The sequence below is a fragment of the Camellia sinensis genome, chromosome 5, assembly GCF_055761805.1.
Source record: "Camellia sinensis isolate YWXY chromosome 5, ASM5576180v1, whole genome shotgun sequence".
NCBI classification, from domain to species: domain Eukaryota; kingdom Viridiplantae; phylum Streptophyta; class Magnoliopsida; order Ericales; family Theaceae; genus Camellia; species Camellia sinensis.
The window spans coordinates 196,114,492-196,402,849 of record NC_138965.1 but is presented as its reverse complement, the minus strand read 5'-3'; the positions used below and the strand labels follow the sequence as shown (position 1 = coordinate 196,402,849).

The window sequence follows — 288,358 nt, the reverse complement described above, 5'->3', positions numbered from 1 at the left end:
CAACCACGAGAAAGCCCGGGGAACACCTCAAACACTTCGGGAGGGACCAATGTAAGTTGTGAAAACTTACAGAACTAGCATGAGACTCCCGATTTGAAAAGTAAGTCAAAAAATGCACTTTTCCAACACTTAAGCTTGAAAATAGGCCATCAGGTGTCAAAATCATTAAACAACCACAAGAAGGCCCAGGGAACATCTTGAACACCTCGGAAGCAACCATTGTAACTTGTGTAAACTTACGGAACTAGCACGAGACTCCCGATTTAAATACTAAGTCAAAAAATGCATTTTTTCAGCACTTAAGCTTGTAAATAGGCCATCGGGGGCCAAAATCATGTAATAGGCACGAGAAGGCTCAGGGAACACCTCAAACACCTCAGGAGGGACCAATGTAAGTTTTGGAAACTTACAGAGCTAGTACAGGACTCCAAATTTGAAAACTAAGTCGAAAAATGTATGTTAAATTGTATATTTAATTGATAAAATAATAATTGTCTAATTTGCATTTTTTTTTTTTTTTTTTTGTGTTTTGTTTTGTTGTAGATTTGGGATTAGATATAGACATGTTTGGTAATCTGGAGAGCAGAAGCTAGCTCATTTTGTGTTTTTGTTCATATAACCTTACATGTATTTTGGTTGGGTTTTAAATTTTATATTTTTGTGGGTATTGCAGGACATGTTTAGTAACCCGCACTTGATATTATATTTTTGTAGATATTAGTAAACATGTTTTTTGTGGATATTAGGAGATGTGTTTGGTAATCCGCATGCGGTTGATATTGTATTTTTGTGGATATTAGTAGACATGTTTTTTGTGGATATTAGAAGACATGTTTGGTAATCTGCATACAATTGATATTGTATTTTTGTTAATATTGTGTTGAAATTCGACTGTGGTGTTTATGAAAATGAACAGATTTTTGTATTGATTTGTAATACATATTTTATTGAACAGGTTATTGAAATGAGCAGGGAATTTTTGGTGAAAAGAAAAATTGAAAATTGAAAATATTACCTTCATTTTAAAAAAATTTAAATATTATTAGCGATGAAAAAAAAATGTCGCTATTAGTTTTCAAACAACATGACGAATAATTTTGTCACTAATAATATAGTACCAAACAAATAATTTCGTCATATTTACCTAATATTTCGTTGCTAAATTGAAATATTTGGCGACAAAATGTTTTGTCGTTGAAAAATTTTCTTTTGTGCTCATTTTAGTGACAAATTCTTTTGTCACCTGAATCTATATCATTGGTGAGGATAAATTTTGTCACTAAAACCTATTTGGTGATGAAATATTTTGTCACCAAAACAGTTAAAATAAAATATTATCTAATTCTAGTGACGAAATTGATGTTATAGAGGACGAAAAGTGCAACATTTGGAGATGAAAAATTTCGTCGCCAAAAATAAAAAATAGGCGACGAAACTATTTTTCGTCACCAGGTACTGTCAGTGACAACGTATAGGCGACAAACATGGTGACAAAATTTTTTCGTCATAGATCACTTTGGTGACAAAAATTTGATGTTTGGAGACAAAATCAGTCTGTCACCAAATGCCTTTTTGTTGTAGTGAACTTCTTCTCGCTTGATCGCCCAGCTTGAATACCCATCCTTCGTCTTCTCAGAACCAGATTCCACCATCCTCCCAGTATGTCTAATGTAAAAACTTAAGTCACACTGAATCACCTCAATCTACAAAGTGTTAGCTAAAGTACTATCTAGAAGACTAAGAAAAGTGTTACCTAAACTCATAGGAGTAGTTCAAACTGCTTTCCTTGGTGGAAGATGCATTCTAGATGGGGTTTTAATTGCAAATAAGGTGGTGGATTGGTGGAAGAAGGTAAAGAGAAAAGGAATCATCCTTAAACTGGATTTTGGAAAGGCATAAGACTCCGTTAATTGGCAATTTATGATGTCAATGATGGAAAACTTTGGGTTTGGTGCTAAATGGGTGGGGTGGATTAAGTCCTGCATTTCTACACCAAGGATATCAGTGCTTGTAAACCGGTCACCTACAACAGAATTTTCTCCTTAAAAGGGGCTCAAGCAAGGTGATCCACTATCCCCCTTGTTGTTTAATATAGTGGCTGACGGTTTAAATATTTTGTTGGAGAGAACAAAAGAAAAAGGGCTGATTAGAGGAGCTTCAGTTGGTCATAAGAAGTTGAAAGTGTCTCATTTACAATTTGCAGATGACACTATTATTTTTTGTGAAGCCAATTGAGAAGAAATCATTATGATTAAAAGAATTTTGAGGTGTTTTGAAGTTATGTCAAGTTTAAAGATTAATTTTCATAAAAGTATTGTTTGTGGAAGAAGGGTTAGTCAAGGAGTTTGCTAAAATGCTAAATTGCCACAGTTAGAAATTACCTCGTACGTATCTTGGTTTACCTTTAGAGGCAAATCCAAGAAGAAGAAATACATGGTAACCAGTGGTGGAGAAGGTGAAGAAGAAATTAGCATCTTGGGAGAGAAGGGTTTTGTCCTTTGCTAGTAGATTGATCCTAATTAAATCTATTTTTGCCAAGTCTACCAGTATATTTTCTGTCCATATTTAAAATGCCTGCTGGTGTTGTTAAAGTAATTGAGAGGATTCAATCTAATTTCTTGTGGGGAGGGTCTGAAATTAAAAAGAAAATTCATCTAGTTCAATGGAAGGAGGTGTGTAAAAGTAAAGCACAAGGGGGGTTGGGAGTGAGAAGTCTCAGTGCTATTAATGTTTGCTTAATGTTAAAATGGTGGTGGAGATATGGTAGATATGGTGGGCCTGGAGGAAGGTGGATCCTAGCGCCAGTGGAAGATGATAGGGCATCTAAGGTGTGGAAGAAGATTGTATCATTAGCATCATCAATTACTAGTGTGGCTGAGTTCTTCTTTCAAAATTTTAAGATTAAGATAGGGAATGGGGAGAGGATTCAGTGGTTCAATAACATCAGTCTTAGGAATAAATTTCCTAGATTGTTTAGTCTGTCAACTGAGAAGGAAGGCTCATTGAAAAATTTCTATCAAACTAGAGGGCAGGACAATGAGTGGCACCTGGTATTTAGAAGATCACTTTTAGCTGAAGAGGAGGAGGAGGAGGTTAAAAGGCTAAATGCATTACTGTCAGAAGCACCTAATCTGAATCAAATGACTGAGGATACCTGTACATGGATAGCTACTAATTCTGGTGTGTTCTCTGTGGCTTCAGTATGGAAAAGGCTGGAGACAGTTCATGGGCCCATGCTCAGCATCTCAAAGTTTATGTGGAAAAATTATACTATTCCAAAGGCTAAGTTTTTCAGTTGGTTAGTTTGGAAAGGGAGAATAAAGATTGCAGATTTTATGCACAGAATTGGAGTTCTAACAGTCAATGTCAGCTCTCTATGTGTGTTTTGCGAGGCAGAGGTGGAATCAATTAATCATATGTTGCTTCTATGTCCAGTGGTCTGGAAATTATGGTCTGAAATGGTAAATTGATGGGAGACTAAATGGGTAACTCCAGGTTCAGTGGATGTGTTGTTGCAATGGTGGGCTAGTATGAAATTTAGAAAGCAGGAGTTGGATATTTGGAAGGTTGTCCCTTTGGCCATGCTATGGTTTGTATGGAAATTAAGGAATGATTGTTTGTTTAACAATGGTAGTGTTGATTTTACTGTGATGGTGGAGCTATTGAAAGTTAGAGTTGCTCTATTGGTGAAATCAAATTGTAAAGGATTAAATTATCCAGTGCATGATATTGTGGCAAACTTGAAGCAGGTGAGAGGTTGTTTGGCATAGGAGGTCTGGTGGAGTCTACAGATGATATGAGGAGGAAATTCTGTATACTGCTCTAGTGTTGTCAAATTGTTTTCATGTTATTGGATTCTGTTTTTTCTTAGCTGTTGTAATGGATTGCTGTGGATCTACATGGGCAATGATCATTTGAGTTGTTTGTTGTTGATGTAATTCTCTGCTGCTAGTCTGATTAGGCTAATATGGCTTGCAATTGATCGGTATGGAAAGTGATCTTTTAGAGTTGGTTGCTACAGATTAATGTTATTGTTGTTGCCTTGTTTTTTTTGGGCGCTTGTTTCTATTTTGATGCTTAGCCCTATATATTATAGTTGATGCTGCTGCCAAGTTTGTTGGTGTATGGCTTATTATAGTTGATGCTGTTGCCAAGTTTGTTGGTGTATGGCTTATTAGTTGATGTTGCTGCCAAGTTTGTTGTAGGTGGTTTGGCAGCCCTTGTTGTATGGATGGGGGGTACATTTTCTATCTCTTGTTTAGTTGCTTTGTTTTGGATTGGTCACTCGCCAATCAGTGGGTTTAGTGCTAACAGATGATTGTACTTTCTCTTTGGTGCCAACCTAGTTGGGATTATGGAATGATGGCTATGATGTTGTTGCACTTTCCCTCTTTTATTGATGTTTATTGTTACTTGTACTTGCTCATTTCATCAATAAAAGTTTCCATTTTTCTTTGCTTATCAAAAAAAAAAAAAAAAAAAAACTCTTCTTCTTTTTTTGGGGAAAATTTTTAAATTTTTTTTTTTTTCAAGTTCACATGTTCATACAATCCTATTATAATATACAAGATATAAATTTCATCATTTTCATCACAAGAAATTCTCAAATTGATATAGAACTTTCGACTATAATCCAAAACATTTTCTATTCCTTTTCATTTGGGAAAATCAGTATTTAAAGGCAATTAAGGGAATGTTTGGGATTTACTTATTTAGTGCACTTTTGATCTTTTAAAAAAAGATATGTAGAAAAATAGAGAGATGATATGATTTAAATAAGTGCACTTATTTTGATCATTCCAAAACAACCCCGACTTCCAAAGACATTCCACTTGTTGCAAATGCCATTTTCTAATACTTTTGTTAGTCGTGGCTCAATGATATCCACATTGCTCATAAGTCGATATTATTCTTAGATAAGGTCGAGAGCCCTATACTTTTTGTTTTTGTTTTAGCATTAAGCTCCCACCTAATTATACCTCAACACAGTAGTGACAGTAAAGGTGGTTAGCCATGAATATGCCAGCAAATAACTATAAATTCTAGGGCTTTAATCATTGTTTAGAGTAAGCTTACAGTAGATGCAAAATAGTCACAAAAAATTATAAATTTGTAGACTATAGTCCAGGTCTTATTTTGCCTTAGAAATGGAGCTGTCTACTGTAGTGTTGTCTGATGGTTTTTGGATGCTGCTATTTTTGTGTGGTGCTAGTGTTGTGTGTTATGCTCTGCTGCTACTGTTTTGGTGTTTGGTCTGGGGGCTTTTTGCAACAGGTCTTGTTTTGTTAAGGTGCTAGTTAATGGGTCAAGCATTATGAGATTCTTGGACTTGGTGGACTGATAGAGATGGAATTTGGTCTGCAATTTTTTGCTGGTGGATTCATGCTGTGTGTTGTTACTGCATGCTACTTGTTTGGCAAACTGGCTGCAAGTTCTCTAAGCTTAGCAGTGGGCTATTGTGTGAGCTGATTTGTGTCCCTTGCTGTGAGCTATTGTGTCTGTTGGGTTGATAGGGATCTGTTGGGTGATTCTGGGCTGATAAGAAAGTTGCTGCTGCTGATAGCTTGATCTTTGTCCTTGTCTCTCTCTTTTTTCTTTTTTGTTTGTTTGTTTGTTTGTTTGTTTATCTTCTTGTTGGGTTTGATTCCTCACCAAACTCTTGGGGATGAGCTTGCAGATGATTGGGCTCTCTTCTCGGTGCCAACCTAGTTGGGATTGGGTTAGTTTGCTATGATGCATGCTACTTTTCCCCTTTTTTATTTGATGTAATCTCATTTCTTGTATGGTTTTTTCATCAATAAAGGTTCCATTTTTGCTGATAAAAAAAAAAAAAAAAAAACCTCACCTTAGAAAAATCTTTTACAGGGATCAAACTAAGAGGCACTTATTATGGGAGGTATCCATAATTATCTTATATTTCATTTGGTTTACCCAGTACATTGATTCATCTTTTTTATTAATACTTTTGGATTGAAAAAATGAAAGCAATAAGAGCTCCCTAAAAATGTAGTTCAATGTGCAATATCAATCTATGTAACGCCCTCAAAATAACAACAATAAACCCATCAGATAAGACATACATTTACATATAAACTAACTACATTCTTTTATTCATTAAAGTTCCATTACTTAAGTATTACATGTTAACATCAAAACAAAATGCCCTACGGGCTTACAGCTTTCCAAGTTAACACTTGGTTACAACAAAGAGTACTAACTCGTTTACACATTAAGCCCTTGGCTTGAAGTTGCATGTAATACATCAAAAGTTAAGCGACAAAAGTATGTCCGCCACTAGCCTCCCAGCTATGTCCTTGGAGGTGGCATGCTTCCTGCACCTGAAAATGATATTCCCATATAGGGTGAGCCACAGCCCAGTAGAAATACACTAAACCAACCATGGACAATGACTAAAATATTAGCAATTGATAGATGGTCAACACTGATACAATCACATAAATCACATATTTATGTCATACAACTTATGAGTCTAAGTTACCTTTCATTTTCCCTTTTTCAACAGATAAGCATGCTAGCTCTATCATCATTTCCACAGATATGTATAAAAACTATATCTCACATTCAGATAAGCATAAAAGCTATATTCACATTCTCAACAGATATGTATAACAACAATATCCCACATTCACAGATAAGCATATAAGCTGTATCCACACTTCATAACAGATATGTATAACAACAATATCCCACATTCACAGATAAGCATATAAGCTGTATCCACACTTCACAAAGATAAGCATATGAGCTCTATCTTCACTTCTCTAGACAAGCATATGAGCTATGTCTACGGAGTTCATCCCCTATCTCCTCCCAATACCTATCCGGTTTAGAGGTACATCCCCTATCTTCCCCTAAACCGCGGAGTACATCCCCTATCTCCTCCTCTACACATAACGTATATAAACACATTGGTTCTATATACAATCACACAATACATACAATTAATGTATTCTATCAACAGTCAAATTCCATGACACATTTCATTGATTAGTTTTAGTTTACCTAATCATCATGCATTGTCTACAACAATCACGACTATCCTCCACCGATAGCCCAAAGCAGTTATTTCTAAACAGAAAATAAATACACAAATGGATATTCAATCAACATTTCATTTCCTCATTTCTCCCAATTAATTATCCCAATTAATTAAACAATGTAATTAGGCCATTTTTCCATAATTACCATTTCAACCCTTAGGTCCCATTTTCATCAATGATTCAACAATCATTCAATTTCTCCATGCCAAACATGCATCTAGGTTTATTATGAATAAAACCCCAACTTTTGTAAAATTACACAAAAGCCCCAAACTTTCACAAAATTACCAAACCAAGCCCAACATCTCAAAATACCAAAATTTAAAGACAAAACCCATAGAGAGGAGTAGGATATCCCTACCTCAAATTCGGAGTCCCAAAAGAGAAGACGACAAAACCCAACGTGCTCCAAAACCCGAGATTTTCAGATTAAAATGAAGCCCTCGACGATCAACAACTTTTTTGTAAAGGCCAAAGGTGAGTAAATCACTCCTACTAGATCAAAACCTAGAGAGAAGGTAGAGTCTAGAGTGAGAGGCTCAACAATGGTGATTTTGGAAAAGTAAGAGAGAGAAGAGAAAGTGAAAAAGTGATTTGAAGAGTCACAAATTCGGGACTTTAACCCAGGTCTCCGCTCGAGCGTAAAACACCCCGCTCGAGCGTCCAGTCACAGACTTTCGCTCGAGCGGCCAACAGCCCGCTCGAGCGCAGAATGCACTCGCCCAGCACTTTTGCAGAACCAGGCCTCCGCTCGAGCTCCCAACCCTACGCTCGAGCGGCACTCAGACAACCCCGCTCGAGCGACCAATACCACGCTCGAGCGTACAACGCTACACAGGAAACTACTGAATGGGTGTAATCTCCGCTCGAGCGCCAACACCTCCGCTCGAGCGTACGGGCCAAAAATCTTGTCAACTAGTTTTGGTTTCTAAACTCAACCAACCTGAAACAAATCCGCCCAACACATCCTATAACTCAAATACGAAGTAAAAGGATGTAAACAAAATAATAAACAACTACCAACATCCACGGACACAAGTCCGGATCACTATACAACAAGGGTAAACCTGGGATCGCTATAACCTCCCCCCCTTAAAGAATTTCGTCCCCGAAATTAAACACAAGTTTTCAAAAACAAGTTTTCCTCCATTTTAAACAATGTTACATTTTAACATTCAACAATTCGACCCATTACCGGTCATCCCATCCCTTTAACAAGAGACATATCACAATATGTAAACAACATATGTACTTTCAACATGCATTAACATTATGCACTATCTTTCCAATTTCAACAATATATTCAACACATATAGTGTCACATTCAACTTCCATATGAGGCAAGTTCCAAACATACTTCCAATAATCAAAACATTTTCAATGTTTCACAACTTAAGACATATATAAAAGCTCTTAAGTTCAACAAAATGTAAAATTTAAATACAAGATTACATATCAACAAACAAGTCCGGATATTTCTCACGGACTCCCAACTCACGTTCCCAAGTGGCTTCCTCCACTCCGTGATGTTTCCACAAGACTTTTACCAAAGGAATGGTCTTGCCACGCAGGATCTGATCCCGCCTATCCAAGATCCGAACCGGTCTCTCCTCATACGAGGCATCCTCATCTACCTCTAAATCAGTCCAATCCAACACATGTGATGGATCTGGCTCATACTTCCGAAGTATACTCACATGAAACACGTCATGCACTCCGGACAACTGCGGTGGTAAGGCTAACCGATAAGCAACCTCACCAATCCTCTCAAGGATCTCAAAAGGTCCAATAAACCGAGGGGATAACTTCCCACTCTTCCCAAACCTCATCAGGCCTCGTCTAGGTGATATCTTCAGAAAGACATGATCACCTACCTCAAACGCCAAAGGCCTCCTCCTACGGTCGGCATAATTCTTCTGTCGACTCTGGGCTGTAACAAGCCTCCTACGGATAAGCTCAACTTTTTCCGTCGTCTCCCTAACCAACTCCGGACCCAACAAAGCTGCATCACCCACCTCGGCCCAACAAACTGGAGACCTACACGGTCGGCCATACAAGGCCTCAAACGGTGCCATACCGATGCTAGACTGAAAACTGTTGTTGTAGGCAAACTCTACCAATGGCAAGTGCCTCTCCCACGTCCCACTGAAGTCCAGGACACAACCCCGAAGCATATCCTCGAGGATCTGAATAGTACGCTCGGACTGCCCGTCAGTCTGAGGGTGATAAGCCGTACTAAAGGTCAACTTAGTGCCCAAGGCACTCTGCAAACTCTGCCACAACCTAGCAGTAAAACGAGGATCTCTATCTGAGACGATCGTCACTGGGACCCCGTGCAATCTCACTATGTCCCGAATATACAACTCGGCAAGATGATCTACCGAATCTCTCACGCGCATAGGAATAAAGTGCGCCGACTTAGTCAACCGGTCTACAACCACCCAAATAGTATCACTACCCCGTTGAGTCTTCGGAAGACCTACAACGAAGTCCATAGTGACATGCTCCCACTTCCACTCAGCAATAGGCAAGGGTTGCAACAAACCCGCTGGCCTCTGATGCTCGGCCTTCACTTGCTGGCAAGTAAGGCATTTCGATACGAAAACAGCCACATCTCTCTTCATACCCCGCCACCAAAACCGGCGACCCAAATCCTGATACATCTTAGTACCTCCCGGATGCACCGCAAGGCGCGAATGGTGAAACTCTCGGAGTACTTCCTCTCGGCAAGGCTCCGGTACAAACAAACAGTCTCGGTATCTCACACTCAGGTCGGGATACACCGTCAAACCCTTCTCAACTTTCCCACTGGAGATCTTCTCTCGGAGGGATTCTACCTCAAGGTCACCTCTCTGTGCCTCTAACACTCTAATCACAAGTGTAGGTTGTGCAACAACAGAAAACAAGGTCGCAGCCTCAACAGATTCGCCCAGAAGCAAATCAAACTCGCCAAGTGCTCCCAACATCTCCCATTCCCGGATGGCTATACTAGCAACATCACTAATGGATTTCCTACTAAGGGCATCGGCCACAACATTGGCCTTTCCCGGATGATAATGTAACTCAAAATCATAATCCTCGATGAACTCCATCCATCTCCTCTGCCTTAGATTCAAGTCTCTCTGTGTAAACAGATACTTCAAACTCCTATGATCCGAGAATACCTCGAACTTCTCACCATACAGGTAGTGCCTCCAGATTTTCAAGGCAAAAATCACTGCTGCTAACTCTAGGTCGTGTGTGGGGTAATTCTTCTCGTGTATTTTCAACTGACGTGAGCCATAAGCTACCACTTTCCCCTCTTGCATCAACACACAACCCAAACCCTCTCGTGAGGCATCACAATAAACAGCATAACCCAACCCTCTCTCCGGAATAATCAACACCGGAGCGGTGGTCAATCTAACTTTCAGTTCTTGGAATGACTTTTCACAAGTCTCACTCCACACAAACTTGACTCCCTTCCGAGTCAGTCTAGTCAACGGTGACGCTAACCTAGAGAAATCTTTCACAAACCGACGGTAATACCCAGCTAATCCCAGAAAACTACGGATCTCAAACACACTCTTAGGCTGTGCCCAATCTTGCACTGCCTCAACCTTGGATGTATCAACAGACACCCCTTCCCCGGATACCACGTGGCCTAAGAATTTGACTTCCCTCAGCCAGAACTCACACTTCCCAAACTTGGCATACAGCCTATGGGCTCTAAGTAACTCAAGCACCACTCTCAAGTGTGCCTCGTGCTCCTCCTCAGAAGGCGAATAGATAAGAATGTCGTCCACGAAGACGACCACAAATCGGTCTAAGAACTCCCGGAAAATCCGGTTCATCAAGTCCATAAAGACTGCCGGTGCATTGGTAAGCCCAAATGGCATCACCAGAAACTCATAATGGCCATACCGCATACGGAATGCCGTTTTCGAAATATCCTCTTCCCTGACCCTCAACTAGTGGTAACCCGATCTCAAGTCTATCTTAGAGAAACAACGGGAACCCTTCAATTGGTCAAACAAATCATCTATACGGGGCATAGGATACTTATTCTTAACCGTAGCCCGATTCAATTTCCGATAGTCAATACACAATCTCAAGGCACCATCTTTCTTTTTAACAAAGAGGGCCGGTGCTCCCCACGGTGAAACACTAGGGCGAACAAAACCCTTATCTAGCAATTCCTGGAGCTGAACTTTCAACTCAACCAACTCTGCTGGAGCAAAACGGTAAGGTGCCATAGAAATCGGCGCCGTACCAGGCACTAAATCAATAGAGAACTCTATCTCTCGGTGAGGTGGCAAACTAACAAGGTCTTCGGGAAAAACATCTGAATACTCACAAACCACCCTCGGAAATACATGCTGGGTCTCACCACTCTCACCACTCTCAAAGCTAGCAAGTAGACTACTAAGTTCACTTCGCCCTCGCAAATCATACCCCGGTGGCAAAACACTACCAACCCGGTCTCCCAAGAAATGGAACCACTCCCCGCTCAAGGTACATAACGTAACCCTCTGGCGGTAGCAATCAATAACAGCCCGGTATGACGATAACCAGTCCATACCCAAAATAACATCAAAACCCTTCATGGGCATGACAACAAACGGAAAAGGAAGCCTATAGTCGGCAACCTCTATATCACATCCTCTAACACCCTGTTTCAGGATCAACTCACCACCCAAAGGCGATACCACACAAATAGGAGATGCTAACTGTGCTAACTCCAATTCCAAAACAGATGCAAATGCAGCAGATACAAAAGAATGAGATGCACCCGTGTCTATCAACACATTAGCAACTGAGTTGAAAAACAGAAAAGTACCTCTCACTACTGATGGAGCCGGCACTAAATCCTGCGCGGTAACAGCATACACGCGCCCCGTAGGCCCCTGGTCTACCTGCTCACCTCTCGGAGCAAAAGACTGCTGCACAGACTGGGATGACGAAACTCCCGGATTGGCCCTCGAGGCCTGCACAGACTGAGCTGGCTGAAAACCCTGCGTCTGCCTAGAACCAGACGCTCCCGAAGTGGCACTCAACTGTGGGCAAAACCTCTTCATGTGCCCAGGTTGTCCACACTGATAACAAGTCAAGAGCTGCCCCCTGCCCAAACTCTGACTCTGTGGTCTAGCTGAAGAAGAAGCAGCTTTCTGACCCCCACCCTTCTGCGGGCAAACAGAAACCTTGTGACCCAGCTGGCCACACTTGAAACAAGTGAATTCCCCCTGACTGCCTCTCCCCGAGCCTACACTCGGCACTGGAAAGGTCGATCTAGAGACTGCACCCTGAGACTGCTGAGGGTTATAACCCTTCTGTCTCCTGCCATCACTCTGACTATCTTGGCTCCTCTTGGAGCCCCTCTGTTCTTCCTCCTCCTCCTGCGTCATAATCTCCATATGAGCAGCAGCATCAACTAGGTGTCTATACTCTCGAATGTAAGACCCACCAACTCTCAACTTGAGGCCCCGCCTCAACTTCCGCTCAAACTCATAGCAACGGCGTTCCTCAGACGCCACCAGTTCCGGTGCAAACCTGGACAGACTGGTAAAAGTAGCCTCAAACTCGGCCACTGACAAGCCCTGCTGTTTAAGCCGGCTAAACTGATCCCTCAGCTTCTCCCTAGCTGCTGCAGACAAAAACCTCTCCTGAAAAGCATTTATAAACGCCTCCCAAGTACTGCCCACATGAGCCTTCTCGTACTTCCACCATTGACCCGCATCTCCCTTCAGCTGGAAGGATGCCAAGGTCACTTTCAGTGCTCCGTCCTCAATGCCAAGCATCTCGAACGTCTTACTCATCTGTTCTAACCACTCATCAGCCTTCAGTGGCTCCTTCGGATCCCCGATAAACTCATCCGGATTAGACCGGAAGAACTCCCTCTTCAAGAAAGAAGGCCCTGTCTCAGCTGCCTGATTCCCAGCTCTAAGAATACCTAAAGCTCCTGCTATCTCTCTGGCCAAGGCACCCATAGCCTGCTGACCTACTGGCTCAGCCACATTGGCCTGCCCAACTCCCTCCTGCACTGCCGGAATCTCACCCGGTAACGGTGCTTCCTGCCTCGCAGGTCTACCACGCGTAGCACCTCTTCCTCGTCCTGACATCCTAATAAAGGCAACACAGAACGTTAGCACATTCATAAATGTGCCGAAACTAAACACTCACGTCCTAATGCATGGACAACTGTAATTCACTCCACATAAGCACATAAACACATAAGCACTTACGAATTTCATTTCCGGATAATGATAGTCCCGAGACGTTACTAGAGTTCCGGTTAGAAACAGCATTGATCAAGTGCTTTTCCAACAAGACTCCCAGAAACTCAAGGATCCAATCAACATCCCAGAAATTAAATCCCATACCCACGTAGTCACATAAGCATGTTATCAATTAAGCACATAGCATATGATACTACATCTAAGTCTCTACCAAGCGAGACAACCCATTGTGATACTAATCACTTCCCACGTACCCAAAGTATTCGAACCCGGTACGCTCTGATACCAAGTTGTAACGCCCTCAAAATAACAACAATAAACCCATCAGATAAGACATACATTTACATATAAACTAACTACATTCTTTTATTCATTAAAGTTCCATTACTTAAGTATTACATGTTAACATCAAAACAAAATGCCCTACGGGCTTACAGCTTTCCAAGTTAACACTTGGTTACAACAAAGAGTACTAACTCGTTTACACATTAAGCCCTTGGCTTGAAGTTGCATGTAATACATCAAAAGTTAAGCGACAAAAGTATGTCCGCCACTAGCCTCCCAGCTATGTCCTTGGAGGTGGCATGCTTCCTGCACCTGAAAATGATATTCCCATATAGGGTGAGCCACAGCCCAGTAGAAATACACTAAACCAACCATGGACAATGACTAAAATATTAGCAATTGATAGATGGTCAACACTGATACAATCACATAAATCACATATTTATGTCATACAACTTATGAGTCTAAGTTACCTTTCATTTTCCCTTTTTCAACAGATAAGCATGCTAGCTCTATCATCATTTCCACAGATATGTATAAAAACTATATCTCACATTCAGATAAGCATAAAAGCTATATTCACATTCTCAACAGATATGTATAACAACAATATCCCACATTCATAGATAAGCATATAAGCTGTATCCACACTTCATAACAGATATGTATAACAACAATATCCCACATTCACAGATAAGCATATAAGCTGTATCCACACTTCACAAAGATAAGCATATGAGCTCTATCTTCACTTCTCTAGACAAGCATATGAGCTGTGTCTACGGAGTTCATCCCCTATCTCCTCCCAATACCTATCTGGTTTAGAGGTACATCCCCTATCTTCCCCTAAACCGCGGAGTACATCCCCTATCTCCTCCTCTACACATAACGTATATAAACACATTGGTTCTATATACAATCACACAATACATACAATTAATGTATTCTATCAACAGTCAAATTCCATGACACATTTCATTGATTAGTTTTAGTTTACCTAATCATCATGCATTGTCTACAACAATCACGACTATCCTCCACCGATAGCCCAAAGCAGTTATTTCTAAACAGAAAATAAATACACAAATGGATATTCAATCAACATTTCATTTCCTCATTTCTCCCAATTAATTATCCCAATTAATTAAACAATGTAATCAGGCCATTTTTCCATAATTACCATTTCAACCCTTAGGTCCCATTTTCATCAATGATTCAAAAATCATTCAATTTCTCCATGCCAAACATGCATCTAGGTTTATTATGAATAAAACCCTAACTTTTGTAAAATTACACAAAAGCCCCACACTTTCACAAAATTACCAAACCAAGCCCAACATCTCAAAATACCAAAATTTAAAGACAAAACCCATAGAGAGGAGTAGGATATCCCTACCTCAAATTCGGAGTCCCAAAGGAGAAGATGACAAAACCCAACGTGCTCCAAAACCCGAGATTTTCAGATTAAAATGAAGCCCTCGACGATCAACAACTTTTTTGTAAAGGCCAAAGGTGAGTAAATCACTCCTACTAGATCAAAACCTAGAGAGAAGGTAGAGTCTAGAGTGAGAGGCTCAACAATGGTGATTTTGGAAAAGTAAGAGAGAGAAGAGAAAGTGAAAAAGTGATTTGAAGAGTCACAAATTCGGGACTTTAACCCAGGTCTCCGCTCGAGCGTAAAACACCCCGCTCGAGCGTCCAGTCACAGACTTCCGCTCGAGCGGCCAACAGCCCGCTCGAGCGCAGAATGCACTCGCCTAGCACTTTTGCAGAACCAGGCCTCCGCTCGAGCTCCCAACCCTACGCTCGAGCGGCACTCAGACAACCCCGCTCGAGCGACCAATACCACGCTCGAGCGTACAACGCTGCACAGGAAACTACTGAATGGGTGTAATCTCCGCTCGAGCGCCAACACCTCCGCTCGAGCGTATAGGCCAAAAATCTGGGCAACTAGTTTTGGTTTCAAAACTCAACCAACCTGAAACAAATCCCTCCAACACATCCTATAACTCAAATACGAAGTAAAAGGATGTAAACAAAATAATAAACAACTACCAACATCCACGGACACAAGTCCGGATCACTATACAACAAGGGTAAACCCGGGATCGCTATAATCTATACTATTATAATACGGAAAGGAGGCGTATCCCCTCCCAATTGTATGGGAGGGTGTTTTTTGGGCATATGAGTTTCATTACAAATTTTACTTTGATAATTCAAACCGTTTATTTTGTCGTATACTTTATGTATTTTATTTACACAAAAATTTAAGTCGATCTAATAATCATAACGTATTCAATTTATTGCGTTTGTCACCAACAAATAGACGTAATTGTGTTTTAGAAAATGAGCTATACATTTATTGGTAACAAACGCAATAAATTGAATAAGTTAGACTTATCGAATCGATCTAATTTTTTTGTGTAGATGAAATATACGAAATGTTCGATAAAATAAATAATTCAAATTATTGAAACGAGACCCATATTGTGCTTCATGGGCTCAAACAACGCATTTTCGTCCAAATTTTCAACCGGAGGGGATCTGTCTCCATACAGAGACAATAAGAATAATATAACTACTAGTAGGGATTGAATCCTCTCAAATTGTAATAATTGTCTTTCAATCCTTATTTGCATAAATATATTTTTAAATATTAAATATAATCACACTATCTAAAAATAAATAAATATGAATGTAGACGTCCCCGAACGCCCCGGGAGGAACGAGTCCCGTTCTATTCATTTGGGGTTCACTACAGTTCGGACTCTCAAATTATCACGGTTCTAAATCTGAACCAAAGAGTCCAAATCCGGCAAATCGTTTTGAGAAAACAGATTTTTGAAAGAAGTGCCAAACATGGACTGCTTTGCCAGATACAAAGTCGCCACCTAAATGTTTTATTTTGGGGAAATTTAGGAAACCCTGACTCGTTTGCCTAAGGCCACGTGTCCGTCATCACCAAAGTTGCCTCGGCTCGGGAACTTGGGTACGATTGGGGAAGGTCACTTCGTGAGCACCCCCGCTCGCCCGATCAAAGATCAGCCTCTACTAACCATGATATCTATTTTTGAAAACATTATGTGTTCTTATTCCGGTTATTAGCCTAGATTACTATGTGATGCGCACAGCATATAAGTATAGACTGGATCGCCTGAATTGGAACAAAACATTTCATGTTTGTTTGTTTGAAAATGATTTGATGGTGCTACCCGCAAGTAGGCTAAGACGTGGATTTTCCACCCTCGGGTGGGCTTAGAAAACATGATTTTGCCACTATCTAGTGGGCTTAAAACACACATTTGATGAATTGTTCCAATTCAAATAACCCAACCTTCACCCACAGGCATTCAGGCAGTTATATCATATAAGCATATAGCCTCATGGTAAGCATGCTATTCATGGCAGTCACTCACACGCATGCAAGGATGCTAAAGCATAAAACTTACCGAGTACTCCAAGCCAAAACAGAAGCTAATTAGAAATCCATGCATGATCCTAATTATACGGAAATGCCTAATGCAACACATGCAAAAATGCACCTATAGTAGGCTCAGCTATTCTAATCATGGCATATGAAATGCTACAGCTAACATGTATTCATCTTGGAATTGAAAATACAATGCAGTGAGTATGAAGCGCCGAGCCCGGTGCATGCAAAACAGATGAATGAATGCAAACATTCTATCATACTGTATGCTAATTGAAACATGCCCTAATCTAACCATCATAAGCGGGTAAATAAAAGGGAAAAAGACGTGGGGTTGGAAGACATACATCACAAATAATATACAATCCCAAATAATTACAGTCCAGATATATACAAAACCCTAATTAATTAACAAATTAAATTAGGAAAGCAATAAATTGGCATGCAAGCCAGGGACTGCCTCAAATCTGCTCTGGATGATGAATGATGCATGCTTGGGTTGCCTTGTGCGGAGAATCCCTCGCGATGCCCCGGTTTGCCTTTGTTTGCAATTGTTCTTGGAATGCGTGCCAAGCTCCAGAACGCTGCCGATTTCTGATTTACTGCAACAGAGAGCAACAAAGGGGCATGACAAAGTATTTTCACATATGTATGCATGACCACTCTTCGGGGAGTGTAGTCCTCGATCCTCGTGCCACCAATCACGCATATCGATGCATGATGGCCGAGGAGTCGAATTGCATGACTCAATATGAAATGAATGCACATATAAACACAACAAAACCTAAACTCCATCATGGATAATCTGGAGTGTCGGTGACTGGGAATTGAGACACGTTCCGTCACTCGAAGTACGAAACGTCCCTCGTTTCCCGTGCTCGGGCTAACTCCTATCCCAAGCACAATGCAATATGCATGACATGCATGAATGCAACTAATATACAACCTAGCATACACAATGCTATGAGATGGCATACACAATGCACGATGTAACGAGGCATACGCAATGCTCTAACATACAACCTAGCATACGCAATACTATAAAATGAAATGGCATACTCAATGCACAATGGACTTACACCAACATGAGTGGACCTCAGCCACACTCATATTAGTAGCCATGAGATGAAAAATGAGACACTCGAAATGCGTGCACACATGCACGCAAACTGAGGACCGACCCTAAGGCACCAAATGCCACTCTAACAAGACATGGCAAGGCATGGAATATGGCATACTAGCTTGCAAATTTTAGTAGCAAAATATGATGCAAAACAGCCCCAGAACATGGAAACATGGCATCCGATACATGGAATGAGACCCGAAACATGAAATTAGGTACATGGAATGACCTATGGCTATGCAAATCATGCATTATTTGAACACGAAGTGTGAAGACAGAATCAAGACAATCCCAAAACAAGCATATTTACAGTTTTAATCAAGGCCAAAAAGTGAACAAAAATAGCGCTAAGTTAACATGCAAAAATGGCCCCAAAAGAGAGATAATGAAGCAAGTAGCAGCTTCTGGCCCTAAATTGCTAAGATCCCTTCAACAGAGTTGAAGAGGGGCTCAAAACATGGTACTTTACAGTTTACAACAAGCCATGAAAACAAACACAAGTATGGCTAAACTATTGTGCAAGAAATGGACCAAAAGGGAGACAAAGAAGCAAGTGATGGTTTCTGGCCTCAAACAGAGGAGGGCCTTTCAAAAAAGTTGAAGAGGGGCCCAAAACATGGTGTTTTACAGTTAGTGACCAAACCCAAAACAGTGCACATGCAAGCTTAAAATACTATGCAAAATAAGGCTTAAAAAGAGGTTTAAACACAAAGAGCAAAAAGGGAGCTTCAAAAAGCAAAAGTCCCTTGATAAAACTTGAAGAGGGAGTCAAAATAATACTATTTACACTTCGGACTAGAGCCCAAAAATACAAGCACAAGGGGCTAACAAACATGCAAAAATAAGGCCAAAAGAGGGATAAAGAGGCAAGTGACAAAAGGAAGCCTCAAACAGTGAAGAGCCCTTTAACAATGTTGAAGAAGGGCTCAAAATAAGCCACTTTACAGTTTATAACCAAGCTCAAAACAGTTTACAAATAGGCCTAAAATACTATACAAGAAAGAGGCATACAAGAGAGGTAAAGAAGCAAGTGTAAAAAGGAAGCCTCAAACAGGGAGAGTCCCTGAAACAAACATGAAAAGGAGCTCAAAATAATGTTATTTTCAGTTAGGGTCGGAGCCCAAATATGCAAGCAAGAGGAGCTAATATATTGAGCAAAAATAGGGCCAAAGAGAGATAGAAGACTTACCCTTGAAGACCAATGCTTTAACAACTCCTGGACCAAGTTTGGGAGCCCTTGACCTCTGGAAATGGCCTTGAAGCTGCTGGAATGGAGTGTGAATTGGTTGGCTTGGAGATGGAGTAGAATGGATGTAGGATTTGAGAGGTTTTGAGGGTTGGAGTGTAGAGAGAGAGAGATACAATGTAGGAGGTTTAAACCAAACTTTCTAACCCCTCAAATGGGAGCTGGAGGGCCTGGATATATAAGTTGCAGGTGGCCAGCCGGCCCTCCCCCTAGCCGGTCGGCCAAGGGTCAAAAGGCTCAAGAAGTTTTAGTGGACGGCCACCCCAAATTGGTGGCCTCCCATGTGTGCACAGCACAACCATGTGGTCAAAAACTGGAGAAAGTAAACCAGGAGAGAGAAAAGCCCAGTTTTTGGAGGGGTTCAAAAGGGTCAAACCGAATTACTGGCCGGCCATGTGATATTGGTGGCCTCCCAGGTGTGTACAACACAAATATGTGGTTTAGGGCTGGAAAAAGTGGCCTTAGGGTGGTCAACATTGGCTTTCAAGTGAGAAAAACGGGCGACGGAGGGCGATGGAGGAATAAAAATGGTTGTCAGAACAATTGTTGGCCTCCCACCCTTCTACGACCTTCCTAACAATGAAACAGAGGCCCCTGCCAAAAATGAACTCAAACCGATGCAAAATGGAGGTTCGGGGGTCGAAACGCGCAGCCCGAGGCCCCGAAAACTGACTGTTAGGCACCGGAAGTGGTGTTCGACCACGAAGTTGGTTTTTTGGACCGCAGTGTCCTTCAAAAGGGAGTAAATAAGATGCATGCCAAAAACTGGAGCAAACGGAGGTGGTTAAGCAGTCCCGAACCGAGGCACACGGCCAACGGCTCCAAAAAAAAAGCTGGAAACCGGACTCCAAACGGGCAAAGTGGTCTACGACCACGAAACGTAGCCTACGGCCACTGAGAGATGATCTACGAGACCTCTGTCTCCCTTCTGGAAGAGAAATAGAGAAAACCGAGCCTGGTTTGCGAACCGAGGCAAAGCATGAAAGAGTCCGGAAGTCCGGAGGCAAGGCTCGCAGCCGAGACTCTGAAACCTCTGAACGAGCACGATATGCAACATCACCAAGCGCTCAATCGGTGACGTCTGAGTCTTAAGGTCGGTCAAAAATGGGGTGTCTACAGTTGCCCCTCTTTGACAGAACTCGAAAGTCATAAGTGACGGGAGTGAATGTCAAAGCCCAGAGACGACCCATTTTTGACAAGGCCGAAGACTTAGACAAACAGGTGAGATAAACAGAGATGTGCCCACAGGCATGCCCGCAGGTAGGGGGCAAAATGCAAAACGATATACACAAGGCCAGATGCGACTTGATGATCATTCAAATGCGGCAAGCTGTAATGAAGCAAGTATTCGCAAATAGATGCAACAGTTTTAAGCAAGAATGCAAAGCAACAACTACATTTCATGCAGTTAGGAATGTAGAGAATTATTTAATTCTCGTCGCGTCTCACACGGAGAAGATACGATACCTGCGCGATTCATCTGGTCGCACCAGCTTCAAATGAACCATACATACAATATCGTGCCTGCAAAAGAAAGAAACTCAACAAGCACAACATATCTAACAACATATGTTCAATGTGATATCGAATGCAGACAATCGCGGTGTCGATGGAAAAGTTCATCGCAATGCGGGAAGAAACGCGCGTGACAACGCGAGTTTAAGCACGGAGGCTCGGTGATATCAAAGAGACGTGCATAACAATGCAAGTATGTGCATGAGAATGCAAGTTATGTGCATGATAATGCAGAACAAGCGTAAACCAGGATGTATGTTTGTCACAAAACAACGAGCAAGGAAATGCACATTTCGGCGAGGGCGACTCGATCACGGCCTCCGGTTCACCTCCCGGAGAGGTTACAACATGTTCAAAAGGATATATCTCACCTTCGATGAGTAATGATGAGACACGCATCGGAAGTTGAAGCTGAGGTTCCGGCGGAGCGATTTCGCGACAGAAAATGCACTTCTCTTGTACTTTTTCAGGTCCCGGGGACTCCAATCCTCCCCAAAATTTGCAGGGACCTTGGGGGGCATGTGGGGAACACCACCGGCCATCTTTATTGGGAGAGGGAGGCCACCGGCCAGTTTTTGAAAAGGGAATGGCCGGCCTGCCAAAAAAAGTGGCCGGTCGGCCACTTTGCCAAATTCGGGGCAATTTTGTACTTTCACCCTCTTTTCTTTAAATCCACTCATCCAAACACTTTGTGCTCACAAGTGCAGCTCCGAAATCATCTCCTCTAGCTTCCCAAACCATTTTCTCCCTCAGATCTGTGCTCTATACACGTTTTCCAATGTCCCACGCAAGTTGTTTTCGCAAAATCTTTCAGTTTTAAGCACTTTGAACCGATTAAATTTTGATTTCGGGGCTTCTTTTCTCATTTTCGCCACTTGAGGTGAGTTTGTCTCAATATTTGAAAGATTTTCTAGGGAGTTGACTTTTGTTGACTTTTCATTTTCCGAGAGTTGACTTTTGTTGACTTTTTCCAATTTTGGCTTATTTTTGCTCATTTTCGCCCCTTTTTGCAGATTTCCTGAAATGGCTGGTCATTTCCTCCACGGTAAAGGTCCTCCGGACGCCGGAGGTGATCCCGATATCATGGCTCTGCCTCCGAGGGTTCGACCTTTCATACCCGAGAGGTATGACCCACCGGCACATATTCTTCCACGGGCTATTTTCTATCACTTCACCGATTTCGACGAGCGAGCACCCGGGGATCTCCTTCTGCGAGAGCCAGAGTATCACCTCTTCCATGAGGCACGAGAGGTATTTACTTCATTCTTACCTTTTCTGTAACATATTATGAATTTTTCATGCATTCAGTTTGCACTCTGAACACACGGTTCAATCATTTGAATTCCTGAACACTCAGCCCATAAATTGATTGTGAACACACGGCACACACCGGTTGAGGGTTGAACACGCAGCCCACACACTGATTTTCTGAACACATAGTCCGAATTGAAAGTGAACACGCAGCACACACTGATTGAGAGTTGAACACGCAGCCCAAAACACTGATTTTCTGAGCACACAACCCAAATTGAAGGTGAACACGCAGCACACACTGATTGAGAGTTGAACACGCAGCCCAAACACTGATTTTCTGAACACACAGCCCAAATTGAAGGTGAACACGCAGCACACACTGAGTGAGAGTTGAACACGCAGCCCAAACACTGATTTTCTGAACACATAGCCCAAATTGAAGGTGAACACGCAGCACACACTGAGTGAGAGTTGAACACGCAGCCCAAACACTGATTTTCTGAACACATAGCCCAAATTGAAGGTGAACACGCAGCACACACTGATTTTCTGAACACGCAGCCCAAATTGAAGGTGAACACGCAACACACACTGATTGAGAGTTGAACACGCAGCCCAAACACTGGTTTTCTGAACACATAGCCCAAATTGAAGGTGAACACGCAGCACACACTGATTGAGAGTTGAACACGTAGCCCAAACACTGATTTTCTGAACACACAGCCCAAATTGAAGGTGAACACGCAGCACACACTGATTGAGAGTTAAACACGCAGCCCAAACACTGATTTTCTGAACACATAGTCCGAATTGAAGGTGAACACGCAGCACACACTGATTGAGAGTTGAACGCACAGCCCAAACATTGATTTTTTGAACACAGAGTCCGAATTGAAGGTGAACACGCAGCACACACTGATTGAGAGTTGAACACGCAGCCCAAAACACTAATTTTCTGAACACACAGCCCAAATTGAAGGTGAACACGCAGCACACACTGATTGAGAGTTGAACACGCAGCCCAAACACTGATTTTCTGAACACACAGACCAAATTGAAGGTGAACACACAGCACACACTGATTGAGAGTTAAACACGCTGCCCAAACACTGATTTTCTGAACACACAGCCCAAATTGAAGGTGAACACGCAGCACACACCGATTCTGAACACGCGGCTCACTTACTTTACTTTGCACGCAGCCTATTCATTTTATTTGCACGCAGCTTATTCATTTTATGCTGAAACATGTATTCATTCTGAATGCAGGTGACTTCTCGCACTGTGCGGGGATATGGCTCTACCGCGGTGAGAGATTGGTACGCCGAGCTCCCGGAGGCTGTTCGGGATTTGGTTGACTTGGCGGGGTTTGGGCCCTTCTGTACTGGGCTATCTCGTTGTCCTGCCAGGAGGACGTTGATGGCCGTCTTGGTGGAGAGATGGTGGGACACCACCAACTCCTTCCATTTTTCTGCCACGGGGGACTTGACTATGACCTCGTTTGACTTTGCCGTACTGACTGGCCTTGACATGGGAGGTTGGCCCATCCCTTACGACGAGGACATGGGCCAGTGGGAGGCTGCTTGGATATATTTGCTGGGGGTTCACTCGCCTGTTGATAGACCTTCGGGGAGAGTCCGATACACCTGGTTCTCTTCCCATTTCCGGCGGGTGGAGATGGAGCCCGAGACTCCTGAGGAGGCAGCACAGTATCCCGCGGCTTTCTGATGTTCCACTTCGGGACCACTTTGTTTGCCGACAGGGGGAACACTGTTGGGCTTTATCTGTTGAGTGCTTTGGTGGACCTGTCACAGGTCAGACGGTATGACTGGGGTGGCGCCGGCTTGGCTACCCTTTATTGCTACATGAGTGCGACCTCCCGCGGACGGGGGGACTTACTTGGTGGCTATTGGAGAGCCTTGGAGTTACTTTCTGCCATCTTGATTTACATTTCTGCTCCTCATTACCTGCACATTGCACACACGGCGCACTTTATACTCTGTATCATGCACTTTGCCCTCAACACTTCGTATTCTGCTTTGTTTTCCATAGTTGTGGGTCTATGTGTATTTCCCAACATTGGCCCCAGAGTTGGTGGTAGAGGGACCTCTCGTGACCCCGTACTCACTTGTATTTGAAGGCCAGCATCGGCCAAGACCTCGGGAGTCTCTCCTTTATCTGCGGCAGTACTTCGACACGGTGCGGTCGACGGAGGTATTTCAGAACTCTCAGTTCTTTCTGTTTTCATCTTTGATTTGTCCTGTACATTTTCGATTTCTGCTTGGTTTATGCGTCTGTTATCCGTAGATTACATGGCAGCCATGGGCGCCTTTAGGTGAAGGTCTCCGATTCCAATTTGCCGGAGGGTGGGGTGTCTCCCGGTACAGGACCCTGTTCGGAGGGCCAGTTGGTAGGGCCTGGTTTTTGGGGGACCGCTTCTTGCGTCAGGTCTGGGGGTACACTTCTCAGTACCCTCCCTCAGTACCCCCAGTCGATATGCGGATTGCTGATAGGCTCTCTTCCCGGGATGTTGTTAGTGCTATGCTGGGTACTGATGCTTTGCTACATCTTGAGGAGGGGGATTATGCTACTTACCGTCACATATACCTGATGCCTCCATTGACGGGAGTTCGTACTCCGACGATGAGGCCTGCTGGCATGCCATCTTCGAGCCAGGCCCGGGCTCGGGCTGCAGACGCCCCTTCCACCAGCAGGGCTGGTACATCTAGAGGTGGGGGTGGATTGGTTCCCCCAATTCCTTCGACTTATCCTCATCCTAGATGGCCGGACATGCCGACCGAGTTGATAGGGTGGCAATATGGGACTACCTCTCCGATTCCGATCTCGATAGAGCCTCCGATGCCCGGCCATCGATATGTCAGAGACCCCGACTCACCACTGGTATGTTTTACGGCTTTGATTCATTACTCAGATACTTGGACGTTCATTCCTTTACTGATACCCTTGCCTTTACATCTGCAGCCCCCTGTTGAGTACATGGATCAGGTGCTCGAGATGGTAGCCTCACTTGAGGGGATGGTCCTGCAGAAGGAGGCGCAGTTGTTCATCATGGGCTTCCAGGTACCCTTTAGTTTTCTGGCATTTATCATACTTCTGATGATATGCTGATTTCTACTGCATTGATAGGCTACTTGTGTAGAGCACATCTGACACACACCTCACTTATACACTGTGTTTACATGTACCCACTTCATGTAGTTTTCTTGTATCTACATCTGATGTACATATTTGGACTGATGTATTTAAATTGAACTCTTTATTCTCAGATGCCCCGGGTATATGCTCAGCCGCAGGTCGGGCCACCTGGGCCTTCTCGGGGAGGTGGACCATCCGGGCCTTTTCGAGGAGCTGGGCCATCTGGGCCTTTTCAAGGAGCTGGGCCATCCAGGCCTTTTCGAGGAGTTGGAGGGGGGGTCGTCTCGTAGACGCAGAGCACACATTGTAGAGGAGGAGCCCGGTGAGGATGAGGAGGAGGAGGAGGAGGAGGAGGAGGCTGTAGATCGTCAGTCGGAGACATCTGCTGACAGAGGAGACGGCTCCAGTCTTGGTTCCGGGAGTGGAGGCGAGGCAAAGGGGGATCCCGAGGATGACGACTCCGATTCAGATGATGATGATGGCGATGGTGGCGGAGAGTCTATTTCGCAGAAGAGGGCGAAGAGGGCCTCTTATTCTTGCTCTTGAGAGCACAGATGTAGATGTTTCCTGTTTTATTTATCTTTTTGCTAGTACTTGTAGCACATTGTACATTATCGGGCAGTTTTATTCTTTGTAAAACTTGTGCCTTAGTCTGTAAAATGTTATAACAAGCGAGGCATGATGGAATGAAACAGCTTTTGAAAAAAAGTGTTGTATTTTAAACTCTTAGCATCATATCGCATCATTTTGCACCATAATGAGATTGAATGGAAATGTGCATTGTGCATTTTGCCCAGTCAGGTAGTGAACCGACGCAACAACTTAACTCTCTAAGATATAACAAAACCTTAGCAAGTTTACAACTCGATAAGAAAAACACAATAGTGTTGACAACTCAATAAACAAGACTCAAACAAAAATTGCTTAAACAAAGAGTAACAACTCAAAAACACGAAACACGACGGCTCGACAAACAACTCGATAAGCAAAACGACAACTCGATAAACAAAACTTAACAAAACAAAGTGTACTTCGGACGATTTGGGCAACGGAATGCATCCGAAACAGAGGGAAATAGAGGCCTTCGACACACCCGTTGCATGGAAATGCTTGAAACTTTCTCTTGGAGGGTAAAACAGGGCTAAAGACACACATTGGAGCATGGCCGGCTACTTTTGGGAGCCGGCCGGCCAGATTTATTGCAAAGGGGAGGCCACCGGCCAGGTTTTGAAAAAAGAAATGGCCGGCCTGCCAGAAAAGGTGGCCGGCCGGCCACTCAGCTCAGCAACCGTCAAATTTCTGACACTTGTCCCCCGAATAGTGTCTTTTCCTCTTTAAAAGCCTTAGCTCCGTGGTTCATTCAATTCATCTTAGTTTTGCACAAAAATGGATGCGTTTCTCGTTGAAAATCTCACAGCTTGGATCGCTTCTCTAGATGGTTTGGAAAAGTTGAACTTCCGGGGTTTCGGCTTGAATGCACTGTTCACGCTGAGTCGCACTCTGCTACACCTTCCTTTCCTCCATGCCGCGGCGAGGTTTTGGAACCCGATGACGCATGTCTTTAGCTTTGGCGGGCAAGAGGTATGTCCAACTTTTGAAGATTTTCAAGTTTTGATGGAATCTGAATGTCATGAAGAGATCTTGCCCCAGTTCCACTTTGGCCATGTCTAAGCTTTAGGGAAGATGTGTGGACTCACCGCGCATGACGCTCGGTCTCTGATCTGTAATGGGGAACTGGATATCCTCGGTTTGATTCATCGCTTTTCTGACGCTGGTGACCGCAGAAACCATTATTGGCAAGGTTTCCGGCAACACACCATTTGCTTGTGCCTACTGTCTCACTTTCTGCTTTCCCCGGGCTTTGGCGGATTTAGCATTCGTCTGATTGAAGTTGCTCAAGGCTTGAAAGAAGGAAAGAGCTGCATCGCCATGACCTTGGCCGAGACACTGATGGGCTTGGATGCTATCTATTGCCGGGAGACGACTAGATTTGCTGGGAGTCCACTACTGCTGCAGGTAATGTTTCCCACCCAATCTTACATATGTATTTGCTCACATCACTCGGCCCTCAGGCTCGGTTTTTCTCACAAAAACCCTTTTCTCACTTTTCTCTCACCGTACATCTCTCTATTCTTTATTCTCTCATTTTTCATCCCTCCCCAGGTATGGTTGATGGACAAATTGCAGGTTGTGGACTCTTGCCCAGCCTACTCAGCTCGAGGCTATTTCTTTCGACAGCGCCTAGTCGATGCCCCTGATGAAAGGTGGTGGTTTGACTGGATGTGCAATTTGTCTGCAGGTCGCATTGCTTGGCGTTGTCCTTGGCTCAATCTCCCGGCAATGAGCTATAGCATGTCCCGGCTGATCAGGATCTAGTTGATTGGTCTGACCCATTGTGTGTTCTACTTTCTGTTCCGGTTCCTGCGCCAGTTCGGTCATGATCAGATTTGCCCGCCAGAGGGGATTGAGTACCCGGCTGCTTTCCCGGTCCGAGGTGCACAGCTTGCCCGAGATGCCACAGCATGGAGGACTAGAGAGCTCCTGGCCCCTGCTCCCACTTTCAGTTGCACTTTGTCTGACGAGTGTTGGGACTGGCTTAATGAGGAGGCACAGGTCGGGCCCAGCTTGGTATCAGAGGCTTCGACCAGCTCTAGGAGGGGGCGCAGGGATACTTGACTTCACTATGCCCCAGATTTATTGCTTTATTAGTACTTTCAAGTTTTCTTTATGAATGTAATAAAAAGCAACTTCGATTGTGTGCAAGAGTAGGAGAACTCTGTTTTGAAATTAATGAAATTGAAGGTTGTTGTACTAGAGATTTTCCGCTTTGGTCCAAAAATGTCTTAGTTGTAAAGAGATTAATTTGAACAAAGTCAACTTTTATTAAAACTTTTCAAAACCATTTTCGATATGGATCAGAACTGGACACGCCTAAGATCTGTCACTGAGATGCACAACCCCGGATCCTAGCAACTGGAAAGTTGCCCCTAGTCTGAATAGTACCGCGACACCGTGTAGCAATGGAAAGTTGCCCCTAGTCTGAATAGCACTGCACCGGAGATTGCGATAAATGCTAATGGATAAAGATGACTGAGATGGTCAAAATGGACAAAGTTGATCGGGGAAAAGTTTATGGCTGAACTTCAAGATGAAGTTGCCTACGTATCCCAAAGATGGGAATCAAGCCTTACGTAGTTCAGGCTTAGGTTCACTCGTGTATTTTCACTCTCCTTTTACGCTCTAACTTTTGCCAAGGTCGCCCTTTGCGGGTTTTCAACCTTGCGAGCTCAGTTTTTATATTTTCCAATTTTTTGTGCTCTAACTTTTGCCTAGGTCGCCCTTTCGGGTTTTCGGCCTAGCGAGCCTCTCAGGGGTAATATTTCTTCAACTTGTCCATGTTGATCGGTTGGGAAAATTCCAGGCCATCTAGGTCCATCAGAACCACAGCTCCACCTGATCAAATAGCTTTGATGATATAGGGACCAGTCCAATTAGGTCTGAACTTGCCCCTTGGGTCGTGGATGGGAGCTCGGTTGTCCTTGAGCACCAAATCTCCTTCCTTTAGATTCCTGGACTTAACTTTCTTGTTGAAAGCCCGGGCAATTCTGCGTTGATAACCTTGAACATGGTACAGTGCTTTCAGTCTCCTCTCATCAAAAAGCATGAGTTCCTCAAACCTGCTTTGCTGCCAATCTGCTTCGGCTATTTGACACTCAGCCAATACTCGCAATGACGGAACCTCAATCTCGATAGGTAGAACGACCTTCATCCCATAAACCAATGAATACGGAGTCGCTCCGGTAGAAGTTCGGATTGACGTCCGGTAGCCCCACAGGGCAAAGGGCAGCTTATCTGGCTAATCTCGGTAGGTTTCCACCATCTTCTGCAGGATATGTTTGATATTCTTGTTGGCGGCCTCGACCGCTCCGTTGGTTTGCGGCCGGTATGTGGATGACTTATGAAAAGCCACGTTGTATTTTTCCAACAAGCTAATCATTTCCTTCTTGAAGTGGGAACCATTATCTGAAATGACCTCGTTCGGGACCCCATAGCGACAGATGATGTTATTTCTGATAAACTTCGCAACGTGCGACGCTTTCAACACCGCATAAGACTAGGCCTCAACCCACTTTGTGAAATAATCTATCGCGACCAGGATGAACTCATGCCCATTCGACCCCTTCGGAGTGACAGCCCCGATCACGTCAATTCCCCAAACTGAAAACGACTATGGTGAAGTCATGTTGTACAGTTTCAACGGCGGGATATTCATGCGATTTGCATGGATCTGACATTTGTGGCATCGCCGAACAAAACTAACACAATCCTCCTCTATGGTGGACCAATAGTAACCCTGTTTGAGGATCTTCCGTGCTAACATTACTCCGTTCATGTGTGCACTGCATTCCCCTCCATGGATGGCTTCCATTAGATGTTTCGACTCTTTGGCATCAACACACAGCTTATGCATTCCCAGATGACCTCTCTTATACAGCTTGCCCCCACAGATGATGAACTGAACGGCCATTCTTCTGATTGCCCTTTTGTCTTTGGCGTTCACCCCTGGCGGGTATGTTTCCTTCTCCAAGAAATTCCAAATGTCGTAATACCAGGGGTTTTCGTCCTGAACCTCATCTATAGCAGCAATCGACTCGTAGGCAGGTGCAAATTTCTGGTCAAACTGGACGCATCCGGACTCCGAACGGGATGTCTATCATGGAAGATAGAGTTGCTAAAGAATCTGCGAACCTGTTGTTCTCTCTTAGTAGATGAGTAAAGCTTAGCCTCTCAAACCGAGGAATTAGCAAGTCCAAGGTTTGGTGATATATCATCATCTTCTCCTCTTTGACTTTCCAGTCTCCTTTTGCTTGGGACACAACAAGGTTCGAGTCCCCGATGACGTCCAACCGTCTTGCCCCTAGTTCCAGGGCTGCTTCTAGACCAGCAATGCATGCTTCATATTCTGCTTCGTTGTTCGAGACTTTGAACCGGAGTTTGAAGGCTAGAGGGATACGGGAATTGTCGGGTGCTATCAGCAACACTCCTATCCCATACCCGTATTGATTTGACGCTCCGTCAAAGTACATTGTCCAAGTTTCGTCGTCAATATACAAGATGGCCTTATCTGGGAATGAGTACTCGACTGCTTCGCCCCCTTCCACTGGATGGTCAGCTAAGAACTCTGACACTACTCTCCCCTTGACTGACTTGCATGTTACATATTTCAAATCGAATTCGGAGAGCAACAGCAACCAACGAGCTAGCCTACCCGTAAGTGCCGGTTTCTCGAAAAGGTATTTGATGGGATCCAGTCGTGAAACCAACATTACAGAGTGAGCTAACAAGTAGTGCCGCAGCTTCCTGGTAGCCCATACCAAAGCTAAGCAAGCCTTCTTCAGCGGAGTGTAGTGGGTCTCGTAATCCAACATCTTCTTGCTCAGATAGTAGATGGCCCTCTCCACCTTATCCTCTGATTCTTGTGCAAGCATGCAGCCCATTGTAGTCTCAGTCACTAAAAAGTACAATATCAACGGTTTCCCCGGCTCTGGTGGCGACAACACAGGCGTGTTCTATAAATATTTCTTGATCTGTTCAAAAGCAGCTTGGCATCGGCCGTCCCATTGGAATTTCTTGCCTTTCTTCAGGAGACCAAAAAGTGGTTCACAAGTCAAGGTTAATTTCGAGATAAACCGTCTTATGAATTGCACTTTACCCAGAAAGCCTCGCACCTCCTTTTCAGTCCTTGGTAGGGGCATTTCTAGGATGGCCTTGATTTTGGGCAGGTCGACTTCGATACCTCTTTGTGTAATCAGAAACCCCAGCATTTTTCCCGTTGTAACACCGAATGTACATTTTTGAGGATTCAGCCACAACCGGAATTCCCTGATCCTTTGGAAGAACTTCTGTAAGGCGGTGTAGTGGCCCTCTCTTTCTTTGGACTTGACAATCATGTCGTCCACGTACACCTCAACCTCTTTGTGGATCATGTCGTGCAATATTGTGGTCGCGGCCCGTTGATAAGTAGCTCCGGCATTCTTCAACCCAAACGGCATTACTCTGTAGCAGTATGTCCCCTACGGGGTAGTGAATGCAGTCTTTTCCCGATCTTCAGGTGCCATTACTATCTGATTGTACCTTGAGAAGCCATCCATGAATGAGAGCAAAGCATGCCCTGGTGTGAAATCCACCAACTCATCAATATGCGGCAAGGGAAAGTCATCCTTCGGACTAGCTTTGTTTAAATCCCTGAAATCCACGCACACCCGGATCCTGCCATCCTTCTTCGGCACTGGAACGATGTTGGCTAACCATGTCGGTTATTCGGACACTAGCAGGAAGCCTACATCGATTTGCTTGGTGACCTCTTCTTTAATCTTGAGAGCCCAGTCCGGGCGGATCCTTCTAAGTTTCTGTTTGACAGGTCGGGCCTCGGGGTCAAGGGGGATCTGGTGCTGTACAATCTCAGGATCGATCCCAGGCATGTCTTCGTAGGACCACGCGAAAACATCTTTGAAATCTTTTAATAAAGCGACTAAGAGCTTGCGTTCCTCCGAAGACAACGTGGACCCGATCTGGACCAGCCACGGGTCCTCCTCAGTACCAATATTCACGGTAATGATTTCATCCGTTAAGGGTTTGACAAATCTCTCCTGCTCCTGCTCAATTAAACGTTGCAAAATCGGAGGAATTTTTTCCTCGTCGTTTTCATCAAAATTTTGAAAGTCTGAGTTTATGCAATAAATTAAGGGCACAGAAAAGTACTCAGAAACCACAGTTACTTGATTCTCATTAAGCACATCTAAATCGTCCGAATTCTCGGTTACAACAGACTCAAACGAGAAAGAAAAAGACGACCTGGACATAACTGTGGCATCCGGGTTATCATCTCCAGGATTACCAGACTCAGACTCAGTCGAGCTGGAACTTGATTCCGACTCACAAGATTCGGTGGAATTAGATTCTGGCTCACTACCTAACCCGGCACTGCTAGACAAAAACCCCTCCTCGTACTGCCAAGTGAGAGAGGGTGCGATAGATACATCCAAAATAGTCGCTGGTAGGCCCACAGCCGTTTCATCCCCAATCATGGAAACCGAGAAGTTATCCCCCAAGCACTTTTGGTCGATCGAACGATCTGAAAGTAGACATGCCAGTACTACCCCCATCTCAAGTTCGGTGCCTTCGGAATCCACTACCTTACACTACCAAATCTCAGCTGATGAGTCTATCTGCTATTCTACAATATCATCCCCGGGTAGTTGCAGGTCGAAGAAGATCTCGAAACCTGGCACGCACTTCTTCTCCGCGTTTAGCCACGGCTCTGGGAAGCCGCAAAACGGAAAGTCCTCCCCCTCCCGGACGAAGCGTCCGTTTAGGGTACCCTGAATGGGCCTATGCATCAACTCAAAAGGCTTCCCCGCCTTCTTTGCTCTGGCTCTCCCAGCCATCTCTTTACCCTTCCTCACCCAGTCCTCTTTGGTGGGCAGATATCCCAAGCCAAAGGTATGCGGATTGTGCGGCACTTCGGCCAATGCTGCGACGCCCTTCTGGCCGCTCCTTCCTAATCCTATCCCGGGGATGTGTTGTAACTTGTTCATGAGGTAGACGGATTGAGCACTGACGTACACCCCTTCATTCACAGCCATAATATTCTGCACCACTCGAGCCTCAGCCAAAGTGAACCCGGATAAGAACACATCCTCAGTGCCATGCTCGATTTCCAAGACTGGTGTGGACACTCCTGGCGGCGGATGGATTAATGAATTCCTGAAAACAATGGCCACCCCCTTCCCGTGAGGGTACTTCAGCATTTGATGCAAAGTGGAAGAGACTGCCTTCACTTGGTGCAACCACGGCCGCCCCAAGAGTAGATTGAAGGTTGTGGGAACGTCCAAGACATGGAATTCAATGTTGTGTTGTCCTGAACCAACTTGGGTCTGAATTTTGACAGTCCCCATCACTTCCCTGCTAGTATTATCATATGCTTTGATCACCTGAGCAGTCGGCACGAAGTCCGCGGGCTTCAACTCGATTGCATACACTGTTCTGGCTGGGCAAACATTGATGGCGGACCCGGTATCAACAAGGACCACCGGTATCCACTTGCCTCTACATTCCACGGAAACGTAGAGGGGTTTGTTGTGATTTGTGCCCTCAGGTGGTAATTCTTTGTCTGAAAAGGTTAATGCCGGGGAACCTCCTCCCGAAAAAACCAGCCCAACCAGCTGTTCTGGTGTAGTATCTATAGAGAGTTTGGCCTTGTTCATGGCAGATAAGACAGCCTGTCTGTGTACTCGAGACACCAAAAGCAGTCCCCAGATGGAGATGTCTACTTGTATCTTCTTCAGCTGTTTCAGTACAGCTTCCTCTTCGATCTGCTTCTCTTTCTGTCTCTCGGCTTCTTTGTCCTTCCCAGATGCCTCGGGTTGGTCTAGGTGCGGGGGCTTGAAGTACCGCCCGCTTCTTGTCATGTGATCAACCTCATCGAGGTACCAGGTGTTGTCTGGTTGATTGTTTCCCCAATCTTCGTCTGTGTGGGCAAGACATAAGTCATCGTCTTCCCACCACATTCCGTTGGCATTCAAAAGGCATCTGTCTGGCTCGGGCATGTCTGTACTCAGAACACTTTCAGCCTGCATGCTCACAGCATCCTCTGTTCTTGTGCCCACAGCATTTCCGATCCCGTCATGGATTTTGGCTTTCCTAGTTCTCTCAGAACCCTGTTGTTCTACCTGCGTCAGTACAGTTTGTTGTTCAACTTTCCCTGCATTCACAATGCTTCTGTCCTGAGCGAAATTCTTTGTACCGACGCTCTCCGGCAATGCACTCTGACTTTCGGCCCTTCCGGCCATCACTGGTACTCTCGCCCCTACTTGGCCTTGTTCTGGTTGAAATTCTACAATGTCTGGTTGATTATCTAACCATCCGGCAACTTCTGCCGACTCCTCATATTCAAACCAGTTGACTGCCGCATCCCCTGATTCTTGGTCACTGAAGAACTGGAGGTTGGCAAGGCCCTCTTCTACAGCCGTCAGATTGTTCGTTCCTTGTTCAAATCTGTCCCCCTGAATCACACATAGTTCTGCTTTTTCTGGCAGCCCTACACTTAGCTCAGATTGGCCCACTAACAGGATGTACTCACTTGGGTCGTAGGTTTCCCCAGCAAAGTTTCCAGACTGCTCAAACCCTGTCTCAACCATTCCATCCTCCTCTGCAACCTCTGTTGTGCTGTCTTCCACAGTCGCCACCACTGGCTTAGGTTGGGTTGTAGAGATGTCCAATATGCACAAGAAGTCAGTGCAGTCAGGAAGGAGCACCTCTGGCTTAGGTAGATGGGTAAGAGTAATATAGATGCTAGGATCGTAAGACACGACCCCAGTCTGGATAAGATTGACTCTTTTGGGAGGTGGAGCTTGGTTGTGTAGGGAGTGGATTGGTTGTGACGTTAGGTTTCTCTGGAGGTAGAATCACATTTTTGTCAACGAGGTCTTGAATCTCGTGACGCAGCCTGAAACATTGGTCAGTATCATGACCATGCTGCTAGTGATATGCACAGTACTTGGCTGGGTTGTGAGAGGGTGGAAGTGGATTTGGTAATGGCCTCGGCTCCAGGGGTTTTAGATGCCCCTTTCTGATTAAGACCCCCAGAGCCTTAGACAAAGGCATGTACAGTGGGGTGAAGGTTCTTTGGCCTCTGGGCTGGTATTTAGTGGTTTGGGTATTACTTCCGGATGCACCGGAGAAAGGTGTGGCTGCCATGGACCTTGGAAGGGGAGGGGGAATGGTGGCGACCATGCTGACCTCCAATGCTCTTGCGGTTGCAGCGCCACTCGGGCCTGCGTTATTGTTAAATGTTCTCCGGGGTTGCTCCCTGTCCTGGTCAATCAGACCTTGCTTCATCGCATCCTCGATTTGTACCCCCATCTCATGTAGATCCGAAAAGGTAGGGAAAGGGAGTACAATAATCTTCTGCATCAATTTTGGTTGGAGGTTGCGCACAATCATCCTGATTTGGTCCTTATCAGTGGGCCTCAAAGTCATCATTGATGCCTTTGCCCTCCACCGAGTTACGAAATCTGAGAAAGTCTCTTTGGGTTCCTGCCTCGTTGTTTCGAGATCACGAGTTGTAATCTCGATCTGGGTATTGTACGAGTACTGTGCGACAAAGGCCTCGGCCATTTCATCCCAACTTCTTTTTACCTCATCTTCCAACTTCGTGTACCAGATAGCGGCCACACCCGACAGGGTTCGGCCGAACAGCGAAAGCTTTTGTGGTCGGGTTAGGCCCATTGGCCGCAATATATCTGAGAATAACCGGAGGTGGACCATGGGATCTCCGGATCCATCGAAACGATCAATCTGCGGCATCTTGAATCTATCTGGCAACGTTACAGCCACATCGGTATATCCGTCCTCGATATCCAGAATAGCCTTTACTCCTTGTGATTTCTTGAAAAGCTTCTCGAGCTTGCTCAGTTTCAGAGCTGTATGGTCTATTTTGAACTCGAAGGGAGAGTCCGGGTGGTTGGGTGTATGGGTCTTGGACAGTTGAGGCGGAAGCGGGGGCGGAGCTGGCCCCGTTGGAAGGTCTGTGTCCTCTTGGATGTTCTGGACATTGAGTAAGGTGTTCTCGGTGTTTGGCAGGGCATTCTGGACAGTAGGTGCCTGCTCGGGTAACGGGACCCCTGGTGGAGGAGGAACTTGATGTGAGGCAGATGCTGCATTTTGCTGTTGCAGTCTAGTGATTTGCTCGGCCTGCTGAGCCATGACTGTGGCCTGCTGTTTAGAGAACTCTGCTTGGCGGGCAGCGTCCTCCTGCATTTGTTTCATGCTCTCTTGGAGCTGGCGCATCATTTCTTCCATCCTGACAGTATTCTGCTGATCTTGCTGACTGACTGGTATGTGTATCTCTATGGTAGAAACTGACACCTCAACCCGGCTATTCACTGCTAGGGTAGACCACTGCTATGGTAGCCTTTGTTCAGACGCACTACGCCTTCTTGGCCTTCTCCTGACAACAGGGGGTAGAGAATGGAACACTGGCTGTCCGTCAATCAGATCCTCAGATCGATTGAGCCGATGACCTCTTGTCCAAAGTGCTTGGGGAATATCTACTGGGTCGGAAGCAATTGTGCTAAAACCCCTGTCCTAGCAGAAAGATAAATAAAGCAATAAGGAAATAAACAATCAGATAAGCGAACAGCATGATAGCTAAAAATAAATACACAACACACGGCTAGGCATAACAACACACGGTCGATAAGCTGAATACACACTGTCCTCAAATACTGATCATTATCCCTGAATCGCTGTCCTCGAAAACTGAATCTCTGATACCCGCAGATAACTGATTCTCAAACACTGACTGATGCCCGCAGGCCTGGTGCCCAAACTCATAAACTGATACATGCATTTCACCTGTAGAGACGCACTCTTACAGCACATAACAGATAAGTGAGAGCCAAAACACCCCTATGTTGGGGTAGGGTTTCCTTGTCCTATTTTGTCAGGAGCTAGGGTTTCACTACGCACGCAGCGGTTTCAAACAACCTAAATCGGGTAAGCAACCTGTCCTAACTTGGAATGGTCACTATGGATTTCGAATATGCACTAGGTCGAATGGTCAAAAGGGTGCCCCGGTAAAATAGGGGTTTGTGTTCCCATACTGACAGAGCCCACAACCGGTCAGCCTTATGGTCATGTCTTGACAAGACAAGCCTCCAGCAAACCGTTCAGGAATAGCAGATGGCAAACACGGTGTCCTAGGCGCACCAATGCAAATGCAATGCAAAGAAACACACAAGTGTAATCAAAACAGAACATTACGAGTTCGAGTCAAGTTCTCTAAATCCCCAGCAGAGTCGCCAAAAACTGTAGACGTCCCCGAACGCCCTGGGAGGAACGAGTCCCGTTCTGTTCATTTGGGGTCCACTACAGTTCGGACTCTCAAATTGTCACAATTCCAAATCCGAACCAAAGAGTCCAAATTCGGCAAATCGTTTTGAGAAAACAGATTTTTGAAAGAAGTGCCAAACATGGACTGCTTTGCCAGATACAGAGTTGCCACCTAAATGTTTTATTTTGGGGAAATTTAAGAAACCCTAACTCGTTTGCCTAAGGCCACGTGTCCGTCATCACCAAAGTTGCCTCGGCTTGGGAACTTGGGTACGATTGGGGAAGGTCACTTCGTGAGCACCCCCGCTCGCCCGATCAAAGATCGGCCTCTACTAACCATGATATCTATTTTTGAAAACATTATGTGTTCTTATTCCGGTTATTAACCTAGATTACTATGTGATGCGCACAACATACAAGTATAGACTGGATCGCCTAAATTGGAACAAAACATTTCATGTTTGTTTGTTTGAAAATGATTTGATGGTGCTACCCGCAAAAAGGCTAAGACGTGGATTTGCCACCCTCGGGTGGGCTTAGAAAACATGATTTTGCCACTATCTAGTGGGCTTAAAACACACATTTGATGAATTGTTCCAATTCAAATAACCCAACCTTCACCCACAAGCATTCAGTTAGTTATATCACATAAGCATATAGCATCATGGTAAGCATGCTATTCATGGCAGTCACTTACACGCATGCAAGGATGCTAAAGCATAAAACTTACTGAGTACTCCAAGCCAAAACAGAAGCTAATTAGAAATCCATGCATGATCCTAATTATACAGAAATGCCTAATGCAACACATGCAAAAATGCACCTATAGCAGGCTCGGCTATTCTAATCATGGCATATGAAATACTACAGCTAACATGTATTCAACTTGGAATTGAAAATACAATGCAGTGAGTATGATGTGCCGAGCCCGGTGCATGCAAAACAGATGAATGAATGCAAACATGCTATCATACTGTATGCTAATTGAAACATGCCCTAATCTAACCATCATAAGCGGGTAAATAAAAGGGAGAAAGACGTGGGGTTGGAAGACATGCATCACACACACGCACACTTATTACAACATTGCCCTCGCGCAGAGGGTCCGAATAAATAATATACAATCCCAAATAATTACAGTCCAGATATATACAAAACCCAAATTAATTAACAAATTAAATTAGGAAAGCAATAAATTGGCATGCAAGCCAGGGACTGCCTCAAATCTGTTCTGGATGATGAATGATGCATGCTTGGGTCGCCTTGTGTGGAGAATCCCTCGTGATGCCCCGGTTTGTCTCTGTTTGCAATTGTTCTTGGAATGCGTACCAAGCTCTGGAAGGCTGCCGATTTCTGATTTACTGCAACAGAGAGCAACAAAGGGGCATGGCAAAGTATTTTCACATATGTATGCATGACTACTCTTCCGGGAGTGTAGTCCTCGATCCTCGTGCCACCAATCATGCATATCGATGCATGATGGCCGAGGAGTCGAATTGCACGACTTAATATGAAATGAATGCACATATAAACACAACAAAACCTAAACTCCATCATGGATAATCCGGAGTGTCGGTGACTGGGAATTGAGACACGTTCCGTCACTCGAAGTACGAAACGTCCCTCGTTTCCCGTGCTCGGGCTAACTCCTATCCCAAGCACAATGCAATATGCATGACATGCATGAATGTAACTAATATACAACCTAGCATACACAATGCTATGAGATGGCATACACAATGCACGATGTAACAAGGCATACGGAATGCTCTAACATACAACCTAGCATACGCAATGCTATAAAATGAAATGGCATACTCAATGCACAATGGACTTACACCAACATGAGTGGACCTCAGCCACACTCACATTAGTAGTCATGAGATGAAAAATGAGACACTCGAAATGCGTGCACACATGCACGCAAATCGAGGACCGACCCTAAGACACCAAATGCCACTCTAACAAGACATGGCAAGGCATGGAATATGGCATACTAGCCTGCAAATTTCAGTAGCAAAATATGATGCAAAACAGCCCCAGAACATGGAAACATGGCATTCGATACATGGAATGAGACTCGAAACATGAAATTAGGTACATGGAATGACCTATGGCTATGCAAAGCATGCATTATTTGAACACAAAGTGTGAAGACAGAATCAAGACAGTCCCAAAACAAGCATATTTACAGTTTTAAGCAAGGCCAAAAAGTGAACACAAATAGGGCTAAGTTAACATGCAAAAATGGCCCCAAAAGAGAGATAATGAAGCAAGTAGCAGCTGATGGCCCTAAATGGCCAAGAGCCCTTCAACAGAGTTGAAGAGGGGCTCAAAACATGGTTTACAACAAGCCATGAAAGCAAACACAAGTATGGCTAAACTATTGTGCAAGAAATGGGCCAAAAGGGAGACGAAGAAGCAAGTGATGGTTGCTGACCTCAAACAGAGGAGGGCCCTTCAACAAAGTTGAAGAGGGGCCCAAAACATGGTGTTTTACAGTTAGTGACCAAACCCAAAACAGTGCACATGCAAGCTTAAAATACTATGCAAAATAAGGCTTAAAAAGAGGTTTAAACACAAAGAGAAAAAAGGGAGCTTCAAAAAGCAAAAGTCCCTTGATAAAACTTTAAGAGGGGTCAAAATAAGACTGTTTACAGTTCGGACCAGAGCCCAAAAATACAAGCACAAGGGGCTAACAAAACATGCAAAAATAAGGCCAAAACAGGGATAAAGAGGAAAGTGATAAAAGGAAGCCTCAAATAGTGAAGATCCCTTCAACAATGTTGAAGAAGGGCTCAAAATAAGCCACTTTACAGTTTATAACCAAGCTCAAAACAGTTTAAAAATAGGCCTAAAATACTATACAAGAAAGAGGCATACAAGAGAGGTAAAGAAGCAAGTGTAAAAGGGAAGCCTCAAATAGGGAGAGACCCTTAAACAAACATGAAAAGGAGCTCAAAATAATGCAATTTTCAGTTAGGGTCGGCGCCCAAATATGCAAGCAAGAGGAGCTAATATATTGAGAAAAAATAGGGCCAAACAGAGGGATAGAAGACTTACCCTTGAAGACCAATGCTTTAACAACTCCTGGACCAAGTTTGGGAGCCCTTGACCTTTGGAAATGGCCTTGAAGCTGCTGGAATGGAGTGTGGATTGGTTGGCTTGGAGATGGAGTAGAATGGATGTAGGATTTGAGAGGTTTTGAGGATTGGAGTGTAGAGAGAGAGAGATACAATGTAGGAGGCTTAAACCAAACTTTCTAACCCTCAAATGGGAGCTGGAGGGCCTAGATATAGAAGTTGCAGGTGGCCGACCGACCCTCCCCATGGCCGGCCGGCCAAGGGTCAAAAGGCTCAAGAAGTATTAGTGGCGGGCCACCCCAGATTGGTGGCCTCCCATGTGTGCACAACACAACCATGTGGTCAAAAACTGGAGAAAGTAAACCAGGAGAGAGAAAAGCCCACTTTTTGAAGGGGTTCACAAGGGTCAAACACAATTACTGGCCGGCCATGTGATATTGGTGGCCTCCTAGGTGTGTACAACACAAATATGTGGTTTAGGGCTGGAAAAAGTGGCCTTAGGGTGGTCAACATTGGCTTTCAAGTGAGAAAAACAAGCGACGGAGGGCGATGGAGGAATAAAACTGGTTTTTAGAACAATTGATGGCCTCCCACCCTTCTACGACCTTCCTAACAATGAAACAGAGGCCCCTGCCAAAAATGAACTCAAACCGATGCAAAATGGAGGTTCGGGGGCCGAAACGCGCAGCCCGAGGCCCTAAAAACTGACTGTTAGGCACCGGAAGTGGTGTTCGACCACGAAGTTGGTTTTTCGGACCGCAGTGTCCTTAAAAAGGAAGTAAATAAGATGCATGCCAAAAACTGGAGCAAACGGAGGTGGTTAAGCGGTCCCGAACCGAGGCACACGGCCAACGGCTGCAAAAAAAAAAAATCAGAAACCGGACTCCAAACGTGCAAAGTGGTCTACGACCACGAAACATAGCCTACGGCCACTGAGAGATGATCTACGAAACCCCTCTCTCCCTTCTGGAAGAGAAATAGAGAAAACCGACCCTGGTTCGCGAACGAGGCAAAACATGAAAGAGTCCGGAAGTCCGGAGACAAGGCTCGCAGCCGAGACTCTGAAACCTCTGAATGAGCACGATATGCAACATCACCAAGCGCTCAATCAGTGATGTCTGAGTCTTAAGGTCGGTCAAAAATGGGGTGTCTACAATGAAATATAATCACATATCTCTAGTCCACTTAGGGATGGCAATAGATAATCTACCCTGTGGTTACCCATGGATACTCGACCCAAATACGTGAGTTTTCTCCTATTTTCTTGCCCATCGGGTCAGGTAAGTGGGGTTTTTTAAATCTCCATCGGGGATGGGTCAGGGATGGATATCTGTCCAATTCCCTATATAAAAAAATTTGTGTTTGCTCACACGCTTGATCAACTTTCCCTTTCACTGTGCATCTCCTCCCTCCCTCCCTCCCTCCCTCCCCTCTCTCTCTCTAAATATATATATATATATATAAATATCTATATATTATTGTGTTTTCCAAATACATAAATCGATTATTTCTCTCTTTCCCTCTCTAAAATTGCTTCTCTCTCTCTGTCTCTCTCTCTCTCTCTTGCTTTGAATTGTTCTGATACTGATCCATTACTGTTCAATTGATCTATTCTGTGCCTAGTTTGGGTTCTTGGACTCACAATCTAACTTTCTCTCTCTAACATTGATCAATTCTATTTTTTTTCAATTACTAAAAATTTATTTGATTGTCTCAAAATTATATATTTGATTACTTTAAAAAATAATAATTAATTAATCAATGTGTATTTGATTTTGTTGTTAAGTCAAATAAAATAAAATCAAATTGAATATATATTTAGTTTTTGTTGTGAACCTTAAAAAAAAAAAGGGTCAAGTAGGGTTGGGGAAAATCTAAACCCATTAGGGGGATGAGGAGGGTAGTACCCATGAGGGATGGGGAAGGGGAATGGGAAAAAATTATTATAGAAAAATGGGAATGGGAAATTAATATCCGCTTTATTGTCTCCCATTGCCATCTCTAAGTCCACTCTATCTTGTGGTCCAGAAAGGGTTTAGGGGTCGTTTGGCATTGGCTAATATAGCCAACTTTTTTTAGCCTAAAACTTTTTTAGCCTTGTTTGGTTTTGTTTTGGGACTTTTTTGACTTTTGTAAGAGAAAAAGTGTAATGATTATGGATAAAAAGTAGTATTTTGTCTTATTGACTTATATAGCTTATTTTGTCCTTTTGTACTTTTTTAGTCCCAAAATGTTAGCCAAACAAGCACTTAACCCAACTTCCACGGCTTTAATAGTGACATGAGCATAAGGGACAATTTAAATTTCAAACTTAAATTGGCAAAATTTAAAAATTGAGAGTTAAAGTACATAAATGTAAATATCCTATATATTAAGGTCTCGTTCGGGAACAAGTTATTTTAATATTTTTGACTTTTTACGAAAAGATGTGCAGAAAAATAAAAAGAGTGATGTGACAATTTATAGTGACTTTTTGACTAAAATATGTAGTTGCCAAATGAGGCCCAATGATAAAGGCTTTTTCTAGAAAATAAATAAATAAATTAAGAACATATGTTGACATATTATAATATACAACTGTATTAAGGGTCTGTTTGACAGCTTAATTTTTTGGCTAAAATTGCAAGGAACACCCCCCACCAAAAAAAAAAAAAGAGTTAGAAAATTACAAAAAAAAAAAAAAAAAAGAGTCAAATATTATATCTCACTAATTTACAATTTTCGATATAACTAAAAATAATTATTTTCAAACATACAAATTTTTTTTTACCTCATAAAAAATTTAAAAAATTACTAAAAAAAGTCAATTACCAAACAAGGCCTTAAATTTTAGTAGCAATTAGCAACATTATTTGATTCAGAAATGCTTCGTAGCTTGAAATAGTCGTGGCTCGACTGGCCCGACTTTGACTTTATAACACACTCACACACTCTCTCTCTCTCTCACTTCTGCAACATAGATGAGGATAGAACTCTACAGGCTACTGATAGAAAATTTTGCACAATATAAATTAAAAACCATTAAGGATTCAATTCTATACATAATAACTATATAAATTTCAATTATACAAAACAAGTGTATGATTATTTTATTTTATTTTATGTTGTTTATTTTATTAGTCATCTCATTTACTTTTATGAATTGCTAAAATATATTATCTTAATTATAAGTGCATAAGACATTATCTTGATTACCATTTGTTCAATAATTTTCATTTTTTATTTTAATATCAATAGAATAAAAGATTGGCCAAAAATATATTTTAAATATTATAAGTGCATAAGACATTATCTTAATTACCACTTGTTCAATAATTTTCAATTTTTATTTTAATATCAATAGAATAAAAGATTGGCCAAAAATAAAAATAAAAATAAAATTGGACAAGTGTAAATCAAGGTTATGCACTTGTTACACAAAATATCATCATAAAATGAAATTCATACTCATACGTTTCATGCATTAGAATTGAGAACCATGCTTTGATACTAATTGATAGAAAACTTTGCAGAACATAAACTAAAACCATTAAGGATTCAATTCTATATATGAAAACTATATGAATTTCAACTATACAAAATAAGTGTATGCCATGATAGTAGGAAAACATCTTTTGAGAAAGAGAAACTTTGAATAGAAGACCTTGATCTTCAAGTTCTTTATTTGTCTAAGATTTTCAAACAACTTCTCTCTCTCTCTCTCTCTCTAGGCGATGGGAGCCTTCTTGTGGTGACAACTTGAGTTTTGTGATGAAAAGTGTGGTTTGGGACCTTACACTATTTATACTAGTATTCTTCCTATCAAAGAATCCATTCATTCAATGAACTTCATTAAATAGATTAATGTATCTTATACATTCATGATACATAATGAATCTTCTATATTAATGAACTCATTAGATAGATTAATGTATCTTCTACATTCATAATAGATATACATAATGCATCTCTAAGATTCATTCATAATGAATCTATCACATTCAATGCATTGACACTATCTCCATTAGTCTTCTATACATTATGTACATATAGGTGCATTAGTCACGATCTAATTGATGTACATGTATCTTGCTTAATGAGATGAATCTATTATAATCACGTATACACCTATCTCTCTCTCTCTCTCTCTCTCTCTCTCACACACACACACACACACTCTCATTTTCCTTCTTTCTCTGTTTTTTCTCTTCTTCTTATGCTTCTTCACAACATCAACTCCCATCTCAAATCCCATCTTCTACAAATAACTCATCAAAACTTTCTCATTCTCTGAATCCCAACCAACTCTTCCATATCTACTCTTGAATAACAGTAACCCATCTCTCTTCTTTTCCCTCTATCTCTCTTAAAAAAAACTCTCTTTCCCTGATTTGCAACCAAGGCCCATCTGCTGTGCTTTTTTCTGGTTTTGTTTTGTTTCTTTTAGATATATATATATATATATATCAATGGATTCAATAGTCCCAACAAAAAACAAAAATAAAAGAAAAGAGAAGTAAAAAGTTGTGTGTGTTTTGATTTGAGAGTGTTTTTTATAAATGTTTTTTGTTTAAGGGTTTAATCTTGACTCTTGTTGATATAATTAATATTGTTCTTATTAGCAAATCTTAATTGCCTTATTAATTGATGTAAATTTAAATCTTGGCCATTCAATCTCTTTCTCATGCTCTGTTCTATGTTGTTGTTTAGTTTGGTTGTAGTTTCAGGAAGAAGGATAAAGAAAGAAAACAAAAGTTTGTATTTATGATGCATCATAAAAAATAAAAAGGGAAGTAATTTTGGAAAGAGTTTGTAAGAGTTTTTCCGCCTCCAGACCTTTAACCGGAGTGGATTCTAGCAAATTTAGTTGGACATTCAATTCTTGAGAACTTCTTTGGAGGACACCGTTGAAGTTAAAGCGACCATCGATTTCCTGCTTGATAAGGTAATGAAGATCAAGTCTAGAAATTATTCACACCCAATTTTGCTAGATCTACAGCATCTTCTCTTGCTTCTCTGTTTCTCTCTCTTTCTCTTAAACCAATTCAGCGTGAGAGGAAAGAAAGAAGGAAGAAAGAAGAAGGAAAAGGAAAGAAAAAAAAAAGAAGAAAAAGGTGTCAAAACGACGTCGGTTTGGCACCTTGAGCCATTCGAGCCCCAGTTTATTCGAGCTACCTAGCAGGATTGTATTTGATTTGAACCTTTAATTAATGAGAGACTTACGTATAAGTCTTAATAGGTGAACTTATTATCTAATAGATTTTATGATAATTAATGATATTTGTTAATTTTCAACGATAATTTGAAAATTTTGTTACAAAAAATATCACTAATTATAAGATTTAGCAGTAGTTTAAAAAAATAATCACAAAAAAAATCACTAATTTTTAAATTTTAGTAACAATTTGAAAAATTTGTCATAGAAAAACGTCACTAATTATAAACTTTAGCGACAATTTATAAAAATCGTGATAAAAAAAAGTCACTAATTGTTAACTTTTAGTGACATATACAAAAAATCGTCACCAAAAATTATTTTTATGTGCGATTTTATTAGAACTTATTTTTAATAAAATTTGATGAAAATTAAATCAAACTATTAAGATCTATTAATAATTTACCTTTAATTTAGTTAAGCTATACATATAAAATTATTACAAACGTCATCCAAGTTGTCATAACCTAGGAATCAAATTGAGTCTACCTCTAGATACATGCATCACCCTTGTCTTCTCGGGTGCTTTTTTAAATTAAATATTTCAATGCATTTATGCGTCTAAATAATGTTTGGGATATCTATTAAAAGATCTACTTTTATGATTGCGTATACGACATAAAGTCTAATAAATTATAATAATTGATTTATTATTCTTATTAATTTTTTTTTATCTCTATTTCCTTTTTCTTTTTTCATACATTACTATCCAGCCCCATTGACAGGTCCAATCGACTCGCAGGGAAAGTGGTCGGGACGGGAAACTCGTCGGTGTCGGGAGAGTCAATGGAAAAGTCATCGGCAGGCAACGCCAATGGACAAGTGGAGTATCTGGGCAAGTGAAAAGATTCAGATATTATGAATTTTAAATTGTTATAGATTTGAGAGTAATTATGTATTTTCAGTAAAATTTTGTAAGAACTCAATTTTATTTGTTTATTTTTGAGCATGGTCAAATTGAAACAATTACAAAACTAAGCCCGCCTCTCCTAGTCTCAAATTCCTGGTATTTAACTACGACTTTTCCCCCATTGTCTTGTGACAACTTGGATGACGCATATTTGCATTTTTTTTTTTAATTTTCTGTAAATTTTTATATGCTCTTGAAGATATATATATATATATATATAGATATGCCCACACTCTCTTTCAATTCATATCAAAACGCTAACAATTCATATCTGAATTCAATCATATTCAACCCATTCTATTGCTAGAGAATTGGCCATGGCAAGTGTAAAGCTTATAGGAGTTTCAGCAAGCCCATTTGTGAACCGGGTTCAAATCGCTTTGAACCTAAAATCAATCAATTATGAGTTCTTACAAGAGACATTTGGTGCAAAAAGTGAGCTTCTTCTTAAATCAAACCCGGTTCACAAGAAAGTTCCGGTTTTTATCCACGATGACAAGCTTATATGTGAGTCTCTCATCATTGTTCAATACATTAATGAGTTATGGACATCTGGTCCTTCCATCCTTCCTTCTGATCCCTATGATCGTGCCATTGCTCGATTTTGGGGAGCCTACATTGATGATAAGGTACCTTTTTCTCATTTGTCGAGTTTCTTGACCCTATTTGGTTTTGAGTTTTCAAAAACAGTTTTTTGAATTTTAAGTTTGTATTTTTTTGATTTTTAATGATTTTTTAAATATTTTAATTAATTTTTTTTAATTTTTTTAGATACACTTAATCTTAATCTACTTAAAAAGTAATAAATTTGTACAAAAATGTTTTAAAAATTCATTGAATAAAACAAAATATGAAAATGTATTGAATTTTCACTGTTTTATTTATTTATTTATTTATTTATTTTTTTGTATTTAGTGAATTTTTTAAAGTTATTTTTAACAAATATTGTGGGTGTTTGGAAAGTTGCTATTTTAGTAGGCTATTTTAGTTTTTTTGACTATTTTAGAAGGCTAAAATTTTTGTATTTGGGAAGATTGTTAGATTTTTTTTGTAGCCAGATGTGATGTTTCTGAGAGAAAAAGTAAAGTGATTATAGATTTAACGTGGCATTTTGTCTTGTTGGTTATTTTAGCATATTTTGTCTTTTAGTGCTATTTTAGCCAAAAAAGCTACTTCCCAAACACTCCCATTATATTTTTTAAGCGTATTTAAATTATGTGTATCTAAAAAATTAAAAAAAAATCATAAAATATGAAAAAAATTCACTAAAAAAAAGTACAGAAAATAAAAAATTTAATTTTCTAGAACCAAGCATGATACGCATTTTATTTTTATTTTTATTTCGTGGTGAATTATGTAGTGAAATGAAATGGTAGAACAAAGGGTGTCAATGTATTATTAAAAAAAATATTCAAAGAATTTGCAAAAAATATGATATTAACATAAAATAATTACAATGTTATGGAATTACAAATAATTTATGAATTAGATTGTGTAACTAAGGTTTGTACTTTGATACTTTGCAATTATTGTGACTTTATACCATTTTTTTCCGATTCTCCCATTTTCCCAAAAATATATTTATGTACATACCAAGCATGTACATGTTTTTTTCTCGCAGTGTTTTCCATCATTAATGGAACTTCCAAAGGCAAAAGGAGAGGAAGAGAGATTGGCAGCAGTAGACAAACTGGCAGCAATGCTGGTGTTGTTAGAAGAGTACTTCATCAACTGCAGCAGTACTACAGGAAATGGTAATTTCTTCGGTGGCGACAGCATTGGGTACGTCGACATAGCACTCGGGTGCTTCTTGGGTTGGTTCAAGGCTTCGGAGAAGTTGTTCGATGTAAAGGTGCTAGACATAGCCAAGACGCCGCGTCTGGTGGAGTGGGCCGAGAGGTTTTACTCAGATGAGGCAGTGAAGAATGTTATTCCAGAGACTGAAAAGCTGATGGAGTTTGCTAAAAGAAATCTGATGAAGTGAAAAATGCGCAGTAGTCTAATTGAAATGCCTTGAGTTGGGTTGGGTTACTTGGGAAGTCCATGAAGTGGGAAGTTTTCATTGTGAACATTTTTAATAATCTTGTTTTGTTTTTTTCCTTCTATTACAAGTAAAAATAAGTTTAGACGTGAAAAATATTTCGCGAAAATTATATTTGAAACTGTGGCGGTTGATTGGTCGACTGACCAATACAAGTTAAGGTTGACCATTTTGCTGGTATGTAGCATTATTATATAAATAAACTTGTGATGTTGCTTTAATAATGCCTGGCGAGCAAACAATTTTATTTGTTTGTTTGTTTGTTTGTTTGTTTTTTTTTTTTTTTTTTTTTTTTTTGTGTGAGGGGGGAGGGGTGATTTTGAAGAAAACACCGAAGGGAAAAACGTAATAAGAAATTAGAAAAAGTTAAAGCTCTTCACATGTAGAAATAAACACATAAATTCGGATCTGGAATTCTACGCGATTGTGTGATTCATTAACGGTATTTTGTAATTTTTTTTTTTTAAAAAGTATACAGTTTTTGTTATTAGGTGAGCATATTGTCAATATTTTATTATGAGAAGATTGAATAATTGTGAGGCATGTTTTTATCGCATCTCTTTCCTTTCTGCTTTTTGTGATTCGATCATCTCTTAACATAAATAAACATTTAACACTAATAAAAATTTAGAAAAGCTTGAATAAAAATTTAAATTGTTAAATAATGCACAAAAGAGAAAAAAAAGAAAAAAGAAAAAAAGGATCACAACCCTCAATAAAATTTCCTTTTGCTGATAAAATAAAAAAGAACAGTGGTACGGATGTACATTTTCTTGTTATAAATTCTCTACCCACTGGATTGCTATTTAATACCTGTGGAACTATGAGTAAAATTTAGTTTATTTATCAAACATCATGAATGAATTGTATTTGATAAGTAGAGAAGAGCTGTGTACGTACTCAGCATCATCTTCCTCTTCAGCGAAGACGATCACTTCAAGAAACAGGGCATTTGATTTCTCAGCAGCATACAGAAATCAAAACCCAAATCAGGAAGAAAAATATTGATCAGAGACTGTCGCGAGAACTTGAGAGAAATCGTTACGATCATTTGGGTAGCGAACCCAATGGTTCGAAAACAGAGACCCAGTACTTGTTGTGCGATGATGTGAGACGACCATGATCGACATGAGAGATGGGGAAGAAAAAGTTGGGAGAGCGACGTTGAATGCGATGGCTGTCGATATGCGATCGGGAAGTTTGCTTCTGTTTGTAACATAACATGTTTTCTCGTTTTTGATGTGATTTGTTTGATTGTTTCGTTCTTCAGTTAATTGTTTTTGTTTTTGTTGGTGATTAATGAAAATTCTGGGTCAATGTTAGTGATTAAATTTAAAGGCAAATTACAAGGTTTTTGTAATTTGAGATTTGTGTCATTTTAATTTTTGACCTTTCAATTGTAACATATTTAATTTTAAATTTTGAATCTTGTTTTAAATATGAATTGTGTGGGTGAAAATCTGACCACACTGCCCGTTTAGTGATCAGCTGGAGAGCACAAGCAGAATAGATGGCTAAAGTAACCTGAAACAGAAAGAAAAAGCTCCGGCGGTGGTTCTTCCACCCGGGGGCACTCCGACGATCAAGTCAGTATATCTCTCAAAGATAATCAAGTACTAAATTGAATACTCAAAGTATAAGTTACATACCTTAGACCCATGGGGGTGCCTCTCTTTTATAATATACTCAATCCAAGTCCCACTAGAAGTATGACTTCTATGGATTCTAGTTCACTATTTACTCTGGACTCTTTTAAGTGATATAGATAAACTCCTTGAGAGTTTTATCCTTATCTTGGTTCAATCCCCTTTGTGCCTTAGGACTCTTGCCCCATATCTCGGATTCCGATATCTTCGGAGATGACCTCGGCTTCTCCGAGATTACCTCGGCTTAACTACCAGGGCACGTGGCACCTCGGCTGACACGTCGGCGTCACCATGCCACGTGTTGGTATACAGAAAATATATCCCCACAACTGCCCCCTAGGTTCTATTACCTCGGCATTCTGAGGTGATGGAACATATTCCGAAATTTTATCGCTTCTTTCCTGAGTAATGGCTCAAAAACTATTTTGTCAAGTTTATCTACTTTCAGCCGACGTGTTCTCTTCGGAGAACAAGGCTTTGATCGTATTCTCCCATGCGCATGAGCTGTCATGCATCTCTAACTGTTTCTCTTACGTGTTTCGTCTTTATTGGAGCGTGTTAGTGACGCGCCTGAAGCTGTCTGTTCATTTCGTCTGCGCCGTCTGACGCGTGCGTTACCCTAGGCGTAATGATTGCCCTAATTTTGCCGCCGTTTCATATTTTTGACAAAACTTTTCTTTTGCCTCTATCTTTTCTTCACTTTTGCATTCCATCTTCTCGCTCCTTCTCTCTCTGAAAAGCTCATTCTTCTTTGAATCTGCCATTGCCTCATTCTTTCTTCTGGAACTGCTCTTAATTCTTGCAAAAGCCCTCTTTGCTGTTGCAATCAATTTCTGAGTTCGGCGAGCACAGCCTTGGCTTCATTTGTCCTGGTAAGATCTTCTTCTTTAATTTTTCCATTCTCTTTATGTGCTTTTGTCTGTCTGTTGCCATTACTGATCTTGTTCGAGGTCTTGGATTTATTTGTATCTTGAATTTGTGGCTTTTACCTTGAACTTCTATGCTTTTTCATCATTCTCTTTGCCGTTGTCCTTGATTTTTTCTATATTTCTATTGTTTCTGAGAACTATACCTCTGTTCTTGAATCTGAAACTTCATCTTTGTTTTCTCTTTTTTGTATCTGCCCCAGATCTGTGCCCTCGATTTTTATCTTCATACCTTATAGATTTGGGATTTGTCTGTAGAACCCTTAATCTTTAGGGAAACCTGAAAAACGCCCACCTTCTGAAACATATTCCTCTTAGTTTAAGCCAACATAATGGGTATGTGGAGGCATAGGGTGAATACCCCAACAAAACTTGAATACTTTAGGCAAGAATTCTCTATCCCAGCCGATGTTCATCTTAAATTGGCTGGGGATAATGATACCATCGTGCCCACAGATCATACAATGCCCTTTCCAATAGTTGCTTTTACCGAATGTGGACTTCGGCTTCCACTCGATCCCCTTTTTCGTCAAGTTCTCCATTTCTATAAGCTGAACCCTATGCAACTTACTATCAACTCCTATAGGGTAATTAACGGTATTATTGCCTTAGCTAGGCAAGAAAACCTTAGAATCACCCTAGCCGACCTTCAATATTGTTATACCATGTGCCCTCTCGATCTGAAGGATAGGGGTTTTGTCTATTACCTTAAGCCGAGATCCACTCAGTACAAAATTATAGCCGACCTCCCAGACTCCAACAAGGGGGCTGGAGATGATTTTCTCATTGCTTCTGGAAATTGGGAATTTGGCCCAGATGAAGATGTCCACCTCTACCCTCTTCCTCGAACACTTACAGAGGGCAAGAGTAAGAGCCCTGAGTCAACACTTAGTTGTTTTTACTTAAGACTTTAATACTTTATTTCTGACGTCTGTTTCTTTGCAGATCTTCATCAGCCACCGAAAAAATTTTCGCCAATCCTTCTTCCCAGGAACAGATCTGAAAACACTTCTTGGCCTCCCAATCCATAAACGAAAAGCCCCAGTATTACTAAACTTCCCAGTATTACAAATCCACCTTACCCGACGTCCCAAGAAAAAGGAAAAAGAGCCTTTCTCCACCTACAGCCACAACCTTAACTACTTCTACATCCCGAACAGATCAAGAATCCACATCTGACCCAGCCGATCTTCCATCAACTTCGGCCCCCTACTTAATACCAATTCCAGAACGTAAACGCCGAAGAAAGCTTGTAAAAACAGCCGAAATGGTTCGTCCAAGGCCTGTCGTCCAAGATCTTCTTGCCGACATTCCAACTGACGCCGAAGCCGCACCAACGCAAACAATGCTTCCACCCAAACCGAAGAGGGTAAAAAAGGCTCAGCCTAAGGCCAAGGCTACAGATGCCGAGGCTGAGGATGCTCTGCCGATTTCGAAGCTAGCTGAAAGCAAAAAATCAGCCTCTACTTCAGCCAAAAGGTCTGCTGAGGACCAACCCTCAGGGTCTACACAAACAAAGAGGCCAAGGTCATCGTCTGCGACGACCTCGGCTTCGAAGAAGCCCGACGTCCCCTGGGCCCCTGATCTATCCCTGGAGGATAGGCCTATCATGGCTAGTGAAAGTGCTGATGACATCAACGTTGCTGTCGCCCTTAGCACTGCTCTTCTTCTACCAAATGACTTGGAGCGAAATGCCAAGTTTAGTGAGTATGAAAATTACGCTCTGATGCTCCAACACTCTGCTCAAGTAAGTATTTCTGTCTGTACTTGTGATTCTTTCTTCCGTTCTTCACTGAGAGTACTGTCTCACATTTCTGTTCTTTTTGCAGGCCATTCAGCATGCCCACTCATTTTCCATGCAAGCCTTTGAAAATCGTCAAAGGTTGGTTGATATGAAGAGGGAAGCATCTTCTATGAAGAGAGAGATTAGGTCTCTTGAAGCAAAAATGAAAAAATTGGAGGATCAAGCCGAGGCTGCAACTAAGGTTCAAACTCTAGCTCTTGAGAAGGCCGAGGCTGCTGAGGCCGTTAAAAAGGTTGCTGAGGCCGAGAAAAGAGAGGCCGAGGTTCAGAAGGCTCAAGCGGAGAAAGAACTCCAGCAAGCTCTGGCCACTAAAGAGGTCGAAATCAAAGAGGCCGATGAAAAGGCCTATGCTCAAGGTATGGCCGACGTCGCAGAGGACTACAAGCTTCAAGTCAGGCAGGCATGCAACAGGGGATTTTCCCTTGGTTGGATGTCCTTGATAAAGAAGCTTGACCTTCCTGCTGACTCGCCATTGCGTCAGGCCGACGCTATTCCGTTACCATTTCCTCCACCTCCTCCTGAAGGTGAATCAGAGTCCGAGGCCGAGGAGGAAGATGAAGAAAAAGATGATGGTGAGGCCTTGGTGAGAAAACCTAAGAGTGTTGCCGAAGTCAAGTCCCCTCCTCCTGTTGAGCTGGTTATGGACTTAACTCAAGATGAGGGGGGTGATGATGCTGAGGAAGTGCCCAGGGAGTCTGTTCAAGGGTATCTATCATCTGACCTCCTTCTGACTGAAAGAAGTCTTGACACAACATTGGCAGAGATAGATGCCGAAATACAAGCGGAGAAAGTGGCCGAGGAGATTCCACCTGAATCGTCCGAGGTCCCCGTTCCTGCAGTGGCTGATACTGAAGAATCTTGAAAATGTTTTTTGTACTTTTTTTCCTTCTTTTTTCTGTACTTTGCACTTTGTACTTTCTGGGTAATGCAGAACTCTTTCTTTTGGCCGACGTGGCTTCTTCAATATGTAACTGCAACAGTTCTTTCTTTGAATGTTTCAATCTTGTGATATATAGTCTTGTGCTTAGAAAATTTTTGCATATTTCCTCATGTTGCTTTCTTTATGCAATCTCCTCGGGGTTTCATACCTCGGGTATAACCATGAAACTTTTACTTCGGCAAGATACTGTCCTGCAGTCTTTTCATAGATTTCAACAAGTATTAAATAGTAAGCTTAGTCCTACCTACTTGTAAATTGCTACAAATTTCAACAAGTAATGAACAATATACTTAGCCTTTATTTTAACCTGTAACTTACTGTATACCTCGGCGGGTGATCATACGTCGGCTTAACATAAACTTGTAAATTGCTACAAATTTCAACAAGTGTTAAGCATCTTCCCTTGGGTTTAAACGACCCACACATTGCTATGAGAACTTAAGCAATAACCTCGGCCTATCTTCAACTTGTAAATTGCTACAAATTTCAACAAGTGAAGATAATGAATCAGCTTAATTCCAACTTGTAAATTGCTACAAATTTCAACAAGTGGATTAAGGAATAACATCGGCTTAGCTTTGAGTTTGATATGTCTTCAAAAACATCCATGCATAACTTTATCAATCGATCATGTTGAAAGGATTCTGAAAAGATTTTATTGATAACATCGGCCAAACAATGATGTTTTTCTAATGATAGAAAAATTTCAAATTACAAGTATTCCAAGGTCTGGGCAATGCTTTGCCCTCATTGTCCTCAAGCCGATATGCTCCATTCCCAAGTACTGAAGTAACTCTGTAGGGTCCTTCCCAGTTTGGGCCAAGCTTGCCCTCCCTGGGATCCCTCTTGTTCCCGACGACTTTTCTTAGGACTAAGTCGCCAACTTGAAAATCTCTTGGATTGACTCTCTTGTTGTAAGCTCTGGCAAGCTGTTGTTGGTATACTGCGAGCTGAATTGCAGCCTTCTCTCTTCGTTCTTCCAATAAATCCAGGTCTTGGGCTAAGAGTATGTCATTGGTGCCATTCTCTACTCCCTGGGTTCTGATCCCTGGGATGCCGATCTCCAATGGGATGACTGCTTCTGTGCCATATGCCATGGCGAATGGGGATTCTCCTGTTGATCTTCTCGGCGTAGTCCGATATGCCCAAAGTACGTTGGGCAATTCGTCCACCCACTTTCCCTTTGCTGCCTGGAGCCTCTTCTTTATTCCATCCAGGATTACTTTGTTGGATGCCTCTGCTTGCCCATTGCTTTGAGGAAAACTTGGTGTTGAGAAATAATTCTTGATCTTGAATTTTGCACAAAAGTTTTTGATAAGTTTGCTGTCGAATTGTGTTCCGTTGTCGGCAACTATAGCTCTTGGAATCCCAAATCTGGTGATTATGTTTCTCCAAATAAAATTCTTGACATCCACATCTCGGATTTTGGCAAGAGGTTCTGCCTCTATCCATTTTGTGAAGTAGTCTGTTGCTACCAGCAAGTATTTTCTCTGCCCAGTTGCCTGGGGAAGTTGTCCAACCAGATCCATGCCCCATTGGGCAAACGGCCAGGGGCTGGATACTGGGTTTAGGTCGGCAGCTGGCTGATGTATCAAAGGTGCAAACTTTTGACACTGTTCACACTTCTTTACATAAGCTTCGGCATCCTTTTGCATGTAGGGCCACCAATACCCCTGGGTAATGGCCCTGTGGGCTAACGATCTGCCCCCTGCGTGGCTTCCACAAATTCCTTCATGAATCTCGTAAAGGAAATCTTCAACCTGCAAAGGATGTACGCACCTTAAAAGTGGTCCAGTGAAGGACCTCCTGTAGAGATGGCCTTCCTCTGTTAGACTGAATCTGGCCGATTTCAGCCTAATTTTATGTGCTTCTTTATGGTCTTCTGGCAGCTTTCCCTCTTTTAGGAATGCAATGATTGCATCCATCCAACTTGGTCCAAGGCCCACGCACATTGCTTCTTGTTCAATGCTTTGTTTATCTATGCTCGGGGCCGACATGTAGTCGATCATAATTGTCCTTGTTTTTCCAGTTTGAATTGAGCTGGCCAAGTTGGCTAACGCGTCGGCGTGGGTGTTGTCATCTCGGCTTACTTGGAGTAATCTGCAGTTTTGGAATAGGGCTGCCAGTCGGATGACTTCCTTTGCATATGCCGACATTCTTTCGTCCCTGGCTGCAAATTCCCCTGTTGACTGGTTAACAATCAATTGTGAATCACAAAAAACAATTACCTCGTCTGCCTCTGCTGCTGCTGCTAGCTTTAGCCCTGCAATTAATGCTTCATATTCTGCTTCATTATTGGAGGCTTTGAACCCCAGACGGATGGACTGTTCTACAATTTCTCCATCTGGAGAGATCAGCAGTACTCCTGCTCCTGCTCCCTGGCGGTTTGAACTTCCATCGACGAATAGTCTGAATGAATCGCCGATGTAGATGCTGCATGGTCTGAGCTTTTCTTTCTCTTGCTTTTTTGTCTTTGACTGGGATTCTTTTTGCTTGTCGGGGCAATGTTCCTCTTGGCTCGACGGAGCCCGAGGTGTGATGGCTTCAGGTGTGAGTTCTGCGACGAAGTCGGCCAAAACTTGGCCCTTTATTGCTGTTCTTGGCCTAAATTCTAGGTCAAACTGGCCTAGTGTTACTGCCCATTTTGCTATTCTTCCTGTTAAGTCTCCTTGATGTAATAAGGACTTTAGTGGGTGCTCTGTTAGAACCACAATCTTGTGTGCCTGAAAGTAATGGCTCAATTTCTTTGAGGCCATTACCAAGGCTAGCATCAATTTTTCCAGTGGTAGGTACCTTGTTTCCGCGTTAGCCAGAGTTTTGCTTACGTAATAGACGGCCTTTTGCTCCCCTTTTTCCTCTCGGATTAGCACTGCACTGACTGCGTGTTCAGAGACTGCTAAGTACAAAAACAATTCCTCCCCTGGGATTGGGTTAGAAAGGACCGGGGTTGTGGTTAAGTACTTTTTTAGGTCGGCTAAGGCAGCTTCACATTCTTCTGTCCACAGGAAGTCTGTGGCTTTTTTCACCAGGTTAAAGAAGGGTCTGCACTTGTCTGAGCTTCTGCTGATGAATCGGTTTAGGGCTGCGGCCCTTCCAGTGAGCACTTGAACTTGCTTTGCCGATGTTGGGCTCTGTAGTTCCAGGATGGCCTTGATTTGGTCTGGGCTGGCTTCAATGCCCTTTCTTGTTACCAGATATCCTAGGAATTTACCTGACCCAACTCCGAATGCGCACTTTGAGGCGTTGAGTCGGAGCCGATATGTTTTGAGTATGTCAAAGACCTCTTTTAGGTCGGCAAGATGACCTTTTGATTCCTTGGTTTTTACGACCATATCATCGATGTAAACTTCTACCGTTTTGCCAATCAGGTGTCTAAACATCTTTGTCACTAACCTCTGATAGGTTGCTCCTGCGTTTTTCAGCCCAAAAGGCATTACCCTGTAACAGTACAGGCCTTTCGGGGTGATGAACGCGGTCTTCTCTTCATCTGGAGGGTACATAGCAATCTGGTGGTACCCTCTGTATGAATCTAAAAAACTCATCCTTTCATGTCCCGAGGTGGCGTCTACCAGTTGGTCGATTTTGGGCAGAGGAAAGCTGTCTTTCGGGCAAGCTTTGTTGAGGCTGGTGAAGTCTACACAAACTCTCCACTTGCCATTCTTCTTTTTTACTACTACTGTGTTGGACAGCCACGTTGGGTACTGGACTTCTCGGATGGCCCTGGCTTCAAGGAGTCTGTCTACCTCTTCCTCGACTGCTTCGACGTGCATTAACGTCGGCCTTCTGGCTCGTTGAATCATAGGTTTTGCCGATCTGTCGACATTCAGACTGTAGCAAGTGACCTCGGGGTCAATGCCAGGCATTTCATAAGGTGTCCAGGCGAACGCCTCTATGTTTGCCCTTAAAAAATCTTCCAGTTCTTTTTCTTCTTCTCTAGCTAAGCCTGAGCCGAGAAGAAAAAACCGTTCTTCGTCGCCCTTCTGGACGAGGATTTTCTTTAGCGCCTCTTCGCTTTTCTCGGCTGGCTCTTTCCCGACGTCTTCTAGGACTTCCATGTCCTCGTCTTCAACTTCTGCTTTCTTTGGCTCTCGTATACTACAAGTGGATTTTATTGCTGCCATGGAGCAATTTTTGGCTTGTAGTTGATCCCCTCTGACTTCTTCAATCCCATGCTCTGTTGAGAACCGGAGTAGTTGATGCAACGTCGAGGGAACTGCCCCCATTGCATGCAACCACGGTCTTCCCAGGATGATGTTGTATGGTGAGGGTGTGTCAATCACCAGGAATTCTGTCCTGATTTTCTTAGTGCCGGCTTGTACCTCCAAGCTTGTTGCGCCCAGTGGCCATGTCGGCGTTCCATTAAAGCCGACCATCGGGCCGCTGGATTGTTCTAGGTCATCAGGGTGAAGGCCTAGCTCTTTGTAACATCTGATGTACATGATGTCACAGGAGCTGCCTTGGTCTATTAGGATGCGTTTTACTTGGCACTCCCCAACCTGGAGGGATACTACCAAGGCATCATTATGCGGATGTTGGACCAGGTCTAGGTCGGCTTCAGTAAAGGCTATCATTGGCCCTTGGCATTCTTCTGGCCGATGTCTCTTTTCCCCGACTTGGTAGATATGCTGTAAATGTCTTACCCTCTGGGTTTCTCCTCTGACTTCGTTTTCGTTGACCCTTGAATGGATCACATTAACCACCCTCGGTTCTCCTGCTTGTGGTAGCTGTGCTGGGGGAGGGGGTGCCGCTGGTGCTTGAGGCAACCTTGCCTGTTCTTCCCTCGTTCTGGCCTCGTCGACCAAGTCCCTCAGAAGGCCTTGTCTTACTAGGTCTTCCAAGTGTGCTTTTAAGGCTTTGCAACCTTGAGTTGGATGCCCTTCTTCATTGTGGTAGGCGCAACGTCTACCAACGTTCCTTCCCATGAATTCCCCTGGTGCTCTTGCTGGAGCCCTGAAATAAGGTTGATTTCGAATCCGATCTAAGATTTTATGGATTGGGATCCGGAATACCGTTGTTACTGCCTGTTTATTTCTTAATTCTATTTCTTGTTTGGTCGGTCCATTGTTGATTCGGCCTCGCTTTGGCGAGCCGTTTCCCTTTTCTTGTTTCACCTCCTTGTTTCCCGATGTATCTTCCTCGGCCCTGGCGTATTTCTCAATCCTTGCCATGAGTTCTTCCATGCTTTTTGGCAATGTTTTTGCCAAAGATTTCCGTAGTGGGCAGTCATCTTTCAGGCCGTTCTTGAAGGATACGACTGCTACTTCCTGGTTGCATTCAGGTATTCAGTTGAACACCTCGTAGTACCTCTTCGCATAGGCCCTGAGGCCTTCTTCCTTGGTGATTCGTAGAGCCATCAAAGCATCAACCCTCAGGGGTTGCAGCTTGTTGGTCACAAATCTGGCCACAAACATCTCGGCCAAGCCTTCCCATGTCTTTACGCTTCCTTTTAGTAACTTATGGAACCAATCAGATGCAATTTCCCCAAAGGATGAGGGGAATACTTTGCAGAGCAATGGCTCGTTCCCGCTATACAACGCCATTGAATTTAGGTACAACCCAACATGAAAGTTTGGATCCGATTTACCGTCATAGATTTGAAACCTCGGCATACTGAATCTTTTGGGTGGTTCGAATTTGTCCAGTTCCGCCGAGAAGGCTGTCTTCGGTTTCACTGGGGAGTTTACCTCGGCTTCTGCATTCTGCTGCCTCCTCTTGAGGTAGTTCCTTAAGTCTTCTTTGCTCCTCCCTGGAGCTCGGCTGTCTTTGGATTTTAGTCTTTTTGGTACACTGCTTTCGGCCTCGTGGTGGGGTCGTTTGGATCTTTCTTCATGGGATGTGTCAAAATGGAGTACTTGCCCCTGAACATGTCGATGTTCTTTGGGGTCTGGATTCTTCATGTGGTGTGTCCGTCGGGACTCCTCTTGCCTCGGCTTTTCTCGTCCGACTTCCCTGGAAGGTCGGTGTGAATGCCTTCCGCTTCTGGTATGCTGAGGGACCTCGGGGATTGTTTTTCTTACCTCCTTCTGAGTGTTGTTCGCTGGCATCGGCGTATCTTGCAGCGGGTATGGTGGCTGCATAACATTATTCTGCCTCATGAAGTTGACGACTGACTGGAGGTCCGCCAACTTGTTTGCTAGTTCCTTTACTTCCTCATCCCTCCGTAGGCACCTGTCCCTCCATACCTGGAGGTTATCTTCATTGTAGTATTTTCCTTGGTTAGCTCTTCTTGACGTGTCGCCTTCTGGGATGACGTCGTTCTCTCTGTGACCCTGGTCACGGGCTTCTGCATTGCGGTTATCTCCTTCGATATCAAGATCAATTGGGCTGTCCCTCCCAGTGGGAGCGTCCTCCCCAATATTTTCCTGCTGTCCGTTACTGGCCATCTATTCTTCCTTTGATTCCCACAGACGGCGCCAAATTGTGTGGGTGAAAATCTGACCACACTGCCCGTTTAGTGATCAGCTGGAGAGCACAAGCAGAATAGATGGCTAAAGTAACCTGAAACAGAAAGAAAAAGCTCCGGCGGTGGTTCTTCCACCCGGGGGCACTCCGACGATCAAGTCAGTATATCTCTCAAAGATAATCAAGTACTAAATTGAATACTCAAAGTATAAGTTACATACCTTAGACCCATGGGGGTGCCTCTCTTTTATAATATACTCAATCCAAGTCCCACTAGAAGTATGACTTCTATGGATTCTAGTTCACTGTTTACTCTGGACTCTTTTAAGTGATATAGATAAACTCCTTGAGAGTTTTATCCTTATCTTGGTTCAATCCCCTTTGTGCCTTAGGACTCTTGCCCCATATCTCGGATTCCGATATCTTCGGAGATGACCTCGGCTTCTCCGAGATTACCTCGGCTTAACTACCAGGGCACGTGGCACCTCGGCTGACACGTCGGCGTCACCATGCCACGTGTTGGTATACAGAAAATATATCCCCACATGAATTATTCAAGATATCATTTCCTTTTTTCCAAACGTAAAATGCTCAATTTCAAGGGCAAGATTGTTAATTTGATAAAATACAATATAGTTTGATAAAAATAAATATCAAAAAGTTATTTTTGAATTTTTCAAAATTATTTTTATCCACCAAACATAAAATTATACAAAATTGATAAATCTTTTAGAACATCTCCAATTGTCACTTGCTATTTTGGTAAATCTCAACTAACTTTCTCTCTAAATTTGTAGGTATTGTTTGGATATAAGTTTTTTAGTGACTTTTTTTTTTTTTTGGTTTATTTTTTGTCTTTTGTGACCTTTTTTTTTAACTATTGTACAAAAAATATATATATTTATATTATTCCCGACTAAACAAATATAAAAAATAATAAAATAATAAAAAAATGAAAAAAAAATAAATATAATTCACCCATCCAAAAAATATATCACTATAAAAAAAATAAAAAACAATTTTTTTTTTTTGAAACTACATATAAAAAATAAACAACCACCAACTACCTACCAACAATCATCCATCATTCATTCAACATTTATTCACCAACAACCACCCACTAACAACATGTGCGAACCATTTGATGAAAATTTCATTTTTTCGCATTGTGTAATACGTTTTATCTGAGGGTTCAAATGAGAAATGTCCGTAGTCATTATCAAATGTTCTTCTTTTTTGATCTCAGATTCTTTCATTTCCTATAGTGCTTGAGTCATTTTTTCTTCTCTTTCAGCTTTTTTCTTTTCTTTCTTAGCAAGATGTTGGTTAAATCTCTCCAATTGTATGCTCATTTTTTGGACTTTAACTTCAACGACTAGATTTTTCCAAAACAATTCTTTTGTAGCTTTCCTACCCATAGACCTTTTACCCCTTGCAAAGACACTACCCTCACCGATTAGATTATTACCAACAGTTGAATTGTTACCAACACTTGAACTGTTATTGTCTCCAAGAGAAATGTAGTTATCTATCGGGGAATCAAGAGTTGAATTAGGGGAAAATGGTGTATGTATCATTGATTTCACCATGTTTGTAGTGGCCATATCTTGCCACCTGATATTTTTTTGCAAGATTGGCCAACATTGTTCAAAAGTAAAATGTTTGATTTCATCTTGATGGTATAACAGTTTTGCTTGAGGCATATGTATCAATAAAATATTAAATTAATTAATCAGTTAATTTTTATACTATACCAAAATAAAAAACTAGCTTAATAAATGAAGAAAAAAAATCATACCATATCAACTTGAGACATCCCACTTGAGTGAAGATTTTCAACTTGTGCTAAACACCCCCGAAATTTGTTGGAACATTTCATAATTATATCCCATCGAGATTGGATAGACACTTGTGTTCTTGACTGATCATTCTGAAGCAAGCAATAATTTTCATAAATTCTCCCCAAAAGTGAGCATACGATTGCCAATTGCCAATAATTGGGTCTTTAGAAATATAACACCAAGATTTACAAATTGCCACAACGTCATTAATGGTGAATGATTTTATATTCTTTATTTTTGATGAAGCTTCCATATTGATTGCATGAAAAACTAAAAAGAAAACAATTTTGGAGGTTTGCTGTGAAATGAAATTAAGATAAAGAAAGAAGAAAAGAAAAATGATATTTGAATTGTTTGTTGTGAAATGAAATTAAGCCTTCATTTGGCATGCCAGGCTTTATGGCTTTTTTGCTAGTTTTGCCTCAAAAAGACAAAATAGGCTTAATTAGTCCAATAAGACAAAACATCACATCACATCCAAACCATAATCATTTCATTTTATCTTTCACAAAAGTCAAAAAAACCAAAAAACCTATCCCAAATGAGACTTTTTAACTCCAAACTAAAATAGTCAAAAAGCCAACTCACATCCCAAACGAACCCTCAGAGGGTTTCTATTTATAGGAATGCAAAATATTTCATTTTGAAGATAATAGCAGTTGAAGATGATCGCTTGAAAATAGTTTTTGTTTGTACTTATTTATTTTATTTTTTTGAGGCAAATAGAACACAACGGCTCATTTCATTTCCAAAAATGATCACCACCATCCATGTACAAACCAACGGTTGAGATGATTTCTCTAGAATCATCCAATCCATTATCTTCACATTTATTCATTGTCTTCACTCTCTCTCTCTCACTCTCCTCTTCCCTTTTCCTCCTCCATCATCAAAACGTCTCTCTCTCTCTATGTGTCTCTCTCTTCATACTCATTCTTACTCTCTCACTCTCATTTTTCCTTTTTCTCCTCTATCATCTCAATCTCTCTCTCTCACTCTCTCTCTCTCTTTCTCTCTGAGTCTTTAAGCTCAAGAGCAGTATAATATCCGATCTATCTACTCTCCGATTTGTCTCCGATCTTTGTCGTCAAACCTCTCCGATTTTCCTCTCTCTCTCTCTCTCTGTTGTTAAACCTCTCTGAACTGTCTCCGATCTATCTCTCTCTGTCTCATCAAACCTCTCTGATCTCTCTCTCTCTCTTCAAACTAGTATACTCTTCGATTTATCTCTCTCTTCTCAAATCGATCACCGAGCTTCGATCTCCAAAACCAGTCTTCTCTCTCTCTCTCTCTCTCTCTCTCTGTGTCCTCAAACCAGTCGGCTAAAGAAGAAGCCCTCGAGGTCGATCTAGGTATTTATCATCTAATTTCGTTTATGAAATTTATGTAAATTTATGAAATTGATTCTGAAATTTGATGTGTGATTTGTTTGTGTGATTCTAAAATTGATTCTGAAATTGAAATTTTTGTGATTTGTTTGCGTGATTTTAAAATTTATTCTAAAATTTATGTGATTCTGAAATTCACAAATTTATTTTGAAATTTGTGAAATTTATTCTGAAATTGATTCAGAAATTTATAGATTTATTCTAAATCGTGGAATTTATTGTGAAATTTGTGAATTGGCAACTCCTTTGAAATTTGGGTTTGATTCTGAAATTTGGATTTGATTTTGAAATTTAGGAGGTTTTCTACTATTTGAATTTCGTTTTTTCAACTGAATTTGGAATAAAAAATTTGTTGATATTTACTGATGTGATATGTTTAGCAGCTGATATTCAATTTGTCAATTTTGAAAACAGAAATGGCATTTGCTATCTTTGGCAAGTAGAATAGCAGGCATTTTAGACCCTCTTTTGTCACTCTTGCAAAATTATTGCTTTGGGAGGTTGTTTGATAGCTCCATTGGAGATGTTCTTACATTTTTATTTTTTTACCAAATTAATTTTTAGTATATGTTTGAATGATGATTATGTAATGGTTGTTTGTTTTTGTTGATATCTTTGAATGATTTTCATATAATAGATGGTTGTTTTTATTGTTAACAAGATATTTTTAGATGGCTATTATGTAATAAATAGTTATTAGGCTTTTAATATGTAATTCATATGTTTAATATATGGAATGTTTTTTAGTTTTAGATTTTTGGATTTAATGGATTAGTTTAATAATTATATTAAAATTGTCACCATACTTGACTTTCAAAAAAAATGGAAACTAATTTAATGAAGATAACTATAAAAAAATTTAATTTAAAAAAATTATTTCTAGCTTCCCAAAAGATAAAATTATATGAAAATGATGTGTTTTTAATTTGTTTTTACCCATTTAATTTTTAGTTTCTTAGAAATTTTTTCTAAAAATAGATTTTGAAAACTAAACCAAACAGAATTTTATAACTAAGAAAATGCCAACATTATTTATTAAAAAAAAATCATTACATTTTAAATAACATACAAATTAACCAATACAAAATAAATTATACGACGACGTTACCTTTGAAATAAATCGTTTGCAAATGAAACATCTTTGATTATCTATATTTGAAACAAGATTCAAAATTCAGAGTTAAATAAATTGCAATTGAAATGTTAGAGACCAAAGTGATATAAGACCTAAACTATAGGAACTGTTGGTATAATTCGCTCTAATTCAAACTTTATACATCTCTTTCTATATATATAGACCCCGTTTAAGAATAAGTTATTTTAATTGATTATTTGACTTTTTATATACAAAAAAATGTAAAAAAATAGAAATAGTAATATAATAAAATATTTTATTTTATTAATTATTTTAATCTTTTAGTCCATCCCAAAAAATGTAAAGTTTGAAGTTAGTAATACAAAGAGTTTCCAATTCTATAGTAAGGCCCCGTTTGGGGACTTACCTTTTTAGTCAAAAAGTCAAAAAGTTACCTTTTTAGCAAAAAAGTCAACAACTCATACCAAAAAGTCAAAGATTCTCTTTTCTCTCTAGTTTTTGCACATCTTTTCGTAATTAGCCAAAAAGTTATCCAAACATATAAGTTTTTTTTACCTACTTTTTTAGTCAAATAGTCAAAAAGTTACTAAATTAGCCTGTTCCCAAACGAGGCCTAAGGCTTCATGCGCTCGGTTGGAAGAATGATTGCTTTGTAAATTTGAAAAGGATAAAAATCAGTTTTAATTTTTAAAGTATGCGTTAATTTTTATTTTAGTTTTTCAGTTTTAATTTTATCATTTTAGTCCTTAAAATTGTCAATTTATGTTAATTTGGTTCTAGATCTAATGTCCGTCAACGTTGATAACAACAATATGGATAAAAGATAGTTTTGGTCTTAAAGTATGCCTTTCTTATTATTTTAGTCTCTCAAGTTTTAAATTTTACTATTTTGATATTCAAAGTTGTCAATTTGAGTTAATTTGATCCTAATTCAAATTGACAATTCTGATGACCGAAATGACAAAATTTAAAACTTGAGAAACTAAATGACAAAAAATACATATTTTATAGACTAAAACTATCTTTTACTCAAGGATAAATACTTTTTCCGTTACTCATGTAAACAAACATTAGAGATGGAACCAAATTGACTCAAATTAACGACTTTCACGACCAAAATAACAAAATTAAAATTTAAGAGACTAAAATGACAAATAACACATATTTTAAAGACTAAAACTCTCTTTTATTTATTTGAAAAATATGCAAGGGATATTTTCATCTTAAAAAATAATTTACTTTCAATATAAATATGTGACACTCATCTCATATTATATTAATCAAAAAGTAAACAGTGTGTTTTAATTTCCAAATTGCGTGAGAATTATACAGTTATTTTCAAATAAGAGGGACGTGATCTCAATATAGGTGAGTGACACTTATCTCTGGTTATCTCAAACGAAAATGTTAACGATGCAATTACTCTATGTAAGAATTATGTGATTATATAATTATTTTCAAGTGATTTGTACGTTGAATAAATCACATGCGGCAAACTCTAAATTATTATAAACATCATCCAAGTCGTCATAACCTAGGAATCAAGTTTGACTTTGCTGCGCATACCTGCACCATCCACGTCTACTCGGGTGATGCTAAATATGCACATTAAATATTCCAATGCATTTGCATAAATAATGTGGGTTGGGTTGGGTTAGGTTAGGTATTGAAAAGTCTAAAATTTATACATAAACTTTGAGAAGAATAATATGGTAATATTATTATTATAAATAATTTTATTTTAAAGTGAAAGATTTATATATAATAAATTATATCATTATGTATAAAAATTATACTTGAATTATTTATTTATATTGCATTACTTTTTTAATTTGTTTTTGTTATAAAAACAAAGTTAATGAAATATATTAATGAGAAGTACAAATTATTATTTTAAATAAAAAAAATTTCCATTTTTATTGTTGTTCCTTTTCTATCTCAATTTTCTTTCTTTCTCATATACTACTATCAAGTGTCATCGGCCGCTATAGTTCACTTGCAAGAAAAGTAGGTTAAAAGTTGATCGGCACAGAAGAGTTACTAAAAAAGTTGATAACAATTGGCGACAGACAAGTGGACACATGAACAAATAGGTAGACTCATGAAAGATAAATAGAACATGTGAACGTATAAATGAAAGTGGACAAATAGGTTGACAAATAGGGGTATTATAATTTTTCAAATTGTTGTTGATTCAAGGGTAATTATGTATTTTTATCAAAATTTTGTAAGAACTCAATTTTATTTATGGTCAAATTGGAACAATTACAAAAAGAAGCCCACCTCACCTACTCCCATATTCCTATCAAACTAGGACTTTTTCCCATTGTTTTGTGACAACTTGGATGACGCATATTTGCTCTTCAAGTAATATATATACACCTACTCTTTCAATTCATATCAAAACACTAACAATTCATATTTGAATTCAATCATATTCAACCCTTTCTATTGCTAGAGAATTGGCCATGACAAGTGTAAAGCTTATAGGAGGTTATTCACCCAAAGAAAACGAGCTTGCAGTAGGCTCACCAAGCCCATTTGTGAACCGGGTTCAAATCGCTTTGAACCTAAAATCAATCGACTATGAGTTCTTACCCGAGACGTTTGGTTCCAAAAGTGAACTTCTTCTTAAATCAAATCCGGTCAATAAGAAAATACCGGTTCTTATCCACCACGACAAGCCTATATGTGAATCTCTCATCATTGTTCAATATATCGATGAGTTGTGGACATCTGGTCCCTCCATCCTCCCTTCTGATCCCTATGATCGTGCCATTGCACGATTTTGGGGAGCCTATATTGATGATAAGGTATCGTTTTATCATTTGTTGAATTTCTTGAATCTAGATAATTTTTGTTTTCATTTTTATTTTGTAGCGTAATACTTAGTGAAATGACATGATAGAACAAAGGATGTCAATGAATGTATGTTCCAGTTTTAAAGAGTTATTTAGCAAATTAATTTTGGAAAAAATTCTCTGAAAACAACCCAATTTTGAGAAAACATCAAAAAGTGGTTTTCAAAACTTGTAATATTTTATTTGAAAAAAAAAAGAAGCATTTTTAAACTTTTCATTGTTTTTGTTTATGGTAGTACAAAGAATTTGTTTGGGATATTATTTCTTTTTCATAAAAATGGAATTAATTCTCCAAATTTTAAAACATTTGGAAATAAAAAAATTTGTTATCTTTTGTTTTCAAAACAAGTTTTTCACTCCTTCCTGTCTTTCCCCACTTCCCCACTTGTGACTTCCGACAATACTTTGACTACAACCTTTAGTCATCCCACATCGAGCTACTGTGTTTAACAACTCAACAAACATGTTTATTTATTTTTTATATGCATTTATTTAAAAATATTTGTGTATATACCCAAAAAGTATATGCTTTTTTTTTTCTTTTTTCTTTTTTTCTTTGTTGCAGTGTTTTCCATTATTAGTGGAAATTCGAAAGGCAAAAGGAGAGGAAGAGAGATTGGAAGCAGTAGACAAACTAGTAGCAATGCTGGTGTTGTTAGAAAAGTACTTCATCAACTGCAGCAGTGAAGGAAATTGTAATTTCTTCGGTGGTGACAGCATTGGTTACGTGGACATAGCACTCGGGTGCTTCTTGGGTTGGTTCAAGGCGAGGGAGAAGATGTTCGATGTAAAGGTGCTAGACATAGCCAAGACGCCGCGTCTTGTAGAGTGGGCAGAGAGGTTTTGCTCCGATGATGCAGTGAAAGATGTTATTCCAGAGACTGAGAAGCTTTTGGAGTTTGCTAAAGTTAATCTGATGAAGTGAAAAAAAAGCTCACTAGTCTAATTGACATGCATTGAGTTGGGTTGGGTTACTTGCTAAGTCCATGAACTGGGAAGCTTTCATTGTGAACATTCTTAAACTTGTTTTGTTTTTCCCTTCTATTATAAGTAAAAATAAGTTTAGACGTTACAGAAAAATATTTTACCAAAACTGTCTTAAAACTGTGGCTCTTCGATTAATCGGCTGATTGGCACAACTTAAAATAACTTTTTTTTTGGCAGGGTTGATTGGGGTGTTTTTGAAAAAAAGACCCAAAGAAAAAATGTAGTAAGAAATTAGAAAAAAAGTTAAAATGGTTAGCGTGTAAAAATTGTCACATGGATTCAAATGTGAAACAATACATGATTGTGTGCTCAACTAAAGATATTTTCTGATTTTTTTTTTTCCAAACTATTTCTTTATTTTTGAACCATGCAGGTATATAATCATTTATTATTAGGTGAGTACAACGCCAACATTATACTATAAAAAATTTGAATAATTACAAAGTTTGTTTCTCTTGCATCCCCTTTCGCTACTCTCTTTGGTGATTTGATTATCTCTCAACATAAATAAGCATCTAATACTGATAAAAATTTAAAAAGTTTGAATGAAATTTTATATTACAATGGAAGATCACAGCCCTTATAGTAACCATGTGATATTATCAATGTAGTACTTCTGAACAATATAAAATCACAACACTTAAATAAAATTTCTTGTCGCTGATAAAAGAAAAAACAGTTGTATGGATGTACATTTTCTTGTTATGAATTCTCCACCCATTGGATTGCTATTTGAGACCTGTGGAACTTTGAAGAAAATTTAATTTATTTATCAAACATCATGAATGAATTGCATTTGATAAGTTGAGATACAACAGATTGAAATGATTTAGTCATGTACAAAAAAAAAAAAAAAAAAAAACTTGTAAATGTAAGGGTAAACTACAAATACACCACATGAGATTTGATTAAAATACGAATCATCCCTTGTAATTTTGAAAATTACATTCTAGCCCTTGAGGTTTCTAATTTTATAACAAATCGCTCCTTTTATTAACAAATCATCAAATTAATTAATAATTTTTAATGATGTTATAAATATGTTTCAATTAATAATTTAAGTAATTTTATTATTGTATAAGAGACCAATTATGAATTTCATTTTTTTAGTTAATTCTATTAAATAAAAAATACTAACAAGGAGCTATTTGTAATTTTCCAAACCACATGGGGCAATCTATACTTTAAGCAAACCTCAGGGGTGTATTTGTAATTTACCCATTTAATTAAACATATAGTATTTGATATAGCAAAATATAAAATAAAAGATAAAAAAAAGGGGGCAAACTTCTAGGTACGGATTATCCCTTTGACATTCGGAAATTACCACATAACTCTTACGTGGTTTGTAGACTAAAACGCACACTAACTTCTGTTAACAAAACAAGTAAATTGACCTTTTTACCCTCATTTTCTTTCTCTCTCTTCTGAACAAAACCTACACACACGCACCCCCCCCCCCCCCACCCACACACACACACACACACACACACACACACACACATATATTCTTTCTTCTTCCTCCCATTGCAACTAACTCTAGCAAATTCTATCCCAACTTCGGCAAGCACCCAAGCAGCACCTGCAACCCAAAAAATCTTTTTATCAATTCTCATTTATTCATGTTGCTTTGGCACTAATGACGGTAATAACACACTATCTTCTCTGTTCCAAATAAATTGTCTCCATTGTGTGTTGTGAAAGAATTGTTTTCTACCTATTAAATACATACATACATATATATATGTGTGTATATATACATGCAAAGAATTAGATTTAGACAACTAAAATCAAAGCAAAATAGATAGAAAAAGAAAGAGAGTGAGAGATTGATGTATCACCGGAGGAGTGGAAGACCAAATCTGGGTATTGGCCCTTTAAAAGTTGTAATTGGTTAAACATTTGTTGAACTACAGAAGAAGAAAAATAGAAATGCAAAAGAATAAAGAAAAATTTCGCGGGATTTCATGGTGCGGCGGTTGTTTAGTAGCTTTTCATGTATAATTTTTGTTCTTTTACTTTTTTCCGTTACCATATTTCTAGACGAGAGTGCAATGTATATGGGTTGGTGAAGTGATTATGCAGTGGGAGTGGTTTGATCATGGAGGAAGCTACAAGTAGTGGAGGTTGATGAGCTGGAAAAAAGAAAAGAAGAAGAGAGAAGGAGAAGGAAAAAAAAATAGAAGGCTACTAATGGCTGGGATGAAAGAAGTAGAGAGAGAAATAATTAAATAGTATTGTTTATAAATTTAAATATGTACAAAGGCATTTTCATCTTAAAAATAGTATTACTCTCTTTTCAAGTGCGCCACTTTCACAATGTGTTATCTTGCACAGAAAAGTTAACTGTGCATTTTACTGCACAAACTATACGAGAGTTATATAGTGATTTTCAAATGTCAGGAGGTAATCCTAAATCACAGGAGGTAAAGTGAAATTTGTCTTAAAAAAAATTATACAACATATCCTATTTAATTGTGACACAAGACTTGATTTGATTATTCTATTCAATTAATCAAATCTGCCTCTTATTTCAACCCCATTGGTAGACATGCCTATTTCATTTCCGAGCTCTACTTTTTTTTTTCTTTTTACTTTTTTCTTCCTCATATGCTCTTTCTAAGATAAAATACATTCATGGTTCCTAAGCGTTTTGTGTCACTTTGATATTTCAATTTTAATTTTACCAATTTGTTCCAACAGTTTTGTAATTTGAGTCAAATTAGTCTTATTTTAAGTGAACTAGCTAAATTGTTACCAAAATCATAATGAAATACATCTTGAGTCTCTAAAATATATGTTCGCGTCACTTTATTTCCTAAAATTTTTAGTTTTGTCACTTGGGTCCTACACATTGATAAAGAAAATAAAATGCGACTTTTTAGTAGTGAGGGACAAAATTGACAAAATCAAAATTATGAGAACAAGAACGACACAAAACACATAATTTAGGTATCATAGTTTAATTTAATAATTATTCCCTTAACAAATTTGACTCAAATTGCAAAATTTCAAGGATGAAATTGTTAAAATTAAAACTTCAAAGCCTAAAGTGATGGGAAATAGTACATACTTTAGGGATCTTAGATAAATTTTACCCTTCCTCTTGTACATTGGTGTGAAATTTCACTCATTTTTGCCCTCCTCTTCATCATAGTTGAAAGGCAAAGGTACTGTCTTGAATGCACGATACTTGCCTACATTGTTCAAATGTTCATTCTCCAACCTAATTAATCAACAAACAAACAAAACATACAAAATTAGTAAATTAAATAATTAATTACAAGCTCTAAGAGTCATGTTAAGTTGTGATTAAAGAAAGTGAGGTAATGAAATCTTGGGACCAAAAAAAAAAAAAAAACTTGGCACTATCTTGAAAATACCTGAAGAAATTCCACATGCCACGTCGAAAAATCTCTAGGGAGGCTACAAGTACAGTTAGGGTTCGTTTGTGTAAGTAAAATACTTGGAAATGGAACACTGTTTGTAGCCAGGCAAATGTCAACAAGACATTCAAATCTCTAGGGACACTGTTTGTAACCTGCATTTTTCATTGAACTTGGTTAGAAGTTATTGAGCTTGGAAGCTCATACAATTATGTAAAGAGTAAACTATGCTTCACACCTTTAGACCTTATACCAAATCTCACTTTTGGTCTCTAAATTTTTAATTGTAGTAGTCAATCCTTTGCATTTTCGGTCAAAGTACAATGTGGTTTTCTGTTAATTTGGTGTTAGATTTACTAATGAAAATTTTCACATGACCCTTATACAGGGCATTTTTTAGGGGACGATTTACTTTTCTTCCTCTCAATTTGTCTACTGTACTCTCAACTGAAAATGGAAATTTTGTTCTCTATTTTTTCTTACTATTTTTCACTCTGCAGCTATTTCTATACAGTATTTTCACCCCGTACTGAAAAAGAAAATCTTCTTTTCTATTTGTTTACTATATTTTCACTCTCTACAGCAAAAAAAAAAAAAAAAAAAAAAAAAAAAAAAAAAAAATCATCCTAAAAAATGCCTGATGTGAGGGTTACATGACAATTTTTGTCAACAAATTTAACACCAAACTAATTTTTTTTTTTGATCAGCAAAAAGAATCTTTATTGATGGAATCATACAAAAGATGATAGAGTACATCAATAAAGAGGAGCTCGGAGCAACATTAAGCTCGGAGCTCCAGTTGGAGAGAATCCAACACAAAGAGAAAACCAAAAGACAGAAACATGACAACCAGCAGCATGGAGAGAATTCAACAGATCAAACTAGCAGCATACAAACTCCCCTCACTTTGCTAAGGGTCCACAAGTTAAGCATCACCCTGAACATAAGAAGGAATCATTGTGGTTATTTAACCATTCTGAATACCATGTTACCGCTAAAGCTTTGAATTTTACTGAATCTGAAAGAAATCACCAAACTTGGAGCCAAACTCTTAGATTAGGCAGCCACAGAATAGATTTCCAGCTCATAGCAGAGCAACCAGAAAATGCTGCTCACAGCAAACCAAATCTGAATGCTACTCCCACTAATGCCTGCGAACATACCACAGCTAAGCAACCCAGCCCGCTGCCATTTAATGCCTGTGAAGACTTCCAGTATTCAGTCTTATCTGGTGCAAATTGGATACCAGATCGTGAACTGAATAGTCCACCTTGAAAAACCATTTTACCCACAGTGCTATTTGAACGTTCATTCTCTCGCTTAATCCTCCAAAGTCTGGTACAACACCCTTAAACAAACATTCGTTCCTTAATTTCCAAACCAACCACAACACGAGAGAGGGGATAGCCTGCCAAGCTCGATATATCCAAGACTTCCCTTTACCCACAGCCCACCATTTTAGCAAACCCTCCACTAAGCCCGGGATTACCCAAGACTGATCCCACCAACTAACCATGGCTGCCCAGCAATTCCAAACCAGAGGGCAAAACAAAAACACATGCTCCAAAGACTCCTCCTCACTTTGACAGAACACACACTGGGACACTGCATTGGCAGGTAAGACCCCAATCCTATGTAGGAATGACGAAGTCTTTACTCTGCCTCTCCAAGCCAACCAGCAGAAGAATTGCATCTTTGGAGATGCCATACATTCCCACACCCCCGCTGGCACCTTCACACCCGATTCTTTAACTACAGCCCACCAGCACCATACTGAGGATGTCGAAAACTTCCCAGATTTATCTGCAAGCCAGGAACAAGAATCTTCAATTTCCTCCCTGAGTGTAGGAGATGTTTCCAGAAATCTGGACAGCCTCTTCACTTCCTCTTCCTCCAAAGCTAGCAGTCTTCTTCTAAATTGAAATTGCCACATCCCAAGACTCTTTTTTGCACTTATTTGCAATAAGGATTCTTCCTTCTCAGTGGATAGGCTATACAATTTGTGGTAATCCTCCTTCAAACTTCTACCATTATGCCAAGCATCTGTCCAAAACAGAATCCTCTTCCCATTACCCACTGATAACTTTAGGTTTTGTTCATAGAATTCACCCATAAGCAGGTTTATTGAATTGAGCTGGACTATATCTTTCCACACAGTGGACACCCCATCTGTGTTTTCCAGAGATGGCACCCAACCTTCTCCAAATCTGCCATAGTTTGAGCATACCACCGATTTCCACAAGGCTTTATCCTCTGCACCATATCTCCACCACCATTTTAGCAACAGCCATTCATTCACCTCACCCAAATCCCTCACCCCCAAACCCCCATTGATTTTTGCTTTTTGTTACCTCACCCCAACTTACCAAATGAACACTCCTCTTTGTATCTGATCCACCCCACAGAAAATTGGACTGAATCTTGACCAAAGCCTTAACAATCTCCTTAGGCATTTTGAAAATGGAGAGAAAGTAGATAGGTAAATTAGAGAGAACTGATTTAATCAGGGTCAAACGCCTAGTAAAAGAGAGTAGTTTTCTTTTCCAAGAAGACAACTTCTTTCTCACCTTGTCCACTATTGGACTCCAAGTGCTCTTCCTCTTGGGATTGGCCCCTAAAGGCATACCTAAAAAGTTGAAAGGTAATTTCTTAGAGATACAATTCAGTCTTTGAGCCAAACCCAAAATTTCCTCCTCTTGAAAACCCACACCGCACACTACACTCTTATGATAATTGATTTTCAAACCGGACATCACTTCAAAACACCTCAACACCCTCTTAATATTTAGCACCTCCTCCATACCACCTTCACAAAACACTATTGTATCATCTGCAAATTGAAGATGTGAAATTCGCAGATCATTACCTCCTACTGAGGCACCTCTAAACAGGCCTATCCCCACTGCCCTAACCAATAGTAGATTGAGAGCTTCAGCTGCAATAATGAACAAAAAAGGTGAAAGGGGATCACCCTACCGAAGCCCCTTCTGATGTTGAAATTCGTCTGTGGGTGAGCCATTAACCAAAACAGACACCTTGGTTGTAGAAACACAAGTCCTCATCCAGCTTATCCATTTCTCACCAAAACCAAAGTTTTTCAACATCGACCACAGAAACTCCCAATTGATTGAGTCATAAGCTTTTTCGAAGTCTAGTTTTAGGATAACACCTTTCTTTCTTGATCTTTTCCATGCATCTACTACTTCATTGGCTATTAACACACCATCTAAAATGTACCTTCCACTCACAAAAGCAGACTGTGCTTCACTAATCACCGATGGCAGAACTCTCTTCAGTCTTCTGGAGAGCACCTTTGCCAAAATTTTATAGACCGAGCTGACCAGGCTTATAGGTCTATAATCCCCCAATCCTACTAGATTATCCTTCTTCGGAATCAATGTAATGAAAGAACTATTGACCCCTCCAGACAGCTTACCATTTTGGTAAAATTCATCCACCATTTGTAGTATCTCCCCTTTCAATATAGACCAGCATTGTTGAATGCACTTCAGATTAAAACCATCTAGGCCTGGCACTTTGTTCCCATCACAATCCTTTACTACATTCCATACCTCCTCTTCTGAGAACTCAATTTCCAAGTTGCCGACATCCACAGTTCTAATAACAGCAAAAGGGCCTAGAATTTTGGGCCTTACCATCCAATTCTCAGAGAACAACACACTGAAATGCCTAGCCACTTCTTGTTTCACCTGAACTGGATCCTCACCCATTAACCCCCCACAACAACAGAGTCTAACAGATTTTTCCTCTGTCTTCTACTTGCCATAATGTGAAAGTACCTAGTGTTTTTATCCCCAGAAAGAGACCATACCTGTCTGGACTTTTGATGCCATAACCTTTCCTTACTCCTGCTAAGCTGCCACACCTGGCTTCTAACTTCTCTTCTTCGCTTGAGTTCCTGAACTTCAAGGGACCTAGACTCTGCCTTCAAATCCCATTCATCTAGCTCCTCCTCTGCTGCCTTTAACTGAGTGTCTATATTGCCAAACACCTCCTTATTCCACACCCTTAAGTGACTCCTAAGCATATTCAGTTTTTTCATCACTCTAAACCCAGCCCACCCTTGAACTTGAGCTTCCTCCCACCTCTTTCTGACTTCTGACATGAATGATTTATGAGATAACCAGGCACTTATAAATTTAAAAGGTTTTGGACCCCAATCCCTATCATCCTCCTTAATCAAGATTGGGCAGTGGTCAGAAATTGACCTAGGTAGACCCCATTGCTTAAAAGAAAACTTTTCCATCCACTTCAAGTCTAACAGGAATCTATCAATCCTACTCCACCTATTCCCATCTAGAGCATTGCACCAGGTATACTGCCTTCCTAGCAAAGGCATATCTGTTAATTCCAATTTTTCCACCAACTTATTAAAATCCTTCATCCCTCTTTCTCTAGATGAACAACCTTTCCTCTCACCCATGTATCTAATTTCATTAAAATCCCCTCCCACACACCACGGATTTGGAAAATGTTGATGGATCCTCACCAGAGAATCCCACAGTTGTCTCCTCCTTATTACCTCATTGGGAGCATAGATATTCACCAGAGTGCACTGAAAAGTATTAGTAGACATACCTGATAGAATAATGAAATTTTTGGTACTGCAACAATCCTTGAGCTTGAAGACTTGTGGCTTCCAAATACTTATGAGGCCTCATGCACTACCCTCAGAGTCAACCACCATAAATTCCACTTCTTCATAAGGCTAGATTGTTTTCACAAAATTATCATCCATAGAACTTCTTTTAGTCTCCTGTAGAAAGAGCACATCAACACTTCTATCCCTCACCAGGCTTTTCATTTTTCCCCTTTTTTCTGGCCTTCCCAGCCCTCTAACATTCCACGATAAAATCTTTATAATAACACACTATTGACACCCATTCTCCTATAGACAACCAGCTAAGTTCTAGTTGCCCTTTGTTCCCCTTCAATTCTACTCAAGTCCTTCTCTTCCAGCTCCACTATTCTGCTCACTACCTCCTCCTCTTTGCCTTGGCAATCCATTCCCAACATTGTGCCTACTCTCACAGTTTCCTTGGCCTCCTTTAATCAATTGCCTCCTTCTACACGTTGCCTGACTCTGATTAGTGGCCGTTGGGTAAGCTGCTGCCTCTGCCGAAGCTCTAAAAATTGCTCCCCTCTGAAAACCCAGTCTGCCAAACACCCCTCTCCCTCTCCCTCGGTCCGTTCCTTTCTTCCAAGTCTTTCCCCTATTCTGCACTGCCCCATCCTTTATATTACCCACTTTTGCAGTCCATCGGGCCAAGTTTATCTGATTTGTTTGGACTGCATTAGGCCTAAGTTGAGTTTGGGCCATATTTTCACTCAGATCTAACACCACCTCCTGCACCATTCGGTTGGGCTCTATCCCCAGCTGCTTTCCTTCAATTACTACTTCTAAATTTATAGTGGGCCTTGCTTCTACTGGCCCACTTAACTTTCTTAAGGGGCCTGTGCTACACATTGCCTCATCTCTAACTTGAATTTCGTTCTGGCTTAACTTGGACGAGTTGACCATCTTCTCCACCCCCCTAGCCTTGGAACCTGCACCAATATAGCCCTTCCCCACGCTCCCCCCTATAGCTACCACTTTGTTTGCTTGCTTTCCATCATTATCCCTACCCTACTTTTTAGAACTGGCCATCACAGTCTCCTCTACCCTACTAGCCCCCTCAAATCCATCACTCACCAACCCCTCTCTTCCTTCAGACGCTTCCCCAACATACTTGCTTCGTCCTCCATTGCCAAACAATTGATCTTCCTCTGCTTCGCCTTTGGAATGCAGCCGACCGTGATCTTTCCCGCTGCTCTGAGAAGGACTAGGAATTAAGCACCTAGGCAACTCTTCACAGACTCTAACTGGAATTTGACAACCTTTGTGATCCAGAACAACTGTTGTATTAATCCACTCTAGACATCTCGTGATTACTCTAACCTTGGTTTGTTGAAAAGTTAATGGATTGTTGAAATCTTCCTCAAACTGAACTACCTCCCCCCAATGACTTCCTATGCTTCGAATCGTCGTGGTGCTCCATAGGTTGATCGGAATGCCAAAACAGTGCAACCATGCACACCTCTCTTGCTCGAAAAACTGGCTTTCTTCCCACTCGTTGATGGAGTTACACCACTTCTCTCCCCATCCCTGCAACTCTCTTTTTCCTTCCTGCATGAGCTGTGCCGAGGGAAAAGTTAATAGCATCAATTTGCCTCCCTCTTCTCTTGCAACTACATCCGTCATGCCCCTACAGATCATTTCCTCCCTGAAATCCTTGAAAGCTAAAAAGCTACTCAGTTGAACTATTAAACTTTCACTCCTCCACCCGTTCCCTTCCACTTGAGCCTTTATCACCACCCTTTCTCTGCCTCTGGCATCTGCACTTAGTAATACCTCTGCATAAGATTTCTGGTCTCCCTTACCAGTCCATTTCAGTACTTGCACCCATCTATTCTGCACTCGACCTTCATCTTCTCTGCTTAGCCCCCTAGGCTTCTGCTACCCCTCTGCCGGAATCTTTTGATATTCTGCACGCTTTACCCTCAGTGCCTTGTTCCCACACCACAAACCATCTGCTTTCTGTATCGCCACACTAGCAGCCACCTGACAATCATATCTTACGAACCCGAATCTGGAATTTGAAGCTTTCCTCCGCTTTCCTGGAATAAACACATCTTTAACTAAGCCAAACTTTCGAAAGAGAGTGAATAAACTTTTGGAATCCATTAAGTCAGGAATGCTGTCCACAAAAATGGTGATCCAGCCTCCCTCCGTGGTATCTCTCAGTTGACTTCCCACTTTTCTTCTGTGTAACACTGGTTTCATCCTCCCCGATCCATTTGACGCTTGCATTGAGGGTTTTGTTTTGGTTAACACCAAACTAATTGAAAGGCAATATTGCATCTTCAACAAAAAATGTAAGAGATTAACTATTAGAATTAAAAAATGACACATCAAAGTGAGATTCAGTGCAAGGTGCCAACTATAATTTCTCTCTTACTCACCATGGCTACAAAATAGACACTTTTGTGTGGGACTAGGAGCTTGTCTCTCAACCAACGGTTCTTACAATTCTTCTGAAAAAGGCCCCAATCTATGACAAGGTCCCAATATGTACCAAAGATTGCTGCATTCAGTGAGGAAATGAAAGCTAAAGTCTTCCAACCAATCCCTTGTTTGAGCTCATAAGCTGTCCTCATAGTCACAGCTATTACGGTTGAGAAATATTTCAATGCATTGATTCCTTGCATAGCATCTCTCTCTTCGTATAGGCGACGAAGGCACTTGGAAGGAAAGAAAAAAAAGTGTTTTAGATGAGTAATTTTTGTGGAAATATTTCGAAAAACAAAGAAATTGACTTTGAGCTTATGTATGAAATTTCAGCCAACTTAAGTTCCAATTTCAAGCAATTTCACAAACTAAGGTGTCATTTTAATAATTAAAAAAAAAAACTTGTTTGGTGTTCACTGTTAATTAAATTGATGTATTATTGATTGATGTATGAATATATTACATCTATATATTACAAATGGTGGTGAGGGGCTCCTTATATAGGAGATGTAGTGGAGTAGGTGGTAGTGGTAGGTGGTAGGTGGAGTGGGTTAGTGGAGGTGGTAGGTGGAGTGGGTGGTAGTGGTGATTTACAATTTACATTTATAATTTATATTAACAGCCCCCCTCAAACTCAAGGAGGATAGGTTCTAGCCAACTTGAGTTTGGAGAGAGTAACAAAACAGAAAAATAAACTGACAAATAAAATTAAAAATGGGATAGGAGACACTGTATGGTTGTGTCAGACCGTTGTAGCAGACAGTTTACGGGGTCATGGCGGACCGGTGTAGCAGACACTGTGTGGTCGTGTCAGACCGATGTAGAAGACAGTTTATGGGGTCATGTCGGACCGTTGTAGAAGACAGTTTATGGGGTCATGTCGGACTGTTGTAGAAGACAGTTTACGGGGTCATGTCGGACCGTTGTAGAAGAATTGTGGTGGTTCACCAAGGGGGCGACTTAGGGAGTGCGCCATGGGCGACTTATACATGATACTGATACTGTGTATAACCCCCCCTCAAACTCAAATAGGTGTGAAGATAGAAACCTATTTGAGGTTGAAACAAAGGGATTGATAAAGCTGACCGGTGTAGAAGACACTGTATGAGTGTGTATATAGGCTGCCCAAAAGATATACAGGGATATAGATATCGAGCCCTCAAAAGTCGCGCCCTCAAAAGGCGCGCCCACTGCATCAAAAGGCGAGCTATCAAAAGGCGTGCCAGACACGCGGCGATGCACGTGATCGACAGAGCGCGTGTCGGCCTCTTTGTCATGGTCTTTATAAACCGAAGCGGAGGCTGAGGCTGAGGCTGAGGCAGAGAACCTGCTAAAAAAAAACTCTGAAAAAAAACTCTTTGTTGTTTGAGAGAGAAACTCTGTAATACTCTGTAACCCAGAAAATGGCCTCTTCGTCCCGTAGTCTGCTTACTCTCTTTCCCGACCTCAACGAGTCCACAAGAGAGATAACTGGTGCGGTGTCCCGTGAACCTCAACCAAACACCACTGGGTTTGCTCCGTTGAACTTTCCGATGCAGTCGGTGGAGCAAAAAATGGCAGTGCAAACGGATGTGGAGGCTAATCAGTATACTTTGAAGGCATGTGTGGAGTCCATGACGGCGGTCACAAACTTGTCGCACCGGCTGCAGAGTAGGACAAATGAGGTGCATCAATTAAACGCCCAACTGGCTCTGCTCCAACGCATGTATAAGGATGCGCGAGCAGAGATAAGTGTGCTAAAGACGGAAAACAAGGAGCTGAAGCGGAAGGCCACTGTGATGTTCCGATTTGGAGGGCCGCCATATGCTGCAGTGGAGGAGCAGGGAGTAGTGATCATGCCTAGTGGAGTGGGAAACACGGAGGCAACACCGGCAAGGGCCGCCCAGGACGGAGGCAAGAAGAAAAGACCGGCGGCAGAGTAGAGAAGAAAAATCCCACCTGTGAATGTGGTTGTTTGTTTGTATTTTGTGTTGTTTTGTTTTGTTTTGTTGTTTTTTTTTTTTTTTTTTTTTTTGTTTTTTTTTGTGTAAAATGGTGATCGGGGTTGATCCCTGAGATGAATAAAATATGTGTGGGTGTGCAAATTTGTAAATTGTGTTGGGTTGTGGCTCTTTTTTTTTTTTTTTTTTTTCCAGCATGGTGACGAAGGATGAATAAAAAGAATAAAGGTGGGAGTGGGGAACAGGGCGAAGCAAGAGCACCAATGAAGCTTATAATAAAAAAATAAAGTTTGGGCGGTGAGATTTTTTTTTTTTTTTTTTTTTTTGTGTATCCCGAAATTGCAGATGTACATATGAATTATCTAATGGCTTTTATAATAAAAAATAAAGTGTGGTTTTAAAGTAAGGGAAATATGAAAGTGGGGCTAGTGGAAAAAAAAAAAAAAAAAAAGGGACGAGAGAGAGAGAGTTTGTGTGATAAAATAAAAAAAAAAAAGTCGGGTGGTGTGGATCTATGCAGACCGACTGACTGTGGGTGGTGGATTGGGTAGCTATAATGAAAGAAAGTTGAGTGGGGTTGGTGGGTGATAAAAAAAAAAAAAAAAAGCTGGGTCTGGTTGTGAGTTCTGTGTGCACTCCTACCACAGATGGATTGGTTGTGATTTGTGTTCTCATTGGACGCACACAGATTGTGCTAGCCGTAATGGACTGATTGGCCCGGGCCCTGGTGTGAAGACGGGTTCAGTTCCAGCAGATATGCTTTTTGGGTGCCGAGCTTGCAATCGGTCGGACATGGTTGTTGCGGTGGTTTGTGGTGGTGGGCTTGTTTGGTGGTGGGGCTTTGTTTTCCAGCTAGAGTTCTCGCCCATGGTGGCAGAGAGACAGAGAGACAGAATGGGATTGATTGTTCCTGAGAAATTGTTGTTGGACAGAGATAGGACTCGGAGGAACTGCAATCGCAAAAGGCTTCTTCCGATATGGCCCGAAAGAGAGAAGCCATGGAGTTGGAGCTCCGAGACCCGATTAGTCCTCGGATCGCATTGGATGCCGACCCAGTTGCAGCGATTGTCGTCGTCTTCGTTCCATGATGTGAGTTTGGAGTGTGGGTCAGTGAGGCCAGCTTTGAAGACAATCAAACCCAAAACGTCATCGTTGAACGCTGGGTCTGTGGAGTGTACTACAAGGAGAAGAGAAGCTAAGAAGAGGAGAGTTAACAAGGTTAGTAGCATAATTAAAATTCCCAATTCAAACACAGAGTGTCTCTGGCAGTAGAACCAAAATACGAATATCTTAGACAGCCATTTGAAGGGTTCAAATGAAGCTTCCTTTCAAATACCCAACTGGGCATACAAACAAAGACTCAAACTTTATGATAAATTCGAGCTCAAAACAGATTTGAGAGAGAGTGTGTGTAGAAACAAAGAAAGAGAGAGAGGAAGTGAAGGCATGTGTAGAGGTCCGGCGGGCGAGCAAGGCGAGGTTGCCGCCCGCCGGTGAAGCAGAATGACTAGGTTGTTAACCTAGCTCTGATACCATGTTAATTAAATTGATGTATTATTGATTGATGTATGAATATATTACATCTATATATTACAAATGGTGGTGAGGGGCTCCTTATATAGGAGATGTAGTGGAGTAGGTGGTAGTGGTAGGTGGTAGGTGGAGTGGGTTAGTGGAGGTGGTAGGTGGAGTGGGTGGTAGTGGTGATTTACAATTTACATTTACAATTTACATTAACATTCACAATGAAAACAAAAATGAAGAAACATGTTCGGTGAGCTGTCGGTGGTGATGCTAGCAGTTGAGAGTGGACAAATATGGTGTCCAGCGGTGGGGTGGGCCGGGGAGGGCTGCCAGCATGTGGCCAGAGGTCATGTGCAGTGACTGTTCAATCGCATGGAGCCTACCTGACCTCGTAGGAGCTCGATGGAGGGTTGTTGCAGCTGGCTGGTGGCTGTGGTGGGTGAAGGTGGTGGGAGAGGAAGGAGAGAGTGCAAACTTGTTTTGAAAATAAGTAAAATATTTTTTCTATGTTTTCCAAAAAATACGTTATCATTTTCAATTTAAAAAAAAAAATGGGAGGAAAAAATGGAAATATTACCAAACCAGGCCTAAATTGTTCATGTTTGGGGAAAAGTTGAAGGTAATTTTGGATAAATTTCAAAGCTATCAACCAATGCGTATCAAGTTTTCTTATCATTTCAATACCGATACATACTAGTTAGAATGAAAATCACATCTAACAGTGAGTTGCTGACAAGTATCAGTTTATAGTTGATTCAAGATTTGATAAGACTGCTATAAAAAACATTTTTGTGGCAAATGATTTAAAAAAATTGACAATATCACCCAATTCTTGATATGTATCACTCAATATTTAAGATACCTCAACACCACGACTGATATCGATTCGTATCCCGAGACCGCTATTTAAAAACTATAAGGGTCATTAGAGCTCATAAGCTTGCAAGAAAACCCTGAAATTGGAAGAAACAACGAATGACTTACCTGAAGAAAACGAGACTAGTAGGAAATTGCAGCAATAATGAAATAAAGTGTGTTGTAGAGATAATTTGTTTTGCAAGTAGTTTCTCTGTTCTTATAGTCTCCCCAACCATAGTAGCAAATGTAGAATTCCAGACTTCTAAATCCTTGCACCTACAATAAAAACAATACTCGACACTTTCAAACAAGGCATATGTATTGAAACTGTTTGGCAGCAGTTAAAAAAGCCTCTTTTTTTCTCTATTTTTTTTGTTTTTAGTGATTTTTTTATTTTTTTAAAATTTGAATCTTTTTTTTTATACTATTTTTGGTTTGTCTAGTCTAGTAGGATTTAAAAATTAATTTTTTTTGAAAAAAATCTAAATTGAAGTCCACTAAAGTATTAAAACAAAAAAAATCAACATTTTTAGTTTTTATTCAACTCTCCTTTTTTTTTATTATTATTATTTACTTTTCTGATCTATCTAGTTTAAGCATAATCAAAAAGTAAAAAGTTCTTGTTTTGTTTCTTTTTGGTGGGTAAAATTACAGAAAAGTTCACCTAAAAATTATTTAAACCCAACTTTAGCCTAACAAAAGCCCCACCCACTTACCTGGCTTGTTAATTGGTCCGCCAAGAAAAAATCAGGAAGTGTCACCTGCATAGGAAAGAAAGAATCAGACAAATAAATTATTCAAATTCGTGAATGTTTTTTCTTTGAAAATTTCTAAGTACACAGATTTTGATTACAGAATTGGACACAATCCTCTTAGTGGGGTCAAAATTGTGTCTAGTTCTCTGATCGAATTTTGAACACTTGAAAGAGCGTTTTTTCTTATAAGATCACACCATCAACCAAAGCTTACCTCGTATAGAGGAGCACAAACACAGTGAAACACACAACGAAGTAAAAGAAGCGATTTGATCGGAAAATGATATCAAACGGGTAGAACAATATGACAATGAAGAGCTGCAATGAAAGTGGAATTTCAATTTTAAGCAAAATTGAGAAATGGAAAACACAAAAAAGCTTGGTTGTGAACTTCAACGTTGTACTTCAATAATAGGCAGAGAGCTTTCTCGTGATTTTGGATTTAAATGTATTGTTAACATTACTAATGACAAATATTACATGATCAAATTACCCTTCCTATTTCTTTTTACTCTTATATGCTCTTTGTCTTCTATTAATACTCTTCATTTGCTAAAATTTCACCTAATTTCAAACTTAATAAAATATTAGCTCAATTAAAATTAGATTTAAGTAAAATACTTAAAAAATAAGTTGTAATTAACTAAAATACATTAATTACCTAATAAATATTAATTATATATATAATAAGGTATATAATTAACTTGATTTTTAATTACATGTATAATTTATGTCTATAATAATGTGTGTAATAGCTTTAGGTAGGTTTTGGATAAAAAAAATGAGAAGAAAAGGGCATTTTTGTCCATTTGCTTTGAAATTAGACTTTTGACTCTATTTGAAAGCATGCGTGACTACTTTCTGTTAGTTTAGATGGATTTTTTAATAGAATGAAACAAAGTGTTAAACAGTTAAAATCACTAGGGAACACTTTGCGTATTATTGAAGAACAGGGATTGCAAACGACCCAAATAGTAAGATGATAAAGTCGAATTTGCCCTTAATTAAACTTACCCCTAAAAGTGCCTGAGGTACAAGTTCAGTGAATTCTTCGAAACGTTGAGTTTTAGGATCCATTTCCATAGCAAGGTTTGCAAGTGCACCTGCTATTGCAAACACTACAACACCAAAGCTGAGGAGAAGAACATCTTTGCATTCCAATTCAGTTCCTTCTTTGAAACCAAATATAAATGGATAATTCACTCTGTATTTCTTCCAAAAGTATATATTTGCAGCATACATGAGCTTGTGAAGTGCAATGAATCCAAACAAGCTGCAATACTAAAATTTAACATGTCAAACAAGTACCAAGTTTGGTGGCCAAGCGACTTTTTAATGAGTGTTCATTATGTCAAATCTAATGCAAACAGGGGTAAGTATTGATTGCGATAGGCCTAAGTTAGAACAAATTTAAAAAAGAACCTCGTGCCCATATCTGTCTCGGTTTGACATCGGGCCTAAAAGTTCAATCTCAAGTCTGGTCCTAAAATTAAATTACAATCCCAAACGCGCCTAATGAACACCCATATATTAAAGAAAAAATAAGTTTTATAAAATAAGAATTAATATTTTTGTGGTTTAGTCGGCACAAATATTTTATTTTTGTTTAGTATATTCTAAGTTTAAAGCATGATGGGTGTACTTTTCCTCTTAAGTGTATCTTCTTTAATTTAAACAAAAGGGAACAAAATAGATTATATATGTTTGTTTATGTAATATATAAATTATATTAATAATTGGGCTAGACCGGGCTAGTCTCAAGGAGAATTCTCAAACCTAGTCCATTAATAAATGAGCTTAAAAGTTTATTATAGTCAAGCCTTATAAACTTAAATATCAATCCTAACTCCTTCAAAATGTGAGGTGAGTTGGGCAATCTAATGGGCTTGTGCTGAGCCCTGATTACAAATTGATGTTTACCCCTCAATTTTTGAGCATAAACAATAAACACTCAAGAGAAAATATCATTTGGGGTAGCTCTAATTTACCTATAAAGGGGAAACATGGTTTCCATGTACTGGTACTTGCGTTCATAGTTTACGATATTGCGAGCATGCGTAACCAAAACAAGTGCAAATATGAAAGCAATTGTGCAGCCAAATAGAAAGCCTGAAATTTCAGTCAACAGATTAAAGAAAAGGCGACAACATATTAAAAGATTCAGATGTAAAAGAAATTATTTTCGTAGATAAATCATTTGAAAAACTTTGTTGCAATATAATAAATCTTACGTAAAGTGAATGTTACTCTATGCCTTTCTGTCTTCGCTCGTGGTCTCAAGATGTTCAACCCTTTATGCTGGTTTGAATTAGCAAAATGCTTGATGAATGTGGCTTCAACCCTTTCCATAAGCTTGGTAACCTGCAATGACCCAAATTGAGTCATCAAAATTGGCCTTTTCTTTTCTTCATTTTTTTTTTTTAAGAAAAAAAAAAAGGAAATTTAGTTTAGCACTTGCAACAAACAAAACCTGAATTTCCAAAATGATCCCAACACAGGCCGTTCTACTATTTGTCCTTTTAAACTAGTAAAGTATAATTTTTACCTAAACAATCACCCTTTATCAACATTTTTAAGCACTCATTTTCAATCTTATCATGGAGCTGATCACATTGAGAACCCTCCATCCTCCTTCTAGCTCTGCTTGGTTCATGAGATGACTGAAGCAAAATAAACCAAATCAAACACTTATCATTGGGCTTACTTGAGTTTCATATCTCAACAGGAAATGGGATGATGGTTTAAAACAGTGCACCTTCATTGTGCCTGTTTGGTAAAAATTAACTTCAGCTTATTTCAACTTATGACTTAATTTAAGTCATTTTGATCTGTTTGGTGGAACTTAAAGCAGCAAATTATAACTTAAAAAAAGTCATTTTAAGCCAATTTCCTCAAGTTGCTCCGAAGGTGCTTATGATTTCCGCTTAAGCGCGTAGCTGTTTGGAGGGACATGAAATGACTTAAATGCTCCTCTAAAACTTCAACAATTACATTTATGCCACTATATAAGCCCCCTTTCGTCGTGCCCTAGTCCACTCCTCTCCTCACACTCGTCTTCTCATTTCCTCTTGGCGACGAAGACGATCCTTCATATCTCTCCAAGATCAGCCGATCGAAGTCGAAATTTCTCCAAGATTTCTCCAAGATCTGCACTACAAAAGGTAAGATTCATGCCTTTTGTTTGTGATATATATACACACACACACACACACACATTTCAGCTAGGGTTTACAGACAGATCACATCTTCTTCTTTCGATTCACCCTCTCTGTCTGAAATTTCCTCTTCCATCTTGCCCTTGGCTTGCTTTCTTCCTTATCTGTCATCTCTCTCTCTCTTGAAGAAATGTATGCTCTGTTTATTAATATGTATGCTCTGATTATTAGTGAAGATATTAATATGTATACTTTATCTGAAGATAAACAGAATTGTATGCTCTGTTTACTTCATCTCTCTCCCTTACTGGAGTTCAAGAAAATGATATATTTATATACTGATTTTATTTTTCTGTCATTCAGTTTATTTTCATAAATAACATCTTAATGAAGATAACTGATAATTTTTAATGAAGATTGTTGTGCGTGTTTGGCTTTTGATACAATTTTTTCCTGTCATTGTTTGGCTTGTGATAAATTAGTGTTTGATGAAGATACTTGATAATTTTTAGCTTCATCAATTAAATTAGTTTGTGAAGTTTTAGAAAATACCCAGACATGGGATAGATACCTTAAACATATGAATAAATTGATAAATAATTTATCAAATAGTAAATGATGTATTGCAGATAAGGTCCATGTGCTGAGATGAGCATTTTATATTATATGTACTACAGATAAGGTCGTCCAGGTGCTGAGAAATAAATTCAAAACAACTTGTATTTAAAAAATAAATCAAATAAAAAAAAGTCTTTAAGTTTCATAAATTTTTTTTGAATTTATTTCTCAAGTTCTTTTTTGAAACATTTTTTTAAAAGATGAATTTTTTTTTTTAACATGATTTTGAAAAGTTTTACTATAAGTCAAGTTTTCAAAATGTCTTCAAACCTCAAGTTTTAGAAAATTCCCATATCAGAAGTTTTTATTAATAATGTATTCCCTTATCTGTCATCATGGACATTTTTATTTTCATTTTTCAGCTCTACATCAGAAGTTTTAGAAAATTCCCATATGTCATTGTTTACCATTCTCTTATTTTGGATTATCTGTAGTTTGTAAATATAGTTGGCTGCTGACCAGGTGAAAGTTCCTTTGTAATACTTCTCACTTGTTATTCTTTCATGCCCCCAAGAAGTCCTTTTAATTTTATTTATTTAAAATAAGTTGTCCACAAATGTGGGATTCCCTTTATATTTCTTCAGTTCAGATTGTAGTTTATGGTTGCTTATTTTTCCCTTAACCATAGACCTCCTCCTTACGCTTTAGGAATGAATATTATAATTTCCCTGATGTAGAAAGAGGAATGAATTTGCTGAACCATTAACCATTAACATTAACCATTAATAGTTTGCTGAACCATTAACAGTTTACTGCAGAGGCATGTCATTGTCTCAATTGTTTTATGTAAACTCTTTCTATTTACGTAGTTGGTCATGGACAATAGTGTTAGTCATGTATAACATCTTTAAGTTCCCAATCAATTTTAGAGGATGTGGATTCAATTCTTCCTCATAACTGCAGAGGCATGTCATCCTCCAGTAACTATGCTTCCAGTGCTGAGACCTTGGATTTGAGGTACGAGGCTTTGAAATGTGAGTGTGGTGTAAGAACTGCCATAAGGGTAACCGAATCCGAGAAGCCATCAAAAGGAAGACTGCATGTAAATTGTGAGAAGAGAAATTGTCAATTTTGGAGGTGGTGTACCCCAAAATCTGTGACGATGGTAGAGAGGCTGAGGAACGAGACAAATCTTTATCAAGATCAAAACATTGAGACTGTAGGACTAAAAGTAAAGAACCAAATGCTTGAGCAATCCATAACATTTATGAAGCAGCTTGTTGTGGGTTTGCTCACAATTTGTATTGTTCTGTTAGTTGTATTACTCTTCAAATGATTGTAGGTGGCTTTTAGATATGTGTTTTTTTGCTAAGTTGTGTACCCAATGATGAGACGTCTATTGTAGTAATCTTATGTTTTATACTAATCATGCCATGTATGGTTATTTTGTACTAGTCTTATGTTTTAATGCAACCAATGATTAATGAGTATGTGCTAAACAATTTTTTTTTTCTTTCATAGAATGAGTACCCAACAGGAAACACAATCTGAAAATATGAAGAATAAGGGAAAATCCTCTCAAGTACCATCTACTAAGGCTCATTGGGATGCAAAATCAAATGAAATCTTTATTAAGCTTTGTGTTGACCAAGTGAAGGTTAGACACAGACCTGGTACACACTTAGATAGGGTCGGGTGGGAAAATGTCATAACTTCGTTTAAAACTATGACTGGAAAAGCATACCAACGGCTACAAATGAGAAACCATTGGGATGTGTTGAAAAAAGATTGGCTTTTGTGGAACAATTTGTTAAGGGGTGAGACAGGCTTAGGCCGTGACACATTGACTGGAGCTATAACTGCATTTGATGAGTCGTGGACCAACAAATTGGAGGTATTTAAATTGCTTAATGTACATATTCTGTTTGTTTTTGTTGTTTAAACACACCAAATTTTGATAATTGTAAATGTTAAATTTTTTCTTCGTAATTGTTGCAGAGGTATCCTGATGCTGCTAAATTCTGGCGTATGCCGTTGTAATTTAGTGAAGACTTAGACATACTATTCTCAGATTCAGCTGCTACAGGAGAATGGGCATACACTCCTAGTTAAGGGGTTATGCCTGACATTGATGACAATGTGGAGGAATTTCATACCCCATATGATGCTGAATATGATGATGATGCTTTGGAGGTGGTTCATCCCTCTGAGTTAAACAAAAAGCGTTCATCAAACACACCTGGTTCATTAACCAAGAGCAACAAGAAGAATTTACTGGTGCAGCTCTACTTAACAAGACACTTTGCTCACATAGTCAATGTGGTTGAGTCATCTTCAGCAACTTCAACACAGACTTCATCAAGATATCCTTCAATTGCAGATTGTTTGGCGATGTTGGAAAACATCCCTGGTGTGTCCCCGAATGATGAGCTGTATGTATGGGCCGCCCGATTGTTCTTACGAGACAAGCGTCGGGAGTGTTTCATGAGTCTTCCTACGGATGAAGTTCGCCTTAGGTTTATAAAGTTGGAGATTGAGATGGAGAAGACCACCACAGGTTATCGCGGCTAATTGTGGACTGGCCGGTTGTTCTTAAGACTTTTATTAGTAATTGTGGACTGTTCTGTTGGACTTTTTATTTTAGTAATTGTGGGCTGTTGCAATATTTTCCTAATATTTCCTTTTATTAATATTGACTATATGTTGGACTTTTAATTGTGGACTTATATTTCGAATTTTATTAAATTATGTTGGACTAAATTGTTGAATGGTTGGTGAATGGTTGACTTGTTGACTTGTTGAATGGTTGGTGAATGGTTGACTTGTTCAATGTTAGTTGAATATGACTAGTAGGTGAATGGTGAAGGTTATATATATCTATACATAGGTGAATGGTTTACTCAATTCATTTTTATGCTTTACATTGTTTTTCCTTTACATTTGAATCTCACCAGGTATAATTTTGTTGAAGTTGAAGGTATAATTTTCTTGCTTTACATTTTAATGTTTCACCTATTTCATTTTCATATGGCCATGATTTCTTTATATGAATTATGGTTTTCTTTAATTGGGATAAATGGATGACAGGTTGCCTAATATTTAGCTATGGAATTTTTGTGATGGAATATTGGTTCTTAGTATGTATTCAACAAGTTTCAAGTTCAGAATTTTTGTGATGGAATACTACTTCTTAGTCCCATAGTCATAACAGTCATAACAGTGCTTCTTTCCCATGGAATACTGCTTCTTAAAATGTCATAACAGTGTTGCTTGCTTGAATTGCATTCATGTCCACAGGCTTAATTGATTTCTTAATTGATTGATGTCCACAGTCATGTCCAAAGTCAAGAATTGCATTCATGTCCACAGTGTTTGAAGTTTTAAATTGCAACATGGTTTATCCAGCACACTTGACAGGTTGCCTCATTTCTGAGCAGTGTTTTAACACTCTACATATGGATAACAAGAATGACTTAAGTTTATAATTTTCTCATTATTAGGCGTCAAGGAATATTCAATGGTAACTTTTATTTATATTAACTTCTTATCTCACCCTATTTTTGTTTGAATTGAATGGTAACTGAACCTTTTAAATCAGTAGGTATTTTAAAGATGAGTAACAATGATGAAGACCAATGGAATGATGACCATGATGATGAAGATACTGATGATGAAGGCAGCACATCACAAACCCAACAAAATAATAATATGCTCTTGGCTACGGCGGCTACAGTTGCAGCGACATATGCAACAAATTATTTGATAAAAGAACCATGCAAGACATCTTGTTTAATAGGAGGGATGTGGATGGTAGAATTACAAGAAGGGAATTGGACAAGAATATTTGAAAATTTTCGAATGGAAAGAGAGGTATTTTATCAATTGTGTAATTTGTTACAGACAAATTATGGCCTTCAAACTGGACGACAAGTCTCGGTTCAAGAGCAAGTTGCAATATTTTTGTTTATTGTTGGCGGTGACATTCGAAACAGAAATGTCCAAGAAAGATTTCAACATTCCGGCGAGACTATTTCAAAATATTTTAAGAAGGTGTTAAAGGCTGTTACAAAGATGTCCATTGATTGGGTAAGGCCTTAACCGACTAATGGTGTGCATCCATATATTCGACGCAACCGCAAATATTATCCTCATTTCAAGGTAAATAATTAACTACAAGCGCAACTTGGGTGTTACATATAATTAATGTTGGTAGGATATTTCTACTAATCTGTGGCTAAAATGTTTTGTATTCATTATCATGTAATAGGATTGTATTGGAGCAATTGACGGGACACACATCAAAGCATATATATCTCCAGATAAGCAAGCTCGTCTAATAGGTAGAAAGGGATATGCGACTCAAAACATAATGGCCGCATGTGACTTTGATATGTGTTTCACATTTTGCTTACCAGGATGGGAAGGAAGTGCACACGATACTCGGATCTTCTTAGATGCAATTAGGAATCCTAGTTTTAATTTTCCAAAACCACAAGGAGGTAATTGTTTTATATTTGATTTGTAATAACCATCACACTATCCTAACCATGCTCATATGCATTCATATGATTTTTGTCTTGTTAAGCTTGCATTTCATGTCTTGCCCTTGTTCGCTTAAGTGTTACAGCATGCTTTGTACCTTGCTCGGTGTGGGTTTAGTCGAGGTGACCCAGAGCCTAGGTCAGTTTTGAACCTCTTACATCCTAGACCATTTTGGAATTTACCTTGGTTGACTCCACCTTCGCTCTGACATGTTGGCCGAGAAGTCACTATCTAGACCGAGGTGTTCATCGCCGAGGCTGAGATGTGTATTATCTAGGCCGAGATGTCACCGTTGAACCCAGTGGCCTTACTCCTGGATTGGTACGACCTAGACCGATGTGTGGCACATCTAGGCCAAGGTGTGGCACAACTAGGCCAAGTGTTGTCCTTTCTAGCCGATGTCCTTGTCCCTTGCTTGCCGAAGTCTTGTTATTAGCCGATGTTGTTACTTGTCGGAGTGTTCTTGCCACCTAGCTTGTTGAGTACACTTTGTCATAGTCTTGTCTTTTCACTCAGTCACCTTTTTGAGTAGAACCAACCAGCCGCTGCCACGTACCCCTGCAGAGGGTTAAGTCACCCGACAGACCCAGAAAATATACATTTTCGTATTATATCTTTGCCTTGTAGAGATAGAGAAGCTCTAGGAAGGAGAAGAAGTTTTAGAGTGAGGGAGTGGGCTTCGAGCTTGATTCTTAGAGATCAAATCGTTAGATTCGTGTATTGAGGTTAGATCCCTGATTTACTTTTGTTGTTCTTTGTGTTTATCTAGCTGCATTGCACGATCGAACCTATTTTCCACGTCATGCATTGATTTAAAGTTGGTTTTAGAAAGAGAAAAATAGTGTTCATGTGTTTTTGAAGAAAAAGTCTTGTTTGATCTGAAAGTTTACATTAAGATTCATGTTTTTGTGTTTGTCCTCACAAGATCCTTGAATATGGGTACCCAGGTCCATGTTTTTGAATTCATGGCATGAAATCTCAGATTTTGTAATAGCAAATTATGATCCTTGCATTCATCTTCCTCATGTTCATGCTCTTCATGTTCGTCGTGTTCTTCAAGAGAGGGAAACCCAGATTTTTCCCGACTTCATTTCCTTGAATGTGGCCATCGAGGCCACACCTCGACAAGGAGGTGTGGGACCTCGACCTAGACCTGGTAGTTGCCCAGCATGTTTTCCCGAGATAAGAAACTGTGTTTTTTTTTTTATTTGACCTAGTTTTGAGGAATGCCGAGATCATTTGCATGCATGTGAAACTTGTTTGAAAATGCATTCAACAGACTTTGTCATGTGTTTGTAGGACTTGGGCTTGCCTTGACCCCGACGTTTGAAGAATTAAGTGAGTGGTATTTCTAATAAAGCTGTGTTATAATGCTTTGATAAAAGTCTTGTTTTACTTTGTTTTGAAAGGTATTTGTAAGCATGAATGGTTATTCCTAGTTGGAAAATATGTGCTATCTTGTTTTGATGACATTCTTGGAAAGTCCTTACGTGCTGGAGGACTCTAAGCATTTGCAGTACAAAGTTTGAAAGTCCTTACGTGCTGAAGGACTCTAAGCATTTGTAGCACAAAGTTTGGAAGTCCGTACGTGCTAGGGGACTTTAAGCATTCGTAGCACAAGTCCTTAGTGCCAGGGGACTATAATGCAATTGCACCATTGAATTGAGATATCTCCCTTGTCTTGCCCTGTTTGCCACTGACGATTTACCACGTGGGTTGTTTGCCGAGACGTCATCACTTGTATTATAATGATGCTAATAAGCATCCTTTGAAACTTGACAGATTTGCTAGATGGACTTGGTTCATCCTTTGACTTGCACTAATTATGTTATGTATCATTTGATAAAGATCTTGAATACCAGTCATGCAAACCCCTTTATTATTTATACCATTCACTGAGTATCCAAGCTCACCCTCTCTATATATATGTAGGTGATGAGCAGGAAGGCAGTGACGCCTAGGTGTGATTCACGAGCCTGTTTTGGGTTTTGTTTATATCGGCTTAACTTGCATTCACGTCGGCAGTCTTGAAAATTATGCTTCTCGGCTTGTAATACTTGTAATTTGCACATGTCGGCTTGAGAAGCCTTTTGATCAAGATATAATATGTAATTTTGTACTTCATTTTAATTGTATTCAAGTTGTAATGTTATGTAAAGTTGTATGCCATTCCATTTGACTTATACACATCTCTTATGGACCACTTGTATTGTAAATTATTGCTTCTGCGCTTGTGAGCCCCATATATTTATACTCTGATTGTGTGTGAATTTTGAAAGTTGGCCTTCGGTAATCTCGGATTATTGACCATCACGGCACCATTCTACTAGGGGCGGAATGGGGTCGTGACATGATTGGTACAATAGATGCACCACACTCATATCTTCATATTTATTTTTACATTTATAATTGCTTACTTAAATTTCATTTTGAAATTTTAAAATAGATGAGTTTTACTTTGTGGATGCTGGTTATCCAAACATGAAAGGATATCTTGCATCTTACAAAGGAGAGAGATACCATCTAACTCAATTTGAACAAGGTCAACCCCCCCAAAATGCACAAGAAAAATTCAACCAAGCACATTCCTCACTTAGAAGTGTAATAGAAAGAACGTTCGGGGTTTGGAAAGCAAGATGGCCGATGATAAATGATATCCCACCAAACTACAAGTGGTCGACCCAAGTCAAACTTGTTTGTGCAACAATGGCAATTCATAATTTCATCTAACGAAGTAAGCTCCGCGATATTGCATTTGACTCTTATGATAGATACACGGATTATGTGCCTAATGAAGAGGAATGATCTTCGTCTCAACAAGCAAGCCATGGAAATGATGTTGCATGTGATGACAACGAAATGGAAGTGAGGAGACATAATATTTGTATGTCAATTTGCAAACAAAATTAGGAGCTCTATAAATATCTATGAAGAGCCCTTTTTCTTGCCTTAATAGTAATTTAATATATTTTTATTGCAATTAAATTTTTTGTTTTCTTGTCAACTCAATATTTATTACAAAAAAATTAAATACAAAAATAAATACAAAAAAAAATTTTTTTTTGAGGTAAATGAAATGTACCAAATTATGTACTAATTAATCAATTTCCATTAATGAAATAACTTTTTCAATATTTAAACAGAAGAAAATTACAAAAATTACAAATTTCCTGTTCATATGGGCAAAATTGACAATTACACAGCAAAAAACTATTTCACAGTTTATTTACCAAATACTACTCTACTGCTTAAATCTATAATCTCACAGTTACACCAAACAGGTTAGCAGCTTATACTCACAGCTATAATCTGTTAAGGTATAATCTATAATCACTTTCCCACATCTCTACCAAACAGGGCTATTGAACCATCAACCATCGTTGTTGTTCTTGGGAATTTGGGTAGTTGTTGAATTCAACTCCGCGAATGGTCTCATTCGCGCATATATACAAACACCTTGTGTTTAAGTACTCTTCAAAATATAGAAATTTTTTATTGTATTTTCTCGGGTTTTTTTTTTAAAAAAAGAAAAATGAAGTGAAGGATTGTATTAAGAAGACGGGGCTTCAACCAAAATCAAAAGGAGCAATCTCAAGTGGAACATCCTCCATCCATCCAAGTTCGCAAACAACAATGAGCTACCGAATTGCCTTCCCTAAACACATGACTGGATAGACTAACCACCCAAGACTGAAACTCACCCAGGGAAGGGAACCATGAACAGCCGAGACAAAGCCATCCTTGGGTCTTGAATTCCCTTTATCACATTGGCCGAATCTCCCTCCAACTGTTAGTTTTAATAATGCCCAAATCCTTCCAGCCCGTACACAATCAACATCATCCCAAAATTGGATTGCCTCTGATATCGCAGACACCATCCGCAGGGACACACCAGCGACAATGACGGCAGTTGTGTTGAGGGATAGGAGCATTGTGGATCACCTGTTTGTACTCACTCGCATACTCACCTGCAAATCTTGCAATCTCCACAGCTACCCGGTGGACTTGGTTAAATATTGTTGTATGAGAGAGTGAAGAAAACCTCCAATCTACCTTCATCATCATCATTCAATTCCATTAATCTCCAAACCAAACCCACTATTGATGGTGATGGGTGGTTAAATGAAAGTGGTGAAGAGAGGTGAGTCTATCCTATGTACAGTATGTTAATAATTGAGGGCTCTGATTGGGTGGAGGTTTTCAAAAACACCCTCCTTTAAATTGATGGTGCGAGTGAGAGCATCCCATCAGCTCCCTTATATTATTACTTTTTAGCCAAAATAATGATAAAAGGGCAAATTACAAACACCTCTTTCAAGATTTGATAAAAATACAGATTTTTCTTTGAAATTTGAAAAATTACAAATTGCCCCTTGAGGGTCAAATTTTCATAACAAATTAGGAGAAATTAGGGAGGAATCTGTATGAAAATAAAAACCTCATGAGGCAATTTGTTATGGAAATATAAACCTCGGGGGACAGGATGTAATTTCTCAAACCTCAGAGGAGAATCTATATTTTTACCAAATCTCGAGGGGGTGTTTGTAATTTGCCCATGATAAAAACACCCCCTCAGAAGTTCTCTTATTTAATCCTTCAAATATAAGAGTTGTAAGAGTAATTTTTTATTTGTGGAGAGATACTTTAATTCTATTATATTATTTATTTATTTTTCTTTATTTAGGGATTGTAATATATATTTATGATTTTTATTTTTTTAAATTTATAATTAAAAATTATATTTTAGGGAAAATTAGTCTAGGGTCCCTCCCTCACTTTTCGTAATGGAAGAGGTCCACAAAATTATTTTTTGATATCTAAGGTCCCTAAACATATATCAGAGAAATTTGACTCTTTGCCCACAATTCATCTCTCTCTCTTCGACTTCGCGTTGTTGATTCTTCATCAGATATGGCCGAGCCTAGCAACAATAACATTGCGTTTTCCTCTTCTGCTGCTACGCCTATGGAAATAGCCATCGTTGGATCCGACTCCGACGAGTGATAGTCTAAAGTGAAGCACCAAGATGAGGTGGAGATGGTATCGGCATGAACCGATGGTAGCCAGAGCTGTAGTGACATTAATGGTAACCGAAGCTATGACCGCCGATGGTCTGCAAGGTGGCTTGGGCTTCGGTGATGACGACGGCCCCTAGAGTGGCAGCCATGGGCTATGAGCAAGCTAGGTTTTGCCCCTGTGGAGAGAGAGAAGGTGATAGATAGAGAGATCATGCATGTGTCTCACAAACAATGCTGTCTCTCTCACTTGAGAGAGAGAGAGCCCTGGGTTTGTGTCTATTCATCCGAATCTCGGTCGCTTGGTTTCTTGCTTCACCCGAACAGCAGCATCGTCCATGGTGGTTTTAAAGGATTTGCTTGCATGTGATGGATGGTCTCGGGCTAGAGAGAGAGAGGAGGCCATCTGAATTTTTGAAAACCAATTTTATTCATAACCTAACAAAGTGGAAGATTTGAAATCACAGCTTCAAATTCAAGATTCTAATAATTGTAACAATTTTCTCTGAGCTTGGGAAGTCCAAAATTTGTCAATTTTCTCTGGTTTGAAAATTGGTCAAACTGAACCCAGAGAAATTTGAATTTTCTCTGTGATTGAATCATTTATACAATGCCTGTGCTGTAGAACGATTCTGTTGTATCCATGCATTGGTGCTGTTACTCTTCCTTTCACCAATATATATATGCATGCTCCTATATTGTATAGTCTCTCATTTAGTTATCCTTCCATCTAGTAACTTATTTTACCTATGATGTATTTAGTAGGCAGTGGATTTGAAGTTATGAGTTGGAATAATTTAAATTATTTGTGATCATTATACTAGGTTTTTTGAAACCTTTAACAGTATCATGAGAATGAAACTGTGTACAGTAAGCAAAATATGAGTATTCTAAGAACACCACTTTCCCTGATCTCCCTTGGTAAGCTTCAGATTTTCACCAATATGCAGAGTCATTGCCATCTTGGCCAAATATCAAATATTTGTGTTGTTTTGTTATGACTATACCCAGATCCAGATTGGATTTTCCTATAATTGATTTTCCCTGAATAGAGAGAGAAACTAGAAAAGGCCTATAATGGATTGTACATACACTCAGTTCTCACTGATAATCCTTGGAAAATATACAAATGTAGAAAAGTTTTCACCTCGTGCATGGTTTGGTTTCTGAAATTGTGAAAGAAAGAAAACATATGATCAATGTGCATATATATATATATATATATATATATATTGTTATAACTAGCTACAAAAATGATAATTTTCTCTAGACCAATTTTCTCTGGACTAATGGTATTTGAATTTCAATACTACTGCATATATATCACTGCGTCTTCATTTTCTTAATGCATGTGTTCGATTTTAATTCTAATTATTTATTTATTATTATTATTTTGGGTGTAATCCACCAATGCACCACTCTAGAGTTTCTAAACATTCTTCTCACCAACACTGGTTGCCTTTTTGTCAAGACCATAAGCAATGGCAGCGGCAGTGGGTTCATTGATGATACGCATCACATTGAGACCAGCAATTACACCAGCATCCTTTGTTGCCTCACTACTATTAGTGTTAATAATGGGTTTGTGAAGAAGACTTGACTATTTTATTAATACAACTAGTATAAGCACTACTATTGGTGTTCATGTATTGTAACGCCCTAAAAAAAAACACATTAAACCCATCAATATAGACATGCATTGGTAATAAAGATAAACATTCTTCTATTCATCAGAGTAGTTCTTTACAAAATTATTACATGTTAATCAACAAAAGCAAATGCCCTACGGGCTTACAGCTTTCCAAGTTAACACTTGGTTACAACAAAAGAGTGCTAACTCATTTACACATTAAGCCCTTGGCTTGAATATACATGTAATACATCAAGAAATAAAACAACAAAAGTCCGCCTGCCTCTAGCCTCCCAAGCTACGTCCTTGGAGGTGGCATGCTACATGTATCTGAAAATGATATTCCCATATAGGGTGAGCCACAGCCCAGTAGAAATATACTAAACCAAATATGAACAATGACTAAAAGATTAGCAGTTGATAGATGGCCAACACTGATACTTTCCTTTATCACACTTTACATTTTCATGACATACAAGTCCATATTACCATTCATTTTCCAATTCCTTTCAAATTCTCAATTTATAACCATGGCTCAGAACCTGGCCAAACAACTCATATGAGACAGTAACTCATATCAAGCACCTCCCATTACATAACAGATAAGCATACTAACTATATCACATACTAACAGATAAGCATACAAGCTATATCATCACTTCCACAGATATGCATATGAGCACTATCACACTTCCAATGACAAGCATATGAGCTCTGTCAACACATTACTAGATAAGCATATGAGCTCTATCTACGGAGTCCATCCCCTATCTCCTCCCAACAACATCCGGTTTAGAGGTCCATCCCCTATCTTCCCCTAAACCGCGGAGTACATCCCCTATCTCCTCCAACACAACACAATGCATATAAACAATAATTATACACATCATCAACCAATACATAACATTTAATGTATTCATTCAACTATCATGCTCAATGACACATTCCGGTGATTAGTTTTAGTTTGCCTAATCATCATGCATTGTCTACAACAACCAAGACTATCCTCCACCGATAGGCCAAAGCAGTTATTTCTATACAGAAAATAAATGCAACAAATGGATATAAAATCGACATTTCCAACTAGGTGAGTGACATAAAATCCAACTACACCCTTTAATCCCATGTATTCCCAATCTCAACATTTCCAATTCAATTCCTCATTTCTCACAATTAATTTTACAAATTAATTAACCAATGTAATTAGGGTATTTTCCATAATTAACATTTCAACCCTTAGGTTCCATTTTCATTAATGTTTTAACATTAATTCCACTTTTCCATGTCAAACATGCATCTAGGCTTTTATATAGTTAAAACCCCAACTTTGTAAATTTGCACAAAAGTCTCAAACTTTCACAAAATTACCAAACTAACTCCAACATCTCAAACTACTAAAATTTAAAGACAAAACCCATAGTAAGGAGTAGGTTATCCCTACCTCCAAAGATAACTCCCAACCGAGAAGACGAAGAAAATGGAAGTGCTCCAAACCACAAACTTTTCGGATCAAAAGGTAGCCCTCGACGATCAACAACTCTTTTGTAAAGGCCAAAGGTGAGCAAATCACTCATACTAGATCAATACCTAGAGAGAAGGTAGAGTCCTAGAGTGAGAAGCTCAACAAAGGGGTTTTTGGAAAAGTAAGAGAGAGAAGAGAAATGGAAAAAGTGATTTGAAAAGTCAAAACACGGAGCTTTAACCCGGTCGCCTCGATCGAGCGTCCAACGCCCCGCTCGAGCGTCACTCACAGACTCCCGCTCGAGCGTCAACAATCTCGCTCGAGCGGCGAATACACACTTCCAGAACTTTTACAGAACCAGGTCTCCGCTCGAGCGTCAACCCTCCCGCTCGAGCGTCACACACAACAACCCGCTCGAGCGTCAAAAATCCCGCTTGAGCGTACAACTCTGCAGAGGAGATACTGGAAGATGGAAAACTACGCTCGAGCGTCGAAAACCCCGCTCGAGCGGACAGACAACAACGAAGGGCCCGCTCGAGCGTCAAAATCCCCGCTCGAGCGTGAGGGCCAAAATCTGGGCAACTACTCTTGGTTTCTAAGTTCAACCAACCTGTTTCAAACTTGCCCAACACAACTCAAGACTCGAATGCAAGGAGTAAAAGATGTAAATAAGACATATACAACAACCAACTCCACGGAACCTAAGTCCGGGTACAACAGTTAAAGAAAAGGGGAAACCGGGATCGCTATAACCTCCCCCCTTAAAGAATTTTGTCCCCGAAATTAAACACAGTTTTAGAAAAAGGTTTTCTCCATGTCCAACAACATTACGACATAATATTAAGCATTCCGACCCATTACCAGTCAATTCCATCTCTTTTCAAGAGGCATTACTCAACCTACATTACAAGTGCATTATCAACATGCAATTTTCTCCCATTTCCAACCATTTTCAACATACATGGTTCATAGTTCATATCATAATCAATATACATGATATAGCTCCATTTCTACAATATAGCCAACATATGCAATATCATAATCAACTCTCATATCAGGGTAAGTTCTACAACATACTTCCATTAAACCAAAACATTACCAATGTTTTACAACTTAAGGCATATATAAAGCTCTTAAGTCCAGCAATATTACAAAATCTAAATACAAGATTACTCAACAATAAACAAGTCCGGATATTTCTCGCGGACTTCCAATTCACGTTCCCAAGTGGCTTCCTCCACTCTGTGATGTTTCCACAAAACCTTTACCAAAGGGATGGTCTTGCCACGCAAGACTTGATCCCGCCTATCCAAGACCCGAACCGGTGTCTCCTCATACGAGGCATCCTCATCTATTTCTAAGTCGGTCCAATCTAATACATGCGATGGATCTGGCTCATACTTCCGAAGCATACTCACATGAAACACGTCATGAACTCCGGACAACTACGGCGGCAAAGCCAAACGATAAGCAACCTCGCCAATCCTCACAAGGATCTCAAAAGGCCCAATAAATCGAGGGGATAACTTCCCACTCTTCCCAAACCTCATCAAACCTCGCCTAGGTGATATTTTCAAGAAAACATGATCACCTACCTCAAACGCCAAAGGCCTCCTCCTACTGTCGATATAACTCTTTTGGCGACTCTGGGCTGTACCAAGCCTCCTACGGATAAGCTGAACTTTCTCCGTCGTCTCCCTAACCAACTCCGGACCCACCAAAGGTGCATCACCCACCTCGGCCCAACACACTGGAGACTTACACGATCGGCCATATAAGGCCTCAAACGGTGCCATACCGATACTAGACTGAAAGCTGTTGTTGTAGGCAAACTCCACCAATGGCAAGTGCCTCTCCCACGTCCCACTGAAGTCTAGGACACACCCTCGAAGCATATCCTCAAGGATCTGAATAGTACGCTCAGACTGCCCGTCAGTCTGAGGATGATAAGCCGTACTAAAGGTCAACTTAGTGCCCAAGGCACTCTGCAAACTCTGCCACAATCTAGCAGTAAAACGAGGATCTCTATCTGAGACAATCGTCACTGGGACCCCGTGCAATCTCACTATGTCCCGAACATACAAGTCGGCAAGATGATCTACCGAATCTCTCACGCACATAGGAATGAAATGCGCCGACTTAGTCAACCGGTCTACAACCACCCAAATAGCATCACTACCCCGCTGAGTCCTCGGAAGACCTACAACGAAGTCCATAGTGACATGCTCCCACTTCCACTCGGCAATAGGGAAGGGTTGCAACAAACCCGCTGGCCTCTGATGCTCGGCCTTCACTTGCTGGCAAGTAAGGCACTTCGATATGAAAACAGCCACATCTCTCTTCATACCCCGCCACCAAAACTGGCGACCCAAATCCCGATACATCTTAGTGCCTCTCGGATGCACCGCAAGGCGCGAATGATGAAACTCTCGGAGTACTTCCTCTCGGCAAGACTCCGGCACAAACAAACGGTCTCGGTATCTCACACTCTGGTCGGGATACACCGTCAAACCCTTCTCAACTTTCCCACCGGAGATCTTCTCTCGGAAGGATTCTACCTCAAGGTCACCTCTCTGCGCCTCTAACACTCTAGTCACAAGTGTAGGCTGCGCAACAACAGAAAACAAGGCCGCAGCCTCAACCGATTCGCTCAGGTGCAAATCAAACTCGCCAAGTACACCCAACATCCCCCATTCCCGGATGGCTATGCAAGCTACATCACTAATGGATTTCCTACTAAGGGCATCGGCCACAACATTGGCCTTTCCCGAGTGATAGTGCAACTCAAAATTGTAGTCCTCAATGAACTCCATCCATCTCCTCTGCCTCAAATTCAAGTCTCTCTGTGTGAACAGATACTTCAAACTCTTGTGGTCCGAGAACACCTCGAATCTCCCACCATAAAGGTAATGCCTCCAAATTTTCAAGGCAAAGATCACTGCTGCTAACTCTAGGTCGTGTGTAGGGTAATTCTTCTCGTGAATTTTCAACTGACGTGAGCCATAAGCTACCACTTTCCCCTCTTGCATCAACACACAACCCAAACCCTCTCGTGAGGCATCACAATAAACCGCATAACCCAACCCTCTCTCCGGAATAATCAAAACCGGAGCGGTAGTCAATCTAACCTTCAACTCTTGGAACGACTTTTCGCAAGTCTCACTCCACACAAATTTGACTCCCTTCCGAGTCAATCTAGTCAACGGCGAAGCTAGCCTGGAGAAATCTTTCACAAACCGATGGTAATACCCAGCTAATCCCAGAAAACTGCAGATCTCAAACACACTCTTAGGCTGTGCCCAATCTTGCACTGCCTCAACCTTGGATGCATCAACAGACACCCCTTCCCCGGATACCACGTGGCCTAAGAATTTGACTTCCCTCAGCCAGAACTCACACTTCCCAAACTTGGCATACAGCCTATGGGTTCTAAGTAATTCAAGCACTACTTTCAAGTGTGCCTCATGCTCCTCCTCTAAAGGCGAATAAATCAGGATGTCATCCACGAAAACGACTACAAATCGATCCAAGAATTCCCGGAAGATCCGATTCATCAAGTCCATAAAGACTGTCGGTGCATTGGTAAGCCCGAATGGCATCACCAGAAACTCATAATGGCCATACCGCGTACGAAATGCCGTCTTAGGAATATCCTCCTCCCTGACCCTCAACTGGTGGTAACCCGATCTCAAGTCTATCTTAAAGAAACAACGGGAACCCTTCAACTGGTCAAACAGATCATCTATACGGGGCATAGGGTACTTATTCTTGACCGTAGCCCGATTCATCTTCCGGTAGTCTATACACAATCTCAAGGCACCATCTTTCTTTTTAGCAAAGAGGGCTGGTGCTCCCCACGGCGAAACACTGGGGCGAACGAAACCCTTATCTAGCAATTCCTGGAGCTGAATCTTTAACTCACTCAACTCAGTTGGGGCAAAACGATAAGGTGCCATAGAAATCAGCGCTGTACCGGGCACTAAATCAATAGAGAACTCTATCTCTCGATGAGGTGGCAAACTAACAAAGTCCTTGGGAAAGACATCTGAATACTCACAAACCACCCTCGGCAACACAGGCTAGGTCTCACCACACTCACCACTCTCAAAGCTAGCAAGTAGACCACTAAGCTCACTTTGCCCTCGCGAATCATACCCCGGTGGCAAAACACTACCAACCCGGTCTCCCAAGAAATGGAACCACTCCCGGCTCAAGGTACATAACGTGACCCTCTGGCGGTAGCAATCGATAACAGCCCGGTTTGACGATAGCCAGTCCATACCCAAAATAACATCAAAGCCCTTCATGGGCATGATAACAAACGGAAAAGGAAGCCTATGGTCGGCGACCTCTATATCACAACCTCTAACACCTTGTTTCAAGATCAACTCACCCCCAAGAGGTGACACTACACAAATAGGAGATGCTAACTGTGCCAACTCCAATTCCAAAACAGATGCAAATGCAGCAGATACAAAAGAATGAGATGCACCCGTGTCAATCAACACACTAGCAACCGAGTTGCAAAACAGAAAAGTACCTCTCACTACTGATGGAGCCAGTACTAAATCCTGCGCGGTAACAGCATACACGCGCCCTGTAGGCCCCTGATCCACCTGCTCACCTCTCGAAGCATACGACTGCTGCACTGACTGGGATGACGAGGCTCCCGGATTGGCCCTCGAGGCCTGCACAGACTGAGCTGGCTGAAATCCCTGCGTCTGCCTAGAACCAGACGCTCCCGATGTGGCACCCAACTGTGGGCAATACCTCTTCAGGTGCCCAGGCTGACCACACTGATAGCAAGACAAAGATTGGTCTCTGCCCTGACTCTGGCCTTGAGGTCTAGCTGAAGAAGAAGCAGCTCGCTGACCCCCTCCCTTCTGCGGGCAAACTGAAACTTTGTGACCCAGCTGGCCACACTTGTAACAGGTAAAATCCCCCTGACTACCTCTCCCAGAGTCCGCACTCGGCACTGGAAAGGTCGACCTAGCCAAACCACCTTGAGACTGCTGAGGATTAGGACCCCTCTGTCTCCTACCATAGCCCTGGCCATCTTGGCTCCTCTTGGAGCCTCTCTGCCCCTCATCCTCCTCCTGCATCATGAGCTCCATATGAGCTGCAGCATCCACTAAATGTCTATACTCTCGAATGTAAGACCCACCAACTCTCAGCTTGAGGCCCCGCCTCAACTTCCGCTCAAACTCATAGCAACGACGTTCTTCAGACGCCACCAACTCAGGTACAAACCTGGACAAACTAGTGAAAGTGGCCTCAAACTCTGCCACAGACATACCCTGCTGATTAAGCCGGCTAAACTGATCCCTCAGCTTCTCCCTAGCAACTGCAGACAAGAACCTCTCCTGGAAAGCATTCACAAACGCCTCCCATGTTCCACCAACACGAGCCTTCTCGTACTTCCACCATTGACCCGCATCTTCCATCAGCTGGAAGGATGCCAAGGTCACTTTCAAAGCTCCGTCCCCGATGCCAAGCATCTCGAACGTCTTACTCATCTGTTCTAACCACTCGTCAGCCTTCAGTGGTTCCTTTGGATCCCCAACAAACTCATCCGGGTTAGACCGGAAGAACTCCCTCTTCAAGAAAGAAGGCCCTGCCTCAGCTGCCTGATTCCCAGCCTTGAGAATACCCAAAGCCCCTGCTATCTCTCGTGCCAATGCACTCATAGCCTGCTGGCCCGCTGGCTCGGCCACGTTGGCCTGACCAACACCCTCCTGCACTGCCGGAATATCATCCGGTAAAGGTGCTTCCTGCCTCGCAGGCCTACCACGCCTAGCACCTCTTCCTCGCCCTGACATCCTAATAAAGGTAATACAGAACGTTAGCACATTCACAAATGTGCCAAAACTAAACACTCACGTCCTAATGCATGGACAACTGTAATTCACTCAACGTAAGCACATAAACACATAAGCACTTACGAATTTCATCTCCGGATAATGATAGTCCCGAGGCATTACTAGAGTTCTGGTTAGAAACAGCATTGATCAAGTGCCTTTCCAACAAGACTCATAGAAACCCAAGGATCCAATCAACATCCTAGAAACTAAATCCCATACCCACATAGTCACATAAGCATGTTATTAATTAATCATGTAGCATATAACACCACATCTAAGTCTCTATCAAGAGAGACAAACCCATTGTGATCCTAATCACTTCCCACGTACCCAAAGTATTCGAACCCGGTACGCTCTGATACCAAGTTGTAACGCCCTCAAAAAAAACATATTAAACCCATCAATATAGACATGCATTGGTAATAAAGATAAACATTCTTCTATTCATCAGAGTAGTTCTTTACAAAATTATTACATGTTAATCAACAAAAGCAAATGCCCTACGGGCTTACAGCTTTCCAAGTTAACACTTGGTTACAACAAAAGAGTGCTAACTCATTTACACATTAAGCCCTTGGCTTGAATATACATGTAATACATCAAGAAATAAAACAACAAAAGTCCGCCTGCCTCTAGCCTCCCAAGCTACGTCCTTGGAGGTGGCATGCTACCTGTATCTGAAAATGATATTCCCATATAGGGTGAGCCACAGCCCAGTAGAAATATACTAAACCAAATATGAACAATGACTAAAAGATTAGCAGTTGATAGATGGCCAACACTGATACTTTCCTTTATCACACTTTACATTTTCATGACATACAAGTCCATATTACCATTCATTTTCCAATTCCTTTCAAATTCTCAATTTATAACCATGGCTCAGAACCTGGCCAAACAACTCATATGAGACAGTAACTCATATCAAGCACCTCCCATTACATAACAGATAAGCATACTAACTATATCACATACTAACAGATAAGCATACAAGCTATATCATCACTTCCACAGATATGCATATGAGCACTATCACACTTCCAATGACAAGCATATGAGCTCTGTCAACACATTACTAGATAAGCATATGAGCTCTATCTACGGAGTCCATCCCCTATCTCCTCCCAACAACATCCGGTTTAGAGGTCCATCCCCTATCTTCCCCTAAACCGCGGAGTACATCCCCTATCTCCTCCAACACAACACAATGCATATAAACAATAATTATACACATCATCAACCAATACATAACATTTAATGTATTCATTCAACTATCATGCTCAATGACACATTCCGGTGATTAGTTTTAGTTTGCCTAATCATCATGCATTGTCTACAACAACCAAGACTATCCTCCACCGATAGGCCAAAGCAGTTATTTCTATACAGAAAATAAATGCAACAAATGGATATAAAATCGACATTTCCAACTAGGTGAGTGACATAAAATCCAACTACACCCTTTAATCCCATGTATTCCCAATCTCAACATTTCCAATTCAATTCCTCATTTCTCACAATTAATTTTACAAATTAATTAACCAATGTAATTAGGGTATTTTCCATAATTAACATTTCAACCCTTAGGTTCCATTTTCATTAATGTTTTAACATTAATTCCACTTTTCCATGTCAAACATGCATCTAGGCTTTTATATAGTTAAAACCTCAACTTTGTAAATTTGCACAAAAGTCTCAAACTTTCACAAAATTACCAAACTAACTCCAACATCTCAAACTACTAAAATTTAAAGACAAAACCCATAGTTAGGAGTAGGTTATCCTTACCTCCAAAGATAACTCCCAACCGAGAAGACGAAGAAAACGGAAGTGCTCCAAACCACAAACTTTTCGGATCAAAAGGTAGCCCTCGACGATCAACAACTCTTTTGTAAAGGCCAAAGGTGAGCAAATCACTCCTACTAGATCAATACCTAGAGAGAAGGTAGAGTCCTAGAGTGAGAAGCTCAACAATGGGGTTTTTGGAAAAGTAAGATAGAGAAGAGAAATGGAAAAAAGTGATTTGAAAAGTCAAAACACGGAGCTTTAACCCGGTCGCCCCGCTCGAGCGTCCAACGCCCCGCTCGAGCGTCACTCACAGACTCCCGCTCGAGCGTCAACAATCCCGCTCGAGCGGTGTAGACGCGCCCGCGGAGGGGCCTTATGCTACTACAGTTCAGACTCGCGATTTTGTTGTCGCAGTTCTTAATCTGAACCAAAGAGTCCAAATCTGGAAAATCGTTTTGAGAAACAGATTTTTGAAAAAGTAGTGCCAAACATGGACTGCTTTGCTAGATACAGAGTCGCCACCTAAATATTTTTTAATGGGGAAATTTAGGAAACCCTGACTCGGTGCCGAAGGCCACATGTCCGTCATCACCAGAGTTGTCTCGGCTCGGGAGCTTGGGTACGATCGGGGAAGGTCAGCTATGAGCACCCCCTTTCGCCCGGTCCGAAGACCGGCCTCTACTAACCATGATATCCGATTTTGAAGACGTTATGTGTTCTTATACCAATTATTAGCCTAGCATTACTATGTTATGCGCGCAGCAAACAAGTATAGACTAGATTGCCTAATTTGGAAATAAGCATTGCATATCCGTTTGTTTCGAAAAGCGCTTTGGAATTTGCTACTCGCAAGTAGGCTAAAATACGAATTTCAACGAGTTTTTCCAACTCAAACAATCCAACCTTCACCCACGGGCATTCAAACAATTTACATCACGTAAGCATTTAGCCGCATGGCAAGCATACTGTCATGTTAACATTCACACGCATGCGAGATGCTAAAGCATAAATACTTACATAGTACTCCGTGCCAAAACAAGAAACTAGTTAGCAAACATGCGTGCCCTAGTTCATGTTAAATTGCCTAATACAACACATACAGGATGCAATCTAGATAGGCTCGGCTAACCTAAGCATGGCATATGAAATGCGATCAACTATCACATATTCAATTTGGAATTGAAATACAAATGCAGTTAGCATGATGTACCGAGCCCAATGCACGCAATACAAATGCATGAATGCACGCATGCATAGCATAAGGTATGCTAAATTAAACGTGCCCTAATACTAACCAACAAAGCAGGTAAGTAAAAGGGAGAAAGAAGTGGGGGGGGTTGGAAGACATACACGCCACTCACACACCCTTATTACAGATTTGCCCTCACTCGGAGGGACCAAATAAATATTACAGATTAATTAACTACGCAAGCTAATTAAATATTACAAGTTGCCTAATCAACTAATAAACTAATTAAGCTAGGAAAACAGATAAACCGCCTCGGGAGGAGGGCCGAATGCAGCGCATGCCCGGATCTTGCTCGGAAATATACCGCCATGCATAGGCTGCCTCTGTTTTCCTTCCTTCACTCCTCTGGAGGTTGCCAAAATCTCGGAACTGCTTCCTTGGACATCGGGGAACACCACCAGCTGAATGAAATTGCCACCGGCAATGAGATGTGGCCATCGGCACAAAATGAAGCTGTCGGCAGAGAAGGGATTGCCGGTCGGCATTTGACACTGCCGGTCGGCAAAGTGTCCCTGCAGAATCTGCAATTGACAACAACAGAGGGCAAGGCAAAGCATGGCAGCACAATTCAAGGCATATATGCACCAATCACGTCTCTTATCATTGTAATGACTCAAAGGGACATATTTCTCGGTTCTTGGACCACCAATCACGCATTTCCATGCATGATGGCCCAAGTGACCAAGTGTGCAACTTTTATATCAAATGAAATGCAAACCATACAAACAAAGTCCCAATCCCTATCATCAAGTCAAGGAATAAGGCATGCATGCAAGATGCAATGCAACCTAGACATACAAGCTAAGGATGCAACATGGCATGGCAAGGCACTTACGCAATCATACAAGCAAACATGAGGCAATGCTAATGGATGCAAAGGTGGTCCTAAACATGATTTGGGCAGCTCTAAATAGGCCCAAAACAGTGGCCAAAATGACCAAAACAGAGGACCAAAACACATGCACATATACATATGATTAAGGGCCAACACTTAGGCATAAATTGGACAACCCTCAAGCACACTTGAAAGAGGCATTCATGGACAAATTAGCAAGCATTATAAGCCTTGGAACACATATAGGAAATGATGCCAAATTAACCTAATCATGCAAGCTATACATACAACGAGGCCCAAGGACCTAAAGCATGATCATATGACTTATGAAGCGAATGACCAAATTGAACCAAAACAGTCCCAAATCATGCAAAAACAAGCCTCAAAAATCACTTAGATGGCATCCAAGTAACCTAATCCTAGAGGCATACATCATGGCACAAATATGAAGCATGGAGCATCAACTCTTGAAGCAACAAAAGGACCACAAAATGCCAACATTTAGTCATGCTAAAAGGACTGAAATAACATGTAGGGTGGTTCCAAACCACCGAAATGATGCAAGCAACGCATGCTATACGCCCGCATACTTGAGGCCAACAAGCCCGAATACAAAGGAGCTATACTAAGCATGCCAAATCCGACCCAAACACTTATGGACAGACCTAGAAAATGTCAAGATAAGCACAAAATCTTCACAAATGTAAGCCTAAAACATGCTAGAAACAAAGGTACACAACCTAAGACATGTTAAGGGATCACAAGGCATTACATGGCAACTATGCTAAGCATACATGGAATACCAAAACCAATTTAAAATCACGTTATATTATGGAAATATAAGCATGAAAAATAGTCTATAAACGCTCAACACACATTCAAACATAGGCTCCCTTTAGAGGCCAAAACATGCCCTTTTCAAGGACAACAAGGATAGGGGGTGGCCCTCCCCTTTTGGAGACTTCAAGGCACCATCTTCACCACTGAAATCCCTCAAGATTTCAGTGGTGAAGAGGCCCAAACACCAAAGTCCCGAAACTAGCACAAAATAGCACAAAATGAGGCCTTTCAAGGCCTAAGAGGGGTCAAACACCTCCAAACCACAAAACACTCTTAATAAACAATCAAGAGGACCTAAAAACAGAACTTTTTTGTATTATACACTAAGCTCAAAAACGATTTTAAGATAGGTAGAAATACAATGCAAGATTGGGGAATAAAAAGGCCAGATTCTTACCCTTGAAGACCCCTTCACAAATGGTGCTCCAATGGCCCTCCTTGGCTTGAACCCAACACCAAAACTTCAAAATCAATCCCTTAGAACCTCAGTTTCAAGAGGAAGGTGAAACACTAGGTGCTTGTGTGCAATAGTATGGACTAAAACACACACAAGAGTAATATAGAGATAGGATGTGTATGTAACTCAAACCCTAAAACCAGAGCTTGGTCTGTGTTTTTCTCTCCCTAAAATGTCTAAACTCTCTAACCCTTGCAACAAGAGAGAGCCCCTCTCTATATAGAAGCCTTTGTCTTGTAAAGGTTACAAGACAAGCTTCATAAGAGGGAGATCCCTCCATACACGTGTATGGAGGGGAGCAAAAGCAAGACAGCTATCTTAAAATATCTGCAAAAGCAGATGCACAGTAGTCAGCTGGCCAAAAACGCCATCTTGGCCAAAAGGAGTACCGACCGGCACTAAATAGTGCTGACCGGCAACAAAAAGTGCCGGTCGGCCGGTGGCAGCAAAAACCAGCCGGTGGCCTCTAGCCACTGCCGGTGGTGGGTGGGGATGGTCTACAAGCCCTACCCTGCCCTTCCAAGGCAAAACACAAGTGTTTGGTGCAAAACCAGACACTAAACGGTCGAGTTCGGAGATCCTGAGACAAGGCGCGTAGCCGAGGCCTCCGGGAACTCCAAATGAACACAAACATGGATAATCACCGAGTGTTCAAACGGTGACGTCCAAGTCTTGAGGACGGTCAAAAATGGGGTGTCTACAAGCGGCGAATACACACTTCCAGAACTTTTACAGAACCAAGTCTCCGCTCGAGCGTCAACCCTCCCGCTCGAGCGTACAACTCTGCAGAGGAGATACTGGAAGATGGAAAACTATGCTCGAGCATCGAAAACCCCGCTCGAGCAGACAGACAACAACGAAGGGCCCGCTCGAGCGTCAAAATCCCCGCTCGAGTGGTTTCTAAGTTCAACCAACCTGTTTCAAACTCGCCCAACACAACTCAAGACTCGAATGCAAGGAGTAAAGGATGTAAATAAGACATATACAACAACCAACTCCACGGAACCTAAGTCCGGGTATAACAGTTAAAGAAAAGGGGAAACCGGGATCGCTATATGTATAGTGGAGAATTCACTGGATTTTCACATTCCATCAACATTGCTACAACTTCAAGACAGGTAAACTCCCATGGCCATGGCCATTCACCTGAGCTAAATTTTCTCTGGGTTAAAACCAGAGAAATTCTCTGGTTTTTAAACTGAATTTTCTCTAGGTTGGTCCAGAGAAATTCTTTGGTTTTTAAACTGAATTTTCCCGATTCAAGAATTTCAGTATTATGGAGATCCAGGTAGATTTCGGCAAATCATCACAAATCTCATGGGTAATTCAATCAAGGTAAGTATGCATTAGCTTCTCAAATTTCAGTCCAACAACCCAGAGAAAATTCAGACCAACCAAACCAGAGAAATTCTCTGGACCAACCCAAAGAAAGTCCAGAGAAAATTCAGTTCAGACCAAAGAAAATTCAGTCTAAACCAAAGAATTTCTCTGGACCATGTAAACAACCCATGGTGGTAACGCTGCAAATTCAAACAGGTGAAGAAATTATGAAAACATTGAAGAATTTTCTCTGGACCAATTTTCTCTGGATCAACTTGAGAGACCTTAGACATTATGAAAATATTGAGTGTCCTTTATGCTGTAAAATCTTAATACCAGGGACTTGAAAAAAAATTCCCCTATATTTTAATAGAATAGGAAAAAAATATGGAATTTGTTAATAGAATAAAAAATAATAAGGAGTTTGTTGAGAGAAGTAGATGAAAAAGTGATTTCTAAAATAGGAAATGAATTTTTTAATAATATTTTAATATAAAATTTAGGTAATCTAATAAGAATGCTCTGAGATCTCGTCTATTGAAGAGAGTGTGTGCGAATGCGATACTCTTTTTGTTATTTTACGGCAGATTGAAATGTTTGTAATGTAAAATTTTCATTACATTACATGATTTAATAGTTGTCAAATAATCATTATAATTTATTAATATTTTAAAAAGAATTGTTACAAATTCTTAAATAATGTAATAGAGACCCTTTATTATCACTTTAGAATAAAAAATATTATAATATTTTATTGTGGTATTGTGCATTAGTTTTTAAATTGATTTGTTAATTTTCTAGTTGTTGTGTACTAGTGGTGTGTTTGACATTGTGATGTTTCTTATATTTTGTTTAGCAACTTTCAATTTTAATTAAAATGTTAAAAAATCATTATAAATTATTATATCACTCTCTTTATTTTTTTATATATCTTTTCATAAAAAGTTTAAAAAAAATTATTAAAATAACATGTTTCCAAATCAATTGACAAATTTTTTTTTATACATATTGATCATTTATTTGATCGATTTAATTTTTTTACGTGAATAATATAAGGAAAATGTTTGAGAGCCACAATTTTTGTGGTCACAATGGCTCAAAACTGTCAAAATGACGTCGTTTTTGGTGCAAAACATGCCAAAACGACATCGTTTTGACAGTTTTGACCCATTGTGGCCACAAAAATTGTGACCCTCTAACATTGTTGATAATATAAACAAAACTCTCGATAAAATAAATAATTTAAATTATTGACACAAAATTCACGATAAGTTTCACATACCTAAACAATATCTTTCTGTCCATGGACGGAATGGGGTCTAAAGTGTTCAAAATTTCATTAAAGATAAAAGGGAACCTCAGAAAATATCATACTCACTTCATCGGAGCTGCCAAGGTAGGAGTTGTCTACCATCTTCAAGTAAGCTTTTGATGCATTTCTTGAAGTTATCTTCAACAATTAGGTATAAAACAAACAGCATAAAGTTAATAAATAAAAAATAAAAATCTAATTTCCATCCTTGACCAAACCAAATAGAATTTTGAAGATTGCTGAGGTGGAAAGAGAATTCGGGTTTTTGAGATAGAAAAATATGAATGAGGATCCTCTCCTTGCCGTTCTTGTACTTGCGTTCGTCCTTGCAAGCCTTCGGGTCTACTTTTAGGCCCAATTTTGATAATCTGAACCGTTCATATTTTATGATTTATTCAGTATATCATACCTGTAAAAAATCAAATTAATCGGATATCAGAAAGTATGTGTTCGAAAAATTGAACTAAAAACTATTTTTTAAAGAATTTAATAAACAGTTTTTCGAACATATGTTTTCTGATATCCGATCAACTTGATTTTTTACAGGTATGATATACTGAATAAATCATAAAATATGAACGGTTCGGATTATTAAAATTGGGCCTAAAAGTAGACCCGAAGGCCTGCAAGGACGAGCGCAAGTACGAAGCTGCAAGGAGAGAACCTTGGCTCGAAAAATATACCTTGTCATATTTCTTCATGATGTTTGAAAAAGCCAAGATATTCAAGAAACTGTTCATTTATTAGAAGAACAAACATCAAACGCATTTTCATATAAAAATCTCTACACGAAAACATTTTTCTACGAAAAAGTTTTTTTTACAATAAAAGACTTTCAAAGTTTTGTTTGTGACCATAATTCAGAAAAAAGTTTTTTATCAAAACAAACGAAGCATAATAAAACATCCTAAATTACCCTACCTGTAGCTCTTAAGAAGGCGAAGCTTGTGATAAAACTCAACGAAAGCCCGCTTAAGTTGTGATTCAACTTTCTTTAGATATTCTCTGCTGAACTTAATCTCATTGGAATCGTGAACACTGAGAAAGCTTTTGATGGTGGAACAAGGAGTCTCAGGATTGTTGTTCATCTTCACATGACTAAGTATTTCCAATGGAGTTGGTCTACTACCCCTCAAGTTCTTTAGCTTCTTGTGTTCTTTGCCATTTTGTTTGATGGTTTTGATCTCATTATTCACAAATTTATCATCAGTAGTATATTGATTATCTAGGTCATAACCATGGTTTTTTGACCCCTCTTCATGTCTTTCTTCATGTATTACATCCATGGAAGCTCTTCCTACACATTACGCATAATTAAGAGCATCATTCAGGACATTTAGGTATTTTGCCTAGTCTTATATATAATGGAGTTTCAACCAGATAAACAATACGATAGGTATTTTGTCTCATCTTCTATTAACTAGTTACAGTTGGAGAGTCAAAAAAAAATCAATTTCAGGAATAAAGAGTGTTATTAGAATATACACTAAATAAAATATAATAATAATAAAAAATTATGTACTTTTGTTGGGCAAATTACGTGTTAGTGTTGGAGTTGGTTACTTGGCTTTAAAATTTACATAGGAGGTATATCAAATGTGAACATTCACACGTTATTGGGAATATTTACATTATAAAATATGAATGTTCATATTATTAAATTATTAACCATTTAAAAATATTTGTAAGGGTAGAAATGTTTATAAAATATCTTAAATATGATAATTAGAATTTGGCAGATCAAATGTCCAAACAATATGACTTATTAGAATATAAGAATATTTTATGGACTAATTGAGATACAAACAGTTAAAAAAGAATTTTTTAAATAAATTTCCCAATATATTACCGTTTTATTTTTCTGTAAATTTTTGGGATTCTGAAATTTCTTGTTCTATAAAATTTTTCTAAAATGAAAAATTAGAACAACTTTTTGTTACAATTTTTTTTGTTTAATCTTGTTTAATTCTTTTTCTTACGTAATAGTTTCTAGTTTAATTGTTTATTCTAGTTTGTTTTTAGGTGTAACTCCTTAAAATTATTTTGGCTTTACTTTATAGGGGTGTAATTTTGGCGGGTTTGGTCGGGTTGAGAGGTTGTTCAAACCCAACCCAAGTTGTGCTAAAACCTGCCCAGGCTCAAATTGTAACTCGAGATTGCTTACCGAAGCTTAACTCGAGTTAAACCCGAATTGCCCTAGTTACCCGAATTGTAAATGAATTTCAAATTTTTTTTTTGGCAGCTGCATTATTAAATTATTAAAATTTGACTCTATTTACATTTTTTTATATAAAAAACCATTAATACCATCAAAACAAATAATTTATATAATGTAACAGAGATGCCGCTATAGTAATCTTTACAATTTATGAGTGAAAATAAAAAATTAAAAAAAAAGAGAGAAAGATTTTATGTTATTTATATATATAATATATATTCAATATGATTCAATAATCTAAATTACTTTAATATCATATAATAACTAATAATTTATATGTATATTAAATATTGTTATATATTTATATATGTATAATTTGGGTTTTGGGTTGCTCTGGTTGTTTGACGTCTTTACCCAAACCCGCCCAAATTTAATTCAGGTTTCTGAATTTTTGCCCAAGTTCCTTATCGAATTTGAAAATATCTTGTCTAAGTCCTAAAAAGTTTCAGGCTGAGTTCATGTTACTCAGATTAAGCCTGTCCAAGTTGTACCCCTATTAGCCTCCGTTTGGGAAGTGGGTTGGCTTTTTGACTTTTTGGCTATTTTAGCCTGGGCTATTTTAGCCTGGTTTGGGAAGGGCTTTTTGGCTTTTTGGCTTTTTTGACTTTTTTTGTGAGAGATGATTGTAATGATTATGGGTTGGATTTGATATTTTGTTTTTTGTGGCTAAAATAGCCTATTTTATTTTTTGTGGCTATTTTAGCCAAAAAAACCTGGGCTTTTTCTTGCCAAACGGAGGCTTAGTTTATGTAGTTGGCTAGAGTTAATAGCTTATAATTGTGAGTCAATTTACTTGTTTGCTTCTAGTAATTTATTCATGTAATTTATTCATATGTTATTTTTCTTTTATTTAGGCCTCGTTTGGGAACAGGCTAATTTAGTAACTTTTTGGCTATTTGGCTAAAATATGAGCTAAAAAAAACTAGTATGTTTGGGATGACTTTCTGGCTTTTTACGAAAAGATGTGCAAAAAGTAGAGAGAAAAGACAATCTTTGACTTTTTAGTATGGGTTATTGGCTTTTTGACTAATTTAGTAACTTTTTAACTTTTTGACTAAAAAGGAACGTTCCCAAACGAGGCCTTAATTCCTATCTTATACAACAGTTTTTCTTAAACAAAAAAGAAGAAACACTTACTGCCAGTTCTAGGCCCCGACGGAGTAGTAGCCTCTAAAGCCGCCACCGAAGCTGTAACACCGGAAGCAAGACGAGTCATCTCCACCGACCTATCAACAATCCAACTCTCTCCACCATCAACCTTTATCCTAAAAGCAATCAAAGCCTCCAGTTGCTTATTCAACATCACAGCCTCTTTCATAACCTCCTCAACTTTCACTCTATAAAACTTAACCACCTTATTAAACTCATCATCAAGCTTTCTAAAATACACAATCTCGTACTCTCCTCCTTCGTCGGCAGCTCTTAAAAACATGGTCTCGTACTCTTCCTCGCCTTCTCCTCGACTTACCGAGCTTATCGATATGGGTTGGTTTTCGATGTCTGTGGCACTGTCGAGGGTTTTATGAGAGGTCATTCGCTATGTTAGGCCACTGAAAGCTCGGTAGAGAGTTAACCGTCGTTTCAAGCCCAGTGTTAGGACTGTGGGGGGTCGTCTTTTTTTGAATCAGATGGTGTTTTTGTTGGACAATCTTCACTGTATTTAAAAAGATTTAATTCTATTGTGTACACAACAACAAATAGAATTTAAAGAAATAAAGAAAAGGAGAGAAATTGTTTGATTACAAAAATCAAACTCGAAATAAAAATAAATAAATAAAAAACAGATTTTATTTTGTTACAAAAACAAAATTAAAATCTGATTTAAATAAATAAAAACAACACTGAAAATAAATTAAATAACTTACTTGATTTAATTTCTTCGAATTATTTTCTGATCAAGTCCAGTGTTTGACACTGTGTCCTTAAGACAGATTCGTCCTCTCCACGGTGCTTTCAGAATTTGGACGTCTATCTCCCAGGATAAAATGATCTACTACAAACAATAGCAGCACTACAAATTGTTTGCCTTACGAACACACTAAGTGTTTATACTCTCTCTGACAAGAAAATAATGCAGCAAAATGAAGAGGAAGTTTGCAGAATTATGAAGAACGAAAATTAGAGTTACAAAATCCAAATGAGGGTGGTCCTATTTATAGATGTGAAGGTGACTCTTTGTTTTGAATTGAACAGGTATCATACCTGTTGGGTTTTGAATTCAAACAGATTTGAATCAATTCAAACAGATAGTAAAACGGGAAGGGCCCTGTTTGGGTGTGCATTAATTCCAAAACAGTTTATTTCTGTTTGAAAACGGGAAGGGCTCTGTTTGGATGTACACTAATTCCAAAACAGTTTATTTCTGTTTGAAAACGGGAAGGGCCCTGTTTGGATGTACAAAAAATCCAAACCAATTTAATTTGAATTCTGGATTTTATTTTAATAAAAAATAAAATTAAATTCAAATGTTTTTGGCCCAAAAAGATTAGAAGCCCAACCCAACCACACACCACGCACCCGCGCCCAAGCCCAGGCCCAGCCCGCCCGCTCGGACGGACGGCGGCGGCGGCGCGCGCGTGTGGTGATTTTTGGGTCCAATGGGTCTAGCCCATTTTGCCCATAACCTCTCCCTCTAAAACACTTGGGTACCCCTTGGGGCACACCCCAAGTATCAAACCCAAGCCTTATAAACCCTTTCAAAACTTCCCACCAAATCAATGTGGGACAAGCCAATTTAAAACCTTAAGGAATTTCCACCAAAACTCCATTTCCATGGAGCACACTTTGGCTTCAATTTCCCATTCACTCGGTAATGGTTTTGAGCAACCAAATATACCACGTGAATCACAACGCGGCATAGAACGCGTTATCACTTTAACCCGAGTAAATCAACACTCGGGGCCCACCTAAAAAATAGACCGAACTGAGGAAAAAATTCTGGTTTTATCCAGAATTTTATAACCATTTCCAACAATCCCCCACATGAATGGAATTTGATGACAACGGAAATGCAACAATATACAGACTTTAACGAAAGAGTATAAGTCGAAAATATCTTGCATCAGGATAGGTAGTTTTCGGCTTTGAACCTTCCCTAGTGATAACCTATCGGACTTACTGGCTAACCAATGGACGCGATGCCTTGAATTGTTCAGCCGTTTGTGTAAGCCAAGACAATAGATTTCACACAAAATATCTTCTAACACATCGTGGTTCTCACTGTTGTGTTCATTTTGGCCTTGAACGCGCCTGGTTTTCATAAGTGTTTCTAGAGAATTTAGCCTTTTCATTCTCATAGAACCGGCCCCAGTTCAACACTCATATAGGTGATTCTTATTGTGAGTATCTTCTTATACTCATCTTGATTTTATGTCTTAATCAAGATATAAGTAATCATTAAAAGCAAAGCTTATCCTTATACCCCTGCAGACAACATATGTTGCAGATATCACTCTCACCATAGGAATGGGTAGGAATTTTAATCCCTTGGTGATTTCTGGCGAGCCATACATAACTTAGTTGTCCCTTTGAACTTAGTTCTTGGGATCTCCAGTCATATAAGTAGGGTTACCATTATGACGACTCTTATGTAATAGGCTTTAATCCCATCCCCTTCGATGAACTATACACTAGCTCTTTTGTCAAACCTTTTGTTAACGGATCCGCAATATTCTCTTTAGATTTTATATAATCTATTGAGATTATTCTGTTTGACAACAATTGCCTTACGGTATTATGTCGTGACTTACCGTTATACATGTGATTCTGTGCCCTGCCTATTGCAGATTGACTATCACAATGAATGCAAATAGCTGGCACAGGTTTTGGCCACATTGGAATGTCTTCTAAGAAGTGACGAAGCCATTCTGCTTCTTCACCTGCTTTGTCTAAAGCAATGAACTCGGATTCCATTGTGGATCGTGCGATGCAAGTTTGTTTCGTGGACTTCCAAGAAACAGCAGCGCCTCCTAGAGTAAAGACATATCCACTAGTGGATTTTGAATCTTTAGTATCCGATATCCAATTGGCATCACAATAACCTTCGAGTACTGCTGGATATCGAGTAAAGTTCAAGCCATGATCACAAGTAAATCTTAGATATCTAAGAACTCGAATGATCGCTTTCCAATGGTCTTCTCCAGGGTTACTAGTGTACCTACTCAATTTACTGATAGCATAAGCTATATCAGGACGAGTACAATTCATTAGGTACATTAGGCTTCCAATGATTTGGGAGTATTTTAACTGAGACACTGCATCACCTTTATTTTTTGATAAATAAAGACTGATGTCTACAGGTGTTCTAGCTAAATTCAAATCATCCTTGATAAATTTATCAAGAATTTTCTCAATATAATGAGATTGAGATAATGCATATCCGTCAGATGTTTTAGTAATTTTCATTCCTAATATAACATCTGCGACCCCCATATCTTTCATATCAAATCTTTTGTTAAGCATCTGCTTAGTTGATTTGATCATGTTTTGACTGCTTCCAATGATAAGCATGTCATCCACATAAAGACAAACTATGACATATCCTTGGTCAGTGTTTTTAACATAGACGCATTTGTCACATTCGTTTATCTTAAACCCATTAGTAAGCATTGCATGATCAAATATTTCATGCCATTGCTTAGGTGCTTGTTTTAATCCATAAAGGGATTTTACAAGTCGACAAACTTTCTTTTCTTGCCCTGATACTACAAACCCTTCGGGTTGTTCCATATAGATCTCTTCATTTAGATCACCGTTTAAGAAAGCTGTCTTATCATCCATTTGATGTATTTCTAAATTAAACAACGCTGCTATAGCAATAAGCATGCGAATGGATGTTATTCTTGTCACAGGGGAATATGTGTCAAAATAATCCAGACCTTCCTTTTGTCTGTAACCTTTAACAACAAGTCTTGCTTTATACTTGCCAATTGAACCATCTGCTTTCATTTTTCTCTTGAATATCTATTTATATCCAAGAGGTTTAGAACCTGGTGGAAGATCCACCAATTCCCAAGTATCATTTTGCATAATGGATTCAATTTCATTATTAACAGCCTCTTTCCACAAAGGTGCTTCAGGACCTGTCATTGCTGCCTTAAAGCTTTGAGGTTCATTTTCTAACAAGTATGTCAGAAAATCTGGACCAAAGGATTTTGATGTTCTCGCTCTTTTACTCCGTCTTGGTTCATCATTAGTTAAATCCTGTTGGTCAAGACTATTACTAGTCTCTTGTGTTTGATTGTCATTAGTCTCTTGACTTTGTGTACAATCATAAGTTCTTTTCTATGAACTTAATTCCTATCCTTTCTTGTAAGGAAAGACATGTTCAAAAAACACAGCATTCCTTGACTCTATAATAGTGTTCACATTTATATCAGGTATATCTGATTTATAAGTCAGAAACCGATATGCACTACTATTCTGAGCATAACCAATAAACACACAATCTACTGTTTTTGGTCCTATCTTAGTCTTTTTAGGAACAGGTACTTCAACTTTTGCCAAACACCCCCACACTGTTAAGTATTTGTAGGAAGGTGGTCGACCTTTCCACAATTCATAAGGAATGCTTTTGGTTTTCTTGTGGGGTATTCTATTAAGAACATAATTAGCAGACAATATTGCTTCCCCCCACAAGTTCTGTGGTAAGCCTGAACTTAGTAACATGGCATTCATCATTTCTTTTAGGGTTCTATTCTTCCTTTCAGCAATTCCATTTTGCTGTGGAGAATAAGGGGCTGTAGTTTGGTGAATAATGCCATGTTGTGCACAAAATTCATTTAATGGTGCATTATATTCACCACCCCTATCACTTCTAAAATGAATTTTAAAACAAATTCAAGAAAAAATCAAAATAATTATGACTACGCAAGTCAGAATTAATGTTTTGACAAAATTATATCCTCATAAAAAATTTTGCCTAAGAATCAAACAATTCAAAAACCCATTTGATTGTATACATTCTTGCAACTCAATAACAAATAAATGTCACTGTTATAAAAATATTTGTGACAGAAGAAAATTAAATTATCTCAACTAATGCAAGAGATACACCCCCATATTAATAAAATGGTTCATGGTTTAACAAATTCTACTACGCAAGTAAAATAATTATTAATGACATCTCATGTCACATAATTCAATAATAAAATAAAAATCAACATAAAAGATTTCTTAAATTTACTTTCCAATTAAATGGAACGATATAATTACATACATCTTCATGTTTAAATTTCTCTGGTGTTTTAAACACCCATTCAAAATTGATTAGAAATATTCAAATTAACCTGCTTATGTCCAAAATCGACATAACAATTTATCATTCCAAATCACTTGAAGTTATTGTTAAGAAATAACTTGAGTTGATAACATACATGCATATCAAACGTATCAACTAAAAATAATGAATTAACAAAATAAATTAATCATGCACAATCCCATCACTTGCATCATGAAATAAAAATATATAAATAAATAAAACCACAGATTTTATTTTGTTACAAAAACAAAAACAAAATCTTATTAAATAAACAAATAAAAATAAAATTAGTTTGTAAAACTAATATTTTTACTCTAGAAACAAATTCTTCCATGTATACTCACGATGAACTATGATAAAGTTAAAATAATTAACACCTTTTCACAAAGGGTTCAAAAATAAGTGGTCTACCAAACGAAACCATAAGTTACTTACAAAAATAACAGATTGTGACCGAGTCACAAAGGTTACATGATTGATTAACAAAATTAATTTTCTAGTTACTAAAACCAGAAAATAAATTACAATACAAAATAATTTTATTTTCCTGGTTACTAAAACTAGTAAAATAAAATACCGAAATAATATCTGATTACAAAAATCAGAAAACCAAACCACAACTTAATTTTCTAGTTACTTAAACCAGAAAATAAATTATAACACAAAATCATTTTATTTTTCTTGTTACTAAAACTAGAAAATAAAATACCACAAAACTATCTGATTACAAAAATCAGAACAAACACAAAATAATTTTCTAGTTACCAAAACCAGAAAATAAATTAAAACACAAATTAATTTTCTAATTACTAAAACCAGAAAATAAATTATAACAACAAAATAATTTTATTTTCCTTATTACTAAAACTAGAAAAATAAAATATCATAAGAATTTTCTGTAATACCAAATAATATTCTGAATTGTTAATGACACCAGTATCGTACTACTAGTTGTTGTCAAAGAAAAGAGACAGTATATTACTACTATCTGTCAAATAGCATAAATCACTATTTGTTTTTCCAACCAGAATATTAATTTGAAAACACAGAAAATTAAATACAATGAAGATACCCAAAAAGGAATCTGTCTTAAGATTGTTGGACAATCTTCACTGTATTTAAAAAGATTTAATTCTATTGTGTACACAACAACAAATAGAATTTAAAGAAATAAAGAAAAGGAGAGAAATTGTTTGATTACAAAAATCAAACTCGAAATAAAAATAAATAAATAAAAAACAGATTTTATTTTGTTACAAAAACAAAATTAAAATCTGATTTAAATAAATAAAAACAACACTGAAAATAAATTAAATAACTTACTTGATTTAATTTCTTCGAATTATTTTCTGATCAAGTCCAGTGTTTGACACTGTGTCCTTAAGACAGATTCGTCCTCTCCACGGTGCTTTCAGAATTTGGACGTCTATCTCCCAGGATAAAATGATCTACTACAAACAATAGCAGCACTACAAATTGTTTGCCTTACGAACACACTAAGTGTTTATACTCTCTCTGACAAGAAAATAATGCAGCAAAATGAAGAGGAAGTTTGCAGAATTATGAAGAACGAAAATTAGAGTTACAAAATCCAAATGAGGGTGGTCCTATTTATAGATGTGAAGGTGACTCTTTGTTTTGAATTGAACAGGTATCATACCTGTTGGGTTTTGAATTCAAACAGATTTGAATCAATTCAAACAGATAGTAAAACGGGAAGGGCCCTGTTTGGGTGTGCATTAATTCCAAAACAGTTTATTTCTGTTTGAAAACGGGAAGGGCTCTGTTTGGATGTACACTAATTCCAAAACAGTTTATTTCTGTTTGAAAACGGGAAGGGCCCTGTTTGGATGTACAAAAAATCCAAACCAATTTAATTTGAATTCTGGATTTTATTTTAATAAAAAATAAAATTAAATTCAAATGTTTTTGGCCCAAAAAGATTAGAAGCCCAACCCAACCACGCACCCGCGCCCAAGCCCAGCCCGCCCGCCCGGACGGCGGGGGCGGCGCGCGCGTGTGGTGATTTTTGGGTCCAATGGGTCTAGCCCATTTTGCCCATAACCTCTCCCTCTAAAACACTTGGGTACCCCTTGGGGCACACCCCAAGTATCAAACCCAAGCCTTATAAACCCTTTCAAAACTTCCCACCAAATCAATGTGGGACAAGCCAATTTAAAACCTTAAGGAATTTCCACCAAAACTCCATTTCCATGGAGCACACTTTGGCTTCAATTTCCCATTCACTCGGTAATGGTTTTGAGCAACCAAATATACCACGTGAATCACAACGCGGCATAGAACGCGTTATCACTTTAACCCGAGTAAATCAACACTCGGGGCCCACCTAAAAAATAGACCGAATTGAGGAAAAAATTCTGGTTTTATCCAGAATTTTATAACCATTTCCAACAGGTTTTGACGAGGGTTTTGAGGTGGTTGTAGTTCATGTATGCTTCTTGCCATTCTGGTATCATTTGGGACTCGAATTCTTTGCCGAACTTCATGGTTTGGGAGCTCTATTAGGTTTAGAAGGGGAAAAAAAAAAAGGTGGTGTGAGAAAGGGGTGTTGTTTATGAGTTTGGTTTAAGAAGATGATGAGAATTGAGAAATTGAATGCAATAAATGGAAGGTGGTTGGGGAGTTTTCTTGAAAAAAAAAGTTAGGGGTCATGAAAATTTTTTCACGAAAATGATCATGAAAGATTTATGATTCTTGGATTACCTTGATTATTGTGTGGTGCTTTATTCTAAGTGTAATCCAAGAGTCACAAAATTTTCATGATTATTTTCATGAAAAGTTTTTCATGATACCTAGCATTACTGTTTTTTGAATGAGATTGGAGATAGAGACCCATCACCAAAGTTTGCATTTAGTTCCGATTACTTCCGCTATATTAGTGTGTTTGTATCATGGTTTTGATAATTGTATTATTAGTATTAGTAATACATCATATATTGGTCGATGTTAGAGATTAATGAAATATATTAATGGATAACGGTATTAAAATATCAAAATTTTGTTAACTAACAACTAATGATATATCGATATTTAAAATTTGGTTGGCATAAATGGAAATATGCTAGAATTTCTTATGTAAGAACATCCACATAGAGAACAAAAATTATAAATACGTGCTTCATCAGACTCTCTATAATAACCATTCATTTTGACTTTACTACAGTGCCTCATCTGATTAAGCGAGACATTGTTCATAGGTTAATTTATTTTTTATTATATTTTCTTTCACGTGCTTCTTTCTCCTGCCAACAAGAACACCATCTCTCATACCACCATTACTATTAACACTTACCAGAACTATCTCACAAATTTCATTCTCAATTTAATCTATCTCTTTGGAGGCTCAAATAATGTTAAACAGATATATTCCAAGAACAAAACAGTAGCAAAACAACTCCAGAACTGCAACAAAAAAGTTGGCAGGCTATAGAGTCTTTTAGCCGACCGTACAAGTCTTTTGGCCGGTTGACAGATATATTAGACATGGTGGATATAGAGAAAGGAAATTTGGCTGTGGCGGTCATCCGGCCGGACGTCCGAAACGACGATCGACAATGATATTTTTGCCCCAGTTTTGCTCTAGTTCAGTTCTGCTTCGCTCCGACCGTCAAACCAGCAGTATAAAAAATAAAGGTAAAAGAATAAAAAAATAATATTTTAGTGAAATAGAATTTTAGAATAGAGAGTTTGATAGAATGTATACATAAAAAAAAGACTAACTAAAATACAAAAATAAATTTTAAATTATAATTTAATTCAAAATTTACTAAGATTGATGCGAATGCTCTAAATATTTGAAAGGTTGACGCCGTCCTCCCACTATTTCATTTGTATCACTTTACTAATAGGATAGGAGCAATTATTTGAGCAGGGTACTTTAGCTAGGTAAAATGCGGTATACATCTTCAATGTTGATAATAAATGGGATGTTGACATTACAAAATAGTTCATACCTATACGAATAGGGCATTACCCCCCCCCCCCAAAAAAAAAAAAAATTAAATGTAATCCTAAGTAGTGTTATCTATTTTAATAAAAAGTAACAAATATGATTGAGTGGATAACTTTCTTCTTCTTTTTTTTTCTCCCAATAGGCTACAAATGGGTTGGAGGTGCTGGAGAAGGGCAGAGCAGGGACAGAGTAGCGAAGACGTGTTGGGGAAGAGCGTGTAAGAGCATCTCCAATAGAGCTGCTATATCAGTTGTCAAAGCTAAAAAATGACAGGAATGACAAAAATAAATCTCCAACAGTCTGCTATTTCACTTGCCAAAGATAGCAGACGCCATATGTGTTCCCAAATTTGGCAAGTGAAAAGGTAGATGCCAACCTTGCTAGATCAGCAAAATCAACAGGAATTTGGCACCAAATTCGGTTGAGAAAACAACAGAATTAATCCAGTAGGGAAGCTATTTACCAAAATCAAACCCAATTTTCACAATCAAGCAAATTTCAGAACGAAATTGACAAAACACATGAAGACAAATCGTATATATATATATATATATGATCAAAATCAAACCCAAAACATATATATATATATATGATCAAACCCATGAAGCCATAGCAGACCGTATATATATATATATGATCAAAATCAAACCCAAAACACATGCACAGATTTTTGATGGAGATCAAAACACATGAACACAGATTTTTTTTATGGAGATCAACACAGATCAAAACATATATATATATATGCAGACAGATCAAAACATATATGTATATAGATGAAGATCGTACCAGAGACAACGAGTACATAGATCGGAGGGAGACATAGTCAAACCAGAGAGAGAGGGTTCCGATCTTGGAGAAGAAGGGGGAGATCGGGTCCAATCATGGAGGAGATAATGGAGGAGAAGGGTTCCGATCTCAGAGGACATCATGGAGGAAGGGGTTCCGATCTTGGAGGAGAAGGGGAGATCGTGTTTCGATCTTGTGCTCTATTTGGTTTGTGCTCTGTTTGATTTCGGCCATGGAGGAGGAGAAAGAATGAGAATGAGAGGGAGTGGAAGAGCCGTGGAGGAGATGAGAGTGAGGAGAGTGAGAAATTGTAGATAGATGTATGGCAAAATAGTGATGCCTCAGTGTAAATAAAGAGCCGTTCGGCTCTGTTTGGTTTGTTCAACAAAAAAAAAAAATTTGAAATTATTTTTTACAACGGCTCTTTAAACGGCTATTTGCCCAACGGTAATATATTTTATTTCTATAAATTGAAACATTCCATGCCACTTTTATTTCACACAAATATTTACATTTAATTTTTCTTTTCTTTTCTCTTCTCTTCTTTGAATCTGATTTCACAACAAACCTCTCAAATTATTTTCTTTTTAGTTTTTTCATCCAATCACTATGGAAGGTTCATCAAAAACAAAGAGAGGAAAATCATTCACCATTGAAGAAGATATGGCAATTTGTAAATCTTGGTGTCACATTTCGGAAGACCCAATTGTTGGCAATTCGCAATCGTATGCTCACTTTTGGGGGAGAATTTATGAAAAATTTTGCCTGCTTCAGAATGATCAGTCCAGAACACAAGTGGCTATTCAATCTCGATGGGGTATAATCATGAAATGTTCTAACAAATTTCGGGGATGTTTAGCTCAAGTCGAAAATCTTCACCCAAGTGAGATTTCTCAAGTTGATATAGTAAGTTTTTATTTTCAATTATTATGTTTAGTTTCTTATTCTGGTATCATATAAAAATTACATAATTAAATAATGTTTCAATTTTTTTGGAACAAATGCTTCAAGTAAAACTGTTATACCATCAAGATGCAAACATTTCGCTTTTGAACATTGTTGGCCAATATTGCAAGACAATATCAGGTGGCAAGATGTAGCTCCCACAAATATAGTAAAGTCAAGGATGCATACAGTGTTTACCCCTAATTCAGCCCCTGATTCCCCTATGGAAAACTACGTTTCTCTTGAAGATGACAACAGTCCAAGTGTTGGTAACAATCCAATTGTTGGTGAGGGCAGTGTCGCTAGAAGTAGTAAAAGGCCGATGGGTAGGAAATCTGCAAAAGAATTATTCCGGAGAAATCAAGTCATTGAAACGGAAGTCCAAAAAATGAGCATACAATTAGACACATTTAACCAACACCTTGCTGAGAAAGAAAAGAAAAAAAAAAGGAAAGAGAAGAAAAAAGGATTCAAGCACTGCAGGAGATGAAAGAACTTGAGATGAAAAAGCATGAGTTTGAGATGAAAAAGGAAGAACACCAAATAATGACTACGGACATTTCTCATTTGAACCCTTAGATGAAAGCGTATTACAAAATGCGAAAAAATGAGATTTTCGCCAAGTGGTCCTCAAATGTGAGCAGCCCAAATTTTTATTTCCCCTACCTCCTGATGAATAATTACGGGATAATGTATTTTTGAAATTTGCAATATCATTTATTTTTTGATGTAATTGTTAGTCTTTATTTGCAATGTAATTTTTATTTTGTAATGAAATTTCATGTTGTTTTTTTATTTTATTTTTGTTTTATTTGCAATGTATTTTTATTTTTATTTGCAATGTTATTTTATTTTATTTTATTTTGTAAGACATTTTATGAAAAGACATTAACTGACATTAAAAGACATTGTAAAATAAAAAGACATTAAATGAAGAACATTTTATTAGAATAAAAAAACATTAACTGACATGAAATGACATTAACTGTCATTAAAAAGATAAAATGCAAACTTAATCTAACTCTCTAGCTCAGGACCACAAGTGTTCAATTAGATCATTACGAATTACATTATGGGCTTCAACAGATCTAATCCATTGTCGATTCAACATAAATTGAGCATACTCCTCATTTGGATCGCGTGACACTTGACAGCCCAAATTACTGGTATCAGTCTGAAGTTGTGCTGCACTGCGTTCATTTTCTGGAATATCACGCTCGTCTTCAATGATCATGTTGTGCAAAATAATGCACGTCTTCATGATATAGTACAGATCCTCATCACTCCAACCTCTAGCTGGCACGCTGACAATACTAAATCGTGCTTGGAGCACTCCAAATGCCCTTTCGACATCTTTCCGACATGCCTCCTGCATCATCACAAATAGTTGTCTCTTTGCGCCTTGAGGTTGAGATATTGTTTTCACAATCGTTGCCCAACGAGGATAGATACCATCAGCAAGATAATACCCCATGGTGTATGCGTGATTATTGATGGTGTAGTTGGCAGCAGGGGCACGTTCTCTAATTAATTCAGCAAATAAAGGCAATCTGTCAAGAACAGTAATATCATTCAGAGAGCCAGCCATGCCAAAGAAAGCATGTCAAATCCACAAGTCGTAGGAGGCAACTGCCTCGAGTACAACTATTGGTTTATGATAGTGTCCAGTGTAAGCACCGGCTTGGGCACTTGGACATTTATCCCAATGCCAGTGCATACAATCCAAACTCCCTAACATTCCAGGAAACCCGCGTTGCTCTCCATCTTGCAATAATCTGGCGACATCTGCTTTATTTGGAGATCTTAAGTAAATGGCTTCATAGGTAGCAACAATTGATCTGGTTAAAAAATTTAAGGCGACAATTGCAGTACTTTCGCTGATTCTAATGTACTCGTCTACAGCATCAGCAGGCACGCCATATTGGAGGATCCGAAGTGCTGCAGTCATCTTCTATACAACGGATAATCCAGGAGCACCAGTGGCATTACGGGTTTGGATGAAGTACTCATTCACTTGTTGAATATCGTGTAAGATACTAACAAACAATGACCACCTCATTCGAAAACGTCTTCGGAAGTATTCTTCTGGATAGACAGGATTATCTACAAAATAATCTCTATAAATTTGTTCGTCGCCTTTGACCCTCTCACGATTAATGTATCGATGACCACTTGTGGAACCAACACGTCTGGTTTGTTGGTTTAGGCTTAAAATCTGTAATCTTTGTTGTTGCGCTGTGAATAGTTGCATCATGATGATATCATCATCAGATGATGAAGATTCATCAAAATCTCCATTTAATATGGCTTTACTCAAATTGTTCATTGTAGGTGGATGGGTGAGTAGGTGAATATGAAAATTGTAGAAAATCTTCTTGGTGGATACAGAGAGTTTTGAAGATATGAAAATGATAGGTAGGTGAATATGAAAATTATAGGTGGGTGAATGATGGATGGTTGTTGGGTGGGTGGATGAATAATGGGTGGTTATTGGGTGGGTGGATGAATAATGGGTGGTTGTTGGATGGGTGAATGAATAATTGATGGTTGTTGGGTGGGTGGATGTGAGTGAATGAATGCTGAATTAATAATGGATAGTTGTTGGTGGTTGGTTGTTGGTGGGTAATTGGTGAAAAATTATTTTTTATGTGTAGTTAAAAAAATTTATTAAATATGTAGTGATATATTTTTTGGGTGGGGTGAATTAATAATATATATATTTTTTTTCAATTTTTAATTTTTTATATTTGTCTAGATGAGAATAATATAAATATATAATTTTTTTAACAAACAGGTAAAAAAATGTTACAAAAGACAAAAAATAAATAAAAATAAAATCACAAAAAACCTATATCCAACCAACACCTACAAACTTGGAGGGAAAGTTGGTTGAGATTTGCCAAAAATAACAAATGACCATTGGAGCACCATTGCTATAATTTAGCAAAATAACACTATTCATTGCCAAATTATAGCAATAGCAACCCCAATATAGCAATAACCATAATATAGCAATAACCATTGGAGATGCTCTAAGGGTTGGGGATAATTTTATTTTCACATACTAATTTTTCTTGATGCATATATTTAATGAAAAAATTTTCAATACATATATTAAAAAACTAAAAAAATCTCAGTACATATTTATTTATTTCAATAATATCTTTATATTGAATTTCAAAATTCTATTTTTTCTTCTATCCATCCACCCCTTTTTCGCCATCATTTTTGCCACTCTTAGCCCTCCATACCACTACTACCATTCCCATTTCATCCACTTCCATCTTAAACCTCCTCAATCAATCTCGAAAATTAGTACTTTGCAATAGAGGACTTGTGAAAGTGTATGATTCATGGCAAAAAGTAGTTGCAAGTGAAGGGAAAATGAAACGGTGAAAAAAGATGGCAGAGAAGAGAGGTAGAGCTAACGATGAATGATGATTGTGATGTCTTAGAATTAAGTTTTGGATGAAAAAAAATAAAGGTATTATGATATTTTTATTTTAAAACAAAATTATACTAACAAAAAATTTCATTAAATATGTATCCAAAGAAAAATTTGGGTGTGAAAATAGAATTGCGGAAGGGACTGAAAATGGTGGTGTTGGATGGTGGGTAGAGATGGAAGTAAAAAAAAAAAAGAAATTAAGGACTGCGTTTGGTAGAGTTTTTAATTATGATTTGAGAGTAAGAGTTATATTTTGAGTTTGTGAGTTTTAGAATTATGATTTGAGTGTAGAAAATTTGTTTGGTGAAAGAGTTTTGAAAAGAGTTTTGAATTGAGTAGGAAATTTTTGATGTGACATGATATTTGATACAAAAATTTACAACTCATAACTAAACATATAACTCAAAATTCTATTAAAACACATAAAAAAAATTTAAAAATTCAAAAAATATTTTTTTCGAATATATAAAAATTAACATAGGTCAATTGCAAAAAAAAAATTGCACTGTTCCGGTCAACTGGGCGAACGACTGGTGGGACGTCCGGTAGGACATCAGGTGGGACGACCGGTTAGACCAAAGTTGAAAAAAAAAAAATTTGAAAATCGTGCCTGAGAAAGAGTTTTCTGCAGAGTTTTCTCTTTGGTGTGGAAATACAATTTGAAAGTCGTATCCAAACATGAGGTTAGAATGTGTAGGTAGAATTATATTTTGAAAATCGTTCCAAACAAAGTGTTCTCATCAACTTTGAAATTTCTTAATGAAAAGACATAACCCTCACGTCAAGATATCTTTTATGAGGATAATTTCATTCATTCATCATACTATAACAAATAAGAGCTTTACAGACTAAATATTTTGGTCTTTAAAATTGAAAGCTTTGTTATGAAAGATATTTAGAGACCAATTTCTATCGTTGCAAGGATAATCGTTAAAAGGTCATCCCGAAAAGTCCAAAATAAGACTTTTAACGATAAAATTTTAAAAACGTAACTAATAAATAGACTTTTGGGGACAAAATAATTTGGTCTCAAAATAGTTTATTTTTTGAGACAAAAAATTTGGTCCTAAAAGGATAATAATTCATCACTAATGTCTAATTTTTGTTACTAAAAATATAATAACGACACTTTTCGCAACAAAAATATTTGGTTTCTAAAAAATAATTTTGTCTCTACATTTGGTCTCTAAAATCTTAATTTTTTTGTAGTGTCATTAATATAGAATTATGCCATTGACAGTTTAGTTTAAATTTTTATTTTTATTTATTTATTTTTGTCTTTAAAATTCTTACCATTTTTTTTTAAATGTAACAAACTAAAAATAAAAGTATGAAGATCATTACTCCTAATATATTGTTCCCACTACGCCAAAACGGGGCATTAACGACGGTTTTTTTAACAGTGGTTTTCGTTACTGCCGTAAAGATACTATTAACGGTGATAACGAAACCGCCATTAATACCGCCGTTAATGTATCTTTCACGGCGGTTTCGTTACCGCCGTTAAAAAAACTGCCACTAAAACCTCAAATGAAATCAGATATTATCCATGCTACTTTATGACAACTTGGATGATATTTACTATAATTTTTTTTTATGGTGATTTATATAACTATATATTTATATATAAACTAATCAAAGGCTTAATTCAAAGAAGTCTGCTAGTTATTAAGTTACCATGAGGTAATGCGGGGCCAATATAATTTTTTTTTAATTTATTTTTGCTTATATACAATTCTAAGGTGGTAGATATTTATTAATTTTTTATACTCCCTTGTGTAAAATTATTTGTCCGGCATAAAAAAGCAAAAACTTAAAAGTAAAATATTTTCATACTCAATTTTTAATTTTTTTCACCAATTAAAATATCTCAATAAGTAGGTTTAATTTGTGAAAAAAAAAAATTGAAAATTTTGGTACAAAAAATACATTATTATTAAGTTATTGTTATCTCTGTCAGATAAACAATTTAGGATGTTGGAGTATCTTTATTGCTAACTTGTTCAATTACTCTTAATATATTTACATAGCGTAACTTGTTCAATTTATTATGTTTGTTATTAAAAAAATGTATGGTTTATTTTTAAAAATACAATCATCATCTATTTTCTTTTTGTTGTGAAAAATGCGATAAATTGAACAAGTTACAATTATCGAATCAACTTAATTTTTTTTATGCACAAAGTGACTGATAAAATAAATGGTTCAAATTATCAAAACGGAACCTGTGATAGACTCCACAAGCCCAAATAGAATCCTCCAATTCAAATGGGAGGGGATCCTCCTCCGATAGGGATATTACAAGCTTTAGTTTATTCATTTTGTTGAGATTAGAATTTTGCGTTAATCCCTTATTGTGGAATATTGTTCCCACCCTCTTCGTTCCTTGGTTGAATGCTATAAAGCACAGATACTGGTATGAGTACTAGTACTGATATGATACAGGGGTATGTCGATACTGTAAAATTTAAAAAAAAAAAAAAGGATACGGATACGGCTTGATATGCTTGTAAAAAAATATTTATTTGTAATTTAGAATAATGTAAAAATTAATTAAATGATTTAATTTGTTAAAGTCCAACCTACAATTAACATTTAATGTCAAAAGTAAAGATATAAATTAAAATTAAATGTCAATATATTAAATAACTTACAAATCATAGTTTAATTTTAAAATCATGCTAAGTGTACGAGCACGAAATAATCTTCTCGTATAATCCTGTTGATCAAGTTTGCACTCCTCCAAACAACGTTACTTTGCCACCTGAAAACACAAACGTGAGCTAACCGGCAGGTGTGTGCAGGAAACTCCTCCGATGCCTAAGTCAGTAACTAGACAATAAACAACAAGCTCTGTGTATTCTAGAGTAAGAATTGGGATACTTTTACATAGGTCTGGTCATAAGCTTTTATAGACTTTACTTGGCACAATCCTAATAGGATTCCAACTCTCCTTATAAGAGTCCTTCTAGGAATCACACACCTTACTCACTACCAACCAAGTGAGATGGTTTGCACAATCTTAATAGGACTTCACTCTTCTTAGTAGAGTCCTCCTAGGAGTCACACTCTTACTCACTACCAACCAAGTGAGATGGTTTTGCATAATCCTAGTAGGATTCTACTCTCCTTAGTAGAGTCCTTCTAGGAGTCTCAAGCCCAAGGATAATGTTCATCCTTAAAACACCCTCATTACTGCAAGCCAAGTGAGATGGGCACTCCCTCATGCTCGGTTATACATTCCTGACCGAGCTGACTTATCTCGGTCCCCTGCCACTTGGACCGTGTGATCAGAAGTCGATCTATCGAATGCCAACCTGCCGAGCTATACATAGCTCGGCCCTCGTCATTGATGTTACCTCAGTTTGCTATAGAACTTCCTTTAAACAGCTAGGTCCAAGTCTCAGTGTCACAGTTGACCAGCCTGGCCCAAGACCAAGCTATCAGCCCTTATCTCAGCCCATTACGCGACCCAACTTCCAAAGAAGACTCTTCCTACCTTGACCCAATTTGCTTACAAATTACCCTCTCACTAAGCATAAAACAAAAAATACAAAGAAGCCTAGCAAAAAGAATTTTATCTCTATAGTAGAATAAAATATTGTTTCAACTGAGGTACGGTATGGTATGGCTTGGGTATATACTAAATATGTCTAAGTACGCTAAAAATTAAGAAGAAAAAAATTTGAGTACGTGTTTCGTGTACCCAATACATATGTAGTATCATACGAGATACCATACACCGATAAGTATCCGGTACGGATACAATATATTTTTCAAAGTATCCATATTTCATAGGTTGAATGTTTCTATTAAAAATAAATATAAATAAAAACTATAAAAAAAATATTACAAGAAGCTAATCATAAAAGGTAAATGAAGACAAAGGCAAACAAAAATGAATAAATTCTAATCTAGTATTTCCCCAAGCCTACAGGAAATACCATGTCAAAAGTTAAATGGGAGAAAACGGGTTGTCATGAGGATAAATAAATAGGAGAAGAATCTTCCCCCGCCCGAAAGCTAGATTAGAGGGTATTGTTTGGGCGGTATGGTTTATCACGGTTCTGTTTCAATTATTTAAATCGTTCATTTTGTTAGATATTTCGTGTATTTTATTTATACAAAAAATTAAATTAATCCGATAACTATTACTTGTTCAATTTATTACGTTTATTGCATTAAAAATCTATGATTTATTTTTAAAAACACAATTATCGTCTATTTTTTTTTGATAAAAACGCGATAAATTGAATATGTTATTATTCGGATCGACTTAATTTTTTGTGTGAATAAAATACACGAAATGTTTGACAAAACAAACTATTAAAATTACCGAAATGAGGCCCATGGTGAGCTCCACAGGCCCAAATAGCATCTGTTAGTCTGCTTCCAAATAAATATATACAAGGCATTCTAAAGTTGATGGGCCTACTAACTACGTTAGTTATTGATAAGTAAGGAATGGGTTATTTTAGTTATTTTTTTACTTTTTAAGAAAAGATGTATAAAAAATAGAAAAGTGATGTGACATAAAAAATATAAAGAGATAATAAGGCCTCATTTGGGAACATGTTTTTTTAGTAATTTTTTAACTTTTTGGCTAAAATATGATGTAAAATAAACTAGTATATTTGGGATGATTTTTTGATTTTTTACGAAAAGATGTACAAAAAGTAGAGTAAAAATGGAATCTTTGACTTTTTGGTATAGATTGTTGGCTTTTTGATTTTTTTTAGTAACTTTTTGTCTTTTTAAATAAAAAAATCACTTGCCAAACGAGACCTAAGTATATTATTTTAATTGCTACCCAAACAATCCCTTAGAGTCATTTAAGACGAAGTCTTATCATAAATTTATTTTTTTATTTTCGTTGGGTGAAGTCTCGTTTTTAAATTATGAACTTGTTTTGTATGAATCTATCCTTAAAAAAAAAAAAAAAAGAACATAAGGGAGGTAGTATAACATGATTTATATTTGACATAAAATTATGTAAACAAATGCTGAGAAATTTGTGAACTTTCATAATTTTAAGCGAGCACACACACCCCAAAAAGATGATGAAGAAATTTTATATTTTAACAAGCATAAGTTATTTCAAAAAGCCGGATCAAACATTACATTTTAGCTTAAACTAAGTTGAAAGCGATAAAAAAAAATTAAAAATATAGCTGCACCAAACGGTCACATTCAGCTTGGTTGGTCTTAATTTTCAAAAAATTATACTTTTTATTTTCTGTATTTTAATGTTTCAATGAATTTTTTTAATATTTTAAGTAATTTTTAAAAAAATTTAGACACACCTAACATAAATATACTTTAAGTATAATATTTATAAAAAAAAAATCTTTAAAAAATTCACTAAATATCGAAAAATATTTTTAAAAAATTCAGTACATTTTTTTGTATTTTGTGTATTTATTAATTGTTTAAAATATTTTTTATTAATATTTTACTATTTAGATACATCTAAGTAAGGTGCATCTAAAAAAATAAAAAAAATTATTTAAAATTTTAAAAATATTCACTAAAAAGAAAAAATAAAAAAAAAGTGAATTTTAAAAAAATGAAAGGTGCATCTAAAAAATATAAAAAATTACATAAAATTTTAAACATATTCACTAAAAATAAAAAAATAAAAAAATTAATTTTTAAAAAACTGAAACAAAACACATTTGGCCTGCTTGGTAACGTTTACGTTTTCAGTTTATATTTACAAAAATTTTATAATCTGGTTTTTATTTACTTATTGTTTATTTTTAGAAAAACATAAATTACAAACGCGTTTGGTTTAGACAAAATGTTTAAAAAATTTTAAAAATATAAAAAAGAGTAAGAAATGTCAAGTGGTGGCGGGTTGGTGGATGGAGACGAGTGGTGGCGGCGGAAGATGGTGGTGGAAAATGATGGCGGGTGGTGGCGGTGGCGGAAGACGATGGTGGAAAATGGTGGGTGATGGTGGCAGAAGACGGTGGTGGAAAGTGATGGCAAGTGGCGGGTGGTGGTGGCGGCGGCGGCGGCGGCGAAAAACGGTGGTGGAAAGTGGTGATGGTAGGTGGTGGGTGGTGGTGGAAAATGGTGGCAAGTGGTTAGTGTTGGGTGGTAAAAAAAAAATTGAAAACTCAAAACCTAAACTCATTTTTTGTATTTTTATTTTTTGGCCAAATTTATAAACTGAGACCATTGATTTATAAATAAAAAATTTACCAAACAAGTTTTTATTTAAATTTTTAAAATTTTTATAAATATAAACAAAAAACTAAAAACATAAATATTACCAAACAACATCATTGTAATTTTGGTTTTGACCTTTATGGAAGCTTGTTAATAAAATGAAAAGTCATCAATTTCAACACTTTAACAACGGGTGCAACTTTGGTGACAGCCCATTTCAAAAAAAAAAAAAACAAAACAAAACAAAAAATTAAGCGTGGATAAGATATTTTTGAATGGAGCAATTATGGGCCAATCTTATGCATCTTTATTATAATATTATATATTTTATGATTTAAAAAATTGTAATGTAACATCATCATAAAATATATAACATTAGAACTTTTTGAATAGGAGCTATAGATCCTAAATAATCTATCAAATTTTTTATCAAACCTCTCATATGGGTGTGGGATTCACACAAACCTACATGTGTGTGGGTTTCACACCCATATGAGAGGTTTGGTAGAAAATTTATTAGATTATTTGGAATCTCTAACATAATTCTTTTGAATATATTTGAATCATAATAGGATAGAGTGCACCAATCTCAAACCACGATAAAATGAATTTTACATTTAAAATAACTAACATAATACCCGTGCTATGCACGAGTATAAATAAATTATCAAAAAATAATTTTTAAAATTAAATAATAATTTAAAAATTAAATAATAATAATTTTTAAATTTTATTTATTTTTATTAGAGTTATACATAACATAAGTTTTTTTTATTCTTATATCATTAATTATGTGTTCTAAGTTCTTAATAAAAAAAATACATGTCATAATTTAACTAGTAAAAATTAAAGAATAAATCACAATCATTAATTTTAATTTATCATATCATAATGGTAAATTACATTTTTCAAAATACTAATTTTCTATGTTTTGTAAAGCCTAAAAATTTGTCTCATCATGCATCAATATTATAATTTATCTTGTGTCATATACATAAAATGTATTTAGTTTGACTTGTGGTGTTCAAGTTTGGCTAGAAATTGGTCAATTCAATATTTACCCCAACTTGACCTTCAATTAATTATTAAAAGTTGTCTTCATCTATGCACAATTTATAAATCGTTTGACATTTATTAAATTGATAAATAGATATTTGTAAGTATTTTTTATAATAAAAATGAGAAATATGGATATATTGTATGCATACTTATTAAAATTTTTGAAATTAGTTAAAAAAATTATATATCTATGTTTAAAACTATTAAATGAATAGTTACATATATTTATATACGAAAAAATTACCTAAGATAGAGTTGCCCTAAATTATAGATCATATGGTACCCCTTATCTTACATTTAATCTAAAAAATTAATCGGTTAATTAGTAACATTAGTCATGACCGGTATGAGCTAGTTTGGAGGTTTTAATATTGGATTAAACACTGCGAAGTAGCCTAAAAATAAAAAATTAATGGTAAATAACATGTGATAAATACATGTGGTTAGATAGTTATAAAATATGTCTATATTCAACACTTATATAGTAAAATCCGCATTTTGAAGAAATCTCAACCACACATTACTTTTTTAAATCAATTCTTCTCCCAGACTATTTGCTATTCTTTTAAGTAATACTCATCTTTTCAAAACTCACTCAAATAATAATCTGGCTGAGCTCATCATCATCCTTATTGCCACTATGCTCACCACCTCCACTAATCACTATGTAACTCCATTCTAGTGTTTTATATTTGCGAATATAAAAAGACAATGTTTGAAAAATATAAAGGTACGGTTAAAATTCGAAAGAGTTAAAAATAAAAAAATAGGAAAAAGGCTTGATTTTAGGTTTTTTTATTCCATATATGGTAATACCTTTTTTTAAAATCTATAAATTATGGGACGGTATTCATTATTTAAAATTTTTATTTTTTGATGGGCAAGCCAGTGAAATATATATATATATATATATATTTTAAATTTTTTACAAATTAAAATAAACAAAAGTGGAGTGAGTGGCTTAGGATTGAACATGTATATTGTGTGGTTTTTTGGCAACATGGTAAAAAGCTGAGTTTGCAGCTTGGTTCCAAAAGAGCTACATTGGCTGTTTTAGCAAAAAGTCATTTGGCAAGGTGAAAAAAAGTTATATTTAAAATTACAATTATACCCTTTATATTATTTAAGGTTATACATGGTTAAAAATGTAAATTTTCTAAATTGGTTGGGGTGGTTTGGTCTTTTGATTGTGATGTGACATCATAATTATATATTAACCAAAAAAAATCAAAAACAACTTTTTACTAACTTTCCAAATCACTTACTAAAAAAGTCAAAAAATTCAGTAAAAAGCTAAAAACTAATTTTTTACCATATTTCTAAAACACCCCAAATGAGACAATTATTCATGTTATTATAGAGATTGACTTGATCATATTTTTATGTGACTTTTACCGTCTAATGCAATTCTGACTTACTCAAACAACCAATCTTTATTTCTATCAAAGAGACTATAATGTAATTTACATATAAAGTTTAAAATAATAATTACCAAATATTTTTACTATTTGGTCAATCACTTTTTTTAGGCTCTTAGGCTAGTTCACTTTAACATTGGATAATTTTTTTTTAGACACGAGTATTCTCTAATAAACTTGTTTCTTAAAGGTTTCTAAATAAATCATTATAGTATATTGATATGATGCATATATGCGTATACAATAATAATCGCATAGCTCAGGTAGTCCTAAAATTTGACCTAAAATTATATTTTTCCCAAGGCAAAGGTATGTCTGTATCTTAATATTCGACAGACACAAGTTAGATCTGAAGCTAGAGTGGGAAAGTATTAGGGTTAGGCATAGGATTCTTTGGACCGCCCAACTCATTTAAATCGAATCAATCCACATATAAATTGGTAGTTTTACAGACATAATACAGGTGAATGTGGTTTGGAATACGGCATGATTGTGGATTGCGGATTGCGGGTTTAACCCACACCCGCAAGAACCCGTATCATTGCATTTTGGATGAATGTAAAAGTTAATGAATAATTACTTTTAGGTGAGTTTACGATTTTGAATATTTTACTTTAATTATATTGTTGGGTAGTAGATAATGAATGGGATTGATGATCTAGTTTAGGATTTTAAAAAATGTGCTTATGTTAGTTTATGATTTGATTTAAAAGTTTAAGATTTTTAATGATTTGTTTGCATTAGGAGTTGATTTTATTGTGTTTTTAATTTTATAAGTTTTAATTCATTGATTATTAATGTTGAAGCATTTTAGAAAATGGGAGGAAAAAATGCCCAAAATAAATATTTACAAAATGGAGAAAAAAAAGCTCCAAAATAATTTTTTAAGAAAAAAGTCCAAACCGCAAATTTTTAAAGAAAAAAACCTCAATCGCCTGGACATTCGCATACCCTATCCACTCAAACCACAACCCACACTGCGAGCCGTTGCAGGTTGAATTTTTCTCAAACCGCATATATGCGGACGGATTCAAACTGATCCGCAAATCGTCCAAAACCGAACTGCGACCACCTTTAGAAAGTACCAAGGATGATAAAAACTTAGACTTAGGTCTTGTTTCACAATTTAATCTTTTAGTTTAAAAATTAAAAAGTAATTAAAAATCAAAAAGTCAACAACTTATACCAAAAAGTCAAAGATTCTTTTTTCTCTCTACTTTTTATATTTTTTTTTTCTGTAAAAAGTCAAAAAGTCATCCCAAACATATTATTATTATTTTTACCTCAATTGTAGTCAAAAATAAAAAAATTACTAAAATAATATATTTCCAAACAAGCCCTAATCCTAGTTAGGGTGCAATTTGGGCGGGTTCAACCCGAGCAACCCAAATCCAATCCGAATTTTTTTAGAGTTTGGATAAAATATTTTCAAATTTAGTACGGACTTGAGAAAAGATTCAAAAGTCCGAATTAAATTTGGACGAACATAAGCAAAGACGTCAAACAACTCGAGTTACCAGAAACTCGAATTATACATATATAGATATATAAAAATATTAAATATACATATAAATTATTAGCCATTATATGATATTAAAGTAATTTAAATTATTAAATCATATTGAATATATATTATATATATAAATAACATAAAATCTTACTTTTTTTATTTTCATTCATAAATTGTAAGGACTACTATATCTGCATCTTTTTTTTTTCTTTTTCTTTTTTTTCTTTTGATCGGCAAATGTTAGTTGTTAGTTGTTAGATTAGCACCTATGGGAGAAAATCTCCCCACCTTTGGCAACGCACCAAAGTGCTTGCACTCTCTTAATTCAACCCCTAAGGGGAATTGAACCCATGACCTCTTTGGGACTAAGCCTTAAGGAAGACATGGTGGTCAACTCTCTTACGTTATATAAATTATTTATTTTGATAGTATTAATGATTTTCTATATATAAAAAAAATGCAAATAGAGTCAAATTTTAATAATCAAATAATGTAGTTGCCAAAAAAAAAAATTTGAAATTCATTTACAATTCGGGGAACTCAAACAATTCGGGTTTAACTCTGGTTGGGTTGGGCAAGCAACCTCGGGTTATAATTCGAGCCTAGGCAGATCTCAGCACAACTTGAGTTAGGCTTGGAAAACATCTCAATTCGACTGATTTGGTTGATTTAAGTTTTAGAATTTAAAGATTTTTTTTGGTTGATTTAAGTTTTAGAATTTAAAGATTTTTTTTTAATGAAGAATAGGAAAAATAGTTATATGAAAATAAAATAAACAACATACAAGATTATAATAAAAACAATAAGATCCTAAAGAGCCAAACAAATTATAAACAACAAAAATAAATCTATTAAAAAAATTGTTACGATTTAGGAAAAACTACTGATCATCTCATAGATGTGATTTAAAAAGTAAAATCTGTATCAACACCCGCCATCGCATTCAACGTCATCCCTGTCATTGTTGTCCAACTCCGCCATCGCCGCGGTCGAATTTTGGACACCACCAGAAGACAATGGTATGAGAAAAGGCTTGAGAGAGAAAAGAACCATTGTGGATATTAAAAATCTAAAAATTTATATCAAAATCGAGAGAGAAAAACCCAAAACCCTTACTTTAGACATAAAAAACTCAGATTTATACCTAAAAGTTAGATCAATAGTTTAAGAGTTTAGAAAAGTAAAAGAGGTCGCGGAAACTTCACCGAAATACCACCAGAAATCTCTAGAGGGAGGGCTCTGCTCGCGTTCTCTCTCTCTCTCTCTCTCCCTCTGTGGGGCCTACATAAAGAATTTGTGAAAGCTTACCATACTTAATGAATTGCTCTTGGAATTGTTCTACCCAATTGGTATGGCAACAATGCTACAGATCACTAAATTCCTACCACTAACACCATCACTAATGGTGTGGAAAGCAAAAAAAAAAAAAAAACAAAACAAAACAAAACTAAGACACAAAATACAGGTGGCAGTATGGGACCCACTGGCACATCATTAAAGCAACCACTAATTAGTGGTCTGCATGATTTTTCATTGGTATGGTAATAAGCTTACTATACCAAAGGGATTAGTGAAACATTGGGCTGTTGGTATTGTTTTACCCAATTTTCTTGAAATGAACAGACTTGTAAATATGTAATAATAAAATATATGTAAAATTTTTAAAAATGAATAAATAAAGATTTCACCTTAATTATAAATTAAAATCTATTTTTTAATTATTTTAATTTAAATTTTGAATTTTTAAAATAATATTAATTTTAGCCAACTATACGTATCTGTTAATTATGACTAATTAAGAAGGACAATTTAAATAATTTAATCACTTTTTTCCTTTCAATAATGTCGATAGCCACCCTTAGGCCATGTTTGTTTGGGCAGATTGGATTAGGTTAGATTAACATTTCGATGACTACTAGTCTTAGGACTACAAATTCCTTTGGATTGTGTATCATATCCTATATTTAGATTGAGTTAGGATTATAAGGAGAGACTAATAGTCCAGACTTTGGCTTAGTCCTCCAATTTATATATCACCTCCCTCTGTGGGACCAAATAGTCCATCATATTTGAGATATCATATCCGGATGGATTGTTAACCTGTACTTCAATTATTTAACCAAATATCGGATTAATAATTTTATTGGACTATTAGTTCAATCCCAAACTCATATCTATCCAAACATAGCCTTATTGTCATCCATCATCACCTCACCTCTTCCCCAATCTACTGCCATCCATTTTTCATGTCCATTGTTACTTTCTCATTTTCCCCAGTCGAATGCCTCAGTGTGTTTGGTTTGAGTTTTTTGGATTAAGTTTTTCGAAAACTAATTTTTTTAGTTTTCGTGTTTTTTTGTTTTTAGTGAATATTTTTAAAATTTTAAACATTTTTTTTTTTTTACTTTTTTAGATGCACCTTACTTAGATGTATCTAAAAAGTAAAAATTTTGTGAAAAAATATTTTAAAAAATTAATAAATACATAAAAATACAAAAAATGTACTGAATTCTTGTATTTTTTTTTGTATTTTTGGTATTTAGTGAATTTTTAAAAGATTTTTTTAACAATTTTTTTTACTTTTTAGGTGTATTTATGTTAGGTGTGTCTAAAAAGTAAAAAAATTTCTTAAAATATAAAAAAAAAATTCAGTAAAAACAAAAAAAATACAAAAAATAAGAAAGTAGAATTTTCTGAAAAATGTTTTTTGAAAAGTGGAAACAAACAAGGTGCATCGCTCTCTTTACTTTCCCAGTCCATAGCACCACAGAAGTTTGACAAAATACAGTCACAAATCTGACATGATTACATTGGGTTCGCTCAAAATTTTAATTCATCTAATATTTTACTTATTTTTATCTAAAATTCGTTAGTTATATGAATAAAAAAATATTATTATTATTTCTTTTACATTGTAATATATATGTTCTCTTATGTATTTTTATGTTTTCATACCAGCTGAATTAGTTTTGGTTTCTTTGGCCTTACTAAAAGGAGAGTCAGTATAATTATGTCAAAATTATGTAATTTATTATATTTTCTTTAAATTTCAAGAGAGCTCAGTGTAATTTACCACCAAAAAGAAAAAAAAAAAAAAACTCGATTTTGTGACTCATTCTTAGGGATAGTTATTTTTTCCCGTCCTATTAAGGAAGTAGTGCATGAACGCATTTTGCTTCCCCTACCCCCTTCTATCCCACTCCTGCCTCGATATATTTTATTAAATATATTTATATATATAATATAATTTAATTTTTTTCACTATGATAAGATTAAAACACTAACATATTATACTTAATATTAATTTTATTCATTTATTTTAGGAGCCATTATTTTCACTCCACTTTTTTTCCAAATACTCTCTTTTTTCCAAATACTCCATTGTCTAAAAAATCAAAATCATAAGGGTATTAATGTTACTACGTATAATAAAAATAAAGAATGGAGTGCATTTGGAACAAAGTGAAGTGGGAATAACAATTGCTTTTATTTTTATCTTATATTTTATAATTCTCATTAAGTATAAATCATTATGTGTAATATACTATATTATCTTTGATTTTTATTTTTTAACTTATAAAATTAACCCGTTTCATATCCCTCACTCGACCCCTCCATCCTTCGATTTGTCCCATTCTAATATGATACAGGGCAGGTGTGGATTACTAAAAATCCGCCCCAACTTTGACATTTGACCACCCCTCCTCTCTCTCAGTGCAAGCACATTCATTCTCCTCTCTCACTTCTACCATGCAGGGCTGGCCCTGAGGTGAGGCAACTAAGGCAGTCGCCTCAGGCTTTCAATTTTGAACAAAATTTAGGGCCCCCAACCAAGAGAGTGTATCATGTCGTGTTATTTCATAATTATTTCAATATTAGCTTTCATTTATTTTCATGTTGTCGTATGTTGTTATTTTGATTAGTGTCCGAATGATGTTTAATGTGAAAACTTTCACTTTTAGTTAAAAATAACTTAGCAAGTGTATGGAGAGATTAAATTTTTTCTCATAAGTTATATTTTATAAAATTTATTTCTACTAAATGAAATTATTCAAAGAATGTTTGATTTTAATTCAATTGCATTTTTCTAATTAAAAAAATTGTACCTTATTACTATATATATTTAACTAGATTGACTCTGAAATAGGTAATAAGAAAATACATATCTTAAATGAAAAAAAGATATTAGCCTTAATTATTATTTTACATATTTTTTTATTCAGTTAGATAGAGTTAAATAAAAGATTAAAAAAATGTCATGGCATCCCTTAGTGAATATTAAAATATATAACTAATAATTCATATTATTGAGTCGTGTCATACTTGGATTCATGTTGAAATATAGTCAATCGTAACTTGCGAATTTTATATGTTGCTTGAGTTATGTAAAAAATTATCATCCTTACCCCTAATTAATTTTAGTTCTTATAGCATTGGTAAGTTAAAAAATAAAAATTCGATTCAATTAATTGAAGTTCAACTATTATAAATATATATTTGTTATCTAAATTTTGTTAAATTGTCATGCAATAGAAATAAATTTTTATCTTTTTTATTTTAGGAGAAGTTAGCAATAGGTCCTACTTTTGAGACTTATTATCCATTAAGTCCTATTGATAAATTTATCAGTCTCTTATTTTTATGAATAAATTTATAGTCATAAATTTATCAGTCTCTTTGTTTTTATGAATAAATGTATAGTGATAATTTATTAGTCTATTATTTTTATAGTGATAAATTTATTAGTTAGGATATGTAGGTAAATAAGTTTAATTAATCGGACTTAACAACTCAAGCCAGCCATGCCATCGTGCACCACCAATCACCGCCATCCGCCAACTCCTCACCTTGAATCGCTACGGGTGAAATGTTGTTGGGTGAGACCGTTTAGTATTGTTTGGCTCCTTTTTTTTTTTTTTTTTGTTACAGGAAAATCCTCCCACTCTCTTGCAGGTCCAGGGCAGCGCCCCTTGTAGAGATCACCAAGGTGGCCTGTTGTCCGTTCTGAGATAGGAGACTATAACTTGGGAACTTGTCTTGACCTCGCAAGACAAGCTCTGCTTAAGTCAGGACTCGAACAGCAGGGGAGCATTGGGCCCACACCAAGTGTTGTGGTAGCAACAACTTGAGGCTAACCTCCTAACCAACTGCCCTACACTCAGGAGATTGGCCCAAGGGATTTTGAACTTGGGACATAGGGTCTTAACCCCCAAGTCTTTACCAAGTTGCCAAACACACTTGCCACAAAGCCACCAAAAAACATTAAATAGTTTTACTGACCCACCACCTCAACCACTATTTTGATTCATTTTTAACTGCTTTTGATTTTTTGTTGAAAATTGAAGGAAAATATCACAACAGTGACATGCAAAAATAATAATTATAAATCAATAAAAAAAATTTATAAATATTAATAATTAAATTTATAATTTTTTTTATGAATTTGTATTTTTTTTAAAGTCTAACTCCCAAAATTTATAAGTATATCATTCTTTAAGATTTTTATTATTTTATTATTTCTTTTAAGATGATTGACTTTGAAGACGACATTGTCATTGAACCTTTCGTGTACCTATTAATTCATCGGGTGATTTATTTTAGGATCCCTGGTATTAAGATTTTATAACATAAAGGATCTCTCAACATGGATCCAGCGAAAATTCGATCAAGAGAATTTCTCTGGACTTTCTAGAGAAATTCTTTGCCCGGAGAAATTCTCCAGGAAAATTTTGGGAATTTCCTAGAGAAATTCTTTGCCTTTCCCAAAAAAATTATGGGAATTTTCCAAACAGAGAAATTCCCAGAGAAATTCTTTGCCCAAAGAAATTCTAAACCAGAGAAATAGATGCTATTATGATCAATTGAAGAAACCAAATCTAGTAACATTATTACTCAATCAATAAGAAACTCTAATAACCAGAAACCCATTATCCAATAAACACTAACCTAAACGAATCTAACAAGAAAAAAACAACACTTGGGAGGGTTCAGACACAATTGATAGCCAATCAAGAAATCAATCCAATCAACGCAACAAATAATCACAAATACAAACTAGAGAAATTTGGGTTCACAGAGAATTTCTCTGGTTTCATTTTCTCTGAACTTCACAGAGAAATTATCTCTAAACCAGAGAAATTCTCTTCAAATCAGAGAAATTCCTTTGTCTCATTACGTGCAGAGAGAATTGCTCCGGAATCAAACTTGGGGAAATTAAAATTTCTGTGAACAAAATTGTCAATTTTTTAAACTAGACTTTACTAATGCAAAGCAATTCACTGTGCTTCATTTGAAAAACCAGAGAATTTCTTTGGTCTGAACCATAGAAAATTCAATCCAAACCAGAGAATTTCTCTGGTCCAAACCCGAGAAATTCAATCCAAACACATTTCTAGTATGTATCTGATGTTTCACTAAGATCAATATGAATAAAAATTTAACCGATCAAGCAATCAAACAAACAAACAAATCATAAAAAAAAAAAAAAAAAAAAATTGAAAATGGGAATCAAAGTCTAATCATCTTGGGCACAACCGAAATTGACGTAAGTGTAGCCGAGAGAGGTTTATCTGGCTTGATGATGAGCCGATCCAGTGGTCAGAAAGCGGTCGAAGCGAGATCTGGTGATGGTACAGCAGAGTCTGGTATACATTGGGTTTTCATCTGATGATTTGGTAACTAGAATAGTTGTTCCCACCACCACTCATTTGCTTCTTTGTTGGCGACAGAGGCAGAGCTGTAGCGGTTACGGCAGTGGCAATGAGGGACGCTGGTGGTGGTTGGAGAAGAGAGAAGAGAGAAGAGGAGGCGATGATGGAGATGGCGACGGCGATCACTACAAGAATTACCACTTTTGGCAACAAAAAAATTGGTCGCTAAGAGTCAATTTTTGGTCGGCAAAAGTTATCCGCGACCAATTTTTTTGGTCGCTACTTTGGTCTCCAATTGAGGGTCGGCAAAAGTAATTCGCGACCAAAATTATGGTTGGTCGGCAAAAGTTGGATTTCGCGACTAAATTTTTGGTCGCTAAATATTTAATTACTGCGACTAATTTTTTTTGTCGCCAAAACACTTTGGTCGCAAAAAGTAATATTTTCCCGACCAAAAAGTTTGGTCGCCAATTATCACATTCAACGATTAAAAAGTTTGGTCGCCAATTATCACATTCAACGACCAAAAAGTTTGGTCGCCAATTGTGACATTCCGCAACCAAAATTTTTAGTCGCCAATCATGACATTCCGCGACCAAAAAATTTTGGTCGCCAATCATGACATTCCGCGACCAAAAAGTTTGGTCGTCAATTGTGACATTTCACGACCAAAAAAGGTTTTGGTTGCCATTTATTACTTTTCGCGACCAAACCTTTTGGTCGGCAAAAGTGAGTTTCCACAACCAAGAGCTGTTTTGGTCGGCAATAGATGTATTTTTTGCGACCGAAACTCTTGGTCGGCAATTGTCATTTTTTGCGAAAAAAAATAATTTATTTGTTGCGACTAATAAATTGGTCGCCAAAGCAGGAAAACAATACACCTGTAATTCCTAATAATTCATTCAATCCATAATAAACCTATAATTTTAAAGCATCATTCAAATTAACTGAATCATTAACATTTGACACAATACATAATTCATTAACATTCGACACAATACAACTATTCTAAGTTTTCATTCACAAGTCACATCCATCTAGCATAACAAATTGAAACAATACATAATTCAGATTTACAGCATCAAGAAAATTGCTTAATCCACTAAGTTGCCTTGATAGCCAATCAAAAAGATCCTTGTGCCCTTCCGTGCCACGCTTTGCATCCATCAAAGCAGTAGTGATGTAAGGCACCTAATAAAGAAACAGAATTGGAAAAAAAATAATCAAAGAAGCATGATAGTGGCAGCAACACTGGATTGCAAACCCGTATCTTTGCAAAAATCAATTAAATCCTATAAACATGTACATCGTATTGAGACAACTAGGTGGCATAATAAAACTGTACCTGTTGCTGTACCAGCAAATTTCAGTACACAATGATTAATAAGCTAACAGCCATAACAAATACAGGCATAGTTAACTATCAAAGCTCCATTGATTCAGTTCACTTTTATATATGATTTTTTAATAAAGTTGGTAAAGTTTATTTTAATGAATAATACCACATATTAATTAAAACATGAATGATTCTGATGTTCTTAGTTTTAGATTAAACTTTGGGTTGTAGATGAGCAGCTTGAGCAGACATTCAATCAGCACTGATGATCAAGGCCCCTAATCTAAGTAATCACACACAAAAGATTAACGTGTACCAAAAAAAAAATATAAATTTGCAGTTCACATAAATAAGGTGGCATAACATTTGTGCCTCCTTTCCGTTCTCTTTCCCAAGACATCAAGGGAAAGCATATTCATCCATTCTGCTACCCTACCTACCAGATATGATATGAATGAATACATCTGACGAGTTTTCCTTAAAAATAATAATAGAAAACAAAATCCTTAACCATAATGAGGGAAAACTCCAAAAAAAAAAAAATCACATTCATTTGTACAATGGTCGGAAGTCACTCACTTTCCTATAACAAATTAGAAACTAATGGCAAAAAAAAGATATATTTTAGCAGAAATCCTTCAATACAGAACAAAAATTTCAAGAAACAAACAAACAAACAAGAAATGACCAAGCATCATATATAGATATCAAAGTAATGTATAACGCAAAATTCTTACAAAATATATGCTTTCTGTCAAAAAGTTTAAGAAACAAATAAATTCATTAATCTAATACTAATAAAATGCCATAGGAATTTTGAATTAAGCTCACAGTTTTCATTGTCTTGCCTTTTTCTTTTCAACAAAAATTGGAAATGAATAACAGGAATAGACAAACAGTCAAGGTAAAAAAGACCTTATAATTGACAATTTGGACCCATATCACTAATTATTTAGATATGGCTTTTCTATACCAAGAAGAATCCTAGAATTCAGCTAAACTGATTTATTAAAATGGTAACATCATAAATTATTAAACCTGGTTCAGTGTAACCAAGGCTTTTAGCAGATTTGACAACTTGGCTGAATGGCTTTCCATCTTCTACCTCGCTCATTACATAACCCATCGTACCTATTCACATACAAGGATATGAAACAAAATGATAAAATTACAACTTAAAAAACAAAGCATGTTCGATATATGCAAGCAAGCATGAAGAAGAAATAAGACATTTCAAAAAAAAAATAAAAAAATAAAAATAAATGCTATACCACTTAAGCTCCCAATGATATGGTGCATGAGATCTCCAGATGAAAGTATACGATTTAAGGATGCTATAACAGGGAGGCCAGCACCAACCTACCAGTTGTCATAGCATGAAATTATTATTTTTTATTAAATATCACAGCATGAAATTATGCAGACTATAAATGATTAGTCCTATCAAGCTCAATTTTTATAAACAAAAACTAACAGAAACAATGAAATTTTTATAGTTATAGGAGAAGCAGAAGCAGGTTTAGGGAGCAAGATCTACTCAAGATAAATGGTTTTTCCCAAATGAAACAACTAATTGGCCAAAACTATTTAGAAGAGCTTATATTAAAAACAAGACTCCGTAAAGAGGTTTCCAATTTATTACAGTGTCTTCCAAGTACCACCAAAACCACTGAAGAATTTATTACAAACCGCTTACAAACAGTGTATGGAAGACATTCATAAGTCATAACTGGTTGAATGCTAATATTGGCAGACCCATCTCTACATCAAACAGAAAGCATACAAGCTGAAATATTTAAACCTACATTAACAGACTTTATACATCTTAACTGGTTCGTAATTGCAGTAATATGTGAAAGAATACAACAATGTATTTCAATTTAGTATAATTTCATCAACTGAATCACAATTTCAGTCTTGAATATTAGCTCTAAAAGACAAAGAAGAGATTAGCAAAAATTTCAGTTTTGATCTGCAAGTCATAATCATCTGTCCACTCACTATTGCACAACAATAGTCTCCGACCATCACATTCATATGTTATCTATGTTCGAAGGTGTAAAAACACTTCTATCTGCACCAACCAAGTAAAAAGCACACTCACAGTTGACTCATGTCGAATGCGACGTGGATATGCAAGCAACTTATCATAATCTTCCTACAATCCAGACAAAAAATAACTTTTCTTCAGACAACAGAAAGCAAATGAAATATTATATGAAATTTTTCCCCACAATTTGTCATGGTAAGCAGAACAATCAAACAGCAACCACATACTATCATTACCTTTATCACAAACAGAAACATCAAAAGGCATCCATTAACAAACTAGGGTGCGTAAGAAATACATAAAAGGATTAGTTACCATTGAAGAACTAAGAGGCTTCTTATTGGCCATCACAACACAACAACCCAAATCTACCACTCAGTTTAGCACTCCAATAGGCTCAGAACTGGCAGAGCAATCAATGAATGCCAAACCTGCTGCAACAATTATTTCTTGCAATCATTCCAGACTGATCTGAGGCTGAAATTATGATGTACAAACTCTAGCTCAAGATATATGGAGACAAAGTTGAATGCCGGCACTTCTTTTTTAAGTTCACATGGGATAGTAAATAGAACACATGCTGGGAAGATAAACTGCTATGTCACCACCTTATGCAACACCATCTCTAAAAGTTTGGTAACGTTCAAACGCACAACAAGAGAACCAACATTACAGCTCAAATGTGCACAAACCTCTAGATCTACCCAGAAGAGTTGCAACATCGATGATTTTTCCCATAGCTTCAGGGTTTGAAAATACCTTGCATTGACCTACACAAGTACCCGACAATAACAAGAAGTGTAAGCATGTTGATTGGCTTTGATAAGCCAATAGCACTAGTTTGAGCTTTTTCAGTTTTTTGTTGTTAGTATGCTAATATATCATTTATAAAACACTAATTACATATACATATAAGAAAAGGTCAAAGATCAGACAAAAATTTATTCTTCCTCTTTTTTATGAGTAGCACCATCACCATTTTGTCCCTCTGTATGTATAATCGAGCCTAGGTACTTTGGTTATTAGCCTGCAATTATAACTACCACCTCATTTGTATTTCAGGTTTTACAAAAGTAGCATTTCATACACTCAGTTTTAGTCCAACTTATCTTAAACCTTCTTCATTTTAGAGCGTCTTTCTAAACTTCTAATTTAGTATTACTCCTTCTCTTCTCTTTTTTGTCAAAGCGTACAAGCGTTATACTTAAAATAGGGCTGACTGTTTTGATTTTCTGTTATGTCTCTGAAATTTTTCTACACCAAAATTCACTCCGAGTGATACATGAAGCACCTCAGACATGAAAAAGAGAAATACAGGACACACCCACACTGCAGTCACTACCATATCCCTAATGCAAACATACAATAATTAAAAAATCACTAGGTTCACTTACACTTGTTTTCATTATGATCATAGTTCTATCATACATGTTGATGTAGGACAAATAGGGACAGCGCTGTAAGGGCAGTTCTGGGGCTGTGAAAGTGCTGAAATCTAAGAAAGAAAGAAAGGAGAAGAAGAAGATAGGTCTAAGAATCACTCCTAGAATTCCTTAGGCATCACATAATCCATAAGAAGCTTCAAAAGCTCTGAAAAATTCTCTAAAATATGAACTCTATCGAATTATAAGCATTACATGGCTTTACATAGAATTAGAAGACTTCCTAAACCAACTATAACAAAAAAAAGGAAACCATTATAATATATTTGATTTCTAAAACTAATTTAAGACTAAATAAGAAATATAAATAAAACCCAATTAAATAACTTGACTCACAAGACGACCCATGGGCGACCCCTACAGCCATGATAACAATAAAGAAAATTACCAAAATACGTTTGACCTAAAAATCCTACAAAACATAAAAATAATAATAAAATAATACTGGAAACGTAATTATATAAAATTCCTATCAATTTCACTATGAAATCATGCCAATGTCCAAATATTATTGTTTGTTTGAATTTAGTTCCTGAGCTTCTTATACTCTGCACCACATGCCCTTTATCATATCAATATATCTATTTGTGACTCCTTTATTTTCCAAAATCTACCGTATTTTGTCTTCCTCTCATTGACTTTCTCCAAGCACAGAAAAACCGTATGAAGTTCATTTATTCAAGCAACTCATGAAAAATCAAACAGCATCCAACAGTTTTATATTATCCAAAACAGAGTTATGACGTTAATTTAATTCCAATTACATCAATCCGGCAGAAGTATTTTATTCTTCCTTCTAAGGGTAATGTTGTTCGGGTACATTTTCCTTGTTGGTCACAGTTTTATATTATGCAACACAGAATTATGAGGTTCATGTAATTCTAGTTGCATCAATCCAGCAGAAGTATTTTATTCTTCCTTCTAAGGCTGGTGTTCTTTGGGTACATTTTCCTTGTTGGGAACCAACAAAGCTTCTACCACATCAGCTGCAACATATCTAACCATGACAAGAAAAAGCAATTACATGATTCTGTTGACAGCATCATGAGTACTGCATGGCATCAGAAGGCACCAAAAAGACAAGACCAGAGTCCTTTTCCTTCCAAAAATGGCTTGCCTAATGTTGTCCCTATACATCATGGAGAATTACTAATTTTCTTTTTCTTTTTTCAATATTTTGAAGAAAATCAAGACATTATATTTTATTAGGGAAGAGGGATGAAAAGGTCAGACCCCTGACAAGTCAATGGATTGGGGTGTTCTGCTTGTCCACGTACTAGTTGCCCTGCCACAGGGGGTTCTATCACTGAGGATTTCTTGTAAATTCAATCGAGAAAGCTTCCTACTATTTATCACTACTTAATTAACTTTGCAATCTAGCATTGAACAAGAAGTTTAGGTGATCAATACAAAAGAAAGTTAACAGTGTTTTGCTTAATCTAATTCTTACCTTCAACATCCAAATCACCACACCCAACAGCATGTAGCTCTCTAGCAAGTTCCTGTGTCTTCTCATATGCCACTGCTAGCATTCTAACATACTGTAACCTCAGGCGAATACAAATGAAATCACAATCCAACTTTATCTTCAAATGGACAATGGGGTTAAGGAAGAACAAAAACATTAACAATTATTCAACTCACCAATAGAAGTCCGCCTTCTTCCATAGTAGGTGGGTTAACGAGAGATGGTTTTATCAACAATTTGTCAAGAAGTGTTGTAAGTCGCTGCTCCAAAACTCGCTGCATACAAGCACAGAAACTGGTCAAAATTATGAAACTGCCAACCAATATGATCCTGGTATCTAAACTTCATCCAAGTCCACTGTCATGAAACCCATAAAGGACAAAAGAAGGGACTCCTTGTCAGAATACCTGGACCAAAATCGACATAACATCTTTCGGAGAAGGAAATACAGCTGTTATTGTGGCTGCTTCTTCACGCACAGTATCTGCAAATCAATACTAACAGATTGGGGTCATGCTAATGACAACCCATTGTGCTATCAGTTAGGGGAAGTAAAGGCCAAAAATATTAAGACTCTCAATCTATATAAGATGTCTTTTTTATTAATATTAAATAAATACATACATATATATATATATATTATACATATTAATCAGGGAGAGCAAGAGAGAGAGAACGAGAGACGCGAGCGAGAGGGAAGGCAAGAGAGAGAGAGAGAGGCTTACGGTGGTCGAAATCGACTGGATGGAGGTCGAGGTCGATGGCTTCGTAGACGATTACTATGAATGTTACTTAATGTGGCCTACTTAATGTTACTGAATGTTACTTAATGTTACTTAATGAGGTCGTTAATGGCTCTCCATAAAATCTTGGGGGTTTGAATTCCAAGCACCTCTCTTTGTGGAAAGTTTCCAGCTCCTTCATGAATGCTGCTTGCTCTTCCTCTGTTCCGGCCTCATCGCCCCCATTAGCATTTGTTTCCAAGAATGACTTGTTTGAGGTCTTGTATGATAAATCCCTGCAAACAAACAAGCTATACTGCTGGTTACCAGTATCATGAGAGGGAATCCTTCCCATATAAATCTTTTTGTTCCTATTGGGATGTTTTTGTAGAGGGCAAAGAAAATGAAAGAGAAATGAGAAATAAAGTAGAAGTTAATTTATTTTTTCTTTTAGGGAATGCCATAAGTTTTCCTCCTGTTGTTGCCAAAACTGGAACATGTAATTTTAAAATGCTTAGATAGTTAGAGTTGCATTGGTGAAGAAGAAAATACTTACAAATACTTCAATGATTTGAGACCAAACAGAGCAGGAGCTATTTCCCCAGTCAAATCACTAGAGGAAAGGTTCCTGAATGAAAGAAATGTAACTCCATTTAGAGATTAAATGGTTATGGTCAGTGTTGATATATAGGCATAAAGATGGTAGGATACTCACAATGATGTAATTTTTGGTGAATTGTTACCATTGTAGCTGCAATTTACATTATTCCATGAAGAATTCATTGGCTTGTACGGATCTCCTTGCCAATTTTTCTTCACCCGATACGTCAATGAGATATTCACCATAGCATCAACTAATATTTTAGAAGGTAAAAAGAGAATGATATGAAACAAGTTAAGCCGAGTAGAGGAGAATGAAACAAGAGCAGATGAAAAGCAGTATAGATGAGAAAAACTAACATGGTGTTTGTGCAAATTAATTTCAAACGAGTGTTGATTTGTAAAAATTAAGAACCCGACATGGAGAAGTTATTACAAGCAATAAAATTCTGCAAAACTAAGAAACCTGTAGTCATTATTGCTCAGGGAGTCAATTGGGAAAAATGTATCGATCTGCACCGAAATACAAATCTCAAACAAGAATCGAAATTCAGAACATGGAACACATACAGTAATAAATTACGAATCGAACCCAGATCTGGAAAAGTTTTCTTCTGAATGTTCACATTGAATAAACACATCGGATACAAAAAATTATTCAAATTACGAAGAAATTAAACAAATGAGAGCGATGCGAATAAAAAATTGAATCAATTAAACAAAAAAATTCAACAGAACAATTGAATCAATAAAGTAACCTTCAGATCAGCGAACCAAGCAGAGACATTCGGGATCTATAAATTGTGGATCTTAGATCTGCTAATAGAAGTTGTGTATATGTGTGTATGTAATTTCGAAACACAGAGAGAGAGAGAGAGAGAGAGAGAGAGGGGAGAGAGAGAACCTGCTTGCTTGTGAAGGATTAACAGACTGATAGCGCGAGACAGAGAGGGAGAGAGAACCTGTGATCTGAGGCGGTGGCGGTGGTGATTTGCGGCTGCGGCGGTGGCGATGTGCGACGTACGGTGAGCGACTGTGGTGAGGGACTGTGCTGAGATAAGGTGGGGTGAGGTTTGGTGGTGATGTGTGAGAGAGAGGACTTTTGTGTTTGTTCAAAACGAGAATGGAAGAGGGCGCGAATATTAAAAGTAATTTCCCCCGCAAAGTTTTAGACCAATTTAGCGACTAAATTGGTTATTTGTCGCCAAATAACGCATATATGACTAAAACTTCCTGTAGCTAGAACTTTTCGTAAAAAAAACTTTTAAAAAATCCCTATATACCAAAAATACTAAAATTCAATATATTTTTCATATTTTGTGTATTTATTAATTTTTAAAAATATTTTTTTATAATATTTTACTTTTTAGATACATTTAAGTAAGATAGATCTAAAAAAGTAAAAAAAAAAATACTTACAATTTTTAAAATATTCACTTAAAAAAAACCCGAAGGGTAGTGAAATGGTGGAGGAAAGGTAATAGTAGTAGTAGTAGTGGTGGTAGCAGTAGTGGTAGTAATGGTAGTCGTAGAGATGGAGTGGCAACAGTGGTAATAATGGTGGTAGTGGAATGACATTTGCAGTAGTGGTGAAGGTGGTAGAGGAGATGGGCGGTGAGAGAGAGATGGGTGAGAGACAGATAGAGAAGAGAGATAGAGAGAGAGAGACAGAGTGATGAGCGAGAGAGAGAGAGAGACAAAATGGCCGCTAAAAGTGCATTTTCTTGTAGTGGAGAGCTCGGTAAATAAAAAATATGAGAGGGAGAGAGTAGGCAAGATGAACACAATGGGGGAGAGAGACAGACAGACACATAGAGAGAAATAAAGAGAGAAGGGTGATGAGTGAGAGAGAGACAGACAGACACACAAAGAGAAAGAGAGAGAGAAGAGTAATGAGTGAGAGAGAGAAAGAGATATATATATATATATAGAGAGGGGAGAGAAAAAGAGATAGAGAGACAGACAGACAGACAGACAGAAAGATAAGTGAGTGAGAGAGAGAGAGAGACAAAGTGGTCGCTAAAAGTGCATTTTCTTGTAGTGAAGAGCTCGGTAAATAGAGAAGAGGGGAAAGAGAGAGTGAGCAAAGTGAATACAATAGGGGAGAGAGACAGACAGACAGAGACACAGAGAGAAAGAGAGAGAGAAGAATGAGAGACAGACATAGAGAGAGAAAGTGAGAAAGAATAGTGATGAGTGAGAGAGAGACAGAGAGAGTAAGAGATAGAGACATAGACAGAAAGAAATAAGAGATGAGTTAGAGATAGACAAAGAGAGAGAGAAAGAGAGCGAAAAGAGATGATCGAGAGAAAGACATAGAAAAAGAGAGAGATAAAAAGAGAAGAAAGATGAGCATGAGAGACAGAGAGAGAGAGAGAGAAGAGAGACGAGTGAGAGAGATAAAGAAAGAAAAAAGATGAGAGAGATAAAGAGAAGAGAGATGAGCGAGAGACAAAGAGAAAAAGAGACAGAGACAAAGACAGACAGACAGAGAAGAATGATGAGTGAGAGAGAGAAAAAGAAGAGAGAGAGAAAAAGAGAGAGACAAAGAGAAAAAGAGATAGAGAGTGAGAGACAAAAAAAGAGATTGAGAGAAAGGAAAGAGAGAGAGATAGACAAAGAGAGAAAGAGACAGAAAAAGAGACAGAGAGAGATGAGAGATGAATGAGAGAAATAGAGAGATGAACGAGAGAGACAGAGAGAGAGATAGAGAGGAGATATGAGCGAGAGAGACAAAGAGAGAGAGATAGAGAGAAGAGAGATGAGACAGAGATGCGAGAGAGCTCAAGAATAAAGATGAACAAGATAGATAGAGAGAAGAGAGATGAACGAAAGAGACAGAGAGAGAAGAGAGATAAAGAGAGAGATAAAGAGAGAGATAGAGAGAGAGAGAAAGAGAGAGACAGAGACAAAGATAGAGGCAGAGACAGAGTAGGAAAGAGAAAGAGACAGAGAGAAACAAGAGATGAATAAGAGATAAACAAAGAGAGAGAAAGAGAGCGAAAAGAGATGATCGAGAGAAATACATAGAAAAAGAAAGAGGTAAAGAGAGAAGAAAGATGAGTAGGAAAGACAGAGAGTGAGATAGAGAGAAGATAGATGAATAAGAGAGATAGAGAAAGAAAAAAAAATGAGAGAGATAGAGCGAAGAGAGATGAGCGAAAGACAAAGAGAAAAAGAGACAAAGACAAACAAATAGAGAAGAGTGATGAGTGAGAGAGAGAAAAAGAAGAGAGACAAAGAGAGAGAGAGAGAGAGAGACAAAGAGAGAAAGAGATAGAGAGTGAGAGTCAGAAAAAGAGACAGAGAGAGAAGAGAGATAAACGAGATAGACAGAGAGAGAGATAGAGATAAGAGAGATGAGCGAGAGAGACATAGAGAGCAGAGAGATGAATGAGAGAGACAGAGAGAGAGAGAGATAGAAATAAGAGAGAGATGAACAATAGAGACAGAGAGAAAAGAGAGATGAGAGAGAGTGAGAGAAGAGAGATAAGCAAGAGAGATAGAGACAACAGAGATGAACGAAAGAGACAGAGAGAGATAGAGAAATGAGAGAAGAGATAAATGAGTGAGAGACACAGAGAGAGAGAGAGACATATAGACAGATAGACAAACAGACAGAGAGAGAAAAGTGATGAGTAAGACAGAGAAAGAGAATAGAGAGAGGAAGATAAAAAAATAGGTGAAAAGAGACAGACAAAGAGAGAGAGAGAGAGAGAAAGAGTGAAAAAGATAAACGAGAGAGATACAGGGAGAGATGAGCGAGAGAGATAAAGAGAAGAGAGACAAAGAGAAACGAGAGATAGAGAAAATAGAGATGAGCGAGAGACACAGAGAGAGAGATAGAGAAGAGTGATGAGTGAGAGAGAGAAAGAGAAGAGAGATAGACAGATAGAGAAGAGTGACGAGTGAGAGAGAGAAAGAGAAGAGAGACAGAGATAGAGACACAGAGAGAAAAAGAGAGACAGATAAATAGAAAGAGAGAGAAAGAGTGATGAGTGAAAGTAAATTTTTATTTTTCTTTCAGCGACGAAAATATTTTAGTTGCCAAAACTATATATACCGCGACCAAAATAATTTTTAGTCGCTGAAATTAAAGTTTTGCCGACCAAACTTTTGGTTGCGAAAGATAAAAAATAATTTTTTATTTTTCTTTTAGCGACGAAAATATTTTAGTTGCCAAAACTATATATATCGCGACCAAAATAATTTTTAGTCGCTGAAGTTAAGGTTTTGCCGACCAAACTTTTGGTTGCGAAAGATAAAAAATAATTTTTTATTTTTCTTTCAGCGACTAAAACCTTTTAGTTGCCAAAACTATATATACCGCGACCAAAATAATTTTTAGTCACTGAAATTAAAGTTTTGCCGACCAAACTTTTGGTCGCGAAACATAAAAAATAATTTTTTATTTTTCTTTTAGCGACTAAAATATTTTAGTTGCCAAAACTATATATACCGCGACAAAAATAATTTTTAGTCGCTGAAATTAAGGTTTTGCCGACCAAACTTTTGGTCGCGAAACATAAAAAATAATTTTTTATTTTTCTTTCAGCGACTAAAATATTTTAGTTGCCAAAACTATATATACCGCGACCAAAATAATTTTTAGTTGCTGAAATTAAAGTTTTGCCGACCAAACTTTTGGTCGCGAAAGATAAAAAATAATTTTTTATTTTTCTTTTAACGACAAAAATATTTTAGTTGCCAAAACTATATATACTGCGACCAAAATAATTTTTAGTCGCTGAAGTTAAGGTTTTGCCGACCAAACTTTTGGTTGCGAAACATAAAAAATAATTTTTTATTTTTCTTTCAGTGACTAAAATATTTTAGTTGTCAAAACTATATATACTGCGACGAAAATAATTTTTGGTCATTGAAATTAAAGTTTTGTCGACCAAACTTTTGGTCGCGAAAGATAAAAAATAATTTTTTATTTTTCTTTCAGCGATGAAAATATTTTAGTTGCCAAAACTATATATACGGCGACCAAAATATTTTTTAGTCGCTGAAATTAAAGTTTTGCCGACCAAACTTTTGGTCGCGAAAGATAAAAAATAAATTTTTATTTTTCTTTCAGCAGCTAAATTATTTTAGTTGCCAAAACTATATATACAGCAACAAAAAGGAGTGGGCACCGAAGGAGAGAAAGAAAATTCAAATCCCGCTCCCACTGAAAATCAAATTTCCCCCCAAACTTTTGGCGACCAAACGTCAAATTAGTCGCAAAAATAGGTTCTTTCGCCGACAAATTTTTTTAGTTGCCAAATCTTAATCAACGGCGACTAAAATATTAGTCGCTAAAAGTACTAATTTGGCGACTAATTTTTTTTGGTTGCTGAAAATAAGGTTTTCGCGACCAAATTTTTGGTCGCCAAAAAATATGTGACCTTTCGCGACCAAATTTGTAGTTGGTCGGCAAAAGTATACCACTTTTTGCAACCAACATATTTTTTGGTCGCCAAAATATAACTTTCTGCGAACAAAAATATTTGGTCGCCAAAAATAATGATCATTTGCGACTAATTAAAATTTGGTCGCCAAATGTCATTTTTTTGCGACAAAAATTTTTTTGGTTGGCAAAAGTGGTCGCAAAATGTGTAAATTCTTGTAGTGGATCGTGATTTGAGGCGATGATGGTGGTGGTGATCTGAGGCGATGATGGAGATAGCGGCGACAGGGAGAAGTCGAAGATGAAAGAAGATGAGGAGAGAGATAGATCTAGGGAAGGAGATCGTCGTTGAGATCGACAAGAGAGAGAGAGAGAGAGAGAGATATCAAATTTTTATGTGATAGATGTGCGTGGGATTGAGGGACTTAAGACATCAAAAAATAATTTTGTAGATCTCTTCTATTACTAAAAATGAGAAAGGAGTTTTAGACTAATTTTTCCTTAATTAAAACCGTTCTTTGACCCATCGTAGATATCTTTATCAAATAAAATTCAACAAAAACACGAAGAACATAAATCATCCACACTTATTTCTCATTATTATAGGACTAACATATTACAAATTCAGAACATATATTTAAAATTTTATTAAAAAATATTAATGTATAATTCAAATTCATTTTGTTCATAAATCTCATATAATATCTATTAAATTGTCACCGCACGTTTAAAATCAAGGTGAAAATTCTTGTTATTTTTTCTGGGATTATAGCTTTAGTTTTATCGACTTTTGGTCAATTGGAGTGACTCTAGAAATTGCGAAGAGAAACAATCAACACGTTAGAACAAGACAATATTCCCATTCATTCCTCATGATTTTTGTCGAAGACTTTATTACTAATTAGTAAGAGAAAAGTATATTGTATTAGAGTAGGACTATGATATCTCACTTTTCTTTTCTTTTATTTCTACATTCTTTTATATTTTTCTTTTTTCCTTCATTCTTTTATATTATTATATTATCTGATGACATATTATTTTCTTTCATTACACATTTGTCATTTAATTAATAACATTTACATAAACAAATTTGAAATATTATTTATCATCGAATTTGTTCTACCTATATTTATATCACCTTCTATATATGTATCATATGTATATACAAGATTCATCATATTTAAAAAATAGACAACTTTTCTTCGGTCAATTATATGAATGAATTGAAGAGTCCTGTTGGGCATGAGGTAGGCCCATTCACCCTGGGTCTATCTTAGTGATTTAAAGCGTTCAATTTGTGAGATTCACAGATTAGATTAATCACACAAAAATATTAAATTGATTGAACATAAATAGTCAGATGATCTGATTACATTTATATAAAAAATAATGAAAGATCTATTCTCGAAATCATAGTTACCATTCATTTTTTTAAACATATAAAATCCAATCATGTAGTTACTTTTCCAATCAATTTAATTTTTCACAAAATAATCTACTCAACATGCACTATAAATTGAACACTCTAATCACAAAAATAGAGCCCAAATAGGTCCGCAACTGGCCCAGCAAGACCCTTCCAATAGAGAGAATCTACCTTCACTATAATAGTGAGATTCACCACGTATAAATTTTTCGTAAAATAATTCAGTAGTATATCATAATTTTCTAAACCAAAAATTAATTATGTAACAGTCACTACAACATATAAGAGTTTAGAAATCAAATTTTTTAGTTTTTAAAAGTGAAAATTTTGTTGCAAAAGAAATTTAAGAACCGATTTTTATTGTCGTGAGAATAGTTACTAAAAGGTCGTCCCGAAAACTCAAAAACGCTTTTAGCGACAAAATTTTGAAAATGTTACTAATAAATAGACTTTTAGAAACAAAATAATTTGATCTCAAAATAGTTGCTTTTTTTAGACAAAAAATTTGGTCCCAAAATAATAATAATAATTCGTCACTAATGTTCAATTTTCGTTGCTAAAAATATAATGATCACACTTTTCGCAATAAAAATATTTGATCCCTAAAAAATAACTTTGTCTCTAAATTTTAATTTCTAAAACTTGTATTTTTTTGTATTGGGTGACACTATTTTACATTGTGTCAATAATTAATAAAAAATTATTAAAAATTAAGCATCTTCCAATTTTAAAATTTGAACTTTTGGACCCGTAAAACCCCCCACGAATCCTGTTTTAATTACTCAAACCTCTCCTCTTTTACAAACTCTTCAATCATACAGTTTTCACTATGGAACTTTTCCATGGAGGTCATTTTTCAATGGGTGACTGTTTCATTTCATGTTTCGAAAGAGTCTCTAGAGAGAGAGAGAGAGAGGGAGAGAGAGTTGTTTAAGAGAAACTCACTCCTGCAAACCCTTTATCGACTTTTTTTTTTATAAAAAAAAAGCACTTATATCTGTTAAGATTAAGATACACTCAGAAATCAATCACATACAATAACACAAAAGATTTACGTGGTTCGGTAGTAGCCTACATCCACGGGAGAGATATCCACTATAGAATTTCCCGGAGGGAGTTTACAACACTCACACCTCACTCTCTCTCTATAGCACTCTCACTCACAGATTACATACACTGTGTTTCCTTGCTATCAGCCCCTCCTCTTCATCTCAATTTATACACAAAATAGGAAAAACAAAGTCAAGAAAAATAGGTGGACATTTATAACAAAAAGTAGAAAAAAAATAATGGGTTGGTCTTCCAACTGCCCTCTCCCCTCCTACTCCTTGACTTAGAGCCAGCCTCATTGATTCCTCCATGTGGGCTGGAGCTAACAATTCTCCCCCTCTATGCCCATATGGATAACTGACTTCTCACTTGAAGTCCATCCCGGTCAGATTCTTGCAAACTTGTAGTTTGTCTCTGGTGACAACCTTGGTCATCATGTCAGAGGGATTTTTGTCCATGTGAATCTTCACCAGCTTCATTAGCTTCTTTTCTATCACTTTTCATATCCAATGATACCAAACAACAATGTGTTTTGAACGTGAATGGTACATGGAATTCTTGCTTAGATCAATTACACTCTGACTATCACAATGTACCTTGTACTCTTCCTGCCGTAGACCAAATTCTTGGAGAAACCGCTTCAACCATAACATTTCTTTTCCAGCATTTACGGCAACAATGTACTCTGCCTCTGTTGTAGATAAAGCAACACACTTTTGTAGTTTGGACTGCCATGAATCAACTCCCCCTGCAAAGGTGAGCAGAAATCCTGATGTAGATTTCCTACCATCAAGATCACCCGCCATATCGGCATCTATAAATCCCTCCAAAATTGGTTTAGCTCCCCCAAAACATAAACACATCTTTGAAGTTCCCTTCAAGTATCGAAGAATCCATTTGACCACCTCTCAATGCTCCGTTTTTGGATTGGCGAGGAATCTGCTCACAACGCCAACTGCGTGAGCTATATCTGGTCGGGTACATACCATTACATACATCAAACTCCCTATTGTGAAAGAATAAGGGATTGCCTCAATTTTTTTCCTTTTAGAGTTGGTCGTGGGACTCGAACACTTTGTCACCTTGAAATGGTTGGCCAGTGGTGTGCTGACTGGTTTGGCATCTTTTATGTTGAACCTTTTAATCACCCGTTCAACATATTTCTTCTACAGCCTTATCTTCTTGGCTTTCCTATCACGAACAATCTTCATGCCCAAAATCTATTGTGCTGGGCCTAAATTCTTCATGTCAAAATACTACGACAAGTCTTTTTTCAACTTGTTGATCATAGCAATATCATGTCCGATGATCAGCATATCATCGACATATAACAGTAGGATGATGAAGTTTCCATCTGAAAACCTTCGGAAATATACGCACTGGTCTGCTACCGTTCTTGTGTACTCGTGATCCACCATGAATGAATCAAACTTCTTGTACCATTGTCTCGATGCCTGCTTTAAGCCACAGAGACTTTCTTCAGTTTGCACACTAGATTTTCTTTTCCTTTAACTTCAAATCCTTCTAGCTGGTCCATATAGATCTCTTTCTCTAAGTCACCATGGAGAAAAGCAGTCTTGACATCCATCTGTTCTAGCTCCATATTAAAGCGAGGTGCTAATCCCAAGGCTACTTGAATGAAAGTCATGTTTATAACTGGAGAGAAGATCTCATCAAGGTCAAAATCCAAAACTCTTGACAACTAAGCGAGCTTTATGTTAAAGTAGTTTTCTATTACCATATTTCTTCAACTTATACACCCATTTGTTCTTCAAGGCTTTCCTGCCTCTTGGAAGTGGAACAAGCTCATAAGTATGGTTCTTCTACAAAGAACTCATCTCCTCCTTCATGGCTTGCATCCAATAGTCTTTCTCTGTATGACTCTTTGCTTTCGAAAGACACTCGGGCTTCCCCTCATCAGTAATTAGAATATATTGAGAAATGGGATATTTGGTTGATGGCACGGCAGCTCTTCCAGATCTCCGTAATTGAGGCCCAGTTGCCTCTGGTTGAGGGGGTTGTTCCCCCTACTCAACACCCTTTTCATCAAGGTCTTCATCTCTTTCCTCTTGATCCTCAATTTCTGGCATAGGATCTTGCAACTTTGGCACTTCTTGTTGCACATCATCATATCTAGCATTTTGTGATGGGTCGAGAGATAGTAACAAGTCTAGAGTGTTGACATCTCTAGACTTTGCAGATTTATCAAAATTTGCTATGGTTTGGTTTTCATGCAACACAACATCTCTACTCTTGAACATCTTCTTATTCACTGGGTTCCACAACTTGCACCCAAAAGCTGCATCTGAGTAGCCTACAAATATACATGGAGTGGACTTGTCATCAAGCTTCTGTTTGTTTTCCTTGGAGATATGTGCGAATGCCTTACACCCGAAGACTCTCAAGTGAGCATATGATACCTTTTTTCTGGACCAGACTTCCTCAGGTATCACAAAATTCAATAGGACTGAAGGTGACCTGTTGATAAGATAACAATCTGTTCGGGCGGCTTTAGCCTAGAATGACTTTGCAACTTTTCCATTCTGAGCATGCATTTGACTCTTTCAACGATAATGCGGTTCATCCTCTCTGCTACACCATTGTGTTGTGGGGTACCGGGAGCTGTTGTTTCGTGTCGGATACCTCTGCTGGCACAATATGCTTCAATAGCATTGGAAGTGTACTCGCCACCATTGTCTGTGCGAAGACACTTCAACTTCTTTCCGATCTTTCTTTCCACCATTGCATGGAACTCCTGAAAGTGGTGAAATACCTCATCATTCCTCTTCAAGAAATACACCCATAACTTCCTTGATGCATCATTAATGAAAGTCAGAAAATACCTGCGGTCGCCAAGTGACTCTACTTTGATTGGGCCATAAACATCTGAGTATACCATATTGAGCACTTCTGTCTTCCTCTTGCTCGTTGAACTGAATAATACTCGATGTTGTTTGTCATAAAGGCAATGATCACACGGCTTCAGGGCACTCCCTTTGGATAAGGGTATGCGGGATTGCTTTGCCAACAGATGCAATCACTTCTCATTTATATGAGCCAGTCTTCTATGCCATAAGTTCAATTACTCATTTTCTTCTGCTGCATTAATACTCTCTGGATAGATCTTTGTTTGAGTCTAGTACAGTGCTGAAGACATCTTTCCTACAACGATTGCCAAAGCTCCTCCTGTCAGTTTCTAATGGCTAGTTCTGAATGTACTTGTATAGCCTTGTTGGTCCAAGGTGCTGCCAGAAATAAGATTGAGGCGCAAATTTGGAACGTGCCTCACATCTTTGAGAACTAGCATGTATCCGACATTAGTCTGAATACCAATGTCTCCAATGCTCACAATCTTCGAATAGCTAGAATTCTCCATGTGAACAGTGCCAAAATCTCCAACATTGTATGAGCTGAAGAGTTCTCTGTGGGAAGTGGTGTGATAGGATGCATCTGTGTCTATCACCCATTATGTGTAGCTGTGGTCAGCCACGTGAAGGCAGTCCTCCTCTTCATCAACTACAAGAAGTATTTCATCAGTTGTTGTGGCTGTCGTGTTCTCATCTCCCTTTAACTTACTGCTTTGGCCTTTATCTTTTCAGTTTGGGCAGTTCCTCTTTATGTGAGCCTCCTGGCCACAGTGAAAGCAAGTGAAGCTAGAGTTACTTTGACTTTTACTATCTCTGGATTTACTCCTGTTGTTCCATCTGCCATTACTCTTGCTTCTTCCTCTACCTCTGTTTCTATCTCTCTCTTCTGTGACAAGAGCATGGGACTAATTACCTCTCATGTCTTTCCTCATTGTCTCTTCATTGTACATGGCATCTGTGACCATGCTCATGGTTAGCTTCCCCTCTAGTGCAGAGTTACTGAGAGAAACCACCAACGTCTCCTAGCTATCCAGTAAAGAACTGACTAGTAGAACGGCTTGCATTTCATCATCCAAGGGCATCTTGACAGTTGCAATTTGATTCACCAGATTCTTGAATTCACTGGTGTGCTCGGCGACAGACACACCATTCTTCAACTTTAGATTTACAAGCCTTGTCATTACCAAGGCTTTGTTTTGGTTGGTCTTTGATTGGTACATTTCTTCTAACATTGTCCAGAGGATATATGCATCTGTCTCCTATGCGACATGGTGGAACACACTGTGGTGTATCCATTGTCTGATCTGACCGACAGTCTTCTGGTTCATCTTTATCCAATCTTCATCATTCTCTGCTTCTGGTTTAACCCCTTTTAGAGCAATAAGGTCAAACAGGTCTTTACAGTATAGGAAATCTTCCATCCCCAGCTTCCAGATTCCATAATTGGAAGCATTTAACTTTATCATCAATCCTGAAGTTGATGTGGATTCCTCCATCGTCATCTTGCTTTTTACAGAAACTCTAATTCAAAAATTTGACCATACGGATCTCTCCGGAATTCTCTAAATAGTTGGAAACCACTATTGGCTCGCCAAAATTGAACTTCAAATGGCTCAAATCTAGCCACAATAAGTTCGACGGTTCAGATCTGCAGATGTACCTTAGCCACGTAGCATCGGATAATCCCTCTGCTTCTGGGTCGGGTCAACTGGTATGTTGACGTGGCAGACACGTGACACTACCCTGGGATGACGCGGCGATGACACGGCGGTGACATGGCATTGACGTAGCGATGACGCGGTGCTGACGTGACGCTAACTGTTGATGATGTGGCACTGAGCTGGTGATGACGTGGTGCTAACGTGATGATGACATCACTATCATGCGCAGAGCACTCGCCTTCTTTCTTCAGCCGCGTGTCAGACGCATGTCTAAGACTGGTATGAAGTGTCAGGGTTGTAAATGGCGCGTGGAGCATGTGTATGAGACCGGGACTCACAGACCTTCTTTTGGGGACGCGTGAGAGCGTGTGAAGAGTTTTCTGGGGCAATGCTTTGCAGCTTTGGACTTCTCTCGTCGAGAGCTTTCTCCTGGTATGCTCGAAAGTGAATTTCGAACAACTTGATTTCTGGGCAATTCTGAAAAACACACCCTGTTTAAAATCAACCAACGAGGCTATGATACCACTTGTTAGGATTAAGACACACTCAGAAATCAATCACACATAAGAACACAATAGATTTACGTGGTTCAGCAGTAGCCTACGTCCACGGGAGAGATATCCACTATAGAATTTCTCGGAGGGAGTTTACAACACTCACACCTCACTCTCTTTCTATAGCACTCTCACTCACAGATTACATATACTCTGTGTTTCCTTGCTATCAGCCCCTCCTCATCACCTCAATTTATACACAAAATAAGGAAAACAATGTCAAGAAAAATAGGTGGACATTTATAACAGAAAGAAGAAAAAAATAATGGGATGGTCTTCCAACTGCCCTCTTCCCTTCTACTCCTTGACTTGGAGCTAGCCTCATTGATTCCTCTATGTGGGTTGGAGCTAACAATATCAACAAGCCCTTCTTCTCACACAGTACTGTAAAACAAAACAGTAAACCTTTTCAAACCTTCCAAAAAACCATCAAGTTTGGCAAATAATTCATATCCCAAATGGTATTAGAATGGCAAGAAGCATACATGAACTACAACCACCTCAAAACCCATTTAAAAGAAATCCAATGCTTCAAACTCCGACACAAACCACTACCACCACCACCGCCCACTGGCCTCAAACGAAAACTCACCCTTTACAGAGCTGTCAGCGGCTTAACCTAAAGAATCGCTTCTCCCAAAAGTCCTTCTACCTCCTCAGACCTCGAAAACCATGCCATTTTAGTACAATCCGAGCGGCCTGATGGTGGCAATCGGTACGAGACGATGTTTTTGAGGGTGACGAACGAGGGAGGAGAGTATGAGTTGGTGTACTTTAGGAGACTTGATGAAGAGTTTAATAAGGTGGTTAAGTTTTATAAGTTGAAAGTAGAAGAAGTTGTAAAGGAAGCTAATATGTTGAATAAGCAAATGGATGCTTTGATTGCTTTTAGGATTAAAGTGGAAGGACCCAGGTCAGAGAGTGAAGGGTCGGTGCAGATCAGTCGTCTCGCGGCGGAGGTTGAAGCTTCTACGACGACATTGGATGCTTCTCTTCCTTCTGGGGTGAGAGCTAATAGTGAGTTTTTCTTTTTTCAAAAGCTAATTTAAATGCTTTGGTTGGTTTTCTGTTTAATTTTAATTACATTATAAGTTTTTTTTTTCCTAAAAAAATATTGAATTATATAAAACGAACCCTAAAAATCATGAAATGAAATAGCTTTATTTTTGTCCTAAACAAATATTGAATTATATAAATGTGTTAAGTATTTTTTTTTATTATTTTTATTATTTTTCACTGCATTAGTTTTTAGTTTTCTTTTTTTTTTTTTAAAAAAAAAAATTTCTAAAAATCAAACCAAACAATTTTCTTGAACCAATGAATTCTAATACATCAAAACAAAAACAAAAACATTGAAATTATTGAATTCTCACATTTTGTTTGCATTTATAATTGTGATTAAAATATTTTATGTTGGTAATTTCGGTATCAATTCGTAATTGTCGCTAAAAAATCATTTTGAAAAGTAAAAAAAAAAAAATTTAATAATAAAATTTTAAAAATATCGCTAATAAATATAGAAAAACAATTTAGTCCCAAAAGAATTTATTTTTTGTGACAAAATTTTTTGTCTAAAAGGATAGTAATTCATCACTTAGTGTTTAGGGATAAAATTTATTTTTTTTATTTTAGGGTTTAGGGTTTAATTCTTAAAATTGATTTATTTTTATTTTAGGGTTTAGGATTTACAATTTAATTCTTAAAATTTATTTTAACTTCAATTTTATAAAAAAAAATAAATTTTAAGAATTAAACTATAAATCTTAAACCCTAAAATAAATAAATTTTATCCCTAAACAATTTTGGTAACGTTTATGTTTTCAGTTTATATTTACAAAAATTTTATAAACTGGTTTTTGTTTATTTTTTGTCTATTTTTAGAAAAACATAAACTACAAACGCGTTTGGTAATTGACAAAATGTTTAAAAAAAATTTAAAATATAAAAAAGAGTGAGAAATGGCGAGTGGTGGCAAGTGGCGGCGGAAGACGGTGGTGGAAAGTGGTGACGGTGGGTGGTGGGTAGCTGGTGGTAATTGGCAAAATGTTTAAAAAAAATTTAAAATATAAAAAAGAGTGAGAAATGGCGAGTGGTGGCAAGGGCGGCGGAAGACGGTGGTGGAAAGTGGTGACGGTGGGTGGTGGGTAGCTGGTGGTGGTGGTGGGTGGGTGGGTGGGTGATGGTGGCGGATGGTAGCGAGTGGGTGGTGGTGGTGGTGGTGGTGGCGGGTGGTGGTGGCAGGTGGTGGTGGTGAGTGGATGGGTGACGGTGGCGAGTGGTAGCAAGTGGGTGGTGGTGGCAGGTGGGTGGCGGATGGCGGGTGGTGGTAGGTGGTGGCAGGTGGTGATGGTGGGTGGGTGACGGCGGCGGGTAGTGGGTGGTAACGAGTGGGTGGTGGTGATGATGGTTGCGGGTGGTGGATGGTGGTGGTAAGTGGGTGGGTGACGGTGGCGGGTGGTGGTGGCGGCGGCGGGTGGTGGGTAGGTGGCGGATGGTGGTGGTGGTGGTGGGTGGGTGGGTGGGTGGGTGACGGTGGCGGGTGATAGGTGGTAACGAGTGGGTGGCGGGTGGTGGTGGCAGGTGGGTGGTAGGTGGGTGGCGGGTGATGGTGATGGTGGTAGTGGTGGTGGTCGGTGGTGGGTGGTGGTGGCGAGTGAGTGGCAGGTGGCTGGTGGTGGTGGGTGGCTGGTGGTGACAGGTGGTGGTGGCAGGTGGGTGGTGAGTGGTGGTGGTAAGTAGGTGGTGGTGGCGGACGGTGGATGGTAGTGGCGAGTGGTGGGTGGTGGCTGTTGGATGGCAGGTGGGTGGTGGGTAGTGGTGGTGGTGGTGGTGGTGGTGGTGGTGGTGGTGGTGGGTGGTGGGTGGTGGTAGCGGAGGCGGAAGACGGTGGTGGAAAATGGTGGCGGAAAATGGTGGCGGGTGGTAAAAAAAAAAAAAAAAACTAAAAACTCAAAATGGAAACACTTTTTTTGTGTTTTCATTTTTTGGCCAAATTTATAAACTGAGACCACTAATTTATAAATTAAAAATTTTACCAAACAAGTTTTTATTTGAGTTTTTTAAATTTTTGTAAATATAAACAGAAAACTGAAAATGTAAGTATTACCAAACGGCACCTAAATGTCTAGTTTTGTGGCTAAAAATACAACAATAACACTTTAATAACTAAAATATTTCCCCTTAAAAATAATTTTATGTCAAAATTTTTGTCACTAAAACTTTAATTTGTTGCATACAACCACCACCATCATTTTTAAGATAGCAACTAAACACCAAAAAATATTTTTCACCAAACAATCCAAACATTAATGTTTTTTGAAAAATATTTTCTATAGAGCTCAAGAAAATGTTTTCATCAATACAATCCAAACATTACTAGAAATGTTAGGCAATTAAGAATTATAAACCAATCCCTAGTAACAAATTAAAGTTGTGATTTTTCATGATTAATTTGTAGGAAGAGCTGTCGTGGATGCAATAGAAGGAGAGGAATCAAGCAGTCATGGCCACTTGGATGAATCAGGTGATGATAAATTTTCCAATGAGAACAGATCCATCAACCAAAATGCCAAACAACACAAGCCAAAGAATTCCAAAGCCCTCCTTAGGCCAGCTCCGTTGGAAATACTTAATCAAGTGAAAATGTACAACACTCTTGAGACTCCTAGGTCCACCATTAAAGGCCTTCTCAGAGTTCATAATCTGAAAGAGATCAAATTCAGCAGGGAAAATCTAAACAAAGTCGAAGAACAACTTAAGCAGGCTTTCATTGAGTTTTATCAAAAGCTTCGCTTCTTAAGAGTTACAGGTAACTGAACGCTACGAAATCTGAAAAAGTTATTTGAAAAGTTGGCAAAAAATAAAGTGTGCGGACTAGACTCAATTTTTTGGCTTTTTTTTTTCCTTTTATTTTTGAAAAATTTAGTAAGCTTTTTGCATAGAACTGCGTTTGATCTTTTTGCTAATAAATGCACAGCCTCTTGAATATGTTGGCATTTTCAAAGATCATGAAGAAATATGACAAGGTGTTTTTCTATCTAAAAATCTGAATTCTCTTTTTCTATCTAGGCAATCTGAATAGTTATTTTTACTAAGTTGTTTGTTTATACCTAATTATTGTAGACAACTTCAAGAAATGCATCAAAAGCTTACTTGAAAATGGTAGACAACTCCTACCTTGGCAGTTTTGATAAGGTGAGTACATGTGACACTAATATGATTCAAGAATAGTTATTTCAAGCTAAAATACTATGAAACACGAGTGCGGGTATGAGTGTGGTGCGGGTACGTCAATACAACAAAACTCAAAAAAAGTATGATACGGGTACGACTGCGGTATGTTGATGTGATTTGATTTTATTTGTAATTATGGTTAAAGGATCCAACCTACAAATTAAAATTAAATATCAAAACTAAAAAGAGAACTACAAAACTATTAATATAAAACCATTAAGCATTAAAAATAATATTTGTAAAATCTCTCACTTTGACATGTTATGCACTGTGATCATAATTTATTTTTAAAATCTTTCTTTTTGCTCATCAATTTTCTATTTTATAGGGTAAGACCAAAGAAATAACAAGAGACCAAAGAAAGATTTCATAAAGACAGCAGATGAAGAACAGCAACAATTAACATTACACAAAAAAGCACTTTAATTAAGTCAAAATTAAGATAATACTCTACTACATTTACACAGATCAATAATCTCATCCTTCAATGCAAGCTTAGCTGAGAATTGAAGAGAGAAATTGAAAGGTCTTACATGAAATCAATATTGGGCTCAAGAGAATAATGCTGATATTTGCAAAAGAGAAAACAGAGGGGTCTTGGCTAAAGAGAACGACACTGATATTTGCAAAAGAAATAACAAAACAAAATTGCTGATCTATAGGGGCATAAAAAAAAAAAAAAAAGAGAGAGAGATGAAGAACACTCATCGGAGGGAAGACGAAGAAAGGAACAAAGAAGACAAAGACCAGTTGCTAATTTGCAGGAAAAAAAATTATGTAAAAACGAAGAAGACGGAGATGAAGAAGAAAAAGATGAAAAAGAAGATGAAGAACACTCACCAGAAGGCTTCGTCTTGTTGCGTTGCCGTTGCTGGAGGGCTTCGAAGTGAAGAGATATTGCTGAACAAGCCTGTGCCGTTTCTCTTTGTTGTTGCTGAAGTGAAGAGATGTAAGAAGGGACAAAACCTAGGTGTCATATATTCTTAATATTACAAAATAACACTGTATTTTTTTGTTTTTTTTAATAAAGAACATAAATAAATTGCTCCGGTACCTCTAATTCTCTTACAAATTTGATTTTTTGCCCTAGCGTACCCAAAACGTACCAACGACATACCCATGTCGTACCCACGATGTATCCGATTGAACCAAACGTACCAAACCCCCTTTTGCCGTACCCGGTACGCGTACCCGTACCCGGTAAGTATCCAGTACTCGTACGACACCATTTTTGGAGTACCTGTGCTTCATAGCTAAAATATAATACATATAATAGCTTTCTTAGACACTCTGGAAAAACAAAAAAGAAAAAAAAAATGAAAAATTTGATGATTCAATTTGGGAAATTGCAGGTTAATAAGCTTATGGACATGGTTAAAGCTACATTCATCAAGCATTTTTTGAACTCAAACCGAAGTAAAGAGATGAACAACTTAAGACCAAAAGTGAAGAGAGAAAGGCATAGGATAACATTCTCCTTAGGTAAGATTTCAACACTCCTCACATGGCTATTTCTTTTTACGTCAAATTCTCTAACTTAATTTGTTTGTTGTCTTTTCTTTGATCCGATGACTCGAAAAAATTTCAGGGTTCCTATTTGGTTGCTCAATGGCACTCCTAATTGCCCTTATTTTGGTTATACATACTCGCAATATCATCAACCAAAAAGGCTACGACCAGTACATGGATACATTGTTTCCACTTTATAGGTAAGTTAAAACTCCCCCAAATGATGTTTTTCTATGTGCTTTTTTGTTTATGTTCAAAAGGGTTATAGTGGTCCTAGTTTGTGTTTGAACATGTGAAAAGTCAATTCCCTTGTGAAAAAAAAAGAGAAGAAGATATACGCACTATCAAGTCCTTAAACATAACTTAAGTAATGCCTTAACACCCAAAGCTAAATGGCTAGGGGTTTCAATTTTTGTTAGCAATTAGCACTATAATTTGTTTGGCACGTGCGAATTTAACTTTTGCAGCTTGTTTGGATTCATTACACTTCACATGCATATGTACACTAGAAACATATACTATTGGAGGCGGTACAGAGTCAATTATTTATTTATATTTGGTTTCAAGGAAGGAGCTGAAATGGGATACATAGAAGTTCTCCTCCTAAGCTTTGGTGTTGCATTGCTAGCATTAGCGTCGGTGCATGCAAACCTCGACATGGAAATAAACCCTAAAACTCAAGATTACAAAGCAATCACTGAACTCGTGCCTATTAGACTTCTAGTCGTAAGTTTATTTAACTCAACCATCTTCTTTGTAATTCCCATTTCTATATATAGTTTGCTTAAAACTATAAAATCTTTCCCTATTTATAGTTCTTGATTGTCATATTGTTCTGCCCATTCAACATCCTTTATCGATCAAGTCGCTTCTTTTTACTTGTGTGTGCGTTTCACGGCCTTTGTGCTCCTCTCTACAAGATAAAAATTTGATTGATAATGTTATCCGACAATGAAAAGGTTCGACAATTTAAATAGTTTACTTATATAAGGTTTTCTTTTCGTTATAGATGAAACTTCCTGATTTTTTCTTGGTAGATCAGCTAACAAGCGAGGTGAGTAGATGAGATTTCTGTTATGAAGCCTAGAGTTCTATTATTATTATTATTTTTGGGGAGACTACAAACACAGGCAAAATACTTGTATGGATAGTGGTGTCTACAATACATTCTATTTCATTGTTGCCACAATTCCATAGGTGTCTCGTCTCCTTCAGGTAAGTCCTTGTTTGGTTTCTTCCAATTCAAGGGTTTGTTCGCAAGATTTACCAGTTTTAAAGGCCGTTACCTAGGGTTAGTAGTACCCATTATTCTTTGGAGATTTTGTGTTCTTGTTTTGGGGAGAGGGGGAAAGAAACATTGTTTGTAGCATTGTACTTGGACTTGAATTGTACAACATTTGCTTACAGCTTATGAGTCTTTAAAAAAAAAAAGAAAAAAAAAGCAATTATTTGAAAGTTAGAGAAATGATGTTTCTCGTTTTTTCTTTCTAATTATCAGCTTTCAGTTTACAAAAAAATAAACAAATAAATAAATAAAAAACCGAACGGACTCATTGTAAGGAATGCAATTAATTCAATGCATGGCTTTAAACTCTGCTCAAGCTTGGCTGAAAATTTATGTCCAAGTTCAAGAACAAAGAATCAAAGAATGTTTTTTTCAAGTTGCCAATCTTATAATCAGACACTTGAAACAGTTCATGTTCTTCTTCTTATTGCCTTTGGCGCTTTTATGAAGAGAAAGATGGTATGCAAGGACTCAATGGAGTGATATATTTCATAACCATAGTAGCTCTTTGTATGAGGATAGCTTACTCTCTTAACAAAGGGGTTAGTTGGAATATATTGGCATGGATTGCCTCTGTGATTGTTGTAGTTTTTGGTACCTATTGGGACCTAGTCTTGGATTGGGGTCTCCTTCAAAGAAAGTCGAAGAACCGTTGGTTGAGAGACAAGTCCTAGTCCCATACAAGAGTGTTTATTTTGCAGTCATTGTGAGAAAGAAACAATAAGTTCTGGGATTTACCATATGGTTTGATCTCAAAATTACTAATGAATTTCATGAAAAATTGTGCAAGTTTTGAATGTTTTGTTGAGATTCGTTTGGCTGCAAACAGTGTTCCATCAGGTTCCTTTCTTGCATAAACAAATCGTAGCTGTAATTGTAGCTGTCCTAGAGATCATTCGTCGTGGCATATGAAATTTCTTTAGGTATTTTTCAAGATATTGCCACGATTTCATTTATAGAGCTTATGATTGATTATCTAATTTACTATTTTTATGGTTATTGTTCTTATTTGATTTGTTGATCAAGTTGGAGAATGAACATCTAAATAATGTCGGCAAGTATCATGCTTTTAAGTCAGTGCCTCTGCCTTTCAACCACAATGAAGATGATGACAAAGATGAGTGAAACTTAATAGCACAAAGCGAGAATATGGGCGAGGAAGAGCACATAGAGGTTCGTAGGGCCTAGATGATAAGGAAGATATTCTACAGGCTGCAAAGAAGAGATTGAGTACAATATAAGACCCGTACTACTGTAATACACTGAATCATTTCCTTTGTAACAAGATCTCATCCAGTAGTTAGATTAATAGTTAGATTGTTAGTGAAGTACTTAGGCTTCCTATAACTGATATATATAGATATCAATAACAGTGTAAATGGTGTGTTGAAAAGTAATAAAATCAATCTTGATCTTTCGTCATGGTATCAGACCTTGTCTTAGCTCCAACGAGCGATTGATGATTCTCCTACGAGATTAAACTTGCCATCCATCGATTCTCAGAGCTTCAACTCCAAGACTTTCATGTCATCTTCTCCGTTATTTATACCTGTGATTGCTACAATGGAGTCGTCCTCTTCGTCTGAAGTTGCAATTCCTTTAAATCTTCGTTTTTGATCTCGAATCTTGGATCACTTGTTACAGTGAAGTTGGATAACACTAATTTCATAGTGTGGAAGTACCAGACGCAAAACATCCTTCGTGCCACCGATCAGTTGAAGATTGTAGATGGTACCTTTTCTTGCCCTAGCAATATGATTCGCAGTATATCAGGAACAGAGGTTGTGAATCCAAAAGCAATTCGTTGGAAGATGATTGATGCACACCTTCTTAGTTGCATCACAGCCACACTTTCCCCTTCCATATTCACCTCTGTTCTTTATCTTCAGACCAGCTCTCAGGTATGGAAAATGTTTGATAAGCGGTTTACTTCTTTATCAAGATCTCATATCCATCAGTTAAAGAACAAATTGAGTTCAATTTCAAAAGAAATCAGACTCCATGGAGATATATCTGGGTAAAATCAAAAGTTTAGTTGACCAATTGAGCATTGCCTCTTCATTTGTTGATGATGAGGATTGTTCTCCTCACTTTGAATGGCTTGTCTAATGAATATGATGCTGTTAAAACTGCTATCCGTACTCATTCGCAGAGCTTTTTTCTTTACTCTGCTCAGAGGCTATTCATATTGAAGGCAAATTGAAACAAGCCTCGGATCTCCCAGTTGTTTATGTAACAATAAAGGGACCTATGTCTTCTTCAAAAGATTTTAATTCTTATTCCCATGGTCGAGGTTCTACTCGTAATGATTCTCGCGGTTATCATCGCGGAAATAGATCTACTCATGGTCGATCTTCTTCATTTCGTAGTAGATCACAAGGTTGAGGAGGTTGATCAAGTTCTAGCCGTTATGGCATGATCTGTCAAATCTGTGGCAAGCAAAATCACACTGCTCTAGAGTGTTGGCACAGACTGGACTCTAATTTTCAATATTCTCCTTCATATCCACATCACTCACCTCAATCTCAGCAACATCAATCTAAGGCCTTTGTTGCATCTGTGCCAGTTGATACTACTATTTCAACCTCTTCTCCCTGGTTCTTGGACTCTGCTGCATCTGATCACATCACCACTGATTTGCACCTTTTGAATTCCTATTAGCCATATAACGGAGGAGATCAAGTCGCCATTGGTAATGGTTCTTCACTCCCTATTCATAATACCGGGCAAGGTATTCTTTCTACTCCTCATCACTCTTTTAAACTAGACAAAATGTTGCATGTTCCTTCCATCTCTTCTAATCTTGTTTTTGTCCAAAAGTTAGCCAAAGGTAATAATTGTTCTGTTATTTTTTATCACTCTACTTTTTCTATTCAGGACAATCATTCCAAGGCTATTCTTCATAGAGGTCTTCATATTAATGGTCTTTACCAATTTTCTGACAATATTTTTCAGGCTTCACCTCATGCTTATAGTAGTTCAACCTCATCTTCCTCTTCTTCTACATCTGTTGATACATGGCATCGAAGACTAGGCCATCCTTCTTCTTTTAAGTTTCATCTTCTTAAGCAGCATTTATGTTTGTCATCTAATAAGACTACACATTCATGTGTTAACTGTGTTGTGGCTAAGTGTCATTGATTACCTTTTCACCTTTCCAATAATCATGTAAATCAGCCTTTAGCATTAATACACAGTGATGTCTGGGGGCCATTTACTTGTTCTTCTTCTCAATACAAGTATTATGTGTTGTTCATTGATGATTTTACTAAATTTACATGGCTTTGTCCTCTTTCCTATAAAAGTGAAGTGCATGCAAAATTCATGGAGTTCAAAGTTTTTACTGAAAAACAATTTTGTTTTCCTCTTAAGATTCTTCGATTAGATGGGCAGTGGGGGGTGAGTTTGTTAATCATTCCATGCAAGCTTTTATGCACTCTCATGGCATTCATCACCAGTTTTATTGTCCTCACACTCCATCTCAAAATTGAGTTGCAGAGAGGAAGTACTTACATATTACTGAAATGGCTATTTGTTTGCTACACCAGTCTTCAGTTCCTCTCACTTATTGGTTTGATGTTGTTGTCGTTGTAACTTTTTTGATCAACAAATTGCCTAGTGTCTCTCTTTCTAATCAGTCTCCTTATGAATTGCTTTTTGGCATGTCAGATTTGTTGAATCTATTTTTCCTTTTTCTTCTACTAGTTCATCTTCTTTTTCTCTCTCCCTACAGGACTTTTTTTTTTGTCTTCATCTCTCAGTTTTCTGCTTCTCACAAGTCTCAGCATCCCAGGCCACTGTACTCACAGCTGCCCAGGCCACAACAGTCCTCTCCCAGGCCACAACAGTCCTCTGTTCTGCCCAGGCCCCATCTTACTGTCTTTGAGCCACTGCAGCAGCCTATTTCTGAGCCACAACAGCTTCCCTTTGTTCCTATTAATTCTATGTTAGTTGTGTTACCTTTGCCTCCTCCTCCTACTAATTGTCATCCCATGTAGACTAGGTCTAAAACCAGCTCTATTTGCTCGACTGCTTGTGCAGATAATTCTGAGCCTCTCTCCTACAAAAGTGCCTTGACTTCTCCAGTCTAGTTTCAAGCCATGCTTGATGAATATAATGCTCTTCAACACCAGGGCACTTGGTCATTGGTCCATCTTCCTTCTTTCAAATAGGCCTTTGGATGCAAATGGGTTTTTAAACTCAAATGAGCCTCTGATGGGACTATTGCTTGGCATAAGGCTCGGTTGGTTGCTAAAGGCTTTCTCCAACAGCATGGCATTGATTTTTAGGAAACCTTTAGTCTGGTTTCCAAGCAACCAACTATTCATATTTTCTTATGTCTCGCCTTATATTACCATTGTCCTATTAAGCAACTGGACATCTCCAATGCCTTCCTTCATGACAAGTTGGCTGAAGAAGTTTATATGGAATAACCACCTAGCTTTGTCGATCTTTCCCATCCTTCACTAGTTTGCAAGCTACACAAATCCCTTTATAGTTTAAAGCAAGCACCAAGAGCCTAATATTCTACTTTTAGTTCTTTTCTCCTTTCTCAAGGCTTCACTCAAAGTCTTTGTGATTCTTCTCTCTTTATTCATAAAACTTCCTCTTCCTTCACCTACCTTCTTTTTTACGTTGATAATATTCTTCGCACTAGTTCTGATCCTACCTACATTCACCAGCTTTTATCTCATATGCACCAAGCTTTCTCTATGAAAGAGCTTGGTCCTCTTTCCTATTTTCTTAGTATATCAGTCCAACCTACTTCGATTGGTTTCTTAATTTCCTAGCACAAGTATGCTGCCGACTTATGTAGCTCGACTTTTCGTGCTCCTTTCGGAAGATGAATAAGCCCTACAGTATCGGACTCCTGCAGTTCTGAATCTGATCTCACAAGTGCAATGTGAAATAGATAAACACCAAAAAGTCCAAATTCGGCAAATCTTTTGGAAAATCGATTTTGAATCAAATTGGAAAAAATAGACTGCTTTTCTAGATATAGAGTCACCACCTAAATAATTTTGAGAAATTTAGAAAACCCATGACTCGTGCCAAAGGCCACGTATCCGTCATCACCAAGATTGTTTTGGCTCGGGAACTTAGGTACAAGAGGGGAAGGCCATGAATTAAGCACCATCGCTTGCTCGATCAAAGATCGGCCTCTACTAATCATGATGTGAATCTTATGTACATTATATGCTCTTGTTCCTGATTCATTAGGCTAACTTACTAGGTGATGCACACACAAGTATAGACTAATTTGCAAAAAATGGAACATTTGATTTCATGTTAGTTTTAAAAATTGTTTCGAATATGTACCGCTTGAAAAAGTGATCGCATATGAACATTATTCAAATTATTCCAATTTAAACAATTAGCCTTCATCTGCAGGCATTCAAACAGTTTATCAGATAAACATTTAGCCTCATGGCAAACATGCTAAACATAACAACATCAACATTCAATGCAATATGCTAAAGCAAATAAAAGCTCACCTAGTACTCCAAGCCCAAAAAGATAAAAGAGTTAGAAAAATGCACGATCCTAACTTATGTAATATGACTAATGCTACGCATGCACCATGAAATTATTAAGCTCAGCTACTAATATGGCATATGAATCAATTTGATAGCATGCAGTCTAAGCATGTATTCAAAGAAATATTAACTAACAATGCAAGTTTAGAATGATGCGCCGAGCTCAATGCAAGCAAGACAATGGATGCAAGGCATGAGTAATGCTAAGCGAAACATGATACCCTAAACTAACCATCATAAGCAGGTAAATAAAAGGGAGAAAGACGTGGGGTTAGAAGACATACACGTTACTATAATTGCTTGCCTTCGCGCAGGAGGGTTCGAATGAACTAACTAGCTAACTAATTATTATATCACCATAATTAATTAACTATTCTAGCTAATTATTACAACAATAAATTAAATAACTAGTCTAGAAATAATTAGAACCCAAAACTAACTAATTATTTACAAGACAAAATTAATTAGCTACAACTAATTAATTACAACACTCTAAATAATTAAAGAAATGAGTAAGCTAAGTAATTAAACTAAACAGCCCCAGCAAGCGAGGAATGCTCATGCATGTGTACAGATTTTCACTCGAAAAAGCCACTGTTCTGCTGCCAGAAAGCCTCTGTTGCACAGTTAGAACACTTGCACTGTTTTTCACCTCAAAATCAGTTCTGTTCTGTTTCAAAAAGCCACTGCTGGGTTATGCAAAGGTGGTCGGTAGGCCAAAAGTGGTGGCCTATCGGTCACAAATGATAGCTTGCCGTCCACAAAAAGTGGCCTGCCGACCATTGGAGCTTGGTCCTTCCTACTGCAACAGAGAGCAAACAGAGCACAAGCAGGGTATTCTCAAGGGATGTTTGTACAACTTACCCCTCTTCATCATCAAACAGCTCAAAGGAGTGGTAAATTTGATTCACAAACCATTAATTGATGCAATTTCATTGCATGATGACCTATGGATCAAGGGTACAATTTCAATAAATGCAACAAGAAAGACTCTTAAACCTTATCCCTATCATGGATTGATCAAGAGAAGTGGTGACAATGACTCTTGAACCATTTTCATCACGAACAAGTATGAAACGATTCAAGACTCAAGGGTTCAATTAACGTCCGATTGAACCCTAACCAAGTTATTATCTTGGATAATTTTTAGTCCTCATTTTATTACTCTATTTTAATTACCAACCATTCTTTAGTTCATTGAGTCCAAAAGTGAGCTTCAAGTCCTCTAATGGAAAGAAGCATCAAACCAAGAGTTGTTTTAGGCATGAGAGAAGTATCATGCAGTTGGTAATGAACTCTTAAAGGGATTAAACCATTAAGCACAAGACCACAATCTCAAGCTTAAACAAACAAGTAGCTTGAAACAACTTTCAAAGCAAAGCAAAAGCCAAGAAAGGACGGAGGTTGCAGAGGTGATTAAAGGTGATCACAAGTATGGAAAGTTTGAAATAAACACTACCAACTCAAATAGGTTGGTGGCTAAGGCCTAGACCACCAAGCCTATGAGGACAATTACACTACAAGCATGCAATACAAGGCTCAAATGCAATGAACAACCCAAAACAGTCCTAATATAGTCTAAAAATAGTCTTAAAACATGCTGGAATTAAGACAAAAATAGCCAAAATGATAAGCTACAACATGGAGCTATGTAAGCTAGTAAACAAAGCATAAAGAGGGGAGGCTATCCCCCTCAATTTTTGGACTTTAAAACATGATTTTTGCCACAGAAAAGCCTCTGAAAATCAGTATGTAAAAGCTCAAAAATATGTGACAACAAGGTGGGAAACACAAGGGTAAAGGCCTAGGAAGCTAGGTGGAAGGAATGGTGAGCCACCCCTCCACTCTTATTGGCCTTAAGCCACAAGTTTCAGCCCAAAATTTTAGAGTTTACACAGCCCAAAAATAGTCCAAAAATAGCAACTAAAGCAAAGAAATAAGCAAAGGCTTATACCTCTTGAAGATGAGAACACTTTCTAAGCAATAAATCAACACTTACCCACCCTCAAGAGCTCAAAGTAGGCTCAAAAGTACCTCAGCCCAAAGAGCACAAGGTTTGGTTTAGAATGTATAGGCAAAAGTTCAAGAATTTACACAAGAGAGAGAGAGAGAGAGCGAATTGTAGAGAGAGAGAGAGAGAGAGAGAGAGAGAGAGATTATTTTGCTCCAAAATGTTCAACCCTTAAAAATGAAAGGGGAGATCTCCTATATATAGAAAAACATGAAACTCCTTCAGGAACATCGATACACACACGTGTAGGCAGATGCAAGCATCAGTGGAAACAGCTGGCAAAAATATCTGCCAAAACACGGCCACTAATGTTGGCCAGCAGGCTACTAATTTTGGCCGGCAGGCCACACACATAGTCAGCAGCCAAGATCGGTGGCTGATAGCCCAAAGAAAGAGGCCTGCAGGTCCCAAGGTTTTTAGACTTGAAAAGCTAAGGTTTTGGTCCAAAACAAGGCAAGAGGTGTGCAGGGTTTTGAAGGCTCAAAGTTGTGGCATTCTGCTAGGATTTCGAGCACTTGACAAGCATATACAATTCATTATTGGGTGCGCAAGCGATGGCATTCAAGTCACAAGGACGGTCAAAAATGGGGTGTCTACAACTTGTTTGCCAAATCTGGGATGATTGATTGCAAACCTTGTGCTACTTCAGTTTCGACTAAACCTCCCTTATCTACTGATGCATCTCTACCTTGTACATAACCATTTCTCTATCGCAGTATTGTCGATGCCTTTCAATACGTTACCATTACTCAACCTGAGCTCTCTTTTGCTGTCAACCAAGCTTGCCAATACATGCATTCTCCCACTATGGATCATGTTGCAGCTGTTAAACGCATCATACGCTATGTTAAGGGCACTTTCACAAATGGTCTTAGTTTCAGTTCTAGTTCGTTTACTCTTAGTGCCTACACTGACTCTAACGGGGCTGGTGATCCTACTGATTGCCGTTCTACCTCTGGCTATTGTATTTACCTGGGCTCTAACCTCATCTCTTGGTCCTCCAAAAAGCAATCCACTATTAGCCGCTCCTCCACCGAGGTTGAATATCGCTCTCTTGCTCATACTGCCGCTGAATTCACTTGGTTACAAATGTTGCTCACTGATTTTTCCATTCCTCATTCTTCTCCTCTTTTGTTTGGTGTGACAATCAATCTACTTTTTCTCTGTCTACTAATCCAGTGTTCCATAGTCGCTCCAAGCATATTGAGGTGGATTACCACTTTGATGCGAATCTTATTCACCTTAAATATATCCCCACTCTTGATCAACTGACTGATATGTTCACCAAACCACTGTCCACTCCCAGATTTTCTTTTCTTTCTTCCAAGCTAATGGTCTGTCCTTCACCCCTTAGCTTAAGGGGGAATGATAAGAAAGATATTCTAAAGGCTGCAAAGAAGAGATTGAGTACAGCATAAGGCCCATACCACTGTAATACACTGAATCATTTCCCTTGTAACAAGATCTCAGTTAGATTAATAGTTAGATTGTTAGTGAAGTAGTTAGGCTTCCTATAATTGATATATATAGATATCAGTAACAGTGTAAATGGTGCGTTGAAAAGTAATAAAATCAATCTTAATCTTTCATCACTAGAAGCATTAATGTATTTTATATTACAAAATTATATAAAATTATTTATTTATTTTAGTTGTAATAAAAAACATAAGCATAGTGAATTCCCCTTACAGAAATAAGAATTCACCAAATGTGCCTTTGTTTCTTACCTATGCTAAACAGCATAATAAGCAAACAATTTCGTGCACATTCTATCTTTTAATGCTCCATTTCTGAACTCTTCAATCCTGTGTATTACATAATTTCTAAATTCATTTTTTTTTATTTGGAGCATTTTTTTTAATTAGATTTTGGGGCTGTCTTATATTGCTCGACAGTTTGCATTTAACATATCTCTATCTCTATTATTGCCTTTGGTTAATACTGTAACATGTTATATATATCTAATATATAACTTACAAATATTATATTGCCTTCCAGTATTGCTTTTGAATAAATAAATGACATCATTATTCAGCTTAATAATCATATGCCTAAATTATTTCTTAAAAATCACAGTAAAGATCTTCGAGTACAATAAATGGAAATAGTTCTAAAAGATTTCTTTCTATCATTTAAATTGTCCATTAAAGTTCTGACCAACATATAACGACAACATATTTTCAATAGATTGACAACAAACCGATATACATCCTATACCCATGTAAATAAATCAATAATTACAAGAAGATGCAACATAATTATATGATGAAATTTTGGTTATTAAAGCATTCGTTAATAATTTAAAAAATGTTACATATAATTTCATTCTTTATTGTATTTTATCATTTCTAGTTACCAGTGAATGGTCTCATATGAGTCTCATTTGACTTATGTTTAGAAGTGAAAAAATAAAGTATGAAATAAGCTTACATATTTAAAAATTTATCTCCAAAGATCCAAGAAAATAAAACTAAAAAAAGAAAAAGAATTTGATAATTATATCATATAACATTAATTAATGCAATAAGAAAAAAAAAAGAAAAAAAAAGGTAGGAGTCTAATACTATTATATATGTCATCATCAATAGCCACTCAACATTTGTCCCCATTAACCCCATGAAAGAAGACCAATGAATTTAAAAGCTATGGGCAAATTGACGAACTACATTAACCCCATGAAACAAGAAATGATTTTAAAAAGTGATTACAAATTTTGTTAAGCTTTTTGTGCCCAAGTTCAACAAAATCCAAGGTTAAAGGAAATATAATGCATAAGTTTTATTGCATACGAATAAATTTCAAAAAATAAAGAACTACCTTCGATGACCACAACGGAGATACATATACATTATGAACACATACCCCATGACAGCGTGCTGATGACCAATCAACAAACACACTACGAAAAACTTGAGGTTTACACTGTCGTTGCTTTCTATAGTTGAAAATAATTTCTTTAAAAGTCAGCCTCAGTTCAGAAATCTGTGGCCAACACATAAGAAATTAGGATTAGAAAGTGTGATTAATCAATAGCCTAAATACTCTCACATCTTTCTACTGCAAACCTTTGGAACTCCATAGAAACAATAGAGGATAATCTGGTCAATATGACGATTAAATAACATGGTCGTCCTTTCACTTATAATTTGTTAAAAAAAGATGAAAAATAATCTCTCTGATCTCCTAGGATAGCTGTAGCCTTTCAACCATACCGTTGATTCTGAAAGCACCTAACTTTACAATCTAAGCTTCACAAGAAGTTGCACTATGTTAGTGTAGAATGGGGACAATAATAGAATGGCAATGGCCAATGTAAGGCACCAAACCATATTCTAACTACATTTTTCTTTGTCTAGGCCCTCAATAGGCTTCAGCCATCTCTGTTGTAGACCAAAATGCCCTTACTGGAAGAACACGAAAGCCATCAGAATGTAGAGAACTCATAAAGGGGTGCTAATCTATGTAAATATATCACATTCGAACATTTTAGACCAAATGTACAATGTAATTAGTAGTAGTTGTTGGGTTTGAATTTTGGATTTTAGTAATTGATTATTAGATTTTGTTGACTTTTTTTAACTATTTGCAGTTAATAGTCTATTTACATGAGATTTACAATGGGTGGTCTCATTACTTTTGTTTTTTGGTTAATAGTCTATTTTAAGTTAATATTATACACCAATTACTTTATTTTTTTAAATGTTTCAAAACTTTAAAATTTCATTACTTTTGTTTTACCCATCTGATTTCAATAAAATTTAGGTTTACAAAATGTATTTGCTGTGATCTATTCAAGGAAAGTTTATATTGAATATCAAATTTAATTTTTCTTTAAATTTGGTTACAATTATTTGTCTTCTTCTAAGATGACTTCACATAGAACTGTGAATGTATATCACATTTGGGTGTGAATACATGCCAAGTTAGTAGTGAAATTAGCCAACTATATGCAATTGACAAATAGGCAAAACATCCCGATTTGTTATTACTATTTTGTTCACTTCAAAAAGCAATGCTAATCGAACCCCTAAACTTACTTAAGCTCTCTTCCATTACAGAGTATTTTTCCAAGTTACCGTCCATTCCCAGGTTTGTCACGACCCCATTCCGTCCCTAGTAGAATGGTGCCATGATGGCCAGTAATTCGAGATTACCAAAGGCCAACTTGCAAGGATTCACACACAATCAGAGTATACATATGGGGCTAACATGTGCAGAAGCAATGAATTTAAATCTAATTAGTCCATAAGAGCTGTGCATAGATCGAATGGAATGTCATACATCTTATCAAGGTCTTACAACTTGGATACAATAAAATGAAATACAAAATACATCTTGACCAAAAGGCTTCTCAAGCCATCATATACAAAACACAATGAATTACAAGCTAAGAAGCATGATCTTCAAGATGCTACAAAATGCGAGTCCAAAACAAGTTGCAAAGCACATCTAGGCGTCACCGCCGTCATGCTCATCACCTACATATATATAGAGAGGGTGAGCCTTGATACTCAGTGAATGGTACAAGTAATAAAGGGTTTGCATGAATAATATCAGAGATCTTTATCAAAGCGATACACATTATATCTTGCACAAAATCAAAGACAAAACAAGTTCATCTAACAAGTCTTTCAAGCTTCATCAATCAAAGTCTTTCAAGGCTTTCAAGTTTCAAGGGATGATGTTAACAAAGGTGCTAGAAAAGCTTAGAGTCCTCTAGCACGAAAGGACTTGTGCTACAAATGCTTATAGTCCCCTAGCACATACGGACTTTCAAAGGTTGTGCTACAAATGCTTATAGTCCCCTAGCACGTACGGACTTTCAAGAATGTCATCCAAAACAAAACTTGTACTTGGCACACAAAACAGGGATAATCGTTCATGCTTGATTAAATACTTTTCAAAACAAAGCAAAGCAAGGCTTATCAAAACATTATAACATAGCTTTATTAAAGATACCACTTACATAGTTCTTCAAACGTCAGGGTCAAGCAAGAGTCCAAGTCCTACAAACACACGGCAAAGCCTATTGAATGCACTTTCAAACAAGCTTTACATGAATGCAAATGATCTTGGCATTCCTTCAAAACTAAGTCGAACCGAAACAAAACACTGTTTCCCATCTCGGGAAAAACTTGCGGGGCACCAACCAGGTCTTGGCCGAGGTCCCACACCTCCTTGCCGAGGTGTGGCCCCGATGGCCACATTCAAGGAAATGAAGTCGGGAAAATCTGGGTTTCCTTTTCTTGAAGAACATGAAGAACATGGATGCAAAGATCATAACTTATCATTACAAAATCTGAGATTTCATGCTATGAATTAAAAAACATGGACTTGGGTACCCATACTCGAAGATTTTATGAAAACAAACACAAAAACATGAATCTTGATGCAAGCTTTCGGATCAAACGAGGCTTTTATTCAAGAACACATGAATATCACTTTCTCTTTCTAAAACCAAACTATTAATCAATGCATGGCTTACAAATCGTGCTCGATCATGCAATGCAGCTAGATGAACAATAAGAGCAACAAGAGTAGATCAAGATTCTAACCTCAAGACACGAATCTAACAGCTCAAGGTGTGAAGATCAAGCTTGGAAAATCTATTCCCTCTCTAAGAACTCCTCCCTCTTCTTCCTAGAGCCTCTCTCTTTAAAGACAAGGATATGGTACAAAATGATGTGTTTCTCAACAGCTTACTGACTTAACCCTCTGCTGGGACACGTGGTATCGGCTGGTTGGCTCTTCTAAAAAAGGTGACTGAGTGAAAAGACAAGACTATGACAAAGTGTGTTCAACAAGCAAGATGGCATAGGCACTCCGGTAGGTAATGATCTCGGCTAAGGACAAGGCTTCGGCAAGTAAGGTCTCAATGATCTCGGCTAGGAAGGACAACACTTGACTTAGCTGTGCCACACCTCTGTCTAGGTCATACCAATCCAGGAACAAGATCACTAGGTGCAAGGGTAACATCTTGGCCTAGATGATACACACCTCGGCCCTAGGGATGAACACCTCGGCCTAGATAGTGACATCTCAGCCAATATGCCAAGGTGCGAGTGGAGGTTGACCAAAAGATTCCAAGATAGTCCTAGGCAGAAGAGATTCAAAGGCGCGACCCAGGCTTAGGATGACCTCGGCTAAACTCACACCAAGCAAGGAACAAAGCATGCAGTAACACTTAAGCAAGACAAAGACAAGATTTGAAATGCAAGCTTAACAAGACAAAATCTTATAAATGCATAAGAGCATGACTAAGATGAAATAAGGGTTGTTACAAGGTTCATCTTCGCTTGATGTGTACTGTTCCAATAATGGACAAGAGTTGGATGATGATAATAGATAGGCTAAAAAGTAAAGAGTATGTACAAGGTGTTCAGTCATTTATTGAGTTCGCTACGAAGAATTTAGGGCCGCAGGATGAAATCCGTTGTCCTTGTGTTGATTACTTGAACGACATGAAATTACCTCAACATGTTGTACGATTGCACTTGATTCGAAGATGAATCACATGTTCTTATCAAACTTGGGTTCACCACGAGGAACGTGTTCCTATGTTTCGTGCTCATCCTACTATGCCAAACGATGATACTCAAACCAATCGAGCTGGAATGACAACCAATCGCGAAAATGTGGATGAACTTCCAACCATGTTACAAGAGATTTACATGAGTGGTCTCATAGATGATCATATCGACGAAGAACGTACTAGTTCAGAGAGGCACAATTTGTTGAAGTTCATGAAGTTGTTGGATGATGCTCAACGTAAAGTATATCTAGAGTGTGAAAAGTTCTCCATCTTGTCCTTCTTAATTAAGATGCTTCACGTGAAGGTGTACAATAAATGGAGCAACAAATCTTTCGATATGGTTATGCAAGTTTTCAAAGACATTCTACCAAAGTGTGATAAAAATGTTCCATGGACCCTTTACGAAGCGAAAAAGTTCTTACATGAGTTGGGTTTGGGATATGAGGCCATTCATGCATGCAAAAATGATTGTACTTTATTTTGAAAGGACAACGCCACATTAGAGAATTGCCCTACATGTATGGAGTCTAGATACAAGTTGAATGACAAGACGGGTAAAAAAATTCCACACAAAATACTGAGGTACTTTCCTTTGACACCGAGGTTGAAGAGATTGTACATGTCGAAAAAAACAGCTACATATATGAGATGGCACAAAGATAAGCGTGTGGATGATGGAGTATTGCGACATCCAGCTGATGGTGAGGCACAAAAGGACTTTGACAAGCTGCATCCTATGTTCTCTACGGATCCTCAGAATGTAAGGCTACGGCTTGCCACAGATGGTTTCAATCCATTCGGACATATGAGTACATCGTACAACATATGGCCCGTAATCTTAATGCCTTGCAATCTACCCCCATGGAAGTATATGAAAGATCCATTTGTCACGATGTCATTGCTTATTCCCGGACGATCCGCACCTGGAAGGGACATCGATGTTTACTTGCAACCATTAGTAGAAGAGTTAACTAATCTGTGGGAGCATGGTGTGCAAACATATGATGCCTCAAACAGCCAAATATTTACAATGCATGCAGCAGTCATGTGGACCATCAACGACTTCCCTACATATGGTTCCTTGTCTGGTTGGAGTACAAAAGGTTACCTGGCCTGCCCTAATTGTAACATGGATGCATCATCTCAGAGTTTGCGAAATAAGTTAGGGTATATGGGTGCTCGACGATACTTACCTAAGAACCATAATTGGCGAAGAAGTAAGCTATTCAACGGTGAAATTGAGAATCGGTCCAAACCTGTGGAGTTATCAGGAGAACAAATACTGGAGCAAATTAATTTGGGGACGTATAGGCCATATGGAAAGCATCCAACCAACCAAAAAAGACAACAGACTGAAAATCCAACTCCGAACTGGACAAAAAGAAACATTTTGTTCGACCTACCCTATTGGAAAACACTTAAGCTTCGACATAACCTCGATGTCATGCACATAGAGAAGAATATATGTGACAATCTGCTTGGGACACTATTGAGCATAGATGGCAAGAACAAGGACACCGATAAAGCACGTTTGGATCTGGAGGACATGCAAATGCGAAACGAGTTACACTTGATAAGGCATGCGAATGGCTCTTTCCAGAAGCCTCCGGCATTGTACACATTGTCCCTGGCAGAATGAATAGGGTTTTCTGATTTCTTGAAATCGATTAAGTATCCTGATGGCTATGCGGCATATGTATCCAATTGTGTCACCGTGAATGGTCATAAGTTAGTTGGCCTCAGGAGTCTTGACTGTCATGTCCTTCTACAATGACTTCTTCCCATTGGGATGCGAGGATACCTTCCTATCAAGATTGGGACCACATTGTTTGAGTTTGGAACTTTTTTCAAACAGTTGTGCTCAAAGACATTGAGGGTGACTGATTTGGAGAAATTGCAAGAACAAATCGTACTTATACTTTGTAAGCTTGAAAATATTTTTCCTCTTGCTTTTTTTGATATGATGGTCCACTTGGCAATTCATTTGCCTTACGAGGCTAGGCTTGGAGGGCCTGTCCAATATCGATGGATGTATCCTATTGAGAGGTATGACAACGAGTCAGAACTTTTTTCATGTAATTATAGTTCAATATGAACATACTGCCGATCAGGCCGATGTTTACATGTAGGATGCTCGGACTTCTTAAAAGATTTGTGGGCAATAAAGCTCGTCCAGAAGGATCCATTGCGGAGGCCTACATATCGAAAGAGTGTACGACGTTTTGTTCAATGTATTTGCATGGAGTTGAAACGGTGTTTAACCGGGAAGAAAGGAACTACGATGGGGGTGACAATGGCTCGGGGTTAGCAATTTTCACTCAAAATCTTCGTCCTTTTGGTCAACTCCCAAGGGCAATTGATGTGTCCATAGCTGACCGCGAATTGGCTCATTGGTTTGTCCTATACAATAGTTTGGAAGTGGACGAATATCTAGAGTATGTTTCTTCATCATATATGCAACATACCTTTTGTACATGGTTTTTATTTTTTAAAGTCTTCAATATTCCAATTACTTATGACTTACATTGTATTAACTAGGGAACACAAGCTCGTGTTGCAACAAAAATATGGAAGTTCATGCAACATTGCAACGCGACAATGCAAAGAATTCCCTAAATGGTTCAAAGATCGCGTAAGCTACAACTCGTTACTATATAGTTTGCAGATAACGTTGAATTATTCTAAGTTTGAATTGACATGACATACTTTCTTGTGTCGATGAACCAATTGCGAAATCAAAAGTCACCCGAAGCAACCGATGAGATGTGGTCATTAGCCAATGGACCTCATGCCTTAGTGAACACATATTTGGGATGCATTTGTAATGGCGTCCGATTCCATACTATCGACCGTGATAACCGTCGTAAATGTCAAAATAGTGGGTTGATAGTGGAAGGCGACCACCAAGGCCAGTTGATAAAGTTCTACAGCTACCTTTGTAAAGTGTGGGAACTGACATATTTGTTTGGACATCGGGTTGTTTTGTTCCAATGTGAATGGTATAACACCGGTAGTAGTCAAACTTTGCTCGTCGAACCACATGTGACAACTGTTGACATAAGAAGTCGATGGTATAAAGATGACTCGTTTGTGTTCCCAAGCCAAGTTCAACAAGTTTTCTATGTTCCTGATACGAAGTTAGGGCCGAATTGGCGAGTCGTAGAAAAGTTTCAACATCGACAAATTTGGGATGTGCCAGAGCTGGATGTGCCAGAATTTGATGAAGTGTTGCAAGATGATGAAACTAGTATTGTTGTACCAACTAAGCCTATTGATGATGATGCTGTTTTACGTCGGGATGACATTGAACCGCAAATTATTTTAATGGAAGTTTCTCAGTCCAATAAGCGTGTACAACCCGAGGGTGTTATGGATGATGCTTTCATCTGTGATGACGACGATGAACTAACAATCTCGGGTGATGACGAAGAAGATGAGATGGAAAGTGATTTTGATACAGATACGGACCTAGAGTTTTAACTCAGTTTGTTTCTTTGTTCGGCTTGTTTTGTTGATGTAATGGGGGCAATTAAGAATATTGATGAACCTTGTAATTTGAATTTCATGCCTACTCTTGGTTCTTCAGTAAATTAGCTTCAAATGTGAGTAGACTAATTATGTATTGATTCTTCTTTTTCTTCTTGTTTGGACCCCAATTTAATACCCTTGTAATTAATGTTGCATTTTTATTGAATGGAATTTAATACCCTTGTTTTGTTAGGAATTATTATGTTGCATTTTTTGAATTCTTATTGAATGGAATATTCATATATGTGGCATATGATAAATATACAAAACTATATATTTTGTATGTTCCCCATAGATGGTACAAGATGTATGACTGAACAAAGCCATGATTAACGAGAAATTTATTATTGAGTAGACATTGTTGTGTCATTATTGCAGCAGTTACACGGCAAATGTATGCGATGTTTATTACTCATGTACGTTTGTTACGTAATGTAGATACAATGGTTCCTAGAATCAAGACGGGGCAACGGAAGAGAGCAACAAGTGGCAACATACTATCAACCTCTGAAGCATGTGTACAGGAGATTGGTACCCCGATGATGTTCTCTGATGAGACGCAACCACCGGATGATACACAAACAGTGGTGGAGGAGACGCAGCCAGGTGGAGTTGGTAAGAGCATACTATTTAGTTATTTAAAAAAAATTTAGTTTTTTTTTTTGGGGGGTGCATAAGTCATCAAGTAAGGCAATGAAAACCCCATAAAGACAAATAAAAACAAAGGAAAAAAAAACTAAACATTACTTTACACATAACAAGGACACTTACACAACAAATAAAATATTAGGTACACAACCTTCAAATCAGCTACAACAGTAGCAACAGCGAATTTACCAAGACTTTATGCATAATTTACCAAGACTTTATCCAAGTTGTAGCATAATTTACCAAGATTTTATGTAGCCAAACAGTAGCTGGCAGCAACAGTAGGCATAATTTACCAAGATTTTATGCAACCAAACAGTAGCTGGCAGCCACAGTAGGCAGCAAAAAAAGTAACAGGACCAGGAAGCAGCGCTTTTTTTTTTTGTAGTCCATTAGCAATGTTTGTAATTTTGACTACCTTCCCCTTTTGTACCAGGGCAAACGAGGTCAACTCATGTTCGAGGACCTACATTAGGCAAAGGCGTCCATAAAAAAATTGCTAGGAAAAAAGGGGAGAAATTACACGTCTATGTCAATCGGGTGTTGAACTCAATCATAGGAGGGAATGCCACCCCAACGACGAATGAGTTGGGCCTTCAAATTAGACGGTTGTGCCCTCTTCAGTGCGTGAAGTCATGGAGAAAAATTGATCAAAGTACCAAATATGCGGTCGTCCAAGCGGTGCTAGTATGAGATTCATTTTGCCATAATGTCTTTATTATGTAATTTTTAATTGGTTAAATTAATTATTGTACTAATTCTCTTACTATGTTTGTAGGACAAGTTTGTTATCGGCGATGATTTTGATAATGATGAACAAGCTCAACAGATCCTCGATATGAAGGCGTATTTGCTATACAAGGATTGGATGTACAATCTAAAGCAAGAGTTCCTCAAACTTGAGGAAAAGGGTGTTGATGACCCCCATAGTCATCCGCCTAGTGGAGTGAGCTTGGAGGACTGGAAATATCTGATTAATGTTGCTTGGAAAGACGAATCTCACTTGGTAACAAATTAATTAGAAACCCCATTATTGAAATTAATTTATGTGTTAATATGTTGAACTTCTTCACTAATATATGTAAAACTTCTTCACTAAAACTTATTGATGTTGGTTTTTATTTTATTTTATTTAATTTTTTTTTGTAGAAATGCTCTAAGGCTGGTAAAGCAAATAGGGGTATGCACCCCTGTAATCATACAAGTGGATCGCGATCATTTCCTATAGTAATGTCGCTTATGGTGAGAAGTTAATTTAGTAATGTAATGGATGATTGATTTTTCTTGATTTTGAATATTACCATGTACTAATTCGTCAATGGAATTTTTCCAAACGTAACAGGCAAATGAGGATGGAGATATAGATTTTCTTGAATTTTATAAGAAAGCACACAAGTCCAAGAAAACGGGAGATTGGATTGACCCCAAATGTGGTGAGCTACAAGTGAGTATTGAATGTTGAAACCAAGTGTGTTGCATATCAATTAATAAAGTTGTTTTAGTATGCTTCTCCCGTCTTGACTTTTTTTTGCCATTACAGGATGATATGGTGAATCTACAAGTGGCAGCCACCGATGCGGGGTTTCCATTGACCCACGAAGAAATATCAAGGCAAGTGCTCGAGGAAAAAAAAAATTACTTGCGTGGATGTGGGATAGGCCCACAACCCTCTTCCACAGCTTCTAGTGCGGCACGAGCACGTGATAAACATATGGAGTCAATGAGAGCGGAACTGGAGGTTATTCGTTAGCAGCGTCAAAGTGATCACGAGGAGTTGCTGAAGAAGAAAGAGGAGCGCCAAAGAGATCAGGAGGAGCTATTGAAGGAGAAAGATGAGCGCCAAAGAGATCGGGAGGAGCTATTGAAGGAGAAAGAGGAGCGCCAAAGAGATCGGGAGGAAATTATAAGGGAAAGAGAGCAGCTGATCAAACAAGTCGATGAAGAAAAAAAAGCACGAGAGGCACAACAAGTACAACTCAATCATCTGAACGACGTGGTGTCACGACTCACAACCCTCTTGCAGGGTTCAGATGGTCATCCTACCATTCGGTAAACAGAATTTTCTTGGCAAGCTACTGCAACTTCTACAAAAAATATGGATCATATTGACATAGAATTGTTTTTTAAAGTTGGTATGCAATTTTTTTTTTTTTTGTGATGTGCATCGAATAGGTTTTGAGGCATAATGTGAGTAGACATTGCAGCAGCCGACCTGGTGTTTTGATACATTACACAAAGGACCGTAATCTGATTTCCATAAGGTAACCACATGATTTCAATGAAATATTAAGTTCCCCAAAATTGGGTACGATGAGCCTATGAATATGAGGCCAGTTACTATATTAGCAATGATATCCAATTGAATGTCATTTCAGATTTAAGCCTAATTGAATAAACATAGGGGGGCATTACAAACATCTTTACAGTATCTGTGTCATATCAAATATTTTTCACTGTGAGTGGCGAGGTCAACATGGTGGTCTTCATACTATGCTATATCATAATTGGACATAATATTATCTAATTTTGCAAGTGCAAATGCAGATTGTTGAGAATTTGTAATAATATTTTGTACTATATATTGTTTTTAATGGTCTTCTCTGTGTTATAAATTTTTGGGATACTGATTATTACTCTTTGAAAGTGAAGCCAAAACATTACAAAGTGCTTTTGAAAATTTGGGTTTAAAATAAAAATCTGAGGTATGATTGTACTACTATTTTCTGAAAGTGATTTATGAAAATGAAATGCAACCAAGTGCCTTGGTGGTTATACTGCTGCTCAGGTGAAATTCATAAGAATTTGATTCATGTTGATTGAGCATGCTCGGAAAATGAATTACTTGTATGTACATATCATGTTGATGAGATGAAGCATACTGAGATAATGAATTACTTGTATGTTTGATTAGTTTGTATGGTCCTCGTTCACACTAAACGTTTAAATAAATTGTGTTTATTAGTGCATATAAGGTGGCATCAATTTAATTTGGTCACTTATTTTAATGTTTTGTCGTGTTTTGTTGCTAATATAATTTCTGAAGGGTATTCTAGTTTTACCCAAATTTACTTTGATTCCTTTTTTGTTGAAAGTTGGGTTGGGGATCGATTCTGGTTGTCTTCTAATATTCGGTATAATTGGATTATTGGCATTGACCGAGGAGAGAAGGAACTATTTGGCATGGGAATTCATGATGCATCCATCCATTTAACTTATATCCAGGAGAGGGGGATTCGATGTGAAGATGATGTAGTTAGACAATGAATTGCTTGTCAAATTGTTCTAGTAATGTTCAATAACATAGGCTCTAATCTGCCAACAATCTCCTGTATGGGTTTATATTGTCAAATTTTCTAGTGCTGTCAGCTTGTATTTTGGTCTTAGATGTTGGTGGAAGGGGATGGCAGCATCATTGTAATTAGCTATAAAGCTGTTATAGGGTAATGGTTGTTGATGAACTGATTAGCAGTTGATCACTTGTTTTGGGATTGTGGGTTGTGTGTTGCCTAGTGCCAATACTTCAGGTTTTGAGTATTTTATCCTTAGAAGATCATTACTTGCCTTTGTATATATGGTTCTGAGGTTTGGTTTACTGGTTAAGAGAGCTGGATTTAGGGTGTAGATGAAAATTTTGCTTCCATTGGTTACTTCATTGTGCCGTTATAGTTAGTTTATTGTAGAACTTTTTGAAGTCTCAACTTTGAAAACTTCTTTCAAGGCTGGAAGTGGTGTTAAACGCAATTTAAAGAAACAATTGGAGTTAGAGAAATAAGTTCAAAATTACTTGAATTTGAAAAAATAGTAACCAACTCTATTGACTAGTGCCTTTTGAGGGACATTGAAATGGAAGAAAATGCAATGCTAAAATCAACCTGATTCCACTGACTTGAGTATAACTGGATGCTTAATATTGTTTTGTTCGAGTTTAAGTAAATATCACCCAATACCATGTTTAGGACCTGTGCGGACAGAGGGGACGTAATTACCACGTGTACATTGGGAGTTGGCGTGAAAAACGCCATGAACTTAGCGGAAAAGATGCCTTCGAGGGCCAAAAATTGAGAGCAGTCCCTGAACCACTGTAGGGATAGCATGGGTAGCTTGCTCATGTCAAATAGGACCTGTGGGGACAGACGGGACGTAATTAGCACGCGTACGTTGGGAGTTGGCATGAAAAATGCCATAAAGTTAGCCGAAAAAAGGCCTTCGAGGGCCGAAAATTGAAAGCAGCCCCTGAACCACTACGGGAATGGCACGAGTAGCTTCCTCGTGTCAAATAGGACTTGTGGGGACAGACGGGACGTAATTAGCACGTGTACGTTGGGAGTTGGCGTGAAAAACGCCATAAACTTAGCCGAAAAAGGCCTTCGAGGGTTGAAAATTGAAAGCAGCCCCTGAACCACTGTATTGATGGCACGAGTAGCTTCCTCATATGAAAAAGGACCTGTGGGGACAGACGGGACGTAATTAGCACGTGTACGTTAGGAGTTGGCATGAAAAACGCCATGAACTTAGCCGAAAAAAAGCCTTTGAGGGCAAAAAATTGAGAGCAGCCCCCGAACCACTGTAAGGATGGCACGGGAAGCTTCCACATGTCAAATAGGACCTGTGGGGACAGACGGGACGTAATTAGCACGTGTACGTTGGGAGTTGGCGTGAAAAATGCCATAAACATAGTTGAAAAAAGGCCTTAGAGGGACGAAAATTGAAAACAGCCCCAGAATCACTGTAGAAATGGCACGGGTAGCTTCCTCATGTCAAATAGGACCTGTGGGGACAGACGGGACGCAATTAGCACGTCTACGTTGGGAATTGGCCTAGAAAACGCCATAAACTTAGCCGAAAAAAGGCCTTCGTGGGCCGAAAATTGAAAGCAGCCCCCGAACCACTATATTGATGGCACAGGTAGCTTCCTCATGTGAAATAGGACTTGTGGGGACAGACGGCATGTAATTAGCACGTGTACGTTGGGAGTTGGCTTGAAAAACGCCATGAACTTAGCCGAAAAAAGGCCTTCGAAGGCCGAAAATTGAGAGCAGCCCCCGAACCACTGTAAGGATGGCACAGGTAGCTTCCTAATGTCAAATAGGACCTGTGGGGACAGACGGGACGTAATTAGCACGTGTACGTTGGGAGTTGGCGTGAAAATGCCATAAACTTAGCCGAAAATAGGCCTTCGAGGGCCGAAAATTGAAAGCAACCCCCGAATTACTGTAGGGATGGCACGGGTAGCTTCCTCATGTCAAATAGGACCTGTGGGGACAAACGGGACGTAATTAGCACGTGTACGTTGGCAGTTGGCGTGAAAAATGCCATAAACTTAGCCGAAAAAATGCCTTCGAGGGCCGAAAATTGAAAGCAGCCCCCAAATCATTGTAAGGATGGCACAGGTAGCTTCCTCCTATCAAATAGGACTTGTGGGGACAGACGGGACGTAATTAGCATGTGTACATTGGGAGTTGGCGTGAAAAATGCCATAAATTTAGCCGAAAAAAGGCCTTCGTGGGCCGAAATTTGAAAGTAGCCCCCAAACCACTATATTAATGGCACGGGTAGCTTCCTCATGTCAAATAGGACCTGTGGGGACAAACGGGACGTAATTAGCACGTGTACGTTGGGAGTTGGCGTGAAAAATGCCATAAACTTGGCCAAAAAAAGGCCTTCGAGGGCCGAAAATTGAAAGCAGTCCCCGAATCATTGTAAGGATGGCACAGGTAGCTTCCTCCTATCAAATAGGACTTGCGGGGACAGACGGGACGTAATTAGCATGTGTACATTGGGAGTTGGCGTGAAAAACGCCATAAATTTAGCCGAAAAAAGGCCTTCGTGGGCCAAAATTTGAAAGTAGCCCCCGAACCACTATATTGATGGCACGGGTAGCTTCCTCATGTCAAGTAGGACATGTGGGGACAAACGGGACGTAATTAGCACGGGTACGTTGGGAGTTGGCATGAAAAATGCCATAAACTTAGCTAAAAAAAGGCCTTCGAGGGCCGAAAATTGAAAGCAGCCCCGAAATCATTGTAAGGATGGCACAGGTAGCTTCCTCCTATCAAATAGGACTTGCGGGGATAGACGGGACGTAATTAGCATGTGTACATTGGGAGTTGGCGTGAAAAATGCCATAAATTTAGCCGAAAAAAGGCCTTCGTGGGCCGAAATTTGAAAGTAGCCCCCGAACCACTATATTGATGGCGCGGGTAACTTCCTCATGTGAAATAGGACCTATGGGGACAGACGGGACGTAATTACCACGAGTACATTGGGAGTTGGCGCGAAAAATGCCTTGAACTTAGCGGAAAAAATGCCTTCGAGGACCGAAAATTGAGAGCAGCCCCAGAACCACTGTAGGGATGGCATGGGTAGCTTCCTCATGTCAAATAGGACCAGTGGGGATAGACGGGACGTAATTAGCACATGTACATTGGGAGTTGGCGTGAAAAATGCCATAAACTTAGCCGAAAAAAGGACTTCGAGGGCCGAAAATTGATAGCAGACCCCGAACCACTACGGGAATGGCACGAGTAGCTTCTTCGGGTCAAATAGGACTTGTGGGGGAAAGACGGGACGTAATTAGCACATGTACATTGGGAGTTGGCGTGAAAAACGCCATAAACTTAGCCGAAAAAAGCCTTCGAGGGTTGAAAATTGAAAGCAGCCCCTGAACCACTGTATTGATGGCACGAGTAGCTCTCCCGTGTCAAATTGGAAATATGGAGACAGACGGGACGTAATTTGTACGTGTACGTTAGGAGTTGGCATGAAAAACGCCATGAACTTAGCCGAAAAAAGGCCTTTGAGGGCCAAAAATTGAGAGCAGCCCGCGAACCACTGTAGGGATGGCATGGGTAGCTTCCTCGTGTGAAATAGGACCTGTGGGGACAGATGGGATGTAATTAGCACATGTACATTGGGAGTTGGCGTGAAAAATGCCATAAACTTAGCCGAAAAAAGGCCTTCGAGGGTCGAAAATTGAAAGCAGCCCCCAAATCATTGTAGGGATGGCACGGGTAGCTTCTTCATGTCAAATAGGACCTGTGGGGACAGACGGGACGTAATTAGCACGTGCACGTTGGGAATTAGCGTGAAAAATGCCATAAACTTAGCAGAAAAAAGGTCTTCGAGGGCCGAAAATTAAAAGCAACCCCCGAACCACTATATTGATGGCACGGGTAGCTTCCTCATGTGAAATAGGACCTATGGGGACAGGCTGGACGTAATTAGCACGTGTACGTTGGGAGTTGGCTTGAAAAACGCCATGAACTTAGTCGAAAAAAGGCCTTCGAAGGCCGAAAATTGAGAGCAGCCCCCGAACCACTGTAAGGATGGCACAGGTAGCTTCCTCATGTCAAGTAGGACCTATGGGGACTGATGGGACATAATTAGCACGGGCACGTTGGGAGTTGGCGTGAAAAATGCCATAAACTAGCCGAAAAAAGGCCTTCGAGGGCCGAAAATTGAAAGCAGCCCCCGAACCACTATATCGGTGGCTCGGGTAACATCCTCATGCCAAATAGGACCTGTGGGGACTGACGGGACGTAATTAGCACGTGTACGTTTGGAGTTGGCGTGAAAAACGCCATAAACTTAGTCGAAAAAAGGCCTTCGAGGGCCGAAAATTGAAAGTAGCCCCCGAATCACTGTAGGGATGGCACGGGTTGCTTCCTCCTGTCAAATAGGACTTGTGGGGATAGACGGGACGTCATTAGCATGTGTACGTTGGGAGTTGGCGTGAAAAACGCCATAAACTTAGCCGAAAAAAGGCCTTTGAGGGCCGAAAATTGAAAGCAACCCCCAAACCACTATATTGATGGCACGGGTAGCTTCCTCGTGCGAAATAGAACCTATGGGGACAGACGAGACGTAATTACCACATGTACATTGGGAGTTGGCGTGAAAAACGCCATGAACTTAGCGGAAAAAATGCCTTCGAGGGCCGAAAATATAGAGCAGCCCCTGAACCATTGTAGGGATGGTATGGGTAGCTTCCTCATGTCAAATAGGACCTATAGGGACAGACAGGATGTAATTAGCACGTGTACGTTGGGAGTTGGCGTGAAAAATGCCATAAAGTTAGCCGAAAAAAGGCCTTTGAGGGCCGAAAATTGAAAGCAGCCCCCGAACCACTACGGGAATGGTACGAGTAGCTTCCTTGTGTCAAATAGGACTTGTGGGGACAGAGGGGACGTAATTAGCACGTGTACGTTGGAAGTTGGCATGAAAAATGCCATAAACTTAGCCTAAAAAAGGCCTTCGAGGGTTGAAAATTGAAAGCAGCCCCTGAACCACTGTATTGATGGCACGAGTAGCTCCCTCGTGTCAAATAGGACCTATGGGGATAGACGGGATGTAATTTGCACGTGTACGTTGGGAGTTAGCGTGAAACACGCCATAAACTTAACCGAAAAAAGGCCTTCACGGGTCAAAAATTGAAAGCAGCCTCCGAATCACTGTTGGGATGGCACGGGTAGCTTCCTCATGTCAAATAGGACCTGTGGGGATAGACGGGACGTAATTAGCACGTGTACGTTGGGAATTGGCGTGAGAAACGCCAAAATCTTAGTCGAAAAAAGGCCTTCGAGGGCCGAAAATTGAAAGCAGCCCCCGAACCACTATATTGATGGCACGGGTAGCTTCCTCGTGTGAAAGAAGACCTGTGGGGACAGACGGGACGTAATTAGCACGTGTACATTGGGAGTTGGCTTGAAAAACGGCATGAACTTAGTCGAAAAAAGGCCTTCGACGGCCGAAAATTGAGAGCAGCCCCCGAACCACTGTAAGGATGGCACAGGTAGCTTCCTTATGTCAAATAGGACTTGTGGGGACAAACGGGACGTAATTAGCACGTGTACGTTCGTAGTTGGCCTGAAAAATGCCATAAACTTAGCTGAAAAAAGGCCTTTGAGGGCCAAAAATTGAGAGCATCCCCCGAACCACTGCAGGGATGGCACGGGTAGCTTCCTCATGTCAAATAGGACCTGTGGGGACAGACGGGATGTAATTAGCACGTGTACGTTGGGAGTTGGCATGAAAAATGCCAGAAACTTAGCCGAAGAAGGCCTTCGAGGGACGAAAATTGAAAGCAGCCCCCGAATCACTATAGGGATGGCATGGATAGCTTCCTAATGTCAAATAGGACCTATGGGGACAGACGGGATGTAATTAGCACGTGTACGTTGGGAATTGGCGTGAAAATGCCATAAACTTAGCCGAAAAAAGGCCTTTGTGGGCCGAAAGTTGAAAGCAGCCCCCGAACCACTATATTGATGGCACGGGTAGCTTCCTCGTGTGAAATAGGACGTGTGGGAAGTAACGGGACGTAATTTCCACGTGTACATTGGGAGTTGGCTTGAAAAACGCCATGAACTTAGCCAAAAAGGGCCTTCGAAGGCCGAAAATTGAGAGCAGCCCCCGAACCACTGTAAGGATGGCACAGGTAGCTTCGTTATGTCAAATAGGACCTGTGGGGACAGATGGGACATAATTAGCATGTGTACGTTGGGAGTTGGCATGAAAAATGCCATAAACTTAGCCGAAAAAAGGCCTTCGAAGGTTGAAAATTGAAAGCAGCCCCCGAATCACTATAGGGATGGCACGGGTAGTTTCTTCATGTCAAATAGGACCTTTGGGGATAGACAGGACGTAATTAGCATGTGTACGTTGGGAGTTGGCGTGAAAAATGCCATAAACTTAGCCTAAAAAAGGCCTTCGAGGGCCGAAAATTGAAAACAGCCCCTAAACCTCTATATTGATGGCACGAGTAGCTTCCTCATGTCAAATAGGGCCTGTGGGGACAGACGGGACGTAATTAGCACGTGTACGTTAGGAGTTGGCATGAAAAACGCCATGACATTAGCCGAAAAAAGGTTTTTGAGGGCCGAAAATTGAGAGCAGCCCCCGAACCACTGTAGGGATGGCACGGGTAGCTTCCTTATGTCAAATAGGACCTGTGGGGACAGACGGAACGTAATTAGCAAGTGTACGTTGGGAGTTAGCGTGAAAAACGCCATAAATTTAGCCGAAAAAAGGACTTCGAGGGTTGAAAATTGAAAGCAGCTCCCGAATCACTGTAGGGATGGTACGGGTAGCTTCCTCATGTCAAATAGGACCTGTGGGGACAGACGGGACGTAATTAGCACGTGTACGTTGGGAATTGGCGTGAAAAACGCAATAAACTTTGCCGAAAAAAGGCCTTCGAGGGCCGAAAATTGAAAGCAGCCCCCGAACCACTATATTGATGGCATGGGTAGCTTCCTCATGTGAAATAGGACCTGTGGGGACAGACGGGACGTAATTGGCACGTGTACGTTGGGAGTTGGCTTGAAAAACGCCATGAACTTAGTCGAAAAAAGGCCTTCGATGGCCGAAAATTGAGAGCAGCCCCCGAACCACTGTAAGGATGCACAGATAGCTTCCTCATGTTAAATAGGACCTGTGGGGACAGACGGGACATAATTAGCAGGTGTACGTTGGCAGTTGGACTGAAAAATGCCATAAACTTAGCCGAAAAAAGGCCTTCGAGGGCCGAAATTTGAAACCAGCCCCCGAATCACTGTACGGATGGCACGGGTAGCTTCCTCATGTCAAATAGGACCAGTGGGGACAGACGGGACGTAATTAGCACGTGTTTTTTGGGAGTTGGCGTGAAAAATGCCATAAACTTAGCCGAAAAAAGGCCTTCGAGGGCCGAAAATTGAAAGTAGCCCCCAAATCACTGTAGGGTTGGCACGGGTAGCTTCCTCCTATCAAATAGGACTTGGGGGGATAGACAGGATGTAATTAGCACGTGTACGTTGGGACTTGTTGTGAAAAATGCCATAAACTTAGCCGAAGAAGGCCTTCGACTGACGAAAATTGAAAGCAGCCCCCGAATCACTATAGGGATGGCACGGGTAGCTTCCTCATGTCAAATAGGACCTGTGGGGACAGACAGGACGTAATTAGCACGTGTACGTTGGGAGTTGGCGTGAAAAACGCCATGAACTTAGCCGAAAAAAGGCCTTCGAGGGCCGAAAATTGTGAACAGCCCCCGAACCACTGTAGGGATGGCATGCGTAGCTTCCTCATGTCAAATAGGATCTGTGGGGACAGACGGGGCGTAATTAGCACGTGTACGTTGGGAGTTGGCGTGAAAAATGCCATAAACTTAGCCGAAAAAGGGCCTTCGCGGGCCATAAATTGAAAGCAACCCCTGAACCACTGCGGGGATGGGACGGGTAGCTTCCTCATGTCAAATAGGACTTGTGGGGATAGACGAGACGTAATTAGGATGTATACGTTGGGGGTTGGCTTAAAAAACGCCATAAACTTAGCCGAAAAAAGGCTTTCGAGGGCCGAAAAAAGGCTTTCGAGGGCCGAAAATTGAGAGCAGCCCCCGAACCACTAAATTGATGTCACGGGTAACTTCCTTATGTCAAATAGGAACTGTGGGGACAGACGGGACGTAATTAGCACGTGTACGTTGGGAGTTGGCATGAAAAACATCATAAACTTAGCCGAAAAAAGGCCTTCAAGGGCCGAAAATTGAGAGCAACCCCCGAACCACTGCAAGGATGGCACGAGTAGCTTCATCGTGTCAAATAGGACTTGTGGGGACAGACATGACGTAATTCTAAACTGTATGTTGGGAGTTGGCGTGAGAACGCCATAAACTTAGCCCAAAAAAGGCCTTCGGGGGCCGAAAACTGAGAGCAGCCCCCGAACGACTGTATTGATGGCTTGGGTAGCTTCCTCGTGTCAAATACGAACTGTGGGGAGAGATGGGACGTAATTAGCACATGCACATTGGGAATTGGCGTGAAAAACGCAATAAACTTAGCCAAAAAAAGGCCTTCGAGGGCTGAAAATTGAAAGCAGCCCTCGAACCACTATATTGATGGCACGGGTAGCTTCCTCGTGTGAAATAGGACCTGTGGGGACAGACGGGACGTAATTAGCACGTGTACGTTGGGAGTTGGCTTGAAAAATGCCATGAACTTAGTCGAAAAAAGGCCTTCGATGGCCGAAAATTGAGAGCAGCCCCCGAACCACTGTAAGGATGGCACAGGTAGTTTCCTCATGTCAAATAGGGCCTGTGGGGACAGATGGGACGTAATTAGCACGTGCACGTTGGCAGTTGGACTGAAAAATGCCATAAACTTAGCCGAAAAAAGGCCTTTGAGGGCCAAAAATTGAGAGCATCCCCCGAACCACTGCAGTGATGGCACGGGTAGCTTCCTCATGTCAAATAGGATCTGTGGCGACAGACGGGATGTAATTAGCACGTGTACGTTGGGAGTTGGCGTGAAAAATGCCATAAACTTAGCGAAAAAGGCCTTCGAGGGACGAAAATTGAAAGGAACCCCCGAATCACTGTAGGGATGGCGCGGGTAGCTTCCTCTTGTCAAATAGGACCTGTGGGGATAGACGGGACGTAATTAGCACGTATACGTTGGGAATTAGCGCGAAAAACGCCATAAACTTAGCCGAAAAAAGGCCTTTGTGGGCCGAAAATTGAAAGCAGCCCCGGAACCACTATATTGATGGCACGGATAGCTTCCTCGTGTGAAATAGGACATGTGGGGATAGACGGGCCGTAATTACCACGTGTACATTGGAAGTTGGCTTGAAAAACGCCATGAACTTAGCCAAAAAAGGCCTTCGAAGGCCGAAAATTGAGAGAAGCCCCCGAACCACTGTAAGGGTGGCACAGGTAGCTTCCTCATGTCGAGTATGACCTATGGGGACAGACGGGATGCAATTAGCACGTGTATGTTGGGAGTTGGCGTGAAAAATGCCATATACCTAGCTGAAAAAAGTCCTTCGAGGGTTGAAAATTGAAAGCAGCCCCCGAATCACTGTAGGGATGGCACGTGTAGCTTCCTCGTGTCAAATAGGACCTGTCAACACAGACGGGACGTAATTAGCACGTGTACGTTGGGAGTTGGCGTGAAAAACGCCATAAACTTAGCCGAAAAAAGGCCCTCGAGGGTTAAAAATGGAAAGCAACCCCTGAACCACTGTATTGATGGCACGAGTAGCTTCCTCGTGTCAAATAGGACCTGTGGGGACAGATGGGACGTAATTAGCACGTGTACGTTAGGAGTTGGCATGAAAAACGCCATGAAATTAGCCGAAAAAAGGCCTTTGAGGGCCGAAAATTGAGAGCAGCCCCCGAACCACGGTAGAGATGGCACGGGTAGCTTCCTTATGTCAAATAGGACCTGTGGGGACAGACGGGACGTAATTAGCACGTGTACGTTGGGAGTTAGCGTGAAAAACGCCATAAACTTAGCCGAAAAAAGGCCTTCGAGGGTCGAAAATTGAAAGCAGCCCCCGAATCACTGTAGGGATGGTACAGGTAGCTTCCTCATGTCAAATAGGACTAGTGGGGACAGACGGGATGTAATTAGCACGTGTACGTTGGGAATTGGCGTGAAAAACGCAATAAACTTAGCAGAGAAAAGGCCTTCGAGGGCTGAAAATTGAAAGCAGCCCCCGAACCACTATATTGATGGCACGGGTAGCTTGCTCATGTGAAATAGGACCTGTGATTAGCACGTGTACGTTGGGAGTTGGCTTGAAAAATGCCATGAACTTAATCGAAAAAAGGCCTTCGACGGCCGAAAATTGAGAGCAGCCCCCGAACCACTGTAAGGATGCACAGGTAGCTTCCTCATGTTATATAGGACCTGTGGGGACAGACGGGACGTAATTAGCACGTGTACGTTGGCAGTTGGCCTGAAAAATGCCATAAACTTAGCCGAAAAAAGGCCTTCGAGGGCCGAAATTTGAAAGCAGCCTCCGAATCACTGTAGGGATGGCACGAGTAGCTTCCTCATGTCAAATAGGGCCTGTGGCGACAGACGGGACGTAATTAGCCTGTGTACGTTGGGACTTGGCGTGAAAAATGCCATAAACTTAGCCGAAAAAAGACCTTCATGGGCCAAAAATTGAAAGCAGCCCCCGAACCACTGTATTGATGGCACGGGTAGCTTCCTCGTGTAAAATAGGACCTATGGGGACAGACGGGATGTAATTAGCACGTGTATGTTGGGAGTTGTCGTGAAAAATGCCATGAACTTAGCTGAAAAAAGCCCTTCGAGGGCCAAAAATTGTGAACAGCCCCCGAACCATTGTAGAGATGGCACACGTAGCTTCCTCATGTCAAGTAGGATCTGTGGTGACAGACGGGACGTAATTAGAACGTGTACGTTGGGAGTTGGCGTGAAAAATGCCATACACTTAGCCGAAAAAGGGCCTTCGAGGGCCAAAAATTGGAAGCAGCCCCCGAACCACTGCGGGGATGGCTCGGGTAGCTTCCTCATGTCAAGTAGGCCTTGTGGGGATAGACGAGACGTAATTAGCATGTATACGTTGGGAGTTGGCTTGTAAAACGCCATAAACTTAGCCGAAAAAAGGCTTTCGAGGGCCGAAAATTGAGAGCAGCCCCCGAACCACTAAATTGATGGCACAAGTAGCTTCCTTATGTCAAATAGGAACTGTGGGGACAGACGGGACGTAATTAGCACGTGTACGTTGGGAGTTGGCGTGAAAAACATCATAAACTTAGCTGAAAAAGGCCTTCGAGGGCCGAAAATTGAGAGCAGCCCCCGAACCACTGCGGGGATGGAACGGGTAGCTTCCTCGTGTCAAATAGGACTTGTGTGGACAGACAGGACATAATTCTAACTTGTACGTTGGGAGTTGGCGTGAAAACGCCATAAACTTAGCCGAAAAAGGGCCTTCGAGGGCCGAAAACTGAGAGCAGCCCCCGAACGACTGTATTGATGGCTCGGGTAGCTTCCTCATGTCAAATGTGAACTGTGGGGACAGACGAGACGTAATTAGCACATGCATGTTGGGAGTTGGCATGAAAAACGCCATGAACTTAGCCGAAAAAAAGCCTTTGAGGGCCAAAAATTGAAAGCAGCCCCCGAACCATTGTAGGGAAGGCACGGGTAGCTTCCTCATGTCAAATAGGACCTGTGGGGACAGACGGGACGTAATTAGCACGTGTACGTTGGGAGTTGGCGTGAAAAACGCATAAAGGTTATACAAATATATTAAAGCTTATATATTAAAGCTTACAAATATATATGTTCTATAAGCATCTCTATATATGTACATTTATGAATAAAATATATATATGTTTACACATTAGACTAAACTTGACTTGAGATTGACTTGGAAATTTCTTTGCACTTTAAATACAATTTAAAGTGTAAAGAAACTATATTGAAATTCTTAAATTCAAACTATATTTACATACAATTTCAATTACAATTGACATCCTTGCAATTTGTGTTTTTGTAGATGGCTATAACTTTTTGTTTACAATGGAACTAATGGGTGTAATTTTTGTTGTGTAGATGGCTTTTGGCATTGACATGTGGATCTTCTATTTTTTTGCCCAAAAGATAATTCACACTTATGCAAAGTTGGGAAGTTTTTTGTTGTCCTATACTTTTTGTGTGGACTGTGGATGCATCGAACATATAATTTTTGGCGGGGTACAAAGTATTTTTGGAGCTTGTATTAATTGCTCTAGTGGTATAGAATCAATGAACCGTGGAATTTGGATGCATCGTACATATAATTTCTGGTGGGGTACATAGTATTTTTGGAGCTTGTATTAATGGCTCTAGAATTAATTAATATAGATTACCTTTTGTCGTGGTACATATTACAATAGTAATTTGTACCTTGTCAAATGGCCATTACAACGCATAGTATAGTAAAAATGTTGTGTATAGAGGACATTGTTTTGGTAACGTATTTGGAATGTATGACGTTATTATTTGTAATTAGAACATATATAGTTGCTTCGTACATAAGTTTGCATTATTATTTGTAGTTGGAATATATATAGCAGGTGTTCTTTTTTGTTTCATGGTTCTAAGTGAAACATGCATTACGGAATAGGTGATAATATATATAGGTTGTATATGTGTAGACGTCCCCCGAACGCCCCGGGAGGGTTAAGCTCCCGTTCTGTTCATTTGGGGTCACTACAGCTCGGACTCTTAAAATGTCACGGTTCCTAATCTGAACCAAAGAGTCCAAATCCGGCAAATCGTTTTGAGAAACTGATTTTTGAAAAAGTAGTGCCAAACATGGACTGCTTTGCCAGATACAGAGTCGCCACCTAAATATTTTTATTTTGGGAAATTTAGGAAACCCTGACTCGGTGCCAAAAGGCCACGTGTCCGTCATCACCAAAGTTGCCTCGGCTCGGGAACTTGGGTACGATTGGGGAAGGTCACTTCGTGAGCACCCCCGCTCGCCCGGTCATAGACCGGCCTCTACTAACCATGATATCTATTTTTGAAAACATTGTGAGTTCTTATTCCGGTTATTAGCCTAGTTTACTATGTGATGCTCACAGCATACAAATATAGACCGGGTCGCCCGAATTGGAACAAAACATTTCATGCTTGTCTTTGAAAATGGTTTGCTACCCGCAGGTAGGTTTGAAACAATTGATGATTTATTCCGATTCAGATAACCCAACCTTCACCCACAGGCATTCAGGCAGTTATATCAGATAAGCATATAGCCTCATGGTAAGCATGCTATTCATGGCAGTCACTCACACGCATGCAAGGATGCTAAAGCATAAAGCTTACCGAGTACTCCAAGCTAAAAAAGAAGTTTATTAGAAATCATGCATGATCCTAAATATACAGAAATGCCTAATGCAACACATGCAAAAAAATGCAATTATAGCAGGCTCGGTTATTCTAATATGGCATATGAAATGTTACAACTATCATGTATTCAACTTTGAAATTAAAAAATACGATGCAGTTAGTATGATACGCCGAGCCCGGTGCATGCAATACAGATGAATGATGCAAACATGCTGTCATACTGTATGCTAATGTAAATATGCCCTAATCTAACCATCATAAGCGGATAAATAAAAGGGAAGAAAGACGTGGGGTTGGAAGACATACATCACACTCACGCACACTTATTACAGTTATGCCCTCGCGCAGAGGGTCCGAATAAATATACAGTCCAAATATTACAGTCCCCAAATAAAAGAATATTACAGTCCAAAATATTACAGAATTCTAATTAATTAATGAATTAACTAAGAAAGCAAGTAAAACTGGCGTGCAAGCCAGGGACTGCCTTGCTTCTGATGGATGATGCATGTCCGGGTTGCCTTGCGCGGAAATCCACCGGAATGCCCCAATTAGCCTCTGTTTACACCTGTTCTTGAAATGCGTGCTAAGCCCCAAAAGGTTGCTGATTCTTCGTTTTGCTGCAACAGAGAGCAGGAAAGGGGCATAGCAATGTATTTGCACAGATATATGCATGTCTCGATCCTCGCGCCACCAATCACGCATACCGAGGCATGATGGCCGAGGAGTCGAAATGCACAACTCAATATAGGATGAATGCACATGAAACTACAGCTAAAACCTAACTCCATCATGGATAATCCGGAGTGTCGGTGACTGGGGAATTGAGACACATTTCGTCACTCGGAGTACAAAATGTACCTCGTTTCCCGTGCCCGGGCTAACTCCTATTCCGGACACGATGCAATATGCATGATATGCATGAAATGCAACTAAGATACAATCCTAACATACACAATGCTATGGAAATGAGATGTCTCGAAATGCGTGCACACGGGCACGCAAACCGAGAAAATGACAGAATGCTGTCTAAGATACAACCTAGTATGCACTATGCTACGAAAATGAGAGGCCTCGAAATGCGTACGCACGGGCACGCAAACCGAGGTAATGTCAAAATGTTATGAAAATGAGGCGCCTCGAAGTGCGTGCACACGGGCACGCAAACCGAGGCAATGGCAAATGCAATGAAAATGAGATGCCTCGAAACGCATGCACACGGGCACGCAAACCGAGGCAATGGCAAATGCAATGAAAACGAGATACCTCGAAGTGCGTACACACGGGCACGCAAACCGAGGCAATACAAAATGCGATGAAATGGCATGGAAATGACAAATGGGCTTATACCAACATGAGTGAGCCTCAGCCACACTCACATAGGATGCCGGCGGATAAAAATGAAGTGCCTCGAAATGCGTGCACACGGGCACGCAAACCGAGGCGATGACAAAATGTAATGAAATGACATGAAAATGACAAATGGGCTTATACCAACATGAGTGAGCCTCAGCCACACTCACATAGGATGCCGGCGGATAAAAATGAAGTGCCTCGAAATGCGTGCACACGGGCACGCAAACCGAGGCGATGACAAAATGTAATGAAATGACATGGAAATGACAAATGGGCTTATACCAACATGAGTGAGCCTCAGCCACACTCACATAGGATGCCGGCGGATAAAAACGGAGTGCCTCGAGATGCGTGCACACGGGCACGCAAACCGAGGCGATGCAAAATGCGATGAAATGGCATGGAAATGACAAATGGGCTTATAACAACATGAGTGAGCCTCAGCCACACTCACATAGGATGCCGGCGGATAAAAACGGAGTGCCTCAAGATGCGTGCACACGGGCACGCAAACTGAGGCGATGCAAAATGCGATGAAATATGGCAAAAATGATATGCAAGTATGCCAATGGAATTTCAGCACTAAAATATGGGGGAAAACAGTCCCGAAATGAAGCGAAATGACATGAAATGCAAGGAAATGTCCCGAAATGCAAATTTAGGCACTCGAAATGGCCTATAGCTATGCTAAACGTGCACAATATGGACATGCAATGCAAAGACAGAAGGTAGACAGTCCCAAAAAATGCACTTTCACAGTTATAAATATGGCCAAAAAGCAAGCATAGGTATGGGAAAAATAGCATGCAAGAATAGGGGCCAAAAGAGGGGTAATGAAGCAAGTGGCATAAGAAAAACCCAAACTGAAAAATTTTCTTCTACAACACTGAAGAGGGACTAAAAATATGAATATTTACAGTATATGGCAGCCTCAAAATCAATATACAAATATGCTAAAAATGTGATGCAAAACAAGGCTCAAAAGGTGCTATAACATGAAGCATACAAAATAATCACCAAACAGAAAAAAAGTGTTAATGAAACAAGAAGTATAGGCCAAAATAAGGCCACTTTAAGTTTGGACCAAGGTCCAAAAACAGAAGCAAAGAGGGCTGCCAATTTATGCAAAAATGGGGCCAAATAAGGGATATAACTACAAGTGACACATGGAGGTACCAAACAATGTTGCGCCCTTCTCCAATGTTGAAGAGGGGCTCAAAATAAGCCTTATACCAGTTTACAACATGCTCAAAAACAGATTGCTCATGGGCCAAAAATAGCATGCAAAAATATGACATACAAGAGGATCAATGAAGCAAGTGTATTATAGAGAGCTCAAACAGGGTTGAGCCCTTAATGAAAAGTGAAGATGAGCTCAAAATAGGGCCCTTTTCAGTTAGGGCCGGAGCTTGAAACCAAAAGGAGGTGGGGCTTAGAAATAGATCAAGAAAAAGGGTCAAAAGGGTAAAAGTGTTACTTACCCTTGAAGACTCAAACTTTTGTTGCTTCTTGGATGGATTTGCAGCTTCTTTGGCCTTTGGGAAACCTTCCTTGCTGCTGGAAATGAGATGGTGGTGGTAGAGCTTGGTGGTGTAGAAGGAATGATGGTTAGGGGCTTAGGGTTTTTTGAAGAATTGAGAAGGATGGAGATGGAGTTGGCTATGGAAGCTTGAAGGAGAGTTTTTCTAACCCCAACAAAAGAGGCCACCAGCTGGTTATAAGGGTTCAAAAGGGGGTGTAAAGGTGGGGGAAAAGGAGAGCAAAATTCCCCCACAAAATATCCCCCGGATAAATATCTTGTCTGGGGGATATTGCCCCACAGCTGTAAAGTGCACAGTGCGAGGAACACGGCCGGCCTCTCACTTTTGTTGGAGGTGGCCGGCCGGCCACACCACCTAGCCGGCCGGCTAGGGGTCAAAAGGTTCAATGAGATTTTCTGGCCGGCCAGCTACTGGGGAGGTACTCCCATGTGTGTACAACACAACCATGTGGTTAAAATTCCAAGAAAGTGGGTCTAAGGGGTTCAACATTAGCTCAGAAAGAGGGGTTCAAAAGGGTCAATTTGAATTACTGGCCGGCCATGAACTTTTAGGGGCCTCTCAGGTGTATAGATCACAGATATGTGGTTCAAAGTTCAAGAAGAAAGGTCCAAGGGGTTAAACATTAGCCCAGAAGAAAGGGGTCAAAAGGGTCAGGTAACCTTAATGGCCGGCCACCAACTTTTAGGGGCCTCCCAGGTGTGTAGATCACAGATATGTGGTTAAAAGTTGGCAACACTAACCCTAAGGTGTTCAACATTAGCCCGGAAGTTGGAAAAACGGGCGCCGGGAGGCTCCGGAGGAGAGATAACTGGTTGCTGCAACAATTGCTGGCCTCCCACCCTTCAGTGACCTTCCTAGTGATAAAACAGAGGTACCTGCCAAAAATGAACGAAAACCGTTGCAAAACGAATGTTCGGGGGCCAAAACGCGCAGTTCGGGATCCCGAAAATGGGCTGTTAAACACCGAAAGTGGCGTTCGGCCATGAAGTGGGTTTCTCAGACCCCAGTGTCCCTCAAAAGGGAGAAAATAAGAAGTATGCCAAAAATCAGAGCAATAGGGGATGGTTCAGCGGTCCCGAACCGAGGCACACGGCCTGACGGCTCCGAAAACCGGGAACCGGACTCCGAAATGGGCAAAATGGCCTACGGCCACCAAATGTAGCCTACGGACATTGAGAGATGGTCTACGGGACCTCTCCCTCCCCTCAGGAAAAGAAACAGAGAAAACCGAGTCTGGTTCGCAAACCGAGACAAGGCACAGAAAAGGGTTCGGAAGTCCGGAGGCAGGGCTCACGGCCGCGACTCTGAAACTTCTGAACGAGTACATTATGCAACATCACCAAGCACTCAATCGGTGACGTCTGAGTCTTAAGGTCGGTCAAAAATGGGGTGTCTACAGTTGTCCCTCTTTGACAGAACTCGGAAGTCACAAGTGACGGGAGTGAATGTCAAAGCCCAGAGACGACCCATTTTTGACAAGGCCGAAGACTTAGACAAACATACAAGATAAACAGAGATGTGCCCGCAGGCAGGGGGCAAAATGCAAATGATATGCAAGAAGCCGAAGGTAACCCAATGATCATGCAAATGCAGCGAGCTGTAATAAAGCAAATATTTGCAAATAGATGCAACAGTTTTAAGCAAGAATGCAAAGCAACAACTACATTTCATGCAGTTAAGAATGCGGAGGATCATTCAATCCCCGCCACGTCTCACACGGAGAAGATACGATACCTGCGCGATTCGTCTGGTCGCACCAGCCTCAATTGAACCGTACATACAATATCGTGCCTGCAAAAGAGAGAAACTCAACGAGCACAATATGCTAACAACATATATTTAATGTGATTCCGAAAGTTCGACACACGCAGTGCCGGTGAGTGAATGCATCGCAATGCAAGAATGGAACATGCGTAACAACGTATGCTCAAACATAGAAGTGTGCCAATATCAAGAAATGTACATGACAATGTGAGTATGCTCATGAGAATGCAAGTTATGCGCACGATAGTACAAAACTAGCATAAATCAGGGTGCTCATTCGTCATGAAACAACGAGTACGGAAACACGTGTTTCGACGAAGGTAACTCAATCGCGGCCTCCGATTCACTTCCCTGAAAGGTTACAACTCATTCAAAAAGGATACACTTTGATTTTGATGAATGATGATGAGACATATGTCAGAACTTGAAGCCGAAGCCCCGACGGAGCGATTTCGCGACCGGAAGTGTACTTTTCTTGAATTTTTTCAGGTCCCGGGAACTCCGATCTTCCTCAAAATTTGCAGAGAGCTAGATGGGTAGGTGGGGAACATGGCCGGCCATTTATCTTCCCAAAGGGAGGTGGCCAACCGTTTTCCAATAAAGTAGATGGCTGGCCGGCCATTTCTGCAAAAAGCAGATGGCTGGCCAGCTAGAAAAAGGGGCCGGCCGGCCATGGCCTTTTTCCGGGGCTATTTTGGTCTTTTTCCCTCCTTTTTGCGTGCTTCTTCAACCAAGGCTTGAGGCTTATAAAAGGCAGCCGAGCCTCCTTCATTTCTTGCCTCCTACAACACTTTTCTCTCTAGATTTTAAGTTTCACGCGCGTTTTCCAACGCCTCGCGCAAATTGTTTCCGTAAAAACATTCAGTTTTAAGCACTTTGGAGCGATTAAATTCCGACTTCGAAGCTTCTTTTTGCATTTTCACCACTTGAGGTAAATTTGTCTCAATATTTGGAATATTTTCTCGGGGGTTGACTTTTGTTGACTTTTCATTTCCCGAGAGTTGACTTTTTGTTGACTTTTTCCAATTTTGGCCCATTTTGCTCATTTTTGCTCCCTTTTGCAGATTCTTTGGAAATGGCGGGCAATTCTCCTCACGGCGGAGGTTTTCCAGGTGCCGGCGATGATTTCGATCCCATGACTCTACCTCCGAGGACCCGACCTTTCATTCCCGGGAGGTACCGTCCGCCAGCACACGTCCTTCCGCGTGCCGTCTTTCGTCACTTTACCAGTTTTGACGAGGGAGCCCCCGGGGATCTGCTTCTCAGAGAGCCGGAGCAGCATCTCTCTCATGAGGCCCGAGAGGTATTTACCTCATCTTCTGTATTTTACATAGATTTTGCACCTTTGCCATGCTTGAACACGCAGTTTAGCTTATGACATAGTACTTTGCTTGCATCTTGAACATTTAGTTTCAACACTTGAATTTCTGAACACTCGGCTCATTAATTAATTGTGAACACGCAGCCCACATTAGAACACACGGCTCAAACACTGATTTGTCGAACACACAGCCCGAATTCGAAAGTGAACACACAGCCCACACTTTAAATTTTCTGAACACGCAGCCCACAATTTAACTGAAAGTTGAACACACAGCCCAAACTTCGAATTTTCTGAACACGCAGCCCAGATAGATAGTGAACACGCAGCCCACAATTTTAACTGAAAGTTGAACACGCAGCCCAAATTTCGAATTTTCTGAACACGCAGCCCAGATAGATAGTGAACACGCAGCCCACAATTTTAACTGAAAGTTGAACACGCAGCCCAAATTTCAAATTTTCTGAACACGCAGCCCAGGTAGATAGTGAACACGCAGCCCACAAGTTAACTGAAAGTTGAACACGCAGCCCAAATTTCAAATTTTCTGAACACGCAGCCCAGGTAGATAGTGAACACGCAGCCCACGATTTTACTGAAAGTTGAACACGCAGCCCAAACTTTAAATTTTCTAAACACGCAGCCTAGGTAGATAGTGAACACGCAGCCCACGATTTTACTGAAAGTTGAACACGCAGCCCAAACTTTAAATTTTCTGAACACGCAGCCCAGGTAGATAGTGAACACGCAGCCCACGATTTTACTGAAAGTTGAACACGCAGCCCAAACTTTAAATTTTCTGAACACGCAGCCCACAATTTTACTAAAAGTTGCACACGCAGCCCAAACTTCAAATTTTCTGAACACGCAGCCCAGATAGATAGTGAACACGCAGCCCACAAGTTAACTGAAAGTTGAACACGCAGCCCAAATTTCAAATTTTCTGAACACGCAGCCCAGATAGATAGTGAACACGCAGCCCACAAGTTAACTGAAAGTTGAACACGCAACCCAAATTTCAAATTTTCTGAACACGCAGCCCAGATAGATAGTGAACACGCAGCCCACAAGTTAACTGAAAGTTGAACACGCAGCCCAAACTTCAAATTTTCTGAACACGTAGCCCAGATAGATAGTGAACACGCAGCCCACAAGTTAACTGAAAGTTGAACACGCAGCCCAAATTTCAAATTTTCTGAACACGCAGCCCAGATAGATAGTGAACACGCAGCCCACAAGTTAACTGAAAGTTGAACACGCAGCCCAAACTTCAAATTTTTTGAACACGCAGCCCAGATAGATAGTGAACACGCAGCCCACAAGTTAACTGAAAGTTGAACACGCAGCCCAAATTTCAAATTTTCTGAACACGCAGCCCAGGTAGATAGTGAACACGCAGCCCACGAGTTAACTGAATTTGCATGTAGCTTATTCCACTTCATCGGCATACAGCCCATTCATCCCATTGGCACACAGCCCATTCATCTAATTGGCACATAGCCCATTCATCTCATTGGCACACAGCCCATTTATCTCATTGGCACACAGCCCATTTATCTCATTGGCACACAGCCCATTTCATTTCATTATTGACACATGTATTCATTCTGAATGCAGGTTTGCTCCCGCAGTGTGCGGGGATATGGTTCCACCAGTGCGCGGGATTGGTATGCCGAGCTCCCGGAGGGTGTTCGAGATTTAGTCGACTTGGCAGGGTTCGGGCCCTTCTGCGTCGGGTTGTCACGTTGTCCTGCCAGGAGGACATTGATGGCAGCTTTGGTAGAGAGATGGTGGGACACCACTAATTCCTTTCATTTCTCTGCTACCGGGGATATGACCATGACCCCTTTTGACTTCGCTGTATTGACCGGCCTTGACGTTGGAGGTTGGTCCATCCCCTACGATGAGGATATGGGCGAGTGGGAGGCCGCCTGGACATATCTATTGGGGGCTCACCCACCTGTTGACAGGGTCTCTGGGAGAGTCCGATACACTTGGTTCTCTTCCCACTTCCGGCGGGCGGAGATGGTGCCCGAGACTCCCGAGGAGACGGAGCAGTATGCCCGTGGTTTCTTGATGTTCCTCTTCTGGACTACCCTGTTCGCCGACAGAGGGAACACCATTGGGCTATACCTGCTGAGCGCTCTGGTTGACCTATCACAGGTCCATCGTTATGACTGGGGTGGCGCCGGCCTGGCTACCCTTTACTTTTATATGAGCGCGACCTCCCGCGGGCGGGGCGACTTACTTGGCGGCTACTGGAGAGCCTGGGAGGTACTTTCTGTCCCCTTGATTTACATTTCTGCTTCTCATTACTTGTACATCGCACACACAGCGTACTTTTACAGTCTGTATTTTGCTCTCAGCATTTCGTACTTACATTCTGCATTGCTTTTCTCAGCTATGGGTCTATGTATACTTCCCATCATTAGCCCCAGAGCTGGAGGTGGTAGGGATTCCCGTGACCCCATATTCATTGATATTCGAGGGCCCGCACCGGCCGAGGCCTCGAGAGACCCTCCTTCGCCTGCGACAGTATTTCGACACTGTGCGACATTCAGAGGTACCTCAGAACTTTCAGTTCTTTTCATTTTCATCTTTGATTTGCTCTGTATATTCTCGATTTCTGATTGGTTTATACATTCATCATCCGCAGATTACATGGCAGCCCTGGGTGTCCCTAGGTGACGGCCTCCGTCTTCAGTATACCGGAGCGTCGGATATCTCCCAATATAGGGTCCTGCTTGAAGGGCCGGTTAGCAGGGTATGGTTCCTGGGGGAGCGCTTTCTGCGCCAGGTATGGGGGTATCTTTCTCAGGATATTCCCGCAGTACCCCCAGCCAGTATGCGGACCGCTGACAGGCTCTCATACTCAGAGGTAGTCGGCGCCATGCTGGGTACTGATGCTTTGCTATATATTGAGGAGGGGGACTACGCCACTTACCGTCACATATATTTGATGCCTCCATTGGCGGAAGCTCGTATCCCGATGATGAGGCCTGCCGGTATGTCATCCCCGGACCAGGCTCGGGCTCGGGCTGCAGACGCCCCTTCTACTAGCAGGGCCGGTACATCTAGAGGTGGGAGTAGACCGGTTCCTCCGGCTCCGTCGGTTCATCCTCATCCCGGATGGCCAGATATGCCTACTGAGTTGATGGCGTGGCAGTATGGGGCTAGCTTTCCGACTCCGATTCCACTAGAGCCTCCGATGCCCAGTGATCGATACGCCATTGATCCGGACTCACCGCCGGTATGCTCCACTTGTTTTCATTCATCATTCAGATGTTTAGACACTTTTCTGTTCACTGATGATTATGAGCTCATTTTTGCAGCCATCGCGAGGATACATGGAGGAGGTGGTTGGACTGGTGGCCACACTCGAGGGCATGGTCCTGCGTAGGGAGGCACAGTTGTCTGTCGCGGGCATTCAGGTACCCTTCAGTTTTCTGGCATTTATCATACTTCTGATGACATGCTGATTTCCACTGCATCGATAGACTTTTTGTGTAGAGCACATCTGACACACACCCCACTTGTACACTGTATTGACATGCATCCACTTTACGTATCCCTTGCTTGTATCCGCATCTAATGTATATACTTGGACTGATGCATTTGAATTGAACTCTTTGTTTTCAGATGCCTTCATGGTCCGGTCAGCCGCAGGCTAGGCCACTTGGGCCTCATTGGGGAGCTGGGCCATCTGGGCCTTTTCAGGGGGCAGGGCCATCTCGGCCTTCCAGAGGATCCGGGCCATCTAGGCCTTTCCGAGGAGCTCGAGGAGGGCCCGTCCGCAGACGCAGGGCTCACGTTGTGGAGGTGGAGCCTGATGAGGAGGAGGAGGATGCTGAGGAGGAGGAGGAGGAGGCTACCGATCGTCAGTCAGAGGCATCTGCCGAGGAGGGAGGCTCCGACTCAGATGATGATGATGGTGCGGAGATTGTCCCGCAGAAGAGGATGAGGAGTGCTTTTCGTTCCCGCTCCCGAGGACTTTGATGCTGCTATTTCCTGTTTTATTTTTCTTTTTGCTAGTAGTTTATAGCACTTTGCACATTGTTAGGTAGTTTTATTTTATTTTTTTTTTGTAAAACTTGTACCTTTGTTTGTTGTAAAGCATGATGAAATGAAATAGCTTTTGAAGAGATGTTTGTATTTTAAACTTTAGCATCGTAACGCATCATTTTATTTTGCACAAAAATGAAATTGAATGGTAATGCGCATTATGTAATCACCAAGTCAGGTAGTGAACCGACGCAACAAACTAAGCAACTCAACTTACTAAGATATAACAGAATCTTTAGCAAGTTTACAACTCGATAAACAAAATGCAACAACGCAAATAAACAAGACTTTAACAAAGATTGCTTAAGCAGAGAGCAATGACTCAAAAACACGAAACACGTCCGCTCGACAAACAACTCGATAAGCAAAACAACAACTCGATAAACAAAACACAACAACAACAAAGTGTTCTTCTGACCATCTGGGCATTGGAACGCATCCGAAACAGAGGGAAATGAAGGCCTTTGACTTTCCGTTGCATGGAAATGCTTGGAATTCTCCCTCGAAGGGTAAAACAGGGCCAAGGAGATACACTGCAGCTTTGCCAACCATCCCTGGGAGCCGGCCGGCCATTTTTGGTGGAGAGAGACAGCTGGCCAGCCATTTCTGAAAAAGTAAATGGCTGGCCAGCCAGAAAAAGTGGCTGGCCGGCCATTCAGTCCTGCAGCCACCAGATTTTTGACACGTGTCCCCGTGAATAGTGTTTTTCCTTCTATAAAAGCCTCAACTTCGGGAACATTCATTTCAACTTAGTTTTAGGCGAAGATGGAGGCGTTTCTCGCAGAAAATATCACATCTTGGATCTCTTCTCTAGACGGTTCGGAAAAGCTGAATTTCCGGGGTTTTGGCTTGAATGCACTATTCACGCTAAGCCGTACTCTGCTACAACTTCCTTTTCTCCATGCCGCGGCAAGGTTCTGGAATCCAGTGACGCATGTTTTTAGCTTCGGTGGCCAAGAGATGTGCCCCACTTTCGAAGATTTTCAGGTTTTGATGGAGTCTGAATGCTCTGAAGTGATCTTGCCCCAGCTCCGTTTTGGCCATGCTCAGGCTTTAGGGCAGATGTGTGGGCTCACGGCGCATGACGCTCGATCTCTGATCTGCAGTGGGGAATTGGACATCCTCGGCTTGATCCATCATTTTTCCGACGCCGGTGACCGCAACAACCATTATTGGCAGGGTTTTCGGCAACACGCCCTCTGCTTATGTTTGTTGTCTCACTTTCTGCTTTCCTCGGGCTTCGGCGGGGCTAGCATTCGCCTGATTGAAGTCGCCCAAGGTTTGAGAGAAGGAAAGAGCTGTATTGCCATGACCTTGGCCGAGACATTGATGGGCTTAGATTCTGTCTATCGCCGGGAGGCGACCAGGTTTGCCGGGAGTCCACTGCTGCTGCAGGTAATGTTTCCCACCCGACCTCACATATATATTTGCTCACATCACTTGGCCCTCAGGCTCGGTTTTTCTCACAAAACCCTTGTCTTACTTTTCTCTCATCGTACATCTCTCTGTTCTTTATTCTCTCATTTTCCATCCCTCCCCTAGGTATGGTTAATGGACAAGTTGCAGGTTGTGGACTCTTGCCCAGCCTATTCAGCTCGAGGCTACTTCTTTCGGCAGCGCCTAGTCAATGCTCTTGACGAAAGGTGGTGGTTCGATTGGATGTGCAATTTGCCTGCAGATGGCATTGCTTGGCGTTGTCCTTGGCTCAGTCTCCCGGCAATGAGCTATAGTATGTCCCGGCTGATTGGGATCCAATTGATTGGTCTAACCCACTGCGTATTCTATTTTCCGTTCCGGTTCCTGCGTCAGTTTGGCCATGATCAGACTTGTCCACCGGAGGGGATTGAGTACCCAGCCGCTTTCCCAATCCGGGGTGTACACCTTGACCGATATGCCACAGCATGGAGGACTAGAGAGCTCCTGGCCCCTGCTTCAACTTTCAGTTGCGCTCTGTCCGATGAGTGCTTGGATTGGCTCAATGAGGAGGCACAGGTCGGGCCTAGCTTGGCATCAGATGCTTCGTCCAGCTCTGGGAGGGGACGCAGAGATACTTGATTCAACTATGCCCCAAATTTATTGCTTATTTAGCATTTTCAAGTTTTCATTATGAATGTACTAAAAAGCAACCTCGATTGTAATGCAAGAGCAGGAGAACTCAGTTTTGCAATCAATGAAATTGAAAGTTGTGGTACTGAAAATTTTCCGTTTTTGGTCCAAAAATGGTCTTAGTCGTAAAAAGATTGATTTGAACAAAGTCAACTTTCATTAAAACTTTTCAAAACTATTTTCGATGTGAATCAGAGCTGGACACACCGGAGATCTGTCACTGAGATGCACAACCCCAGATCCCTGCAATTGGAAAGTTGCCCCTAGTCTGAAGAACAATGCGGCACTCCATAGCAACGGAAAGCTGCCCCTTGTCTGAAGAACAACGCGGCACTGCAAAGCAACGGAAAGTTGCCCCTAGTTTGAAGAACAACGCGGCACTGCAAAGCAACGGAAAGTTGCCCCTAGTTTGAACAGCACTGTACCGGAGATCACGATAAATGCTGATGGATAAAGATGACTGAGATGATCAAAATGGACAGAATTGATCGGGGAAAAGTTTATGGCTGAACTTCGAGGTGAAGTTGCCTACGTATCCCAAAGATGGGAATCAAGCCTTACGTAGTTCAGGCTAAGGTTCACTCGAGTATTTTCACTCTCCTTTTGCGCTCTAACTTTTGCCAAGGCCGCCCTTTGCGAGTTTTCAACCTTGCGAGCTCAGTTTTTATATTTTCTAATTTTTTGTGCTCTGACTTTTGCCTAGGTCGCCCTTTCGGGTTTTCAGCCTAGCGAGCCTCTCAAGGATAGTATTTCTTCAACTTGTCCATATTGATCGGTTGTGAGAACTCCAAGCCATCTAGATCCATCAGAACCACAGCTCCACCTGACCAGATAGCTTTGATGATGTAAGGACCAGTCCAATTAGGTTTGAACTTGCCCCTTGGGTCGTGGATGGGAGCTCGGTTGTCTTTGAGCACCAAATCTCCTTCTTTCAGATTCCTGGACTTAACCTTCTTGTTGAAAGCCCGGGCAATTCTTCGTTGATAGCCTTGGATGTGATACAGTGCTTTCAGTCTTCTTTCATCAAAGAGCATGAGTTCTTCGAATCTGCTTTGCTGCCAATCTGCTTCGGCTATCTGGCATTCAGCCAATACTCGTAACGACGGAACCTCAATCTCAATGGATAGAACAGCCTCCATTCCATAAACCAATGAATATGGAGTTGCTCCAGTAGAAGTTCTGATTGAAGTCCTGTAGCCCCACAGAGCAAATGGCAGCTTGTCTGGCCAATCCCGATAGGTTGCCACCATCTTCTGCAGTATATGCTTGATATTCTTGTTGGCGGCCTCAACCGCTCCGTTGGTCTGCGGCCGGTATGTAGATGACTTATGGAAAGCCACATTGTATTTCTCCAACAAGTCTACCACTTCTTTCTTGAAATGGGAACCATTATCTGAAATTATCTCGTTTGGCACCCCGTAGCGACAGATGATGTTATTTCTGATGAACTTTGCGACATGCGACGCCTTCAACACCGCGTATGATTGGGCCTCGACCCACTTTGTGAAATAATCTATCGCTACCAGGATAAACTCATGCCTGTTTGACCCATTCGGGGTAACAGCTCCGATCACATCAATTCCCCAGACTGAAAAAGGCCATGGTGAAGTCATGTTGTACAGTTTTGACGGCGGGATGTTCATGCGGTTTGCATGAATTTGACACTTGTGGCATCGCCGAACAAAGCTAATACAATCCTCCTCCATGGTTGACCAGTAGTAGCCCTGTCTGAGGATTTTTCTGGCCAGCATTACTCCATTCATGTGTGCACCGCACTCTCCCCCATGGATGGCTTCCATCAGGCGTTTCGACTCTTCAGCTTCTACGCAGAGCTTATGCATTCCCAGATGACCCCTTTTGTACAAATTTCCCCCGCAGATAACGAACTGAGCAGCCATTCTTCTGACAGCCCTCTTATCTTTGGCATTTTCCCCTAGTGGATATGTCTCATTTTCCAAGAAGTTCCAGATGTCGTAGTACCAGGGGTTGCCGTCTTGAACCTCATCTATGGCGGAAATTGACTCGTATGCTGGCGTAAACTTTTGATCAATAATGACTGGACGCATCCGGACTCCGGACGGAATGTCTATCATAGAAGATAGAGTTGCTAACGAATCTGCAAACCTGTTGTTCTCTCTTACGAGGTGGGTGAAATTCAGCTTCTCAAACCGAGGAATTAGCAGATCCAAGGTTTGGTGGTAGATTATCATCCTTTCCTCCTTGACTTTCCAATCTCCTTTTGCTTGAGACACAACAAGGTTCGAGTCTCCAATGACGTCCACTCGTCTTGCCCCTAGCTCCAGGGCTGCTTCCAGGCCAGCAATACAAGCCTCATACTCTGCTTCATTGTTAGAAACTTTGAACCGGAGCTTGAATGCTAAAGGGATACGAGAATTGTCGGGCGCTATCAGCAACACCCCTATCCCATACCCATACTGGTTTGACGCTCCGTCAAAGTACATTGTCCAGGTTTCATCTTCGACGTGCAGAATGGCTTCATCTGGGAATAGATACTCAATCGCTTCATCCCCCTCAACCGGGTGGTCGGCAAGGAACTCCGCTACCGCTTTGCCTTTTACTGACTTGCGCGTTACATACTTCAAATCAAATTCGGAGAGCAATAGCAACCAACGAGCTAGCCTACCCGTAAGTGCTGGTTTCTCGAAGAGATATTTGATGGGATCCAAACGCGAAACCAACATTACAGAGTGGGCTAACAGGTAGTGCCGCAGCTTCCTGGTTGCCCATACCAAGGCCAAACAAGCCTTCTCCAGCGGTGTATAGCGGGTCTCGTAATCCAGCATTTTTTTGCTCAGGTAGTATATGGCCCTTTCCACTTTGTCTTCTGACTCCTGCGCGAGCATGCAGCCCATGGTAGTCTCAGTTACCGAAAGGTACAATATCAATGGTCTCCCCGGCTCTGGCGGTGACAACACGGGTGGGTTTTGTAGATACTCTTTGATCTGCTCAAAAGCTGCTTGACATCGGCCGTCCCATTGGAATTTCTTTCCTTTCTTCAGGAGACCAAAAAGTGGTTCACAAGTCAAGGTTAATTTAGAAATAAACCGTCTTATGAATTGCACTTTACCCAGAAAGCCTCGCACCTCCTTTTCAGTCCTTGGTGGTGGCATTTCTAAGATGGCCTTGATTTTGGAAGGGTCGACCTCGATGCCCCTTTGTGTAATCAGAAACCCTAGCATCTTCCCTGCTGTAACACCAAACGTGCATTTCTGGGGATTCAGTCGCAGCCGAAACTCTTTGATCCTTTGAAAGAATTTTTGTAAGGCAGTGTAGTGGCCCTCTCTATCTTTGGACTTGACAATCATGTCGTCCACGTACACCTCGACCTCTTTATGGATCATATCATGCAATATTGTAGTTGCTGCCCGTTGATACGTAGCTCCAGCGTTTTTCAACCCGAATGGCATCACTCTATAACAATATGTCCCCCACGGGGTAGTAAACGCAGTCTTCTCCCGGTCTTCGGGTGCCATTACTATCTGATTATAGCCTGAGAAACCATCCATAAACGAAAGCAAGGCGTGTCCTGCCGTGAAATCCACCAATTCATCGATGTGCGGCAAGGGGAAGTCATCCTTCGGACTGACCCTGTTCAAATCTCTGAAGTCTACACAGACCCGAATTCTGCCATCCTTCTTTGGCACCGGAACTATGTTGGCCAACCAAGTTGGATATTCAGATACCAGCAGGAACCTTGCGTCAATTTGCTTGGTGACCTCTTCCTTAATTTTGAGGGCCCAGTCCGGGCGAATCCTTCTGAGTTTCTGTTTGACAGGGCGGGCCTCGGGATCAAGAGGGATCCGGTGCTGTACAATCTCAGGATCGATTCCAGGCATGTCTTCGTAGGACCACGCGAAAACATCTTTGAAATCTTTTAATAAAGAGACTAAGCGCTCGCGCTCCTCTGAAGACAATGTGGACCCGATCTGGACCAGCCGCGGGTCCTTCTCAGTACCAACATTCACAGTAGTGATTTCATCCATTAAAGGTTTAACAAATCTTTCCTGCTCTTAATCAATTAATCGTTGCAAAACTGGGGGAATTTCTTCCTCACTGTTTTCATCAAAATTTTGAAAATCCTGATTTAAGCAATAAATCAAAGGCACAGAAAAATACTCGGAAACCACATCCACATAATTCTCATTAAATACTTCCAAGCCGTCAGATTCCTCTGTTACAACAGATTCAAAAGAAAATGAAAAAGACGACCTAGACAGGACTGTGGCATCCGGGTTATCACCCCCAGGAATACCGGACTCAAACTCAGTCGAGCTGGAATCTGATTCCGACGTACAAGATTCGGTAGAATCAGATTCCGGCTCACTACCTGACCCGGAACTGCTAGATAAAAAGCCTTCTTCATACTGCCAGATGAGAGAATGTGCGATAGATGCATCCAAGATCGGCGCTGGAAAGCCCGCAGCTATTTCATCTCCAATCACAGAAACCGAAGAGTTATCCCCCAAGCACTCTTGGCCGATCGGAGGATCTGATAGTAGACTCGCCAGTGCTACCCCCATTTCAAGCTCTGTGCTCTCAGGATCCACTGCTTCACATTGCTCAACCTCAGTTGGTGGGTCTGTCTGCGCTTCGGCAACGTCATCCCCAGATAATTGTATGTCGAAGAAGATTTCAAAACCAGGCATGCGCTTCCCCTCCGCGTTTTGCCATGGCTCCGGGAAGCCGCAGAATGGAAAATCTTCCCCCTCCCGGACGAAGCGTCCGTTCAGGGTACCCCAGATGGGCCTGTGCATTAAATCAAATGGCTTCCCGGTCTTCTTTGCCCTGGCCCTTCCAGCCATTTCTTTTCCTTTCCTCACCCAATCCTCCTTGGTGGGCAGATAACCCAGTCCAAAGGCGTGAGGATTGTGTGGCACTTCGGCCAACACTGAGACGCCTTTCCGGCCGCTTCTCCCTAATCCCATCCCAGGGGTATGCTTTAGCTTGTTCATGAGGTATATGGATTGTGCACTAACATACATGCCCTCATTCGCAGCCATGACATTCTGCACCACTTGAGCCTCGGCCAAAGTGAACCCCGACAAAAACACATCCTCCGTGCCGTGCTCAATCTCCAAGACAGGTGTAGACACCTCCGGCGGCGGATGGATTGAAGAATTCCCGAAAACTATCGCTACCCCTTTCCCATGGGGGTACTTTAGCATCTGATGTAGAGTGGAAGAGACTGCTTTGACCTGGTGCAACCACGGTCGCCCCAGAAGTAGGTTAAAGGTTGCAGGAACGTCCAAGATATGAAATTCGATACTGTGTTGTCCTGGACCAACCTTGGTTTGAATTTTAACAGTCCCCATCACTTCTCTGCTGGTATTGTCATATGCTCTGATCACTTGGGTGGTTGGGACGAAGTCCACGGGTTTCAACCCGATCGCATATGCCGTTCTGGTTGGGCAGACATTAATCGCAGACTCGGTATCAACAAGTACCACCGGTATCCACTTATCTCTACATTCCATAGAAATATAGAGAGGTTTGTTATGGTTTGTGCCCTCAAGCGGTAGCTCCTTGTCCGAAAAGGTTAATGCCGGGGAACCTCCTCCCGGAAAAACCAGCCCAACCAGCTGTTCAGGCGTGGTGTCTATGGAGAGTTTGGACTTGTCCATAGCAGATAGGACAGCTTCTCTGTGTACTCGTGATGCCATTAGCAGTCCCCAGATGGAGATGTCTGCTTGTATTTTCTTCAACTGTTTCAGCACAGCTTCATCCTCAATCTGCTTCTCCTTCTGTCTCTCCGCTTCTCTATCCTTCCCGGATGCCTCGGGTTGGTCCAGGTGTGGGGGTTTGAAGTACCGCCCACTTCTTGTCATATGATCCACTTCATCAAGATACCAAGTATCATCCGGCTGGTTATTCCCCCAGTCTTCATCGGTGTGGGCAAGACACAAGTCGTCATCTTCCCACCACATTCCGCTGGCAGCCAACAGACACCTGTCTGGCTCCGGTCCACTCGCACTCTCAGTGCTATCTGTCCATATGCTCGCAGCATTGTCTGTCTTCGTGCACACAGCACTTTCAGTCCCCTCAGGGCCGTTAGCTTTTCTAATTCTCTCAGCCTCCTCAAACTTTTCTTGTTCTAGCTGCGTCAGTACAGCTGTTTGTTCAACAGTTCCCATATCTATAATGCCCATGTCCCGAGCGGAATTCTTAACACCGACGCTCTCCGGTGATACAACTTGACTTTCGGCCGTTCTGGCCACAACTGATATTTCCTCCCCTGCCGGGCTCTGTTCTGATTGGGCTTCCCCCACTGCATCCGGTTGATCTTCGAGCCATCTCGTGGCCTCCTCTGATCCCTCATAATCATACCAGTTAATCGACGCATCCCCCAGTTCCTGGTCGTCGAGAAATTGCAGGTTGGCAAAGTCCTCCTCGACGGTTGTCAGATTATCTGCCCATAGCCCAGATCCATCCCCCCGGATCATGCATAGCTCTCCTGTCTCTGGCAATTCTACGCCTAGCCCAATTCGGCTCGTTGATAGGATGTGCTTGCTTGGATCATAGGCTCCCCCAGCAAAATTCTGCCCAGTCTCAGATTCAACAATCTCATTCTCTCCCGAAATCTGCCCTGCCCTGTCTTCGACGGTCACCACCATCGGTTCTGGTTGGGTTTTAGAGATGTCCACCATGCACAAGAAGTCAGTGCAATCGGGGAGGAACACCTCCGGCTTGGGTAGGTGGGTGGGGGTAATATAGATGCTAGGATCGTAAGATGCGACCCCAGTCTGGATAAAGTTAATTCTTTTGGGAGGAGGAGCTTGGTTATGTGGTGGGAGAGGGTTGGTGGTGACATTGGGTTGATCGGGAGGTGCGATCACCTGTTTGTCAATAAGATCTTGGATCTCATGACGCAATCTGTAACAACGGTCGGTGTCATGACCGTGTTGTTGGTGGTATGCACAGTATTTTGACGGGTCGTATGAGGGGGGGAGTGGATTCGGTAATGGCTTTGGTTCCAGGGGTTTTAAATGATTCTTTCTGATCAGTATTCCCAGAACTTTGGTCAGAGGCATATATAGTGGGGTAAAGGTTCTTTGGCCTCGCGGTTGGAATCTGTTGGTGGCTTGTGTGTTGCTTCCGGACGCACCGGAGAAGGGTGTGGCAGTCATGGGCCTTGGAGGGGGAGGGGGAGTGGTGGTGACCATACCAACTTCCGAGGCTTTCGTATTTGTAGCGCCGCTCGGGCCTGCATTGTTGTTACGGTTAAAGGTCCTCCTCGGTTGTTCTCTGTCGTGGTCAAACAGACCTTGTTTCATTGCGTCTTCGATTTGCACCCCCATATCATGTAAATCTGCGAAAGTAGGGAAGGGGACTACAATCATTCTCAGCATCAGTTTTGGGTGGAGATTGCGCACAATCATCCGGATTTGATCTTTGTCTGTGGGCCTTAAAGTCATTGTTGACGCCTTTGCCCTCCATCGGATCACAAAGTCCGAGAAAGATTCCTTAGGCTCTTGCCTTGTCGTTTCAAGATCGCGGGTTGTGATCTCGATCTGAGTGTTGTATGAATATTGTGTGACAAAGGCCTCAGCCATTTCATCCCAATTCTTTTTCACTTCATCTTGTAATCTTGCGTACCAGTGGGAGGCCACACCCGACAGGGTTCGGCCGAATAGTGAGAGCTTCTGTGGTCGTGTAAGGCCCATTGGCCGCAAGACATCCGCAAACAGTCGGATATGGACCATGGGGTCGCCGGTCCCGTCAAAACGGTCGATTTGTGGCATTTTGAACCTATCGGGGAGTGTTACGGCCTCCTCGATATATCCATCTCCGATATCCGGCATAGCCTTGACCCCTTGGGATTTCTTAAAGAGCTTCTCCAGTTTGCTCAATTTCAGAGCTGTATGATCAACCTCGACCTCGAATGGAGAGTCCGGGTGATTGGATGTATGGACCTTGGACAGTTGTGGTGGAAGCGGGGGCGGAGCTGGCCCCGTTGGAAGATTCGTGTCCTCTTGTACATTTTGAACATGAGGCAGGGTATTCTGGGCATTTGGTGGGGCGTTCTGAACAGTAGGTGCCTGCTCAGGTAACGGAGCCCCTGCCGGAGGAGGAATTTGTTGTGAAGCAGACGCTGTATTCTGTTGTTGCAGCCTGGTGATTAGTTCGGCCTGCTGGGCCATGATCGTGGCCTTCTGTTTGGAAAACTCTGATTGACGGGTGGCGTCATCATGCATCTGTCTCATGCTCTCCTACATCTGGCGCATTAAAGCCTCCATCCCTGATGTATTCGGTTGATCCATCTGTCTAACTGGTATGTCTCTCTCTGCAGCAGTAATTGAGACCTCAGTCCTATAGTCCTCTGATGAAGTAACCCACTGCTCTGACAACCTCTGTTCTGACACACTGCGCCTTTTCGGCTTCCTTCTGGTAACAGGGGGTAGAGAACGGAACACTGGCTGTCCGCCGATTAGATCCTCAAATCGGTGGAGTCGACGACCTCGTGTCCAAGGTGCTTGGGGAATGCCTGTCGGGTTGGAAGCAATCGTGCTAAAACTGACCTAGCAAAAGATAAATAAAGCGAAAAGGAAATAAATAAACAGATAAACGGACAGCATAACAGCTTAAAATAAAATGCAAGACACACAGTCGGGCATAATCAACACGCAGTCAATAAGCTGAAATACACACTAGCCTCGAACACTGATTATTATCCCTGTATCACTGTTCCCTGAAACAGAATCTGATATCCGCAGATAACTAGTTCGCAAATACTGGCTAATGCCCGCAGGCCTGATACCCATAATACTGAACTGATGCCCGCAGGCCTAATGTTGAAACTCATGTACTAAACTGATGCCCACAGGCCTGATACTTGTACTCATATACTGATCTGATGCCCGCAGGCCTGATACTGACAATACTGAACTGATGCCCGCAGGCTTGATACCCAAACTCATATACTGATACATGCATTCCTGTAGAGACGCACTCTAAAGCACATAACAGATAAGTGAGAGCCAAAACACCCCTATGTTGGGGTAGGGTTTCCCTGTCCTATTGTGTCAGGAGCTAGGGTTTCATTACGCACACAGCGGTTTCAAACAACCTATAAACGGGTAAGCAACCTGTCCTAATTTGGAATGGTCACTATGGATCCGAATATGCACTAGGTCGAATGGTCAAAGAGGGTGCCCCGGTAAAACCGGGGTTTGTGTTCCCATACTGGCAGAGCCCACAACCGGTCAGCCTTATGGTCATACCTTGACAAGACAAGCCTCCGGCAAACCGTTCAGGAATAGCAGATGGCAAACACGGTGTCCTAGGCGCACCAATGCAAATGCAATGCAAAGAAACACACAAGTGTAGTCAAAAACAGATATCACGAGTTCGAGTCAAGTTCTTTAAATCCCCAACAGAGTCGCCAGAAACTGTAGACGTCCCCCGAACGCCCCGGGAGGGTTAAGCTCCCGTTCTGTTCATTTGGGGTCACTACAGCTCGGACTCTTAAAATGTCACGGTTCCTAATCTGAACCAAAGAGTCCAAATCCGGCAAATCGTTTTGATAAACTGATTTTTGAAAAAGTAGTGCCAAACATGGACTGCTTTGCCAAATACAGAGTCGCCACCTAAATATTTTTATTTTGGGAAATTTAGGAAACCCTGACTCGGTGCGAAAAGGCCACGTGTCCGTCATCACCAAAGTTGCCTCGGCTCGGGAACTTGGGTACGATTGGGGAAGGTCACTTCGTGAGCACCCCCGCTCGCCCGGTCATAGACCGGCCTCTACTAACCATGATATCTATTTTTGAAAACATTGTGAGTTCTTATTCCGATTATTAGCCTAGTTTACTATGTGATGCTCACAGCATACAAATATAGACCGGGTCGCCCGAATTGGAACAAAACATTTCATGCTTGTCTTTGAAAATGGTTTGCTACCCGCAGGTAGGTTTGAAACAATTGATGATTTATTCCGATTCAGATAACCCAACCTTCACCCACAGACATTCAGGCAGTTATATCAGATAAGCATATAGCCTCATGGTAAGCATGCTATTCATGGCAGTCACTCACACGCATGCAAGAATGCTAAAGCATAAAGCTTACCGAGTACTCCAAGCTAAAAAAGAAGTTTATTAGAAATCATGCATGATCCTAAATATACAGAAACGCCTAATGCAACACATGCAAAAAAATGCAATTATAGCAGGCTCGGTTATTCTAATATGGCATATGAAATGTTACAACTATCATGTATTCAACTTTGAAATTAAAAAATACGATGCAGTTAGTATGATGCGCCGAGCCCGGTGCATGCAATACAGATGAATGATGCAAACATGCTGTCATACTGTATGCTAATGTAAATATGCCCTAATCTAACCATCATAAGCGGATAAATAAAAGGGAAGAAAGACGTGGGGTTGGAAGACATACATCACACTCACGCACACTTATTACAATTATGCCCTCGCGCAGAGGGTCCGAATAAATATACAGTCCAAATATTACAGTCCCCAAATAAAAGAATATTACAGTCCAAAATATTACAGAATTCTAATTAATTAATGAATTAACTAAGAAAGCAAGTAAAACTGGAGTGCAAGCCAGGGACTGCCTTGCTTCTGATGGATGATGCATGTCCGGGTTGCCTTGCGCGGAAATCCACCGGAATGCCCCAATTAGCCTCTGTTTACACCTGTTCTTGAAATGCGTGCCAAGCCCCAAAAGGTTGCTGATTCTTCGTTTTGCTGCAACAGAGAGCAGGAAAGGGACATAGCAATGTATTTGCACAGATATATGCATGTCTCGATCCTCGCACCACCAATCACGCATACCGAGGCATGATGGCCGAGGAGTCGAAATGCACAACTCAATATAGGATGAATGCACATGAAACTACAGCTAAAACCTAACTCCATCATGGATAATCCAGAGTGTCGGTGACTGGGGAATTGAGACACATTTCGTCACTCGGAGTACGAAATGTACCTCGTTTCCCGTGCCCGGGCTAACTCCTATTCCGGACACGATGCAATATGCATGATATGCATAAAATGCAACTAAGATACAATCCTAACATACACAATGCTATGGAAATGAGATGTCTCGAAATGCGTGCACACGGGCACGCAAACTGAGAAAATGACAGAATGCTGTCTAAGATACAACCTAGTATGCACTATGCTACGAAAATGAGAGGCCTCGAAATGCGTGTGCACGGGCACGCAAACCGAGGCAATGCAGAATATGATGAAATTAAGATGCCTCGAAATGCGTGCACACGGGCACGCAAACCGAGGCAATGTTAAAATGTTATGAAAATGAGGCGCCTCGAAGTGCGTGCACACGGGCACGCAAACCGAGGCAATGGCAAATGCAATGAAAATGAGATGCCTCGAAACGCGTGCACACGGGCACGCAAACCGAGGCAATGGCAAATGCAATGAAGACGAGATACCTCGAAGTGCGTGCACACGGGCACGCAAACCGAGGCAATACAAAATGCGATGAAATGGCATGGAAATGACAAATGGGCTTATACCAACATGAGTGAGCCTCAGCCACACTCACATAGGATGCCAGCGGATAAAAATGAAATGCCTCGAAATGCGTGCACACGGGCACGCAAACCGAGGCGATGACAAAATGTAATGAAATGACATGGAAATGACAAATGGGCTTATACCAACATGAGTGAGCCTCAGCCACACTCACATAGGATGCCGGCGGATAAAAATGAAGTGCCTCGAAATGCGTGCACACGGGCACGCAAACCGAGGCGATGACAAAATGTAATGAAATGACATGAAAATGACAAATGGGCTTATACCAACATGAGTGAGCCTCAGCCACACTCACATAGGATGCCGGCGGATAAAAATGAAGTGCCTCGAAATGCGTGCACACGGGCACGCAAACCGAGGCGATGACAAAATGTAATGAAATGACATGGAAATGACAAATGGGCTTATACCAACATGAGTGAGCCTCAGCCACACTCACATAGGATGCCGACGGATAAAAACGGAGTGCCTCGAGATGCGTGCACACGGGCACGCAAACCGAGGCGATGCAAAATGCGATGAAATGGCATGGAAATGACAAATGGGCTTATACCAACATGAGTGAGCCTCAGCCACACTCACATAGGATGCCGGCGGATAAAAACGGAGTGCCTCGAGATGCGTGCACACGGGCACGCAAACTGAGGCGATGCAAAATGCGATGAAATATGGCAAAAATGATATGCAAGTATGCCAATGGAATTTCAGCACTAAAATATGGGGGAAAACAGTCCCGAAATGAAGCGAAATGACATGAAATGCAAGGAAATGTCCCGAAATGCGAATTTAGGCACCCGAAATGGCCTATAGCTATGCTAAACGTGCACAATATGGACATGCAATGCAAAGACAGAAGGTAGACAGTCCCAAAAAATGCACTTTCACAGTTATAAATATGGCCAAACAGCAAGCATAGGTATGGGAAAAATAGCATGCAAGAATAGGGGCCAAAAGAGGGGTAATGAAGCAAGTGGCATAAGAAAAACCCAAACTGAAAAATTTCCTTCTACAACACTGAAGAGGGACTAAAAATATGAATATTTACAGTATATGGAAGCCTCAAAATCAATATAAAAATATGCTAAAAATGTGATGCAAAACAAGGCTCAAAAGGTGCTATAACATGAAGCATACAAAATAATCACCAAACAGAAAAAAAGTGTTAATGAAACAAGAAGTATAGGCCAAAATAAGGCCACTTTAAGTTCGGACCAAGGTCCAAAAACAGAAGCAAAGAGGGCTGCCAATTTATGCAAAAATGGGGCCAAATAAGGGATATAACTACAAGTGACACATGGAGGTACCAAAAAATGTTGAGCCCTTCTCCAATGTTGAAGAGGGGCTCAAAATAAGCCTTATACCAGTTTACAACATGCTCAAAAACAGATTGCTCATGGGCCAAAAATAGCATGCAAAAATATGACATACAAGAGGATCAATGAAGCAAGTGTATTATAGAGAGCTCAAACAGGGTTGAGCCCTTAATGAAAAGTGAAGATGAGCTCAAAAGAGGGCCCTTTTCAGTTAGGGCCGGAGCTTGAAACCAAAAGGAGGTGGGGCTTAGAAATAGATCAAGAAAAAGGGTCAAAAGGGTAAAAGTGTTACTTACCCTTGAAGACTCAAACTTTTGTTGCTTCTTGGATGGATTTGCAGCTTCTTTGGCCTTTGGGAAACCTTCCTTGCTGCTGGAAATGAGATGGTGGTGGTAGAGCTTGGTGGTGTAGAAGGAATGATGGTTAGGGGCTTAGGGTTTTTTGAAGAATTGAGAAGGATGGAGATGGAGTTGGCTATGGAAGCTTGAAGGAGAGTTTTTCTAACCCCAACAAAGGAGGCCACCAGCTGGTTATAAGGGTTCAAAAGGGGGTGTAAAGGTGGGGGAAAAGGAGAGCAAAATTCCCCCACAAAATATCCCCCGGATAAATATCTTGTCTGGGGGATATTGCCCCACAGCTGTAAAGTGCACAGTGCGAGGAACACAGCCGGCCTCTCACTTTTGTTGGAGGTGGCCGGCTGGCCACACCACCTAGCCGGCCGGCTAGGGGTCAAAAGGTTCAATGAGATTTTCTGGCCGGCCAGCTACTGGGGAGGTACTCCCATGTGTGTACAACACAACCATGTGGTTAAAATTCCAAGAAAGTGGGTCTAAGGGGTTCAACATTAGCTCGGAAAGAGGGGTTCAAAAGGGTCAATTTGAATTGCTGGCCGGCCATGAACTTTTAGGGGCCTCTCAGGTGTATAGATCACAGATATGTGGTTCAAAGTTCAAGAAGAAAGGTCCAAGGGGTTCAACATTAGCCCGGAAGAAAGGGGTCAAAATGGTCAGGTAACCTTAATGGCCGGCCACCAACTTTTAGGGGCCTCCCAGGTGTGTAGATCACAGATATTTGGTTGAAAGTTGGCAACACTAACCCTAAGGTGTTCAACATTAGCCCGGAAGTTGGAAAAACGGGCGCCGGGAGGCTCCGGAGGAGAGATAACTGGTTGCTGCAACAATTGCTGGCCTCCCACCCTTCAGTGACCTTCCTAGTGATAAAACAGAGGTACCTGCCAAAAATGAACGAAAACCGTTGCAAAACGAATGTTCGGGGGCCAAAACGCGCAGTTCGGGATCTCGAAAATGGGCTGTTAAACACCGAAAGTGGCGTTCGGCCACGAAGTGGGTTTCTCAGACCCCAGTGTCCCTCAAAAGGAAGAAAATAAGAAGTATGCCAAAAATCAGAGCAATAGGGGATGGTTCAGCGGTCCCGAACCGAGGCACACGGCCTGACGGCTCCGAAAACCGGGAACCGGACTCCGAAATGGGCAAAATGGCCTACGGCCACCAAATGTAGCCTATGGACATTGAGAGATGGTCTACGGGACCTCTCCCTCCCCTCAGGAAAAGAAACAGAGAAAACCGAGTCTGGTTCGCAAACCGAGACAAGGCACAGAAAAGGGTTCGGAAGTCCGGAGGCAGGGCTCACGGCCGCGACTCTGAAACTTCTGAACGAGTACATTATGCAACATCACCAAGCACTCAATCGGTGACGTCTGAGTCTTAAGGTCGGTCAAAAATGGGGTGTCTACAATATGTATTATAGGTTGTGGTGGATACATACAGGTTCAGACGAAATTTAGTAAAATGAAACAAACAAAACAATAATATAAAATGACGCTTTTGGTGACAAATCAATTGGTAGCCAAAAAGAAATAAATCTTTTGGCGACTAAATATTTAGTAGCCAAAACGAATCGAAAACAGTTATGGCGACTAAATGTTTAGTAGCTAAAACTCAAAAGACTTTTGGCGACTAAATATTTAGTAGCCAAAATAAATCGAAAATAGTTATGGCGACTAACTATTTAGTAGCTCAAATCCAAAATATTTTTGGCGACTAACTTTTTCGTCACCAAAACATAATAAAAGAATCATGGCCGACTAAACATGTAGTAGCTGAAGTTGCACTATTGGCGACTAATAATTTCATCGCCGTAGATATTTTAATTTTTGGCGACAAAAAATTTAGTAGCTAAAGATGTGAGTTAAACGAATTAATGTACCGTTTGGGCAACTAATATGTTAGTCGCTAATGTCAGTTATTAGCGACTAAGACTCTTTTCATCGCTAATACCTGTTACTTTTGCCTACTAAAATGGTAGTCAGTATTTGTGTACTACTTTTGGCAACTAAATGTTTTTTAGTCGCTAATACCTTCGGCGACTATGTATCCCCGATAAAGCCAGCGACCAAAATATTTAGTCAGCAAAGTGTTTCGGCGACTAAAATCAATACTTTTGGCGACTAATTTTTTAGTCGCCAAAAGTGTATTTTCTTGCAGTGATGGTAGTCCGTAATCTGCAAGGGAAATTATTGCAGAAGTTTACCCCACTATACATGCCTTTATCCCAAGCCCTGAGGGTGCTGATCAAAAAAGAGGTACCTTAAGCTGTTAGAACAACGCCTGTTACCCAATCCTCTCCCATCTAAACACAACCCAGCCAAATACTGTGCTTTTCACCAGCGGCACGGCCATGACACCAACTAATGTTATAGGCTGTGTCATGAGATTCAAGATCTCATTGACAACAAGGTGATAGCACCACCACAAAAGCCAAATGTAACCACTAATCCCCTCCCGACCAATAACCAAGTTCCCCTACCTCGGAACCTAAACCTAATACATACACTGGCCATCCCATATGACCCCAACGTATACATTACCCCTTCCCACCTACCCAAATCGGCCATGTTCATTCCTAAAAGAACGAACTTGTGCATGATGGACACGTCCATACTTCAACCTGAACCCGTGGTGGTGATAGTGGCAGAAGAAGGGAGGTTGGCTTTAGAAGAGAATGTCAATCAACTGCTTGAGTGCTTTGCGGATTTGACTGAGGGGGAATATGATCTGTGCCGCTACATTGTGCCAGTTGATCAAGCCAAACCCGAAGTGGTATTGCCAACAGTAGTGGAGGTCAATGTGGTCAGAGAAGATGACCTAAGTCAAGGTTTGGATGATCTAGCGGAGTTAGAGGAGGACTTAGACAATCTGCAGTTCTATGACAAACAAGATCAGGGGGACGTGCAGATTGACTGGTTTGATCTGAATAGGTCAACAGATAACTCCGGGTGGCTTAGTGACGAGCTTGACAAAGAGGAAGAAACTGAATCAAAACCTGAAGAAGAAGAAGCAATAACAGCTGCAGTGGCCAGAATAGCTGAGGAAAAGGGGAAACTGTCGGAGAGCACAGACATCAAGAATTTAGCTCAAGAACTGGGCGCCGTGAGTACCACAGATACAAAAAAGGAAGCCGCGTTGAAGAGGTTTGAACAAGAAATGGATCAAGAAAAACAGGAAGCTGGAAAAGCCCAACACCCTGCGGGTGATATTTCTGATGAGAGAATGATCAGACTGGAACCGGACAATTGTTTGTCTGTTGCCGGAGGTATGTGGTGGAAAGGTGATAACCTATATCTGGCCCACACTAATGAGGATTGGGGTGAAGACTTACCAGATAGTACCTGGTACTTCGAAGAGATAGACCATATGACTAGAAGTGGGCGGTACTTCAAGCCCCCGCATTTGGACCAAGCTGAGGCCTCTGGAAAGGATAAAGAGATTGAGAAGTAGAAGGAAAAATAGTTAGAGGAAGAGATGGTGCTGAAGCAACTGAAGAAGATCCAAGCCGATATTTTAATCTGGGGTCTGCTCATGGCTTCTCGGGTGCACTGACAGGCTGTATTATCAGCAATGGACAAAGCCAAACTATCCATTGACACCACTCTTGAACAGTTTGTGGGACTAGTTTTCCCAGGTGGTGCCAATCTAACCCTAACATTTTCTTAGAAAGAGCTACCGCTAGAAGGCTCAGCACACAAAAAATCTCTATACATATCAGTGGAGTGTAGAGCAAAATGGGTACCAATGGTGTTGGTCGATATGAGGTCGGCTACCAATGTCTGCCCATCTTGTACAGCCTATGTCATCGGCCTGAAACCAGCATATTTCGTGCCTACAACCAGATGATTCGGGCGTATGAAAACACTAGCAAGGAGGTGATGGGCACAGTACATATCAGAGTTCAAGTGGGTCCAGCTCAACAGGATATTGAGTTCCATGTCCTAGATGTGTCGGCCACTTTCAATCTACTGCTAGGGAGACCCTAGCTGCACCAAGTGAAAGTTGTCTCTTCTACCCTCCACCAGATGTTGAAATACCCTCACGGGAAGAGGGTGGCTATCATGTTCGGGAATTCATCTATACATCCTCCGCTAGAGGTAATTACACCTGTGCTGGAAATTGTTCATGGCGAGAAAGATGTTTTCCTTTCAGGGTTCACTATAGCTGAGGCCCGGGTAGTACAAACCATCTTAGCAGCTGATGAGGGCTTGTATGTCAACACCCAATCAATATATTTCATGAACAAGCTTCAACATGTGCTAAGAATGGGGTTAGGACAAAGTGGTCAGAAGGGCGTCACAGCATTGGCTGATGTGCCACATAATCTACATGCCTTTGGTCTTAGCTATATGCCCACCAAAGAGGATTGGGCTAGGAAAGCAAAAGAGATGGCAGGCAGAGCTAGAGCCAAGCTGGCTGGGAAGCGCTGTGAGCTTGTGCATAGACTAATCCGGGGAACCCTAAATGGTCATTTTGTTCCGGAGGAGAAGACTTCCCATTTTGTGGTTTCCTCGAACCCTGGTTGAATTCTGAGAAGTAGTGTGTTCCTGGCTTTGAAATCTTCTTTGACTTGCAGCCGCAAGATAGTGATACGGAGAAAAAGGCTGAACTGACTGCTGAAGCTGAGAAAAGCATAGAAAATGACTCGGACAGCAATAGCGAAGTAGGGACAGCACTGGCATGTCTCCTTTCGGATCCTACGATCGACTTAGAGAGCTTGGGGGATAACCTGACCATTTCCATGATCAGGGACCAACTGGGTGTGAACCCTTCTAGCAGCATTTTGGATGCATCTGACGCACTATCTCTCGTTTGGCAAGTGGAGGAGGGCTACCTGTCTAGTAGTTCTGAGTCGGGTAGTGAACCAGAATTTGATTCAACAGAGTCTGTGGAGTCGGAATCAGATTCTGGTTCTTTTGAGTTTAGGTCCGGTATTCTTGGGAGTGATAACCTGGATGTCGAGGCCTTGTCCAGGTCGTCCTTTTCTTTCCTTTTGAGTTGGTTGTAACTGAAGAGTTGGATGAGCTAGACCTTTGAATGAGAATGCCATTGTAGATTCTGAGTATTTCTCTGTGCCGCTTGTTTACTGCATTGATCAGGACTTTCAAGATTTTAATGGAAACGAAGAGGAATGAATTCCTCTGGTTTTGAAAATTTTAATTAATCGAGAGGATGAGAGGTTTGTAAAACCCCTTACTGATGAAATCATTGCTTTTAATGTGGGTACTAAGAAGAATTTGCGTCTGATCCAGATCGGGTCCACGTTGTCTTTGGAGGAGCGCAAACACTTAGTTGCTTTATTAAAAGATTTCAAAGATGTTTTTGTGTGGTCCTACGAAGACATGCCTAGAATCGATCCTGAGATTGTACAGCATCGGATCCTTCTCGACCTCAAGGCCCGACCCGTCAAACAGAAGTTGTGGAGAATACGCCTGGATTGGGCTTTAAAGATCAAAGAGGAAGTTACCAAGCAGATCGACGCAGGGTTCTTACTAGTATCTGAATATCCAATGTGGTTGGCCAACATTGTTCCAGTCCTGAAGAAGGATGGCAGAATCAGAGTCTGTGTCGACTTTAGGGATCTAAATAAGGCTAGTCTGAATGATGATTTTTGCTTGCCATAGATTGATGAACTGGTGGACTTTACTGTGGGCCATACATTGTTCTCCTTCATGGACAGGTTTTTCGGCGTATAACCAAATTCTGATGCCGCCCGACGATAGAGAGAAAATCGCCTTCACTACGCCGTGGGGAACCTACTGCTACAGAGTGATGCCGTTTGGGTTGAAGAACGCCAGGGCTACTTATCAAAGGGCTACGACCACTATTTTGCATGATATGATCCATAAAGAGGTCGAGGTGTATGTGGACGACATGATTGTCAAGTCCAAAGAAAGAGAGGGCCACTACACCGACTTGAAGAAATTCTTTCAACAGATTAGAGAATACAGACTGAGGTTGAATCTGTAGAAGTGTACTTTCGACGTGACAACAGGAAAAATGCTAGGTTTCTTGATCACACAAAGGGGATCGAGGTAGATCCTTCCAAAATCAAGGCCATCCTAGAAATGTCACCACAAAGGACTGAAAAGGAGGTGCGAGACTTTCTGGGTAAAGTGTAATTCATAAGACGGTTTATTTGAAAATTAACCTTGACTTGTGAACCACTTTTTGGTCTCCTGAAGAAAGGAAAGAAATTCTGATGGGATGATAGGTGTCGATTCACTTTTGAGCAGGTCAAGCAGTATCTTCAAAATCTACGTGTGTTGTCGCTGCTAGAGCCGGGAAAGCCTTTGATTTTGTATCTGTCAATAACAGACACAACGATGGGATGCATGCTTGCTCAGGAATCTGAGGATAGGGTAGAGAAAGCCATCTACTACTTGAGCAAAAACATGCTAGATTATGAGACCCACTACACTCCGTTGGAGAAAGCTTGCTTAGCCTTAGTATGGGCTACCAGAAAGTTGAGGCATTACTTGTTAGCTCACTCCGTAATTCTGATTTCAAGATTAGATCCCATCAAATATCTCTTTGAGAAACCAGTGCTTATGGGTAGGCTAGCCCCTTGGTTGCTTCTTCTCTCCGAATTTGATCTGAAGTATGTCATTCACAAGTCGGTCAAGGAGAGAGCAATAGCGGAGTTCCTGGCAGATCACCCAGTAAAGAGGGATAAAGTGGTAGAATACCTGTTCCCAGATAAAGCTATTCTGCAAGTCGAGGAGGAGATTTGGACAATGTACTTTGACAGAGCATCTAATTAGTATGGTTGTGGAATAGGTGTGTTGGTGATAGCACCTAGCAATTCCCATATACCTTTAGCCTTCAAACTCCGGTTCAAGGTATCAAATAACGAAGCAGAATACAAGGCGTGTATCGTTGGTTTAGAAGCCACCTTGGAACTAAGGGCAAAAAGGTTGGACGTGATCGGGGACTCAAACCTAGTTGTGTCTCAAGCAAATGGAGACTGGAAGGTCAAAGAAGAAAAGATGAAGATCTATCACCAGACCCTAGATGTTCTGATTCCTAGGTTTGAAAAGTTGACTTTCACGCATCTACTCAGGGAGAACAACAGGTTGGTTGACGCTTTATCAACAATATCTTCTATGATAGACATCTCACTTGGAGTCTGGATGCGTCCGATCATCATTGAGTAGAGGTATACGCTGGCTTACGAGACTATTGCCGCAATAGATGAAGCGCAAGATCAAAACCCTTGGTACTATGATATCTGGAATTTCTTGGAAAAGAAGGTTTATCCAGCAGGGACAAATGCCAAAGACAAGAGGGCAATACAGCGAATGGTTGTTCAATTTATCATCTACGGAGGTAAACTGTACAAGAGGGGTCATTTGGAAATGCACAAGTTGTGTGTCGAAGTAGAGGAATCAAGGTGCCTGATGGAGGCCATCCATAGGGGAGAGTGCGGAACGCACATGAACGGAGTAATGTTAGCTCGGAAGATTCTCAGGCAAGGTTACTACTGGTCTACCATGGAGGAGGATTGCATCGGTTTTGTTCGGCGATGCGACAAATGCCAAATTCATGTAAATCGCATGAATATCCCGCCGTCGAAGCTATACAACATGACTTTACTATGGCCCTTCTCAGTCTGGGGAATCGACGTCATTGGGGCGGTTACATCAAAAGGGTCGAATGGGCATGAATACATTCTGGTAGCAATTTATTACTTCACAAAGTGGGTGGAAGCTTAGTCCTACGTAGTGTTGAAAGCAACGCATGTGGTTAAGTCCATCCAAAATAGCATCATTTGCCGATATGGAGTTCAAAACGAGATCATTTCAGATAATGGCTCCCACTTCAAGAAAGAAGTGATCGACTTGTTGGAGAAATACAACGTGGCTTTCCATAAGTCATCTACATACTAGCCGCAAATCGACGGAGCTATTGAGGCCGCCAAAAAGAACATCAAGCATATTCTGTAGAAAATGGTTGAGACCTACCGGGACTGGCCAGACAAATTGCCATTTGTACTCTAGGGTTATAGAACTTCAATCCAGACGTCTACTGGGGAAACTCCTTACTCTCTTGTTTATGGGATGGAAGTTGTTCTACCAATCGAAATAGAAGTCTCGTCGCTGCGAGTTATGACTGAGTGTCAAATAGCAGAGGCAGACTGGCAACAGAGCAGGTTCGAGGAACTGATGTTGTTTGATGAGAGACGACTGGAAGCATTGTACCATGTTCACGGTTATCAACGCAGGATTGCTAGGGCTTTTAACAAGAAGGTTAAGTCCAGGAATCTCAAAGAAGGAGATTTGGTGCTGAAAGACAATTGAGCTCCCATCCATGACCCTAGGGGCAAGTTCAAACTCAATTGGACTGGTCCTTATATCATCAAAACTATCTGGTCGGGTGGAGCTGTTATTTTTATGGACCTGGATGGCCTAGAATTTTCCCAACCGATCAATATGGACAAGTTGAAGAAATATTATCCCTAAGAGGCTCGCTAGGCCGAAAACTCGAAAGGACGACCTAGGCAAAAGTTAGAGCACAAAAAATTAAAAATAAAGAAAAACTGAGCTCGCAAGGTTAAAAACCCTAAAGGGCGGCCTTGGCAAAAGTTAGAGTGTAAAAAGAGAGCGTTAATACTCGAGTGAACTTGAACCGAACTACGTAAGGCCTGATTCCCATCTTTGGGATACGTAGGCCACTTCATCCTGAAGTCTGGCCGTAAACACCTCCAAATCAACTATCCTATCCATGTGTCTGATCAGGTCATCTTTGTCCGTTCTTTACCTGAAAGTTCGGTTGTGATCTCTACTCTGAGAGAAGGGTTGGTTACAATGCTGCGCAGTATTGTTCAATCAAAGGGCAATTTGTGATCTTTGGATTCAGGGTTGTACATCTCGAGGATTGATTCCGTGTGTGTCAAGTGGTGATCCGTATTGAAAATGGTTTTGAAAAGCTTTGATAAAAGTTGATTTTGTTCAAATTTTACAACTTAGACCATTTTTGGACCAAAAGAAAAATTTTCAGTGCTCACAACTTTAATTTCATTGATTTCAATACAAAGTTCTCCAACTCTCGATACAAATCAAAGTTGCTTTTATTACATTCAAAAAACTTGAAAAGTAAAGATCAAAGCAATAAACTAGGGGCATAAATGAGTCAGGTGTTCCTGCATCCCTCGCTCATGCTTGTGGAAGCTTCTGATGCCAAAGTGGGCCCGGTTTGTGCCACATCTTTGAACCAAGCCAGGCACTCCCCAGAAAGGGTGTAGCTGAAACTAGGGGCAGGGGCCAGAAGCCTCTCTTGTTCTCCAAGTAGTGAGGTACCTAGCCAAATGTGAACCTTGGATGGGGAATGAAACTGGGTACTTTACCCCCTCCTCTGGGCAAGTCTGATCATGTCCAAACTAACATTTGAACCGGAACGAAAAGTAGAATACACAGTGTGTCAGGTTGATTAACTGAATGCCAGGCTGCCGAGTCATGTTGTAGCTCATTTCAGTCAGGTTAAGCCAAGGGCAACGCCATGCAATGTCAACAGCAGACCTGTTGCACATCCAGTGGCTCCATCACCCCTCGTTTGGAAATCCACTAGCTATTGGCGGGAGAAGTACGCTCGAGCTAAGTATGCAGTGCAAGAGTCTACTACCTTCAGCTTGTCCATTAGGCATACCTAGGGAGGGATGAAAGAAAAGAGAGATTAAAGAATAGAGAGACGTATGTTGAGAGAAAAGTGAGAAAAGGGCTTTGAGAGAAAAAAAGAGCACGAGTGCCAAGTGATATGAGAAAGGGTGGGAAACAATGTCTAAGCCCATCAAAGTCTTGGCCAGCACCAAGCCAATGCAACTCTTGCCCTCTTTCAAGGCTTATGCCACTTCAATTAGCTGAATGCCAGACTCACCGAAACCAGGGGCAAGAAGGAAATGAGCCAGCATACAAAAGCAAAGGCCATGCTGCCTAAAACCCCGCCAAAGAAGGTCGCCTCGGTCACCATCAATCCACCATTGAAGTATTACCCCAGGTATGTCCTCATTATTTTGCCCTCTCTCTGTTTTTCAGTCTCTATTCCCCTAATTTTTGCCTCTAGGGTTTTCTTCTTCCATTTGCATACCTTCACCCAAACCCAACCCCAAATCAACCCATGTTAAGGTTGAGGCATCTGTTCATTCATTGTCCTTGGATATGGAGGATATGGGTTGAATTACTAGAATAGTGGAATGTTCACTAGGTTATACCATAATCTTTTTCAAGTTTGTCACACTGGGGGTTTGGGTTTAAATTTGGGAAGCTGGAAAAGAAGATATGGAGGCTATGGTTTGGTCAATTTGGAAGGCTCGTAATGACCTTAAGTTTAATGGAATTCAAGTCAGATGGAAATCTTTGGTTCAAAATTGCTTTGTGGGTCAAATATAAGTGCAAGGATGTGGTCTTTGCGATGAATGATCTAGTGTTTAACTTGGTAGTGGTGAGAGGTTTTAGGGTGTAGTTGGTGTTTGGCCTGTTCTCTTTGTTTTTTTTCTAACTACTGCTCTTGCTTGTTTGTTTTTCTCTACCTACTGCTCTAACTTGGCCTGTTTCGTCCATGCTTGTATTTGTTGTTGTCTTCTGACCCTTTTGCTCACCATGTGTTTGACGAAATGTTCAAATGAAACTGGACAATGCTCATGTGTTTGACATCTGTTTATGAGGTTTGGTTGTGCCCAGATTGAATTTAGTTGTTTTTTTTTTTTATTACTTGTTCATGAGCTGTTATTAGGTGCAATTTCAGTTTGAGATTGAATTTCATTTTTTTTTTTCAGTTTCATGAGCTGTTATTAGGTACAATGCTCATGAGATTGAATTTCAGTTTTTTTAGTTTGAGATTGAATTTCAGTTTTTTGTAATTACTTGTTCATGAGCTGTTATTAGGTGCAATTTTAGATTATAAAATAACATGCCAATGGTTCTTCACTGCTTTGTCAATTCTTCTTGGGAAAAGCCTAGCAATCATGGCCCACTTGTTTCCATACAGCCTGTGAGTAGCCATTAGTCTCTCTTCTTCCTCTTCACTAAAAGCTTTTCTATTGATCCTTGGGTCCAATTGGTTGAACCATCTTAGCCTACAACTCTTACCTTCATTGAAGTGTAATGAAGCCATAGATCTCTCAAAGAGCACTGATACAGCTGTTATTTTTGGTCAGGTATCTTATTATTTCTCTCTTTCTTTCTTCTTTTTTTTTCTCGTGAATTTTTAGGGAGACAGATTGTAAGATTTTGTGCAGAACAGGGGCTTTTAATTTACACTTCAATGGAGCCATTGATCTAAATGCCAGCTTCAATGAAGCCATTAATTTACACTTCAATGAAGCCATTGATCTCTTCATTAAAGCTGGCATTTAGATCAATGGATTCATTGTTCTCTCCAAACCAATGGCTTTAGGTTCATTTAGATCAACGGCTTTGGGTTCTGCATGGCTCTCTAATTTATTTATTTATTTTTCTTAAAACTTGGCACAGTTCAACCTTCATTTTGTGTTCTTACAAAAATTTTCTTTGCTGCTGTAGAAACTAGTGGACCCAACAAAGATCGATCGCTAGGCTATTGTGAACTTTTCAGCTTGCTGCAATATCCATGGCCTTGTTAGGGATTTGATCAAATGTGGAGACATGAAGGGAATTGTATGTCCTGTCATTTATGCTAGCTTAACTTAGGTTCAGTACTATATGATTTAAAATACAAATCTTTTTTATTTTGTTTTTGTAGCAAATTGAAGCTCTGTTCGATGTATTTGAAGAGAGTCCACAAAATAGGCGGGCCCCACCTCTTGTTAGAGTGGAAAAAATGTTTGAAGTATACAATTCAAACTTCTGGGGCTCCTCAATTTCTTCTCTGTCTGCTTCCAGAGAGGAAGAACTCTGATCTATATGGTTTGTTTGATTTGATTTATTCCTTTATCACACTATTTTTTTTTTTACCAGTGTTTAATGAATAAATCCATTTTAATTTCCAAGGTCCAAGGAAACGAAAGAATCTTGCTGACTTTGGCATTGTCACTCTGTGCATTGCACTTACAAGAGTTAATGACCAGTATCTTACTAATGTTCTCCTTAAGATCAATGCGAAAGTGAGGTACTTACTGTATGGAGGTGTGACTTCCTCAATGAGACAAGCATTCACTCAATTTTCAGATTATAGGTTTGGACATTCTGAGACAAGCATTCCCTCAATTTTCAGATTATAAGTTTGGCATTTAGATCAATGGCTTTATTGTCAAATTAAGCAAGTATTTTAGTAAATAAATTTAATTTTCCCATCATGTTTACACCTTCAAAATATTCTGTAAATGACATTTGATGTAAAATTTTGTGTACAGAGGACATCTTTTTTGTATGATTTTCTGTTTGTATGGAATTACTATTTTGGGTTGGATTATATTTGATTTGTATAGAATTTGATGTTAAAAGACCAAATTTTTGTATGGTTGAAATGAAATAGAAATAGATATATGTATTATTTTGTTTATATACAGGGTGCATCTTGCACGAAATAAATACAGGTTGTGAAGAAATTAATTATAATAAAAAAAACACTAAATAAAGCTTTTGGCGACTAAATGTTTGGTAGTCAAAAAAAAAAAGTGAATTTGTTGGCGACCAACCAATTGGTAGCCAAAAAGGAAATTAATATCTTTAGTGACTAAATATTTGGTAGCCAGAAAGAATCCAAAGATTTTTGGCGACTAAAAATTTAGTAGCCAAAACTATATGAGACTTTAGGCAATCAAATGGTTAGTGGCAAAAAATAAAATAAAATGAAAAATAATTTTTTTGGCGACTAAATTCTTTAGTCCCTAAATGTAGTAATATTGTGACTAAAACTTATCCACAACTAAAAGTTTTAGTCACTGAAAATTAAATTAATTTTATTTGAACACTTTTGGCGACTAAATATTTAGTCGCCAAAAGATCACCTTTCCCGACTACTCAAAGTTTCGTAGCCAAATGTTCACTTTTGGCGACTAATGTTTTTGTCGCCAAAAAATAACCTTTGCCGACTAACCAAAGTTTAGTAGTCAAAACGTTCACTTTCGACGACCAACAATAGTTTAGTCGCCAATACTATTGCCAACAGAGTATAGGCGACGACTTTGGCTACAAAAAAATTAGTCGCTAATTGGTTTCGGAAACCAAAAATGGAGATTTTAGCGATCAATATTTTGGTCGCCAAAAGCGTCATTTCTTGTAGCAGAGGGAAGTGATTTGTACATTGAATAAATCGCATGCGGCTAACTCTAAATTATTATAAACATCATCCAAGTCGTCATAACCTAGGAAACAAGTTTGACTTTGCCTGCACATACTTGCACCATCCATGTCTACTCGGGTGATGCTAAATATACACAAACATTCCTATGGATTTGCATAAATAATGTGGGGGGTGGGTTGGGTTGGGTTGGGTTGGGTTGGGTTAGGTTGGGTATTGAAAAGTCTAAAATTTATACATAAACTTTGAGCAGAATAATATGGTAATATTATTATTATTATAAATAAATTTATTTTTAATAAATTTTATTTTAAAGTGAAAGATTTATAATAAGCCAAATCATTATGTATAAAAATTATACTTGAATTATTTGTTAATATGGCATTACTTTTTTTAATTTGTTTTTGTTATAAAAACATAGTTAATGAAATATATTAATGAGAAGTACAAATTATTATTTTAAATAATTTTTTTTTCATTTTTATTGTTGTTCATTTTCTATTTCGATTTTCTTTCTTTCTCATATACTACTATCAATTGTCACCGGCCGCTATAGTTCACTTACAAAAAAAGTAGGTTAAAGGTTGATCGGCACTAGAAGAGTAACTAAAAAAGTTGTTAACAATTGGCGACTGACAAGTGGACACATGAACACATCGGTGGACTCATGAAAGATAAGTAGGACATGTGAACATATAAGTGAACAAGTGGACAAATATGTTGACAAATTAGGGTATTAAAATTTTTCAAATTGTTGTTGATTCAAGGGTAATTATGTATTTTTATTTATGGTCAAATTGGAACAATTACAAAAAGAAGCCCACCTTACCTACTCCTATATTCCTGGTGTAAATCATAAAGCATAATAACGCAGCGGATAAAATATTAGAATCATACCTTGTTGACAAGAACCTCGTGGGTAAATCACGTGCTTCTAGAATCTGATCAATCAACCCAGCAGTGGAGTGATACTAAAAAATGAGTATCACCCACACAAGTCACAGTGCAGAGGCTTGATCGTTGTTTTAATGGGAGAAAGTCAGAGAGAGAGTTTTGGAAAAAAAGTTATGGGTAAAAACCACATAACGTATATCTAATATTCGTATTTGATCTATTAAATATATTATATATAAAATATATTAATCAAATATAACAACCAATATCTATCTATCCATCTATCCATATCTATTGATATGATAGATATAGATATCCTGAATGATTATCCAAATAAGTTTTGAATTCAAATTCAAACTTACATGGATAAGGTTCAAAAGGTTCAAGTTCAAAAGGTTCAAAGGGTCATGCCACATGGGCACCCAATTTCTAACATCTCCCACTCACACATGAGTTGGCATGACACTGCCACATCTCTATCTCAATCTCCCCAAAAAAAGAACAATCTCATACTAGCCAATGCACCGTGCGACTGCTGAGAACACCTGCAGGTGGGAGCTCTATACTAGAAACTCAAAATGAGCCAGCATAGAGACATCAACCCAAAAAGAACAGAAATAGTGTCTCATATACCCCAGACCCATCTAATTACACCGGTCAAAAAAATATCTCTAATCCCTCAAAAAGAGCATGTTTGACCCTCTCAATTCTCGCAATATATTCACACTCAATTCGCCTCTCATACAGAGCGATGTGAGTTGCCGACAGTGAATATACAACAGTGGTGTAATACTAGATGATCTTCCCTTTGCCCTCATGCCATTTAGTTTAGGATTGACCGCTTTCCTAGTGATGTCCCTTAAGGCCGAATCATACATGACCGCAGGCAACATACCAAAGTAGCAGAACATCAACCCCTTGCCTTATGACATAGTCAAAAGTCACAAAAGGGTACATAAATAAAAGTCATATCAATAATGAAACGTAAGACTCACACAGTGAGGAAACAGGGATCCATTCTCTCACCTCATTACTCGATCGCCAAGCACATATAGTATGAATACATGCTACAGTGGAGTAACTCTTCCATAAAGAGTGACATTATACTCGATACACCGTACAGATATTAGGGGTTGTTTGGAATGTCCTAAATAAGTGCACTTTTTGACTTTTTAGACTAAAAAGTTGAAGAAAAAAATATGGTTATTTGGATTAACTTTTTAACTTTTTATGGAAAAATGTGTATTAAAAAATTATATAAATTAGTGTGTAGGGGAAAATTAGGATTGGAAGTTGTGCAGCCGTAATTTTTAACTTTTGGTGAATAGTGATAACTTTTTAACTTTTTGAGTAACTTTTTGGCTTTTTAGCTTTTTGACCACATGCCAAACTTGGCCTTAGTCTAGTCGCTTTCTAGCGCCTAACCTGAATTCTCTATTTGCTCGCCTTCCAGGCGCCAAATGAGATCTCGCATCTGGCTAATCATAACAGGCACAACATGAAAAGTGGGTACTAACATCCATGTTTGGTCCTTAACACGACCTCATCTTGGTTGTAACCAAGGCGACATGCATAGTGGATTATTTAAGCCTCTCTTGGCTCCAAATAAAAATAAACCACTAGTCTCATCCTTGCTAGCTCCCAAGCGCCAATGGCGATTGCTCGTGTGAGTGAGCCAATCTTGCCTGCTGACATCATCATCTGCTAATCATTATGACACAAACCATAATAGTGTCAACATCCCATCATCTCAAAATAAGTGATCGCTTTTAAAAAAAATTGACCACAGCTTGCGCAATTATAGATTCCAAACATAAGCCTTATCAGCACCTCTTGCAATAAGTATATACAACGGAATCCACCATATGCGCCTCACATGAAGTGATTCAAGATCACTACCTCTTGCGCAATAACCTCTCTAAAGATATTTTGGTGACCAATTTGCGTTCATTCTTAATGCGCCCAACTAGTGCATTGAATCTTACAAGGAGCAAATTAATATGCTACTAGTAAAGCATTTTATCCACAATCTAATGAGCAATGTCTAAACAACTCAGTTGACCATTTACCAAAGATAACACTTATCATACCGAATACGCCCATATAGCGTACTTTAGGCTCCCACAACAAAGAAAAAATCAAGGAATATAGGTCATCTGTTTCTCCCAAAGACAATCCGAGGATTCACTCAATAGCTAAGGCTCTAGCTTTTACCGATAGATAAGTCAATGGGTTTGCAATTTTGCATCTAGAATCATTCTAGGATATTCCTTATGTAAGTCATTGAAGATAAAATAGGAATTCTCCCAAAACAATCCCTAAGGATCGTACATCCGAGCATATAAATTACATAACCCATGTCCATCATGTCTAAAACAGAGGACTGCCCACCCTAGGTGGCGACAACCCTATAAATTCCTGGCTCATAATGACTAAGTAATGAAAAACTTCTTTTGGACCATTGATCATGCCTCAATGGTCTTCATCGATCATCGTTGGCCTATCATGGCTTGACGAAATCTAAGAACCACTATTTGGATAACTATTTTAGGCTATAAAAGATTTATTAGAACTAGCAACCTTTTTTGCGCTCCTAACTTTTCACCATAAAAGCAGAAGGTAAATCCCTACGGATCTACTTATCCAATTCTCTAACGAGAAAGTTGGGTCACAATGTCTACAAATCAATGTTCCGAACTTATGTCAATCATAGCCTAAGTCAAAATAACCTCACTCCCCAGGAGGAAGTCTTCTTATGGTCTACACTTTCCTCAATAGTGCGACTTTTCGGTATCTAGCGAGCCTTATGCCTCAACAATGACTATCCAAATTACGCATAACTTTAGAACAGTTTCGCTTCATAATGGAAAGTCAACCAAATTATAGAAATAGTTAATCCTCAAAGACTTTGTCTTAAACTACGCAACATTAATCCACTTTCTAAAAACAGGGGACTAGAGCCTTTGGCATTATCCTAGGCTCTTTATCATCTTACGGAGCAATCATGAATGTTTCCCTCTCAATCACCCAGTGATGACGTGGAAAATTTTCACATTCGCTACCACGCAACTAAGAATGTAGAGTATTCTTCTCTAATGGAGTAATCCATTAGTAGGCACATCGCTCCCACTATCCCTAGGATATTGGAAATTTCTTTCCATTCTCAACTAGGCTACATAAAGCGCTATGCTTAGAATTCTCTATCTTATAGAGTTCCAAAACTCTATTCACGTCACCTTTACTAAGAAAACTTTATGTGACTTAGTTACACTACCACAAAGCTGCTTACCTATATGCAATAATGCGCCACACGATGCTATGTGTTTACAAGACAGCATACAAAAATGCGCTATAGAACCCTAGGTCTTAACTTTGCAATCTTATGAAAAGTAGAATAAATATAAGCTGCTTAACAGTTACAAATCGCCCATAGATGGCTCTCTGCTAACCCATTACTCAAAATGGAGAGTAAAATCTGATATGGTGGGCACTTAGTTAGGGATATAGGCAACAAACTAGTGCAGTTCCCAATTGGGAAACATTTTGCGCCATTATCCACCTAACATTAACAATACTTAATTCCTTATCTCTACTACACCATTGTGTTATTGAGTATTAGGAATAATCAATTTTCTAAGCATCCATTTCTCTTCACAGAGCTTTCTAAAAAATAACTCAAATAGATACTCGTCACCTTGGTCAAAACTAAATGCACAAAAGCTCTTATCTAATTGATCTCAACCTCATATGTGCAATGTCAAAAATCATTTCAAAACTTTTGACTTATGGGAGATCAAATAGTCTTGACTCAGATGCGTATCGTAATCTATAAATGTGTCGAGATTGAGGATTAGCTATCATACCCTCACACATATCTAGGCACAAATATCATAGTGGACTAAATGCGCCAATACAAATGACTTTTTACGGCTTTCTTACTTACTTGTGCGCAACCATTGTGAACAAAGTTACACATTCACATGAGAGCAGGATGTCATAAGCGAGTGGGCCCGAGAAAGCCTACTCAAACCATCGTGTCATCAGCTCATTAATGTGATTAAGTATAATAAGCCACCGGTTCATGACCAATGTCATAAAATAATTTCTATCATCTTAATGTGTGAGTTCTCGAAGATAAGTTTAAAGGTTTAGGCCCAACTAGGTAATGACTCATGACTAATTCATGTTCACTAGATCATAAAAAGATGTCATGGAGATACCAAGTGCGTCTAAGTCGCAAATTTAACTAGTAAGTGCTAATCCCCTGCACTTTCAAGTTAATTTTATTCTCCATAAACTGCATCTAATTGAAAGATGACGTTACTCCTCTTGCCATCTTTGTTTCTCGCTTCATAGTTACTTGCAATTAATTCTACTATCCACAAGAAAGAGAAAATAAGCTATCAATTTATGACAGCTCCTGAAGTAACTTAAGCGCGAATTAGGCTAAAGAGTCTAATTCAACACAATGCTCTCACAAGCGATGCGTCAAATTCTTAGAGTCATAATAACCTTGTCGGCCTTGACCTTTTCATTACTATGCTGCAACGTTTGCGCTTAGTGGTAAACGTTATTAAAAAACGTTAGCCTAGCTAAGGAATCATACAAAGGAGCCCCTCCTCATGTCTCACACTCAAGTGTGGAAACAGTAAGTGTCTAGACTTAGACAAGTTGGCAATGCTAATAGATTTTGCAGCCACTAAACGCTAATCTTTTCACTTAGTGTTAATAGATTTTGCAGCTTCTAAGCGCTAATCTTTTAACTTCACATGATATTTCAACGCACACTATTATAGTGCATGAAATTTTGCTCCATCCACTCCCAATAATTGGGTAGGGAGCAAAACACTGCTCATACTAGCTACTCGTCTTACACTTAATGACTAATTTATTTAAGCTCGCATTTCTTGGATGACGTGACTCTTGAATGTTACTTCATCCAATGATGTAACATTATTTACAAGTCAAATTACAAAGTCAATCTGCGCAGCTCAATAGTCAAGTTCATATAGAGATCTATTGAGGGCTTACTAATTTCATAACTTCAAAACTCGTCAACCAAAACTACGTAGCATGCCGCTAACCATAGCGCACACATTAGTTTTTATTGTGCCAAACAAGGCAACAAAACCACAGCGACTTTGAGTCATGTTTCCTTACTTTGGCTCAATTAAGGTCTGACCTAAAGTCTCCAAGACTTTTTCTCATCTAAAGAATATGATTACATTGTTTACATTTGAACATCTTTACTAAGTCTAGGTCAACCAATTAACTTCCTTAAGCTAAGTCAATTTAGAGAGAAATTCACATTGGGATTAATTTGATTAGCATAATATAATTTTGCCACAAAAATCTAGATTAAATAGTGACAATATTACACAAGTCGCAAGATCGAAAATCTGCTATGCTCGTAATCATCTCTTGCGCCACAGGTGACAATTATCCAAAATTTAATTTAATTTATGCGCAAAATATTGGTTTTCGGGAGTTAATCTACAAAGATATCTCTCAACCAAATAACCTCCCACTAACTATGGCATGTCTAAAAGCATGATAAAAAATTCTAATTCCATACAATAGCATCATAATGTAGATTCACAACCAACTCATGCTATGTCACAATTCATAATGGAATTTAAACAACTAACAATTAATCATGTTATTCTCATTACAACATATTAGAAACTCTAGGCAAAAAATAACAATATGCTATATTTAATATTCAAATTATGCCATAACAGAAACTATATCACTTCTGAAATTTTCTGTAATTTTCTGGTATTTTCTGAAATTTTAAATAACTAATAAACACACATAAAATTAGAAATAAATATTCCAGAATCTGGTAAAATGCTATAATTATACCAGTAAATAGTAAACTACAACAATAGTCTACAATAAAAAAATTCAGCCCCAGACACTTAATCATACAACACCAGATGCATTTTAAACTAGAAATAATGAATTATTATTTCAGGAAAAATATTTTTTATTTTCATAAAATTTTCAAAATTTTACAGAAGATAAAAAAATTAATTCTGAGTCTAACGATACAAACCACGCTTAAAACAAAGCTATAACGAATTAATTATGACAATTTAACACGATTCAAAATTTAAAAACAAAACAAACAGACCCTTAACATCAGCAGCCAAGCCGGTGGAGGAAAAACAGTGCGGCTCAACGCGCAGCTCGGCACGCAGCGCGTGCGTGTGGCGCGAAGGGCGTGCGCGTGGACAGCGCCACTGATTTACGCGTGGAGGCGCGTCGGAAGCGCCTCCAGTGCGTGGAGGCGCGTAGAAGCCTCCCACTATGTCAGGTGGCGCGTGAGGCCCACGCTCCGCCTTCCAGGGTGTTTTCTGGTTCGATTTTGTACTGCCGGACTCCATTTTTCACAACAAAAACATTTATGGCATCAAAAAACACATTTAATGAATATAAAAATGAGGTGTACCACACTCTCAATCTAATGGGAGTTGAAATTTTCCTCCTTTATAAACATTCATGCATGTATCATGTATATACATTTATATAAAAATATACACATATTTTAATGCATAAAAATAAGCATGAAAATACCCATTTTGGCTCTGATACCAATGTAAATCATAAAGCATAATAACGCAGCGGATAAAATATCAGAATCATACCTTGTTGACAAGAACCTCGTGGGTAAATCACGTGCTTCTAGAATCTGATCAATCAACCCAGCAGTGGAGTGATACTGCAAAATGAGTTTCACCCACACAAGTCACAGTACAGAGGCTTGATCATTGTTTTAATGGGAGAGAGTCAGAGAGAGAAAGTTTTGGAAAAAATGTTATGGGTAAAAACCACATAACGTATATCTAATATTCGTATCTGATCTATTAAATATATTATATATAAAATATATTAATCAGATACAACAACCAATATCTATCTATCCATCTATCCATATCTATTGATATGATAGATATAGATATCCTGAATGGTTATCCAAATAAGTTTTGAATTCAAATTCAAACTTACATGGATAAGGTTCAAAAGGTTCAAAGGGTGATGCCACATGGGCGCCCAATTTTTAACACCTGGTATTGGACTTTTTTCCATTGTTTTGTGACAACTTGGATGACACATATTTGCTCTTCAAGAAATATACATACACCCACTCTGTCAATTCATATCGAAACACTAACAATTCATATTTGAATTCAATCATATTCAACCCTTTCTATTGCTAGAGAATTGGCCATGACAAGTGTAAAGCTTATAGGAGGTCATTCACCCAAAGAAAACAAGCTTGCAGTAGGCTCACCAAGCCCATTTGTGAATAGGGATTACAATTTGAACCCGGTCCGACGGGGACCCAATTCCCCGACCCCAAGTTAAGTGGTTTTTCTCCGAAAAATATCTCTGACGGGACGGGAATGGTATTAAAAAATCAATCCCCGATCAATTTCGGGTCGGGGACGGGAATAAGTGTCCAAGCCCCGTACTTGCCATGTCCCTGTCCCCGCCCCGGTTTGTTCCTCGAAGTAAAATTACAATTTTACCCCTATATATATATATATATAAACCAGACCTAAAACATTACATTTACACACTCACTCATACTAACACGCAGAGACGAGACGCTCCTCCCTCACCGCTGCTCTCTCTTCTCTCTCACCGATGCTCCTCCCTTACCACTGCTGTGCTTCCTCACCGCCGATCCTCCCACTCTCTCTCACACATACGACGGCGACGGCTCATCCTCACTTTCTCACCGGCATCGCGGCGGAAACTCCTCTCCCTCTCACGGTATCTCATCTCCTCTCTCTCACGACATCTCCTCCTCACTAGTTACTCTCTCTCTCTCTCTCTCTCTCTCTCTCTCTCTCTTTGATTTTTGCTTTTGTTCTTCAGATCTGGAAAATAATGAAGATGAAGATGAAGATGAAGATGAAGATGAAGATGAAGATGTTGAGCTCAGATCTTTTTTTTTTTTTTTTGATAAATAAGCTCAGATCTATTGTTGATGATCTAATATGTAAGATGATGTGTTAGATGATGAAGATGATGAATCTCAGATCTGCTTTTTTTTTTTTTTTTGATCAATGATTAATGTGTTAGGTGATGTTGTAGTTAATGAGTTCTTGTATTTTTTGGAGTTGAATTTTTTTTTTTTTTTTTTGGCCGGAGAGTTTTCGAGGTCGGGGAAACCTGATCCCTGTTAGGGGCGGGGAGTGGGGGCAGTGATAGGTTCTCCGTTGGGGATCGGGGCTGGGGACAAAGAAATTTCCACCATCGAGAATCGGGGACGGAAAATGTGATCCCCGGCCCCGCCCCGTTGCCACTCCTATTTGTGAACCGGGTTCAAATTGCTTTGAACCTAAAATCAATCGACTATGAATTCTTACCAGAGACATTTGGTTCCAAAAGTGAGCTTCTTCTTAAATCAAATCCGGTCAATAAGAAAATACCGGTTCTTATCCACCACGACAAGCCTATATGCGAATCTCTCATCATTGTTCAATACATCGATGAGTTGTGGACATCTGATTCCTCCATCCTCCCTTCTGATCCCTAGGATCATGCCATAGCACGATTTTGGGGAGCCTATATTGATGATAAGGTATCGTTTTATCATTTGTTGAATTTCTTGAATCGAAGAGTAATGACATATAGATAATTTTTGTTTTCATTTTTATTTTGTAGCGTGATACGTAGTGAAATGACATGATAGAACAAAGGGTGTGAATGAATGTATGTTCCAGTTTTAAAGAGTTATTTAGCAAATTAATTTTGGAAAAAATATCTCTGAAAACAACCCAATTTTGAGAAAGCATCAAAAAGTGGTTTTCAAAACTTGTAATATTTTAATTTTTTTTTTTTAAAAGAGAAGCATTTTCAAACTTTTCATTGTTTTTGTTTATGGTAATACAAAGAATTTGTTTGGTATATTATTTCTTTTTTATAAAAATGGAATTAATTCTCAAAATTTTAAAACATTTGGAAATAAAAAAAATGAGTTATCTTTTATTTTCAAAACAAGTTTTTCACTCCTTCCTGTCTTCCCCACTTGTGACTTCCGACAATACTTTGACTACAATCTCTAGTCATCCCGCATTGAGCTACTGTGTTTAACAACTCAACAAAAATGTTTATTTATTTTTTATATGCATTTATTTAAAAATATTTATGTATATACCAAAAAAATATATGCTTTTTTCGTTTCTTTGTTGTTGTTGTTGTTGTTGTTGTTGCTGCAGCAGTGTTTTCCATTATTAGTGGAAATTCGAAAGGCAAAAGGAGTGGAAGAGAGATTGGAAGCAGTAGACAAACTGGTAGCAATGCTGGTGTTGTTAGAAAAGCACTTCATCAACTGCAGCAGTGAAGGAAATGGTAATTTCTTCGGTGGTGGCAGCATTGGTTACGTGGACATAGCACTCGGGTGCTTCTTGGGTTGCTTCAAGGCGAGGGAGAAGATGTTCGATGTAAAGGTGCTAGACATAACCAAGACGCCGCATCTTGTAGAGTGGGCAGAGAGGTTTTCCTCAGATGATGCAGTGAAAGATAGACCCCGCCCACTTTCTATGCCTTGTTCTTTTCTTTTTTTTTTTTTACCATTCTCAATGTATTAGTGCTATTAGTGATGTATTTTTTAGTAGTCTAAATCATTGTTGTTGTTCCCTTAACAAATTTGACTCAAATTGCAAAGTGCTCCCACTAATTAAGTGGCAGTGGGTCCCGCCATTAATGATGTGATGTTTTGGTCTTGGAGTTGTATTTTTTTTTTTTTTTACTTTTTTAATGCATTAGTGCTATTAGTGGTGATATTTTTAGTGGGATGAATCATTGTTGTTGCAAAATTTCAAGAATGAAATTGTCAAAATTAAAACTTCGAGTACTAAAATGACAAGAAATAGTACATACTTTAGGGATCTTAGATAAATTTTACCCTTCCTTTTGTACATTGGTGTGAAATTTCAACCATTTTTGTCCTCCTCTTCATCATAGTTGAAAGGCAAAGGTACTGTCTTGAATGCACGATACTTGCCTACATTATTCAAATGTTCATTCTCCAACCTAGTTAATCAACAAACAAACAAAACACAAAAATTAGTAAATTAAATAATTAATTACAAGTTCTAAGAGTCATGTTAAGTTGTGATTAAAGAAAGTGAGGTAATGAAATCTTGGGACCAAAAAAAAAAAATCTTGGCAATATCTTGAAAATACCTGAAGAAACTCCACATGCCACGTCGAAAAATCTCTAGGGAGGCTATAAGTACACTTAGGGTTGGTTTGTGTGAGTAAAAAAATTTCAAGACTGTTTGTAGCCAGGCAAATCTCAACAAGACATTCAAAATCTGCATTTTTCATTGAACTTGGTTAGAAGTTATTGAGCTTGGAAGTTCATACAATTATGTAAAGAGTAAATTATGCTTCACACCTTTACACTTTATACAAAATCTCACTTTGGTCTTCGAATTTTCAACTATAATAGTCAATCCTTTACATTTTCGGTCGAAGTACAATGTGATTTTTCTGTTAATTTGGTGTTAGATTTACTAATGAAAATTGTCACATGACCCTTATACAAGGCATTTTTTAGGGGACAATGTAATTTTCTTTCTCTCAATTTGTCTACTGTACTCTCAACTGAAAACGGAAATTTTCTTCTCTATTTTTTGTTACTGTTTTTCACTCCACAGCTATTTCTGTACAGTATTTTCACCCTGTACTGAAAAGAAAATCTTATTTTCTATATGTCTACTATATTTTCACTCTAAGGCAAAATAAAAAAATAAAAAAATAAAAAATAAAAAACCTTTTCATCCTAAAAAATGCCTTGCGTGGGGGTTACACGGCAATTTTTGTCAACAAATTTAACACCAAACTAATAGAAAGGCCATATGGCATCTTCACCAAAAAATGTAAGAGATTGACTATTAGAATTAAAAAATGACACATCAAAGTGAGATTTAAGGTGCCAACAGTAATTTATCTCTTACTCACCATGGCTACAAAATAGACACTTTTGTGTGGAACTAGGAGCTTGTCTCTCAACCAACGGTTCTTAGAATTCTTCTGAAGAAGGCCCCAATCTATGACAAGGTCCCAATAGGTACCAAAGATTGCTGCAATCAGTGAGGAAATGAAAGCTATAGCCTTCCAACCAATCCCTTGTTTGAGATCATAAGCTGTCCTCATAGTCACAGCTATTATGGTTGAGAAATATTTCAATGCATTGATTCCTTGCATACCATCTCTCTCGTCGTACAGGCGACGAAGGCACTTGGAAGATAAGAAAAAAAGTGTTTTAGGAGAGTAATTTTTGTGGAAATATTTCGAAAACCAAAGAACTTGACTTTGAGCTTATGTATGAAATTTCAGCCAACTTAAGTTCCAATTTCAAGCAATTTCACAAACTAAGGTGTCATTTTAATAATTAAAAAAAAAAAAAAAACTTGTTCGGTGTACACAATGAAAACAAAAATGAAGAAACATGTTCAGTGAGCTGTCGGTGGTGGTGCTAGCAGTTGAGAGTGGACAAATATGGTGGCTAGAGGTGGGGTGGGCCGGAGAGGGCTGCCAACATGTGGCCAGAGGTCATGTGCAGTGACTGTTCCATCACCTGGAGTCTACCTGATCTTGTAGGAGCCCAATGGAGGGTTGTTGCAGCCGGCTGGTGGCTGTGGTGGGTGGAGGCGGTGGGAGAGGAAGGAGAGAGTGCAAACTTGTTTTGAAAATAAGTCAAATATTTTTTTCTCTGTTTTCAAAAAATTAAGTTTTCATTTTCAATTTAAAAAAGGAAAAAAAAAAAAGCAGAAAAAAATGGAAATATTACCAAACCAGGCCCAAATTGTTCATGTTTGGGGAAAAGCTGAAGGTAATTTTGGATAAAGTTTCAAAGCTATCAACCAATGCGTCTCAAGTTTTCTTATCATTTCAATACCGATACATTCTAGTTAGAATGAAAATCACATCAAACAGTGAGTTGCTGACATGTATCAGTTTATAGCTGATTAAAGATTTGATAAGACTGCTATAAAAAACATTTTTGTGGCTAATGATTTAAAAAAATTGACACCCATATCACCCAATTCTGTATCACTCAATATTTAAGATACCTCAACACCACGACTGATATCGATTCGTATCCCGAGACCGCTATTTAAAAACTATAAGGGTCATTAGAGCTCATAAGCTTGCAAGAAAACCCTGAAATTGGAAGAAACAACGAATGACTTACCTGAAGAAAACGAGACCAGTAGGGAATTGCAGCAATAATGAAATAAAGTGTGTTGTAGAGATTATTTGTTTTGCAAGTATTTTCTCTGTTCTTATAGTCTCCCCAACCATAGTAGCAAATGTAGAATTCCAGACTTCTAAATCCGTGCACCTATAATAAAAAGAATACTCGACACTCGAAATCATTTCAAACAAACGAGGAGGCATATGTATTGAAACTGTTTGGCAGCAGTTAAAAAAGCCACTTTTTTCCCCTAATTTTTTTTGTTTTTAGTGATTTTTTTATTTTTTTTTAAAAAATTTGAATCATTTTTTTTTAATACTATTTTCGGTTTGTCTAGTCTAGTAGGATTTAAAAAGTAAATTTTTTCTTGAAAAAAATCTAAATTGAAGTTCACTGAAGTATTAAAAAAAAAAAAATCAACATTTTAGTTTTTATTTAACTCTTCTTTTTTTTTCTTTTTTTTTTAATTTACTTTTTTGATCTATCTAGTTTAAGCATAATCAAAAAGTGTTTTTTTTTTTTTTTTTGTGTGTAAAATTACAGAAAAGTTCACCAAAAAAATAATTTAAACCCAACTTTAGCCTAACAAAAGCCCCACCTACTCACCTGGCTTGTTAATTGGTCCGCCAAGAAAAAATCAGGAAGTGTCACCTGCATAGGAAAGAAAACGTCAGGCAAATAAATTATTCAAATTCTTGAATGTTTTTCCTTTGAAAATTTCAAAGTATACAGAATTCGATTATAGAATTTGACACAATTCTCTTAGTGGGGTCAAAATTGTGTCTAGTTTTATGATCGAATTTTGTACACTTGAAAGAGCTGTTGTTCTTATAAGGTCACACCATCAACCAAAGTTTACCTTGTACAGAGGAGCGCAAATACAGTGAAACATACAACGAAGAAAAAAGAAGCGATTTGATCGGAAAATGATATTAAACGGGCAGAACAACATGGCAATGAAGAGCTGCAATGAAAGTGGAATTTCAATTTTAAGCAAAATTGAGAAATGGAAAACACAAAAAAGCTTGGTTGTGAACTTCAATGCTGTACTTCAATAATAGGTAGAGAGCTTTCCCGTTATTTTGGATTAAAATGCATTGTTAACAATTCTAATGACAAATATTAAATGATCAAACTACCCTTCCTGTTTCTTTTTACTCTTATCAGCTCTCTGTCTTCAGTTAATACTCTTTATTTGTTAAAATTTCACCTAATTTCAAACTTAATAAAATATTAGCCCATTTAAACTTAGATTTAAGTAAAATAGTTAAAAACTAAGTAGTAATTAAAACAAATGTGTATAATTAACTAAAATACATTAATTACCAAATAAATATTAATTATATATTAATAAGGTATATAATTAACTTGATTTTTAATTACATGTACAATTTATGTCTATAATAATGTGTGTAATAGCTTTAGGTAGGTTTTGGATGAAAAATGTGAAGAAAAGAGCATTTTTGTCCATTTGCTTTGAAATTAGACTTTTGACTCTATTTGAAAGGATACGTGACCACTTTCCGTTAGTTTAGATAGATTTTTTAATAGAGTGAAATAAAGTGTTAAACAGTCAAAATCACTAGAAAACACTTTGCCTATTATTGAAGAACAGGGATTGCAAACGACCCAAATAGTAAGATGATAAAGTCGATTTTGCCCTTAATTAAACTTACCCCTAAAAGTGCCTGAGGTACAAGTTCAGTGAATTCTTTGAAACGTTGAGTTTTAGGATCCATTTCCATAGCAAGGTTTGCAAGTGCACCTGCTATTGCAAACACTGCAACACCAAAGCTGAGGAGAAGAACATCTTTGCATCCCAATTCAGTTCCTTCTTTGAAACCAAATATAAATGGATAATTCACTCTGTATCTCTTCCAAAAGTATATATTTGCAGCATACATGAGCAGGTGAAGTGCAATGAATCCAAACAAGCTGCAATACTAAAATTTAACATGTCAAACAAGTACCAAGTTTGGTGGCCAAGTGACTTTTTAATGAGTGTTCATCGTGTGAAATCTATTGCAAATAGGGGTAAGTATTGCTCGTGCTTGGCCTAAGTTAGAACAAATTTAAAAAATAACCTCGTGCCCAAATCTGGCTCGGTTTGATATCGGGCTTAAAAGTTTCAATCTCAAGTCTGGTCCAAAAATTAAATTACAATCCCAAACCCGCCTAATGAACACCCATATATTAAAGAAGAAATAAAATTTATAAAATAAGAATTAATAATTTTGTAGTCAAGTCGGCACAAATATTTAATTTTTGTTTAGTATATTCTAAGTATAAAGCTTGATGGGTGTGCTTTTCCTCTCTAGTGTATCTACTTTAATTTAAACAAAAAGGGAACTACATAAATTATAAATGTTTGTTTATGTAATATATAAATTATACTAATGATTGGGCTAGACTGGGTTGGGCTCAAGGAGAATTCTCAAACCCAGTTCATTAATAAACGAGCTTAAAAGTTTGTTACAATCAAGCCTTATAAACTTAAATATCAATCCTAACTCCTTCAAAATGTGAGGTGAGTTGGGCAATCTAATGGGCTTGTGCTGAGCCCTAATTACAAATTGATGTTTACCCCTCATTTTTTAGCATAAACAATAAACACTCAAGAAAAAATATCATTTGGTGTAGCTCTAATATTACCTATAAAGGGGAAACATGGTTTCCATGTACTGGTACTTGCGCTCATGGTTTACGATATTGCGAGCATGCGTAACCAAAACAAGTGCAAATAAGAAAGCAACTGTGCAGCCACATAGAAAGCCTGAAATTTCAATCAACAGATTAAAGAAAAGGCGACAACAAATTAAAATATTCAGATGTAAAAGAAATTATTTTCGTAGATAAATCATTTGAAAAACTTTGTTGTAATATAATAAATCTTACCTAAGGTGAATGTTACTCTATGCCTTTCTCTCTTTGCTTGTGGTCTCAAGATGTTCAACCCTTTACGCCGGTTTGAATTAGAAAAATGCTTGATGAATGTGGTTTCAACCCTTTCCATAAGCTTGGTAACCTGCAATGACCCAAATTGAATCATAAAAATTGGCCTTCTCTTTTTTTTTTTTTTTTTTTTTTTTTTTCATTCAGAGAGGAAAATTTAGTTTAGCACTTGCAACAAATAAAACTTGAATTTCCAAAATGATCCCAACATGGGCCGTTCTACTATTTGTCCTTTTAAACTAGTAAAGGATTAATTTTTACCTAAAAAATCAACCTTTATCAACATTTCTAAGCACTCATTTTCAATCTTATCATGGAGCTGATCACATCGGGATCAATGCTCCATTCTCCTTCCAACTCTGCTTGGTTCATGAGATAACTGAAGCAAAAGAAACCAAATCAAACACTCATCACTAGGCTTACTTGAGTTCCATATCTCAACAAGAAATGGGTTGATGGTTTAAAACAACGAACCTTCATTGAACCATTAACCATCGTTGTTGTTCTTGGGAATTTGGGTAGTTGTTGAATTCAACTCTGTGAATGGTCTCATTCGCGCATATATACTAACACCTTTCGCTAGAGTACTCTTCAAAATATGGAAATTTTTGTATGTATTTTCTCGGATTTCCCGGACCAAATCACCTCTGCTTTGAATCTAAAGAGTGGAGAGAAATTCCTGACCTACCTCTGTGGCTGATTTTCATGATGCTCATGGCAAAGTCGTCATTAACTCTCCTCACTCTCTAGAATATTCTAGAAATTTCCACATGAATTTAAAATACTTTGGAAAAATCTAGAAGACTCTAGAAAGAACTAGAGAAATTTAGAAGATTCTGGAACATTAACGAAGTTTGGATAAAATTAGAGAAATCTAGAAAGTTCCAGAAGGTTCTAGAATATTTTAGAGAAGAATAGAAATCTCTAATATGTACTAGAGTGATCTAGATTGTTCTAGAGTGTAGGAAAAGTATGAATGTATTTTAGAAAGTTCTTCAACTAGTATAAATATGAGATGAGTGCATGTACTTAGTAATTGGACAATTGAGTGAAAGGAGAGTGAGTCCAAAGTGAGTGGTCAAGCACTATCTAGTGTGAGGTGTCTCAAGGTCTTGTTCAAGGAAGACACAAAGTGTGAGTGCTTGAATGTATATGTAAGTGAATAAGTGAGGTGTATTAATGCGTGATTGTGTATAAGTGTTTTGTATACTAGAGTGTTATGAATAAAGGTTGTATTTCCGGATCCACCAGTGTGTCAAACTCAACAACTTGGTATCAGAGCTTGGTCATTTCGGAGGTCAACACGAAGAGCTATTGAGATTGATACAAGAAATTGTTGAAGTCAACGAGCACAGTTGTTATGGTAGATTTCGGAAACTTCATCGGTGGATCTATAGGAGATTGTTGGCAGCAAGGAAACTATGTCACCTAGAGAAGAAAATGCAGAGGCCTTGCGAAAGTGGCAGATTAAGGCTGAAAAAGCAATGTTCGTGTTAAGGACAACTGTTCAGAAAGAGTTATTGGAGTATGTTCGGGATGCTACTACTTCAAAAGCAGTCAGGGACACATTTGCGATGTTGTTTTCGAAGACAAACGATTCACGACTTCAGTATCTAGAGAACGAGCTCATAACGGTGACACCAGGATCAATGACTATCAGCCAATATTTTCTCAAGGTAAAGACTTTTTGTAATGAAATTTCTCAACTTGATCCCGAGTCAAAAATTAGCGAGTCAAGAATGAGGCGCATTATTACTCGAGGTTTAAGACTCAAGTATAGTGGACTTATGGCCTCTGTTAGAGGATGGTCCACTCAATCATCACTGGTTGAGCTCGAAAGTCTATTGGCGAAACAAAAAACTCTAGCAAAGCAAATGGATGGAGTCACACTAAAGAATGAAAGTGAAGAAGATGCGTTATTCAGTAGCAAGAAAAAAGATAGACCGAAGTGGCAAAAATATGGAAAATCGAAGAAAGAAGAAGATGAATAATCACAAGATGATCGAAGTTATCAATGAGGGGGAGTTTGACATGATGAAAATGATCGAAGAGTTACCATATTTGGACAATGCAACATAAAGTGCTTCAAATGTGGCAAGATTGGCCACTACACAAAATATTGTTGGTTAAGAAAGAAGACCAATTGAAGGTAATATGGTAACATCTAATGGTTACCAAGATGAGAGTGAAGAAGAATGAGATTTCCAAGCTTTATGTGCAATGTTCAAGACCGTGGAACTAGGTTACTTAGAAGAAGAACTAGAATTTGAAGAAAAATGGGATTTTGAAGCATCTTCTATTATGTTCATGGTTACTGGAGTAGATTCAGAAGAGGAGATAAACTTTGATAAAGGCGTACATGAGCAGTGCAATGCAGTTACGAAGGAAATGGATGCATACTCTATTACAAATGAGTCGACTCCTACAGCTAAGTCTCAATCTTCAAGAGTTAAAGATCCATAAGCTCATCTACCAGAGAAGTTGAGAGAGCAAACAGAAGAAGAAGAAGTTGAAGAAGTGATAAAGCTACAGCAATCAATATCTGTAAAGCAATGTCAAAACAATCCAAGGTATGTTGATGCAACCTTTGCTAAGATTGATGATATAAAGGAGCTAATAACATTTCAGGAAACAATAAGATTTAACAATTAGAGGAAGACAACAAAAGCAGATATTGATGCATCAACACATTCAAACGTGGCACTCGTTATCTAAATTAAAGAATGAGAATCCTACAATTGGCCAAGGACGTGGTGTTCCATGGAAGAATAAATCATTTCAAATAGAAGAAGTCATTATTGGAAGAGATGGAGACAAATTTATTGTGGCAAAGGACCAGGGTGCAGAAATACTCACGAAGAGTTTCTAAGGGGACATAAGACGGTGAACCGAACCACTATAAATCTTTATGTCAAACTCTTATTTCCTTTTCTTTCATTTTCTGTGCATTCATTTATTATCATCTTTTTAATCACTTAGTATTTCTAATTTATTCTTGAACCAGATTTTTTAATTACCCAATTCACCCCTCTTGGGTTGCCTACTTAAATATCAGGGGTGATTATTCAATATTCCCAGAATATGGACACGTGGTGCTTCATAAGGTTTTGATCGGTAGAGAAGGGTAGGGCCCACGATTTATGTTGGAGATAAGAGAACAACATGAGGCTAAGTAATTGATAATTAACTTGGAATATGGTCACGTGGTGTTCTGGGGTTACTGAATAATTTTCTCTCTGAAAGTGGTGAAGAGAGTTGAGTCTATCCTACGTGATAAGGTGTACAATATGTTAATAATTGATGGTTCTCATTGGGTGGAGGTTTTCAAGAACACTCTCCTTTAAATTGATGGTGTGAGATCTCGTCTATTGAAAAGAGTGCGTGTGAATGCAATTCGTTTTGTTATTTTACAGGGATTGAGATGTTTGTAATGCAAAATTTTCATTACATTAGATGATTTAAAAGTTATCAAATAATCATCACAATTTATTAATATTTTAAAAAGAATTGTTACAAATTCCTAAATAATGTAATAGAAATCCTCTATTATCACTTTAGAATAAAAAATATTATAATATTTAATGTGGTATTGTGTATTAGTTTTTAAATCAATTTTATTAATTTTCTAGTTGTTGTATACTAGTGGTGTGTTTGATATTGTAATATTTCTTATATTCGTTGGGCAAGTTTTAGTTTTAACTAGAAAGTTAAAAAGTATCACATCACTCTTTTTATATTTCTATACATCTTTTCATAAAAAGTTACTAAGTTACTAAAATAATATGCTCCTAAATAGATTGGCAAAAAAAAAAAATTTGTACATATTGATGATTTATTTGATTGATTTAATTTTTTGACGTGAATAATATAAACAAAGGTCTTGACAAAATAAATAATTTAAATTACTGAAACAAAATTCATGATAAGTTTCACATACCTAAACAATATCTTTCTGTCCAAATCATGGACGGAATGGAGTCTAAAGTGTTCAAAATTTCGTTAAAGATAAAAAGGAACCTCAGAAAATATCATACTCACTTCATCGGAGCTGCCAAGGTAGGAGCTGTCTACCATCTTCAAGTAAGCTTTTGATGCATTTCTTGAAGTTATCTTCAACAATTAGGTATAAAACAAACAACATAAAGTTAATAAATAAAAAATAAAAATCTAATTTCCATCCTTGACCAAACCAAATAGAATTTTGAAGACTGCTGAGATGGAAAGAGAATTTGGGTTTTTGAGATAGAAAAATATACCTTGTCATATTTCTTCATGATCTTTGAAAAAGCCAAGATATTCAAGAAACTGTTCATTTATTAGAACAAATATCAAACGCATTTTCATATAAAAATCTCTACATGGAAAACATTTTTCTACGAAAAAGTTTTTTTTACAATAAAAGACTTTTTCTAAGTTTCGTTTGCAACCATAATTCAGAAAAAGTTTTTTTTATCTAAACAAATGAAGCAAAAAAACGTCCTAAATTACCCTACCTGTAGCTCTTAAGAAGGCGAAGCTTGTGATAAAACTCAACGAAAGCCCGCTTAAGTTGTGATTCAACTTTCTTTAGATTTTCCCTGCTGAACTTAATCTCATTGGAATCATGAACACTGAGAAAGCTTTTGATGGTGGAACGAGGAGTCTCAGGATTGTTGTTCATCTTCACATGACTAAGTATTTCCAATGGGGTTGGTCTACTACCCCTCAAGTTCTTTAGCTTATTGTGTTCTTTGCCATTTTGCTTGATGGTTTTGATCTCATTATTCACAAATTTATCATCACTAGCATATTGATCATCTAGGTCATGACCATGGTTGTTTGACCCCTCTTCATGTATTTCTTCATGTATTACATCCATGGAAGCTCTTCCTACACACATTAAGCATATTTAAGAGCATCATTCAGGATATTTAGGTATTTTGCCTAGTCTTATTATATAATGGAGTTTCAACCGGATAAACAATACGATAAGTATTTTGTCTCATCTCCTATTGACTAGTTACAATTGGAGATTCAAAAAATCAATTTCAGGAATAAAGAGTGGTATTAAAATATACAATAAATAAAATATAATAATTAAAAAAATTTGTGTACTTTTGTTGGGCAAAATACGTGTTAGTATTGGAGTTGGGCACGTGGCTTTAAAATTTACATCGGAGGCACATGTCAAATGCCAAGTATGCAATTGGCATATGTCAAATGCCAATTAATTGGCATATTGATTGGAGCATTTAAAATTTAAAATTTTATTATTTTACACGGTACATGATAAAATTGACATCTCCAGTGAAAATACTTTGAGGTCGCTTTTCTCTCTTTCGAAGTATTAATTTTAACATAATAATAGTAAAAAATAAACATGAGACGTTAGACTGTCACACATATTTTTGTTTAGTGTGTTAATGAAAAAAAATAAAAGGGAAATATCATATTAGTGGTATTTGTAAAAGATAATTATCAATCAATGATAAATTTTAAAAATATTAATAATTAAAATCATCAATTTTTTCACAATTTGTAATTATTTTTTCAAACTACTCATGATTTATAATTTCTCGAAAAAAGGAAAGGACATATAATTTGATATTGAGTTATGGTAGGAATCCTAAATAATCTACCAAACTTTTTTTCCAATTACATATAAATTTGTGTAAGTGCCATACTATTTAATAAATTATTTAAAATTCATAACATTTTCCTCTGATATTTCTCATATTGCTACACTGTCACTAATATAAATTCGTTGCAGTTGGCACAGTTGTAAACCTTGAATAAGACATGAACCTTAAAAGTCAACAATTACTATCTACAATAGAATCCTTGAAAAAAAGGACACCAAAGCTAAAAATCTTTCTTTGGAAAGAGTTGTACAAGTTTTGAAACATAATTATATATTAATAACAAAGGATTTTGTTAACAAGTGTACTAAATATTGTTAATCACTTCCACTATGAAAGAAAAGAACAAAGTCAATAAATATGTTTTTGTTAGAGATTAAACTATTATTTTCTCTAATTTCTTGTATTTTAAAATTATATGCCCTTTGTAATAGAGGCTTTTTTAATATTTTTTAAATCATAAAAGTAAATGCATTTTATTTTTAAATAACATTTCGCATATTTTTTTAAATTTCCTTAAATACCCTCTATTTTCAATCATAATTAAATTATATGGTGTAAGGAAAATACAGAACATTTTTTTTTTGTGATTTTTTTAAAATTTTTATATGCCTTTTATTTTTATAACAAATATAAAAAATTATATGTCCTTTATTTTATTTTACTTTTAATTTTTAGATTCATTTTTATTAAATCATATGATTAAAAATCGAGGGAATTTAATTTTTTTTTAAAAAAAATTGTGAAATGTTATTTAAAAATAATGCAATTACTTTTATGATTAAAAATATGTTTAAAAAAAATCTATTACAAAAACCATATAATTTTAAAATAGAAGGAATTAGAGAGAAAAAAAAAAAAGAAGGTAATTTAGTTTTTAACAAAACTATATTTATTATCTTTCTTATTTTCTATGAAACTGAAGGTAAACATAACCCAATAATAAATTTTATAAGCATTAAAATATTAAATTATAAAGTTCTCTATTAATGTATAAATGTTTTTTTGAAAGTACCACCTGTGTAATTACCCATATAACCAAAGCCTAGTAAGAATTTTGTTTTCTGTTTTTTTTTTTATACTTCTTTTCTAAAACAAAAAATTTGAAAACGAGAGCATTTTGATTTTTTTTTAAAAAAAAAAATTCAAATTAGTTTAATTTTTTTTTAAATCTTTTAAAACCAAAAAAATTATTTTTACTTACTTTAAATAAAAAGCTCTCACTCTCTCCTCTCTCTTCCCAGCGGTTTGATTTTTAGTCAATTTCTGTATTTTTATCTTTCAGCTTCTATAATTAATTTTCTAAATCCGAATTTGTTATTTTTCTTTTAATTAATTCCTATTTTATACAACAATCTTAAAATAGATTTATTGAGTTTAAAAGGGAAAAACAAAACAGATTCTTTTTGCAAAGTAAAACATATTACTGTCTTATTTTTCTGTAAATTTTGGGGATTCTGAAATTTCTTGTTCTCTACAATTTTTCTAAAATAAAAAATTAGAACAACTTTTTGTTAAAATTATTTTGGCTTTAATTTATGTTGTTGGCTGGAGTTAGTAGCTTATAATTGTGAGTCAGTTTACTTGTTTGCTTCTAGTAATTTATTTTTGTGTTTTTTTTTTGTTTATATTTAATTCAGGAATTGTAGGTATCATGAAATTTTTTTTATAAAAATAATCATAAAAACTTTGTGATCCTTGAATTACACTTAGAATAAAATACCACACACTAATCAAGATAATTCAAAAATCATAAATCTTCCATGATTATTTTCATGAAAAAATTTTCTTAACCCCTAACTTTTCTCTATTTAATTCCTGTCTTACACAACAGTTTTTCTTAAACAAAAAACAAGAAACACTTACTGCCAGTTCTAGGCCCCGACGGAGTAGTAGCCGCTAAAGCCGCCGCCGAAGCTGCAACACCGGAAGCAAGACGAGTCATCTCCACCGATCTATCAACAATCCAACTCTCTCCACCATCAACCTTTATCCTAAAAGCAATCAAAGCCTCCATTTGCTTATTCAACATCGCAGCCTCTTTCATAACCTCCTCAACTTTCTCTCTATAAAACTTAACCACTTTATTAAACTCATCATCAAGCCTTCTAAAATATACAATCTCGTACTCTCCTCCTTCATCGGCGGATCTTAAAAACATGGTCTCGTACTCTTCCTCGCCTTCTTGTCGCCTCACCGAGTTTATCAATATGGGTTGGCTTTCGATGTCTGTGGCGCTGTTGGGGGTTTTGGGAGAGGTCATTCGCTGTGTTAGGCCACTGAAAGCTCGGTAGAGAGTTAACCGTCGTTTCAAGTCCGGTGTTGGGACTGTGGAGGGTCGTCTTTGTTTGAATCGGATGATGTTTTTGAGGAGGGTTTTGAGATGGTTGTAGTTCATGTATGCTTCTTGCCATTCTGGTATCATTTGGGACTCGAATTCTTTGCCGAACTTCATGGTTTGTGAGCTCTATGAGGTTTAGAGGGGGGGGGGGGGGGGGGGAGGGGGGGGGAGGTTCTGGAAGTGGTGTGAGAAGAGGGTGTTGTTTATGAGTTTTGTTTAAGAAGGTGAGAATTGAGAAATTGAATGCAATAAATGGGTGGTTGGGATGTTTTCTTGAATGAGATTGGAGATAGAGACCCATCACCAAAGTTTGCATTTGGTTCCGATTACTTCTGGGGTGGCTGAGATTCGCTATATTCAGTGTGTTTGTCTCATGGTTTTAATAATTGTATTATTAGTATTAGTAATACATCATATATTCATAGATATTAGAGATTAATGAAATATGTTAATGGATAACGGTATTAAAATATCAAAATTTTGTTAACTAACAACTGCTATATCGATATTTAAAATCTGGTTGGTATGAATGTAAATATGCTAGAATTTCTGGTGTAAATATTTAAAAGGTTGACGCTGTCCTCCCACTGTTGAGAGCTTCTATTTGCACACACCTATTACGTTTTATACACATCTTTTTTAATAAATAATTGGTTCAAAAGTAACATTTTGAAAATAAATAATTGGTTCAGAAGTAGTTTTTCAAAAATAAACAATTAGTTCGAAAGTAGACTTCCAAATGTGTTTATTTGATATCTATAATAGTAATTTCACTTGAAAAAAAATTTATAATAAAAATAATTTTTATGAAATGAGTGCAAAGAGGGGATTGAGGATGTGTAAATAGAAGCTCCCCCCACTATTTCATTTGTATCAGTTTACTAACATTGTGTGTGATGGGAGGATTTAAGAAGAGATTTGAAAAAAAAAAAAAATTATGTAAAATTATATGAAATATAAATATATTTTATTCACATTTCACATAATTTTTTTCTTTCCGTTTCTAAATTCCTACGCAATTTTACTAACTAAACACAATATTATAGGATACGAGCAATTATTTGAGCGGGTAGTTTAGGCTGGTAAAATGCGTTATATATCTTCAATGTTGATAATAAATGTGATGTTGACATTACAAAATAGTTTATACGAATAGGGCAATACCAACAAACGAAAAAAAAAATAAAAATTTAAATGTAATCCTAAGAAGTGTTATCTATTAATAAAAAGTAACAAATATGAATGATGCTTAGTTTGGGAAGTTGATTTTGGTGGGTTAAGGGTTAAAATAGTTACAAAAAATAAAATAAGGTATTTTAGTCACAAAAAACAAAATCTAAAATTCAACCTATAATCATTACACTCATCTCTCACAAAAAAAAAATCAAAAAAGTTAAAAAGCCCTTCTCAAACCAGACTTTTTAGCCTCAGGCTAAAATAGTCAAAAAGTCAAAAAACCAACCCACTTTCTAAACAGAGATAACTTTTTTTTCTCCGACTAGGCTAGGGATGGGTTGGAGGTGCTGGAGGGACAGAATAGTGAAGATGTGTTGGGGAAGAGCGTGTAAGGGTTGGGAATAATTTTATTTTCACACACTAATTTTTCTTGATGATATATTTAATGAAAACTTTTTTGATATATATATATCAAAAAATAAAAAATCTCAATACATATCTATTTATTTCAATAATATCTTTATATTGAATTTCAAAATCTTATTTTTTCTTTTATCAACCCACTTCTTGGGTTTTTCTTCTTCTTTAGGCCTCGTTTGGGAACAGGCTAATTTAGTAACTTTTTGGCTATTTGGCTAAAAAGGTAAGTAAAAAAAACTTGTATATTTGGGATGACTTTTTGGCTAATTACGAAAAGATGTGCAAAAAGTAGAGAGAAAAGAGAATCTTTGACTTTTTGGTATGGGTTGTTGGCTTTTTGGCTAATTTAGTAACTTTTTGGCTAATTGACTAAAATAGCCTCTTGCCAAACGAGGCCTTAATTTCAATTGGAAGCAATGTTGATTTGAAATAAAAAGCTCTCTCTCTCTCTCTCTAAAAAACCTCTCTCTTTCTAAACCGCCACCCCGGGTCTCGCTGTTGGCCAGCCGGCCGTCGCCTTTGGCGATGGCGGTCGGCTGGCCTCGCCTCTTTCGTGCATGATCGTTGTTTTCTGTTTTAATAAACTTGAATCCCCATAATTTTTCCATTTCTTTTTCAGTTCTGTTAGGTGTTTGGGGTGGGTTTCAGTCTTGGGGGATTTCGATCATGGAAGGCGCCTTGAATATGGGAGGGTTGGATTTGTTTTGGAACTTCATTCGTGCGCTCCTACGCAAGTGGGAGTTTGAGGGGTGGATTTCAGTCAGATCTGTGGAGGCCGGCGTTGGGTCGATTAAAGAGTTGTTGGTCTTGGGGGAGTCCGGAGTGGGTGAAGTCCGGCATGGGAGTTACGGCCATAGTAGAACAGCAGATCATGGGGGTTCTTGTTGGGTGAAAGTGTTTGTCTCGGTGGGTGTCTCGATATTGGAAGTACTGCAAAGGGAGCAGTGCTACGGCGTGGGAGTTCCGCCAGAGAATTCGAGTAGCAGCACAGCAAAACGGAGATGTCAGGCGTGGGAGAAGGCTGGTGGAAGGAGTTTCTTTAGGCGTAGGAGAAGGCAGGTCTACCTGGTTTGTGCAGCAGTGGAGGCAAGGAGTTTTTCCGGCCATGTTGGCTATGGAGTTTTCCGGCCATGGAACGTCCAGTGATGTGTCTTTATAGGATCATATTTTGCACAGCTTTTGTACTTATTGTATCGGCTCACACAGTGTGGTAGATTACTAGTAGGTGTGTTGAAGAGAGGAGTCGGCAGGTGGGCGTTGTGCAGGGCTCTGGGCTGGCAAAGTTGTGCAGGGTTCTCCATGGCTGGCAGGTTCGGCGTGGGAGTGTAGCAGGCGTGGGTGTGTGGCAGCATATAGGTGAATAAACTAGTGTTGTCAGGCGTGGGAGTGTAGCAGGTGTCGTTGGGTGTTGTAGCAGCATAGGTGAATAGACTTGGTTTTAAAAAATAGCAAGTTGGCGTAGGGAGTGAAGCAGATTTGGATTTGGTGTTGGGTTTTGGCTGTGGCTTTGGGTTTTGTGGGTTAATTTTGTGAGGATTCATGTATTTTATTTTTTAGTTAAGTCCTTCTTAACTTTTTTTTTGTTAAAAAAAAATAAAAAATAAAAAATAAAAAAACCGTGAGGCCAAGGGGTTGGTTGTATGAGTGTGAGTAGCAGTAGTAGGGCTATTTTATACTTTCCGAATCTCTCTCGATACATGTCATCTTCCTGTACCTTTAATTTCATGCTGTTAATGAAATTTTTTTTTGCTGATAAAAAAAAAACCCACTCCTTTTTCGCCAATCATATCTGGCACTCTCAGCCCTCCATACCACCACCATCTTTCTCATTTCATCCACTTCCATCCTAAACCTTTTCAATCAACCTCAAAAATTAGTAATTCGCAATAGAGAACTTGTGAAAGTGTATGATTCATGATAAAAATTAGTTGCGAGTGGAGGGAAAAGGAGACGGAGAAAGGAGAGATGGCAGAGAAGAAAGGTAGCGCTAGCGATGAACGATGATTATGATGTCTTAAAATTAAGTTTTGGACAAAAGAAAATAAAGGTATTATGATATTTTTTTTATTTTAAAACAAAATTATATTAAGAAAAAATTTCATTAAGTGTATACACTAAGAAAAATTTGTGTGTGAAAATAGAATTGCTCAAGATTGGAAGAGATTGAAAATGGTGATGATGGATGGTGGCTAGTGATGGAATTAAAAAAAAAAAAAAAAAAAAAAAAAAAAAAAAAAAAAAAAAAAAAAAAAAGGTGTAGTGTTCTCGACAACTTTGAAATTTTTAATGAAAAGACATAACCCTCAAGTCAAGATATCTTTTTTGAGGATAATTTTGTTCATTCATTATTAATATAGAATTATGGCATTGACAGTTCAGTTTAAATTTTCATTCTTTTATTTTTATTTTTTGTCTTTAAAGTTCTTACCACTTTTATTTATTTTTTATTTTTTTTATTTTTTTTAAATGTGACAAACTAAAAATAAAACATGAAGATCATTACTCTTAGTATATTGTTCCGGCCGTAGATGATTGATAGCCTCAAATGAAATCAGATATTATCCGTACTATTTATGACAACTTGACTGATGTTTATAATTTTTTTGTGGTGATTTATATAACTATATATTTATATACAGATTAATCAAAGGCTTAATTCAAAGAAGTCGTCTAGTTATTAGGTTACTATGAGGCAATGCGGGGCCACATATAATTTTTTTAATTTATTTTTGCTCATATACAATTATAACGTGTTAGAAATGGTTTTTGAAAAAATTTGGTAAAATAGAATTTTTTTTTAACTTTGGCTTAATTTTTAGGTGGGATTCTTGTGTCAAATTTGGCGGGTCTAAGTAGTAATGTGTTCTATGCCGCGTTGTGATTAACATGGTATATTTGGTTGCTCAAAGCTATTATCGGGTGAATGAGAAATTAAAACCAAAGTGAACTCTATGAAAATGGAGTTTTTAGTGAAAAATTTCTTAAAATTTGAATAAAAGCTTATCCTATATTGGTTTGATGGGAAGAATTTTATGGGTTTATAAAACTTGGTATTATAACTTGGGGAGGGCGCCAAGGGGCACTCCAAGTGTGTAGAAGAGAGAGGTTATGGGCGAATTAGGCTAGACCCATTGGATCTAAAAATAAACACACGCGTGCACCGCCGCCGTCCGAGCGGCCTGGGCTTAGGCTCCAGTGTGTGTTATGTGGTTGGTTTGGACTTGTTCGGCCCAATACTCATCTTTTTGGGCTAAAAACATTTGAATTTTATTTTTTTTTAAATTAAATTCTAATTTTTTGAATTTGAATTTCAAAAATTAAATTCCAAATTGGGTCTGGTTTTTTCCCACCCGAACAGATTTGAATCTGTTTAAATTTCAAAAAACTCGATTGGAATTCTATGCAGGTTGATATTTGTCGAAATTCAAATTTGAACCCAAACAGTTCCAATTCAAACCCAACAGGTTAAGTACCTGTTCAAATAGGTATGCTACATGTCTAATTCAAACTAAAAAGGTACCACTGCATCTATAAAAAAGACAAGTCCCTCATTTGTTTTTACTCCAAATTTTCGTCTAAATAATTATGCTTTTGCTCTCTGCATATTTTGCTGCATTAACTACATTTATTTTTTGTGAGAAAGAGTGTATACACTTAGTGTATTCGTTGTGCAAACAATTTACAGTGTTACTATTGTTTGTTGCTAATCATTTTGTCTTGGGAGATAGACGTCCAGAATCTGAAAGTACCGTGGAGAGGACGAATCTGTTTTAAGGACACAATGTTAAACACTAGACTTGATTAAAAAATTTGTTCAAGAAATTAATCGAGTAAGTTGTTAATTTATTTTCTAGTTTATTATTTATTTATATCAAATTTTGATTTTGTTTTTATAACAAAATAAAAATCTGTTATTTATTTATTTATTTATTTTATTTTTTAGTTTAATTTTTGTAATCAAACATCCTCTCTCCTTTCCTTTATTTCTTTTGTTTGTTATTAAGTACACAAACTTAATTTATTTGGTATACAGTGAAGATTGTCCAACAATCTTAAGACATAATATGTTTTGGTGTCTTCATTGTATTTAATTTTCTGTGATTTCATAAAGTGATATTCTAGTTGGAAAACACAAATAGTAGTAATATACTGTTTATTTTCTTTGACAACTAGTAGTAATATACTGGTGTCATTAACAATTGCAAAATATTAATTTGTGTTACAGAAAATTATTATGGTATTTTATTTTTCTAGTTTTAGTATCAAGGAAAATAAAATTATTTTGTGATATAATTTATTTTCTGATTTTAGTAACTAGAAAATTAATTTGTGTTTTGGTTTTTACTGATTTTTGTAATCAGATATTATGGCTGTTACAACTGAAATTGCAATTGGAAGTGATACTCTAATTGTTATACCAACTCCGATCCCTATCTAGAACCATGTTCAAGTTCCAATAAATCATGGAAAAAAACTGAAAAAATTTAACGGTACTGAGTTTAAGAGATGGCAGTAGAAAATGATGTTTTATCTTACAACTCTAAATCTGGCTCGGTTTCTTTGTGAAAAGGCTCCAACACTTAAAAAGGGTGAAAGTGATCGGCAAGTTGTTGCTGCTGTGGATGCTTGGAAATATTCTAATTTCCTATGCAGAAACTATGTCCTCAATGGCCTTGACAACATACTGTATAATGTTTACAGCTCTCTGAAAATAGCAAGAGAATTATGGGATTCTTTGGAGAAAAAATACAAGACAGAGGATGGCGGCACAAAGAAATTTATTGTCGGTAAATTTTTAGACTTCGTTATGGTAAACTCCCAAATGGTAATTTCTTAAGTTCAAAATTTTCAAATAATTTTGCGTGATATTCATTCTGAATGTATGTCTCTTAGCGAGTCTTTCCAAGTCGTTGCTTTAGTGGAAAAGTTACCACCAGGTTGGAAAGATTTCAAAAATTATTTAAAATATAAACGCAAGGAGATGACCATGGATGAATTGATTGTAAGATTAAGAATTGAGGAAGATAACTGAAAGGCTAAAAAGATGAATGGTAAAAATTCCATTGAGTCTAAGGTTAATGTGGTCGAACAAGTGCACAAACCATACAACAAAAAGATGAAGTTTAATGGAGATAGTCCTAAACAAGGCGACAACAATGACAATAAGAAGTTTAAAGGAAAATGCTATAACTGTGGCAAGACTGGACATCGAGCATCTGATTGTCACTGCCCTAAGAAGGATTGCGGAAGTACAAGCAAAAAGACCACCAATCAAGCCAATGTGACAAAATTAGATTATAACTCTGATGGGGAAAATGACATCAATCTTTTTACTGTAGTGTCTGAGGCTAATTTGGTTGAAAATCCCAAGGAATAGTGGGTTGACACTGGGGCAACTCGTCACATATGTACGGACAAGAAGATGTTCACTACCTACAATGAGGCTGCAAATGGTGAACAACTTTTCATGGAAAATTCTTCTACTTCTATTGTGGCTTGACAAGGAAAGGTGATCTTGAAGATGGCATCAGGGAAGGAACTTACCTTCAACAACGTACTACATGTACCAGACATCTGGAAGAATTTAGTTTCTGGTTCTTTGTTAAGTAAAAATGGTTTTGGACTTGTCTTTGAGTCTGATAAATTTGTATTAACAAAGAGTGGTATTTAAGTTGGTAAGAGATACATGAGTGATGGTCTCTTCGAATTGAATGTAATGACGATCGTACCAAAACTTGCTATGAATAAGAATAACACATCTTTTATTTATATTCTTGAGTCGAATTTATAGCATAGTAGATTAAGACATGTGAATTTTGATGCTTTGCATAGATTAATTGGTTTGGATTATATACCAAAATTTGAAATTGATCATAATCACAAATGTGAGATTTGTGTAGAAACAAAACTAATTAAGGCTCCATTTAAATCAGTTGAAAGAAAAACCGAACCTCTAGAATTAATTCATACTGATGTAGTAATGCATATCAGTTTTTAACTTATAAATCAGAAATACCTGATATAAATGTGAACACTATTATAGAGTCAAGGAATGCTTTATTTTTTGAACATGTCTTCCCTTACAAGAAAGGACAGAAATTAAGTTCACAAAAAAGAACTTATGATTGTACACAAAGTCAAGAGACTAATGACAATCAAACACAAAAGACTAGTAATGGTCTCGACCAATAGGATTTATCTGATAATGAACCAAGACGGAGTAAGAGAGCAAGAACTTCAAAATCCTTTGGTCCAGATTTTTCTGACATACTTGTTAAAAAATGAACCTCAAAACTTTAAGGAAGCAATGACAGGTCCTAAAGCACCTTTGTGGAAAGAGGTTATTAATAATGAAATTGAATCCATTATGCAAAATCATACTTGAGAATTAGTGGATCTTCCACCTGGTTCGAAACCTCTTCGTTATAAGTGGACATTCAAGAGAAAAATAAAAGCAGATGGTTCAATAGACAAGTATAAAGCAAGACTTGTAATAAAAGGTTACAGACAAAAGGAAGTTTTGGACTATTTTGACACATATTCTCCTGTGACAAGAATAATATCCATTCGCATGCTTATTGCTATAGCAGCATTGTTTAATTTAAAAATACATCAAATGGATGTTAAGACAGCTTTCTTAAGCGATGATCTAAATGAAGAGATCTATATGGAGCAACCCGAAGGATTGTAGTGCCAGGGCAAGAAAAGAAAGTTCGTCGGCTTGTAAAATCTCGTTATGGATTAAAACAAGCTCCTAAGCAATGGCATGAAAAATTTGATCATGTTATGCTTACTAATGGGTTTAAGATAAACGAATGTGACAAGTGCGTCTATGTTAAAAACACTGACCAAGGATATGTCATAATTTATCTTTATGTGGATGACATGCTTAGCATTGGAAGCAGTCAAAACATGATCAAATTAACTAAACAAATGCTGAATAGAAGATTTGATATGAAATATATGGGGGTCGCAGATGTTACATTAGGAATGAAAATTACTAAAATATCTGATGGGTATGCATTATCTCAATCTCATTATATTGAGAAAATTCTTGGTAAATTTATCAAGAATGATATGAATGTAGTTAGAACACCTGTAGACATTAGTCTTTATTTATCGAAAAATAAAGGTGATGCGATGTCTCAGTTAGCATACTCTCAAATCATTGGAAACCTAATGTACCTAATGAATTGTACTCGTCCTAATATAGCCTATGCTGTTAGTAAATTGAGTAGGTACACTAGTAACCTCGGAGAAGACCATTGGAAAGCGATCATTCAGGTTCTTAGATCCCGTGATCATGGTTTGAACTTACTCGATATCCAGCAGTACTCGAAGGTTATTGTGATGCTAATTGGATATCGGATACTAAAGATTCAAAATCCACTAGTGGATATGTCTTTACTCTAGGAGGCGCTGCTGTTTCTTGGAAATCCACGAAACAAACATGCATCGCACAATCCATAATGGAATCTGAGTTCATTGCTTTAGACAAAAGAGGAGAAGATGCATAATGGCTTTGTCACTTTTTAGAAGATATTCCAATATGACCAAAACATGTGCCAGCTATTTGCATTCATTGTGATAGTCAATCTACAATAGGCAAGGCACAAAATCATATGTATAATGGTAAGTTACGATATATTCGTCGTCGACATAATACCGTAAGGCAATTGCTCTCAAATGGAATAATCTTAATAGATTATATAAAATCTATAGAGAATATTGTGGATCCGTTAACAAAAGGTTTTACAAAAGAGCAAGTGTATAGTTCATCGAATAAGATAAGATTAAAGCCTATTATATAAAAGTCGTCTTAATGATAACCCTACTTATATGACTGGATATCCCAAGAACTAAGTTCAAAGGGACAACTAAGTTATGTGTGGCTCGCCAGAAATTACCAAGGGATTAAAATTTCCTATCCATTCCTATGGTGAGAGTGATATTTGCAACATATGTTGGATGCAAGGGTTTAAGGATAAGCTTTACGTTTAATGATTACTTATTTCTTGATTTAGGCAAAAAAATCAAGAGGAGTATAAGAGATACGCATAATAAGAATCACCTATATGAGTGTCAAACTGGGGCCGGTTCTATGAGAATAAAAATGCTAAATTTTCTAGAAGCACTCATGAACAACCAAGAGCGTTCAAGGCCAAAATGAGCACAACCAGGAGAACCACGATGTGTCAGAAGATATTTTGTGTGAAATCTATTGTCTTGACTTACACAAACGGCTGAACAATTCAAGGCATCGCGTCCATTGGTTAGCTAGTTAGTCCGATAGGTTATCAGTAGGAAAGGTTCAAGGCTGAAAGCTACTTATCCTGATGTAAGATATTTTCTATTTATACTCTTTCGAAAAATTCTGCATATTGTTGCATTTCCGTTGTCATTAAATTCCATTCATGTGGGGGATTGTTAGAAATGGTTTTTGAAAAAATCTAGTAAAATAGAATTTTTTTTCTTAACATTGGTCTAATTTTTAGGTGGGACCCGTGTGCTAAACTTGGCTGGTCTAAGTGGTAATGCGTTCTATGCTGCATTGTATAGACACGCCCGAAAGTCCCCGGGGGAGATCTCCCCCCGTTTTTTTCATTTTGGGCTTACTACAGTTCAGGACTCAATGTCACGGTCTTGTATCTAATCTCGCAGAGTGCAATGCAAGATCGATGAATCATCAAAGAGTCTAAATCTGGCAAATCGTTTTGAAAACAGATTTTTTGAAAGAAGTGTCAAACATGGACTGCTTTGCCAGATATAGAGTTGTCACCTAAATATTTTAATTTGGGAGATTTAAGAAACCTTAACTCGTGCCTAAGGCCACTTGTCCGTCATCACCAAAGTTTCCTCGACTCGGGAACTTGGGTACGATTGGGGAAGGTCAGCTATGAGCACCCCCGCTCGCCCGATCAAAGATATCTTTTTTTTGAAAACACATGTGTTCTTATTTCGATTATTAGCTAGAATTTACTATGTGATGCACACACCACACAAGTATAGACTAGATCGCCTAATTTGGAACAAAGCATCGCATATCCGTTTGTTTGAAAAATGGATTGAAATTTGCTACTCGCAAGTAGGCTAAAACACGAGTTTTGACGAATTATTCCAATTCAAGCAACCCAACCTTCACCCTCAGGTATTCAGGCAATTAATCAACTAAGTAGATAGCCTCATGGCAAGAATGCTGTCATGTTAACATTCACATACATGCAAGATGCTAAAGCAATAAACACTCACAGTGTACTCCGAGCCAAAACAAGAAACTAGTTAGTAATCATGCATGATCCTAGTTCATGTTAGCAATGGCTAATACAACGCATGCAAAATGCAACTAAGATAGGCTCGGCTACCCTAAGAATGACATGTGAAATGCGACAACTCGATACACGTATTCAAGTTGGAATTGAAATACTATGCAATTAGCATGATGCGCCGAGCCCGGTGCGTGCAATACGAATGAATGTATGCAAACATGCTATCACAAGTATGCTAATTGAAACTTGTTCTAATACTAACCATTGAAAGCAGGTAAGTAAAAGGGAGAAAGACGTGGGATTGGAAGACATACAACACACACACGCACACTTATTACAAAATTGGCCCTCTCTTAGAGGGTCCAAAAGAATAATACAAATTAATTAACCTAGAAGTTAATTAATTATTACAGACCACTTAGCTGGTTAAGCAAATTAACTAAGCTAATAAAGCGGTAAAACAGTCTCGGGAGGAAGGATAAATGCATGCATGCTCGGCTCTGCCCGGAAATCCATCGCCATGCTTATGCTGCCTCTGTTTGCACTGCTTTTCTCCTCTGAAGACTGCACAAGTCTCAAAGCTGCTTCTGAAATACTCCCTGAGGGCTGTGGGAGGCCACCGGCCAAGAGGAAACACCACCGGCCATGGGGAATTGGTCATCGACCATGGATAGGGCTATCGGCCAACAATTCATGGCCGGATGGCACTGAATGTGGTCGGTCGGCCATCTCTTCCTGCAGAACCCTATTTTGCTGTAGCAGAGGGCAGACAAGGCATGGCAATGCATTTTTAAAGCAATGTGTGCACAATCACCCTCCCTATCCTATTTAAGACTCAAGGGAGTATGGTACTCGACCCTCGGGCCATCAATCACGCATTTCAACGTATGATGGCTAAAGGAGCCAAGTGTGCAACTTCAATATCAAATGAAATGTACATAAACACATAAAGGGTTCCAACCTCTATCATGGTTGATCAAGAGGCGAGGGATGCATGCTCGATGCTATGCAACCTAAACATGCGAGCACACTAATGCAATATGAGTATGCAAACAAGCAATGTGTAATAGGCACACAACCTAAGCAAACAAGCATGCGAGGCATGTAACAACAATGCTATCAACAAACATGCAACAACATGTGAAGGGGACTTAGCATAGAAACATGCAAAGCAACTTAACGAAGAAAATGCATGCCAAATGCAATGTGATTCAAGCATGCGACAACATGCGATAGGCCAAGCATGTAACAACACGCAAGGCAAGCATGCAACAACATGCGGGAATGGTCTTAAACTAATATGGACAATTCTCAAATAGGTCTAAATTAGTGGCCAATATGCTAAAGGATAAGGGACAAAGTCACATACAAACATGCATGTATAATGGTCCAACACTTAAGCATTAAGGGACAACTTTTAAGGACACTAAAAAGGGACAAACATGGACATATGGCAAGCATTTTAATGCTCTGAAAACATGCAAAGGATGATGCCAAATCAACCTAATAATGCAAACAAGTTATGCATAAAAAGCTTGAAACTAGCCCAAAGGCTCAAACTATGATCATGTGACACATGAAACAAATGACCAAAGTGGACAAAAACAGTTCCAAATCATGCCAAAGTAAGCCTAAAACATGCAATGTCCAAAGCTAAAGCAAGCTAAAACAAAAGGGGCAAGGCATGGACATACAAGGCCACCAAAGAGGTGTTACACTACACCTAAGGCAACCAAACATGGCATGATTTAGACGACCAAAATCAGAGACATGACATGCTGAAATGAGCCCCAAAATCCACTTAGATGGCATTCTAAATGCCTAGACATGATGGCATACACAATGACCCAATCATGGAGCATAAAACACCAACCTTTTAAAGCATTAAAGGAGGGATAAAATGCAAGCATGTGAGTATGAAACAAGGACTGAAATATCATAACTAATGGTGCCAAACCACTGAAATGATATAAATAGAGCATGGAAGAGGAGCTAACACTCAAAGCATACAAGCTAAATTGCATGGTAACTATACAAAGCAAGTCATGAATGACTCAAACAACCAAAATTAGACCTAAAGCATGCCAAAATATGCATAAAATCTTCATGGATTCAAGCCAAAATTATGCTAGAAACAAAGCTCAAAGCACATAGCATATTAGGGTAATTTCATGGAATTACAAGACAAGTATACAAAGCATGCATGGCATGTCTAAACTAACTTGAAACAGAGGTATAACATGGCAAAACAAAGCCTAATACCTACTGAAATGAAGCTAAAGCAAGCTAGGCATACAAGCTACAACACAAGCCATTTGTGCAAGCATCAAAGACAACATGGAGAGGGGACAACCCTCTCCCATTTAGGACCTCAAAACCACCTCTCCACCACTGAAAATCCTCTGGATTTCAGTGGTAGAGAGGTCATGCAAAGACCAAAACAATGGCCAAAATGTATGGCCTAAAACAAGGCCTAACAAGGCCTTGGAGTGGGGAGACAACCCCAAACCTCAACGTGACCTTAAACAAAGTTCAAAAGCAAGTAAAAATAGAAGTTTTCTCAGTTATACACTAAGCTTAAAAATAGATTCCAGATATGTTAAAAGCTTGTGCAAAAATGAAGAATAAAAGGGTAAGTTTCTCACCCTTGTAGACCTTCTTCAAGAACACCACTCCAGCACTTTTCTTAGGTCAAAACCAGCCCAAGAACCCTAACAACAACTTCTTAGAGCCTTAGCAACCAAGGATAGTGTAACACTAGGTGTTTGTGTGCAAAAGTATGAACAAAACACACTTTTGGTCACAAATACACACACAAATATATATATATATATATAGAGAGAGAGAGAGAGAGAGATGAACTCTAACCCTAAATTTCAGAACCTTTGAGAAGGGAGGAGGGCCTCCCCTCTTATAGAAATCCAATTTCTAAGGCTTCCAAGAGAAGCTAAACAAGAGGCAAATCCCTCCATACACGTGTATGGAGGGGGGCAATTGTGGATGCCAGCTGTTCTAGCTGGCATAAAAATATCTACAAAAGCAGATGGAAAGGGGTCGACCAGCCAAAATGGCCAATTGACCAACAAAGGTGGCCAACAGTTCACAAAATGTGCCGACCGACCACAACTTTTGGCCGATGGAAAGGAAACAAGGCCGATAACATCATGCCATGGCCGGTGGGTTGAGGGAACGGCAAACAAGCCACTCTCTACCCTCCAAAGCAAAAACCAACAAGTGTTTGGTCCAACCAAGCACAAAACAGTCAAGTTGAGAGATCCTGAGGCAAGGCGCATAACCGAGACCTCCGAGAACTCAAAACGAACACGAACATGGATGATCACCGAGTGTTTAAACGGTGACGTCCAAGTCTTGAGGACAGTCAAAAATGGGGTGTCTACACGTTGTGATTCACGTGGTATGCTTGGTTGCTCAAAACCATTATCGAATGAATGGAAAATTGAAGCCCAAGTGAGCTCCATGGAAATGGAGTTTTTGGTGGAAAATTCCTTAAGGTTTGAATAAAAGCTTGTCCCACATTGGTTTGGTGGGAAGAATTTTATGGGTTTATACAGCTTCGGATTGTAACTTGGAGAGGGCCCTAAGGGGCACCCCAAGTTTGTAGAAGGGAGAGGTTATGGGCAAATTGGGCTCGACCCATTGGACCCAAAAAACACGTGCGCCACTGTCTGTCCGGGCAGGCTGGGCTTGGGTATGGGTGCACAGTTTTTAGTTGGTTTGGGCTTGTCCGGCCCAATACCTATCTTTTTTGGGCCAAAAATATTTGAATTTTATTTTTCTAAAATTAAATTCTAATTTTTTGAATTTGAATTTCGGAAATTAAATTCAAAATTGGGTCCAATTTTTTCCCACCCAGATAGATTTGAATCTGTTTAAATTTCAAAAAACCTAGTTAGAATTCTGTACAGGTTGATATCTGTCAGAATTCAAAAATGAACCCAAACAGTTCAAATTCAAACCTAACAGGTTAAGTACCTGTTCAAACAAGTATGCTACCTGTTTAATTCAAACTAAAAGGGTACCACTGCATCTATAAAAAAGACAAGTCCCTCATTTGTTTTTTACTCCTAATTTTCATCCAAATAATTCTGCT

General features: G+C 38.9%; 7 protein-coding genes, 1 long non-coding RNA gene and 2 pseudogenes across 16 annotated transcripts; 5 read left to right on the top strand and 5 right to left on the bottom strand.

Annotated features, from left to right (window-relative positions):
- The first annotated feature begins 46,028 nt into the window (after positions 1 to 46,028).
- On the top strand, positions 46,029 to 48,632 carry LOC114315819 (glutathione S-transferase U17). Its single transcript, XM_028262431.2, has 2 exons — positions 46,029 to 46,999; positions 47,992 to 48,632. The coding sequence occupies exons 1-2, from the start codon at positions 46,688 to 46,690 to the stop codon at positions 48,352 to 48,354; spliced, it is 675 nt and encodes a 224-aa protein (XP_028118232.2). The 5' UTR covers positions 46,029 to 46,687; the 3' UTR covers positions 48,355 to 48,632.
- An 18,224-nt stretch (positions 48,633 to 66,856) lies between these two features.
- On the top strand, positions 66,857 to 68,395 carry LOC114315841 (glutathione S-transferase U17-like). Its single transcript, XM_082871032.1, has 2 exons — positions 66,857 to 67,267; positions 67,881 to 68,395. Exons 1-2 carry the CDS (start codon positions 66,923 to 66,925, stop codon positions 68,238 to 68,240), a joined length of 705 nt encoding a protein of 234 aa, XP_082727158.1. The 5' UTR covers positions 66,857 to 66,922; the 3' UTR covers positions 68,241 to 68,395.
- Positions 66,857 to 124,899, bottom strand: LOC114315893 (phosphate transporter PHO1 homolog 3). Its single transcript, XM_082872467.1, is given in 16 exon segments — positions 66,857 to 69,049; positions 71,376 to 71,528; positions 71,686 to 71,821; positions 78,708 to 78,990; positions 83,206 to 83,355; positions 83,796 to 83,840; positions 84,049 to 84,083; positions 84,086 to 84,152; positions 84,849 to 85,107; positions 85,823 to 85,943; positions 86,066 to 86,195; positions 113,925 to 113,996; positions 114,542 to 114,590; positions 114,780 to 115,155; positions 117,214 to 117,584; positions 124,739 to 124,899. Coding segments are annotated over 15 exon segments (2,298 nt in total). The 5' UTR covers positions 124,843 to 124,899; the 3' UTR covers positions 66,857 to 69,049; positions 71,376 to 71,428.
- Positions 66,857 to 273,857, bottom strand: LOC114315891 (phosphate transporter PHO1 homolog 3). Of its 8 annotated transcripts, none has more exons than XR_014330779.1 (14): positions 272,911 to 273,857; positions 269,920 to 270,295; positions 269,683 to 269,731; positions 269,465 to 269,536; positions 265,370 to 265,499; positions 265,127 to 265,247; positions 264,151 to 264,409; positions 263,334 to 263,438; positions 263,081 to 263,125; positions 262,472 to 262,621; positions 261,235 to 261,513; positions 260,455 to 260,585; positions 260,149 to 260,301; positions 66,857 to 69,041 (listed from the first exon to the last, which is right to left on the bottom strand). XR_014330779.1 is itself a non-coding variant. In XM_082871030.1 (14 exons), the coding sequence occupies exons 1-13, from the start codon at positions 273,497 to 273,499 to the stop codon at positions 260,202 to 260,204; spliced, it is 2,406 nt and encodes an 801-aa protein (XP_082727156.1). In that variant the 5' UTR covers positions 273,500 to 273,857; the 3' UTR covers positions 66,857 to 69,041; positions 260,174 to 260,201. The 8 variants fall into 8 exon arrangements, 4 of the variants coding, with proteins under 4 accessions (XP_082727156.1, XP_082727155.1, XP_028118328.2 ...); XM_082871030.1 differs by having other exon boundaries at positions 260,174 to 260,301; XR_014330780.1 differs by lacking the exon at positions 262,472 to 262,621.
- On the bottom strand, positions 129,646 to 129,990 carry LOC145791996 (uncharacterized). The gene has a single exon (XM_082872466.1). The coding sequence runs from the start codon at positions 129,988 to 129,990 to the stop codon at positions 129,646 to 129,648; it is 345 nt and encodes a 114-aa protein (XP_082728592.1).
- LOC145791112 (homoserine dehydrogenase-like) lies at positions 149,189 to 153,248 on the bottom strand. Its single transcript, XM_082871028.1, has 7 exons — positions 153,082 to 153,248; positions 152,380 to 152,457; positions 152,003 to 152,118; positions 151,742 to 151,795; positions 150,909 to 150,996; positions 150,676 to 150,768; positions 149,189 to 149,492 (listed from the first exon to the last, which is right to left on the bottom strand). The coding sequence occupies exons 3-7, from the start codon at positions 152,033 to 152,035 to the stop codon at positions 149,425 to 149,427; spliced, it is 336 nt and encodes a 111-aa protein (XP_082727154.1). The 5' UTR covers positions 152,036 to 152,118; positions 152,380 to 152,457; positions 153,082 to 153,248; the 3' UTR covers positions 149,189 to 149,424.
- Positions 154,578 to 156,681, bottom strand: LOC145790321 (putative leucine-rich repeat receptor-like serine/threonine-protein kinase At2g19230). The gene is made up of 6 exons (XM_082868067.1): positions 156,035 to 156,681; positions 155,876 to 155,947; positions 155,323 to 155,615; positions 155,005 to 155,081; positions 154,774 to 154,872; positions 154,578 to 154,670 (listed from the first exon to the last, which is right to left on the bottom strand). The coding sequence occupies exons 1-3, from the start codon at positions 156,163 to 156,165 to the stop codon at positions 155,420 to 155,422; spliced, it is 399 nt and encodes a 132-aa protein (XP_082724193.1). The 5' UTR covers positions 156,166 to 156,681; the 3' UTR covers positions 154,578 to 154,670; positions 154,774 to 154,872; positions 155,005 to 155,081; positions 155,323 to 155,419.
- Positions 169,307 to 177,024, top strand: LOC114315839 (phosphate transporter PHO1 homolog 3-like; annotated as a pseudogene).
- LOC114315892 (uncharacterized) lies at positions 245,617 to 248,526 on the top strand. 2 transcript variants are annotated; one of them, XR_003647957.2, is made up of 5 exons: positions 245,617 to 246,135; positions 247,023 to 247,294; positions 247,659 to 247,772; positions 247,858 to 248,021; positions 248,106 to 248,526. It is a non-coding gene; the product is annotated as an uncharacterized LOC114315892 (long non-coding RNA). The 2 variants fall into 2 exon arrangements; XR_003647956.2 differs by lacking the exon at positions 245,617 to 246,135 and having other exon boundaries at positions 246,146 to 247,294.
- On the top strand, positions 251,903 to 259,856 carry LOC145791995 (glutathione S-transferase U17 pseudogene; annotated as a pseudogene).
- Positions 273,858 to 288,358: the final 14,501 nt, after the last annotated feature.

What these genes read in the sequence shown, in the direction of transcription:
- LOC114315891 (XM_082871030.1), bottom strand. Translation starts at nt 273,499, where the DNA reads ATGAAGTTCGGCAAAGAATTCGAGTCCCAAATGATACCAGAATGGCAA. An exon ending in TACCTCAGGCACTTTTAGGG is followed by an intron (nt 263,439 to 264,150) that starts GTAAGTTTAATT and finishes CTTTCATTGCAG; the next exon opens with CTCTTCATTGCCATGTTGTT. An exon ending in ACTGGTCTCGTTTTCTTCAG is followed by an intron (nt 261,514 to 262,471) that starts GTAAGTCATTCG and finishes TTATCTTCCAAG; the next exon opens with TGCCTTCGTCGCCTGTACGA.
- LOC145791112 (XM_082871028.1), bottom strand. Translation starts at nt 152,035, where the DNA reads ATGGCCAATAAGAAGCCTCTTAGTTCTTCAATG. An exon ending in GCATTCGACATGAGTCAACT is followed by an intron (nt 150,997 to 151,741) that starts GTGAGTGTGCTT and finishes GACAACTGGTAG; the next exon opens with GTTGGTGCTGGCCTCCCTGT. An exon ending in TATCATTGGGAGCTTAAGTG is followed by an intron (nt 150,769 to 150,908) that starts GTATAGCATTTA and finishes GTATGTGAATAG; the next exon opens with GTACGATGGGTTATGTAATG.
- LOC145791996 (XM_082872466.1), bottom strand. Translation starts at nt 129,990, where the DNA reads ATGACTGCAGCACTTCGGATCCTCCAATATGGCGTGCCTGCTGATGCT.
- LOC145790321 (XM_082868067.1), bottom strand. Translation starts at nt 156,165, where the DNA reads ATGGTGAATATCTCATTGACGTATCGGGTGAAGAAAAATTGGCAAGGA. An exon ending in TCACCAAAAATTACATCATT is followed by an intron (nt 155,948 to 156,034) that starts GTGAGTATCCTA and finishes TCTTTCATTCAG; the next exon opens with GAACCTTTCCTCTAGTGATT. An exon ending in CTCAAATCATTGAAGTATTT is followed by an intron (nt 155,616 to 155,875) that starts GTAAGTATTTTC and finishes GTTTGTTTGCAG; the next exon opens with GGATTTATCATACAAGACCT.
- LOC114315841 (XM_082871032.1), top strand. Translation starts at nt 66,923, where the DNA reads ATGACAAGTGTAAAGCTTATAGGAGGTTATTCACCCAAAGAAAACGAG. An exon ending in GAGCCTATATTGATGATAAG is followed by an intron (nt 67,268 to 67,880) that starts GTATCGTTTTAT and finishes TCTTTGTTGCAG; the next exon opens with TGTTTTCCATTATTAGTGGA.
- LOC114315819 (XM_028262431.2), top strand. Translation starts at nt 46,688, where the DNA reads ATGGCAAGTGTAAAGCTTATAGGAGTTTCAGCAAGCCCATTTGTGAAC. An exon ending in GAGCCTACATTGATGATAAG is followed by an intron (nt 47,000 to 47,991) that starts GTACCTTTTTCT and finishes TTTTTCTCGCAG; the next exon opens with TGTTTTCCATCATTAATGGA.